The following is a 229,348-nucleotide window of genomic DNA, read 5'->3' as shown; positions in this document are numbered from 1 at the left end:
TTCAACTTCCAAGGTACGACTGTAAAGGGAATGCGGCCAGTGGGAAACAGCAGAGAGAGCTTTGAGCTTAAAGGAAGAAAAAGGAGAGAGAGAAACCTTAGCTACATCCTAAGTTTAAGTAAGGTAAATGGCAACTCCATCTCATCTCCCTTAATATTTTTGGGGAGGGATTCATTTCATCACCCACCATTCCACCTAATGAATGGTTGAAAAAGACAGTTCTGAAATCTTCAGCAATGCTGTACTCTTAGGACATATGTAAAGCACTCCTTATTTCAGTGATTGACATATATTGATACCAAAGTACTAACGTCCATTGATATTTATTCTGAATATACCATGTTACCAAAATATGTCTGTCTTATCTGGATGTCCTTCCATAAGGAGATGAGTTTTGACGTCTGTTTTAAGGCAAGCACTTCCCAGGATGAAAGAATTCCATCCTCATCTTGGTGCATTTCATGGCCCCCAATGCACAGAGGGTGTATGTCCTCTTTGGACGCCCCCTTCTGGTCTGGATGCAGTAAAGGTGGCCCTCATCCTTTGGGCACTGGTTTGGAAGCAAGCAGGTACACCGTGATTCCGTTTCTGTGAATGGGAAATGGCTTAGGGTCAGCTGAGCACGATTTCTGTTTGCTTGTTCAGAGCAGGTGTGGATCACTTTCCGTCCCCCAGATGCTGCTGAAATACAAATGACATCATCCCCAACGAACATGGCTGATGGCCGGGGATGATGGGAGTTGTAGTTCAGCAGCATCTTTCAGGCCAAAGGTTCTCCACGACCTGATCAAAGGTCTATATGCTGTGCATCATCCTGTTTTCTACAGTGGCCAACCAGATGCTTATAGGAAACCCACAAGCAGGAGAGGAAAGAAAGAAAAAGAAAGAAAGAAAGAAAGAGAGAGAGAGAGAGAGAGAGAGAGAGAGAGAAAGAAAGAGAAAGAAAGAAAGAGAAAGAAAGAAAGAGAAAGAAAAAAAAGAAAGAAAAGCAACAGTCTTTTCTTGCTGTTGCTCAGTTACTGGTTTAACTTATACAGTATCTGCTTTCCCATCAAATGGTACTCAGAGTTGATGGGCCCTATATGCCCCACACTTCCCTCTATAGCAGGCATCCCCAAACTGCAGCCCTCCAGATGTTTTGGCCTACAACTCCCATGATCCCTAGCTAACAGGACCAGTGGTCGGGGAAGATGGGAATTGAAGTCCAAAACATCTGGAGGGCTGAAGTTTGGGGGTGCCTGCTCTATAGCATGTGTAGAAACCACCTTCTTGACTGCTGGATCTACCATTGGTTTTGCCTGCTCCATCTGCCAGAGCCTGTCTTTGCATGGCAGGGGGAAGTCCTAACTCACTGAGGGTTTGAGACCCATCGGCTATCCTCACCGGGTTTAGCTGGCTAGTCAAAACAATTCCCGGGGTGTGGCTGCTGTCGCATGCTGACAGCTTCTAGGAGCCACAGGTTGGGGACCAAAGGTGGACAAATTACCCCAAGGAGTACAGTGTCCTCCATGAGAGGTAAAGGACCCCTGACAGTTAAGTCCAGTCATGAACGACTCTGGGGTTGCGGCACTCATCTCGCTTTATAGGCTGAGGGAGCTGGCATTTGTCTGCTCCGCAGACAGTTTTTCCAGGCCGGGTCATGTGGCCAGCATAACTAAGCCGCTTCTGGCTCAACGGAACACCAACACCAGAGCAGCGCACTGAAACGCCATTTACCTTCCCGCTGGAGTGGTACCTATTAATCTACTTGCACTTTTTGGCGTGTTTTCGAACTGCTAGGTTGGCAGGAGCTGGGACAGAGGAACGGGAGATCACCCCGTCACAGGGATTCGAAACGCCGACGTTTTGATCGGCAAGCCCAAGGCTCAGTGGTACCCCACACATTATATAACGTGTAAAAAAATAGAGAGAGAAGGAGTAATGTAATGAGGAGAGGAGATTACACCACGTCAAATATGATCTTCGAATTCATCATAACGTAATAATGGAAATGTCCATAAGCTTCTTTTGCATGACAAGGCCTCATTCCAAGCATATATCACACATTCATTTTGACACATTGAGGGCATCCAATTGCAATGCCAGCAGTGGTTGTTAATTTAGGAATACCACCTAAAATACACATCACCACCATTAGCAGAATGTTTTTAATAGAACTTGGGACTTTGCCTTTGGGGCCATTCAGACACAATGCCCTAACCGCAATCTGACATGACAAAAGTAAGCCAGCACAAGCTTTGGGGTCCCACACTCCCTTCCTCTTCTCACTGCACATGGTGCAAAGATAACAACAATAGTAATAACAAAGTCTGATTGTAGCTTGTGACAAACCATAGTTTGCTTTTGCATCCAAACCTGTTATATTCTCTGACAACAACCCTCCATCTGACTCAGAGGCAGACTCATAAGGAGGTGAGGCAATCACCCTAGCCTGCTCCCAGATCATCCAATGTCAGATTATCAGGCTTTAACAGACCCTTCCAGGCCAGAGGACAGCCCTCCAATTCATCCATCATTACTATTCTTATTATTTGAATTTATATACCACCCTATACCCAGGGGTCTCTTAGCACCTCCATGCCATAGAAGTCAGAATAGGGCAACTGCTCTTTAAATGAAAATATGGTTCCTCAGGATTGGTGGGGCAAATAGGAAGTTGAGGCCTGCCAGCCTTTATAAGAACTCACTATGGTGTTGGGGCAATAACTCTCTGAGTGAGTACTTCCCTGTGAGCTCTCCAGAGTGCTGACAAACTGCCTTTTTGCCCTGGTTGGAACATGGTAGCTCCCTCCTGACTTGCCTTGCTATGGCCTTGCTTTTGGGGATGTGACCTCTGCCGTATCAGTGAGTGTGTGGTGTTCACCTGGCCTCCACTAGGACCCTAAACCATAGCTGCCAAGTTATCCCTGTTTTTAAGGGAAATTTCATTATGCTGAATAGGCTTCCTCACGAGAAAAGGGAAAACTTGGCAGCTATGCCCTAAACTGGGAGAAGGGGAGAGAAAAATCCAGCAGAAATGGTTTGTTTGGCTACAAACCAGGACTGCAAACTATGAGTACAGGCAAAACAGCAAACTCCCATCTGCTACATAACATGGCTGTATCAGACATTAGTCTTACTCAGAGTAGACTCACTGAAGGTCAACTAATTTCAACTAACTTGTCTATTAATTTCAGTGGGTCTACTCTGAGCAGGGCCAGCCCGCGACATTTTGGAACCTCGGGCAGACCCCAGAATGGCTCCTCCTCCCATCGAGGGAGATCTACATCAAGGAAGATCTACATCAAGAACAGGGGGTTGGGAAGAAAGATTGACATAGGGATTGGCTGCCCCAGTGAATCTTGCCACCTGAAGCAGTTGCCTCACCTTGCCTTATGGGTAGGCCAGCCCTGACTCTGACTATGGCTCAGTTGGATACAGCCCCATAACTAGAGCTTTCTAATATGTGTCTACATTTGGAGGAGGCAGCAACGTGTCTTCTCACTCTCCTAATGCGAAATCATTAGCACTAGCTGCTTTAAATCAGGTGTTGCCTCCCTTGTCAATATTTTGAACCACCACTTGTAAATAAGATATAAGGTTTGGTTTTTCTAATCTCTTCTGATGCAACTGGAAATTGCTTCCATCAATGAAACAGTCTAATGACAGTACTGAGACCAATCTCTTCTACCTAGGGCTGCCTTGCCCTGTAGCAGTCAGATTGTAGCTGCAGATTCCAAAGGGGATATTATTTCTCTGCCTCCAATTACTATATGTTATTTTCATAAAGAAAAATAGTTCTCATCCAAATTGGAAGGATGAGCAAGTGGGGTTTTGCTTCAGGTGTGAAAGTGTCTAGAGTGAGTTCTGCTTCTGTTTTTGGCTAAAAGGAAGATGATCGTCCTGGGGGAAGGAGAGAAGGGAGAATTTAACCAGGCAAACCATCTTTCTCCTGGCAGAAAACTTATTCATGTGTTCTCAGCCAAGGCAATTTACGAGAAAACCCACAATTGTTATCACCCTGTTGCACAGTGAACAACAAGTTGCATAACAAACACTGACATGAGGTTTCATTTTTGCAGAGATCTACTAACCAAAAAGGCATTTTCTTGCAGACGTTTCCCCCCATGAAATCCATAAATAAACATGGATCTCACACATGTTGTTTTTTCCCCCCTCATTTAAGAATATGATTTTGAAATGTCTTGGAGATGAAGCAGCATGACCCTCTTCACATTTTTTTTCTACTCAATAATAAGCCCTCTAGATTTCAGTGCCACTGACCTCCCAGGAAGTATGCAGAGGAGTGCAGAGGCATAAGCAAATTTATTTCAATAGTTGTAGGTTGATCGCCCACTAACAAACGGACAAATCAAAAGGCAGGTGACTTTTGGACCAAGCTTGACATGGTGGGAGCACAGCAGTGGCTAGAGGTGGTTCATCTCTTGCTACCTCCAGATTAGATTAACGTGCTTTGCAAGGGGGTCCATTGAAGACAGTACCCATATGGGGATTAATATATCCCATATCAAATGGCAGAGAGGCAAGGAGTGGGCCTGCAGCAATTAGTCCCACCCTGTCATCAGGTGCTCCTTCCCGGATTCTCGAGTTTACTGCACAAACGTCTGCAGGCTTCACGTGTGTAGTGTCTAACCAGAGGCAACCTCAGATTCTACAACTCTAAGTGTTCAGGGTTCCAAACTCACGGTTTGCAATTCTGGATTGCGGACATTGTAAGAATTGGATGCAAAGGCAAACTTTAAGTTGCAAGCTAATTTGACCAAACAGCAACAGGAAAATTAGTGTTATTGTGGTAATCAATTGATAAAATTGATTGTTACTATATGTGTGCATGTGTTACATCACACAATAGCACACACTGTGATTGCTTGGATTTATGTTCTGACTAGTGCTGGATTTACATATAAACCAGGGGTCACCAACCTATGGCCTGGGGGCTGGATAAGGCCCGAGGGACTCGTTTATCCGGCCCGCAGCAATTGCTGCTTGCTCTTATTGGCATGGTGGGGTGTGGCACAGGGACCCACTTCCGGGTCAGAGTAGCACTGGAAAAAGCTTGTGAGCATACACACAGGCCTCCTCCGAGCCAGATGTCCGCAAATGCTATTTCCGGTTCACATCTGGGTCGGAGGAGGCCCATGCACATGCGCACAAGCTATTTCTGGTGCTCCTCCAACGCGCAATCGTCACTGGAGACACTGGCCCGAGCCAAGGAAAGCTTGGAGACCCCTGGTATAAGCTGAAACAAGCTATAGCTTAGGGCCCCACTCTCTTGGGCGCCCCCTAAAAATTTAAAGGGAAAAAAACTGGATGTACATTTCCAAACTACAAGATAAAAAACAAATAAAATAAAACCCACATACAGCAACAGTGTTTTGTGTTGTGTAGGCTCCGATGATGTACATATTTTGTTATGTGCAAATGGCTTTAGATACCTATTAGGTCCATAAATTACCATATAGCATATATTCAACACAAAAAACAGCGGCAATTTGTTGTTGACAAAGGACAGCTGGACATATAAAGGGGCCCATTACCTTCAGTAGCTTAGGGCCTCACCAAACCTAAATCCGGCCCTGATTCTGGAGATAGTAGCATGCATCTATAGTGTTTCATAATTTAGGTGTTACCTGAAATTGTGTATTTCCTCTAAACACTTAACTGTCTTTTTCAACATGCCTTTCATTTTACGTTTAAAAAGTTCATCCTTCCAGGTCAAGAAACTTACCTGAACATGTTTCCCAGTCATAACACACATCATACCCACAAGGTTCTTTCTTTGTGCTGTTTGCTGAGAAGCTTGCCCTCTCGATGGCCCAGTTCAAAGGCGTGTCATCACGGCAGGGTCCAGAATGGAGGAAATGGAACTGTTCAGAGCCATTGCACCTTTCCACCAGATACTGGCAGCTCGGTTTCGTAAGGGCTTGTTCAGATGCCCCATCCAGCACACAGATATCTTCAGAGTAGAGACTGTCGAGAGATAAAAGTGAGGACTGGGAGACAATGTGGTCCCACCGTTCGTTGCTTGCTTTTCTGAGGTGGCCTTTTAACAGTCTAACGCATCCCCAGAACACCTGATCTTCCTTTGCTGCTTTAAAAAAATTACATGGAAAAGAGAAATACACAGGCTTTTCACAGCTATTCCAGAGTTCAAGAGATGCCAAAGACTGCAGCTTCGTATCTGCTCTTGTGTTGGGCTCCAATTTATGCCCTTAGGACAAAATTAAGTCATCATTACTCTTGACAGGTGCATTTGCATATATCTTACACATCTCACAATTACACAATAATTATTGTGTTTTAATATTTTGTTGGAAGCTGCCCAGAGTGGCTGGCGAAACCCATACAGATGGTGGGATAGATAGATAGATAGATAGATAGATAGATAGATAGATAGATAGATAGATAGATAGATTACACTGGATAGAAATGCATCTCCCTTCACAACCATCTAGTTATCCATAAAGTCCTTATTTAAGCATGAGATTGCAGGTATTAGGAATTTCAGACTCCTCCAGAAAGCTGATGTGCAATTATGCCTGCATAGATCACTGAGCTCCAGGCTCCCCCTACCTCCTGTTCCACTTGTTCTGATCTTATCTGTAACATCAGCTTATGGCCACCATAAAGAGGAGTCAGGACTTTGAAGGGAATCATTAAAATATTTATTTATTTTATTTATTATATTTGTATACTGCCCTTCATCCGTAGATCTCCAGGTGGTTCACAGCATCTGGGTCATGAATCATCTTCCAAAGCAACTACTCTATTCTGAACTTAAAAATGGAAAGCGGTTTAAAGACTGTCTCAAGGCAAATCTTTAAAAAATGTAGTATAAACACTGACAACTGGGAAACACTGGCCTGCGAGCGCTCCAGTTGGAGAACAGCCTTTACCAAAAAGTGTCATGGGCTTTGAAGAGGCTCGATCTCAGGACGCAAGGGAGAAACGTGCTAAGAGGAAGGCACGCTTGGCCAATCCACACCATGATCAACTCCCACCTGGAAACCAATGTCCCCACTGTGGAAGGACATGTGGATCCAGAATTGGCCTCCACAGTCACTTACGGGCCCATTGTTAAAATTGTGTTTATGGAAGACAATCTTACTCGGCTACGAGTGATCGCCAAAGAAGAAGAAGGAGAAATGTATATATGCGTGTGTGTGTGTATATATATGTACTGGTGGCTTAACCTTGGCAGACCCTTTTGAATAATGGCATCAAAACTTTAACAGAGGTCGCCAGTGTGGTGCCCACACTGGCCTTCCCTGATGCTTGCAAGGTCCGTTTTCTATATTGAAATTATATCTGAAAGAGTAAGTCTATTGTAGCCAAGAGAACAGGTAGCAATGTGTGTGCTTGGTTGCAGTTTTGCAGCCCATGAAAGTTTCACAGGTTTGCAATGGTGCCCCCAGGCCCCAAAATGTAAAAGGTTGACAACCTCTTCTTTAGAACAACAGCATCAACACATCTACCCCGTTTCTTTTGGCATTTTGACATCAGGTTGTTGTTTCAGAGAGTTTTGAGACCTCCTAGAATCTGAGATGGTTTTCCTCCTGGCTGTTTTTCTTTGTTAAGCATCTCGTGCCAAATTGTGTTGTTGCTTTCTTCTTCTTGCTGTTGGTTTTACCTGATTGCTGCTGTCTAATTTGATTAGGTCCAGTTGATTAATTTTTAAAAATACTATTAAGCTTTGATTATGGCATGCAAAATTTGCTGGACCCAAAAGGTAGGATATGAATGTTTTAACAAATAAATATGGGTGCATAAAGGATTGAGGGAAGACAAGCTTCAGGACACCCCTATTCTTATCACCAAATAAACTTTGGTGCAGATCATAATCTGTGAGGCAGAATGCACAACATCAAACGTGTATTATGTGGTCCACCAGGAGCTCAACAACCCTCCTGTTTTTGCTGTCGTGCAACTACAGGAAGATGCTGAGCAACCGTCAGGCCACAAGACCAGGCTTATGGTCAGAATTAACTTCATCAGGCTTACTTACTCACAGTCCTCCTCGGCAGATATACAAACGCACTGAGACTCCACCTCTTTTTGTCCAAGTGGACAATTCCCTCTTGAATTCAACTGCCCATCTGAAGAAAAAGAATTAAGCAAGCATCATATATTGGCAGTTCACAGCTACAGTTTTCATGGTGGACTGCCAAGTAGGTGAGCAAAGTTTCATTATCCTAGCTAGTCTGGAAAAAGAACAGAAGTTAGGCATGTCAACGAGGATCGCCATATAAAAACCCCTCCCACCACAGCTATTTTTATATGATGTTTTTCATCTCCATTTAGAACAGGCCTGGACAACCCACAGCCCACCACCCCTGTATCATTCATTGCCTATTGAAGGTTTGACAGCCCACTGGGTCCCAGCTGGCTAGCAAGCCAGATTGAATGAGCCCTGAGTGGGACGCCATATCCTGGCTGGTAGACTGTGTTTGATTTATATTCTCACAATTTGTACATGCATCATTCAGAACCAGTGGTTGTCCCCTGCTAAGCCTTCAACACCCTCAGGGATGCTGGTGGTGCTGTGGTCTAAACCACAGAGCCTAGGGCTTGCTGATCAGAAGGTCGGTGGTTCAAATCCCCGCGACAGGATGAGCTCCCGTTGCTCTGTCCCAGCTCCTGCCAACCTAGCAGTTCAAAAGCACTTTAAAGTGCAAGTAGATAAATAGGTACCACTCCAGCGGGAAGGTAAACGGCATTTCCCTGTGCTGCTCTGGTTCGCCAGAAGCGGCTTAGTCATGCTAGCCACATGACTTGGAAGCTGTCTGCAGACAAACACCGGCTCCCTTGGCCTATAGAGGGAGATGAGCTCGCAACCCCCAGGTCGTCCGTGACTGGATCTAATGGTCAGGGGTACCTTTACCTTTAAGCCTTCAGCACAGGGTGAGGAAAATACAGTAAATGGTGAATACATAAGAAGCCTAATGTCATGAGTGCAGAAACTGGCATTGGTAGGGACTTACCTTCCTTGCAAGTTAGTGATGTCAAAACAGGAGGTGTCCATGATAGATCAGCCCCACAAGTGTATTTCTTCTGGCCAGTAACAACACGACCATCTGGGCAACTCAAGTGGATGATGTCCCCAATCTGGTACTGAAATTTAAATGGGGTGATTCTGATATCATCGGAGATGGACGGTCTGGAACAAGTCGACACTGGAGTTTAAGAGATAAATTTGGATGTCTGAATGAGTAAGTTGATCTTTGGATGAAGAGTGGTGGGAGGTAGGAAGCATCTCACTTCCTGAAAATGTAATGGGAGTACTGAGATAAATGTTGCACCCAATGCTGTTAAGTGTGAGTGTGTGGGGGGGGGGTTAGACTTCTGCCTACACAATGGGACTTCACATTCCTATCCTTGTGCCCCAAAATCTGCTCTGCAATGGGGGGAGGGGACAGCCTCTGGATCAGATTTTGGATGTGCATGAGAGGCTGCAGGTAGTGGAGAGGAGGAATGTGAAAACTCATTGCCTGAGTCTACTTACAGTGTTGGATTCTGCCCATAGATGATAAAGAGCTTCACTTCTATTATTTACACCAGAGACAGGGAATCTGTGGTCCTCTAGATACTGTTAGCCTGCAGTTCCCATCACACTTGGCCATGCTGGCTGAGGCTGATGGGAGTCGGAGTCCCAAGGAATATCTGGAAAGCCACAGGTTCCCCATCCCCACTTTCCACCCAAGCTATTCTGCTGCTTCTTACATTGGCACTCGACCGTGTGTTGATTCCACGTTTTGTCCGGCAGGCACCTAAGGAACTGGTACCCAACAAGGTTATAGCCACTCAGGCAGACAACTTCTGCTTCTTCTCCAATGGAATAGTGTGTTTTCTCATTCTGCAATCAGGGTAAGAACAAGTCATTAAGTGGGTGAGTCACTGGCAAAATGACAAAAACTAGATGACCCTGAGGTCTAGTGTTGGGGGGGGGGTCAGGTAATAACACTTAATTAAATATAACATGCAGCTCCTTCCTAAGCAGCAATGAGGAGCAAAGCTGGATTTCCACACACACCTCCTGGGGAAGGACATCACACTCCCACAGGAGGTAGTGATGGCCACAAACCTGAACGGTTTTAAAAGTGTATTGGCCAACAATGGCAAGAAAAATGGATGAGTTATGCGGAACTGGCAAAGTTAACATATAAACTGCAAGAGAAGGACAACCGTGAATCTAAGGAAGAATGGGAACTTTTTACAAATTACTTAAAAAGACAACAAAATGAATTGGACTCCTTGGCAGGTTGTGAATAAACACCCACATAGAACATAGGGTAGAGAAGGTAAAGATATGTACAATATGATAACATGCAGAGAAAAGCACGTGAGAATAAAACAGAGGGGGAAATTGAGGGAAGTTATGGGAGGGTGGGGAGGAGAGGGGATAAAAAGGGGGGAAATGTAATTGATAATGTGATAGATTAATGTTAAATCTGTTTAATAAAAAAATTAATAAAAAATAAAAGTGTATTGGCCAAATTCATTGAGGTTAAGGCTATCAATGATTGCTATGCTCTGCTTCCATGATTAGAGACAGCAAGGCTTCTGAATACCGGTTGCTGGGAACCACAGGTTGGGCGGGGAAAGAGAGCTTTTGTGTTTGGGTCCTGTTAGTGGGTTCCCAACAGGTATCTGGGGGGCCACAGTGGGAACAAGATGCTGGACTAGGTGGGCCATTGGCCTGATCCAGCATGTTCTTATATTCTTAATCCAGGTCTTTTAAAATAGTCTCATGTTGCTACTGAATGGTCTTTCTATCTTTGGTTCTTGGTGAACGTCTAACTAGTTCTGGCACATTTTAGTCTGTACATACTCACAAAACCATTTCAAAAAGGCGATTCTCATGAACATGTTCCAGGATTAGTGCCCTAAGCCAAAGCCTTCTGCCAGATGGTTTGAGACACACACTCTGCCCCCGCACCCCAAAAAACCTTTCTGTTGCAGTTTGTGAAATGTTCCTCACCCTGATGAATCCATTTTCTGGAGGTACTGGAGTCAGGCATCCCAAGTCTTGTTCAGGTTGATACATATCTACTTCTCTTACGGCTTCATCGTCATTTATGCAAGGAGCCCCCCTGAAAATGCATGAGTAAGGAGCTTATTAAACAAACAAGAGTATTAGAGAAGACATGACTGCCTTAGAGTGCAGTAAAGCTGTCACCCCCCCCCCTCTACATCAGCATGGCTTCATTAGTGTCAGATTCGTTTCTGTTTGTGTACACACCAGGTGGTGTTAACCAAGTGGGGGTGTCCATGGAGAAGATCCTAAGTCCAGCTCCCAACATCTCTAGCTACAGCTGGCAAAGACCCTTGTCTGAAACCTTGGAGAGCCACCTCTAGTCTGTGCCTTCCCCAGCCAGATATTTTGGACTACAACTCCCATCATCTATTACCATACTGGAGCTGATAAGCATTTCATCCCCAAAATCTGGAGGGCTAGATCAGGCATCCCCAAACTCTGGCCCTCCAGATGTTTTGGCCTACAACTCCCATGATCCCTAGCTAGCAGGACCAGTGGTCAGGGATGATGGGGTTTGTAGTCCAAAACATCTGGAGGGCCAAAGTTTGGGGATGCCTGGGCTAGATAGACCAGTGGCTTGACTTGGTATAAGACAACTTCCTGCATTCCTATGTGCCACCCACCTCCTCCAGATTCGGGGAAGGCTCCAAAAGTGCCAGCACTATTTGGGTTGCACCCACATGGTGACCCTCTGGTGCACCCACTTGTCCTTATCACTCAGCACTGCAGGATCAGGGGATGGGGGCAAACTTAAGGGTACAGTATGACATGTAGCTTGAGTCTGAGCTTGCCATTGGTGGCAGTGCATGAATGATGTGATTCTTACTTGTCTTCAAACAGTGAAATATAACAGTCTTCCTCTCCTTCTCCATCACCTTCACAAGGCTTTCCTCCACTTGTGGGCGGGGGGTTGTTGCACAACCGAGTCCTCCTCCTCTTGAAAGATGCATCGCAAGAACTCCATGCAGACCAGCAGCTCCAGAAGCCATCTACTGCAACTAGCATTCGACACAATGAGGTGCAGATGTGAGTTCATCTAAAGACCACTGGTATCAACAGAAAACCCATTACCAAACTCAGTGGCTGCATTCATATTTAATAAACCCAATTTCCTGCTTTATGGTTTAGTGTGAACAGGCAGAAGTGATTGCATTGCCCGATCACCCCAGCTTCATTTCTCCCCTGGTGTGAGCAGAATAAGCAAACCCTAACAGGCCACTAACACTAGCCAACTCCAAGAGATGACTTGCTGATTGTGACTTCTTAAAAGTAAAGGTAAAGGGACCCCTGACCATTAGGTCCAGTCGTGACCGACTCTGGGGTTGCGGCGCTCAACTCGTGTTATTGGCCGAGGGAGCCGGCGTACAGCTTCCAGGTCATGTGGCCAGCATGACAAAGCCGCTTCTGGCAAACCAGAAGCACGGAAACACCATTTACTTTCCCGCTGGAGCGGTACCCATTTATCTACTTGCACTTTGACGTGCTTTGGAACTGCTAGGTTGGCAGGAGCTGGGACAGAGCAACAGGAACTCACCTCATTGCGGGGATTCGAACTGCCGACCTTCTGATCGGCAAGCCCTAGGCTCTGTGGTTTAACCCACAGCACTACCCGCACTTCTTAGGGAGTTATTAGGGAGGAGTAAATCCTGATCTCTGGTTCAGATGCAATGGGACACCAAGGCTTCTTGGATGGTTTGCCCTGCTCATGCCAGGGGAGGAGGAAAGCCTTAGAAACTGGACAAATTGCAGAATCACAGCGCTCATTCCCAGTAAGCCATGATAAGCAGAAAGTTTGGCTTATTGTTCTGGAAAACTAGTGGGGCAGTGTGGTTAGGAGGACCTGAGAGACCAGGTTCAAATCTCCCAAGGTCACTGCCTCTCAACCTACCACACAGAGTTGTTGTGGAGATTAAATGAGGAGAGGGATGAAGCATGTACCATCACCCTGAGCTCCTTGGAGAAAAGGTTGCGGATCGGTGGAGTAAATGCTTTGCACGCAAATGATCCCCACTTCAGTCCCAGGCATCTCCAAGCAGGAGAGACCTCTTTTCTGAAACTCTGGAGAACTGTTGCCAGACATTGTAGACATTGCTGACTTAGGTCTGGCTTAGCATAAGACAGCTTCCTATGTCTGGATGCAGCAACTGAGTTTTTGCACTCTCTCTCGCGCGCTCTCTCTCACTCTCTCAGCACACCTTTTGTAACAATGTTGTCTCACCCCTTTCTAAAACCATCAAAAACAGTTCCACAGCCAATTCCATGATTCATTCATTCAACCAATCTGTATATTAGTCATCCGACAACAAGTGTTCTCAAGGCGACATGGCACCCGAAAACAGATTTTTTAAAAAAGTTCACTGCCCCGTTAGAACAATGATTGATAAAACAATTCTAAAAACAAAGCAAGCTGAGTGACAGATGAAATGTTTGCCTTGAGCCAAGTGTAATCAGGAGCAGAAAACCTAACAAAATAACAATTCTTAATTGCCACTCTTCTTTTCTACTCCATGCCCCCATTAGCAGGTCAGATATGACCGACTATGCAGGCACACCAAGGACGCAGCTATACAGCTGCAAATAAAACATTTTAATAGTGTTGTAAAGTGCATTGTACAAATGTGACACTAGATGGCGATGGTGAGCTATGGCAAATGCAACATATTTATCAAAACATTTTTTTAAAAAAGCATTTTTACGTTTTTTATATGTGTCTAGATTCCACTCAAGAAGCTCCTTGGGGAGCAATAATTTTTATGGCTATCTACAAAGTCATGCTTTCTGTGTGTGGGGGGGTGTTCCAGGTTCCCTTGCAACACTGTTCTGGGTTTTAGATGGCAACCTCCTTCATTGTGTACAGCTGCTGTCCCCCCTCCCCCGCCCAAGATTGCACTTTACACAGGACTCTAGGAAACACCCCAGAGGATGTGTCCTGCAGCTACATGGGGCAGCAAAAAATGTTGCTGGCCAACCATTCTGATAGGTTCACTCTTACGATGACCAGCTTGTGTATCAACCGTTTAGCACTAGCACCAACATTCCAGGTTAGATTGCTGCAGTGTGTTGTACCTGGAGCTGCCTTTGAAGACCCCTTGATTACTTGTAGCAGGTGGGTGGCCAAGGCTCAAACAGTACAAGACACCATATGCATGCTGAATACCTGACTGGTAGTCTGGGGCTCGTATCTCACAGTTATCACCGTAAGTTCCAGCTTTGCAGATACACAGGCATTCGGTCCCAGATAAAACAGGGTGACCATTGTTGGGGCATGGGGCGCATCGGCATGGATCGTATTTCTCCATATATTCTGAGAAAGCCTTCCTGAGATTCCTGCGTTTGGTCACAGCACATGGGAAGTTCTTCACCAAATCCAAAATGGGGGTCACCTAAGAAGGAATTATACAGAGTTTCTCAAACGTTGTCATGGTGACATCCCCTAGGTCTTGTTTGGCCCTTCTCTATAAAACCAAGAAAAAAACCAAATGTTTCTCTTATGTTTTCTGCTTTTTCTGTACAAGGGTAGTTGAATTACAGAGTCATGTCACTGGAAGAGGTGTCTAGTCCTATTGGCTGTCCAGAGGAAGACCAGCCAGGTGCCCCACCATAGATTAAATGAAATGGGAGGAATCAGGACTTGCACAGACAAGGAACAATTTTACATAAATCAGCACATATGCAAATGGGGGAAAAAAACCTCACTTCTTCTTTTTCGTCTATGAGAGGTGACCATCTTACCATCACAGTAAGACCTGTTTTCCTTGTATCTACTCTTTATTTTGCTTTTTATCTCTTACCTCAAAGTCAACCACCACTGGGTTTTCCTTGGTTGATTCCATCCAGTCGGTAAAGATAGTTTGTCCCGGGAAAGACCCTTTTTTCTCCCAGCCTAGCGCTGCAGCATACTGTGCCCTTCCACCCTTGACCAAGGAAATAGACCGTTCAGATGACTTCAGCATGGAACCTAAGATGGATATGAAATCAACAAATGCAGCACACACACAGAGGGAGAGGGAGGGAGGGAGGGAGGGAGGGAGGGAGAGGTGATGAGGGAGGGTCCTGATCTGAAAGTTCCAGCAGCCAACTGGGGGTGCCTTCCTTCCTGTGCTCCTCTTGGTCTGGGCCTTGAACCAGTCAGTTTGATGAGGATCCATAATGGAAGAGTGTCCTCTCTGCTACTGTACTGAGTGATGTCAACTGACCCCCACAGCCAGGAAATGATCAGCTGACCTCGCAGACCATTGGAGGGGGACCAATACCTATTCCACCCTCCCTCCCTTTCCGTCTCGTCTGAGCAACTTGTTCCAATGGCTAGTACTGTAACTGTCCTGGCTCCCACTGGATGCTGAACTCAAACTTGGATTACGTTTTCTTCCATAAACTTTAATGTTCAAACGTGCAATTAATTGTTAGTGTTTTGAATTTTATTGCATCACTTTCTTCCTTAGTGGGTCATGCAAACCACTATTCTGAATAATGCTTTTCATAGGGTAAAGGGGGCACTGGGGGCGATATTAGAGAACTCAGTGTGGGTGGCAGCCTGCAAAAGTTTAGAAACTGGTCAGACTTGGCCATCGGTAACCAATGTGATGTCCTTCGGACTACAACTGTGACCATTTGGTTGTGCTGCCCATGTTTGAAGTTCAACAGCTCCTGGAGGGCACCACGTTGACTACCCTTGGACTAGTCTCTTGAGAATCTTGAATGCAGAGTATGGGGAGCCCTAGGGTAGGATAGCTACCTTCATAGCTCTCAGTCATTTTACTTCTGACACAATCCTTATGAACTTCTGTTTCCGTAAAGAAGAAGAAATAGGTTTTTGTCGTCTCTGTTCGCACACAGTGTTCCATTTGTTGCTGGGTTAAGCCTAGACACCATTCAACAGCAAAAACAGCAAATGACATTTCACAAAGGAGGACATTTCACAAAGCATCTACAATATCAAGCACAATGGCACCTGATCCTTGAAAGTGGTGGTGGTCAGACCACAGCCAGTGGCTCACACTCAAACCACAAGGCACGTTTGAAATATTCTTCCACTTGGAATTATTATGAGAATGTCACATTTTTCTTTCTTTTCCCTTTTCAAGAGGAAGATCCAGTATCTCATGGATCTTCTGCAGGAAATTTAGCTTTCCCATTGGTCTAATTTAGCTTTCCTGCCAGAGCTAAGAGGGTTTGGAAGAAACAGCCTTATCGCTTTAACCCATTTCTTTCCAAAAAAGCATTTCCTTTATATCCATTTTTCTCTCCCCCTCCCACATGGGAGTGTGGTTAGAGGAAAAGCAGTATTTTACCCTTTTCCAATACACAATGAAAATCACCCCATCCCACTTCACCCCATGTTTGAGGTTGGGGCAAACAGGACTCACCACTTCCTACAAAATGTTATTTGGATGTCACTAGTCTGGAAGCAGAGTTGCTATCTCACTTCCAGCTTAAAGCAGTCTGATTCTTTGATGTCTTGATTACAAGAAAATTCCACAAACCCAGGGTAGAGAAATGTTCCCAGACTCATGTTTTCCCATTCCATTCTCTGTTCCTTGAAAAAGTACCAGTTATTGTCTCAAGATGTAGACAGGCATACCTGAATTTTTTGTCTGCTCTTCGCTGTACTGGTAAAGAAGGTCATATTTGCCTCCCATTGAGCCAGATTTGTAGTAATGAGTTCCAAAGTCATCAAATATCCGGCTGTAAAGGGCATAGTTGTATTCCAGAGGCAGGCTGTTGAGGGCCTGTAAAAACACTCCAGAGAGGTGCAAGCCCGACTGCTTCACTGTGAAATTTGACACAGCAATCACCTTATGGACCCTAATGAAGTTGGAATTCTTGGAAATGAAAAAGATTGATCATGATGAGAATTATTGTGTTGTCTCTCCTCCACCCCTCTGCCCTGGCCTTAAAAACAACAGCCCTATTTATCATCTCCGGCCTATACAATGAACAACTGGCTCCAGGGTGGGAAACTGGTGGCCCTCTAGATGTTTGCTGGACCCCAACTCCCAACAGCCATGCTATCTGGGGCATAGCTGCCAAGTACCCCGTTTTCCCCGGGAAACCCCCATTTTTACTTACCTTTTCCCGGTGGTCCCCCGTATCACTTCGTCTCCCGTTTTTCTCCGTTATTTTCTCCTGCTGGCGGCCATTTTTTTCTGATCTGCCCTTCTATGGGCACAAAAAATGGCCGGCTTCAAAAGTCGCATCTACGCATGGCCGGAAGTGCGTAGACGCGACTTCCGGTGTTGGCGGCGGCCATTTTTTAGTGCCCATAGATGGGTGGGGCGACACCGGAAGTTGCGTCGACGCACTTCCGGTCATGCATAGAAGCTACTTTTGAAGCTGGCGGCGGCCATTTATGGTGCCCATAGAAGGGCAAAGCGACACCGGAAGTTACATCGACGCAACTTCCGGTGTCACACGGCTGCCGGTCCCGGATTCTGCAGTCCAGGACTTGGAAGGTAAGATCTGGGGATGATGAGAATTGTAGTCCAAAACCTCTGGAGGGCACCAGGTTGCAAACGCTGTCTAGCACCTTTTATCTGTGAGATCATCTTACCCCATATATACCCATTGGACTGCTTCGATCTGTAGAACTAGAACTGTTATAGGTGCCACATAATAGTCGTTCCACACTGGCAAGAAATCAGTTTTTACATGCGGCAGCCCCTCCCTGCTTTTTGACATCAAGCAGACAACTTTATACTTTTAGGTGCCACCTAAAAGCATTTTTGTTTAGGCAAACCTATGCAGATATGCAGAATATTTGCATGTGTTTAAATCTGTGTTTATCTTATCGCTGATTCAATTATTATTTGACCGTTTTAAATACCTGTTTTTAACTTTCTTTACCAATAATTTTGTTTACCAAAAACCACGTTGAGAGTATTTTTTTAAACTATCAAGCAGTGTATACCTTTTATTTAAAAAAACAGACAATAAATAAACAGGAAACAGCCTACACAAAGGGCTACACATTCTCACCATTTTGTGGGATGATTTGATGGCTTCATGGAAGGAACTTGATGCCGTAGTTTCTGTGTTTGACGTTGACCCCCATAAATACGGGATTCCCCAATCATCTTTCCCGTTTCCCTTGAAATACTTCATATTACTAGAAGACGATACCAAGGATGTTAACTCTGTATAGTAATTTGTTTTCAGGTCATCTTCTTGATGGTTCACCTGTCAAGAGAGATCCACAGATTCATGTTTGAGTTGGAAAAGAACAATGGAAATAAAAGCCTCTGGCTTACGGCCCAGTGAAAAAAAATGTGTTGCTTTGCCAAATTGCTTTAAATATAAACAATGTGATGTGTTACTTTTTTAAAAAAAAGCCACTGTTTACAAAAGAAAAGAAAATGAACATGGATTTCAAAGAAATTTTTTTTCCATGAATTGGTGCTGTTCAGAATTTTATACCGTTCATATAAAATTTGACTTCACCCCCAGAGGCATACTCCATTGTCTCACGAGACAGACAGATGCCAGCAAGAAGAAGTATACAGAATTTTAGACTATTTTATATACAAGAGCTGGTATCACAGAGGCGAAGAGATTGAAGGCTCGCTGGCCACGTTAGTTGCTAGTCCTACAAGAAGGCCTTGCCAGCCACCTGAAAGTGGACGGACTCAAGGTTTGCAGGCACACGAAATGTGCTCCTTTTGTCTTCGCTCTTCAGAAGGACGCAGCTCCCACCGTTGAAAGAAAAATCCAGGACTTCTCCTCGGCTCTCTCCTGCCAGAATATGGTATCTTGAATGAAAGGTGAATTAAGCAAAGTTGTAAGTAAGCAAATAAAGATTAGATTGCCTCGGTTCTAACTATAAGAAATATCCCATTGATCTGGAGACTATTAAAGCACCTATAAAAATTTGGATGAACATAAATAAAAATAATAAGGATGACTCTTATCAGCATGAGAAATTAAGTATAAAAACAATAGGAAAAGCCTCTATGGGTTTAAGACTTAGACTTATTCAACAGAAAATAATATTCAGAGTCCACTGGACTCCAGCAAAACTATACCAGAAGTAAATAACAAGTGTAGATAATTGCTGGAAATGCGGGAGTAAAAATGTGAACTTAATACATATGTTGATTAACCGACCGACGATCAGACCATTCTGGAGCGAGGTGAGGATATTTATAGCAAAAGTAATTAAAAGAAATTGTTATTTAGGGGAACTTAATTTAATTCTAAATTCTAAATTATATTCTGGAATCTTGGAAGATCTCAAGGGGCCAAAAAAAGTGGTTGTTTTATGCTATATTAGAAGCAAAAAACCTTGTTTTGATGAATTGGAAGAGTCGCAAAAAGATTTCAATGAGTGTATGGATTGATAATATGGACAGATTAGCTACATATGAAATAATTGCTTGTCGACATAAAATAAGCATGGATAAATATGAAGAAATTTGGAACAATATCTAAGTGACAAGGCGGATAATAGTGGGAAATAGAGGGGGGATAAAGAGGTGATAAACAAGGAGTAGGCATGGGGATATTATTGTATCTAAATTTGTGTTGTCAATTTGTGTTGTTATTATTATTATGGTTTTTTGTTGTATGTGTCTTTACAGTTTGGTGTTTGTACTGATTGGGGAAAAGTGAATAATTTTTTTTTAAAAAAAAATAAAGATTAGATTACCTTGAAATGATAGAAAGCCTTTGTTGCTGTCTTGCACCTAATTTGCACCAAATCACCAAATTTGTTACACGTCACCCAAAAAAGTCCCACAAAAACAAACACCTCAGCACTCCAGGGGGGTCTCGCCTTCATGGATGTTCTGGTGGGGCCCTTGCTTAAAGTTTTGATTACCCTATTTCATAACTTTTTATGTAAATATATTATACAGCATATCCCACAAGTGTCCCAGAAAAACAGAGACATCCCGTTTTTTATCGCAAGGGAACAGCAGCCATTTTGGTTGCTGGGATCTTGCGCAATTTTGCACCGTCTTTTCAGGGCCGCAATCTCTCAGTACTTTTTTTTGGGGGGGGGGCGCAGTGCAAAATCGTGCAAGATCATGGCATCCAAAATGCTCTCCCAATAAACAATGGGAAGATGGCATCTGGGAAGAAGTCACTCTGGATTTTTCTTCAAAGTGTTCGAGTCTTCCACTTGTCATGTGCTATGTCCCCGTTCCCCCCGTGGCATCACATTCACCTAAATTGCCCCTATGAAGCCCAAATGAAAGCAATATACCCCAGGCCTATGAGCTGCACACTGGGTATAGTCTTGACTGTTGGGCGGCAGGCATTCTTTATCCTCCCACAGTGCCTTTCATCTGAATTGTCTCCACAGTCATTGTCTCCATTGCATCTCAGTTGTCTGCCAACACAGCGACCTGTTTTGGAGAACAAACAGCAGCATGGTGACTTTCAGGTACGAATAAGCCCCCCCCCCATGGCACAACTCGAGTTGTGCTAGCTAGGACTAATTGAACAGCCCAGCGGTGTATTCAATGATTACTTCAACAGAACAGAACCATATGTGGGAGAGAGGTTGTTTTTTGTTCTTATTTTTATTATGCATTTTGTGCTTTTAATTATTGTACTTTTTATGTTGCGAACCACCCTGAGATCCACGTATGAAGGGCAGTATACAGATTTAATCAATAATACAATACTAACAATAAGAAGAAACGTGCTGGTTTAAGAACCCGCAAAAGAGCACTTGAAATTGACAAGCCCTGAAGTAAAACAGCATCATAGCATCCCTGTTCCAACCATATATTTTTTTTAAAAAAAAATAAGGTGTGGTTTTTTTTTAATTGGAAGAGGGTTGCTTGTTGGGAGGGGGGAATTTCTATTTTTGTTTGTTTTATTTGTTTTGAGGGCACTAAATATGTTTAGAAAGTCTGTACGAGTTTAAACTTGTTTTTGTCTTTTCTGTTGTAGTTTTAGCTTTCTGTAGGTTTTAAATTGAGGCTGCAAATCTTTCAGTGATAATTGTTTTATCTTTTTTTGTAAATTGCTTTGAGGTATTTTCGACAATCCAGCAGTATATAAATTTTATGAAATAAAGAAAACAAATAATACTTTTTGGGGTAGTGGTGGTGGTTCTGAGTATCATCAGCTTGTCTTCTGTGAATTGGTTATTTTGTGGCGGCCACAGCAGTTTATTATTTCCAGATATGCCCTCTCACACAGAAAAGTTGGTGACCTCAGGTCTTGAGGTTCAGAATCCATGATATAGATGATAGATAGATAGATAGATAGATAGATAGATAGATAGATAGATAGATAGATAGATAGATAATAGATCTATCTGATATCATATCTATATGATTGATTGATTGATTGATTGATGATAGATAGATAGATAGAGATAGATGATTGATTGATTGATTGATGATAGATAGAGATAGATAGATAGATAGATAGATAGATAGATAGATAGATAGATAGATAGATAGGCAGACAGACAGACAGACACCATCAATTGTATCCCACAGAGAGATGTATAAATGCAGAAAATACCATTTTCACACTGGAACTTATTCCCACAATTGACTTCCTCTATCCTGCATAACTTTGTGGGGAAGCATCTCCGGAAATCTGTCATCTGCTCAGTACAGGGTTGACCTCCAAACTGAGATGGCTGTACCAGAGACCTGACACGAAACTGAAACAGATGGAAATACAGGGTGGAATCTTCCCACTTTATGTCCATTTGACTCACAAGCTACCACATATACGTGCAGGGCTGACTCGCGCCAGAGGGCTGGAAAAACAGGACATCTCGGGGTCCAATCAGAAACCGGGATTGGCTTCTGTAATTCTGGGGTGTCCCACTTAAATCAGGATTGTTGAGTGGTATGGTATGAGATCCTCCAGGCTTGGCTCAGCGGGTTGGATCTTGGCTGAGCCGGGAAGGGGAAGTTACAACTGTGTAGCCAATGCCAGCTCAAGACATTTTGCTGCCTGAGCCAAAGGGCAAGAAGAAGAAGAAGAAGAAGAGTTTGGATTTGATATCCCGCTTTATCACTACCCGAAGGAGTCTCAAAGCGGCTAACATTCTCCTTTCCCTTCCTCCCCCACAACAAACAAGAGTGGGGCTGAGAGACTTCAGAGAAGTGTGACTAGCCAAGGTCACCCAGCAGCTGCATGTGGAGGAGCGGAGACACGAACCCGGTTCCCCAGATTAGGAGTCTACCGCTCTTAACCATTACACCACACTGGCTCTCACTGGCAAGATGGGGTTCTTTCCCGAGGCAGAAATAGAAGCCAGTGGAGTGACATTTGAACCCTACTTTAGTACTGGTGTCTTCCACTGGGCAGCAGGCTAGCATAGGGGGTAGAGGGCAGGCCACATGGTACTCACAGCTCTGGCCACTCCCTGCACCTCTGTATCTGCCGCCTGAGGCACAAAGGCAGATTACAGAGTTACAGAGTTCCCATTTCCTCATGTGTCCCTGCAATCAAATTGCTTACTTGCTTTTTAACGCATGGGTCACACTCTGACCAGGAGCCCCAGTCACTGATCTGGCAGTTGATGGGGCAGACTTGCTGGTTGCAGGCCCGGGTCTCTCTCCACGTGCACAATCGGTCGCAATAATTCTTATAATAATAGGCATTGTAGTTGCTTTCCCTGCAAGACGAAGGTGCTGAAAATTAGTGCTGATTCTTATGTCGGGGAAATGGTGGAGTGGAGTAGGGGAGGGTATAAATGGTCCCAACCCTCTCATATTCATTCCAGGCATGGGCAGGTCCGTCCATGCTGGCAACAAGTATCTTGACCACCCACCCCCTCCAGTCACATGGGGAGCATGAGAAAGGGCCCTATGCAATTCTCTACTTATGTGCATAGGACTCCTCGGCACGAGGCAGGAATCCTGGGCTTGTCAGAACGCCCTTCCGATGGGAGAGTTCTATATATGTCATAGAATCGTAGAATTGTAGAGCTGGAAGTAACTCCGAGGATCATCTCGTCCAACCCCCAGCAATGCAGGAAACTCAGCACATGGTTCCCCATCCAAGTTGAAATCGCACCGGACCCTGCTTAGCTGTGCAAATGTGCTAGGAGTTTTTATTGCTGCACCATGGTTCTTTACTGCATGACACCCATCCCTGGTGCTGCCTCCTCCGCTGCCCCCTGGAAAGCTCTGTTGGGGAGGGGTGGTCCCAGGATTCCTTGTCCAGGACCATCTCAAATGCTGCCTTTGCCAAAGCATTGATTACTGATGGATGCAACTAATGTGGGAAGCTTTTGCTTCCTTCCCTAACCCTCTCCTTTCTGGTTTATCAGACAAAACAAAGAATAATTATTAAGAACTTCATGACAGTGAGAGCTATTCGATAGTGACAGACTACCTTGGTAGGTGGTGAACTCCCCTTCATTGGAGGTTTTTAAACAGAGGTTGGATGGCCATCTGTCAGGGATTCTTTGGCTATAATTCCTGTATTGCAGGGGGGTTGGACTAGATATGGTAAAGGTAAAGGGACACGGGTGGCGCTTTGGCCTAAACCACTGAGCCTCTTAGGCTTGCCGATCAGAAGGTCAGCGGTTTGAATCCCCATGACTGGGTGAGCTCCTGTTGCTCTGTCCCAACTCCTGCCAACCTAGCAGTTCGAAAGCACGCCAGTGCAAGTAGTTAAATAGGTACCACTGCGGCGGGAAAGGAAATGGCGTTTCCATGCGCTCTGGTTTCTGTCATGGTGTTCCGTTGTACCAGAAGTGGTTTAGTCATGCTGGCCACATGACCCAGAAAACTGTCTGTGGACAAACGCTGGCTCCCTCAGCCTGAAAGCAAGATGAGCGCGGCAACCCTATAGTCGCCTTTGACTGGACTTAACTGTCTAGGGGTCCTTTACCTTTACCTTTTTACTAGATATGGGTTCCTTCCAACTCTACAATTCTATGATGATGCTTATTTTTATAGCATAATTCTGGAAATTAAGTATGAGTTTGTTATTACTGAAGGTGAGATCTTTTCCCCCTCTGATGTTCTGAAGGTGGGGAGGAGATATTGTGATTGCTTATACCAACCTTGATCTGGTTTGCATCCCATGATTGCAAGTCTGTGAACAGCTGGACCAGGAGCTCCATGGGTAATGGTCACAGTAGCACCCAAAACTTTTCCTAATTATAAGGCCCAGTAGGATAAGGAATACCAAGCTGGTTCTCTCCATCGCCTGAAAGCATCCAGCTACAAAGGATGTATGCAAATAAGTAGTAGTAGTAGTAGTAGTAGTAGTAGTAGTAGTAGTAGTAGCAGCAGCAGTAGTAGTAATAGTAATGTAAGAATAATTTACTTCACTGTTTTGCTTGTAGGAATACAGTCATACCTCATGATACATCTGCTTCATGTTGCGTATTTTCAGGTTATGGATGTGCCGAACCCGGAAGTCCTGGAATGGGTTACTTCCAGGTTCAGCGTGTCCATAACCTCTGTGCATGTGCAGAAGTACTAAATCGCGCTTTGCACATGCACAGAAGCTCCGCAATGCATCACGCGTGTGTGCAGATGCAGCACTTCATGTTGCGGCCTTTTCATGTTGCGAACGGGCAGCCGGAACAAATCCCGTTCGCAACATGAGGTACCACTGTAGTCAATAAATACACTATCCTGTTTCCAAGAACCAATGGTATTGTCCTGGATAATCTTTACACATCACTAAGGGTCTTCATTGGGCTGTGTTGTTGTTGTAAACCCTGAGCATGCTGGCACCTCCACCATTTTTCTTGGTGTCTCCATTTCTGTCTGCACTCACTAGTTGCATTTGCAATTAGAGAGAGTGTGGTGTATGGGGTGTTAGGGGAAGGGTAGTACCTCTGATGGGTTCATGTTGTTCTCCTTCTGGGGTAGTTTGTCCACCTTTGGCCCCCAAATTGCCCTCAGCTCTCCCTTGCGGCTCCTAGAATCTGTCAGCATGCTACAGTGGCCACATCCCAGGAACAACTTTGATTGACCAGCTAAACCCAGTGAGGGTCGCCAATGAGCCTCAAAACCTCAGTGAGTTAGGGACAGGCTCTAGCGGATTGAGCGGATGAGACTAAGAGTGGGTCCAATGGTCAAGAAGGCAGTTTCTGCAAGTGCTGTAGAGGGAAGTGAGGGGCAAATGGGGCTCATCAACTTGGGAAGGTAGGAAAACGCTGATCCTAAACCTCCGCTGCCTTGTGGAGTATCTTCAGAAGGAAAGGCTAATAAGTAAACCCTACACAAATCCAGAGTGGATTTCCTAAAATGGTTGGATGGTTCCTTGTATGCCTCCTTCCAGCAACTCCTGCAGCCAAGCAGGTGCCAAACACATTGCTATCCTTTCCTTTGGACCGCATCACTGAGGCCGAGAGGGAGGTCTTGTCATCTGGGCAGCCCAGGACCCCTCTACACACCGTCCAGGCTTCTTTCCTGGAGAGGTCACTTTGGTGCTGCTAACACAGCAGTTTCACTTCACCCCTAGAGACGCACTCACCTTGTCGCTCAAAACAGACAAGTGCCAACCATAACCTTAACTAAATGGAATCTCTGTGTCCAGAAGCAACAGATACAAGGTCATTTTCAAGCCCTGCTCGGGGCATTTCTCACAATATACATTTAAAGCATATTCATTCAACATATGTTTAAAGCACATGACTTCCCCCAAAGAATCCTGGGAACTGTAGTTTGTCAAGGGTGCTGGGAACTACAGCTCTGTGAGGACGAAACTGCAACTCCCACGATTCTTTGGGGGAAAGTCAAGAGCATTGAATGTGCCTTAAATGTACACTGTGGAGCAGTTCTAGAGGCATTTGGATGTCCTTTGTTTATAAAAGAGGTTGCTGATCTCAATAAATCTTCATCTGACCCAACATGGCAATTTGTAGATTTGCATATTTCCCTGAATGAATGCACATAAAGCCCAATATACAAATGAATCAAGCATCTGTCAAAGAAAGAGACTTACCCCGCTTGGCCAAAAACCATGTATAGGAAGCCACAAAATGCCAAATCAGCTTGGTAAGAGAAAGAGCGCTTGCAACTTCAGTCCCCCGGTCTACTCCCAATTAGTATTGCATTCTTTTCTTTTCTTTTAGCTGGTCATCGAAACTAGAAACTGGGTTGGCCTTTCTGATGAGCTGTTTATTTGTATTACGTAGTTAAGTTTTAACAGAACAGAAACTTTATTCCCCAAATCTATGTCAAGTGGACTCGAGGTTATGGTCAATTAATGCTGAACACAGCATGGCGAGGCAGCAGGCAATGCATGTTGTACTACAAAATAGCCCCAAAGCCACCTACATTAGACAGGATTTTAATTCTGTATTCCAACTATCACAATATGCACCAGTGGGGATTGTCTGAAACCAGAATTACATAATAGCCCTAAAACTGCCACTTTCTGAAGCTCTGGATTTTCCAGGGAAGTTCTTTGAAGCTGGAGAAAGCTTGTATCATCCAGGCATATCTGGAGCGTGGCCTCCTACACTCTTGGTTGACTTCTGAAGTCAAATTTACATCTAAGGCTGCATTCACATGGCAGCTCATTCCATTTCCCCCCATTTCCTGTCAATTTCCATATCACATTTGAGCTTTCGCACAATGAAGTCACTTCTGAGAATCTAATGGAAGTTTAGTGCTTATTTTCTTGTTAACTGGTTCTGGAAATAATCTGTTTGCAACCTCATTAGCCTAGAGAACTAAAGGAGTAAACATGATGGAATTTGGGGTGGTATATACTGGCATGCTGTTCTTTCCTGTCCTTTTCGTGGGTGAAGAGAGAAGCAGGCATGTGTGGAAAGGGCAGGGGAGTAGAGGCATTGTCCAAAGGCTTTCATTGTTGGGCCACACCATGCCCACTGGTGTGAGTGAAATTTAGCGTGACATGCCAGTCAAAAAGCCACAGCATGCAACAGGTTCTTTTGTGTGAAAGGAATATTAGAACATAGGACAGAAGTAGCAGCATTATAATCAGGAAAACAAATACAACATTCTTCGCATCTGAGCAGTGCTGGATTTATGTATAAGCTAAACAAGCTATAGCTTAGGGCCCCACTCTCTTGGGGCCCCCCCCCAAAAAAAAATTAAAACAAACAAACCTGGATGTACATTTTCAAAATATAAGATAAAAAACAAATAAAATAAAACCTACATACAGCAACAGTGTTTTGTGTTGTGTAGGCTCCTATTTTGTTATGTTCAAATGGCTTTAGATACCTATTAGGTCCATAAATTACCGTATAGCATATATTCAACACAAAAAAACAGTGACAATTTGTTGTTGACAAAGGACAGCTGACATATAAAGGGTCCCATTACTGTCAGTAGCTTAGGGCCTCACCAAACCTAAATCCGGCCCTGCATCTGAGGAACAAGGATACAGGAAGCAGCTGAGAGAAAGCCACTGGAAACCTTGTGAATTTGTGGAGCTGCCTTACAGCAAGTCATGCTATTGGGCTGTCTAGCCCAGCCTTGCCCACTTCAGTAGGTGGTGACTCTCCAAGACCTTTCCCAAGCCTACGTCCTGAGATTCATTCAACTGGAGAAGATGAGTGTCAAACCTAGGCATTCGGCATGCAGAATATGTGCTCAACCCCACCACTGATCTTCCTGTGAGGCAAAAACACTCAAAGGGGGTGCAAGGCAGGGCCAATGAGTGGGGTGGTCTGAGGAGAGACAGAAAAGCTTGGAAGGTCACATTTCACCCTGAGCCGGAGGGTCCTGTCCCCTGGAATAGATTGCCAGCTCATGTTGGCTGTCTCTAGACTCATAGAGGGATACCATTGCCAACTGATAGGGCCGGCCCTAGCATGCAGCAGTTGAAGCAGCATCCTCCCGGGGGCACTATGAAGCGAATAGAAGGCAAGAAGGCAAAACCTAGTGTCTGAAGAGTGCAGTAACAGTTTATAAAAAAAAATATTGACTGTAGTAGGGAGGCACCAGTTGTGACCCACTTCTGGCAGCAAAATGCCTCAGGTTGACACTGCCCACTGTCCCTAATTTTACTGAATCCTTACTATTCAATATTTTTATCTTTATTTTCTATATTTTAGCATTCTGATCATGTCGAGAGGCACTGTCATGGGATTTTCATAAAGCAGCTTCTTGTGAGAGGAAAGGCACTCCACACTAGGACTGTGTCCTCTCTGGTGCATCTTGAAAGAAGAGAAGCTGGCTTTCTTCAAAGGAAGGACACTCTACACATGGCCAGAGAAACTCAGCTAATGGAAAGCAGGATTGGCATGGCATTGAACCCCCATGCACATTTGGGCTGTGAGAAGAAATAGCCCTGAATCGGAAAAGCTCGGTCTTTGAAATCCAAGCTGCATGTAGAGGCCCAGAACAAATGAAGTCACACAAGCTGCAAATCCAGGAGTGACCCCGGACGGCTCTTAGTCCAAGCAGCGTCCTTCATGCGCTACTTCAAAGTTCATCTTGGAGCATTTCATGGCCCCCAGTGTGCAGAGGTTGGCTGTCATCCTTCTGTGCCGAACGTTGAGGCAGAACAGGTGCTCCTCATTTGGCGGGCACTGGCTAGGGATCAGGCAGAAGCATGTATTGTGTGTCTCTGCAAGAGAGAAACGGGTTTTTGTTTCACTCAAATGGTACCCAGGCATGTTAAAGGCTGGAAATATTAGAGAAGCAAGACAGAAATACAGCGTCTGGCTGGAGTCTCTTCCAGCCCAGCTTCGAGGAGCTAGGGATTGAACTTGGGACATTCTGCATGCCATGCAGATGCTCTGCCACTGAGCTACGACTGTTCCCTAGGAAGTCCACAGCTCCTGACAGTAGGAGCTGCCAGGTCAAAAATTTAAAAGTTGTCTTCATTTCCTGGTCTTCTGGAGATGTGCTCAGCTCACCCACTGAGAAACAATGTACTAACTTGTGTTAGCTTATTATACTTCAAAGAAAAGAGTCGATTCTCTTTCACACGCCAGCCTCATTCTGACCTCTCTGCACACAGCCATTGTCCTTCCCTTTCTTGGCTGAACCGGTCGGTGCAACAGGCCAGCCAAGCAACATTTCGTAACCTTACGGGAAAAGCCATGGTTGTTTCTCCCTCGTTGCACAACAATGCTTGAACAAACAATCCCACGGGGATTTCACTCACTTCTTAGCACAGGCACACACTCAGAAATATACCAGATCGTTTTCATAAAACAAACATCACTTTCCCTTCCCAGCTGCTGCTATTTGTACAGTACAAGATGGAGCTTTCGACTGTGTGTTGGGAGCTGGAAGGAGATCACAGCTCTACTGGGATTTCCAAGACGGATAACATTCTTTCCCTCTATTGGCCATGGCTGGCATAGGCTGTGTTGGGCACTTGCTGCAGCTTAGTTGGTACAGCAACCTATAATCTTCTGTACTTCCCAGGACAGAGCAGGGCTGTGTAGAATTATTAAAACAGCAGAGAGCATTATTGGCTGCTCACTCACCACCTTAGAACAAATTTACACCACCAGGTGCCATAGAAAAGCACTAGACATATCAAGAGATCCAACGCACCCTGGTCACCATTTCTTTCAGCTCCTGCCATCGGGACGGAGATATAGAACAATGCAGGCAAGAACGAGCCGTCTCAGGAACAGTTTCTTCTCTAGAGCGATTTTGGCCTTAAATGGAAAGCCTGGACTTTGAAGTCATCTTATTTTACTTGTTATTTTGTATCATATTTACTGTTTTTAATTAGGTTTTTATAATTTTGGATTATGCGGAATGCTTTATCGGAGTGGATGTAGCAACCGAGTAATTTCGTTGTTCCCGCAAGGGGACAATGACAATAAAGATATCTTATCTTAATCCAGGGGTGGGGAACCTCCAAGCCTGTGGGCCAGTCCATATTAGCCCACGGAACCATTTCTCCAAACCACACCCACCCACCCACCAACTGACATCACTAGTGGCATCATCTGATGGCTGTGTGGGTGGGTTGGCTGTATATATTTGGCAGCTAAATGAGCAGAATTTAACCCCTCACTCATTAGAGGGTTAAATCATAGAATCGTAGAATTGCAGAACTGGAAGGGACCACGAGGGTCACCTAGTCCAGTCCCTGCCCAAAAGAGTCCAATCTTTTGCCCAGCTCAAACCCACGAACATGAGATTAAGAGTCTCATAATCTACCAGCTGAGCTATGCCAGCGCTGCTCAGTTTGGCTGAATTCCATGCCATGGAAACTCCTGCTAAAACCCAGGTTTGGCTCACGGAGCCAAAAAGTTTCTCGCCTCTGTTTTAATTGGTTCATCAAATTAATTGGCTAAAGATGCAACTGTAATTGCTGCAAGTGCGATCGCATTAGCCCAGAGCCACTGCAGGACTGAGGAGTCAATGCTTACCCAGGCAGCTCTCCCAATCATAGCATGTGTCATAGCCACAAGGTTCTTTCTTTATGCTGTTTGCGGACATTTTGGCCCTTTCCTTGGCCCACCACAAGTCCGTGTCACTAAGGCAAGGGCCGGCATGCAGGAAATGGAGCAAATCCTCTGCAAGGCATTTTTCTGCCAAGTACTGACAGCTGGGCTTTGTAAGGGTTTGTTCAGAAGCTGCATCCAGGACGCAAACATCTTCAGAGTAGTGGCTGCGAAAGCACAAAGAGAAAGAATTTAGTGGACAGTAGGAGGCGTGAAAGGAGAAGCTAATTCTAGTTTTGTCCCCATATTCCTCCCGCTGCACAACAAAAAGGAGGAACCTGACAGCTAGTGCCACCTTCTGAATTGGTTGCAAAAAAAGAGGGCAGGTTGAGGTTAGTGGGGCAGTGCCCTGTTTGCCCGAATGAACCAGGAAGGAAGGAAGGAAGGAAGGAAGGAAGGAAGGAAGGAAGGAAGGAAGGAAGGAAGGAAGGAAGGAAGGAAGGAAGGAAGGAAGGAAGGAAGGAAGGAAGGAGCCTAGATTCCATCATCTTTAAAGGGGGACTGTAGAACAGTTGATTGTAAATAACCTGAAGCCTGCTCAGCACATTGGAGAGATTCAAGGAGGCAATGAATCTGAAGTCTGGAATGTCCCTAGGCTTATCAGGCAGCTTTATGAGACCAACATAAATTTGACATGGAGGCAGATGATGCTTTGTTTGTTCTTCAGAGTGTTGAAAGAGGTACATGAGAAGCATAGTTGCTCGCTGTGAGTACAGTAATCTCTCACCAAACAGGTTTTGTAGTGGGTTTTCTTTTTGGGTGGGTGGGGGGGCAGCAGGGTAGTGTTTCAAAAACTTATTTGACCGTGGATGACAGTGGAACAAAAGAAATGTGTGTTTACATCAACACCTCTGCCATGCTGCTTAATAGCTATTGTCTGTTTCTTTATTCGCATATGTATATGCGATTCCACAAGGCGTGAAATCTCATTGAAACTTCCCACTCCACATAAACAAGTTTAGAGCTATACATATTTCAACATGTTACATGGGGGGGGGGCAGGGGACGAAGCTTTCCTTACCCACAGTCCTCTGTTGGCGACAGGCACACACACTGGGATCCAGCCTGCTTTTGGCCTGGCCTGCAACTGCCTTGAGCTTGAGAGTGACCATCTTGGGGCGGGGGACAACAACCAGCAAATCATTATTTTCATGGGGCTCAGAAACACAAATCCTATTGCAGATAACATAACACATGAAGCTATTTTATGCTGAGTAAGACCTTTGGTCTATCTAGCTCAATACTGTCTGCACTGACTGGCAACAGCTCTCCAGGGTTTCAGGCAGAAGTGTCTCCCTGGATATGCCAAGGATTGAACCTGGGACCTTGTGCAGGCAAGGCAGATGCTCTGCCACGGAGCTTCAGTCCTTCGTCTGCATTGAGCATTGGCAGACGTAGAGATTTTACCTTTCTCACAGGTGAGCAGGCTCCAAACAGGAGGCTTCCAAGATGGGCCTTTCCCACAAGTGTATTGTCTGTGGCCACTTAGGATATAGGTTGCTGGGCAGCTAAGTTGGATGGTTTCCCCAATGCTGTAGTCACTTTTGAATGGAGAAATGGATACACTAGGAGATGCTGATGGTCTGAAACAAGAGGATGCTGTAGCAAAGTAAAATAATAAAATAAGCATCTTGTGATAAAAAGCCTGCAGGTTAAATGTGCAATTAAAGATCCACTCAAATGTTTAGTTATCCCTTTACTCCAGATTCAACCAAACAGTTGCACTAGCAGAAGCGAGAGCAACAAGTCCCACTAACAAAATGGGGCTTTCCCCCTTCTCCTCCTCCTCATAAATTGGCTTCACAGGGGTTGGGAGAACCCACAACAGATCACACAGTGGGAGGGGGGAATCATTCTATCTGGCATGGATTTTTCTGGCTCTTACGCAGGCAATTGACAGGCCTCTGTGCCCATGTTTGATCTGGTAGGCAGAGAAAGAACCGATACCCTACAAGGTTGTATCCACTCAAACAGACAACTTCAGCTTGTTCGCCAACAGCATAATAGTTCTTTTCATTCTGAAATCGAAAGGGAGAATTGGTTTTACTCGCTGAACAATTGGAACCAAGTTTTAGAAAGTTTTGGAATCACAACTTGGATTGGTAACATGAAAGCTCCTCCACAGAACCTTTCTTCAGGATATCGCTAGCTCTTCCGTTTATTTGGGCAAATGCCCTCCCATCCTTCTACACAAGTACTCCCAGGGAAGCTAGTGTATCCAAAAAGTTCTCCACTGTTCATTTATCTGTGCAACAACCCTGTAAAGTAGGTGAGGCTGAAAGTAAGCGAACGGTTCCAGTGAGCTCCATGACTGAGTGGGAATTCCCAGGAGGACCTCCCAAATCCTAGTCTGATAATCTAATCTCAAAAACATTAATGTTTTATCTCCTCCTGGATAGCCCAGTTGGTTATAGTGTGGTGCTGATACCAAGGTTGATCCCCATATGGGACAGCTGCATAATCCTGCATTGTAGGGAGGTGACCCAGATGATCCTCTATGTCCCTTCCAACTCTTCAATTCTATGATTCTATCTTAAAGGCAGAATGACTCTTCAAGCATTACACAGTTGCAATGATGTAATGAAGAGCCTGCTGGATGAGGTAGGAGGCCCATCTTGTCCAGCATCCTGTTCTCACAGTGGCCAACTAGATACCCTCAGGAAGCTCACAAGCAGAACCAGAGCACAAGAGCACTCTCTTCTCCTGAGATTTCCAGAAACTAGTTCACAGAAGCACAATACCTTTGACCTTGGAGGTAGACAGCATGGTTAGCAGCCATTGATAGCCTCATCCTCCATGAATTTGTCTAACCCTCTTCTAACACCATCCAAGTTGGTGGACACCACGGCCTCCTGTGGAAGCGAGGTCCACAATTTGACCCACCGCATGAAGAAGGACTTCATTTTATCTGTCCTAAATCTCCCAACATTCATTGGATGTCCAGGAGTTCTAGAGTTATGAGAGAGAGAGATAAGCTTCTTCTCTATCCACATTCCCTCTGAAGAATTGTGGGAAATTAAAATGGCAGCTCTCAGCTGCTCATGGAACACTGCTGGTCCTGCTGCCAACATGGATGAGAAATCTCAAACTGGTCCACTAAGGCAAGAAGGGGCCCTTCAGAGGCCTCTCAGGCCATCTATTTGCTGAAGACAGGAGCAAGAGCAAGCTAGGCATCAAGACAAGCTCCAACACTCACCCTGATGAATCCATGTTCTGGAGAGTCTGGTTTGAGGCATCCAGATTCAGGCTGCTCAACTAAAATATCCCTCTCCTTTTTCTCGTCACCATCGTTGAGACACAAGGCCCCCCTAGAAGAAAAGAACCACGGAATTCATGCAACCTTTGTTTGCTTACTAGAACCACCAGGAAGACTCTAGCTCTCTTCCATGTTCTTAAATATTAATTTAAATAATTGTCACAAAGACACCAGTCTCTAGTAACCTTCATTCTAAGGAAACCAAAAACAAGGTAGGTGCTTCTTGCAAAAAAAAAAATTCCTCTCACTGCTCAGAGATTTAGGTGGACTGTCTTCACTGAGAAGCAATTGCTTTTCAGGGTTCTGGAGCCCTGTCTTCAGAGATATAGCCTTACCTTCCAAGTCCCGGACTGCAGAATCCGGGACCGGCAGCCATGTGACACCAGAAGTTGCATCAACGTAACTTCCGGTGTCGCTTTGCCCTTCTATGGGCACCAAAAATGGCCGCCGCCGGCTTCAAAAGTAGCTTCTACGCATGACCGGAAGTGCGGGGCGACACCGTCAGAAAAAAATGGCCACCGGCAGGAGAAAATAATGGAGAAAAACGGGAGACGAAGTGATACGGGGGACCACTGGGAAAAGATAAGTAAAAATGGGGGGTTCCCGGGGAAAACGGGGTACTTGGCAGCTATGCATAGCTGTCAAGTTGTCCCTTTTCTCGTGAGGAAGCCTATTCAGCATAAGGGAATTTCCCTTAAAAAAAGGGAGAACTTGACAGCTATGTTCAGATACCAGGAATCAAATCTGGGTTTTTCCATTGTCTCTTTATTTGTCACATGCAGCACTGTTTCTGTTCCACCGTAGATCATCTTCTGCCAATGACTACATTGTTTGCCTCGCTGCCTGCTGTGGTGGACTTATCTAATTTAATTAATTATGTAGATTATGTAACTGGCATTGCCCTTACATTATTCTACCTTTTCATTTCAATGCAAAGGAGGCACAATGCAAATTGTGTGTATAATAAATGATGTATTGTTTGTGGGATGAAAGTAGCAACAAAACCAATCATACGCACCAGATTTATTTCTATCCCAGACATGGGACAATTAAGTGAGCATTGGCAATTTCCACTCCTGGCTCCATTTTCATTGAAATTCTGCAAATAGGGAAACTGCAGAATCCTGACAAATGGAACTCAATGGAGCTACAGCCCTTCCCACAATTAGCCCTTCTAGTTCACTCTTACTTGTCAGCAAATATGGAGAGGTAGCATTCTTCCTCTTGGGCCCGTTCACCTTCACATGGTTTCCCTCCATTTAGCGGTGAAGGATTGTCACACTCGCGGGTCCTATATCTCTTATGGGCAGCATTACAGGGACCCCATTGAGACCAGCAGTTCCAGTGACCATCCACGGTGACTGAAACAGAAGAGAAACCCCTAACAAGCCTGAAATAACCACAAGATTCACTGAAATGTTACACAAGGTGAGAGCAGCACATGCCTATACCCAGCGCTAACAACAACAGCAACTCTGGGCAGCTTCCAACAGAATATTAGAAACATGATAAAACATCAAACATTAAAAGCTTCCCTAAACAGGGCTGCCTTCGGATGTCTTCTAAAAGTAAGATAGTTGTTTATTTCCTTGACATCTGATAGGAGGGTGTTCCACAGGGCAGGAGCCACTACTGAGAAGGCCCTCTGCCAGGTTTTTTTTTTTAATGCAACACTGGTACTTATGTTTTCCTAAAAGTGTTGTGGGTGCCAGCACAAAATGACAGCAAAAGACAGCAAAAGAAGAAGAGGAGGTGATGGTACCCTCTACTGGTGAGCACCGTCACACAAAAATTCTTCTTCCATCTCCTCTAGGTGCTATAGCAGTATCTGCACTTCCCTGCATTTCTGCCATGGTATCAGAACCATGTGAAGCTGAAATGTTGTGGGGAGGGGGGGGTTGTTATATTTGCTATGACATTGCTGTTTTATTATCTATATATATATATATATATATAAAAATGTAAACTGGGCATGTGGGTTACTATCCACTTTTCTCCGAAACTGCTTCACCGATTGCGTTCAAATTTGAACACAACATCCAAAGCGAGTGTCCGAAGGCTCTTATAAGGTTTTCAAAGACAGATGCCACACCTCCACCAGGTGAAACCCCCAAAAACCCCTGTTCCAGAATTGCAGTTTTATTATATTATTATGAAACTGTTCTTGCGGTGGTTCCCTTTTCTTTGAGCATGATTCTTTTTGCGGAAAAGCAGCATGCAAATAAAATGATGAAGGAATATACCGGATTTGTAATCAGGCGCTTTCATCTCACAGTTGTCGCCGTAAGTACCAGCCTGGCATACACAGAGGCATTCGGTTCCGGAGAGCACAGGCCTGCCATTGTTGGGGCAGGGAGAGCATCGGCAGGGGTCAAATCGCTCCGCGTATTCCGCAAGTGCTTTCCTGAGGTTACGCCGTTTAGTCGCCGCACACGGGAAGTCTTTCACCAAATCCAAAATGGGAGCCAGCTAAATGAAAAGAGCCTTGTGGTAACATCAAGTCCTAACAAGTGCCGTGCATCTTTATCTCAGGAATGGGGGACATGCGGTCTTCAAGATGCTGTTGGAATCCAACGCTCATCACCACCTGCCCAAATGGCCAGTCTTCAGGATGATGGGAGCTATTTTAAGGTTACCAGATTTTTTTTTCAATGAATCCGGGGACACTTTTCAACTTCAATGGATTTTGTATGGGGGCTGATTTGTAAATCCAGGGACTGTCCCAAGGAAACAGGGATGGCCTTAAGCTATTTGTTTTGTTCATAAAATTTATACAGTGCTTGATTGTTAAAAAGGGGCAATAAACACTCAGAGTGGTTTACAAAGAGAATAGTAATGTGGTTGGAGTCCAACAACACCTGAAGAATCACATCTCTCCTTAGGTGCTTTACAAAGTTAGAAGGACACAGGGAGCTGCCTTAAACCAAGTTGGACTGTTGTTCTACCCACCTCAGTAGATACCCACCAATTGTCTATACTACTTGTCTTTATCTCATGGTTGGTTGCTCCTAGTGAGTTGTGGGTGCCAAGAGGAACTCTACCACCATGCAGATGTCTGCTCAAAGATTAATAAACAGGTCCCCCCAAAACATGTTTGAGCTAAAAGCAGATCTGAAAAGTTTGAAGAAACCTAGTCTACACTGTCTGGTTTCAGTCCCAGCTTGAGATACAAGGGGTTGAACCTGGGACCTTTTGAATACAAAGCAGATGTTACACAGCACTTTAACTTTATTTTGTGACCAGAATATCCATAATCAGATCAATAAATGCTTTTCCCAGTGTGAACCGAGGACCTATGTTCATGTCTTTGTGGGCAAAAAGGATACATTGCTCCATTGCTTCTGCTTTCCCACCTCAAAATCAACAACGATTGGATTGTCTTTGGTCGATTCCAGCCAATTTGTGTACACGGCATGCTCTGGGAAAGATCCTTTCTTTTCCCAGGCAAGTGCTGCAGCGTATTCAGACCTCCCTCCTTTTACTAATGAGATAGACTTTTCAGAGGACTGAAGAAAAGAACCTGGAACAGATTTGAAAGGAGTGGTTTTTGGTTACCAGAGCAATGCTCAAATTCACAGCATCTATTCAAAATCGAGGCAGGTGGTGGTTTGCAGAAAACCACCAGAAAGAATGAAAGATATACCGGCCATGACAAACCCATGTGCATAATTAGGTCTATTAGGTCTCTCTGTTTGGTCCATGAAGCCATTTTGACCAAGCCATGCTCCCCTGCTTGTTTTCTGTCATCATATATTATGTCAAGCGTGGGTCAGCTTAGCTGAAAATGAGGTTTGTTTTGAAGGCAACTCTGACGGTCAGTGCTTGAGCAACATAGCAAGTGCTGACATGATGATTGGCACTTGTGATAACACAGGGTTTTGCATGCACCAACTATCATCTGAACGTTGGCAAATACCACGTCCTGCAAATTGCAAGCTGATTGTCGCTGCTTGCAGAAATGTTGTTTCTTTGCCCGCACAGTTTAATTCCAAACTGTGCGACCAGAGAAAATGGGTTGCCTAAGTTAACATCACTGAAGGTCACCATAGTGAATTAGAGAAAAATCTAATTAGAGAAAAAACCCACTAAACCCAGTGTCACGGTCCTGCATGGACCTGTACAGCACCACTGGATGTTTTACGATCGATTGATGCTGCACCAATGACACTTTGTATCCGCAGCTGCAGTTTCCCTCTGGCTGCCAGCTGGATACTTGCACTTTATTCAGATAACACAGAGCAGGATAGGTTTTAAATAACAAGTGGGTTTTATTTGTTGGTACAGAAGCGTGTGGTTACTGAAGCATAAAGTCATACATAAACTTATAACTTTTACCCTATACCGGCCTATACCTGCTAAATTAATTACCGGCCTATACCTCTTATTAAACCACGCCACCAGTTTCACCTCAATCTCCTATCCTGTGTTCCTTTCCCCCAATAATCCACCTAGCTCTCTGACTCTCACTGACACCTCCACCTCATAGCTGCCAAGTTATCCCTTTTTTAAAGGTAAATTCCCTTATGCTGAATAGGCTTCCTCGCGAGAAAAGGGAAAACTTGGCAGCTATGCTCCACCTCCCTTCCACAATTCCCCCACCTCCAACTCCAACCCCAACTGCAACTCAACTCAACTGCCCTAACTGCCACTGGGAAGGGTTTTTTTATACCCTGCCAGCACCTGCCCCTGAGGGTTCTAAGGTTCCAAACTTAACCCCTTACTTGCTCAACCTTCTTCCTAAATAGGTTCGCCACACCCAGTGAGGTCAGTGGCTGTGGAATGCTGACCGACTGTTGGAGGAGAAGTAATCAGTAAACCATGTGGGAGGGGTACTGGAATAGGCTTGTCCTGAACAGGAGCAGGGCAGACTGCAGTATTACATCAGTGCACCAGAAGAATAGAGACTTATACACCAAAGAAGGTCACTGGGTAGGGCAGATGCAAGTTCATTTAATTTACATAGTGTATGGAAGATGCAGGATGGAGCTTTCCACGATATATTTCATTTCTTGACTTACGTTTCTTCCTTTATTAGCCACTTGTCAGCTGAAACGGTCAAGATCAAACTAGAGTTGACATGCATTTGACGCTCTTTTTTAAAATAATAATAATAATAATAATAATAATAATAATAATAATAATAATAATAATAAGTAAATAGTATTTGCTAAGGGAGGTATTTCCTCCTAATGCAAATAGCAGCTACAGAAAAAAATGAGGTTTCCAAGGACAGCAGCAGAGAAAGGGCTAAATTCCTTGACCATGTCTGCTTCAGTTAACCCTCCCCAAAAGCAAGTGATATTTGCATTTTTTTTAAAAAAAAAACTTTCACATTAGTCTCTTACAGTGCTTTGCAATCATGAACATTTGGACTATTCCAGTGCAGAATTTAATGGGGGTTATTTTTCAAAGAATGAAAACAGCCAAATCCCTTGATAGCAACATGATGCACTCTTTGCAAGTATTTGCCATCGGAAAAACAAAGGATATTGAGGTTATTGCTTATTCTTATTATTTACCGCGACACACTCCGAGACAATAGGATCGTTAGAAATCCACTATCCTTTATAGCTACCTTCATGCGTCTCACTCATTCTGTTGTTGATGCAATTTGTATGCACTTTCTTTTTCTTCCTGAAAAAGACACGCCTCGTTGTTTCTGTCCGGACACACTCATTTGCTTCTTGCTCTGTTAAACCTATAGCGGGGAGAGAAATCATTTCCCCAGTACTTTGAAATTCACAAAGCAACTCAGCGTTCATGTTATTTTTACTTATTGTTCTGCCTTGCAAACAACACTGTGGGACTAGCTCACTGTCTCTTTCCGAAGTGGAGAGCAAATGTTGTTCATCAGAACTGGCTAAAACTGGTCAGTGCATCTTAGTGAGTTAGCAGAAGGAGCAGCTCCTAAGTCTGGCAGCATTCTACTATTACAGAAAAATAACAATATGTGCCTGGTTTGGAATCAGAATCCCAGCAATCTTAAATAATGCAAAACAACACAAACCTAAGCTGGTTCTAGACACATCAAATAAGTGTTTCAGGAAAATGCACTGTAAACCGTGTATGAGAAATCGTGTTGGTGTCACAGTGTTATAATGCATATAAAATGGTTTCTCTTTACCAATCTAGCCTCAACTAGGGCCAGGGCCTTTTCAGTATTGGCCCCAACTTGGTGGAATGCTCTTTCACAGGAGACCAGGGCCCTGCAGGATTTGTCATCTTTCCTCAGGGCCTGCAAGACACAGCTGTTCCACCTGGCCTTTGGGTTGGATTCAGTCTGACCCCTGTGTTTTCCTCCCTCATGGTTTGGATTTATGGACTACTTAAAATGAGGCTGCATTTTAAATTTCAATATTGTATTTTAATCTATATTTTAATTAATTCTTTTCTTTTCTTTTATGTCTTATTGTAATTTTATTGGTGTTAGCCGTCCTGAGCCCGGTTTTGACTGGGGAGGGCAGGGTATAAATTATTATTATTATTATTATTATTATTATTATTATATTATTATTATTATTATTATTATTATTATTATTATTATTATTATTCCCTAATGAGTTCTAGGGGTATGCTTTGACCACAGGATTCAACAACAACTGTATGTGCAGCTTTGGGGAGTAGTAGGATCTGTTTCAATGGTGCTCTCTGTCTTTCCAAAGCAAATAATTTAGAACCAAATTGGATCCACCCAATTAATTACAATGGATGATGTAAAAATGCCCCACCCGCCTTTTTCTAGAAGAGGGTGAAATTTGTAGGTACAGCAACCCATCCAGAATGGAAAGCTTGCCAAATTCTAATCTAGGCAGATAAATCCACAGGTGTCTTGTGCAGCCAGCTTTAAAGATTTTTCAAACAAAGGAAAAGTCCATACGTTCTTTCATTTCTATATTGCCAGAATTGGATGTGAGAGGATAAAGCATGCCAGAGTTCAGAAACCTAGCTGCCATGGTGTTCCTACAAGGGCAAGATTTACAGGTCTGTGGTAGGAACAACAGGAGTTATAGGGGGATGTTGTTGGGGAGGAGAGCATGGAACCAAGGAAATGTCACACAAACACGCACACAACCAAATTTAGTCAGTTACTCAAGACGTCATTGGTCAAAGTAGGCATAAGAGAGGAAATGCATAATCTAAACCAGGGGTTCCCAAACTACGGCCCCCGGGCCGGATGCGGCCCAATCGGCCTTCCAATCCGGCCCGCGACGACCCCCGCCGCCCGCTGCCGCCGCCCGCTCTCACGGCGCGCGGCGCAGCGGCGATCTGAAAAATCGGCAAAAAATCGCCGAAAATCCTTTGTGCGCATGCGTACGGGCCTCTCCCGACCCGGAAGAGGTCATTTCTGGTGCACTTCCGGGTCGGGGGAGGCCCATACGCATGCGCACAAGCGATTTTCGCCGATTTTTTTCCGCCCGTGTGCGTGTGCGCATGCGCACGGGCGAGCACTCCCCCGCCCTCCGGCCCGCTGCGCGCGCACTCCCTTGCAGTCCGGCCCACCGCGCGGTCGGCGCGGCGGGCACCGGCCCGCCGCTCCGTAAGTCTGGGGACCCCTGATCTAAACATTCCTCTTTGTGCCTTCTTCATGAGAAATCTAAAACATTTCCTTTTTCAGGTCCCCTGCCCCCAACATTTGGTACAATATTCCCTCATGCATATCCAGAGGAGGGCAACCAAAATGGTCAAAGGCCTGGAAACTATGCCTTATGAGGAACGGCTTAGGGAGCTGGGTATGTTTAGCCTGGAGAAGAGAAGGTTAAGGGGTGATATGATAGCCATTTTCAAATATATAAAAGGAGAGAGAAAGGTTGTTTTCTGCTGCTCCAGAGAAGCAGACACGGAGCAATGGATTCAAGCTACAAGAAAGAAGATTCCACCTAAACATTAGGAAGAACTTCCTGACAGTAAGAGCTGTTCGACAATGGAATTTGCTGCCAAGAAGTGTGGTAGAGTCTCCTTCTTTGGAGGTCTTTAAGCAGAGGCTTGGCAGCCATATGTCAGGAATGCTTTGATGGTGTTTCCTGCTTGGCAGGGGGTTGGACTGGATGGCCCTTGCGGTCTCTTCCAACTCTATGATTCTATGATTCTATATCCTATTTCATAATATCACTAAAGAGATTTCTGGAAAAGTTTGGTTTTTTAAAAAAGAAATTGTTGCATATACGCTCCCATTCTCCCCCAAACAGGGCCATTAACTGCTGTTAAAATGGTGATGTGGGCTTATCTTCCCTAGCTAACTGCGCACATACCTGAATTTCTCAGCTCTTCAGCACTGTATTGATAGAGGAGGTCATACGTGCCCCCCATTGAACCAGAAGTATAGTAATGAGTCCCAAAGTCATCAAATATCCGGCTGTAAAGGGCATAGTTGTACTCCAGAGGCAGGCTGTTGAGGGCCTGTAGGAAAACTCTGGAGAGGTGCAAGTCCGACTGTTTCACTGTGAAGTTCGACACAGCAATCACCTTATGGACTCTAATAAAGTTGGAGTTCTAAAATGGAAGAATTAAAGTTAGAGTCTGTTCCAGTTGCTAATAAGACACTTATTTGATTTTTATGGCCATTCTTCACCAAATGTTCCCAGGGCAGGTCACATAAAACGACAATGGTTTTAAAACAACATAAAATTCATTAAAACCATGAATTAAAAGCACAAAGCTTAACAAGATCACACGAGCAGCAAAACATAAAATAGCAGAAGGGGAAACCGCTACTCGTCCAAATGCCTAGGACAGCACCTTGATCCAAGGCCAAAAAAAAGTATATCAATTGCCACAAGATACACCTGGAAATGGATGGGCATTCCAGAACACCTTGGAGCCACCACAGAGAAAACCATCTCATGTGCTGCTGTCGCTTGAACTGTGGTGTTTCATACCCCACAACTGTCCCCCCCAAAACCTGGACATCCCATTTTTTGAATGGCAGCCATTTTGCTTGCTGCGATCTCACAGTGCAATTCCCCCCTAATTAGCACTTTGGGGAGGGACATGATCTCATTTGGTGCCCCCAAACACACATTTTTGGGCACCATGCTTGAAAAAACCGTTTTTATTTATTTTTTTGCTTGGGGGGGGCATCTGTGGTGTGAAATTGTACAAGATCATTGCAACCAAAATGGCCGCCGTGCTCTCGTGATAAAAAATGGGAAAGATGGCATCCAGGAAGATGGTGTCCTGGATTTGGGCTTCAAAGAGTTGGAGGGTATGTGAATACAGTGGAGCAGTTTACAGGTGAAAACCTACGTATGTACATACGTATGTACGTACGTACCTACGTACCTACCTACCTACCTACACACACACACACACACACACACACACACACCCTAATACCTCTTGTTTATCAGTGGCCCAATTTTGACTGAATTTGTGTCAGCACTCAACATCTGAGTTCACCATACAGTGGGATGATAGCTAATAGCAGCCAAAAGGACTATCCCTAAATGATTATGTCTCTTCACCTTTGAAGGCCAATAAAACCAGCCACCTGCGCCACATCTTATGGTGATGAATTTGTTGGTGAGAAACTTTAGTTCTTTTTTGGTTTGTGGATCCTTTTATTGCAAATTACAACAATTCTGTCCAGAATGTTCTATATATTACATGCTATCAGTAAATGGACAAATCACTTGCTCTGACACCAACAATTTCTTTCTTACTAAAATCTTTTTCCCATTTACAATCCCTGGCCATTGTTTCTACCATGATATAATTTTTAAATTTTTTTTAAAAAAATGAATGAATAAATAAACTTGTTTAAGAAGGAAGCTTATATCTACACTGCAGACACGAAAGTAATTATGTTCATATTTGTTTCACTTGGGAAAAGAATTTATTTACTTATTAAACAAATGCTACCAAGAACATTATTTTTTAAAAAATAAATCTTATACCCCATAACACCCACACTTTTACTGAAAAATAGGCTATTATGAATTCATTTAGAATTTACAAGTATACATTAGAAAGAAAGGACAAATGTTGCACCATGATTTAAAAAGCCCCCAACTCACCATGCAGAATATGCTTTCCAGAAAAAAAAAAGAGAGAGAGATTTGCTCATTCCATTTATATGCCACTTTTCCTTTAAAGAATTAAAGCTACAGCACAAAAGCTTCTCCCTCCCATTTTATACTCACGACAACCATGAGAGGAAGGCTAGGTTGAGATGTCATGATTTGCCCAAGGTCATCTAGTGAACTTCCTGGCCAAGTGGCAAGTTAAAACCAGGTTGCCTGAAATCTACTTCAAAACTTTCGCCCCTGAACCAAACTAGGTCTCATCTTAACTGCTGCCAGATATATTAGGACAAAAAGGCATCTAGATTTAGCACCAGTGATATCTGTGCAGAATAGGTATGGGTGAATCTGTCAATTTTGGTTTCTGCCATTTTTCCCTATCTTAATCTAGTTCTCCACATTTCCACATCAGTTTGCCATTTTAAAAAATATTAATCTTGAAAACTCATCTGCATTTTAGTGTAAAATTCTCAAAAGATACATATTTGATGCATATTAGCATGCATTTTTCACCAATATATAAACACTTTATCCTAGTATATACAGTTTTGTACACATTCCTTGACCGGGGAACTGCATTGCAAAATTCAGACAAGTGCAAATTTCAAAAAATGGCTGTGTTTGCATTGTTTCGAAAAGTATGGATGTTTGCTTTTAAATGCAACTCAGATCTAAATTCTCCCCTTTCCCTAGTGCAGAATAAATATAATTGGTTTGGAAGCAAATTCCCTTCATTTTTTGTGAAGACATGAAAAGAATTGCCTTGCTTGATCTGATCAAAAGCCTAAACCAACATCACAGCCTTCGATAGCAACCTCAGGCGATGAGTGCTGACAAAATTGGAGTCACAGAGACAAGAATATTAGGATTCTCAGGGGGACTTCAGTTTTGGCAGAGGTACATGTGACCTAAAACAAACAGTAACTCATCGCCGCCCCCAAAAGTTACAGCCCAGTGAGGGCTGAGTATTTTCAGCAGCTAGGAGAACATTGATAGATGGGAAACAAAAAACTGAAAATTAGGTGGGCAGATAAATGCGTTCCCTGGAGATGGGTATGGCTGGGTTGCAGGAACCCTGAACAGGAACACCACTGCTAGGAAGTGAGGATACATCACAACATTTTGTTGCAAGCCTCACTTGCTCCAGTTCAAACAGTGATCTTTGATTGTCAGGCTTAACACACATGGTTGTTGAAAAGGTGGGTGTGTAAAAGCTGGTATTAAATAGCAATGGAATGCAAAAGCTCAGTCTGTGGTTAATTGCATACAGTGGTGCCTCGGCTTACGAATTTAATCCATTCCAAAGGCACCTTCGTAGGTCGAAAAGTTCGTAAGTTGAAAAACGCCATTGGAACGCGATTTCCCATAGGAATGCATTGGAAACGGAAACATTCGTAAGTCGAAGCAACCCTATCTAAAAATTCGTAAGTCAAAAAATCCCTATCTAAAACCACTGCGGTTTTCTTTCGGATGTTGAGACATTCATAAGCACGCGGCCATTACCCCCATTCATAAGTCGAAAAATTCAGTTGTCGAGTCATTCGTAAGTCAAGATACCACTGTAAATGCATGCAAAATGAGTGCAGTGATCTTCCCTGATAAAAACAGATTCATCTCAGCATCGCTGCATAAACTAACAGCCGAAGTGAAACAGGAAAAGCATTGCCTCTGTTCAAACACAAATGAATAGAACTGAAGTTTTTGATCAGATGCAATCAGGTCTACTAACCTTAATCTCAGTACAGATACATTCTCAAAAGACACGCCTTGAACTTTATGATAGTGTTTCTCCCCCAGCCCCAGCCCTGATTGCAATGTATCTAATATTATCTATCCTTCCTGTGCCACCAGACACTGATAAACAAGAAAAGATCGCTCTTATTCCAATTGTATTGTAGTGGTTTCATTGGGCTTAGAAAAAGTCAAATTTCACCCATCAGGAAACATTTAAAAAGAAAAACATATAAGCTGTATATGAAATATAATGTCTCTGTCTTCCCTTTCAATGAACTGAATGGACTCCTCTAAACTAATCTACTTTGATTAACACTTTCAGGCCTATGATACAATTTTCTGCTCTCTCACAATACTTCAGTGGAGGAAAAGTTTTGTGTTCCCTGGAAAATAAACCATATCCTTTTCCGCTTCTGCTGACTTGAATTCAGCACTAGTGGACAGAGACTGGAAAAAAGGAGAGAACAAAAACATGAATACCTTTTTATATGAAGCTTGTACAGCCTCTCTGAAGGAGGATGAAGACGTGACCTTTACTTTAGTCTTTCTGGAGAAGAGCAATGGGATTCCAGAGGATCCTCTGCTTGAGCTGGAGGAAGAGCTGCCTCCAGAGGAAGAAGACTCTAGGGGAATTAAATCACTATAAAAATCAGATGCCACATCATCCTCTTCATTCTCTGTCTATGGAGAGGGAAAACAGAGATTTAATTATTTGCACCCACAATAAATACAAGGCATAGTTCTATTCAAAAATGATGTCTCCTACATGCAGATCAGCATGTCACCAAGGAGGACTCGGGTTCAGATGTCCCAAAAGTTACCGCTCAGCACATTTTGGCTTAAGAACATGGTTTCCCCTTCCTCATTGGACTCTGGGGGTGACTCCACTGTAGTGTCTGCAATTCCGCAGCCACACAGGAACACAAAACTGCAGGAAAAACTACATGACCCAGACTGCTCTCCCAGAGAGGGTAGAACCACAAAAAAGCCTTCAGATGATCAGATCCTTTGCTGCGACAACATCTACCATAGCTCAAACAGTGGGGAACTGTCCAGGGTCCTGATTTGCCTGCTCTGCCTGCTTCCACTTTCCCAGTAAACCTCAAATCCCAATAGAACAGGATGAAAATTGCCTGAAGATACATAGATTTCTGGGAAATGTCCAGTCCTCTGTTGCTATCAGTACCTGAAAGCTGACAGTCTCTATGTTTTGCGATCAGTACCTGAAAGCTGACAGTCTCTATGTTTGCAGGAACCCGAAATGTCTTCCGTGTATCATTATTTTTCACAAGTGTACATTTGCCTCCATTGAAAGAATTGCCAAGGACTTCTCCTCTGTTCTCCTGTGCCAGAAGATGAAATCTGGAGAGAGGGAAGATTTCAGAAAGTCTGGTTGGTCACAAAAAGCACCAAGGGCCAACTTGTCAGTCAAATAAGAAGGATAAGTGACTTGACTGAATAAATAACACCGTGTGCCTATGAATACTTACTGGGAGGGATAGCCTGAAAGCCAATGGGACTTACTTCTGATAGCTAGGCTGGAGTATAAACTTATCCCTCTCAACTTGTCCACTGTTCATGTATATCCCAGCTAGGGATGGGGGAGAGAATTATTTAGTTCACATTTTAATGTGAATCTACATAATGAGCACTTCCCAAACCAAGACCAGAATGAAAACACAAACTATTATTCAAAATTCATGCTTTTGCAAATTTTGCAATGCAGTTCTTCAACCAAAGAAGGAGAAGCATAGGGAAATGTGAGAAATGTGCGCAAAGATGTTTACATTTGTGAAAATAACGTAGAAAATGCAAAACTGAGTATAAGATTGGAAAAATGAGAAACCAAGAGAAACTGAAACTGACTAGGTTCCTCCACCCCTAGTCCTACCTTTCCCATGTATTAAGAATGCCTGTTTATAAAAGCAGAACCTGCTCCTTCACAGCTAACCAGAAGTAGGAGGATGGAGGATGGATGGCAGCTAACAGATTGAGGTTGAATTCTGACAAGACAGAAGTACTGTTCGTGGGGGACAGGAGGCGGGCAGGTGTGGAGGATTCCCTGGTTCTGAATGGGGTAACTGTGCCCCTGAAGGACCAGGTGCGCAGCCTGGGAGTCATTTTGGACTCACAGCTGTCCATGGAGGCGCAGGTCAATTCTGTGTCCAGGGCAGCTGTCTATCAGCTCCATCTGGTACACAGGCTGAGACCCTACCTGCCTGCAGACTGTCTGGCCAGAGTGGTGCATGCTCCTGCTTGGACTACTGCAATGCGCTCTATGTGGGGCTACCTTTGAAGGTGACTCGGAAACTACAACTAATCCAGAATGCGGCAGCTAGACTGGTGACTGGGAGTGGCCGCTGAGACCACATAACACCAGTCTTGAAAGATCTACATTGGCTCCCAGTACGTTTTCGAGCACAATTCAAAGTGTTGGTGCTGACCTTTAAAGCCCAAAATGGCCTCGGTCCAGTATACCTGAAGGAGCGTCTCCACCTCCATCATTCTGCCCGGACACTGAGGTCCAGCACCGAGGGCCTTCTGGCAGTTCCCTCATTGCGAGAAGCCAAGTTGCAGGGAACTAGGCAGAGGGCCTTCTCGGTGGTGGCGCCTGCCCTGTGGAACGCTCTCCCAACAGATGTCAAAGAGGAAAACAACTACCAGACTTTTAGAAGACATCTGAAGGCAGCCCTGTTCAGGGAGGCTTTTAATTTTTAATAGATTACTGTGTTTTATTTTTCTGTTGGAAGCCACCCAGAGTGGCTGGGGAAACCCAGCCAGATGGGCGGAGTATAAATTTATTATTATTATTATTATTATTATTATTATTATTATTATTATTACCGGTATTATTATTATTATTATTATTATTATTATTATTATTATTATTAAGGACCCCTGGACGGTTAAGTCCAGTCAAAAGTGCCTATGGAGTTGTGGCGCTCATCTCTCTTTTCAGGTCGAGGGAGCCGGCATTTGTCCACAGACAGCTGTCCGGGTCATGTTCCAGCATGACTAAACTGCTTCTGGCACAACGGATCATCGTGACAGAAGCCAGAGTGCACAGAAACGTCGTTTACCTTCCTGCCGCAGCGGTACCTACTTATCTTCTTGCACTGGTGTGCTTTCAAACTGCTAGGTTGGCAGGAGCTGGGGCAGAGTAGCAGGAGCTCACCCCATGCGGGGATTCGAACCGCCGACCTTCCGATCGACAAGCCCAAGAGGCTTGGTGGTTCAGACCACAGCACCACCCACTTCCAGCTAATCAGAAATCAGCCTTAACACCACCTCCTCTCAGCTCATTCCGTCTTTCTCCGAGTTAACGCAATCCATCGGCTTGAAAGTTAACCACAGTTTTTTGAGTTGTTTAAAAGTCAACTCCTCTTCCCAGGGAACTCTAGGAATTGTTGTTCTGTGAGTGGAACAGGGGGTCTTCTAACAGCTCTAAGCACCCTTAACAAACTACAGTTCCCTGGATTCGGGGGGCGGGCGGGTATGCCATGATTGTTTAAAATAGTATGGTAACTGCTGTGAATCCTGGGTTTTAGGTCATGGGTTATTCTGATCAAGTGAAACTTCTGTAGGAATTTTGAGGTATCTTTAAAATAATTTAAATGAGTCTAGCAAGATTTTGCAGTTTGTTCTGCTCCACCTTGTGGTGGGGAAAGTGTGAAGGCAAGCACCTTCATTATGCTGGGGGGAGGGGGAGGGTGTCTGCTGTAGTTGAACTAGACATTTGGGAAACCCAGTCACTGCAGAACAACTGCAAGAGGAGGCTTAATGCTTTCTCTGCCTGCCATTTGCTCCTTGTAATTCCCTCTCCAGTCAAATACATCTCCCCCAACAAATACGAGGAAAAGCAATGTAAAAATACAATATTAAAGTCGGTTAAAACAAGTTTAATTATCTGTCGTGTTATGGAAATCAATATATTTTTCTGTTCACAACCATTTTAAAGAAACCTCAGTAATAATAGTGCATGCAGAAAGCATACTTGGGTGGTATATTTATATTCTGTTTGTAAGGGGTTCTTTTTAACTTATTCAATAAATGTGAACAAGCAAAAGGCATCTAAGAATGGCTTCCTTACCCATGGCCTATTAACTGCACACTAGGAATGCTCTCATGCCTTCTGTTACACACAGCCTTCACACGTCGACAGTTCCTTTCATCTGAATTGTCCCCACAATCATTTTCTCCATTGCATTCCAAGTTTCGGCCGATGCACCGACCTGTTGTCAGGAACGTAAGAGGAGACCTGCTTTATCAGAGCCAAAGACCCATCTAGTCCAGTGCTCTGTTCTCACACAGTGACTGGCCACAAATTTGTCTAATTCACTTTTAAAGCCATCCACATTAGTGGCCATCCAGCCCACCAAGATGCCTGCCAAGATAGATTTGGTAGCCATGGGCCCTGCCTTTCACACCATAGTTTTAAGAGTTAGAAGCTATTGTTTTAGACTATTAAACACACACACACACACACACACACACACACACACACATACACACCAAGAATGTACAGTGGTACCTCGGTTTAAGTACACAATTGGTTCCGGAAGTCTGTACTTAACCTGAAGCATACTTTACCTGAAGCGAACTTTCCCATTGAAAGTAATGGAAGGTGGATTAATCCATTCCAAATGGTCCACGGAGTACTTAAACTGAAGCGTACTTAACCTGAAGCAAGCTTTCCCATTGAAAGTAATGGAAAGTGGATTAATCTGTTCCAGACGGGTCCACAGAGTACTTAAACTGAAAGTACTCAAACCAAGGCATACTTAAACCGAGGTATTAAACCGAGTGTATTATTTCACTAAGTCAAGGATAGGGAACCTGTGTGTGGCCCTCCAGATACAGAAACTAATCAGGAATGAAGAACTGGTTGGAGAAAATCACTTTGTCAATATGGTGTCAGAGCCTAAATAAATAAATGGGGCTGTATGCAACAAAGATATTGCACTAGTGGAACAGCTTCAACTCATGCAATGGAACTTCCCCTCCTTCTGTTCCTTCTGTTCTTCCCCCACACCCTCCAAATTCACTCTGTGTGTTCCCCCAACAGGTTGGAAAGGGGTGCGGGGGTGCATGGGGGAAGGAGACAGTCCACTGCACACATGGAACTTGCTTCACTACTAAAATGGTTGTAGAAAATTTTATGGTGCATCTAGATTGAAGGAATCAAGATACAAATATGGGTTACCATTTTCACACTGGAATTTATTCTCGCAGTTTACTTCCTCTATGTTGCATTGTTTGGTTGGGTAGCACCTCCGGGAATCTACCAGTGGCTCATTGCAGGGTTGCCCCTTAAACTGAGAAGGTGTGATAATGGATCTGACACGAAACTGAAAGGCAGAACAAGGACATCACCACCATCATCATCATGGTCAAGTAATTTATATTCTGCTTAATTGCCAAAATGGCTTCTAAGTCATTTACGAGTATAAAACCCATTACCAAAAAATATAAACACACATTATTAAAATACACAGAAAGCCATTCCACCAAAACATTAAAACAAACACCCACAATACAAATGTGCAATTAAAAAGCCCATTAAAATAGCACAGCAGTTAACAGTTACAACAGGATCTTTAGGCCAGGTGATCAGAGGACTGCTTATATAACAGCAGTGTCTTTATACGCCGGTGGCATGCCAATACTGATGAGGGTCTATTGTAGTTCAGCAGGGAGAGCATTTCGTAACACTGGTGCCACTAGTGAAAACAGAGTATGAGGAGAGGACAGTGAAATTTTGCCTCCCCTCTCCAAACAAATTTAAAGAAATAACAGTGCATGCCTTGAGTTGAATAGTTAGTGGGAAGATAGGAAGGTGCCTTGGATTGGTCAGTCTAGCTCATTATTGCTTACAGTGACTGGCAGAGGCCCTGCAGGGTTTCAGAAGTAGAATCTTTCCCCAGCCTCACTTGGAAATGCTGAGCACTGAAGCTGGGACTTTCAGAATGGATAGTGAGCTGTACTTTGAATGAATCAAAATAATACAAAAGGCTCACTTGCATTTCTCATTGCCTGTCATGCTTCAGGGACTCAGCCCCCCCCCCCCAGCCGTAGACAAGCAGAACAAAGAGAAAGGAGTCTCTTACCAGTTAGAACTTTAATGATCACAGTGAGAGAACAAAGAATCCATTTCCTGGGAATGAAGGTGCTCCCAATTAAGGGTTCCACCCCCTTCCTCCCTAGTTCACACACACACACACACACACGGTCACTTCCGCGTCTTGCATCCTGATCTCGCAACCACTGTGCTTTCTGTGCTGCCACCATGTCTGCTCTCCTTGACCTTGGGCTGAGCGGCTGGACAAGGCATAGGCAAATTCAGCCCTCCAGATGCTTTGGGACTACAACTCCCATCATCCCTAGCTAACAGAACCAGTGGTCAGTGATGATGGGAACTGTAGTCTCAAATCATCTGGAGGGCCGAGTTTGCCTATGCCTAGGCTGGACACTTTCCAACAACAGTGAGTCTGTTAACTCTCTCTCCCTTCCAGTTCTCCTCCTCCTAGCTGTTCCCCACCCAGTACTTCCCAGTTTCTGCCTTCTGAACTATGTCCCTCTGCAAACCACTGTTCCAAATCTATTCAGGATCCTGATCAGGAGCAGGGGGAGGGGGGAGGTTTCCACCATTCCTCCTCAGTACAGCCCTCCTTAGCATGGTCCCTGACATTGCCTTCCTTTCGTGCCCACCTCCCTTCAATTTTTGCACTTACTTGTTTTCTAACACAGGGGTCACATTCTGACCAGGGACCAAAGTTTCCAAGCTGGCAATTAATAGGGCACATCTGCTGGCTGCAGGCCCTGGATTCCTGAGTTGTGCAGAGTTGACCACAGAGGTTTTTGATATAATAGTCATCCATCCTGATTTGCCTAGAATACAGAAAAAACATGTTCGTGGCCAAGGGTTCCTGTCAAGGGAAGCAAAATAATTCCCACCTTGGAACCTGCCAGCCAAAGGGGACAAAGGAAGATGACTTAATGTGCAATTGTTGTTGTTTAGTCGTTTAGTCGTGTCCGACTCTTCGTGACCCCATGGACCATAGCACGCCAGGCACTCCTGTCTTGCACTGCCTCCCGCAGTTTGGTCAAACTCATGTTCGTAGCTTCGAGAACACTGTCCAACCATCTTGTCCTCTGACGTCCCCTTCTCCTTGTGCCCTCAATCTTTCCCAACATCAGGGTCTTTTCCAAGGATTCTTCTCTTCTCATGAGGTGGCCAAAGTATTGGAGCCTCAGCTTTACGATCTGTCCTTCCAGGGAGCACTCAGGGCTGATTTCCTTAAGAATGGATAGGTTTGATCTTCTTGCAGTCCATGGGACTCTCAAGAGTCTCCTCCAGCACCATAATTCAAAAGCATCAATTCTTCGACGATCAGCCTTCTTTATGGTCCAGCTCTCACTTCCATACATCACTACTGGGAAAACCATAGCTTTAACTATACGGACCTTTGTCGGCAAGGTGGTGTCTCTGCTTTTTAAGATGCTGTCTAGGTTTGTCATTGCTTTTCTCCCAAGAAGCAGGCGTCTTTTAATTTCGTGACTGCTGTCACCATCTGCAGTGATCAAGGAGCCCAAGAAGGTGAAATCTCTCACTGCCTCCATTTCTTCCCCTTCTATTTGCCAGGAGGTGATGGGACCAGTGGCCATGATCTTGGTTTTTTTTATGTTGAGCTTCAGACCATATTTTGCGTTCTCCTCTTTCACCCTCATTAAAAGGTTCTTTAATTCCTCCTCGTGCAATTAGTTGATGCAAAAAAGCCTTTTGTCTCAAGGACGCCTAAATGGACCTGGAATGCTGCAAGTCTCACTAGCTCTGCCACAAGGGATGGAGGATTGAGATGCCTGCCTTGTCTGACAGAGGGCTGATAAAAAAGAAAAAATTGTTGATTTGAAGCAGTTCAGGTTTTCCAAAACTTTGGGGAGGAGGATTAACAGTGAGTCGCAGGGGCGGGAATGGGCAGATAAAGAGGAAACAACATGTGTTACTGTTAATATATAAAGCTCTTAACAGGTTGGGGCCAGTTTACCTGCAATATCTCCTGCAAGATACACCCACTTGACCACTTCGATTTGTGGAACTGGCACTGTTACAAGTGCCACATAATGCAGATAATGACCCCTGCTCCCATTGACGGCACACAAGCCAACTCCACCATGTTATGCTCCATTGCGCCCTATTAGTCCCCCGCCCTACCCCACCACGCCCCCCAATTACACTTCCTGGTCACCCTGACGCACAGGTGTCCAGTAGCACATCAATTGGTCATTGCCTGTATTCGTTCTGCATTTGCAAGAAATTGATCCTGCAGTGTGGCAACACCCACACTTAGACTGAATCATAGAATTGTGGCGTTGGAAGCAACTGCGAGTGTCATCTAGTCTAGAACTCCCTGTCTACGGACATCAGGCAGACACCTTCCCTCGACCCTCTATCCTTTCTCAATGCCTGCTGAAAACATTTTCGTCTAGGCGTATTCCTAACAGACAACTTGAAAGATAAAAAGGAATCAGTTTGTGAAGTCGAAGGTGTCGCTTCTTTCCTACCTTTGCCTACTTTGAGTGCCATAATTACAGGTCCTTGAGCAGCTAGACCAGGGAGACCATGGGTAATGGTCACAGTAGCATCCCATGCTGCTGTCAATTGTGGCATGCAGGAGGAGGAGGAGGGGGATGAAATTCATTTTTCTCTCCATAGCTGTAGGCAGGGAGCTAGCAAAAGTCAACAAAGTCTGCAATGCAGAAAAAGAAGTTGTCATTAGAACAGCTCAACACCCGTCGATATAATATGGCAGCTTAATAGCTAATCTACTGTGCGGTGCCCTGCAGTGAATGACCGAAGCTGAATCAAACTGTGATAATCACTGGAAGTGTACGGTGAAAGCAGGATGGGACCACAAAGCCTTTAATGTGTACCACTGTGCAGTGGCATAGCAAGGTCAGGTGGTACCCGATGCAGAGAATTTCTTGTCAACCCCCCCCCCCCACATTGAAAACTAGTTGGACTCCCTAGAGACTACAATCTACTCATAGTATAAAAAGACTGCCTGTGATCTACCCATTGCTTTTTTTAGGGTGTGTGTGTGGCAAAAGTTGTTGAGCTTTTCTGAGATTCCAGGGTTTGGGTCCAGAGTTCCCTCCACCCTCTGCTTGTTTGCTCACCTGCCTCCTTCGCATCCACTCCCTGCATGCCTCCTCCAGCAGCCCAGGTGTGCGGGGCTGTCAAAATGAAGGGGGAAGAGGGGATTGCCACAGCTCTCCCCCTTCCCCAGATGGATACCGGTAGGCGGGAGTCACGGGCAGGTGGCGTGCCGAATGTCACCCCCCTTGAAAATGACACCCGGGGCTGTCTGCCCCCACCTTGCTCCACCCCGGCCACTGTGAAAAAAGCAATGAGAAGAACTCAGGCTGCAATCCTAGACAACCTTGCCTGAACTCAATGGGACTTAGTTCTGAGTAGACTCACCTAGGATTGTTCCGCAAAGGCGTATTCATGAGCAAAGTGTAGATGGGGGCAGCAGCTGCATGCAAGCTCTGCCCCACCCTTCTCCTGCACACATTATTTCCACTCAGACCTCCACCTTTCCCATGCTGAAAAAGGAGCCATACAGCCCTTCATTTTTCCACTGATGCTAACATTCAGTCATCACATTTAAAGCACATGACTTCCTGGGAAGCAGGAATCTTTTACTGACTCTTAAAGGAATAAGATGTGGGTGACGCTGTGGGTTAAACCACAGAGCCTAGGGCTTGCCGATCAGAAGGTCGGCGGTTCAAATCCCCGTGATGAGGTGAGCTCCTGTTGCTCGGTCCAAGCTCCTGCCCACCTAGCAGTTCGAAAGCACGAAGTGCAAGTAGATAAATAGGTACCGCTACAGCGGGAAGGTAAACGGCGTTTCCGTGTGCTGCTCTGGTTCGCCAGAAGCGGCTTAGTCATGCTGGCCACATGACCTGGAAGTTGTACGCCGACTCCCTCGACCAATAACGCGAGATGAGCGCCACAACCCCAGAGTCGTCTGCGACTGCACCTAATGGTCAGGGGTCCCTTTACCTTTACCTTTAAAGGAATAATAAGAGAGCTTTCAATGTTCTTTCACATCCAAGAATAATTAGCCTCCTCAATAAATATCTCTGCAATGCTAATTCCTCTCAAATACAGCCCATAAGCAGTGCACAAAGTATCAAAACAGTTGTGAACCTTATAAACATTTTTTAAATTACATTGCAACATCTCCTCTCATCATTAAACTTCCCAATTTATGATAATATTCACCTCATTTTTAAAACAACCCCCTAATCCTTTATATATTTAGCTTTCACATGATGTGACAGAATTTTCTAACTATTTTTACCCCCGTTTACAACATTTCAAAACATTTTGTCCATATCTGCTAGGACTGCTACCTATTTCTTCATCAACCAGAAACACAGCAAAGCTCCAGTCCTGCCTCAATGCTAGAACAGTTTTACTGGCTTAATTTTCATGAATCAGGACTCTTTTAAAGGTGCAGGAGCAGAACAGGGAAATAAAAAGGTCACAACCCAAAGAACAACATTAACAGTGCCATGAATAACACCATTGTTCGTCTAAAATTTGCTAAAGGACTGCCATCGAATTTCAAAGCTATAATTCACGATACTTGCTTCACTCCTTTTAACTAAGCCCCTATTTCACATACTCAACAAATAGCATTATAAATCAGTTCCTACAGAGCTTGTAATTGCAGTTCTTGGGATCAAAAAATAATTCTCCGAACTTCTCCTCTGTGACAAAATATTCCCTGCAGGAAGCAGAAATCACACCTCATTAGCAGCTGAACCAGATTAACAATTTCTCTTAGTCCCTAGAGTTTTTTTCAGCTCTGAAACCAGAAGGGGTTTGCCACACCCCCAAGCATTTTTGGTGCATTCCTTATTTTACCAGGAGTATATCAATTGGATCTTTTAGAAGAGACACCCAAACTGGAGATCTGCTATGTAGGTTTATTCACAGTAACCATGAGTCAGCTTGCATACAAATACAGCAAAAACTTACCCGTGCAATTTGTGTGAAAATAATAATTCACAGAAGGCTTCTGCACGCAAAGTGAATCCCTTTGGTGGCATCCGTCAACCTAAATGCAATGTGGACATTAGCCCATCAGAGCAGGAGTCTTTATACAGCGATGGTGCAACTCATGGGTTTTGTTTGCATTCAATTAAAATGTAACCCAGGGATCCAGTCCTAAACATGCTTAACTATGGGAGCAAGTCTCATTGACATCGTGCTGTATCCTGACTCATGAGTAGACATAGTTGCAACTTGTACTTACAACAGTAGCATAAGTGTCTGTAGCTTCCATAACAAAAAACAACAATGAATAAGTAAACCAGTGGAATTTATTTACTTGGCGGATGTGTACCTTACCCTTCTTGTTATGAGTTCATATGCCAATAGAGTCTAAATACAGTCGTGGCCAAAATTGTGGAAACCTTTTGAGAAAAGTGTATTTCCAAGGTCTGATGGCTCATAACACCTGATTGGCTCTCATGCTCATTGGCTGCATTCAAATGAAGGTAAGCTACTGCATATCAACCTAAGCAAGGTGTGCTCCCCTTTTCTGGTTATTTGGCTATAACTTTTGATAGAATACAGATAATTGAACAAACTTTGTTGCATTACATTCTTCATTAAATTATCTTTCCATTGATATATAATTTTATGGTATTACTTCAAAAAAAGGTGGTGCTATGAGCCATCAAACCTCAAAAATACACTTTTTCTAAAAGGTTTCCGTAATTTTGGCCACTAGTGTAGTATTTTCTGTTGTATAAGTCTTCGTATGAGCCAAAACATTTCCGCACTGTCTAGGTAATAGTGAACATTCCAATTCTTTCTTAAACTCTGCATATCAAACTTACAGTATTTATTGTGCTCATCCCTACTTATCCTGCACGTATGTTGCCTTTAGTAGTAGGGTTTTTTTTAAAAAAGAAAAGTTAAAGGACCCCTGGGCGGTTAAGTCCAGTCAAAGCATAGCTGCCAAGTTTTCGCTTTTCTCACGAGGAAGCCTATTCAGCATAAGGGAAAATCCCTGTAAAAAAGGGATAACTTGGCAGCTATGAGTCAAAGGTGAATATGGGGTTGTGGCGCTCATCTCATTTTCAGGCCGAGGGAGCCGGCATTTGTCCACAGACAGATTTTCCGGGTCATGTAGCTGGCATGACTAAACTGCTACTGGCGCACGAAAGACTGTGACGGAAAGCAGAGTGCATGGAAATGCCGTTTACCTTCCTGCCGCAGCGGTACCTATTTATCTACTTGCACTGGCGTGCTTTCGAACTGCTAGGTTGGCCAAGCCCAAGAGGCTCAGTGGTTTAGACCACAGCACCACCTGTGTCCCGCATGTGGGACAACATGAGCAGCTATTATTTTGCAAACCACTTAAAGATTTTCTTACAGTCAGGCGGTAGATACAGTTTGTTAAATAAATATAAATAAACAAACATCCAAAGCACATTCCACACATGTGGCTTCTCCCAAAGAACTCCAAATATTATTATTTACTCTTTACAGAGAAGCAGTTTCCAGGGCCCTTAATGAACTCTCGATCCAATTATCCAGAAGGTTGGGGGGAAAAACCCAGAACAGATTTAGGGTGACACAGTGGGGTGCATGGGATCAGGAGAGGAGAAGTTCCTTTGTGGATCTGTTTCACCAGATACTGCCCCCCCCAACCCCATGTTTTGCATTGCAATGTTATCAAATGTTTTTATGTGATTTAATCTTATTTATTTATTTTAAATTGTTCTATATACGGTATGTTTTTCTTTTATTTCTCATGAACATGTTTTATCACAATAGTGTTTGCCGCCTTAAGGCTCCTTGGGTGGGATATAAAATTTCATTAAGAAGCTATGTAAGTAGAATGTTATTTTGCTATGGAGCAAATAGATTTTGCAGGCACTTTGAGGGAAAACAAATTGCATATAAATAAAAGCTTGATGAGTCGGTGCAATTTCTCAGGGCAGATTTTGCATAGTTCCAGGTTTGTTTGTTCATTAAATAAAGAACACCTGGTATGCTACACTTGCCTGGAACGTGTTTCTTGCAACCACAACCACTTCCTGTAACATTTCTAAATCCATTACTGGAAGCCAATATGTGTAGAGGTGTGTGTGTGTGTGTGTGTGTGTGTGTGTGTGTGTGTGTGTGTGTGTGTAGTTCAGCTAGAACTGGAGAGCTTAATGTTACAACAGCTGCTATAGATATAGGCACACACACCTTAAATAATTAAGCCACAGATTCACTGGAGTTAAAAATATATGTATATTGAGAGCTCATTATTTTTCTTCCATTTTTTTCCTTCAATTTCTTCTTCAAACTTTCAAGAAACTTTGCCTGAAAGGACTTCAGCAGATCCAAGGACTTCAGCAGATTCAGAAGTCATTTTGCCTTCTTTCCTTTCATTAGGAGATGGGATGCAGAGGTTGTATTCAATTCTGTCAGGTGAAATTCATAAAGCTGCTTTTCAGGAAAGCTGAAGGGTGGGTTCAGAGAAGTCTAACATCTTGAATAGAGAAAGAAATTTAGAGTGGTTCACAATTCAAGGTGAATCCACCTAAATCACACTTTCCCAAAAAAATTGTGAACCAAAAATATAGATTCCAACTCTCGAATTCTATGATTCTATAGGCATCCTTCAAAACGTACACTTTTCTGAATTTTGCAGTGTCAAGTAATATGCGCAAAAATGCATATACTAAGGTCATGTGTGCATAAAATGCGTACTTGCAAATTATATTAGTGAAAAGAACATACAAAAATGAATTGGGTGGAAAGGAATGTTTGCAACAGATGCAGACATGTTTGCCAGTCTAAGCTTAAATGTAACATCTTCTGTGAAAAGCCATGAACACCAAGACAGAATTAGCTTGCCAGTTTAAGCAAGCTCACAGCCTAATGCCCATCTGCTATAGTAATTGGGCAGCAGGTGGGGAGAAGTCGCACCTTGAATTTGTATAATGACATGATGACACCTGGGGTTTATTAAAGTTCCTTTTTCACACACTGCCTACCTGTCAATCTCACAGTCCCTAGGTTATAGACAGCCAGAGCATGGCAAACCGCCATGCACTTGAATAAGCCCTCTGTTCTGTGACCTCTCGGTAGCATCCAAATTCATTCAGCTGTGTCAGTGTTGCAGTATCAGCACATGTTGGTGTCATCATGCAAGCAGCATGGAGTACCAATAGGAGGGTTGCTGTCTGGTAATGCACGGCCATTTTTAGTTTCAAACACACACTTTTGGACCACAGGGGAAGAGCTGCAAGTTAGTAGCAGCTTTCTACACAGAAAGTCTCCACTTCAATCCCCAACAACCTCAGCTAGGGCAGGGAAGGAGTAAGAACATAAGAAGAGCCTGCTGGATCAGGCCAATGGCCCATCTAGTCCAACCTCCTGTTCTTGCAGGGATCAACCAGATACATGTGGGAAGCCCACAAAAATTCTGTCTGGAACCCTGAAGAGAAGCTCATAGACAATATAGACAAGGAGCAGGGAATTCTTTCTAACAAGCAGACCAGATACTTAGGTTCTCGAACTCCCTGGACCACTTACCCAGATCATCCAAGTGTCCCTATTCTTCAGGGACAGTCCCAGATTTTCAGAAGCCAACCTGGTTTCTGTTTTGATCCTTGAATGTCTCACTTTTCCTTTGTTGTTAGTCAATTAGTCGTATCCAACTCTTCAAGACCCCATGGACCGGAGCACGCCAGGCACTCCTGTCTTCCACTGCCTCCTGGAGATTTATCAAATTCATGTTGGTCGCTCCTATAACACTGTCCAACCATCTCGTCCTCTGTTGTCTCGTTCTCTGTCGTCCCAGCTTCAGGATCTGTCCTTCCAGTGAGCACTCAGGGCTGATTTCCTTCAGAATGGACATCTTTGATCTTCTTGCAGTCCATGGGACTCTCAAGAGTCTCCTCCAGCACCATAATTTAAAAGCATCAATTCTCCGGCCTTCTTTGTGGTCCAGCTCTCACTTCCATACATCACTACTGGGAAAACCATAGCTTTAACTATACGGATCTTTGTCGACAAGCTGATGTCCCTGCTTTTCCTTAGGATGTATGTATTTTCACCAGAGAAATGTTGGAGGTTATGGAATAGGATGTCCCTATTTTCATCAGAGAAATGTTGGAGGATATGCTCACCTGTTTAGTCACCTGGCAGGTGGCACACTTTCCTTTGCCTGTGCTGTTTGAAATCAAACTGCACAAGCAAAGGCACCAAGCTTTGCAGACACCACCATTCGGCTGTCAGCAATTTGCAAAGCCCTCTGCCTTCAGAAGTGCTGACCGTCACGGCAGTGCTTGAACTGATACAGGGCTTTGCAGCTGCCAAAATCAGCTGATTGACATTGTCCACAGACCCTGTTCTTGAGAGGTTACCTGCCCTATATCTGGCATCATATATGACCTCAGGTGTAGTACAGGTGGGCCTGGCTTGGCTAAAAGTGGCCTCATGGACCTAATGGAGAGACTGCAGGCCACCACTGACATAGACAATATTGAGCAGGATGGAGCAATGACTTGACTTGATATAAGGCTGCTGCTCCCGGGTAAATTGCACTCTTATCTAACTCCTAGTTCCTATAAGGCAGCTTCCTTCTTTTGAATTGGCATCCTTTCTAACACATAGTTTTACGTAAGATGTTTCAACTGACTGGGGGGGGGGAATCCCCAGTGAATACAACTGTGCACTGTCTACATTTGGACCGAACTCTAGGCTTCCCTTCTCCCACTTTTCCCTGGTGAAGGGAGAAATCTTCCTGCAGGCCTGTGGGCAGAACCCTTTCGGTGATCTGTATACAACTCTTGTTACATTACCAGGGTCTGCATAGGTGCTTCTGAAGGAGCAGTCAATGGGTTCAACAGTCAACGGAGGCAGGATCCTTTTGCTACAGAAGTTCCTACAGGCCGACGCTGGCGTCACTCCTGCCTCTTGTGTCCATCGACCAACACAACACAAGAACAAGAACATGTTCATTGCCCAACTTCTCCACTAACTTGTTTTCTAACTTTCCTGACATGTGCTGCTAATTCAACAAATTTGCATGCTTCCGGTGACTGCAATTGTGCGAAACTAAACTTTCAGCATCATTTCAAGCTCAAAGGTTGGAAAGTTAGATTGAGCATTCAACAACAACAAAAAAAGAAATGGGGAAAGTTTCCCCTTCCCCCAATTTCCTAAGGCTCTTAAAATTTGTTATTGATTAACCAATGGATGGTTTAGAGGTAGAGTTGCATGGGCTGGGAGCCACTTCAATCTTTCCCATGTATCTTTAATGTTTACTATTGCTTAAGGATTAGTCCAGGCAGTAAAATCTCTCCCTGGTGGGGGAAATACCCAGCCTTTCCTCTTTCACTTCTAATGCAAAGTAAGGCAATCACTTCCTGCTTGAGTATCAAAATGTTCATGAAGTCCATGTTCTTTGGTGCTCTGCCAGACTCAGGGCAGGACTTCCCCTTTGCTCCCTGTGCTCCCTGTGACGTTCTCTCGTATGTGCCAGTAAGGACTGATATCAGATTCCATCATGCAATGTTGTTTCATTTATTTAACCATCAGAGGGTAGTTTCAGTGTTTACTTGGTCCTGTTCTGTGCTAGCTGCCCCCCCCCACAGCTAAGGCTGATGGGAGTGGTAGTTCAGCAGCATCTTCAGGGCCAAAGGTCCCCCATTCTTGAAATAGGGGGTGCATTTAGGTAGAGGATGCCTTCAGGAAAGGCTAATGGCCAAACAGAGGATGATAAAACATATTTTCTTGACTCACTTCATTGCGCTTTCCCTTTTCGTCTGTTTTTCTCACTGCTTATTATGTGCTTTTTTAAAGGTACACTCCGGTAGATTATTTATTTATTACTGCAATCGCTAATTCCAGGGTTTCAAGGCTTATGGGCATATTCATGATTGTCTTAATGGATATTTTCAGGCCATTTGAATGGAATCAACTTATGTAAAGATCTGATGAACACGTTATATTACATTGTCAATGTTTTTGTCTGCCATGGTGAATGATCCTCAATAAAATATTGATAACCAAAAAAATCAACCTTCCCTAGATGAAAATATATTGTATGAGTGACATTTCCATTCTCACCGCTCTGAAGAAAGGAGTCCATATACCGTATTTTCTCAATATGAATTTAATTGCATTTCGACCACAGGAAGTCAAAAACATTCTGGACAGCCACTGAGTGAATTTTTTAGCCTTGCTGAATTCTACAGGAATCCTACAGGTCTTTTCTTTTTCTTTTTTGGTCATTAGAACCCTAAATTCGTTTACTGCAGAGTTTGGAGGACCTTGTTTTTAATCAGAATTGTAAAAGATTGTTCCTAAAGGACTTGCCATCCCCACCTGGGATCTACCTAAGGTGGGCTTGGTAATAAGCCCTGACCCTTCAAAGCCTGGTTGACATCCATCTGTCTTGGGAGACAATGGAGGAGTGTGCCTTTGGGGGTAAAGTCAAACTGTTGGAAGGTTCCAGCACTTGCTGTGGCTGTAGAGACACGTTTTGTTGCAGCTGGGGCAGATGAAGGCGTCCGGTTGTGCTGTTGCAGATGCACCAAGGCATTTCTTCTCTCTGCGCTCCTCCCAGTGGTCATTCCTCCTCTGGTCACTGCTGCGGATGCACAACCTGACTGATTGTCTCTAGGCACTGTGGTCGTCTGTCAGGGATTCCCACATGGCAGGGTTAACGCTCCCCACTTTCATGTCATGTTTGCAGATATCTTCAGAATATAAAGCAACTATGCAGTCCTATGCATAGTTGCTTTACATTCTGAAGATATCTAGACAGCATCTTAAAACCTAGACAGCATCTTAAACCTAGAAAACCTAGACAGCATCTTAAAAAGCAGAGATATCACCTTGCCAACAAAGGTCCGTATAGTTAAAGCTATGGTTTTCCCAGTAGTGAAGAATGGAAGTGAGAGCTGGACCATAAAGAAGGCTGATCGCCGAAGAATTGATGCTTTTGAATTATGGTGTTGGAGGAGACTCTTGAGAGTCCCATAGACTGCAAGAAGATCAAACCTATCCATTCTGAAGGAAATTAGCCCTGAGTGCTCACTGGAAGGACAGATCCTGAAGCTGAGGTTCCAATACTTTGGCCACCTCATGAGAAGAGAAGACTCCCTGGAAAAGACCCTGATGTTAGGAAAGATTGAGGGCACAAGGAGAAGGGGACGACAGAGGATGAGATGGTTAGACAGTGTTCTCGAAGCTACGAACATGAATCTGACCAAACTGCGGGAGGCAGTGGAAGACAGGAGTGCCTGGCATGCTCTGGTCCATGGGGGTCACGAAGAATCGGACACAACTACAATCATAGAATCATAGAGTTGGAAGAGACCACAAGGGCCATCCAGTCCAACCCCCTGCCAAGCAGGAAACACCATCAAACCATTCTTGACATATGCCTGTCAAGCCTCTGCTTAAAGACCTCCAAAGACGGAGACTCCACCACACTCCTTGGTAGCAAATTCCACTGCCGAACAGCTCTTACTATCAGGAAGTTCTTCCTAATCTTTAGGTGGGTTCTTCTTTCTTGTAGTTTGAATCCATTGCTCCGTGTCCGCTTCTCTGGAGCAGCAGAAAACAACCTTTCTCCCTCCTCTATATGACATTACTTTTATATATTTGAACATGGCTATCATATCACCCCTTAACCTTCTCTTCTCCAGGCTAAACATACCCTGCTCCGTAAGCCGTTCCTCATAAGGCATCGTTTCCAGGCCTTTGACCATTTTGATTGCCCTCTTCTGGACACGTTCCAGCTAGTCAGTATCTTTCTTGAACTGTCGTGCCCAGAACTGGACACAGTACTCCAGGTGAGGTCTGACCAGAGCAGAATACAGTGGTACTATTACTTCCCTTGATCTAGATGCTATCCTCTTATTGATGCAGCCCAGACTAAACGACTAAACAACAAAATGCAGTCCTAGATGTTTACTCAGAACACTGTGCTTAGAAAGTGTGTTTAGGATTGGAGCCTAAGGGCTGCTTCTTGTACTTATGAGTGAACAGAGGAACATTAAAAGTTCCTTATTATCTCTGTATTATCTCCGCTGCCTGACTGATCACAGCTGTCCAGAGTCAAGCATATTAAGGCAGTTTCCTGTGGGTTCCTACACATACTGTATTCAGCATCATATTGAACTGTGGCTGCCTCCCACTGTAGGTGCTGGCTCCTAGAGGCTGAAGCACTTGGGGGGCAATGATTTTTATTCCAAGGGGGTCAGGCCCCCTCAATGTTCAGAGGGCATTCAGCTCCAGCCCCTGGATCCTCGTGACGTCATGCACAAGATGTCAGAACATCGCATCTCCTCGATCACCCTGAGAAGCTGCTGCTTCTGCCCCCCTCAATTTGTATATGTAGTCAGGAGCTACAATAATGTGTCTACTCATAATCCATGGTTTCTAAAGGAACCATTTCTGTTGCAAGCATGACCTCTATATGGAATACCTGCTAGAATTTGGGATGGTGTTTTTCTGGTGTTTTTTCCACAGTTTATTCTTCTGTAGGACAGTTCATGGTCTAATATTAGAATCATAGAATCATGGAATTGTAGAGTTGGAAGGGAACCACAAAGGTGATCGCTGAAGCTATATTTACCACACGTTGAGCGTTCCTACCTTAAAGCAATGGGTTAATAATCTCTATTTAGTAGCTATAACTATTTTTGCTGCTGTTAAAAGGCTTCCTGCTAACTCCAGATGCTTCCTTTTTAAACCCTCTTTAAGACACTCAAGTAAAATATACAGAACATTAGCAAACACAGATTTCATACACATCTCTGTCTTCTTTGATCCTTTTTTTTATGGCCACACTAGATTTGGGCCAAAATTGGGGGAGTTGCCTAAAAGGAAATAAAGTACGTTGTACTTAGTGAGAAAATGGCACTTCTTAGAAGTCTGTTCTCCTCCTCTCTCCCCTCCCCGCCCCCCTCCGGCTTTAATAAATAGTTTAAAGGATTATAATAGTGACTGTTACTATGACAACTTGCTATAGTAACCAAGCAAAAACCAAGGCTTTGCACTCAAAAAAGGAAACCAATCTTTGCTTAAAGATCTACTGCTGCCAAATGAAAGAGACATATTAGCATTTTCCTGTGCTTAAGTCCGTCAGTTTAATATAAGACTGAAGAAAAACCAATTCAGAATAACCAAAGCCTTTCATTACAGCCAAACGTTTCCTGGGCTTGCAAGATAAAAATCTTACGAGCCATATTGGCTCAGCCAAATATAAACCACAGGCATTGGAATAATATATATGATTGGAACTGACTGGTGTTTCAAATGCAATGTTTGAGAGCTTTTGAGTTGCACTGATGGAGTTCCTCTCTTCATGGATTTGCCCATTTCTGTAAGCTTTGATGATCCCACAAGGGAATGAAAACTGCAGTTGGCTATGCTGAAATCAGGAAGGACATCTAACTTTTGTTTCGTTTTGCAGCTAATCGAGGAGGGTTAACATACCACTACCCTCTCTAAAATGAGCTTCAGGTTGTGAGCCAAGGAGGTCCAGTAGATTCAGAATTAGACTTGGACTAGAGATGTTGGAGGATTCCAACAAAAAAAATGAAAACAGGAGAAGAAATTGCCAGTGTTCGCACATTTGTCCCACATGCAGAATGGAAATCAATCTAGCAACTATTATCATTATTCCCTGCTGCTTTCAGTCTGAAAATGGTACATAATAGGTTATGCCCCCCTGCCATTTGCATTGCATTTCCTTTGCATTGTAAAGAATGGGGTTGAATTGCTGTTGTTGACATCCGTCTGTCTCAAGAAACAATGGAGTGTACCTCTGGGGGTGAAGTCTAACCACTGCATTTGCAGCATCAAAGCAGCCTCCCCTTGGCTGCAGGAGTTGCTGGAAGGAGGCATACAAGACACCATCCAACCGCTTTAGAGACTCCGCTCCAGATTTGTGTAGTGTTTATCCTTAGTCTTTTCTTCTCCAAAAGATATCCCACAAGAGTTTCCCTTCTCCTAGACGGGAGCCCCATCTGCCCCTATGGCGTGGAATAATATAACAGAAAACAATGTATGTAAGTTATGTCAGTACCTGCTAAAAACATTTTTATTTAGGCCAGCCATACGCAGGTAGCGCTGTGGTCTAAACCACAGAACCAGGGCAGGCATCCCCAAACTGCGGCCCTCCAGATGTTTTGGCCTACAACTCCCATGATCCCTAGCTAACAGGATCAGTGGTCAGGGATTATGGGAATTGAAGTCCAAAACATCTGGAGGGCCGAAGTTTAGGGATGCCTGGCCAAGGCTTGCCGATCAGAAGGTTGGCGGTTCAAATCCGCATGACGGGGTGAGCTTCCGTTGCTCGGTCCCTGCTCCTGCCAACCTAGCAGTTCAAAAGCACATCAAGTGCAAGTAGATAAATAGGTACCGCTCCGGTGGGAAGGTAAACGGCGTTTCCGTGTGCTGCTCTGGTTCGCCAGAAGCAGCTTGGTCATGCTGGCCACATGACCCGGAAGCTGTACACCGGCCAGTAAAGCGAGATGAGTGCCACAACCTCAGTGTCGTCCGCGACTGGACCTAATGGTCAGGGTCCATTTACCTTTTACCCTGATACACAGAATGTTTACATGTGCCATCACTTATTTAAACTATTATTTGATTATTATTATTATTATTATTATTATTATTATTATTATTTTGGAATAGCTGTTTTAAACCATTTTTACAGCCAATTTTATTGCTTTATTATGTTTGTAAACTGTTTTGATGTTGTTGGTTTTTTTTACAAGCAAGTGGTATATAATTTGTATGAAACAAATTTAAAAATACATTATGTAATTAAATTACATCATTTTGCCGCAGCAGACAGAAATAAACAAAGTAGTTTTTGGCAGAAGGTGAACTGCAGCGGAACAGTAACAGTGTTGCATGCAACAAAGCTAATCAGGGTCCAATGTGGTTTCAAATTGGATAGGGCCTCCCCAGATGTTGAGATTCCTGCACTGCAGGGGGTTGAACCACATGACTCTCTACAGTTCTATGATTCTACGAAATACATCCCCTTCACTGACATCTTCTAACTGAGCTCTAAAGACTCCCAACTCTCATCAGCTCCACCCAGAATGAGCAATGGTCAGGGACAATGTGAAGTCTAGTCTAGCAACATCTAAAGGGCCACAGGTTCCCCAATCCTTAATCATCAATGTATACATTATGTATACATAAGGCTTTAATAATTTAACACCATCTCTGTGTATCATGCAGGTCTAAATGAGAAAACAAAAATAACAGTTTCTTCATTCAATTATAAGGTTGCCAGGTTTTAAAAACTCGCCCTGTATTTTTAACAGCACCCCGACACACAGAAATTTAAGCATTCCTCATTGTTTACCTCCATACCAGAAAAAACAGCTTGACTGGTAATTTCTGTTGTAAGGGATATAAGTTAGGGACTAGCAAAAAAAAAAAAGTCTGGCAACACTTTGCTCATGTGGGAAGACAGAATCTAAGGTCTTCTGGTTGTTATATAGTGAAGCACCAGATCTGCAAATATGCAAAACTCATGCCATGTTTTAAAAAATGCATAATTGCCTACTAATACATATTTGGTTGCATAACTGTGAGAAAAATTAATATCCTATACTTCAAAGCAAACTCCACCACTAGGGAGCACCAGCATACTAGATATTCAGGAGGCCTTCTATCAAAAGCAACAAACACAAATACCCATTGGAATGTAGTTTAAAGTCAACATAGTTAGGTAGCTTCAAGCTTCCATCAGGCAAGCAGCTCAATGAGCTTTGTCCCATTGATTTTAAGGAAACTGACACCATAATCAATATGCCACATATTCCTGAATCCTGAATCGTCCAACTGGTTTAATAAAAAAAGCATTGAAACTCATGGATTACATCCTGAAATGAATGAATGCAATATAGGATACTTCCACATTACCTGTTTCCCTGCTGGTATTGACCTTATTTACTTACTCATTTACTATCTATATCTATATATCTCAAAAGGACTCACCTTTTCCAGCTGAGGGCCACAGTTGACTCATGGTCAATCTGCCAGGGGCCACGAACTGATAGTGCAATCCCAATCCTGCCTACTCAGAGGTAAATCAAATTGAATTCAACGGGTCTTGCTCTGAGGTAAAGGAGGGGGGCTTTTTAGGATTTCAGACACAGTGCATTGAAAGCGTTACCTGGGCATGCCAGAAATTAAACCTGAGACCTTTTTTATACCCTGTGCCACTGATCCACATGCTTCTCGAAAAACAGATGCAATTTGATACTGGACAGAAGCAGCCAGCAGCTTTTCTGCAAAAAATCTTCTACACAACAGCAAAAAGAACTTGGAATTTTAGAAGCATATTCCTTAATGGCCCACCACTGTTCTTAATTTGCCCAGGTTGTAGGAAGGGTGAGTTAGGATTGGGACCTCTCTCCTACTTACATTATTGTTGTGATTGAGGACATAAAATGGGTTAACACTGGCAAAAGTATTCCACCAGGTAGGGCCATTGGAGGGGATGTGAACCCCAAGTCTTTTGTTCAGTTCCCCAGATCTCCTGCCTCTTCCTGCCTCTTGAAAAATTATAATTATCATTACTATTTTTTTTAAAAAAAGCTTAAGACATAAGTTGTTGTCTTATGGTGAGTGAGACAATGCGTCCATCTAGATTAGCACTGTCAACATTGATTGGCAGTTATTCTTCCAGATTTCAGGCAGGGAATCTTTCTCAGCTGTGCTTGGAGATCCCAGGGATAATTTTGCAAATGGGCCCCAACCGCCGGTGTTATATCCATCAGACTTTTACTGTTTGCAGCCAATGGCCAGAAAACATGGAGCAACAATCCAATCCAAGAGTGAATTAAGCACAGACATATTCAGAATGGCAAGTCACCAATGCAAAATGCTCATTTAGTTTTTAAAAGGCAGTTGACACCATCTGGGGTCAAAGCAATAGCCTGTCACTTTCTGACCACCGCAAGGGGATATAAAGCTGTCTTGAAGGTAGCAAACTGGTTTGCATCAGCCAGCAGCCATTTAATTTGGAAGTCATCTGACTGACCTTCTAGAAAATTATGAACCTGTTTGTAGGTGAGTTGTAGAAAAGGCAATACAGGCACAGTGGGGTGGTATCCCATGCAACACAAGCAGAGTTCCAGTCAAGCAACAAGACCTCCCCTTCTTCTCCCCCCCCCCCAAGTATGCTCTAGAAGCCGCCCTCCAAACCTCTGGAGCAGACTTTGAGAGTGCACAGGGTGGGGTGCATACCTGCCAAGTTCTGCCCTGAGAAATAAGGGACTGGACCGGAAGTAGCAGACCGGAAGTAGTGCTGCCGCCATTTTGGAACTGGGCGGAGCATGCTCGGAAGCTACTTTTGATGCTGCTCTGCCCTGTTCCAAAATGGCCGCCGCACCAGAAGTCGTGCTGCAGCCATTTTGGAACTGGGCAAAGCAGCATCAAAAGTCGCTTCTGAGCATGCTCCGCCCAGTTCCAAAATGGCCACCACGCCAGAATAAACCGGGGGAAAACAAAAAAATCCGTTTTTTCCCGGCTGGGAACAGCTGGAAAACAGGGGTTTCACAGGGAATACGGGAGACTTTGCAACTATGGTGGGGTGGGGTGGCGAGGAGCTGTAGGGAAGATGAGGAGGAAGTTCCACTGAGCAAAGGGACATCTGCTGCACCAGAGAAACAGCAGCCTTGGCTAAAAACCAACATCTTTGATCTGATCTTTGATCTGCTCTGAACTTCCAACTCAAAGATGGTCATTTGATAGCCTGTTAAATAACTCACTAGCAGCTAGTAGAGAATGCTGGTGCATCTGGGCCCAGCAACTTAGAAGTCTCTGGGTGGAAATGCACCAACTTATCCCTATGACTTCTGGCAGGCATCTCCCACCCACTGGCTCAGCAGCAGAAATATCCAGAGGACCGTTTCCATAATGCGGCACAATAAAAAAAGTCACGGTGGCATCTGTGCTTTGTTTATGGCTCCATTAGCCTTTCCTGAACTGCAAATTATTTGGCAGCAGCTGGGGAAGTGGAGGAAAACAACGCCAGAACATCACGACCAATTCAAGCCCTTTCAGGCTTCACTATCTGCAAAGGTATACGCTTACCTCTTGCCATTTAGAAACGGGGGGGGGGGACTCATTTAACAGGGGAGCCGGTGCATTCATAGCACCTAGATTCATGCAGTGCAATGAAACATGGAAAAGGCTTCAGAAGGGTTTTTAACAGCAAAAGCCATAATCATCTTATAGGGATGTTTGGCGTGTACATTTTATTAATATTATTGCAATATTCAAAATAAGCCCACTGATTGCTTTTTTTTCTTTTTCTTTTGCTGAGCAGACAAGAGAAGGAAGCACAGCGAAAGAAAGAAAGAAAGAAAGAAAGAAAGAAAGAAAGAAAGAAAGAAAGAAAGAAAGCAGACCGACATATCAGAACTTCAACAGGTACAGATTTTCCTGGCTTAGAGAAAAGGAAGCTGAGAGAGGAAGTCATCTGCTACATATTCTGTGTGTCAGATAGCTAATAAAGGCACAGCTTAGCAGTTTGAAAGCACACCAGTGCAAGTAGATAAATAGATACCGCTGCAGTGGGAAGGTAAACGTCGTTTCCGTGTGCTCTGGTTTCCGTCACAGTGTTCTGTTGTGAGAAGCGGTTTAGTCCTGCTGGCCACATGACCTGGAAAGCTGTCTGTGGACAAACGCCGGCTCCCTCGGCCTGAAAGTGAGATGAGTGCCGCAACCCCATAGTCGCCTTTGACTGGACTTAACCGTCCAGGGGTCCTTTACCTTTTGCCTTTAAAAGCACAAGAGCAAGGCTGGGTCAGGTGGGGTGGGAGAAGCTGCCAATCCTAGAACCTGGCAGTGGTTTTTTTTTGTTTTTTTTTTGAATTATTACATGACTTTGTAGACTCTTCATTCAAAAAGTTCATGCAGAAGGTCCCAGGTTCAGTCCCTGCCATCTACAGCCCAAATAAGATCTGTGGTACCTGCATCAGGCAGGGGGTGGACTAGTTGGCCTACAAGCAGAGCTGGCCCGCCCATGAGGCAGCCCCCTCAGGTGGAGGAATGCCAAGAGGTGGTGCCCCTGAGGACACCTGCCCAGCCTGCTGCCTCTGCCACTGGCAGAGTAGAAGCAGCAGCAGTGGTGGCTTCCAGCTAGACCTCAGGAGATTGGGTGCACTCCGTGAGATCTCACAAGAGCTGTGTGTCTACTCACAGTATTAATTTACACTTTCATGTAGGGTTCCAAGAGTAAAATTAGAGAGTCCATGCATAAAATATAGTCAGTCATTACCAGGGCCGGCTCTAAGGCAAGGCTTGGTGGAGTAATGCGCCGCGGCAGCCGCGTTGCGAAACGGGGCTGGGGGGGGCGCCGGAGGGATCTTCGCACCACGGCGCCAGGGCGCCAGATACGCTTAAGACGGCCCTGGTTATTACTTCAATTTCCATTGCTCTGTCTTCCTAGAATTTTTAAATTTGGGGTCACATATAGAATACAGTGGTACTTCGGGTTACAGACTCAGCTAACCCAGAAATAGTACCTAGGGTTAAGAACTTTACCTCAGGATGAGAACAGAAATCACGCGGCGGCAACTGGAGACCCCATTAGCTAAACTGGTACCTCAGGTTAAGAACGAACCTCCAGAACGAATTAAGTTCTTAACCCGAAGTACCAATGTATATGATTTTCTACATGCATTTCAATTGCGATTTTGGCACAGAAGCTGCTTTGGTTATCCTCTGTGATGGCCTCTGTTGGGACAGAGACAGGGGAAATGTGTCCTTGTTAATTCTCCTCAACTTCGGGGCTTTCAATACCATCAACCATGTTATCCTTCTGGAGCAACTGAGTTAGGGGAGGAGAGGAGAGTGATCTTTTGCTGGGTGCTGCATTAATGATGGATTTATACCAGATAGTCCACATGTCATTCTGCTTTATTAGTTCTTGTACTATGATTTCCCCAATGTCACTGTGTTATTGCTGGTCTGCAGAGGCGCTCTTGCACACCGGTGCAGTAAAAGCGGGTTGAAAAATAAAATGCACCATCTGTCATGTTGCAGGTTTCAGTAGGAAGTTCTGGGACATTCACTGAGTGGAAACAAAGCAGTATGTCTAAACCAAAACATCTGAAAGCACAAATGGTATTGAAAGCAGGACAGCGTATAACTGCCCTCATGAGCACTAATGCAGAAAAAGCCTTCTAGAGAGGCCCTAAAATCATCAGCGACGACTATAGCCAAGTTGAATGAGCCCAGCTGAAGGCCAAATCTCTGTCAACCACATTATTTTGACTAATGATGGATAAGTCAGCTTCATCCTTTATAAGTCATTTTCCTTTCTTACACCAACCAGCCTATTTTTTATTAGTCAATTTCATTAATTTCCCCCTTTTTGCCTGACTGAGAAACTATTCAAAAAGACCTCCAAGACCTTTGGAAGAAGATGGAGAGAGATGGCATCGGTCTCTTTAAGGATATTTGAAGACTTCTCAAGCTGAGGTTGAAGTGTTAAAGGTAAAGGGACCCACTGACTCTGGGGTTGTGGTGCTCATCTCGCTTTATTGGCCGAGGGAGCCGGCGTACAGCTTCCAGGTCATGTGGCCAGCATGACAAAGCCGCTTCTGGCGAACCAGAGCAGCACACAGAAACGCCATTTACCTTCCCGCTTATCTATCTATCATCTATCTATCTATCTATCTATCTATCTATCTATCTATCTATCTACTTGCACTTTGCTGTGCTTTCAAACTGCTAGGTTGGCAGGAGCTCACCCCGTCATGGGAATTTGAACCGCCGACCTTCTGATCGGGAAGCCCTAGGCTCTGTGGTTTAACCCACAGCGCCACCCGTGTCCCCTTTAGGCCCCTGTAAAGAAGCAGTCTGCTGCTAATAGCATCAGGAAGCATCAAGCCCTCAGAGCATCTGGAGCATCACAAGTAACTCAGCCCCATGTAATTATGTTAATTGCCTTTAATTGCGCCCAGGGACCCACACACACTGCTTCACAGATTGCGACAATCAAATAGTAGTGAGTTAATTTAGAAAGAACTTCAATGAGCATGTAAGCCAGAATACAGCATGGTGGTACTCTTACTTACTGGGCTCCCAGAATTATCTTGGAGCACTTGATGCCAAAGTACCTGGGGAAGGGCAATGGGGAAGCATCAGTTTTGAATGCTCTACCAAGGTCCTAGGTTCAATTCCTGGCATCTCCAGGTAGTTCAGGGGGAAAGCTCTGTCTGAAATTCTGCTGCCAATCCGCACAGATCATACTGAGCTGGGTGGACCCAATGAGTATAAGGAAGTTTCCCATGTTCCTGTATCATTAGGTGGAAATGTGTGATGGATCCCTGTGTGATAGACAACTGGGAGCGCCATGTAAGCTGCTTCAGCCTAAGGAAGTGGAGGGTGTAAGCGGAACTAATAAACTACCTGTTTATATCCTATATTGGAGTAGCCAATGTGTTGTTCTCCAGATATTGCTGAACTACAACTCCTATCAGCACCAACCAGCCTGGCCCAAGGTATTATATGTCTAACAACATCTCAAGGGCATCTTGTGGGCTATGCCTGCCATAGATTGAGGGCAACTTACAATAGTTGGGGCAATCCTAGTATGAAAGGGTTATGCCCAGGGCTTTTTTCAGCCGGAACTCACTGGAACTCAGTTCCAGCACCTCTCAGGTGGGCGCCATTGCCATTCTAAGAGAACAAGGGAGGAGTTCATGATGAGTTCTGACACCTCTTTTTCCAGAAAAATACCACAGCACCGGCCGGAATGAATTTGGCCTGCCACTGTGTTTCTGAACTCATGCGCTGCTCTCTTCTCTGACCCTTCTTCGGTTTGTGTGCTCAATTAAAAACACCTCAAGCCTTGTCTTCGCTTTCCTCTCTTGCCTCTCTCTCTTCACTGCTGGAGTCGTCTCGTCCTTGTTAGGATCCCCACATGGAAGGCTCTTAGGCAGTTGTGGCTGTCACTTCTTCCTAAGCTGTCTTGACTATTAACTTCTCACATCCTTGAGCACCATAGTGAGAAGTGGGAATTGGCAATGTTGCCTGCCTTCCTTGTCATCTCCTGTGACATTTCTCTCTATTTTGATTGCAATATTTTTTTAAAAAAATATTAATAATATGCTCTCTCTCTCTCTTTCACCTCAAAAAAATTGGCTGATGTACCAGTAGGTATGATCTGGTTTGGCAGTGAAACAGGGCATAGAGAATTGTAGACCATGGACCCCCCTCTGTTTCTGTATGAGCACACCAATTTATTTATCAAAATGTTATGCAGATCGTAGACCGAGAGTGCAGGTGTACACTTTGCTACAAATGCCCACAAACTGCACAATTAGAATAACTTTGCCATTTCCCTCTTCAGTATAAGCAAGCCTCAATATTTGTCTTCATGTTGTTTTCTGGCAAGCAAAGCATTTGCGACAAGTATGGATGAAAATTGCACAAAACAGAGTGCTCTGGAAAGGACTTGGGTGAACTTGTTTCATGCGGGCTCAAGTTCAGACTATTCCCTTGGTTCATGATTTATTTATTTTTATTATTATATCAGTGTTGTTGTGTTGAAAAGCACCTTCCATTTCTTAAGATTTTTGGTCCATGGTGTTCTGACTGACATGATCCTTCACATTTTCCTCCTTTGTTTCAACTCTGCTAGGCTATCACAGACGTTGCCAAGTGTGCCTCATCATGCAGAGCAAATGCAGAGCTGAACTGTGCCATATTATGAGGAAACAGCAACTCACTGCCATCTCTCTCCCACCTTTTGAAATGAGAATTCTTTAACGCTTGGAGGTTCTGCTGCCGCCACCAGTATGAAACACAGAAACAGTTACACAAACTGGCACCATCCCCAGTGCGTTCTGAAGAACACTTTCATCAATGGAAATGGCTTTATATTCCTTTATCAAAATTGCTTGAAACAAACATGTGAGCCACAACACACCAAAGCAGAGCCGGGAGGGTTTTGTGCCCTGCCACCAGGGCACCACTGTAGGAGCACAACATTCATATGTGTTCATATTACCTTGCATTTACAACAAAGCTTGGCCCATCACTCAACATCCAAAAAAACAAAGTGCTGCACCAACAAGTACAAAATAACCCCTCTGCAGTGCCACAAATCCATCTCAGTGGTGTAACATTGGACAATGTTGATCACTTCTCCTACCTAGGCAGTTATCTTTCCACAAGGGCCAACATTGATGCTGAAATCCAGCATTGCCTGAGCTCTGCGAGTGCGGCTTTCTCACAATTGAAGTGCAGACTGTTTGAGGACCGGGACATTCGCAGGGAAACCAAAATGCTTGTTTACAAAGCTTTTGTACTACCAACCTTACTATATGCTTGTGAAACATGGACCACTTACAAACGCCATCTCCAACTCCTCGAAAGATTCAATCGACAGTGTCTCTGAAAATTTTTACACATCACTTGGGAAGACAGGCGAACTAATATCAGTGTACTGGAAGAAGCAAAGATCACCAGTGTTGAAGCAATGATTCTTCAACATCAACTTCGTTGGACTGGTCATGTTGTGCAGATGCCTGATGATCGTCTTCCAAATCAACTACTCTATTCTGAACTTAAAAATGGAAAGCATAATGCTGGTGGTCAACCAAAGAGGTTTAAAGACTGTCTCAAGGCAAATCTTTAAAAATGTAGTATAAACATTGACAACTGGGAAACGCTGGCCTGCGAGTGCTCCAGTTGGAGAACAGCCTTTACCAAAGGTGTCATGGGCTTTGAAGAAACTCGATCTCAGAATGCAAGGGAGAAACGTGCTAAGAGGAAGGCATGCTTGGCAAATCCACACCGTGATCAACTCCCGCCTGGAAACCAATGTCCCCACTGTGGAAGGACGTGTGGATCAAGAATTGGCCTCCACAGTCACTTACGGGCCCATTGTTAAAATTGTGTTTATGGAAGACAATCTTACTCGGCTACGAGTGATCGCCAAAGAAAGAAGAAGAAGCATTTACACTGCATCATGGGTTTAGTGGAAAGCAATTCTCCCCAGGCACGCTCTTCAACAGCAGAGACACAAAATTTGACCCCCAAATCCATTTTAGATGCAATTCAGTAGCTTCTATAGACTGAAATATATCACACTTTCAGGATCTTCTTTTTCATCCCCATTGCCCTGACAGTTAATGACAGAGCATGATTAGGAAACCAACAACAGCAATAATAAGCGCAGCAATGGCGGTGACAGGAAGACAGCTCTGCCCCCCCCCCCCACTTCCCCTCGTTGTTGCTCCCTGGAGCCTGTTCCATCTCCTGCAAGGCAGCCCCTCAAGAGTTTTGAAGATGGCTACAGGAAGCCACTCTTCTGCACCACCTTGCAGTGCCCAGTTTTGTACATGGCTAAGAAATGCCAAAGCGCCACGGCCAGAAGATTAAATGCTTAAATATTATTTCGCTGAGCTGTTTGGGAATTTATGAATTTGAACAATGATCAATTTCCTCCCTAATCCCGGGAGAAAGCTATAAAACCAGGTTTTAATTAATTTAGTCACAGCAGAACATTGTTATCGACGTTCGGCGGCCTCATCTGTATGCAGCACCACCAGCCTCCGCGCGATAAGAAGTGGGCAGCCAGGCCGCTTTATTAGTTCGCCTTCACCTTTTGCCACCAGAGCTAATTTGCATTGAGATTGCTTGAATCAATGCCACCAGCAAATTGCCACATCTCGTAATTCATAACAGAGCCATTTTTAAAGCGCGGCCTGAAACCATGAACTTGAGAGCACAAACAGGGAGTGAGACCCATCACTTTGACAAAAGCAAGTGATGGAAACAATTCAATTACATTTTGTGCAATGACCTATAAAGCGCTCTCTCTCTCTCTGTGTGTGTGTGTGTGTGTGTGTGTGTGTGTTTCTGTAGATGTGCATTGCAAAGGAGAGCATATAATTGTGCTCCAGTTCTGCTGAAGTGGTTTTCCTCTTGCTTTCAGATAATCTTCGTGCTTAATGCTTGCTACGTTTTTCTTTGCTCGGACAAAAATGGCAACCTAGATTAAAATGTGGAAAGTATGGCAGACGAGGCTCCGTGAGTTCTCTGCAGAGCATGTGTGTGCAAATTAGCATCACTTTTGCACATTTTGCGTGTATATCGAATTTTTTTCCTCATTATTGTGGGGGTCAGTTGGGAAGTACGTGGACAGAAAAATGAGGAAACCATGGTGTGCAGTATGCAAGAGGCATATGAAAAACTTTTGTGCATCAGTATTTTCAAAGGTAAAGGACCTTAAACACCCAGAGTGAAAGGCATGATAGATATATGCAGCATACAAAACCTTTATCTGCATTTTGGAAACTTGTTTGTTTTGTTTATCTCTTTTCTAGGCATTTGGACACCTCATCATCAATTTTAACATGAAATCATTGCTTGGAAACAATGGGACACCATTTTGAATCAAAACGATGGACTGGACCTTTCAAAAACCTCAGTTTTCGGGGTGGGGGGTTTCTTAGAATTCTGGAGCAGTAAATTCTGGGTAGTAAAAAAAGAAAGAAAGAAAAATACAGAGTGTTATGTCGTGAGTGCGATTTCAGCTCTTCGTGAAGTCAGCTCTGAGTAGTGAGTCAGCATACTAGCAAGGAACTGCTAGGAGTCAAGTATAACAAGAGCAGTCTTCTTTATTGCAGTAGGAATCTTGACTAACAGGAGGGAAAGGGTGAGCTCCTTTTATACTCTCAGCAGCAGGGGTTGGGGGAAAGGATACATTTAGATTTTGGCGGGACCCTATCAGAGTGAGGATCCAAATTGTGCTAACAAGTTAACCAATAGCAACTGTCACCGCACCCATTTGAATCGCCCTGGAGCAGGAAAGGTAGTTACAGGACTAGCAGAGGAACTCATGTACACAAATTAAACCAATACATAACACAGAGCAGATCACCTGGTGCAGATGTACCTTTCAAATAAGAGTTGGTAGATCTTAGTCAGCAAGAGGACTCATTAAAACATTTGGCCTGGCAAAGAGAAGATATGGGGCACATATGAGAGGTGTCTTCCAATATCTGAGGGGCTGCCATGTAGAATATGGTCCAAACATGCTCCAGAAGGGAGGGCTGGGTTGAACAGGTGGAAATTGCAGATGAAGTAAAAACATCAAGTTAACATTAAGAGAAACATCCCAATGGCTTTTTGACTGTTTCTCTTGCAAGAATGTCTAAACAGAGTAAAGTGAAGTATATCATATATTCTTACCTTCCAAGTCCCGGACTGCAGAATCCGGGACTGGCAGCCGTGTGACACCGAAAGTTGCGTTGACGTAACTTCCGGTGTCGCTTTGCCCTTCTATGGGCACCAAAAATGGCCGCCGCCGGCTTCGAAAGTCACTTGTACGCATGTCAGGAAGTGCGTCGACGCAACTTCCGGTGTCGCTCCGCCCATCTATGGGCACCAAAAATGGCTGCCGCCGACACCGGAAGTCGCATCTATGCACTTCTGGACATGCGTAGATGTGACTTTTGAAGCCAGCGGTGGCCATTTTTGGTGCCCATAGAAGGGCAAATCGGAAAGAAAAAAAATGGCCGCCGGCAGGAGAAAATAACGGAGAAAAACAGGAGACGAAGTGATACGGGGGACCATCGGGAAAAGGTAAGTAAAATCAGGGTTTCCCGGAGAAAACGGGGTACTTGGCAGCTATGTATATTAATATGGACTTTGCTGTGTTTAAGAACTGAAGAAACCACCCAAAGCCATCTGATGGGTACCAGGGCTTTATTAACATTTCACTGAATACAAATAAACTTGGTTGTCGCCATTGTCTTTACATTAAATACACATTATTTTAATAAAAATCCACATTTGCTATACAGAACTGTAGGCGCGGAGGTTTTTTTGTTTTTGTTTTTAAGAAATGCAACATTTATTAAAGTACCCAGATTCTAAAAGAATGAGAAAATCAGGTGCAGCCGTGTGAACCTTTGGTACACATTTGCAATTTGAGCCAACTTAACACATCCACAATTCTCATCCAAATAAAATCAAGTCACTCTGGTGCTTTTAGCATGTGTTTTCTTGGAGAAAGAAGGAAAATAAGGGGTTTAGGGATTTATGATGTCCTGTCAAAAAGAAAAAAATCCATTTGGATTTTCTTGTTGACAATAATTAGTACTGCATGGTGCAATGTTCAGGTGAAACTCGGAAAATTAGAATATCGTCAAAAAGTGCATTTATTTCAGTAACGCAATTTAAAAGGTGAAACCAATATATGAGATAGATGCATGACATGCGAAGCAAGATATGTCAAGCCTTTATTTGTTGTAATTGTAATGATTGGTCATTAGGCGGGTCAATTATAAATGGAATGTAATTAATGAAATGCAATAGCAATGCTTATTTTTGTATTATTGTAACTATTTGTTTTATTGCTGTGGAATTTCCAAAAGAAAGCATTTGTAAGAATTAAAAGAAAAGTAAATAATAATAAGTTGCATTACTGAAATAAATGCACTTTTCAACGATCTTCTAATTTTCTGAGTTTCACCTGTATACTTTATTTCTGGTCTGTTGCCTGGAATAAACTGGTGATGGTGTCAATCATTATGACCCCAACCCAGCTACAGTTCATTGCAGCTGCGTCCCATTGAATGCAATAAAGCAGTCACAAGATGTGCAACTGACATGTCTCACCACTTTCAATGCAGCACTTGGCCTGATACATTTAGCTGGAAGCAAATCTCAATAGGACTTGCTCCCAGAGTACTTGTACATATAACATGTCTTTAACTTGTCCAGGACCAATGTTCTTAATGGCAATTAATGGTGGTTTAGCAGGTATTTCTGCCTGTAATAAATAGCCCCGTCATTTTCAAGCATCAGCTATGCTGGCTGAGACTGGTGAGAGTTGGAATCCAACCATAGAACAGCCCCATTTTGGAAACGGCAGCTCAGTCAGTAGAGCGTGACACTCTTAAGTTCAAGGTTGTGGGTTCAAGCCCCACGTTGGACAGAGGGTTGCACTAGATCAGTGTTTACCAACCTTGTGCCTCCAGCTGTTTTCGGACTACAATTCCCATCATTCCTGACCACTGGTCTTGCTAGCTAGGGATGATGGGAGTTGTAGTCCCAAAACATCTGGAGGCACAAGGTTGGGAAACAATGCACTAGATGACCCTTTTGGTCTCTTCCAACTCTACAATTCTATGATTCTATCATCAAAAGCATGGCAGCGCCACATAATTTCCTGCTTATGAAGCAAACCCATTTAAGAACCAGGCCACCACCCTACATGAAGTAAGACTTCCTTAAGGTCACTGAAAGCAAGGGTACCTGACTAGGTGCGCGAATGGCGCTTCAATCTGCAGTTGTGGTCAGCCATTGTGGTGGTGGTTAATTCCATGCTAGGGCATCCCTTTATTTTCATATGTTTCTAATAGCTGGGGAGAAGATTGCCTGGCGCTCGTGTGCAGCCCCACACAAAGTACTTACCCTGTGACAACTGCTGCCACCTACCAAAATTTGAATTGGCCTCAATGAATGCTTTCACAACAGGACTCATCTTGTTTCTGTGATTGTAAGGTGTTTCTAATTGTTTTTAATGTTGTATTCTAATTGTTATAACCCACTGACACCCACTCTGGGTCCTTAGGGTGAAGAGTGGGCAATAAAGAAAGATGATGGTGTTGATAATAAAATAATAATAATAATAATAATAATAATAATAATAATAATAATTTGCAAATAAGAATGGCATTATCTTCAGTTGAATTTTGGTAGCAGGACAATATTTACCCCTAACTGGAGAAGTGGGTTGTTCAAAAAAATAGGTGTACCACAAGCCTACGCTTAGAAGTAAATATTATCAATAATAATACTAATACTAATAATACTAATGATACTAATAATAATAATAATAATAATAATAATAATTTATTATTTATACCCTGTCCATCTGGCTGGGTTTCCCCAGCCACTCTGGGCAGCTTCCAACAGAAAAATAAAATACAGTAATCTATTAAACATTAAAAGCCTCCCTAAACAGGGCTGCCTTCAGATGTCTTCTAAAATCTGGTAGTTGTTTTTCTCTTTGACATCTGATGGGAGGGCGTTTCAGAGTCTTCTCCCATGTGAATATGCACAGGATTGTAATCTTATCCTAGTCATGTCTACTTAGAAGTGGGTGTTTATAGAGAAGCAAGTCCCACTGTGTTGAGTAAGTGAATTTAGGATTGTAGCCTGAATCGATTTTTCTCCCTGTGAAAGAAACACCAATCTCAGTTTTCACTTGTGCTCAGAACTTCAGTGAAATGGCTGGTCAACTAACTTCCACTCCCACCCACTCCAGACTTGATAACGTTGGGTGGGGGGCATTTGGTACTAAAATGTTGCTAGAGTACTTGAATTAGGTAAAGAGAAGTTACAGGTAGGTAGCCGTGTTGGTCTGAGTCGAAGCAAAATAAAAAAATTCTTTCAGTAGCACCTTAAAGACCAACTAAGTTTTTATTTTGGTATCTGAAGAAGTGTGCATGCACACGAAAGCTCATACCAAAATAAAAACTTAGTTGGTCTTTAAGGTGCTACTGAAAGAATTTTTTTATTTAGGTAAAGAGAAGTTAGCGCATACTGTGGGGTACCCGGTGTTACTTAAGAGTAAACCCACTGAAATCAATGAAGTTGTCTATTGATTTTAAACGGGTCTGCTTTGTATGTGACTTGGTTGGTTATCACCCACTGAAAGAGGGGCAATGGGTTCAGTGATGAGGACAGAACACCAGTGTTTGATATGTGTCAGAATGAAAACTGCTTCCTTTTTTGTTTGGTGATTCCCTTCATTGTTTGTGACAAATACAGCATCTGAATTATTTAAAGAGGTTGTGTGAATTGGCCGTATAAATTAGTGTGGAAGTAATTTTTTCCATTCAATGTGAAATTTGACAAATCCCCCCCCCAATCTATAATAACTGGTTTCTATTCAGAACATTGAAGAACAAACCTGGCATAATGTTGGCATGTATTTATGTTTGTTTTAAAATATTATATCCCAAGTTTCAGGAATAAAACTAGAATTTTGGGTATCTGACTTTGGTTTCAGCGTCACAAAACCTGCCCTCCCTCTCTCTTCTCCGGGTTTGAAACCTGGAAGCGAAACACAGATTATGCTGAATTTCAAATTTAATTATCATGAAACCTGCAAATCAATCCTTGCAAATTCATTCCGTTGTAAGATTTGTGGTTGTACATTTGACATTGTTTTGTTTTTTTTATATAAAAAAGCAAACATTCATTTTTCTTAAATTTTTACAGTTAAAACTTGCATACTAAGAAGGAAAGCAACCGAACCCTAGGAGTGAGATCTAGGGAGCTTCAAGAAGTCCATGCACTCAATGGTTTTTAAAGAAGTCTTTCTATTAAAGAGCTCTCTAGATCTCGCCCCAAATTAATCCTCAAGCACACATGAAACTTCAAGATTTCACAAGCTGGAACATTTGTAGCGTTAAGGAAGAGAACACAACTACCCTTTCCATTGAGGCTGAAGTTGCTAATTCTCATATATTGTACAATGTAGTACACACCCCACACCCCTGAACACATACATACACACAAACACAAACGTGAAAACTTACAGGAACACTGGCACAATTTCAAAATTATGAGCTGGGGGGAGAAGGAATCACTGAACTCTTAACAAATTGGTAATCAATACATTTTACATAGTATACAGCGCATTTTATCTTTCTTTCATTTTTTTGTCGGCAGGTAAACGGGAACAGTTCAGAACAATGTAAACACAGAAGCTACTGCAGAGTTATGCCACACATATTGTATAATACACAATTAGCTTTTGCTTCACTGTAAAAGAAGCTAGACTTCTAAGATAGTAATCGGCTGAGCTCTTACGGTCCACACAAAGGACAGCGTTCAGGCAGCTGGGCTTGTCCCTCCAGGTGTCCTATTTGAAATAAAGTACACTGAAGCTGTTCTGTAAAGCAGACTGACAATCCATCTTCAGAATCGCTTTCTCTAAGGCTGCGTACACACTCCTGCTTTTACTCTGCATTCAGTCTGCTCTCACCGCTGGTTGGGGAAGCAGTGTACCCATGCTCCAGGGGCGGCTTGCCCATTGACTCTAGTGGCGCGGGGCGCCAGGGTGCCGAGGGGCGCCCCAGCAAGTGGGGAAGGTGCGCAGCAGCCTCCTTTTCCCTCCTCCTGCACGCCGCGCCGCTCAGAGCTCAGGGGAGAGCAGGGAGGTAAGCAAGTGGAGCAGGGGCACTAGGACCCTGTTCCGCTCTGCAGCGACAGGGTCATCCCTCACCCCGGGGCTGCGTTTCATTGGTAGAGGCGATGCCACATGGCAGCACCTCTACCAATGAAACGCATTGCCCTGTTGGCGGGAAGGAAACGGCCGTGGACCCAGCAAGCGCCAGAGTCGCGGGAGACGGCCGGGAAGGCCCTGGCATGGCGCGGCCCCTACCAATGAAACCTCTACCAATGAAACGCAGCGCCCTGTTGGCAGGAAGGAGCCCGCTGTGGCCCGGCCTGCCCAGACACCCTGCTCTGCTGGGAGAAGGGAGGAAGGCTGCGCGGAGCAGCGGCGGCCCCTCCCCCACTCAACCTGGCATCGGACAGGCGGGCGGCCTCCGGCACAGCGTGGCCCCGCTGTGAGGCGCGGGGGCCGCTGTGAGGCTCCCGCCGCCCGGCACGCCAGGTAAGAGCTTTCCCTTTTCTTTTTGTTAAAGGGGGGGGCGAGGGATCCCTGCACCAGGGCGCCCGATGACCTTAAGACGCTACTGACATGATCCTTATCTACCTTGTCATTTCTAACGACATACTGTGTTTTGAGGCATTCTCCCCTAAACCAGCTTCAATCTACATTGAGAAAAAGAATGACCGGCGTTCTAAGCTGGTAATGTGTGCGCAGCCTGAGACAGAAATGGAGAAATGGAGAACCTGATGTTGAGGGGAGTCAGTCAACCCTGATGTTGGGTTGATGGGATGTCTGGGGCTGATGGGAGCCAGAGTCTGGCAACATCTGGAGGGCCAAAGGTTCCCAAACCCTCTTCTAAGGTGCACAATAGGCGGCTGTGATTTGTTGTCCTACAAGATCAGACGGGAATATTTATGAACATTCCACAGAACCAGTAAAAAAGAATCACACTGGATTTAAATGGGTGTTGAAATGGAAATACAGGATTCGGCCAAACAGACACAAACACACAGAAAAGATACCCATCCCTAAACATATTGGCTTTAGCCAGTGCTTCTTTTCTAGAAAAAGAGGTGCTGGAACTCACCATTATTGCCTCCCTTGTTCTCTTATAATGGCAATGGCACCAACCTGAGAGGTGCCATAACTGAATTCCAACAAGTTGCAGCTGAAAAACAGCCCTGGCTTTAGCTATGTGCAACACCTGATAATTCTGGGTGCAGATTCCTAATTGGTATCCAATGATGTCTCAACGTAGGTGTTGGATATGCATGACAATGTGGAAGGAGAAATCCATCCAGTTGTACGTTTGGTAGCATATCTGCGTCAGCAACTGTTATGGAAGGCTGCTTATGCTCCTGTGTTGGATCGGAATAATCCATGCTTCTGGAAAGTTTGTTCCCAATCATGTGTGTGTGTTTTTTTAAAAAAACCAACAACTGATCTTTCTCCCCCAATCACTTCTTCCCATAAAAAATTGGTGTCATGTGGCGGTGAGATGTTTCATATGCTCCATTCGGCAATGTTGGGTGATTAGCCATCTTTGGACATTTGACAGTATTAGTCCATAGATGTTCAGCATCTAATCTCTCTTGTCATCATTAACTTAAGGCCAAGGTTTTCTCAGACTATGGTTTAGGGAGCCATGGGATTCCTTGGAAGTTTATCAGGGGTTCCTCAAAAGACTACTCATGGTGGACTTGGGAAAACTCCCCTTTGGCTGATTTCCCACCAGCTCCACAACTGATACTTGCTTGCAGTGCATGAGCACAGGGCAATCCTGAGCACTATCCATTCATATATGACTAGGATACTCTCTACTGTCACAGCATTGGTCTGTCTTTCCCAGTATTGTGACTGACAGAGGCTCTGCAGAGTCTGAGGCAAAGATTTCTACCAACCCTTCTGATCCCTGTAACCTGGGATGGGGGAACCTGTGACCCTGCAGAAATTGTTGGACTCGGGGCTTCCTGTTTCCAGCGGTGAGAAATGGCTGACTCCCATACGATCGGACCCCAGCTGTGCCAGTAATTCAGGGCTGATATGGACCCCAGCTGTGCCAGTAATTCAGGCTGATTGAAGCAAGCGCCTGAGTAGCCAATGCTCATAGAACTGAGAGGGGGTAATTAGCCCTGGCAGACTCCCGAGGGTAGGGAAGGACTGTCTCGTAGACCCGCAGATTGTCCGAGATTGCCAGCTTGCATTGTGCAAGAGGCAGGACACTGGGTCCCAGAGCATGACATGGCCGGCACTCTCTGAAGCCACTCTCATAGCTGGAAATATCTGTTTGATAAAATAATCAGATTGGACAATAAACAGACATAGTATGGACTGAAAAAGACTGAGAAAAAACCTGCAGAATTGTACAGTCCCTGGCGTTTAAGCTCGGACTTCAAAGAGATTCTCATCATGGTGTTTGGATTATGGAGGATTGGTATGTTCTTTTTTCTTCTTCTTAACACTTACAATTGGTCTTCTATGCCAAGCCTCATTAAGAAACTTAATTTATTTTGAGGAGCACATATGGACCTGTATTTATAATTAAGTATTCAACTGCACAGCTTTACTTTGTTTGAAAGACTTGATAAAGAAAAGAAGAAACAAGATGGCGCTTGTGACGCAGCACAGAAAAATGAAGGAAGTGGGAGATGCTTGCTGGCTGACTTTGTAGTGATTTGAGACAATAATTTGGGACAATATTCATTGCATCTGTTTGCAGAATTTCTTCATTGTGCAAGAGAGAATGCTAAATGGATGTCTAGCAGCCCCCCTCCTAGGGCCCAGGAGAGGGGGTTAGCCGATCGATTGTCAAATGATTTATAGCTGTGGAATACAGTTCATTTACATTGTAATATGCAAACAGTATGTATGCCTAACTTCAAAGACAGACTTGGACAACAGCCCAAATGGGAATAACTTAACAATTTAACAACATGGGAGTTGCTGTGTCATTAAACTCTAAACAAAGACTTGGATAACAGCCCTGATCGGAAGATTGGAATGAAGTCAGGAAAAGCTGTGCTGGCAAATAGACAGTTGGAAAAATATATAATTACAAATAAAGCTGTACTCGATGGATGTAAGGATATATTATTTTGGACATGATTGAGAATCCCATAGTCAGGGATGGAGAACTTTAAAGTGATAAAATCGGAATGTGGAAAATAGGAGAACAGAAGAAGGCAGGAACAAGACATGGGAGATATTCTTCAAGAGGTCCAGACTATGGGAAGCCCGGGGAAAAAAATTAATAATTTGGACTACAATTTGGTTCTTTTTTTTAGTTTATTGTTTTTAATTGGAATATGATTGCATGTTAATTGGCTGCTTGTATTGGAAAATTAATAAAAATGATTATTATTATTATTGTTGTTGTTAATGAATGAATGAAGTTCATGGACCACATTTTGGAAACTCCTGCTCTAGAAGGAATAGCTTTTCATCATTCATTCACACAAGAAAAGCTGGTTTTAGCTTAACAAGTGGGACTTGTAACAGAATGCTGCAGCATGGAGTGCTTCCATTCAAGATTCCAGTCATGCCCTTTCCCTGCATACTCCATTGTATTCCCCAAAGGCGGTTAATGCATTTTATAACTAACTAACTAAAATGACAAATCAATATAATGGGTTTTTTTTAAATTGACTTCTCAGGAAGCCATGGTTCCAAATGATAATGTAGAGTCACCCTCTAAAACTGCATAATGAAACTCTGTGCAGAAGTCTATGACAAGCCTTCTGCCCCTCACAGGAGAAGACAGAATTAGACTCACAATGGGGAACTTCTTTTAAAAGCAATAGCATAACATATGTTTGAACTGTTTAAAATTTTCAGGAAATCTACACGTTATTAGGCATTGTAACGGCAACTGTTAACTTTTGACTGGTCTTTTCTTTATGATGCCATGTCCTTCCCTCCCACCTGAGTTTAACAAACCTGATGCCATCAATTTCTGAAACATCTACATATATAGATGGAGCACCTGGATAAGACTATACAATGTTCTTGTTCAGCAGCAGAATTACTAAAGACAATGAGAATCTACTGCACAGACAAAGGGAAATTCATGAACGCCAGTTACAAGTTAAGCATAGCGAGTGATCCTCAATATGGCCAAAATGACATGTGGTTGTTGGAGAAATATTTATGAATGGCTTTCTTGAATAAGATAACTGTGTAAATGAAACCTGGTTGGGTTTCCTGAGACACAAGCTAATCCATGTCAAGAAATGATCAGACCAAGTAGAGAAACAACAACCCATTTTTTTCTCTCCCCGCCCCCATCCTTTCTAAGTCCTCAGCATGTCCAAAAGAAAAGAATAATATTCAGCATGTGCTTGCAAAATCTGTGCCACAAGATTACAACCTAACACAACTAAGGGAGATGAGTTCCACTTTAGAGCATGTCGGACACATTACGGTACTATCAAGTCGTATCAGCTTCGCCTTCAGCCAAGATGTAGTTCAGTTTTATGATCGTGCTGATAAAATCACCAAGTTCTACAAAGTCCGCAGTGACAATGTTGACACCACTTTCGCCTGGTGTTTGAGTCTGGACCCACTGCATCATGGCGGGGAGAGCTCTGGGGAGGAAGAAGAGAAAGAATTATCCACCACTGAAACCATCAAATTTGCTGGAATGTAAGAAGGTGCCTTACATTGAGTCAAACCATCGGTCCATCTAGCTAAGTATTATAGAATAGAATAGAATAGAATAGAATAGAATAGAATAGAATAGAATAGAATAGAATTTTATTCGCCAAGTACTTACATACTTGGAATTTGCTTTGGCTAATTTTACAATGTAAACGTATTTTATACAAAGTATCTGTTGAATATCTGTGTGAGGATCGGAGTGTGCAGAACCAGGGCAGTCTTGAGCAGGTCGCGCGCCCTGGTGCTGAGGGGCGGAGATCGCTCCGGCGCCCCCGCCCTCGCAGGGTGCAGCATGGTTTCCGCGCGGCTTTGCCTACCGGCCCTGGCACACCGCGCCACCAGGGGTCTACCTAGAGCCGGCCCTGTGCAGAACACTATTTCAAGCAAAGAGAAGCCACTCGGACTGCGCCTGGAGCTTTTGCCTTCTGTCCCTGCAGTGACTTCAGAACAGGTTGAGGTGATTGTTGGTGCCTCTGGCGCCGAGTGAATTGCTCTAGTTGATAATGCTTGACTTTGCTATAAAACTGATTCAGGCCATTTGCCAATTTTTGACTCTCCGGAGCAGAAGAATATGTTCTCTTGTATTCAGTAAATATATTCAGTGTAGATATATTTCTCTACACCAGGCATCCCCAAACTTCGGCCCTCCAGATGTTTTGGACTACAATTCCCATCTTCCCCAACCACTGGTCCTGTTAGCTAGGGATCATGGGAGTTGTAGGCCAAAACATCTGGAGGGCCGCAGTTTGGGGATGCCTGATCTACACTGACCAGCTTTGGCTTCCCAGGGTTTTAGACATGGTGACAACTCCCGTCAATGTTGTTGGGCTCCAACTCCCATCAACGTACCTCAAGATGCCGGGTGGTGGAGGAGAGAGAGAGAAAGGGTTTTATTCTCAGCATCTTGAGAAATGTCCTTTTTTTGTTTTTTGTTTCATTTGGGATGCTCTCTGGGTTTTGATGTTCTGACTTGAAGTTCAGAAACATCAGGAGGGCCAACGCTTCCCCACCCTGATGGGCCAGGTCTCAAAAAATAAAATAAAAATGGAGGTAGCAAATACCATTGGAAAACTTGCAGAAGAGAATCCAACTTAACAAAAGTCTACTTCATTTAATCCTCCTCAAGAGGAGAAGTTTGCAAAAAGGAAAGTATCTTTTTCCTTCCACAGATAATCTTAAAATTCAAATCACAAAGTTCAAATCACAACCAAAATCTGAACCATTTTTAAGGTTTAATGAAAATATTCCATAAGTACATGGCAACGAGAAGAAAAAACCAAGTTGCTGTTTTCCCTGGGCTGGAGGAAGTGTGTCTTGTTTAAGGATGGACAAATTGGTTTAAGGACATATAGATCCATTAGTTTGGGTTTCTTAATTTCTCCCAAAAAAATAAATTCAATTCTCCACATTTCTGCAGCAATTTGATTTTTTTTTAAAGCAAACACCTCATGTAAATGAGTTAACATTTTAGTGCAAATTTCTTCTAATAAAGCACATTTTATATGCAATTTGGACTACTATGCACATTATTGCTATCAATTTTCACTAATATTATGCGTTCTAAAAGTCATTTTCACTAATACTGAATGTGCGTGTTATGCACACTTTCCCCTAATATGTGCATTTTTGTTTGGCTGGAGAACTGCATTGCAAAATTTGGAAAAGGGCGAATATCAACAGATAGATGTCCTTTGGTTCCCATATTGGCTTGAGAAGTGAGGATTAGGTAGTTTCTTATTAGAATTCAAACAAAATCAAATTTGTCCCTTGTCCCTTGTCTTGTTTACCATTCCTTGTAATTCCCAGTGCCTCCATCCCTGTAATTGGCCTCATTAAGCAGTTTATTCAGGGAAAACACAGCCCATGTGGCATAGCAGATACCCACATGGCTGAATGCTCTTAGAAACACAAAACAGCTACATTATACACCCTGACATTAGCAATAAACACCTTCTGGTTGGCTGTTAAAAAAGAAGGGGGGAGAAAGTGTCTGGCCCAATGTGTTTCTCTTTCCCAATACAAAAACCTGCAAGTAGCTAAGGTCTTAGCTGAGCTAAGAGTCAGAGAAAGATCTCTCCATCCCTGTAATGTTCCTAATGATTCCTCAAAGTTTGCATCAAAATACCCACCCACCCCAAGCGCCAATTATCCTCTCTTGGGATAAATAACAGGGCTGTGGTTCCAATGCTACAGAGTGGCCCTGATCTGACCCAAGACGATCTGGAGCTTAGAGTATGCAGATCTGAGTCTCGACCCAATTTGGGGGCCTTGGGCAGTCATGTGGTAGAGGGACGGGGAGAAGGAGACAAATGTTTTCTTCTCCCCCCTGGACCACTTAAACATGGTGAAACATGCAGTTGCAGGGGGAGAGGAGAAACACACAGGTTGCCTGTAAATCTCCTTCTCCTTCTCCTCTCCTCATCACAATCACCCCCAGCTCTTTTGACATCCCCCAATCACTACAGGTGAATCTGACCTGGCCCAGGCCAATCTTGGGCTGCCTCAACCCAATCTGGCTGAATCCTGGGTTGCCCCAAATCAGCCCACTCCAGTTCAGGATCTGAGAACCAGCCAGTTCCAGTACATAGCCCTAGTAAGTACTGTATTTTTTCGCTCCACAAGATGCACCTGATCATAAGACACACTTAGTTTTCAGAGGAGGAAAGGAGGGAAGCCCCGTTTTTTGGGGGGGATCAGCTCACAGTTGTGCAGCTTCTTTTGCAAAGAGGAAAAGCCCCGTTTTTTGAGGATCAGCTCAAAGTTGTTGAGCTTACTTTGAAAAGGGAAAAAATCCTGTTCAGCTCACAGTTCTGCAGCTTCTGATAATCTAATCAGCCAGATAATCCAATCAGCCAGTCACATGTTGCTGGGGAAACAAACAGCCTCCATTCAACAATGGAGGCCTGGGCAAGGGGGCGGGGTGGAAAGGGAGCTACCGTCCCTTATCTCCCTCCCCGATCTCTTGCAATCAGCTGCTGAGCGGCTTCCTTTCATCCCCCTCTTTCCCTCTTTTAGCCTTTAGCTCTTTCTTAAAAACAAAACGAAACAAAAAACACGATCTACTTTTCGCCCCTGGGCAGTTCGGCTCCAGGGACCATGCATTCGCTCCATAACACGCACAGACATTTCCCCTTACTTTTTAGGAGGAAAACAGTGCTTCTTATGGAGCGAAACAGCTACCAGTAGGGAGATCCAGATTGGTGGCATGGCAGGCCAAGTGTTACATCTCCTGTCCCCTTACACTGTGGCCTTGGCCTGGATTGGGAGACACAGTGTCATGGACTGGCTGGATGCTGAGGAGTGGTGGGAGGCATCAGCAGGGGAACCCCTAAGGGAAGAAGACTCAGAGCCAGGGAATTGGTGGTGGGACAGTGATGAGTGAGAAGAGGGAGCAGACTGGGAGGAGAAGGAGTCAGAAGCCGAAGATGCAACAGGGTCTAGTGAGCAGGAAGAGGCTGGGAGAGCAGTCCAGAATCAGAGGCTGAAGCAGAGGCTGAAGCTGAGGGGGGCAAAGAAGCAGAGGCGAGGCATGCCACTGAAGAAGCCTGGGATGTTCTTGGATTACAACTCACATCCAGCATGGCCAATGGTCAGGGATGATGGGAGCTGTAGTCCAACAATATCTGGAGGGCTCCATTTTGGCTACCACTATATTATGCTGTTTCCTTATCTCTCAGCCTGGTCTTTGCAATCAGAGAGAGGAATTCAGCATAGTGCTATCAGACTGCTCTATCACTGAAAGCACTTCTGCTTGCCTGGTGGAATGACCTGACTTCTCTTCCCCCTGCATACTGCTCAGGGGATCTTCTGACCCCCTCCTGAAGCCTATTTGAGAGATGCAGGGGGCCCATTGTGTTAGTGGAAGTGCTTGCACATGCTTCCACTGGTTGAGCTTGTTTGTTGTACCCCACCAAAAAACACAAGTCCTCCAAGTCGGTGATGGTTTCTTATTAAAAGGAACTGATTGGGGGGTGGGGTGAGGAATGGGGGAAGTAATCAGCTCGTGGTTGTTGCCGAGAAACTACCGGGTAGTGATCAATCATATTAAAATGTTCTTCCAGCCTCAAAATGTTAAACTGTGCCATCTGATTGAATATGCTTCCAAATTTTATCCAGCAATTGGAGAGTGCTGAATTATAGATAAGCATCTCAGCAGAATGAATTCCATGGCTGCCGAATGGCAATTTAGAAAAGCTGAATTCATAAATTTCTAAAAGTTACTTCCACTTGTTTCCTGTGAGTCAGATGCCTATAAGAATGAAGAACTTCTCATGGCTGGTGCCCTGAGTTCAGCAAAGAATCTATGTCAGGGATAGGGACCTGTGGCATTCAAGAATTTGTTGGACTACAATTCCCATAATCCCTGATTTTGGCCATGCTGGATGGGGCTGATGGGTGGTGAAGTCCAACATCATCATCCACATCACCAAGAAGCGACTTGCACATTACTTTCCAGTGCCCTGTTCTGTAATGGAGTGGGGACTTTTCCAAAAGCAACATATCCAGAAGTACCTCCAAACTATGTACCCGCTCCTCCAGAGGGAGCGTAACCCCATCAAGATCAGCCAGCCTCCCAACCATCCGGTCTAGGGAACCACCCAGTCCATTACTGAGGCAAGACAACAGACCAGCATGTCCACTGGCTCACCCACAAATGTAAAAGAGAAGCAGAGCTGTGGGTCACCAGCAAATTGCCGACAGCGTACTCCAAAACATTGGATAAACCCACCCAGTCATTTCATGCAGATGTTAGACAGCATAGGGGATAAAATCGAAGCCCGAGAAACCCCAAATTGAAGGCTCCACAAGGCTGAAGAACACTCCCCAAGCAACACTCTCTGGAAGTGACCATCCAGGCAGGACAGCTACCACCGCAAAGCTTGAGCGGCTATCTAACTCGGATAACCACTCAAGAAGAAGAAGAGGAGTTTGGATTTGATATCCCGCTTTATCACTAACATTCTCCTTTCACTTCCTCCCCCACAACAAACACTCTGTGAGGTGAGTGGGGCTGAGAGACTTAAGAGAAGTGTGACTAGCCCAAGGTCACCCAGCAGCTGCATGTGGAGGAGTGGAGACGTGAACCCGGTTCACCAGATTACGAGTCTACCGCTTTTAACCACTACACCACACTGGCTGCTATGGTCAATGGTATCAAAAGCCACTGAGAGGTTGCGGAGAATTAACAGGGACACATTTCCCTTGTCTCTCCCCCAACAGAAGTCATCACACAGAGTAACCAAAGCAGTTCTTAGAGCAGGGCTGGTGAACTTCAGCCCCAGGGACCAAAGTGGCCCTCAGGATTCTCTCTAGGCCATGCCCTCCCCAGGCCACACCCCTTCTCAGGACACACCCATAACTGGCTCTGCTCCAGACCCCCCTCGAGAGCTTTTTACAGGCTTGAATGTGCCTTTGACCTGTGATCACGGCTCCTGCTGCTTGGATGCAGAATGTATGTGTGGAGTACAAGTGGGTTGAAACCACATTTCCACTTTTAGCTCTTGCCCCACCTACCCCTGGCATGTGCCCACAATGTTCCCTGCCCCTGTCTTACAGTAACTGGCCTGTGTTCTCATTTCTCCATGACTAAAGAAGAGTCGTATTATTGATGTTGTTAATTTTAAAGACAGCTGAACATTTAGACGAGCGGTAGTGTCGCGGAAGGGTCCAGGCCAGAAGTACATCTTAGTTACGCATGAGAGAAATGGTTGGCTTTTGCAGGAAGCTTCAAAACACACCAAAGGTTTAACGAAGGATGGCTAGCTGCCTAGTCATTGAGGTCTGTTGTGTTTCCCAGACAGATGGGCTGCCAAGGCATACCTTCTGTTACAGTCAAACAGTCTCATAGGAGACCACAGAGGGCCTGGCTCTGTGGTGTCTATTCCCATCGACCTTCTTTGGTGACAAGATAAACCCTCTGTTCAAACTCCCACAGGCGCGAGGGAGAGGCGCTGGAGGCTACATGCATTTGCATGCCGTTGTGAAAAACCCTGCACTCCTGCTACAGATGCCCTTCCCACCATTTATATTATTTGCTGGCTGGGGAATTTGCCTTCCTCTCCCATACGGAGTCTCCGTCCCTCTTTTAATTGGAGCATTTGAACTGGCCTCTGCTATAGTAGAGAGATCGCATCAAAAGCCTCCTTGCTGGCTGACTGTATTCAAGGCCAGCAAGTCCTAGAATTCCATGTGGAGCAATTACGGTAATTTCTGTCTATTTATTGGGCTGATGTGGTTCGGGAGACGCCGACGAGCGACAGCGAGCACCGTGGGCCTCGGTACGCAGGTCATTTGACACTGCTACCCAGACTTATTAAAAAAGTTATTTAACTGCCTTGCTGTTAGATAATTCATCCATTGTAAGAGGTTGTAACAAGCATTACATGCTATTCATATTCAGGGAGTATTCAGAGGATGATTTAATGAAGGTGGCATTTATTTTTCCTCTAAGCCCCACATAAAGGTTACAGCATCTGGGACTTTTTAGTTTAGGTAAAAGGTGAGTCAGTGGTATAAGGGGGGATTATGAAGATTTGCCTTTAAACCAACCTGGACTCTGAAATCATGATCTTCAGCGCCCCCTCCACAAACGGTCCAAGTTTTTGTAGCCTGGGCTGGTTCACGATCCTGCAGACACACGCTGTTTCCGGCGCTCCTTCCAGCACGGAGGAGGCGTACGCAGCTTCTCATTGGTTGCAGGAGCATCCTGCAGCCAATGGGAAGCCAGCCAGCGTCACAGAAGGCTGTCCCCGCTCTGCTCTGTGCTGGTTTAGCGTGGCGCACTTGTGGCCCATGGTCCTTAGGTTGCCAACCCCTGGTCCAGAGGGTGACAACATGAGAACAACAACTTTTCTACTCTGTTTGTGGAATGCTCTCCACAGGGAGGCTTGCCTGGCACCTTCACTACATAACTTTAGGCACCAGGCAAAAACCTTCCTCTATAAGCAGGCATTTCGCTGATTGAACATGCTATGGCCTTTTAAATGTGTTTGCGGGACGGGGATTATTGTTGGGTTTTTGTTGTTGCTGCTGTTGTTGTTCTTATTATATGTATTTTGTGTTTTCATTTTGTATTTCTATGCTGTAAACCACCCCGTGATCTTCTGATGAAGAGCAGAATATGAACTTAATTACTAAGACTAATAATAATTTAAATGTGGACTGAATTGAATTTGTCCCCTAGCCCTCCTCCTATTTTTCCTTGCCAATCATGAGGAAATGTTCATCAAATTTGCCCACTGCAACTTTAAAGGTATGTTATAGATTAGGGGGGACCCCCCACCAAACCTAGAAATTAATAAATGGTAGGATTTTGATTATTTGGGGTGCAAAGGGAGAAATACAAGCTGCAGATGAATCCCTGAGTTAGCTTATGCAAAACGACCTGGCCAAGCGAGGGCCATTGAGAGCCATTGGCAATGCAAGGGAACTGTCCTTTCCCCCCTTGCCCTGAGGTGTGAACAGAGACTGTGGTCTGGAAGGTTGCCAGGATAACTGGGTGCAAGGTGACAGGAAAAGAGAGTTTTTAGCAGGGTGTTCTGTGAAGGAGGAGGAACAAAGACTGGGATCCATCTTGGGCAGGCTGGCAGAAGGATGACTAGGAGAGATGCCTTGGACTCCATGGCTACACTGCTGTGGGGGACAAGCTCCTCTTGAAATGAGGAGGACTCCCTCCATGGAGACTGATGAATAAACCATATTTCTTAAAGATACAACAGTCTCTGAAGTCTCGGTTCTCAAAGGAACACAGACCCTGGGTGAGTGCCTGGACCCCCCTGGAATCTTGCAGGTATGGCACCCAGCTTTTGTAACAGCACCATGATTGCACATTTCCCCACTTTTCTAATATACAAGGGAACATAAAGGCAAGTGTATGAACCTTGCACAAGTGTATGTGACCTAGCTATGCAACACAAGATTCCTTACAGCTCATACCCCATCACAAAGGCTGTTTGTTGATCCTGATTTCCAGCACCAATGCCTGTGGCAGTTGTGTATCCACTGGAGATTACCCAAGAAAATACTGACCAGGCTTACCCTGCCTCCGCTTATGGTATCTGACAAGAACACGGCTGGAGGTAATTCAACTCCAGGCAATTACAATAGCCCTGATCTGCCCTTCCTGTACACACCATATGTTATCTCCTTAAACAAAACCGCATCGAACAGGCAGCGTTTTCTCTGCAGCGCGAGCCGGTAATGAATTGATACATCCCAGCGCTGTTGGATGCATTTCCCCGATGGAATATTCATCGAGTGTAACCGAGAGTAGGAGCCAAAGTGACATGGTTAACCGTGCAGCTGTGAAATGGAGCACTGATGTGAGAACCCAGGAAAGTGAAACTAGCTAGCTCAGGGACCAAGGCATGTGTGTCACTGAGCAATCAAGAGCTACATAAAGAAACAGCAGGGGGACAGATGATGAGACAAGTGACATGACTGGAGAAAGGGAGAGCCAAGGTAGCCTAGATTTTACCCAGGGACAATGGTGCAGCAAAAAAAAAAAAACCTTAAGGTGGCTCAAGGCATTTCTTCAACACTATAAATCTGGTTCTTTGCAATGTAAGAACCAGTCTTGGAGCAATGAAGAAATCCCTTGAGACACCTTAAGTTTCTTTGTTGGGCCATTGCCACAGGGTAAAATCTTGCTAGTTTGTTTTTGCTAGAGCCAATGGATTAAAACAGCTCTTTTCTGATTATGCTTAGACATGCTGGTATCCTTAGATACTCGGAAAACTAAGTTCCCCTGGGCAGGGCACCTGTTTAGCACACCCTTGCCCCAACATGGTGCCCTCCATATGTTTTTGACTTGAACTCAGTCAGAAAGTTTTTATGTTGTAAAAAGTCACCATCAACTTGGCAACAATTTTGCATGAACCCAGCCTCATAGGTTGAAAACTGGTACTATTTAGCACCCAAAAGAAACAAACTCAACAAATCAGATTTTCTCCTCTTGGCAAAACTGACCTAAATATATAGAATACTGCTAACGAAATCTGCTGCCCTGCCTCCATTTTGCACATTTCATTTATAGATATTATAATATTTGTAAACTTGGGAAGTTGGATAAGAGCATAGATCTCTCCGCTCCCTCAAAAACGTCTTGATAAAATGACTGATAATAATGCTCAGTAACAAATGGCTAGATTTAATACATGCTTGCATCCCATTGCAGCTGAAAAATGACACTAAAAAAATGTAACCAGCACAGCTTTTCTTCAAGACAGCCAGAAATGGAAATGACCAGGGTTAGATCAATCTTTGTGACCTCTGGAAGGACACATTCCTACATTGTACAGCAAAATAATTATTGTTATGCCACAGCAGCTACAAAGTAAAATACATGATTGAGACACCATAAGTGATTCTCTTAGCAATCATATCTAAAAGGTTCTACTGTAGGATATAGGCAGTCCAATCAAAAGTGTCTAGATGGAGATCATGAACATAGCTCCCCCATGAAATTAATGCCAACAGTGATTCCCCCCCCCCTGAAGTAAGGTATAACGAGCAAAAAAAGAGAGGCAGCCTTTGAAAATAAGGAACCCATTGTGGTAATCCCACATTAAGGAGCTGTTGTGAATTTATAGGTAGATTCCAGATTGTGTTGGTCTTGGGCATTTAATGCTTCACACTATGCTAATATTACTGCAATTGTCTTAAGGCTCTTGAGGCGAAACACTCCTCTCTGATGAAACTCAGTAAACAAAGGATGGACCTGGCAGATCTCCAAGGCTCCAAACTGCTCATCACCAATCAGTTTTGCTTCAGTCCTTAAAGCCACTTTATCAAGCAGTAATATATTCTACATGACAGTTGCTTAGCTACCAGAACTCAAATTTAGACGGCTCTACAATTTTAAAATCTCCCCAAAGGTCAAAGCCCATTGTGTGCTCCATCCTTCGGTCACTTTAAACCCATCTTTACAGCCGCCTCTTCCTCGTTCATTCCAGACCCTCCAAGTATCCCTGAGACGGTCCTGGATTTACAGAATACCACCCTGGTTTCTGATTTGATCCTAGAATGTCCTGCTTTTCCTTAGGATGTCCGTAATTTCTTCAGAGAAATATTGGAGGGTATGGAGTTATGCGACCCCAAGCCAAGGAGATAAGTAACTATACAACCTTTGGAAGACATCTGAAGGGAGCCATGCATAGGGAAGGTTTTTTTTTAAAAAAAAAAGGAAGTTTAATGTTTTTATATATGTTGGAAGCTGCCCAGAATGGCTGAGGCAACCAAGTCAGATGGGCGGGGTATAAGTAATAAAATTATTATGATGATGGAATAGGATGCCCCATTTTCATCAGAGATGTGCTGAAGGCTATATGATTCACCTACAAGCTCAAATCATGTAGTTTGGGGATAGCTTCATCATAGCAGCTTGTGCATCTGTTTTGGCTCAAGTGTAATGTGTCTTCCCAAGCCCAAAGTTATCCCATCTCCATTACAAACTCCTCGTAGACCCCCTTTTATTTCTTTCGCTAATAAAATTTGACTTCATACAGTCAAGTGGGAATTCACAAGGCCTAACACTGAATTTGCCAAGCCTTTCCCCCTTGCAAAGAAAGTGCAATCAAATCGGAATAATGGCTCTTAAAGGAAGAAAAAAAACACCACTGCCGGTAATAGTAATAAAGAAATCACTGTGTTTTATCCTACTGCTCAAAATGAAGTCTGCATCTTTTTCCAGCCACGAAGAATCGTGGAAAGTGCTTTGCAAACATTAATGAATTCAGCCTCACAAATCCTCGATGGGGTATTATAATAATTTTCACAGGGAAGAAAATGAGAAGTGAATCGCTGGCTCCAGAGATATTTCATGAACCACTGAGATGCAAATGCATTGAGGCAAAATGTGAGTCTCTGTCTTGCCTGCTTTTTATTGATTTGCTAACAAAATGACTGCTGTCATGGTGGGTGGGATGTATGTGAAGAGAAGAGAAGATTAAGGGGTGATATGATAGCCATGTTCAAATATATAAAAGGATGTCATATGGAAAAGGGTGAAACGTTGTTTTCTGCTGCTCCAGAGAAGCGGACACAGCAATGGATTCAAGCTACAAGAAAGAAGATTTCACCTGAACATTGGGAAGAACTTCCTGACAGTAAGAGCTGTTCGACAGTGGAATTTGCTGCCAAGGAGTGTGGTGGAGTCTCCTTCTTTGGAGGTCTTTAAGCAGAGGCTTGACAGCCATCTGTCAGGAATGCTTTCATGGTGTTTCCTGCTTGGCAGGGGGCTGGACTGGATGGCCCTTGTGGTCTCTTCCAACTCTATGATTCTATGGTCATGAACTGTGCTCTGGTGTGAGACTGGATGGAACAGGGGAGCTGCTGAGAGGATGGAATATGTTAAAGTAAGAGGCAGGAGTCTGCGGAGGGACAGGAAGTTTGGGAAGAAGCAGTTGCAGTTCGCCAGTTAACATACCCTCCAACATTTCTCGAATGGCAATAGGGACATCCTAAAGAAAAGCGGGACATTCCAGGATCAAATCATAAATGGGGACGACCTCTGTAAATCCAGGACTGTCCCTGGAAAATAGGGACACTTGGAGAGTCTGAGTTAAATGAGTTGATTGGTTTGGAATTAGGGCAGAGAGTGGAGGTCTCTTATTAGGAATAAGTCTAGCAAATGAGCTCTCCTGCTTTGAACATTTTGAACCTTGAGGGAACCAGGTTTGCGAAGTCTGCTTCCAAGCGCTACAGGACTCTCTGTTGTTTTTCTTGCAACAGACTTGGGTTGTGAAGCTCTACACCAGGCATCCCCAAACTTCGGCCCTCCAGATGTTTTGGACTACAATTCCCATCTTCCCCAACCACTGGTCCTGTTAGCTAGGGATCATGGGAGTTGTAGGCCAAAACATCTGGAGGGCCAAATTTTGGGGATGCCTGCTCTACACAGTTAGCTTAGGCTAAGTCTCATAAAACTCTGAGTAGACTTCTGAGTAGATATAGGCGATTCACAGCATACATATAAAGCACCATGACCCCCACATTAAACTTTCATGGCTACCCCCACAGGATCATGGGAACTGTAGTTTGTTAAGGGTGCTGAGAGTTGTTAGGAGGCCCCTACTCCCCTCAAAGAGACACAATTCCCAGAGTTCCCTGTGAAGAAGAATTAATTGCTAAACCATTCTGGAACTGTAGCTCTGGGGTGGTGGTGGTCTCCTAATAACTCTCAACACTCTTAACAAACTACAGCTCCTATCAGGGGCGTAGGAAGGTAGGGGCGGTGGGGGCGGATTGCCCCGAGCGACGCGATCCCAGGGGCGCCATCGCCGCTGCCCGCCCTGCCCCGCCCCCAAAAGGCATGCCCCGCCCCCAAAACGTGCGCCCCGCCCCCAAAACGTGTGCCATGTCACTGGGGGCAGCGCACCTGCTCTCCGCCCCCGGTGGTGGAGCATGAAGCTCCGCCGCTGGCTCCCATAATTCTTTGGGAGAAGCTGAGACTGCTGAAAGTTGTATCATAGCACTTTAAATGTATGGGTGGGTGGGTGTTTGGCCATACCTAGATTGCACTGTTGTTGTTGTTGTTGTTGTTTAAATCAAGATGTGGAAATATGGAGAAGTGAACTTCCATTTGTAAAAGTGTAAAGATGAAAGAAACCAACATTCACAAGATTCCCCCATCCCTATTAGAGATTTTTGACTCCATAATCCATGCCATCTCTCTTGATTCCCGCAAATTACTCCTCAAAATCCCACTTTTTCTAAAGTCTCGGTTTGGGCCGGGCAAAATCTTAGTGGCAGTTCCAGCCACACTACTGCTGGCCTAGAGCAGGCATCCCCAAACTGCGGCCCTCCAGATGTTTTGGCCTACAACTCCCATGATCCCTAGCTAACAGGACCAGTCGTTGGGGAAGATGGGAATTGTAGTCCAAAACATCTGGAGGGCCGAAGTTTGGGGATGCCTGGCCTAGAGCTTTTCCCAACTGCTTCCACAATGGTGATGACTCCTGGTACTTCACATTTAATTCCTGCCTCTGCTCCAAGCAACTCAGGATAGATAGCTTGTGTGGAGTCCTCTTCATTTTTGCCCCAGCACCCTAAAACCCTGGAAGGTTAGTGGGGGATTTGCCGCCAAGTTTTGCGGCTAAGCTCCCTTAACTCACTGGGCTCAGTTAGAGCCGTCGTTATTTAATCCTCATTGCCAACTCTAAAAATACAGCTGTACCCTGGAGCAGCTAACGCAAAGAGATGTAAGAACCTTTGAAGATAAAAACCAGTGCGCACAAAAGTTAGAAAATCTGGGCCAGAGAGCAAGATCCTCTGGAGAGAGATCATCTCTGCCTGTTCTTGTAAGGTAAGAAAGAAGGCTCAAACAAAACCGGGAGGGCATTTGGAGCAGTGTCCTGAAGACTGAAGTTGAGAGCTGGGAAAACTCATGGTAGGGCTGCCATATTCCGAAAAGTAAAAAAACCACGACACCCCCAAAGTTGAGCTTACAGAAAAAGCCAAAATAACAAAAAAAATTGATTGGCTTGCCTAAGATCCAGGAGAAAGCAATGGGGGAAATTTATAACTTATCTTAAAGACCATTGTAAATAGGTAAAATTGTTAGTAGGATTGGAATATCACTTGTACTTTAATGGTGAATTTAGAATAGAATGGAGAGATAAAAGATTTGGATTACTGTATTATAAAAGATGCGGGAGGAAATGATTAGCAGTAGGACCCACAAAGCATAGCTGCCAAGTCTCTCGTTTTTCACGGGAAACCCCCGGATTTTAATCCGTTTCCCGCTGTTCTCCCGAATGGAAAAAAAAAATCCTGAAAATCCCCCGGATTTCCTACCTGCCAGAGGCTCCATTTTGGGTCCTGGCACTGCCCGGTTTCCGATGCCCGGACATGCCCGGACATGCGTAGAAGCGACTTCCGGTGCGCGCTACCCATGTCTGGTCACCAGAAATCGGGCAGCGCCAGCACCGGAAGTTGCTTCTATTCATGTCCAGACACGCGTAGAAGTGACTTCCGGTGCCGCGCCGCTGCTGATCCCGCATTTTTCAGCGGGAGACTTGGCAGCTATGCCACAAAGGGGAGGGAGGAAGTCCAAGAGATTCATTGTTGTGTGTTGTATGTTGGATAGGTGACTGTAAAATTACAACCTGAGAACAAAAAAATAAATTTCTTGGAAAAATAAGATCCAGGAGAAAGTGCCACCTTTCACGCCCCCCCCCCCCCCCGGGACATCAATTCTGCCTTTGAAATCCTGGTAATGTCCAGGAACATCCGTGGGAACAAGTAAGTGCTTTCAATTTTTCCATGCCTTTCAGAATGGGGTTTTTCTACTTTCAGAATGGGGTTTTCCGCTTGAGTTCAACCCCCTAGGCAGGGCCGTCTCTCAGCTGTTCAGCGGCTTCAGGCCGCCTCCGTCGTACACAGGGGCGTCGCAACAGGGGGTGGGCAGCGCCCCCTGGCCCAGGGCCGGCCCTACGGCCAGGCTGGGTTGCGCAGGGCTCCGGCCCTCCAGGTGGCAGCCACGCTGCACCCATCCGCCCACCGCGCTGGGAAACAGGGTGGGGCAGGGGCGTTGGAGGGATCCGTCGCACCACGGCACCAGGTATGCTTAAGACGGCCCTGCCCCTAGGCTCACCCCTCTGACTTGGTTGGAGCTGTGTTGACTTCCCAGGCAGGCACAGCTAGACCAGCATAGGAAGTACATAGGTGAAGCAAGGCCAGCTCATTTGGCCAGGTCTCAGTTCTGCACAGCAGGTCAGAGCTCCCTCATTCATTATCAGGGCACAGGTGACAGATGGCTTCCTTTGGACAGAACCAGTATTCATCAACAGCTCCACCAGACTGGGGAAGGGGAGAGGCATTGACCAATGGTCACCCCAAATTCTGAAACACTGCAGAGTGAGGGCCTCGATGTACCTGGATCTCCATCTTTCCCCTGGGAGTTTTAGGGTATGTATGTGTGTGTGCAACTTTGTTGGTTAGATTTAAGGAGGATCCATTCAAACGAATTAAGAGCATAAGAACTACTAGCAGCTTTTACTGTCAATAATGGCCCCGTCAGATCCCTTTTAGAACTGAAAAGCTGAACACACAGCTGACTGCCATTTATCCTCCAGCCTCTGGTTCCAGCCAATGGGGCTGCTGAATTTGTAAAAGGGAGAAGAAAGGCAAATAACAGGATGGAAAGGGAGGGTATAGAACAGCAGGATCATGATGAATTTGGCACAAGCTGCCTGCTAGTCGAAGAAGGGAGCTTGGCATGTACAGGAGAACATGCGAAGTCTGATGTTGCCGCGAGCCTTCCATGTTTCTTAAGAAAACTGAAAATGACAAAATAACAGGCAAGTGCTCACCTGAGTCTTCCCATTTACCCACCCATGCCAACCGCTGCTGGATACAACCAGTGGCGGAGCTTCATGCTCCAGCACCGGGGGGCGGAGAGCAGGCGGGGGTGGAGCTGGCGCACGTCCTGGGGGGGTGTCCTGGGGGCGGGGGCGCTGGCGCTGGCTGAGGGGGCGGGGCGCCCAGCGCGGGCGGGCAATCACGATGGCACCCTGCCGCGATTGCGCTGCCGGGGTGGTGCGCTCCCCCCCCCCGCATCCCTCTTCCTCCATCAGTGGATACAACAGTAATCCAGGTTGGAGTTGTGAATTCAGAAAAGAGCTTCGAGGAATCTGACATTATTACATGCCCCACCTTCTTTTAGACACCAGGGACTAGGTGCCTCTGGTATCAAGCAGCAAAGTTCTTCATTGAACTTTATCAGCCAGAAGCAGACATGACGTATTTGCTATTGAGCTGTGTTTTAGGGGAGGCCTGCAGACTCCTTTCGCTTTTATCTGGATGACAACAACGCTGTCTTATTGTACATTTGCTGTGGTGCTCGAGGGAAGGGGAGTGGGGAGGAGAGCAGAGCCATTTTTCATTCTGAGGAGGACAGATGAACTGCGCCCTTGTAATTCCCGTCTGCATTAGAAAAATAGCTTTGTGGCAGGTGAGACGGTGTTTGTGCGTCAATGCGCGGCGTCAGCACAAGCTGCTTTGTTGTGGGCATGCACTCATGTGCCACATCAGTGAACTCATCAGTCTTCAAAGACCTTATGGCTGGCTGCATATATTTCAGGCCTCCAGTGGAACATCTCCTCCCAAAGAATTAACATTTGGAGGGTTAGGGTCTGAATATGTACCTTTCTCCAAGTGTGTGTGTGTGTGTGTGTGTGTATATATATACATAAACATATGCATATACACATATACATATACAGTACATATATGAGTCAGATCATCCAATTAAAGAAATTGGAGCAGATTAATTGTATGCATTTTAATCAATGCATCCATTGTTTAACTGTATCTGCACAAATTTATGCATGCTTTTAACAGTAATTTAGAACAGGTTATGGAACCTGGCGCTTCCAGATATGACTGGAAGACAACTTCCATCATTTGAGGCTGATGAGAGTTGAAATCCACAGATTCCCCACCCCTATTTTAAAAGGGGGGGGGAGCATCGTTCCTTTGTTAGATGGTGCATGCTGTGTTTCACAGCAGACAACATCTTAGAAGAGTCATTTCCATCTGTAACACAATATTACTTTAAAAGATATATTTTTTATAAAGGTGCTCATTATAAACACATAAAGCAACACACCCATGAATATATTGATTCTACTGAACCATGGGGGAAGGGCACAAGCCAGCTTTCACTTTTTCTTTAAATGAATGTTTAAAAAAACCCCATAGGTGAACAGAAAGGGTTGAGATGTGGCCTCAAATTTACAGCTTTTGGGAAATGGGGGCTGGGGAGAGAAAGGGGTAGTGGGGGGAGAGAGTTAAAACCTGAAATATCGGTTATTCCAAAGCAAGTCCAGGTCTTCAGATAACTCTTACACAAATATTCATTAGGATTTGTAATGGACGCATTAGCACTAAGATCAAATTTCAGACTGAAAACATACAATTAAGTGATATAATGAAGCCCTCCAAGGCTTAGGTGTTTTCCAACCCAAGCTAGGCAGCTGAACTTTGATCATTGCCCTATTTTCTTTGAGTAATATTTCAAGTGGGAAAGAGCAAAGACTAATCCTGCATGGTAAGAAAAAACTAATCCCTCTGGCAACCTTTGTATGAATGGAAATATATTTCAAGGTATTGTCCCAACAGAAGATGCAGAGATGGGTTTTGCACTACTAGAACAATCAGGTTCAAAGTAGTCCTTGAAGTGAATTGTTTCAAGGAAAAAATTAATTACTCCTAAAACAAAGAAAAAGAAAATAAGAAAAGTGTTTTGAAAACGAATCCCCTTTGACATAAGTAAAGCAAGTGGTAAGAAGCATCCCTTGAGATGCATTTACACTTAGAAAATAAATCAGTTTAACAATGATTCCTTCTCTTTGGGGAACTTTGGGAATAGTAGTTCTGTGTCAAGGGCTAGGGAGCTCTAACAGAGAAATCTCAACATCCTTACCAAACTACATTTCCCAGGATTCTTTGGGTGAAAGCTACTGGCGTAATATATAATACAAACAATATAAATTTCTGGAGTAGGGCGCCCTTTAGCTCACATCATTTTATCGTGACTTGCTACTTAATACAGGAATAAAAACCATTGGGAAGAATCGTTTTTGGAAATAAATTGGTATTCTTCCCCATCCCTAACTTCAGGCAAGAAAATGTCATGGGTTGGCTCTGCCTTGGTTCATGAGAGCACTGTATTTTTTGTTGGTTTTTGTTGTTGTTTTGTTTTGTTTACGCTCAGTCCCCACTTCCCTTTCTCATTTCAGAAAGGATGACAAAGTTGGCTGAACTGCAAATCTATCCCTACATATTTACATCTGGGTCACCCATTCCTTCCTCTCTGCATGGTGGCCACACCTAATCCTCAGACCTAGACCCAAGCTGCATGAAGGACATTAATCAATACTTAAACCCATCACCTGTAGATAATAAGCATGTATGTTTACAAATACAGACCAAAAAAGAAGGAAACAGTCATTATCTGATTTCTGGCCAATTGCTCCCGCCCACAAGTAACAGTAACAATTGTTGTTTCTGCTTCCTTTGTAATATTTCAACATTTTTTGACCATCATAAATGAATAAGGGAAGACAACTCCAGTAGGATCTTAAAGGTAAAGGGGCCCCTGACCATCAGGTCCAGTCGTGTCCGACTCTGGGGTTGCGGCGCTAATCTCGCTCTATAGGCTGAGGGAGCCGGCGTTTGTCCGCAGACAGCTTCCGGGTCATGTGGCCAGCATGACAAAGCTGCTTCTGGCGAACCAGAGCAGCGCACGGAAACGCCGTTTACCTTCCCACCGGAGCGGTCCCTATTTATCTACTTGCACTTTGATGTGCTTTCGAACTGCTAGGTGGGCAGGAGCTGGGACCGAGCAACGGGAGCTCACCCCGTTGCAGGGATTCAAACCACCGACCTTCTGATCAGCAAGCCCTAGACTCTGTGGTTTAACCCACAGCGCCACCTGGGTCCCATAGGATCTTACTTCCATGTAATAAGAATAAGAATAAGAATAAGAAACAACTTTTATTTATATCCCACCCTCCCCGGCCGAAGTTGGGTTCAGGGCGGCTAACATCAGATATATAACATTGGTATAAAATCAAACTATAATTAAATTACCTCCTAAAAACAGGTCAAGATCAAATTAAAGTCTAATTAGATGGCTTTCCGCAGGGTTAGGGTTGGGAACAGTAAATGTTCATCAGGCCCAACTGTTTACGCTGTTCTTATATGGGCCTGTGAGAATGCTGGGAGGCCTCTTTCATATTAGTTCTTACACAAAAAGAAAAGGTGAGTCAGGCTGAGCCCCGACCAAAGGACTGGCGGAACAACTCTGTCTTGCAGGCCCACCAGAAAGAAGTCAAATCCCGCAGGGCCCTGATCTCTTGTGGCAGAGAGTTCCACCAGGCTGGGGCCAAGGCCGAAAGGCCCTGGCCCTGGTTGAGGCCAGCCTAATCTCTTTGAGGCCCAGGATCTCCAAGGTGTTATTATTTGCAAACCGTAAGGGGAGTACCAGACCGTGGGGAGTACCAGGAAAGGCAGTCCTATAGGTACGTATATCCTAGGCCGTATATCCAAGCACACCTGGATTTGTAAAGCACTCACCTTTCTGTGATGGTTTCTCTGAGACCACTAGTGACGCCTTTGACCACAGTGCTAGCCTTTGGGGTCAGCACCACCTGAGATATAAAAAAGGAGCCCTTCTTCCTCCTCTCAATGATGGATGCCTGGAGAAACTGGATCAGTTTTTCAGGATCTGTCGTGTTGGCCCACGGAGCTGGCATCATCTGCCCTGGCCACAAGAAGGAAACTTCCAAAGCCACTGGACTGTGATAAAAAACCAGCACTTGATAATCCTTCTCCCACAGATATTGGAGACAGACTTCGTGAGCAAATATAGCCGGGCACATTTTATTCCCAAAAGTGTCTTTGAGCATTTGGACCAGTTTTTCATGGTGGCACATTTGCATCCCGTAGAAGTGGTTGAAGTCCAAAAAGACCACTTCCTTGTGGTGGTCAGCAAGAAAGGCACTGATCTCCTCGAGGCCCTCGTTGACTTTGGCACTGAACAAACCGTGTGCAAAGTAGAGTTCGTTGTCGGGGTCTCTGGGCTTGGTGGAGATTCTAAGATCAAAATACCGTATGCCTGCTCCAAGCTGGCTTGTGAAGTTCATCGTCTGTGTCGCCAACCATTTCCTCATCAGCTTTTTAGCCACAGTTCCAAACACAGAGACAAAATTCTGAACGGTGTCAGGTTGTTCAGGTCCAACAGGTGAGGCTTCATCAATGTAGAAGCTAAATGAGTCATGAGAGCCTAAAAATGACACAAAACAACACGTTTGCATTGATTTGAATACTGATACTCAGGGTTGCATGAAAATATTCCAGAGCTCAAATTACAACGCAAATCACTTATTTCCTCTCTGTTTTAATACCAGTTCTTTTAGCATTGGAAAGATGTCGCTACCTGTGTAGCAAGAGAATCACAAAATATGTTATTTTCAGAAGGCACCCGATTGCTTCACACTTGCGATGGTATTCTGATAGCATTAGTTTGCACCTCGCAGAGTCAATGAAAGGGATAGCTGTGTTTGTACTATGTTGAGTGTTTGGAGGTCAAAGCATACTGTTAGCTGGGAGGGGGAAATGACTTAACTTTTCAGGCTCAGACAGTGGTGTGCTGAGTCCCTGCCGGGTCGTGCTTCTGGCACGGATTATGACTCGGCACTGGCAATTGTCTGGTTTTCATTCTGCAAGTCCTCGATGTGTTTGAGTAGCAATTGTTAGTCTTGAAGGGAACACACCGTTAGTCTTGAAGGCTGACAATGAGGAATAACTCCAGCTGATATCAGGCCAAAATATATGAATCCAACACCTGTTTAAATTATATGAGAGAGGGCTTAGTCCTAACGCCTAATCCTGACATCTGTGGCGGGGCCAGAGGTAAAAGCAGGCAAAGCAGTGATGTTCCCAGTCCAATCCTTAAAGGGAATCTGAGTGGCTAGAGTGCTTCTCAAGCCCAGGGGTAAGAGAAAGGGTTGCATTCAATGCAGGGCTAAGCGTGAGGTTATCCTTGCACAACAGAATGTTTTCCCCACCCCCAAATCTATTCTGGGTGTTCTCCCAATCCTCCAAGGCAGATCTACGGATGGCCGGGGGGGGGGCATGCAGGGGGAGGAGGGGGGAACATCTCATTGTTTTGCTGGTTTTGTTTTAATTACTTATTTGTGTTTTTATCTTTTTTAATATATATTTATTGATTTTATAAAAACACGACAAAGAAAACAGAAAAAGAAACACAGAATATACACAACAGAACAAAACACCAACATTACCATAAAAAGAACTATCAAATCAATCTTATATCACCAATCTTAATCAACTTCCTCCATTCCCTCCCAATTACGCTTCATTATCTTACTTCCTTAGTATTTTCCAAAACTTAATTACAATCTTTTTATCAATTATCTATACCTAATAATACTCTTAGTAACTTCTCAATCCTATAAATCTCTTATACTTGTCTCCAAATACAATTCTATTCTAGTAAATCTTAAAATTCGATACAATAATAACACTTAACTAAATCTTAATACGTAATAAAATTAACTAACACTCTTCTACAACCTCCTTTTACTTCCGAATCTTTTGCTACAAACTACTAATCTTACAATTCTTTTCCTAATAGACTTTAAATTTCTTCCAATCTTCTTCCACCGATTCTTGCCCCTGGTCCCGGAGTCTCCCAACTTATTTGTGTTTTTATCTTGTGTTTTTATCTCATGAACTGCCCTGAAGGGTGGTATATAAACCTAATAATAAAATAAAATAATTATGCTAACAGCAGTCCCAGCACTATCTGGTTTTGTCACTGTAGGGGGGGGATAGGGGTAGGATCTGTAACTTTGAACTCTTTGGAAGAAAACCAGTAAAGGGGAGGGGAAGATAAGATTCCGCACAGAAAAATAGCAAAGAAAGGGTTAAACCAGCTGACCACTCCACCCCACCCAAGTCTCCTATCTTTAGAACATATGTACATCCTTTGAGGACTACATATAAGATGGGGAGATACTGAGCAAGGTGGAGGAATGGATCGACACAGTATGAAGCAGATTCCTATGTTCCTAATTCCACTTGGGGAAGAACTCTATTTTATCCAGACCTCAGATTGTTTTTGAGGGCTGATTCACTCACGAATGTTTGTCATATAATGACTGAAGCACTGAGCCGTGGATTGCCATCATAAATCAAAATGCCACAGATATCACTTCACGTCACCTCAAACAGAGTGTCTTTTATTGGAGCTGGATTAGACATATTATGGTGAATCATCAAATGCTGGCTAGCTAAGAGTGTGCATGGATGAACCGGCACTCGTTCTTCGTGACAACAAATTTCACCAGTGTTTAAGCCGCCGTTGAAATACCGTGTTTCCCCCTTTTTAAGACACCGTCTTATAACTTTTTTTACTCAAAAAAACAGACGGTGTCTTATTTTCAGGGGATGTCTTGTACCTTAAGGCCTCCTCGGAAGGGCCAGGCCACTGGCTCGGGGTGCTGCTGGGCGCTCTGCGCGGCACCGAGGCGGCAGGCTGCTGGCTCGGCGCTCCGCCCAGCGCTGCTGGGCGCTCCGGACGCTCGGCGCTGCAGACCGCCGGTTCCGGCGGCGGGGGGCAGGCCTCGGGCAGCTCTCCCCCCAAAAGAAGAGGCCAGGCGCTGCAAGGCGCTCCGAGCGCTTGGCGCTTCGGAGCGCTCCGCTATGCAGCCGCCGCTTCCGGCGGCGGGGGGCAGGCCTCTGGCAGCTCTCCCCCCAAAAGAAGAGGCCAGGCGCTGCAGAGCCCTCCGAGTGCTCGGCACTTCGGAGCGCTCCGCTCTGCAGCCGCCAGCCTCGGGCAGCCAAACAAAAAGAAAAGAGTCCAGGCGCTGCAGGGCGCTCCGAGCGCTCGGCGCTTCGGAGCGCTCTGCTCTGCAGCCGCCGGTTCCGGCGGCGGGGCGGCAGGCCTCGGGCAGCTCCTCCCCCCCCAAAAAAAGAAGAGGCCAGGCGCTGCAGGGCGCTCCGAGCGCTCGGCGCTTCGGAGCGCTCCGCTCTGCAGCCGCCGGTTCCGGCGGCGGGGCGGCAGGCCTGGGGCAGCTCCTCCCCCCCCCCAAAAAAGAAGAGGCCAGGCACTGCAGGGCGCTCCGAGCGCTCGGCGCTTCGGAGCGCTCCGCTCTGCAGCCTCCGGTTACAGCGGCGGGGGCGGCAGGCCTCAGGCAGCTCCCCCCCCCACAAAAGAAGAAGCCAGGCGTTGCAGGGCGCTCCGAGCGCTCGCTGCTTCGGAGCGCTCCGCTCTGCAGCCGCCGGTTCCGGTGGCGGGGCAGCAGGCCTCGGGCAGCCCAAAAAAAAGAAAAGAAAAGAAGAGGCCAGGCGCTGCAGGGCGCTCCATGCGTTCACTGCAGCAACAGCAGCCGGTTCCAGGCCCCTCTGGCTGGCTGGGGCGCTCGGCGGTCTCGCATGGAGGTATGTCTTATTTTCGGGGGGTGTCTTAGATTTCACTAATGCTAAAAAATGCTGCCATGGCTTACTTTCTGACTACGTCTTAAAAAAGGGGAAACACGGTAGTTCCTGCTAAAAAGTTCTCTTTTTAAAAAATAAATAAATACCAATCTTCGATGTTTCCTGCAAGCATTCTTACTCAGATCTTACTACAAAGTCAACCATGTAAGCACATAAAGTTAAATATATTTGTGCCTGGGTGGAAAATAATCTGGCAGACTTCACTATTCTCTCAGTTAATTATCTGATGATCTGAGATTTTCTTACACCCACAATCATTATGTTTTGCAAACCCAGGTCTGTTCATTCATGTGCAAATACTGTCGTCTGTCAATCTATTCTTGCCTTAGTCACTGAAAAGAGGTCCCCTGTTAGGAGAAATGTCTGTGTTGATTAAAAGTACCGGTAAATAACTAGTTTCTATGTTGAAATGAGGGATGTGGAAGTTGTTGCCCTCCAAATGTTCCTGGACTTCGATTTCCATCTGTCCTGGACAGAATGGGCAATGACCAGAAATGACGACCAGCTCCCCAACCCTGATCTCATATCACTACGCTATATGAGATGTTCCTTTCACCACGAGCAGATTGTGGTGTTCTGTGCCCACACTTAGCAAAACATGCTTTCTTCACTGCAATCTTATAATGCTGTGTCCTCACAGCAATGCAAGGATGGACAAGCATTTCTGAACTGCAATGGGAGAACTCACTTACTCTAAAGTAAGCCCCTTTCTGTTTTGCAGGTCCTGCTCGAAATCATAGAATCATAGAGTTGGAAGAGACCACAAGGGCCATCCAGTCCAACCCCCTGCCAAGCAGGAAACACCATCAAAGCATTCTTGACATATGCCTGTCAAGCCTCTGCTTAAAGACCTCCAAAGAAGGAGACTCCACCACACTCCTTGGTAGCAAATTCCACTGCCGAACAGCTCTTACTGTCAGGAAGTTCTTCCTAATGTTTAGGTGGAATCTTCTTTCTTGAAGTTTGAATCCATTGCTCCGTGTCCGCATCTCTGGAGCAGCAGAAAACAATCTTTCTCCCTCCTCCATATGACATCCTTTCATATATTTGAACATGGCTATCATATCACCCCTTAACATTCTCTTCTCCAGGCTAAACATACCCAGCTCCCTAAGCCGTTCCTCATAAGGCATCGTTTCCAGGCCTTTGACCATTTTGGTTGCCCTCTTCTGGACACGTTCCAGCTTGTCAGTATCCTTCTTGAACTGTGGTGCCCAGAAATGGACACAGTACTCCAGGTGAGGTCTGACCAGAGCAGAATACAGTGGTACTATTACTTCCCTAGATCTAGATGCTATACTAGAGTCTTCAGTCAGCAAAGACTTCCCCTTTGAAGTTTAAAGCAATCCCTACTTCTCTGCAAAAATTAATTAATGAACCGTTTCCACCATTGCCTTGAAAAGGTTTGCAAACCGATGGTCTGCATTTCCACTCAGATGTAAAATCCGGCTGCATTTAGTGGGTACAGAGTTAGAGCCTACAAAAACCTACCACCACCACCCCCCAAAAAACATATTAAGGGGCAGGAGTTAGGCAGATACCATTCTCCCCCACTACTGTAGAAGTTCAGCCCCAATCCCAGCTGCATTTCCACAAGAAAAGCCTGTGGCAGCAATGCCACTCTGGCCCACGGGCATAGCCAGGGGGGGCAGGGGGCAGTGGCCCCCTCTAGATCAAGTAAAACAATAGAAATACTTAACTAACTGACCAATCACATCGGTTCTTCCCCCTCCACACACAAAAGTCCTCCCCTCCATATAACCAAGTCCTTCCCCGCCCGCCCCCCACCAAATCCTGGCTATGCCCATGCTCTGGCCTGAGGTTGTCCTAATGCGGGGGTCAGCAAACTTTTTCAGCCCTGGGCTGGTCCACCATCCCTCAAACCATGTGGTGGGCCGGACTATATTTTGAAGGGAAAAAATGAACAAATTCCTATGCCCCACAAATAACCCAGAGATGCATTTTAAATAAAAGCACACATTCTACTCATGTAAAAACACCAGGCAGGCCCCACAAATAACCCAGAGATGCATTTTAAATACAGTGGTGCCTCGCAAGATGAAATTAACTTGTTCCGCAAGTCGCTTCGTCTAGCGATAATTTTGTCTTGCGAAGCACGGGTTGCCGCGGCAAGCAAGCAAACAAACAAAAAAACGCCGAAAAACTTTGTCTTGCGAAGCGTGGCCATAGAAAACTTCATCTTGCAAGTCACCCAAAACATCGCAAGATGCTTTCGTCTAGCGAGTTTTTCGTTGCGCGAGGCATTCATCTTGCGAGGTACCACTGTAAAAGTACACATTCTACTGATGTAAAAGCACGCTGATTCCCGGACCGTCCGTGGGCCTGATTGAGAAGGCGATTAGGCCTCATCTGGCCCACGGACCTTAGGTTGCCTACCCCTGTCCTAATGCCATCCTCTGAGCCAGTGTGGTGTAGTGGTTAAGAGCGGTAGACTTGTAATCTGGGAAACCGGGTTCGTGTCTCCGCTCCTCCACATGCAGCTGCTGGGTGACCTTGGGCTAGTCACACTTCTTTGAAGTCTCTCAGCCCCACTCATTTCAAAGAGTGTTTGTTGTGGGGGAGGAAGGGAAAGGAGAATGTTAGCCGCTTTGAGACTCCTTTGGGTCTCAAAGCGGGATATCAAATCCAAACTCTTCTTCTAAATTTCAGGTGCTCCAGTGAGATCAGAGGGCAGGATTCAACTAATGAGTCCTGTCAGTGGAAGCCATGTGCAATGACTTCCACTTGTGCAACAGCCTTTCCCCCTCTGTGTGCCCCCCCATGCCTCCCCAAATGGAGGGGGGAGTGGGAGGAACAATCAAGGTGTTGTTCTTTGTTAGTAGTCACGGTGAGCTCTCTGCTCCCTGCAGAACAAGCTGTTCTCATCTTGGCACAAACTGGGTTGAAGTTCCCTTCCACAACTGGTAATGTCAGGGTGTAAGGAACCAGTGCCTGGGCCACAGGACTTTCTTGTTCAAGCTTGAGGAGGTGCAACTAAAGTTGTTGAGAGCCAGTGTGGTGTAGTGGTTAAGAGCGGTAGACTCATAATCTGGTGAACCGGGTTCGCGTCTCCACTCCTCCACATGCAGCTGCTGGGTGACAGAGTGTTTGTTGTGGGGGAGGAAGGGAAAGGAGAATGTTAGCCGCTTTGAGACTCCTTTGGGTAGTGATAAAGCGGGATATCAAATCCAAACTCTTCTTTTATTGCAATATCAAAATATACAATGACATTACTTTTGGTGGGGCATACCATTTGCACATGCTTCAATTTTTCCCCTCAGAGACCTTTTTGTGATGCAAATGGTATTTCTATTGAAGAAACCATCAGTCAAATGAAAGCCCTGGTTTAAATAAATCTATTTACCCAGCGTAAAATATCTGCGTTGTATCATCAAAACAAAAATAAATCAGTGGTTAATAGCTAATTCTTTCTCCCAAGTCACATATATAAAGGCAGAGAGATCAATTGCCAGGCAGTTAATCTGCTCAGAGTTGCCCATATTGACTGCACAGATTTTAAAAACTCATTCTTCAAGTAAAGGAAGCCAGCTTTTTTTAAAAAAATAACTCTTTCCAGGATAAATTAGTCTGCAACGACTATGTAAAGATAAAGAGAAAACATTGCACATTTGGAAACCAATATTCAGCACAAAGGCAGATGTTAAAATATTGGGTGTGTTGTGCTATGACCATGAACAAAGCTGGAGTTGGATGCTAATGGATGGAGCTAATTTTCTCTCTTTCATAATCTAATACTTGAACGCAGAGGCAGGAAATGAAACCAAGTGGCAGAAGGTTTGGGACAGGCAAAATTACTTATTTGCACAACACACAATTTATGGAGTCCACCTGCACTTGCCTCGTTTACAGAACTGTGCTATTCAAAGGCTGAGCACCCAACGTGTTCCCCTCCAAATGTTGCTGGACTCCAAATCCCATCAGCCCCAGTCAGCATGGTTCATTGTCAGGCATGATGGGAATTGTGGTCCAGCAACATCTGGCTACCCTACGTTGGCTATTCCTGCTCAAAGGTATCATTTGGACTGCAATGCAATCCCCATCACCCATCTTCATGTGGCTCAATGGACCAGTCTGGCTGAAACACACCTCACCCGCTGAGTTATATCTTCCATTTTCACCACTTGACTCAACCTGATACCCCTATCTAGATTTGTTCCTGTTCCCTTCCTCCATATTGCTTCCTGCCTTGGATGAGTTTACTTGCTGTGTTGTTGTTTTTCAGCTGATGATTCTGCAACTTGACCTCCATGGTTTGGACTACATTACCCAAATCCATTGGGCCTTCACTCTTGGGGTTGCTTCCATTGACCGTCCTTCATGCTTCTACCCCTGTGAAACTGAGTCAGATCCCCAAAAACATAACTGCCAGCAGATCCTCCCATCAAGCACGCAGCACCCCAGAGCCAAAACAGCCACAACAATAAGCAAGTGAGTCCTTAACTTACAGCACAAATTATTAATCAACTTGATCTTCAGTTGATTAACCTACCAACTAAATGGTCTAGCAGCTTTTGTGAGAAAAGTGAATAGGATTCCATGCAATTTCATCAATGACCAGCTTGCTCAGGTGAAACATGTCTAAAGTAGCCTGCATTGCTGGGCAAAACCTGGGCGCTTGATTTCCACCCCCCTCCCACCTGCAATTTCCTCCGTAAAGCAAAATTCCTCGAGCATTTTCATGCTACTGAGCATGAGAGCCAGCATCTTTTCTACGCAACGATGTCCCCATCATCATTTGCGTTTGGAATAATCCTGGCACGTCTGCTGATAAAAGCAATTTAGAAAGAGAATCGTTTGTATTAGAAAAGAAGGTGGTGAAATTTCTAGATGGTCCCTGTTAAAGGTCTTTGTAGCACACATTATTAAGTGAATGAGGGCAACACTTTCTAGTAAAAGGAAGTTGAAATCAAAGTCCTGAGCAGTCTCTTGATTGGTGTTATCTGTAACAACAACAATACTTAATAGATTTTATAATGGGGAGAAACCTTTCTTTGAAGTACAGTGCTTCACAGTACTAACACGCTTGCTGGACGAAAAGAGAAAAGAAAAAAAACAGTCTTCATGCCAATTACCGGAGCTCATCAGCGAAAGAAACCTTCTGGATCGCTGGCTTATTTTTCCACTATGATTTCCCCCCAGTACAATCCGTACAGTCCTTCCTCAGTGCAAGGCGGACTTGGATGTATATTTTTAGACTCCCTGCAGACTTTTTCAATGTTACTTTCACCCGCTGCTTGTGTAATAGGTTTTATTAAGACTGTAAAAAAAAAAATCCAGAATCTATGCTGGAGTTTCATATTCTGTCCTTAAAAAAAATCAACCACCAGAAACCTAGCCAGCCCTAGCATTAGGCACTTTGCTGCCACTGCCTCAGGCTGCAGAGGCCAGTGAGGGGCAGTGGTGGTCCTCCTGGGGGGGGCATACCCTTCTGTTGGAGGACAGAGCTGTCCATGCTAGATGGTTTCTCCTGCACCCCCATAACTACCTTTACAAACTGACATTAGTACGAAAGCTATGGCCATTCCTGGAGCAGGAAAGTTTGACCACAGTAATTTATGCATCGATTCCTTCAAGCCTGGGCTTCCCTTCCTCTTGATCTGTAAGCTGCAGTTGGGTGCAGCGCGATTGATGACAGGAGTGAGGTCTTATCAGCATATAACATCTGTGCTCAGAGATCTGCAGATTTGTTACCAGGCCAAGTTCAAGGTATTACTATTAGTATATAATTTGCCTATGAGATCGTCTTACCCCATACAGTATATGCCCATTCATCCACTTTGATCTGCAGAACTAGCACTGTTACACAGGTACCATATAACACCTGTTCCACATTTTTAAAAAATAAATCAGTTTTTTTTAGTGTGGCAGCACCTAATACTTTGGAACTCCCTGCCTGTTGACATCAGGCAAGCACCTTAACTGCACTGTTTTCATTGCCTGCTAAAAAACATTTTGCTTCAGACAAACCTACTCAGATATGCAGACCATGCGTTTTAATCTCTTTTTAGCTTACTGCTGATTTTAAATATTTTAAAAAATGTTTTAAATAGGTGCTTTTATCTGTTTTACCAACAATTGTATTTTTTCTCTCTTTGCAAACTGCTTTGGGGCAGGGGCGAACGAAAGCACTGTGACACCCGGGGCGGGGCGTCGCTATGTAGGGCGCATGTGCGGCATCGCTACGTGCAGCACATGCGCCGTAGGTAGCGATGCTGCATATGCGTTGTACATAGCGGCTTGCCGCTGGCGCCAGGATCCTCTGCTCATGGCTGCAGCCGCGAACGGAGGACCCTCCACATGCGGCAGCGGCGGCGCAATGGCTGCTCGTGCCGCCGCAAGCCCCCACGGGGTACCTTCTTGTCACCCCCGCAGACATGGCACCCCAGGCGAACCGCCCCCCGTTGCGATGCCACTGCTTTGGGGATACACACACACACACAATCAAGTTTTTTTTTTATGAAATAAAATAAATTAATACCCTGCAGCCCTCAGGTGAAACAGAGAGCACTGTCCCACTGCTAATAGTGAAATCAAAAGTCAAAGGGCGGTTCAGCTGGCTTCTGTATGGGGAAGCGGGTGCTATCTTGCCCTTTGCCCCGGCTGCAAAATACCTTGAGACATCACAGGACTCCTGCCATCCTCGATGCACTGAGGGCTGTAGAGCTGAAGCGGGCAGCCTGCTCTACGCCTGGGGTTCTAAATTGGGCAGTTCTAAATTGGGGTTCTAAATTGGACTACATGCATAGAGCACAGTGTCCGCTTTCAACATATGGACATAGCGGTCAAGGTGCAAACTGCAGCTTAGCGACAGAGCATCTCCTCGCATGCAGAAAGTCTCAGGTTCAATCCCAGGCATCTGGGAGAAAACCCCATTCTGAATCCTTGGGGAGCTGCTACCAGTCAGTGTAGGGAAGACTGAGCCGAGCCAGATAGACCAATGGTCTGATTCAGTATAAGGCAGCTTCCAAAAGTCCTATGGGTGGTGGGGTACGCAGGGCCAGATTCCACTCATGCGATTCTAATCTTAAATTATTCACAATGCCTGAATAGGACTTAAGTAATATTGAACCAGGCGGAAGGCCTTCTCAGTGGTGGCGCCCACCCTGTGGAATGCCCTCCCATCAGATGTCAAGGAAATAAACAACTATCTGACTTTTAGAAGACATCTGAAGGCAGCCCTCTTTAGGGAAGTTTTTAATGTTTGATATTTTATTGTTTTTTTAATATTATGTTGAAGCTGCCCAGAGTGCCTGGGGAGGCCTGGCCAGATGGGCGGGGTATAAGTAATAAATTTATTATTGTTGTTGTTGTTGTTGATAACTGTACCCACTCAGCCACCCAGTCCTAACACCAAGGGCAGAGACCCCTACCTGACTCTGCTCTATATATGTTTGTTTGCTCTGCAATAACCTGTCCCCCATGAATTTAAAAGCTGGCAGAGGCTGCTTGTTCTTTTGCCTAAAGATATCCGGAGCGGGGGGGGGGGAGAGAGATGGACGGTCCTGAAATTGCCTTCAATGTGTTCTCTATGCTTCAAAATATACCTCAGCAGCTGCAGTGTGTGACATATCAAGCTGTGCACTGCACGGTGCCTTAATGTTCATGCCCAGGCGTTCATAATGTGCACAGATGCCAAGAGTGGAGTGGTAAATCTCGCAGTGCAAGAGCCCCATCACAACAGCCCCCATAGCCACAATCCCAGGCAGAGTCCAAAAATGCAGGCAGCTGTGTTGATCACCTCTCTCTCTCTCTCTCTCTCTCTCACACACACACACACACACACACAGTCACCATCCAAGAGGAGCAATACTTAATTTATTAAGACCAGCACAACGGTATCCCTATGTACAGTCTCCACTGACCTCACTGGCACTTACTTCTGACTTCATAACTTCAACCTGCAAAGGGCATCAAGCTTCAGCAAAACTTCTTCATCCTGCTGACAGGCAACCTTTAGCTTTTAATAAGAAGTGCAGACTATTTAATAACAACAACAACAACAACAACTTATTATTTGTACCCTGCCCATCCAGTTGGGTTTCCCCAGCCACTCTGGGCGGCTTCCAACAAAGATCAAAATACATTAAAATGTCACTCATTAAAAACTTCCCTAAACAGGGCTGCCTTCAGATGTTTTCTAACTGTCAGGTAGTTGTTTGTCTCTTTGACATCTGATGGGAGGGCGTTCCACAGGTCGGGCACCACTACCGAGAAGGCCCTCTGCCTGGTTCCCTGTAGCTTTGCTTCTCGCAATGAGGGAATCGCCAGAAGGCCCTCGGTGCTGGATCTCAGTGTCCGGGCAGAACAATGGGGATGGAGACGCTCCTTCAGGTTTACTGGGCCTTCTGGTGGTATATATATATTGCAAAGAAGGCTTCAACAAAACAGCGAGCCTGAAGAAAGAATCCCATGAAAGAAAGGGATAGAAGTACCCGGCCTCTGCTTGGCTATTTTCCTCATTCTCTGTCTTCCTCTGGGCCACAAACGTGAAAGCCTCAATTTCACCTCATTCACTTGCCAGAGCAAGGATGGTCCATCAATTACCCTGGCACTCCAGCAGATGAGACCATTGCTCCTGCTCTGAAAAAATAATAATCCTCAATCTCTGATCCCCCTTGTTCCCCCTCCACTATACTAGTGATAGATCAACTAGAGACGAAATGCCTCCATCCCCCATTCTGAGATTTAAGTTCAAGATAGCCTCGGGAATGGAAGAATTTGGAGCTGAACCTCAGCAGAAGCTGAACTGAATACCTGATCTTTGTTGGAGGAGCACACTTTACCCTAAATCAGGGGTCCTCAAACTTTTTCAGCAGGGGGCCAGTCCACTGTCCCTCAGACCTTGTGGGGTGCTGGACTATATTTTGAAGGAAAAAATGAACTAATTCCTCTGCACACTGCACATAGGGAGGGACGATGAGCGGCACACAAAAGGGCTCCAGAGAGGGGCTGGCACCAACAAAGCCCAGCCCTCTTCCTCCTCTAGACAGGGCGGGAAGAACCCAGGAGGGAGGGAGGAGGCGCCGGAGTCATGTGAGGGAGAGGGAAAGAACGTGCGTGCTGGTGATCCACATGCTGGCGATCCACTCAGTGATTCCCGGACCGCCTGTGGGCCAGATTGAAAAGGCAATTGATCTGATCTGGCCTGTGGGCCTTAGTTTGCCGATGCATGCCCTAGATACATTCACACTGAGACTCCGAGTTTTGGAAAATAAAAAATTACAAGTTCAGAGGAAAGATCCTAGTTCTCTCTAATTAAGGTGGAGAGGCGTTGAACCATGCTTGCTTTTGCATTTCAACAAAAGAGAGCTCTTGCGAGTGCTTTTGCATGGCTGGAATGTACTATTGAACTGTGTTGGTACCTCTTCCTGGGCAATGGAGAGATGAGCATGTGGGTTGTGTGTAGAAGATAATGGCTTTTGCATGGAAGGAAGGTAGCCAATTTACATATGTTGCTCCACCACTTTTGCTTCTGGTTTTGCTGACTTTTGCCTCTGCCCTGCCCACCTCTGGCATGCAGCTCTCGGCAGGTTGCACACACAGAAATATGGCCACCTCAGACTGAAAAAGGCTCCCCATCCCTGACCTATTGCATGGGATAGCCCAGATTAGGAGCTATATAAAGGGGCAGGGCAGACTAAGGCTCCAGGCTGCAAATTGTCTCTTGCTGCAACTCATGATGCACCCCTTGGAGTGTGTTTGCAGCATTTGCAGGCTAACAAATATATGCTAGTACAGACATAAATCTCCCACCACAACGAGTGCATCGAAAAGAATTCTAAACAGTTCTTACAAAATATGAGTTATATCTAATTAGCGCATGCCAGTAGCACAATTAGCAAAATGGCTTGTCGCCAGAAAGGAAGGGAAGAGAGACTTTGTAGGCATTTTAATTCCTTATGCAACAAAAATGGGAGCCACGAAGATGAGAGTTTATAAAAAACCAGAACAAGCAGCGTAACAGCATTTAAATCCCAGCCGGAGGGATGATGATGACGATGACCATAGCTGCCAAGTTTTCCCTTTTCTCGCGAGGAAGCCTATTCAGCATAAGGGAAAATCCCTTTAAAAAGGGGATAACTTGGCAGCTATGATGATGACTGCAAAAAAACTGAAAATACAAAGGTCTTTACCAGGTGCCCAAAAGACGTTTATGTAGGTATCAGGTCCTTAGTAACCTCCAATTTCATCTCTTTAAGTGGGGAACCTAAAAAGGATCTCTGGTGGTAATAATCTGAAGGCCCACTCAGGTATATATGAGAGGATACCTGGCCCAAACCGGTGCAGACAAGGAGTTCTTGAGTTGTCAGAGTGAGCCTTCTGAAGGTCTCCCTCTTACATGCAGATGTGCAAAGCTGCTGTGTTATGAAGGACCAGTTTATATCTTTAGGATAATTAAAGGTATGATTACTGCAGTGTTCTACTTCAGGCTGACCATAAAGAAGGCTGATTGCCGAAGAATTAGTTACTGGTAGGTAGCCATGTTGGTCTGCTGTAGTCGAAACAAAATAAAAAAAAATCCTTCCAGTAGCACCTTAGAGACCAACTAAGTTTGTCATTGGTATGAGCTTTTGTGTGCATGCACACTTCTTTAGATACTTCTTCAGATACCGCCGAAGAATTGATGCTTTTGAATTATGGTGCTAGAGGAGGCTCTTGAGAGTCCCATGGACTGCAAGATCAAACCTATCCATTCTTAAGGAAATCAGCCCTGAGTGCTCACTGGAAGGACAGATCCTGAAGCTGAGGCTCCAATACTTTGGCCACCTCATGAGAAGAGAAGACTCCCTGGAAAAGACCCTGGTGCTGGGAAAGATTGAGGGCACAAGGAGAAGGGGACGACAGAGGACAAGATGGTTGGACAGTGTTCTCGAAGCTACCAACATGAGTCTGATCAAACTGCGGGAGGCAGTGGAAGACAGGAGTGCCTGGCGTGCGCTGGTCTATAGGGTCACGAAGAGTCAGACACAACTAAATGACTAAACAACAAGTACTTCAGGCTACAAGGTGGGGGGACTGCTTGAATGTTCAGCATGCATGCACACCCCACACACTTCCCTATACGTTGAAGTAAGACATGCAGGAGATGTCTAGGCTGAATCACCCTGACATGTTGGGTTTCTACATGCAAGGAATTGCTTCCCAGCTAACAACTACTTACAGTATTTATTTGCTTCCCAAATCTATTGTGGTTTTAGGAAACGGGTAACAGACACACCTCTTCCACAGCAGGCTTTGGAATGAGGCGACAGTGATTGCAGCAATTCATTGAATAGTTTGACACTGCGGCTTTTGATATGAGTTATACAGAAATAATAGTTTTAAAGTTCTTGTGTTGCATGGCTATTATGTTGCAAAGCGCCCTGTGCAACAAATAAAGCGTACAATCTAATACAGTATCAAAACCTACCTACAGCCTCAAATTATGATACAGCTGAAGCTTGATCTCAATATGCCTACTTGCCTCATTGGCAAAGGCAGAAGCGAATTAAGTAAGGCTTCCTGAGACTTTTCTCAGCTAAGCAATGTAAGGAGTGTGCTCTCCAGCTTTCCAGTGTAAAGTATTACCCAATTTTCAGAGTATTCAAAATAAAATGGCAATAACAGTTGTGCCCCAAACATGTATATATTGTATTGATTCATTTCATCTGTTTTGTACACAGAATTCAACTTGCTGTTTCTTGGGGGGAGGGGGGGTGTTTTTTATTTTTAAAAAAAGCATTTCCATTTTACAGCATTTCCAATTTTCAGCTTTGGTGCCAAAACATAAACAAATAAATTTGCCCAAAGCGCCTATCTATGGTGCATATGATCACTGTAATTATCTAAGCGCAATGTTCTGCTCTAATATAGACTGTTTACACATCTTCCTTACATCAGTTGGGGGAAATAGCATCATTTCTGCATAATTTAGGCAGCATAGATTGCATAATTTAGACCCAATTTGCATAATGTATTATGTGTGTGCATATGTGTGTGTACACACAGCATAATCAAACTATCTTCCGTTTCTATAGTGCAGAAGTTTGCCAGCTCTACCTACCAACTTAGTTGCTATGCAGACCAGCAAGCGTGTGGCGACGGGAAGTGGGGGGGGGGGGCGACCTACAGACTGGGGAGTGGGGCACAATACAGTACTTAAAATTGCCTTTCTGTGCGTCATAAAAATGATGCTTAGAATAATTACTATAATAGGCATGCTGAAACGCTGTTAAGTCAAGCAGTTCTCTGCAGAACATGCTGTTTTGATTGATGCGTCGGCTAGAATGCAAACTTTACTTAGCAATCTCTTATCTGCTGAATCAAAGGACTTAATAAATGGGGTTGGATGAAACGGGGTTCTCTTTCATTCATTCTTTCTCTCTCTCTCTCCTGCTTGATGCCAAACCAAAAGGAAGACATGCTCTTGCACACTAGGCCGGGTGAGTCCAAAACAGATGTTTAGAAATCCACAGCTTTCAAAGTGGGTGGATCTTCCTGCAGTGGGCAAATATAGCAAGGAAGTTATGGCAGGATCAAAGAGGTGCTGGGAGGTAAATAAAGAACCTCAGAGTAAGCTCAAGCTGCGGACAAGGGCGTACCCACCATGGGGCAAGTTAGGGCAGCTGCCCTACTCTAGAAGCCAGCTGGCAGCTGCCCCTCTCTAGAAGCAAAAGGACGCAGCGAGGGAGAGGAGGGGAGAGAGCGCAACACTCTCCTGCTGGAGCTCGCCCGGGCTGCCTCCCCACAGCCTTCGCTCGTTCAGCTCATTCTGCTGCTGCTCTTACTAGAGCAAACAAGGAGGGGGGAATGGAGAACCAGAATTGGAAGAGCTGGGGTGTGGATTAAAACACTGTACGTAAAACACCACACTCACTCGAATGTTCCTCCCAGGGATCGCGGTGGGAGGGAGGGGGGAAGAGAGAGAGAGAGAGAGAGAGAGAGAGAGAGAGAGAGAGAGAGAGAGAGAGAGAGAGAGAGAACTTGAAGCTGGCTGCTGAAGGATTGAAGTCTCTCTCTCTCGCGCGCGCGCGCGCGCAAAGAGAGGAGGCTGGACAGGGCGAGCCTTCCAAAGCTCCTGTGCCAGTATTTAAGATACAATTTGTTTCCTTGTTTCAGGTAGCAAATGGTCGGCACCACAGCTTTTACTCTTGTCCTTGGGGAGGGGGGATCTTTATCAGTTTAATGAAACCTCCAGCGATAATGAGGTGTGAAAGGAGTTCCGTTTTAACTGGGTGGTTTTGCATAAGGAGGCTTGGAAGGCATGGGAATGCAATGGTGTTATATCTTTCCCAATTGTCCTCCCTCCTTTGTGTCTTTTATCATCCAAGCTGTTTGGGCAGCCACTGTGTGATGTGATCTTAAAAGATGTGTGTTAGAAAGGGTGGGCATGGATGTCTCAGTTTTCTCTTTCAGCCTTAAAGGGCCAGCACCCCTTTATTGCTATAAAGCAGGCATGTCCAACAGGTAGATCATGATCTACTAATAGATCACTGGACGTCTGTGGTAGATCACTGGCTCCCCCCAAAGAAGCTCAGCAACTTTGGCTCCCCTAAAAAAAGCTCTACATCTTTGCCCTGAAGCCCCCAAAACAGGGCTTTCCTTCCTAAATAAAGCTAAACTTTGACCTGAACCCGCTAAAACATGGATGGCTTTCCTTCCTAAAAAAAAGCTCAACAACCTCAACCTGAACCCCCAAAAGGGGGTAGATCAATCACTGCCAGTTTTTAACTCTTGGAAGTTGGCCACCCCTGCTATAAAGAGTCTGCATGTAGCTTCATTGGAAGCGATGGTATGTTGGCATTGACAACAGATATTTTTTATGTTGTTATGTATTACGGTTTTTAGTTTCTTTGCTGTCTCACCAATAGAAAAACCTGGGTGGTCACTGTTAGGGAATTTTATGGGGGGGGCACCCAAACGAGGCTTCATTTGGGAATCAAGATTGGCACAAATGCCCTCAAGGGGACCCCATTTGATCCTACAACACCACTCTAGTATCGCACCAACACGAACCCCCTCAAGATCAAGCCCTGTGTAATAAAGGCTCCCTTTCCTACCCTTTCTCTGTTGCCTGAGACTCTATGTAACCATATTTCTTTATGAATGAATACAGTGTATCTTTATTTCTAAATGAAACCCCCTTTTGCTACTCTGGCCAAGGGCTCTCAGGGATGCAGGGAACAGCCATAATCCTTTAAGCAAGAGGTCAGGTAGCCAGGGTGGTGCTCCTCTGCATATCCATAATCCATTCAGGTACCATCTCCTGCCATTCCCAACCCTCCAAAGCCAGAGGCAATACTCACACCTGGACCCATTGTCCCCCCCCCCCCCCCCCGGCCAGGTACTCAAGGATCCCCTCCCAGATACTTACTGGTACTTGCTTAACAATGTTCTGGGACATTGCGCATTGTTACCGTATGTTAATCCTGTTTACCTCCTGTTTACCTGTATGCTAATGCCCCTTGCCCCTTCCCCTTTTCTGACGTTTTACCCTGTCACAAGTGATGTATGTATGATGCTTTCGATGTACATTATGGGATGGTGGTGGGAACTTTTAAAAGTTCTTGCAGCCCTGTTCATGGTGTTCAGTCTGGCATTGAACCTGCTGCGCAGTAATAAACCTTGCTGTTTGCTCCGGATCGTGGCTGGACTCCTTCCTTTTATACTCTGCAACGACCACAGGCCCTTGCCTGATGAGCTGGGTGGCTGAGCATTCTCGCACCCAGAATTTTGCCCTAACAGTCGCTTTTTATCTTTGGGCGATGCTCAGAACAAAACAGGAAGAAAGCAGGTGGTGGACTTTGGGGGGAATTGGAGTCCTTTTACTTCTTCTTCTCTCCTTTAGGAGGGATATAACTTTCCATCTCCTTCTCATAATGAACTTTGCCACTGTTTGCCATGTCTTCAAACTTGCCTATTTGTTTTGCTGACATTGTCCACCATTCAGACAATTGGGTTGCATTTCGCAGGGCAGAAGAGTCCGGACCTTGGTGTATTCAGCTTGCTAGGCTTACAGGAATCCGGACGTATGAAAGGGGTCGGTCTTGCTGTGGGCAGGATTCCTGCATTACCGGGGGGGTTGGACTAGATGACCCTGGGGTCCCTTTCAGGCCAGCTCTACAGGATTTCTGTGAGGGGTTCAAGTGAAAGGAGCGGCTGTAGATAGTTTCTGTGCTTCAGGCTGCTATCCTATACAGGCTTACCTAGGCATAGATTGATTTCTTAAGATGGTTGTGTGAAAATTATTATGGACAAAGTATAATTATGTAGCGCCTGTATTGTAGGCTCAGCTTATAAATATGTGTAAATAAGCAATACATCATAAAGACACCGCTATCTCCACTGTGGAAATATGAACCCTGGGTAAGTGCCTGGGCCCCTGGAATCTCACTGTTGTGGATATTGGGGTGGCATGGAACAATATTAAAACTTGCAGTTTGCCCCCCCTCCTCCATTCCCTCAATACTTTTCATATAATCATAGAATCACAGTACTCCAGGTGAGGTCTGACCAGGGCAGAATACAGTGGTACTATTACTTCCCTTGATCTAGATGCTATACTCCTATTGATGCAGCCCAGAATGGGATAAGGCAAAAGATGGGATAAGGCAAAAGCAGGCAAACTTTAATTTATTTGCTAAGCTGATTCCCCTCCGTGTGCTTTGGACTACAACTCCCATCTGCCTCTGGCAGCGCAGTTGTGGTCCAAAGCACGTGGAAGGTGCCAGGCTGTCAAAGGATGATGTTCATTCATAATATGAGTGCCCATGTGCGTAGTATGGGATATGCCTTGTCCTTGCTCTTGCGTAACCACAGCTGGTCCTCAGCAGGCTCATTGAGAATGTCCCTTTTTATAGCTGCTTGTCCTGACCTTTCTCTGATCCTCCTTATTATTTCCCTGGATTTCCCCCCTTTTGGTGTTATTAGACTGGAGTCAGTTTCACCTGGGCTCTGTAGCCCCACCCACGTCCCCACTTTGTGGCACCTCCCCTCCTGTGCCTTGGCCCCTCCCCTTGCCCCTCCCCTCCCATGCCTTGGGCCCACCCCTTGCCCCCCCCCTAGTTTTGATCCTGGGTACGCCCCTGGCTGCGGATATCGAGATCAAGCTAGAAAACTTTGCACAAAGGCATACAGAAAATATCAGAAGCCCAGTAAATTAGATCTAATTAAGAAGGTATGCAACCAGTTAAATATGATTAAAATAACAACTATATTTGAGGAGGAAGGGAGGCTTAAAGAAAGCACAAATAAGAGGAACCTGGTAACTTCTTAGATCTCTTTTGAGAGTTGGGAAATCCAGGACAGGGAATTTCTGTGCGTCATAAAAATGATGCTTAGAATAATTACTATAATAATTACGGTAATTATGAAGACATGAAATTCATGTTTTTAAGGAAAAGTCAAAAGCTTTAAACAAAACAAAGAACAAATCAAATGCCAGTCAAAGTATCTGCTCCATTTAATAAACAACTCTCTCTCTCTCTCTCTCTCTCTCTCTCTCTCTCTCTCTCTCTCTATATATATATATATATATATATATAATGTTTGGGGTGTATGGGTGTTTATATTTTATGAATTTAAATAAAGCTTAAATTTAAATTTGTTTTAATTTAATTTAAAAAAATGGCTTGCCAACTGTACCTACATTTGTGCTGCTTAGCTCAAGGCCAGAAATCAGAACAGACAACGCATCTCAAAAGGCTTTGGGCATAATCTACTACTTTGTGCCGGAAAACATCCCGCTAGATGAACTTTCCCCATGCTGGCAACCTCCCAATGTGTTGGACTACAACTCCCATCAGCCTTGACTAGGGCTGATGGGAGTTGTAGTCCAACACATGGGGGGGTGCCTGCTTGCGGAAGGCTGTGCTAGATGGTGCCCATTGCCCGTCTTTGTCCTGGCAAGATTTCCTGAATCACTCACTGCCTGAAGTGTCAGCAAACCCCTGTGCAATGCAATCCTTGATACGCCTACTCAAAGAGTTAACCAAAGCTTTATCCCAGATTAGTGGGCATAGGACTACCATCTGTAAGTCTTTGCTGCATGATCCACCTGTTTGCGCAGACATTGCTCATCACTTGATGACAAACTGCAGCATCAACATATGACGACTTGCATGGGTGAACGCAGCCAGCTCAGATACAAGCACCAGGGTCCACAGATACCACTTGTTGTATCGCCTCAAACAAACAGCCTTTTTTAAATGGAGCCCCTTCACTCATTTGGTTTAATGTCATGCAGCGTTGAGCAGCGACACTGCTGAATTTGGGGACTGCTGGCTCAAAATGCAAATATGGCGACTTCCGGTTTGGCGCCATTTGCGATCGGCGGGGGATTTTCGGGGTTCCAAAGTCCCCAGCGACCCAGAGGAGGGGGGAGTCGCGAGGGCACCGTGACCCCTCCGAGAACCCCCGGATTTGGCTTTCCGGGACCATGGGAACCCAGCTGAGCTCCGTGGAGTTCCGTCCGCAGCCCGGATTGCACCTTTTGAGGTGCGCTGAGAGCTGGCGGAGCGGGACGGAGCCTTGGGACGATTGCTACCTCTGGGAAGCAAAGCTCCGTGCCGTTGACAATTTGAGCGTCAGATACCTCCAAATTGATTCAAGATCGGACTTGTGAGTAAAATTTTGTTGGATTATTAAGAAGAATTTATTTGGTCCGGGGAGGGGAATCTAAAAAGGAAACGGAGGTCGTCCCCCCCCCCACCGAGACAAAAGAGCAATTAACAAGCCCGCAGCTAAAAACGTTGGATTGGGACTTTAAAAATCATTAACAAATTAAGCTAGACCCTTCCCTGTGGGGCAGAGCCAAGGGAAGGAGAACTTTTGTAGATCTCTGCAAAATAAAAGTTTGAATTTGAGAACGAACCCTTCATAAACCTGAAGGCGAAATTCTGGAAATAAAAGCCAGCTGATAGAGCGCTCCCATCTGCTAAGAAGATATTTAACAAAACAAGTTTGTGAGCTGTCAAATCAGGTGCGGATATATTAGAACTTTGGGACAATAATGCTTTAATTGGGAAAATTCAAGTTGGACTATACAAATAAATAAATAAAGGATTTGGAATCTGCGCCATTTTGGAGAAAAGAAACCATGCCCTCTTCATCGTAACTTGAGAACACAAAGGAACTGGATAGACATAACAATGACTTCCCAGCTGGGCAAAGAGAAACTGCAACTCTTGTTACAGCTTGTTCAAGAGCTGGGAGAAGACGTCCGGAAATATGGGAGGCAGACACAATGTCTCAAAGAAGCGCTACAAAGGTTTCCCCCAAACGATACTTTGAAACTACAAGATGAGACAGAAGAGCCTGAAGTTGAAGAACCGGAGCAACTTGTGGGAGAAGTTGCAAAGGACATTGATTCTATACAGACGGCTGTGACTCGGAATGTTGGTCTCTCAGTGAGAGAGGGAGTCCAGATTCCGGTCAAGGTTATTCAGTTAGAGATAGAAGTTGGGAGAAAGCTATGGGTTTGGGGGGGGGATAGCGAAGAAAGTTGGGAAAGAGAAGTGGAGAAAGAGAGCTGTACAACAGAAGGAAAAGTGGAAAGAGGGAGGGGGTTTGGAGTGGACAAGGCACGGAGTGGGGTGAAAAAAATCAAAATGAACTTAAACATGGGATGTCTAAAACGGTTTGGAAACGGACTGTAAAAGGATCTGGCCAAAGTTTGCTGAAAATCGCTAAGCAGGGGAAGGAGGGGGAAGTTAAAAAATGTTTTAATAAATTAAATAGTGATTACAATATGTAATAAATTGGGAATATTTTTTAGTGAAATTATAGGCTAAGGGGTTTAATTTAGAGATTTGATTGAATATTTTTGGATAAAAATTGTATGTAAGATGAAAATAATGGGTTAAGTAATAATTAATATTAGGTATTGTATTTGAAATGTGAAAATTGCTGAAGTGGGGTGTAAAATGAACTCGGGGAGGGAGGGACGGGGAAGCCAAAGTTAGGATAATGAATATTAGACAAGATTTAAAGAATTTTTTCTTTTTTTCCTTTTTTTCTGTTTTTTTCCTTTTTTTCTTTTCTTGTGCCTTTTTTCTGTATTGTTTTTTGATGTTAATAGATTATGTTATGATGATGTGAAAAATGGTGAAATGGAAAATCTTCAATAAAAATTATTTGAAAACAAAAACAAAATGCAAATATGGCTGTATCCTGAGTCATGCAATCCCCCCCCTACTCCTTCTCTGGCTTGAATTCTAATCCAAACTGGGGAAGAACTACCTGATCTGGTCTACCTACTGGCCTGGCCTGGCCTGGTTTGTCCTTGCCTAGCAGCACCCACCAAAGCAAAGCTGGGGAATCTGAGACTCTGTCATGTACCCTAACTGGGGCTAAGAAAAATCAATGTATTTTTCCAGTCCCTCACGAAAACAGCTTTAAAACAAACAGACAGACAGACAGACAGACAAACAAACAAACCCTGTCCCACACTGAGCCCAGAAGGTTTTTTTCCACCACTAGTTCTGAAAAATCCAATGATCAGCAATTTAATTCACCCAAAATGCACCTCAGTCTTATTTTAACCTTTGTGCAAAGACTCCCAGTTTGTGCAAAAAGAGCCAGTGTGGTTTCTGCAACACCAACACTGTGGTGTAGTGGTTAAGAGTGGTAGACTCGTAATCTGGTGAACTGGGTTCGCATCTCCGCTCCTCCACATGCAGCTGCTGGGTGATCTTGGGCTAGTCACACTTCTTTGAAGTCTCTCAGCCCCACTCACCTCACAGAGTGTTTGTTGTGGGGGAGGAAGAGAAAGTAGAATGTTAGCTGCATTGAGAGTCCTTCGGGTAGTGATAAAGTGGGATATCAAATCCAAACTCCTCCTCTTCTTCTCCTTCTCCTTCTTCTTCCTCCCGTGAATCACTTTTCAGTGTTGGTGCTGCAGAAACCCAACAGTTTGGACTTTGAGAGAAGAGAGTGACCTCCCAGCAACAGGGAGAGAAATGGAAGTTCTGTCCTTTCCAACTACAGTGGCCATGCACCTACTGTTACAGATGATAGCCATCTGTTTAAAGCCCAGTTCAAGCCCAGTTTTTAAATAATGCGCCGTGAGAATGAAGAGCAGGGGCAGACTTGGAAGTTGTCCACTGTCCAGCTTCGGGGAATCGGATCCCTCCCCTGGTGGCAGTAAATAAGTAGATCAAAAGAAAGAAGCATTCTTACCAGTTAGTTTCTTTAATAATCACAGCGAGAGACAAAAGAATGCATATCTCTCTAGAAATGGCATTGCTCCCAGTAAAGGGTTACCCCCCTTTGTCCCCATTAATCTACATCACTCCTACATTGGGTAATCTAAGCTTGTTGCTGCTGTGCTCTCTGTTCTATCACTCTCAAAGCTCGTCTAGTCTTAGGCAAAGGGAGGCCAGGAATGCTGTCCAAGGACACTGAATCTGCCAGCTGTCTCTCTCCTGGTGTTTTCTCTTGTAGCTGTTCCTCACCCAGTATTTCCCAGCTTTTCCTTTCTGGACTATGCCCCTCTGCAAACCGCTGCTCTAAATCAATACTGTCCTCCTGCCCTTAGGAAGGTTGAGGAAAGGGGGGTGGCTCCCACCATTCCTCCTCAGTCCAGCGCTTGACACCCACCAATACTTTCCAAATCCTCCACTTGACGTCATCTTCTGCTGTTGGGACACATGGACCTCCAGGGGCAGAGGGATGTGAGAGCTTGCCCCTGTGTTGCCATCTCCACCCAAATAACATGTGTAGAGAGTTAGACATTTTGAAATTTTATTATTGCATTTTGAGTTGACTTGTAAGACACCTTAGAAGGAATTTGATCCTTCAAGGTGAGACACATGATTTTTAAAAAAGCAACTAGACTGATACAATGTGGAGAGAAGGGAAGGAGGGGATTTTTTGATGACAACCAATAACTTAGCTCTGTTTCCAGCTGGATCTCACTCCACTACCACCCCGTCCCCCGTCCCCATCCTGCCATGCATTTATAAAATGTGCTAATGAAGAGGATGTGTTATTCAAGGTAAATCAAGGATAGGCAAGGAGGGTTTTCTGGTGGCAACAGAAAACAACAATCAAGATAAATCATAGAGGAAGGAATATCTTTTCCTGGTGGCAACTAAGAACTTATCTCCACTCCCAGCTGTACTGAGATCACTTTGTGCACATTTATAAAATGTGCTAATGAAGAAAATGACTTATTTATCTACGCTGTGTTAAGCTAAATTGTGAATGGGGAGGGAGAGGTTTTTTTCTGGTGGTTCCAGAAGCTGTGTTTAAATCTCTCCATTTTAATTGTTTTAAACTCTTTTTAACTATAGTATGTGTAAGTTGCCTTGAGACAGTGGTTTAGAAGGGTGATTAATAAATTAAGCATAGAAATAATAATTATAATGATACATTTGTAAAATGTGCTAATGAAGAAGACGAACAATTCACCTGTTCTGTGTTAATCAAGCTGAAACTAAACGCACATGAAAATGCTTTCGGCATTGAATTTGATATTCATGCTAACAGCAAGACAGTCTCGGAAGGAAAATAAGTATCCCTGAGACAATTCTAGGCACATTCTTCAAGTTTTCCAAGTGCTGCCTTTCATGTGATGGCCCTTGATAGGGTTTGCTTTTCTTTTCCATGTCATTTTTGGGTTTCTTCCTTCACACAAACACATACCCTTTGGGATGTACACACACAGAGGCAGGCAGAGACTTAAGACTGTAAAAATAAACTTGCTGAGTTTATTCTCCAGTGACTCATAGCAAAGAGCAAAGGTAGAATAGAATAAAATTGTAGAGTTGGAAGGGATCCCGAGGGTCATCTAGTCCACCCCCTGCAGGAAACTTTCCCCCAACGTGGGTCTCGAATCCACAACCCTGAAATTTTGAGGCTCCTGTTCCAATGACCAAGTTATACCAACAGAGGAGAAAAAAATTATGGGGAGCTGTTGTTGTTTTTTTACCCTGTTATCAAGATGATCAGGAATATCTAACCAGCAGTCACCAGGACTAAGGCTGGAGTAGTTCTATATACATATTCATGTAAGAATAAGGCCTTAGAATCATAGAATTGTAGGGTTGGAAGGGAGCATGAGGTTCATCTAGTCCACCCCATGCAATGCAAGAATCTTTTACCAACATGGGGCTTGAACACACAACCCTGAGATTGTATCATACTCTACTGACTGTTAGGGACTGTGCTAAGAAGGGCTGCACTGAAGAGGAATGGTGAGAGCCACCCCCTCTCCCTGCTCCTGCTCATGAATCTCATAAAACTACACTTAAAATACTGGCTTTCACCTATCTATGTATACCCATTTCTCTGTGTTTATACAAACTTACATAAAGTTAATAATTCACCAACAGATGGCTAATCAGTTAAAAGGATTTCATCAGTTGACAGCCCTAATAGAAAAACTGTACTGCTGAATCTTTTCAACACAGGTCTTCAATTTTTAATGAAATGTTTTTAATTGCCTGTAACATGTAGAAAGCTCAGTATGTGCATTTTATTCTTTGCAAAACAAATCCAAATTTTCCTGCTTTTAATTGGCTTTTAATTGTTCTTAAGCAACATTTGCACCGTCGCCTTAGAAATCGTTCGGCTTTCGGTTCTGCGTTGCACATTGCATTGCGCTTCTATGATATGTAAGCCACTTTGTGTGGGCAGTGCTCAGAATGGCAGGCTATAAATGAATTTATAATAATAATAATTAAAACCAAAGGATACTAAAATCACAAGCCCTCTGCCATTGTAATCTCAGGTCCTCAGACTCACATTGTGCAAAAATGTCCCAAACTTTCTGCAAAATGACTGGATTAGAAAAATTTCTCTGTAGAGTTCTGGTTGTTCTATTTAAATGGTATAGCCAGGGTGAATTAATGTAGGCTGGGATGGGGAGGAAGCTCCTATTCACCTTCTACTGAATGTCTGCTTTGGAAAGCTGGGTTACAAGTCAAAAGTAGGGGGTCCAATGTGTGTACCTGAATATGCAGATGTGCTCAGACTTCTGTCCTGAACTAAAGTTGTGGGTCAAGAAATATTATTATTATTATTATTATTATTATTATTATTATTATTATTATTCATACCCCACCCATCTGGCTGGGTTTCTCCAGGCACTCTGAGCAGCTCCCAACAGAATATTAAAAACACGAGAAAACATCAAACATTAAAAACTTCCCTATGCAGGGCTGCCTTCAGATGTCTTCTAAAAGTCAGATAGTTGTTCATTTCCTTGACATCTGATGGGAGGGCGTTCCACAGGGTGGGCACCACCACTAAGAAGGCCTTCTGCCTGGTTCCCTGTAACCTTACTTCTCGCAGGGAGGGTGTCGGAACACACCTGGGGTGGGCACACACAGCCCCCAGAATGAGACAGACCTCTCCGGGCATCTTCCTGATTAAGTGCAGTCCGGGACGTTCACAAATCAGTCCCAGTGCGCACCAGCAACACATATCAAAAGACATGTGCATGCTCAATCAGCAGAGCAGAGCAGAAACGATTGTGGAGCGTAGGAGTGTGGATTCTAAGTATTTTTTAAGCAATATATACAGGACAAAGAGAGAGAAAGAGAGAGAGAAGTACAGCAGAAGAGAGATAAGACTTGCTTCCGTTCTCACGGTTTCCAAGCCTAGAAAGTAAACACAGACATGTGATGTAACAAAATAAAAAAAATTCATTCCAGTAGCACCTTAGAGACCAACTAAGTTTGTTATTGGTATGAGCTTTTGTGTGCATGCACACTTCTTCAGATACAATCACACATCCAGCAATGGAAGAGTGAAATGCTAACAGAGGGAACCGTCAGAAGGCCCTCGGCGCTGAACCTCAGTGCCCGGGCTGGATGATGGGGGTGGAGACACTCCTTCAGGTATACTGGGCTGAGGCCATTTAGGGCTTTAAAGGTCAGCACCAACACTTTGAATTGTGCTCAGAAACGTACTGGGAGCCAATGTAGGTCTTTCAGGACCGGTGTTATATGGTCTCGGTGGCCACTCCCAGTCACCAGTCTAGCTGCCGCATTCTGGAGGTGTGTGCATGCAAGCCTTACTTCCTATCACCTTGGTGTGTGTCTCAGTCCCCAAACTCTCTTGCACTGAGAAAGGAAGGTCTGCAGCCAGGGAATCTGCACTCATTCTTGCTTGATCATGAGTAGAAACCTCCATACAGTCCTGGGGCAGTGCTTTTGAACTACAGTAAGCCTGCAACTTACCCAGGGGTTACATTCCGGGGATCACACCTAAAGCCAAAATCACATACAGTCAAAGCAGGATTGCCAAGGTCATTTTTCTTGGAACCCTGTTCCCTTTCCACCCCTTTAAATTTCATTGCCATGTGAGTAAAGCTGAACGTGCAGAAGTTAAATGTGAATAAGTTGCGGGCTATAGTTCAAAAATTCCTGAGGCATACCTGAAAGCAATTCCCATTGGTAAGTAAACTAAAGGTAAATTAAGTTCATTTTGGAGTAGGACAAGGTTTGGTTCATCTTTACATTCATTCCTGCCTCCTTTGCTCCAACATTCATTTTAAAAATAAGTAAGTCAATCGCACATATATAACGAAAGTTAGAAAGCAAACTGTGGAGGGAAAGTTCCAAGGTTTATTAGGCAGGTATGGGCTGCTACTGCTACTCTACTGCTGCTAAGGATGCTAGGTCCATAAATCACTGTTGCTAAGCAATCAGAAAGAAGGAATGTGAGCACTGTTGGGGACACTGATAAAGTACAAGGTCTTCTACTCGTGTTCAAACACACACTGAACACACTATTACACTGAACATGCAAAGATCCTCTCATCACTCACTCTGGGTATGACATCTAAATAGGGTTGTTGTTGTAAGCAACCAACAAGACCAGTTCTCTATGGATCCTGCCCATCTTTGTTTGACCCTTTGTAATATTTTATATCCAGGACGTATCAGAGTCTCTATTGCTTACAATATATCTGTATCTAGCTAGCTAGTTGAGTATGTTATGTGCCATAAAAATTGTTAGCTCCCCCCCCCCTTTCTGAAACCCAAAGAAGAAAATACTGGAACAAACTGCCTTCAACAAAGATACCAAACATCTGTTAGGTCAGAACCACCTAGTTTCCTTGCTGTGGAATCTTTAAAGTGCTTTGCTTGTACAACAAGTCCCAGAAAACTGTAGCATGTGGCCAAGAGGACTCACTGGGGTACAGCCAACTTATTTTAAGCTACTTTGAAACCTTTATGCTTATTCTGAGCAATTGTCTGAAAATGTTACCTTAAATGTTCACACAACTTTTTCTTTCTTTCTTTTTTGAAAAATAGACTGTGGAGAATTTATATTAACAAAAATGCTTGGTGCCCTTAGAATCATAGAGTTGGAAGAGACCACAAGGGCCATCCAGTCCAACCCCCTGCCAAGCAGGAAACACCATCAAAGCATTCCTGACATATGGCTGTCAAGCCTCTGCTTAAAGACCTCCAAAGAAGGAGACTCCACCACACTCCTTGGTAGCAAATTCCACTGCCGAACAGCTCTTACTGTCAGGAAGTTCTTCCTAATGTTTCCTTGAACTAATATTGGACTACAGCTCTCACCTTCCTTTATCATTGGACATGCTAGCTGGGATTGATGGGACTTGTCATCCAAAACTTTTGGCAGGCACCAGCGTCGTGATGGTTGATCTGCAAAGTAAGTGGGTGCCAAACCAAGGCACATTTAATGCTGCAAGAACACTGGGTGCACATTATTATTATTATTATTATTATTATTATTATTATTATTATTATTATTCCCATCTCCCATTTCGAACAGCTCCTCCAAACCCTGCAATAAAGAACTCCATTTCCAGGTGACCCTTGGGGGGTCCCTTCCAGCTCTACAATTCTATGGTTCTATTTTAGTTGTGCACCAGGGCCTGGAATGTTTGAAACTTTGCCATTTAATTTATTCCCAGCACAGCACGTAGGAAACATGATGGCTTCAGCTTAATTTGTTTTGGTTTTTCCCTTGCTTTAATTAGATAGCAGTGTCTCTTCCCCACCCACCCCAAGTTTTTAGGTTCCTGCTTTCTTTTATTCACCAACCTGACTGCAGAACAATATGACACTGCAGGTGTCTGCTGAAATATTCTGTTTGTTTATCTGTTTTTTTACAGTTTTATTTTATTTTATTTTTGTTGGGAAGCTAATAAGGGGAGCAATTAAAACATGGCTTTCTGCACAGCCCTCTCCCCTTGCTTTTGTGCTTTTTCCACATTAACAGACTGGTCCATCCAGAGGTTATTGTCATCACAAATCCCTTCCCCACCTAGTGCTTCTATGTTTATTCAGTATTCAAGATCAAGCAAAGCAGTTCTTTGTCCTTTGCCATGAAAGCATCTGGCTAGCTCAGCCAGTAGAGCATGAGACTTATTCTCATGGTCATGGGTTCGAGTCCCACATTGGGCAAAAGATTCCTGTTTTGCAGGGGGCTGAATTAGATGACCATGCTGGTCCCTTCCAACTCTTACAGCTCTATGATTCCTCATACTCATTTGCATCCCACAAACTAATCCATTTACCTTGCTGTCAGTTCATGTTGCAAAGCTTATTAATGCCTTCCATTCCACACTTCAAATCCCATGCTGCTGGGTGGTTTCGGAAGATAGGAATACTTGTGTCGGCAAGAAATGCACATACCCAATAATGAACTAACTGAGAAAATTCTGCCAGAAACTGTTCTTGTCCAGATGAACAGAACTAGAATTGGAGCCAGTGTGGCGTAGTACTTAAAGTGCTCAACTAGGAGAACCTGGGGGACCTGAGTTCAAGTCCCCATATGGCCATGAAGCTCACTGGGTGATCTTGGGCCAGATCATGTCTCTCAGCCAAACCAACCTTCTATGGTTGTAGTGAGGATAAAATGGGAAAAGGGAACATGAGAAGATTGGAAGAGCCTGATGGATCAGGCCAAAGGTCCAGCATCCTGTTCTCACAGTGGACAACCAGATACCTATGAGAAGCCTGCAAGCAGGACCTAAGCACAGGGGCATCCTCCCCTTCTGTGGTTCCCAGGAACTGGTATTCAGAAGCATTATTGCCTCTGACTGTGGAGGCCAAGCATAACCATCATGGCTTATAGCCGCTGAAAGCCTTATTGTCCATGAATTTGTCCCCTTCTAAAGCCATCCAAGTTGATGACCATCACTCCACTTCCTCCTGCGGGAGCAGGTTTAATTATGTGCTGTGTGAATAAGTATTTTATTTTCTCTGTCCTGAAGTTCTAGTGCTATGGGAGCAGGGCAAAAACTTTTCTCCAGCAACTTTCTCCATGCCATGTATAATGTCACCTCTTAAAAGGTAAAGGGACCCCTGACCATTAGGTCCAGTCGTGACCGACTCTGGGGTTGCGGCGCTCATCTCGCTCTACTGGCCGAGAGAGCCGGCATATAGCTTCCAGGTCATGTAGCTAGCATGACTAAGCCGCTTCTGGCGAACCAGAGCAGCGCACAGAAATGCTGTTTCTGTCACCTCTTACCTTTACTCTAAACTAAAAAGTCCCAATAAGCTGCAAAAGTGACCCTTTTCTGAAGCTTTTCCAATTTTATAATCTCCTTTTTGAGGCGAGAGGACCAGAGGTGTATTCCAGTATTCCAGACATGGTCACATATTTGCACCACGGCATTATGATATCAGTGGGGGGGAGGAGCATGAGCACCTTCAAAGAAAGGTGGGGAACAAATGTTAAACCAATACATAAAATTTAGTGCCGAAGGAGGCATAGTCCAAGCAGAACAGAGTGATGTGCCTGGAAGTTGAAAAGTCAGGTGGCACATCAGAGATAAGCTATTGCCACAGCAGCTTTTGTAGGAAATGGCTTATTTTATTGACTGCTCGAAGTGGTCTGACCACAGCAGTCTGTTTATACTGCAGCTGTGTACTGAAACATTCACCTGGTAGCTATAGGTACCAGGGAATTCCATGCAGGTGAGAACACTGGATTCCATGCTGGAGAATTGAACAGGCTGGAGGAGGAAAGCGGAAGCATTCTTTTGCTCTTCTGCATCCAGCATAGCTCATTTACTGCGAGGTTGGAGAACCTCCAGACTAATTTGGCTCAGCATGGGTCTCAATTTGACTCATAAGGCCATATTCTCCAAACCACAGCCGCTTCCCCTACACCTAATATAGACCTGGTCTCTTCCTCAGAGCAGACTGGTAATACTCCACTGACTGGGGTGGAGTTTTTTTTTGGGGGGGGAGGCTCAGTGTGAGTCACTTGTCATGGACGGACCGTTCCCTGGTGAGTTTTAGGCTAAATGTAGCTACTCAACTCTGCAGGAGAGACTCAAAGACTGATGGAATCTGATGGGTTCCTGAGTGTTCTGGGAGATTTTCAGGCTGGCGCCTGAAAAAGACTCTTGTCTCACTGTGGAATGTGCTTCTTGAGGGACAAAGCGGCCTTTTCCATAATCACTGGTTCAAGCAACCTAGCTTTTCTTTTGCTTTTTTAAAGATCTGTCCTTGTTTTCCCTTTTTCTTTCACTCTGCCATACAATGTGCTCTAACACACTCTTGTTACGAAGCTAGATTATTGGTGGTGGCGTGCCAAATAATAGAAATCACAGAGTTCTTACAAAAAACAACAACGCCACCCCATGTACATAAACGTCAAACTTTCATCACAATGCATAATGCTTTTCAAGATCCGCAGGGCACAGGGAGTATATTAGGAACGGCATGTCTGTGTAGGCCGGATGAATAGCAGGAACATTAACGCATGTGGAGTGGTAATGGCTTGGGTGGAGCTTACCCCCTTTTTATTTTCCACAAAGGTGTGGGGGGGGGGTTACCATACGAAACCAGGGAAAGAAGGGGGAGGGTGGTAATGCGATCCCACCCATTAATGACTCCCTGCTAAGCACCAGCATAGCAGTACACACTTTCAAGAATCGTGCAAATTAAAAATGAAAAGGAATCCTTTACTGCTGCAGCCAAGAAATTACTGCATTAATTGGTGTTTAAATGATAGCAACACCCCGCCGAACCTCTGTTTTCTACATTACGGCACAAAGAATCACTATTGTCACTCAGAGAGCTAAACAGTGGCTTCTAACTCAAAAGAAAATTATACACGGGGAATTCCTGCTTTGAACAGGTTTTTGAAAAAAGAGCTGTCCAATGCGAGCTAGTTCTTTAAAGATTGCTATTTTTGCTGCTTGTAGAATTTCACAGCAACAAGTCTTAAAGCAGAGCCAGGCAGCGGCAGGTTGCAGCCAGGAGCCTGAAGGAGCTGCCTAGGATTGTGATGCTCTGGCATAGAGACCACCGCAGCTCACTGATCAAGCACCAGCTTCAACATATGGAAGGCCCTTGACTTGGTCTGATGTTCCCAGTTGAAATGACCTCAGGCAGCTGAGAACATAAGAAAAGTATAATTGGGTTCACAAGGTATTGTGAGCCATTTCCTCAACGATGTGTTTCACCAAGATATAATGTAGTATAAACACCAACAACTGGGAAACACTGGCCTGCAAGCGCTCCAATTGGAGAACAGCCTTTACCAGGCACCCCCAAACTGCGGCCCTCCAGATGTTTTTGCCTACAACTCCCATGATCCCTAGCTAACAGGACCAGTGGTCGGGGAAGATGGGAATTGTAGTCCAAAACATCTGGAGGGCCGAAGTTTGGGGATGCCTGGCCTTTACCAAAGGTGCCATGGGCTTTGAATAGTCAGGACGAAAAGGAGAAACAAGAGGAAGGCACGCTTGGCAAACCCTCACCATGATCAACTCCCACCCGGAGTTGTGGGGGACGTGTAGATCCAGAATTGGCCTCCACAGTCACTTACGGACTCACTTTTAAAACCGTGTTTATGGAAGACAATTTTACCCAGCTACAAGTGATCACCAAAGAGAAAGAGTTTCTTTTGTAATATGGAATTTACTCTATGTTTGTTCAAGTTACAGGTAGGTAGCCGTGTTGGTCTGCCGTATTCAAAACAAAATAAAAAAAAATTCCTTCCAGTAGCAACTTAGAGACCAACTAAGTTTGTCACTGGTATGAGCTTTCGTGTGCATGAAGAAGTGTGCATGCACATGAAAGCTTGTACCAATGACAAACTTAGTTGGAAGGAATTTTTTTATTATGTTTGTTCAGTTGTTGATTTTCCCCCTGCTTGAATTTATGGATATGTTTTGTAAGCTGGCTTCTCTCAGCTACCCCCAATGCTTTCTTTTTTGATACGTGGATGTTTAGGGGCATCTGCTTTGGGGCACAGCTCACTGTGGAATGGCAGCCATTCCAATGGAAGCCACCACCACTTGCACTATACCTAACATCAAATACAGTATGGCATCAGGGATAGGGCAGGCAAGGACGCAGCTGGACCAAAGCGGGTTTGTAGGCACTGACAATCTGCTGACCAGTGGCACCCCTGAAGTCCTGCACACAGCATTTTGGGATTGGTGGAAATCAGCACATTGCAACACCAGGTGACTGACAGGTGGGTGGCTCTGGCCCCCCTGCCAAACTTGCCTCACGAGGAGCAGGAGAGATAAGGATCTGGTCCACCAGCCTAATTCAGGCTGAATCCACACAGCATTGTATTTCTTTACCGTTACTGTCTTTACCGTTACTGTATTTCTTTACTGTTAATTTCTGCATTTTACTTGAGGTTTCACACAATGTAGAAGCTACCTACAGAAATCTGGTGGCAGTTTAGTGCTCATTTCTCTGCTCATTGCTTCCATTAACTGCAAGTCCATTAACTTAGAAAACTGCAGGAATAAAATGATGGAATTTAGGGTGGCATACCAACATATCCAGGGACCCAGGTGGCGCTGTGGTTAAACCACTGAGCTTAGGGCTTGCTGATCAGAAGGTTGGCAGTTCGAATCCCTGTGACGGGGTGAGCTCCCGTTGCTTGGTCCCAGTTCCTGCCAACCTAGCAGTTCGAAAGCACGTCAAAATGCAAGTAGATAAATAGGAACCGCTACAGCGGGAAGGTAAACGGCGTTTCCATGTGCTGCTCTGGTTTGCCAGAAGTGGCTTAGTCATGCTGGCCACATGACCTGGAAGCTATATGCCGGCTCCCTCAGCCAATAATGTGAGATGAGCGCGCAACCCCAGAGTCGGTCACGACTGCACCTAATGGTCAGGGGTCCCTTTACTCTTTACCTTTACCAACATATCGTTCATTCTTAAGGTTTTCCCAGGTGATCTGTGGGGGAATATGAAGCATGCATGGGTGGAAAGGGGGGTGGGGACAGCGACAATGTCCAACAACACCCATTGTTGTGTCACAGCACAACCAGTGGTACGGATGAAATTTAGCATGATATGCAAGTTTATTGATCAAAGAGCCACTGTTCCATAATGTAACAGGCACTGCAGTGAAAGGAACATTAGAAAACATGACAAATGTGCTAGCATTACAATTGGGAAAGTTTAAACAATATTTCCCAGGTCTGAATGAATTCCCAAGTCCCCCGCCTCTCTCATGGTGCTATTCAGCAAGAAACCGACAGGCCACAGGGCACTGAATTTCTCCCGCTCTTTCTTAAAATGGGCAAGGGAGCTATTTGCTTCTCTTCCTGAATGGGCAGGGGGAAAATGTCCCCCAAATATCAGGTCATTTCTAGTCTTGACACCTGGCCACCCCCAACAACACTCTCAATAGTATGGTTTTATAGTGGTAAATTCTACGATTGGCAATCTCCAGCTTTTAAGTCAATTATTAAGGCCTTTCCCGAGCATACATGTCTCAGCTTTCCATTGCAGGGCAACCATCAAGGTCACCCAGAACTTGGCACAGCCTCAAAAAACATTTAGCACAAAGCTCTAATGGAGGTGGAGAGAGGCAGCTCTTCTAACACAACCCTTGCAAAGGGCGTTTTTGCAGAGAACTTCTCCATGCTGAACAATTTGCATTTGCTCCCCCCCCCCATTTTCTGAACAATGGGCTAGCAGGAAAATAACCTGGAGAGCATCCTCCACCACTTTTCTCTATTAGGTGATCACATGTTTGCTCATTACTTAAATGTTCCACCACAAATGCACAGCACATTTTTTTTAAAAAAAAAGTTCACAGTAACGACAGCCAAGCTCCAGGTTCAATCCACTGATCAGAGAATGTCCTCCAAAAATATCTATAAAACATCCTTTAAAACTCCATCTGTACTATACATTTAGAGTGGTGTAACACCATTTCCCCCTTCATGGACCACTGCCTTGTCATGGCGAAGGGGCTTGAATAACTCCAAGAAGCTATGAGCTATGCCATGTAGGGCCACCCAAGACGGACAGGTCATAGTCGAGAGTTTAGACTAAATGTGATCCACCTGGAGAAGGAACTGGTAAACCACTCCAGTATTTTGCCAAGAAAACTCCATGGACATAAAAAAAGGAGAAGCTTTGAGAAGAAAGTGAGAGTTGAGTGTCGAGACCTCAAGACTACCCCCTCATTGATGAATAAGACACAAGGACACAGATAATAGGTTAATGTTATTGGGCAAATTTAGGCCACAACTTTATTGGTTACAGAATGTGAGCGGTATTGGCTTAGGCATTGGATATGACCCAACTATATCTGACTCCTGCCCGTCATGCAGGGAGTCCAGTAAGGGTCAACCACCGGTAGGGGGAGCCCCGTCAATGCAAACCAACTCGAGCTCCCCCTGGGTTCCCGACGGGGTCGTGGCATGGCCCTAGCCCAGCCCCGGACTTTGGACAAGATCCACACCCCCGGATTCCTTTAACGGAATACCCTTAAGCTTGGAGGGGCAGGTGATGGCCACACCTCCCCTCCCCCATCATAAGATCAACCAATGCCTAACCGCCACAAGAGCCCAAGGCTCGCCACCAAATACCCTCACACCTGCAACTAATCCTTCACATCCTCTGCAATATCGGCTATGCAGGGCCACCCAAGACAGACAGGTGATAGTCGAGAGTTTAGACCAGGGGTCAGCAAACCTTTTCAGCAGGGGGCCGGTCCACTGTCCCTCAGACCTTGTGGGGAGCCAGACTATATTTTGAAAAAAATATATGAATGAATTCCTATGGCCCACAAATAACCCAGAGATGCATTTTAAATAAAAGGACACATTCTACTCATGTAAAAACACCAGGCAGGCCCCACAAATAACCCAGAGATGCATTTTAAATAAAAGGACACATTCTACTCGTGTAAAAACACGCTGATTCCCAGACCATCCGCGGGCCGGATTTAGAAGGTGATTGGGCCGCATCCGGCCCGCGGGCCTTAGTTTGGGGATCCCTGGTTTAGCCTAAATGTGATCCACCTGCAGATGGAACTGGCAAACCACTCCAGTATTTTGCCAAGAAAACTCAATGGACATAAAAAAGGAGAAGCTTTGAGAAGAAAGTGAGAGTTTCCAAGGCATGCTCTGGTTCATGGGGTTACGGAGAGTCAAACACAACTAAGATGACTAAACAACAACAACAACAACAACAACTCCATTTTAAGCAGTCATAGCTTCCCCATAGAGAATCCTGGAAGCTGTAGTTCGCCAAGTGTGCTTGTAGTTGTTAGGAGACCCATATTTCCCTCACAGGGCTACGATTCCCAGAGTAGTTTAACAATCAATCCCTGATCCCTCCTCCCAGGGAACTCTTGAATACTGGAGCTCTGTGAAGGAGATAGGGGTCTCCATACCACACACTTAACGCTAAACCTAATCCAACAAACACAGAGAGACAACCACACTCTCACTTCCACCCCAGCAATTAAGTTAGAGAGGTGATCTTTACCCTTCCCTTCCCAACGTCATTTCCAGGAAGATCAGACTATGATCATTATGCTTGACACCAATGGAAGGCTTTTTCCAAACCCACTTGTGGTGCAGGATAAAATTTTCAGTGGGAGGGTGATCACTGCCCATGAGGAGGCTACAATATCAGAACACATATCCTGTTGGCTCCAACTGAAGGCTTTGTTCAGAGCAAGGAGAAGATACTATATCTGACCCACAAGTCAGTGGTTCTCCACCCTAGATACAGAAGAAGAGGCCCAGACTGCAAGGCAGCAGAGCTACTGCCCCACCTCAGATCTCCATAAAGAGATCTCCTTCTATTCTTACATCTCTCTGCCTGCCAATCTCTTCCAGTCATATACTTTTCTGAGTTTCACCTGTAGCCCCACCTAGTTTAAACATAGCAGGATCTGAACGCACATTCTCAGGAGACAATGGAGAAGTGCGCCTTTGGGGGTGAAGTCAAACTGCTGGAAGGTTACAGTTCCTGCTGTGGCAGTAGATACTGATATGGGAGAGACATGTTTTGTTGCAGCTGGGGCAGACGAAGGCACCTGGTTGCGGTGCTGCAGTTGCACTGTGTTGTTTTTTCTCTCTGCAGTCCTCCCAGTGTTCATTCCTCCTCTAGCCATGACTATGGATTTACAACCTGACTGTCTCCAGGCACTGCGGTCATCTGTAAGAGATTCCCACATGGCGAGGTTGATGTTGCCAGCCTTGATGCCATTTTTGCAGGCATCTTTGTACTGCCAACAAGCCTGCTCCCTGTAGAGCACATCCTTGGGGATCCTGCCATCTTCCATTCTGTAGACATGACCAAGCCAATGCAGATGTCACTGAGACAGGAGTGTGAACATGCAGGGAACGTGGGCTTGGGAGAGCATATCTTTGCTTGGGACTCTGCCCTGCCATCTCCCTGACGCAGTGCATGTGGAAGGCATCGAGGCGTCATTCCTGGCAGTTGTAAGTGGCCCACAACTCTCTACCATAAAGCCATGTGCTCAACACGCAAGCCTGGTAGGCCTTCATCTTGGTATTGGATGTTAACCATCACGTTGTCCCATGCCCTTTGAGAGAGGTGAGCCATTGCTGTAGCTGCCTTGCTAATATGCTTGTCTAGCTCAGCATCGATTGAGAGGTTGCTGGTTATGGTGGAACCCAGGTGGACAAAATCATCTGCCACCATATGTGGTTGGGTACCAGTGCTGATGCACAGAGTGCTTGCAATGTCCTGACCCAGGATGTTGGTAAAGTCAAACTCCCCCTTCAGTGTGCAGGCAATGAGAGCAGGGCTACCAATGTTCAGGAACAGTGGAGGCAGAAGCAGGAGGGAACAGTCTCAAGCCCTTTTTTTGGATGCATATGAAGGAACAACTGAATATGGCTTCAGACTGTAGTCAGTGGGTTGGAGTATTCTGAACGCAGCTGGAGATTTTAGCCCCCAACTATCAGGCTTGTCTCTCCCTCCCTCCCTCTCATATATATCATGTTAGCTAATTATTTGTTTCATAAATCTGCTGTTCACAGTATTTTTTAAAGAGAATCTAGATGTCAGCTTGACATTAGTATCAAGATAATTATGTGCAACATATTAATTTTTTGTTTTATGCAAGTTGTATGCTGGCGGCTTGCTTGTGACTGTTATTCAAACTTCTTTTTTTGACAGATTGGTAGCTCTGTTCTTACATCGATTTTACTTTCGGTCTATTGACACCTGCAGCTGCTTCTGATGAAAAGAACTGTTGATACACTAAGCCAGTGTTTCTCAACCAGTGTGCCTCCAGATGTTTTGGGACTACAACTCCCATCATTCCTGACCACTGGTCTTGCTAGCTAGGGATGATGGGAGTTGTAGTCCCAAAACATCTGGAGGCACACTGGTTGAGAAACACTGCACTAAGCAATCCTTTGTATTAATACATTCTCTTTGGGCACTTGGTTGAGATTCAACACTCCTTTCACTCCTCTTTTTTCCTATTCTTTCTTTTCCGGCTCTCTTCTCACAACTGCCAAATCTGTGACACCAAAACCACCTGCCTATCAGGGCCAGAGTCAAGCTCTTCTTGATGTGTGTTACCGGCACAAGGTCTGTTGGTCAGTGGGAAGGATCTTATTAGCACAGGAAAAGTATCTGCTTGCATGTGGAAGTTCCCAGGTTCAATTCCCAACACCTTCAGGTACAGCTGAGAATGCTCCTGGTCTGGACTTCCGGTCTGCCGCGCTGGCAGGAGGACGCAGAGACCTCGAGCTCCGAGGTCTCTGGCATCGCGGAGGGGGGGGGAGGACTGCAGGACGAGCGAACTCCCCATTAAAACACCGGAAAGAGCGTTCCAGTGGCTTAGCAGCCCGGCAGAGCTCTGGACGCGATTCCTCCGCTGCCCGGGAACTTAGTAAAGCGACCGAGTAGTAAAGCGGCCCCTGGTGCGGGGTGTTGAGGGGCGGGGAAAACCGCCCACAGGGGCGGGGAAAACCTCCCAGCAGCGCATGCGTGGCACCAATACGGACATCGCTCGAGCAGCGCCCATAACGACAGTGTGTGCATGCCCTCGGCCACCCTACAGTGAGTGTAACCTTCGGCCGGTTGCCATTTTGTCACCACCCCCCTCAGGGTGACACTTGGGGTGGTCCATCCCCCCGCTCCCCTTCCTACGCCCCTGGGTCTGAAGCCATAGACAGCCACTGCCAGATAGTATTAGGAGCTTCCAATATTCCTAAGCTTTCTGATAAGAATCACAGAGTCATAGAATTGTAGAGCTGGAAGGAACCCCGAGGGTCTTCTAGTTCAACACAAACACACCCCGCAAAGTGATCCACAAATCTCAACCTCTGCTTAAAAACCTCCATGGAAGGAAGATCCACAACCACCGGTGGGAGACTGTTGCACCGCCAAACAGCTCTTACTGTCAGAAAGTTCTTCCTAATATTCTTCCTGATGTTAAGTTGGAATCTCCTTTCTTGTAAGTTGAAGCCATTGTTTTGAGTCCTATCCTCCAAAGCAGGAGTAAACAAGCTTGCTCCCTCTTCCATGTGACAGCCCTTGAGTTATTTGAAGATGGCTATCATATCTCCTCTGAGTCTCCGCTTTAACAGGCGAAACATACCCAACTCCCTCCACTGTTCCTCATAAGGCTTGGTTTCCAGACCCTTGATCATCTTGGTCACCCTCCTCCTCCACGCATGTTCCAGCTTGTGACCCACTTTCATCTTTCTGTCATGATACTTATAAAATTATAGTAACATGGTCCCCTTCCATTTATGCATGCCACTTTATAATGCTTCCCTCCTCGTCTGGGAGATTACCTTAACCTCAATCAAAGTCAGATGCAAGAGAACTTTCTTATTATAAAGAGGTTTACTCTGTTCTTCTATGGTTTATAAGCCATCCAGGGAATGATGATGGTCACTGAAGAAGCGGGTATCAATTTCAGAAAGAAACACATTCCTTGAAAGCTTAATACAAATACAAATGGGAGCCATTAGGACAATTGTGTATCTTAGTGGCTTATGAAAAATGTACCCCCCCCAAAAACCCAAAACCTGAAATATTTAATAAAAATATGCATGCACCCTTTGGAATGTTTTCACCTCCAGTAACTGACTCTCTCCCTCCTTGTCTTTGTACACAGTAATATTGATTGAGAGGTTGATCACTTGGGGCATGAGCCATAATTTGCAAAGCTGTTTTATTAAGTTGAATGTGATAATGATTTATGGACTATTGTGTCATTATGCTGTATACGTTTGAGAAAACACAAACCTATCAATCAAATAGCACGCCCATGTGGATGGCACACTCCGCCCTGGGACGTGCGCCAGCCCCACCCCCACCTGCTCTCCGCCCCCGGTGCTGGAACATGAAGCTCCGCCACTGATCACGAGCCCTCTATCTTACGCCAAAGGAAATTGGGCCACCAACAGCAAAATAAAGTTTGCTCACCATTGCTTTGACCATCTCTTCAGGAAGTACCTCTTTAGGTTGTAAGCATGGTTGCTGTTCCACTCAAACAACAGATTTATTCTTGCACAATGGCGCTCCCCCTCCTCCTTCAGTTTGCAGTCCGTACTCTGTGCACCCTCAAAATCTGCTCTGATGGATTTAGGGACCCTCCACAGCATATTTCATGGGCATGCAAGTGGAATTCTGCTTGCCCAGCAGGATACAACCGTCTTGGTTTCACTTCCCAAAATGAGCCATTCTGAATTCCACCCTAGCTTATTGTCCTGTTTTGTGCTTGTGCTGAAAGTATGCCGCCACTAAACTCAAATCTCTTGTTCACACAAAGGTCATCTTGCAAAATGAGAGTTAGATTTATATATACTGTCAAAAGGCAGGAAAATAAAGCCTAGCTTTCCGCCAAGATCCCAAGTTCAGATTCTAGCTCCCCGGTGATTTTGAGCCACAATCAGTTTCTTTTTCCAGCTACACCTTGCTTCAGAAAATTGTATTACAGGAATTATTTCGAAAGCTGGAATAGCTCCACTTCCTCCCGGTCTCATTTTTAAGAGCAAATTTTGTAATCCAATAAACCTCCTCAACAGGCTCTTCCCTCCCTAGCAACAGCAGCCTGTGTGTGTGTGTGTCATACATCTCAGCTAATCTGCAGATGTAGTGCCACGTATCAAGTGCAGCTTAGTCTGAAATTGACACCGCGGAGAGTATTTTACTCTTCCCAGAGTGCTTGGAGATAGGTGGAAGAAAGATTGAACAGCCTTTACACAACAAGATGGGGGCACTTCAAGCCACAATAACGGCCCCTGGGGGCACAAGAGGCAGCAAGCCTTCTGAAGCTAAGCAGGTCTGCATCTGGTCTGGTCTGGATGGATGAGACACCACAACAGACCCTCCAAGTGTCCCTGTTTTCCCAGGACAGTCCTGGATTTACAGAAGCTGTCCGGGTTTCTGATTCATTGGAATCAAAGAAATGATGGAGGGTTTGCCACAGTTGCTTGGAAACTCCTAGGCTGCAGTTTGAGTTCAACAGAAGAAAGGTGGAACGTAAAACACAATCAATAAGTACAGTGGTACCTCGCAAGACGAATGCCCTGCAAGACGAATTTTTTTGCAAAAAAATCGTCTTGCGAATCACGGTTTCCCATAGGAATGCATTGAAATTTAATTAATGCGTTCCTGTGGGCAAAAAAAGATATTTCAATGCATTCCTATGGGAAACCGCGATTCGCAAAATGAATTTTTCACAAAATGAATTGACTCGTGGAACGAATTAAATTCGTCTTGCGAGGCACCACTGTAGGTTTCAAATACCATAACTCTCAAGGAATTAGGATATATCATGAACTGGGCTTAATCTGGATTTGTGGCTATTGTTTTTCTTTTTTCTTTTATATATATATTTATTTTTATTATATATACTGCCCTATACCTGCAGATCTTAGGGTGGTTCACGAGCTCAGTAATTACTGTATGTTGGCTTCAGTTTGTACTGAAGCAGCCACTATACCTTAGCAAATCACTAGCCCAAAGTGGAGACCTCAGCCTGCTTTGCTAAGGAATAGTGGCTTCTAAGATACAAACTGATGGTTTGGTTTTATCTTCAATGAACCTCAACTAAAGGGGTACCTGGAGTGCTGGGTTCCTTATTACTTATCCACAAGGGATCCAGCATAAACGCTGGACTCCCAATTTCCCCCAATGCTAACAAGCAAGAATGTCTAACAACAATTTCACAAGAAGCCCTGAGCTCAAACTTTTGAAGCATCTTGAGGTATGACACATTCACAGCTGTGCAACAAGACAGCAAAAATGCCCTTTGTAAATTCCTTGACCGTTTAGCCAAGCGGATGTTCTTGGCCGATATATAGTTTTGGCTGCTATTAAAGTCTGTGAAATATGAAAGAGAAAATGGTCTCTACATGGTGCATTTAGAAAATCTTGTAGTTGCAGGGAGAGAAAGAGAAGATGGGGAAAGTTTTCCAGTCAAGACTTAATGGTAAATGGAAAATAAACGAAGTAAGGAGATATAAAAGAATAATTCCATATATTTTGTCCCCCATAGAACCTATCAATAGCAGTGAGATTTTATTGCAAGGAATAGTAATGGGAAAGACAATGTAAAACTATCTAATTTGCAATGAAACAACATACAAATAAAAATGCAGGCGGTTTTTTTAATTAAAAAAATTGCACTTCTTTGAATTTTGTGCTCCGACCAAAAATGTTTACAGAAGTGGGAAATGTGTGTGGATTTTGTTCTCCAACCAGCTACAGTTTCCGCCCAAGAATCCAGAGAATTGTAATCTACTACGCATGCTGAGAGTTGTTAGGAGACGCCTCTACCCATCACAGACCTCCCCTGGTTATTTCCAGAGTGGTTTAACAATCAATCCACCTTGCCAGAGAGCTCTGAGTTGTAGTTCTGTATTGGGAATAGGGTTCTCTTAGCAATTCAAAACAAACTACAGTTCCCAGGGTTCTTTGGGGGGAAGCCATGGCCATTAAAGTGGTATAAGACTGCTTTAAAGGCATGTTCTTTCCAATTTTTAAATTATTTTCAATTGGTTTTTAATGTGAAGTAACAAAATGTACTCATACAGAGCTTAATACAGAAAAGAGAATGATAAATAGCAGCCAATGGTTGTAGTTTGAGACAAGCAGTTCCAATGAAAGCGCCTTTCCATAAGGTCCCATGAGTCAATGGAGGATGAAAATCATGTTAGATTGTCTTAAGAAAGTCAACAAAAGGGCATCATATTGCAGTGAGAGCTTCACAGCTGCTGACCTCTGAACCTGCATGCAGACACCACATGGATGATGCTCAATCCATTCCAACCTCCTGCTCAGTAGAAGAATCTACAGTATCTCTAACAGATGCCCAACCTCCTGGGGTGGGATTCAACTAAGTTCCTACTCCGAGTAGACCTGTTAGTCATGTTCATTAGTACAAATGTGTCTAATCTGAGTAAAATGCATATCTAAATTCCACTCCTTGTTCTACCTTTACAGGCAGCCCGGGTCTTTTTTTCTGGGAGAAATTAAAATCAAGAGCTACACAAGCAACAGGCAGATGTGGTGCTGGCAGACAAATTTGTAAATGTGAGAAGAGCAATTAATCACTCAAGGTTAAGCCACCAAGGTTACTATTCTTAAAATCAAGCAGCCACTGAAGTCAGAGAAGTGCCTCCTTGGAAACTGGCTGAGATTGAGTCCGAGACAAGAGACAGACAATAACTTATAAGAGAGCTAAAAGTAGCACAACACGGATGTTGTCCCTCATGGCATCTGCAGACATGTTTCCATTGTCCAACTCACACATCTGGTCAAAAAGGTTTTCAAACAATCCTGGGGAACCTCAGAGATCTTTTATCTGTGGTTTATGAAGTTGGCTTGTTGTGGTAAACCATAATTAGCTGAACAACAGCCTAGAGTTTGGACAGAATGTGAAACTTCGCTTAACTGAAAAAGGAAGCCTCAGCTTCTGAACTCTTCCTTGTGCCCACACCAAAACTGCAGGTGGAAGTAGGAGGCCATGATCCAAAGTAACATTTAGCATTCATGTCTAAATTGGCCTATAGTGGCTGGCCCAAAGTCATACTGCAAGGTTCATGACCGACCAGGAGTTTGAACCCAATTTTTTCCACTCCGAGCCAGACTCTTCATACCTGCAGTGGCTCTCAGAAATGGAATAGTCTAAGGTGCAGAATAGTAGCTGCAATCAGGATAGAGAGAAAGGAGAGAGAAGAGCCCCAGAGGAAGCCCATTTTGAAATTCTCAGTTATTGCATTTGATCCATTTTCTATTCATGCCCATGCTAAAATAGGAAGAAGTACTTTAGCAAAATTTAAACAGCTGAATAGTATAATTTCTACATGCTTCAATAGCCCCCAAATGGCTAAACAGATGTTCCTAAAACTTTCCAAGAAAAAATTCATCTTGGCCAAATATAAGCATATAGAAATGTCAGCCTAAGAGGTAATATACACCAGCAATTTGTAGATGCCAAGAGGAGGGCTAGAATTAAAATGTCATTAAGAAAGAGAGAGAGAGAAAACACACCAGTCATGATGGTAGAATTTTATGCAAAGAAAAATATTCCACTGCTATACTAATATGCAGGATAATAAGCCAACAGAAAAAAGGTATTGGAATACAGATCACGTACAACATTTGCCACACATTCCAATGCATGTCTACCCAGGGGCGAATCCCAGTGAGTTCAATGAGACTGACTGCTAGGTGTGTACAGGAAGAACGTTAAGAGCCCTGCTGGTTCCAGCGTTCTGCACAGTGGCCAAGCAGATACAACACCTATCTATAGAAAGCCAGGAACACAACAGTGCTCGCCCCACTTGTGACACCCAGCAGCTGATATTCAGAGCTATACCACCTCTGACAGTGGTCGCAGATCACAGCCATTGGACTAGGAGCCATTGATAGCTGTAGCCTCCATGAACTTGTTTAATCCTCCTTTAAATCCTGCAAATTTAGTGGCCATCGTTGCCTCCCGTTGGGAGTGAACCCCATCATTTAACTATGCACTGTGTGGCGTAGTCCTTTATTTAGTCTGTCCTGACTCTTCCAACATTCAACTTCCTCAGAGGTCCTGGACTTAGTACAGTGGTACCTTGGTTCTCAAACTTAATTCGTTCCGGAAGTCCGTTCCAAAACCAAAGTGTTCCAAACCCAAGGTGCGCTTTCCCATAGAAAGTAATGCAAAATGGATTAATCCGTTCCAGGCTTTTAAAAACAACCCCTAAAACAGCCATTTAACATGAATTTTACTATCTAATGAGACCATTGATCCACAAAATGAAAGCAATAAACAATGCACAGTACTGCAGTCACACAATCAATCAATCAGGAGCTGAACTGGGTTCCACACAGTCACAAAAACAAACAAAAAAGCTGCAAAAACACAAAAAATAGCAAAGACAGACATCAGTGTAACACTCAAAAGTGTGGCACTCAAATCGAAAGCATAATACCCAAAACGGAGCATGTTCAGCTTCTGAAAAATGTTCGCAAACCGGACCCCTTACTTCTGGGTTTGCAGCCTTCTGGTTCCAAGTTGTTCAAGTACCAAGGTGTTTGAGAACCAAGGTACCACTGTATTATGAAAGAGAGAGGGGTTTCCTATCCAGTTTCTCCACACCGTGCATCATTTCAAACACCTCTATCATGGCCTCCCTTCCTACCTTAGGCTACAATCCTACTTACCCCATTGAATTTAGTCACACTTACTTCTGAGTAGCCGGAAGTAAGATTGTGCTGCTAGTAGTTCATAAGCAACGATAACAATAATGGCAATGATAATAACCAAGCTTGATTACAGATCAAGTTTAAGACTACACGCTTACCTGGGAAACTTACTCCTCAGAACAATGGGGTTAACTTTCAAGTCAACAAGCACAGATCTGCACTATTGGACATGTTGTACATGCTTAGCATGGGCCATACCAACTAATTCAGCATTACCAGCCAAATATTGCTCTTAAATCTGTAATGTTCGGAACGGATTAAATTCGTAAGTCGAGGCACCACTGCAAATGTAAGGCTGGACCCTATATTTGCCTTTTTCTTTAGGGGCCAGTGGGAGAACAATGCTTCACAGGGGAGGCTATTTTCAGAACTCCTTCAAACTTTCTCTCTCTCTCTCTCGGAAGACCATTGATTCATCTGGCTCCCCAGGATTTTAAACAAGAGAGTTTTCCAACCATACCAAGATATCCCAAGGATTGCACCTGAGGCCCTTTGGCCTTTTGGGTTACAGCCCTTCTTGCTAAGATTAATCCATCCAGACAAGCAAGGATCATTCATTCATTCATTCATTCATTCATTCATTCATTCATTGCATACCCTGCCTTTCCTCCCAAAGGAGCCCAGGGGAGGCAAACACATCAGCCATAACACAATCTAAAATGTAATGAAGTGAACAACGTTGCAAGACTACAGAGCGAATAAGATTTGGCTATGTCAGAAAGGCAACTGAGAGTGAGGGCACAGTGTCCTGGATCAGCATTGCCTTCACTCTGAATGGGCTCATAAGAATATCCACAGGCCACCCTTCAAATTGTGGAGATATTTATTTATTATGCCATCACTGTGCATTTTGATTTACAGCAGGGGTTCCCAACCTGTGGCCCATGGGCCAGAAGTGGCCCACGGAGGCCATTTAATAATAATAATAATAATTCAATAATTGTCACAGATTATTTATTATTTATACCCCGCCCATCTGGCTGGCCCACGAGCTGCTCCCAAACCAAGCCACCCGCTTGGCGAGTCCCTGCGAGCTGTGCTAAACCGGTGCGGTGTGGGGACTCTCTTTTGTGGCTCTGGAAATCGCTTCTGCGCATGCCCAGACGCTGGAAATCATGTCTGCACATGTCCACAGTGCCAGAAATCACTTCTGCGCATGCCCAGACACCAAAAATCGCTTCTGCAGAGGCATGATTTTCAGCGACTGGGCATGCACAGAAGCAATTTTCGGCGCCGCAGACATGCGCAGATGCAATTTTCGGTGTCATACTGCGCCAGTCCGGCCCATGGAGGAGCTCCGTGGGAATGATCCAGCCCATGCCCGGTAAGCCTTGTCGGCCCCTGATTTACAGAGCAACAGGAGCCAAATATATGTCCCTGCTCTAAAGAGCTTTACAGACTAAATTTAGACAGTGAAGAAGAGATTGTAGGAGCAAGACAATGGAGAGAGAAGAATAGTAAGAGATAAGTGCAAGCAGACGTGTTTCTGTCATGGGCGGAGGGTTTAAGCAAAAGGCTTTGCAGAAGAGACAGCAGTGGTTCCATGCTAGAATTGCAGGAACGTATCTCATGCAGCCTCTTTTCAGAGAAACCTGTGTGACTGATTCGTGTTTGTTCAATTTTTGGATTATCATTCTGATGCCCTACCCCCCAATCTCCCAGACGTTCAAGAGGAGTTGCTCAAAACAACCCACAGTTTGAAATGTTATTATGGAGATGCAGCCAGAAAAGAACATAAGGAAAGAATTCCAAAATGCTGTTAATATCATGCAAACAATACTGGGATTTGTGACGACTTCCAAACATGCTTCACATTTTTGAAATCTCTTACCGTACACACACACACACACACACGCACACACACACACAAAACAACAACAACCCTGGGCTGCTATTTGGTGGCTAATTGAACATTTCACTGGCATTTCAAGCTGCTCATGAAATTACACAGTTATTGGTATGAGAGGATGCATTCAAATAACCCATTATTCACATTGTGTAGCAGTTTTTCATTCTGGTTCATTTTGTTTGCAATAGCAGCAAGGCGAAACCTGCTTGAAAATCAGCAGTGTGGAGCTGTCCAGCATATGAGTAACATCTATGCCCATTTTGGTTTAGCAAACCCATAATCTTATCCATGGACACAGCAATTCTTGAAAAAAATGTGGCGCATTCCAAAAAGGAAGGTTGCCTTACTTTAAAATGAATTCCACATTCCTTTCCCCGGTCAGCAGTATTTAATGACTGCAAAACAGCACAATCCTGCTCAGGAGGAAGACCCACTGAACTCCCAAGTTAACTTATTTGTTTATTTCATTTGGTTTAATACATCACTTGATTGTAAAAGAAAGAAAGAAAGAAAGAAAGAAAGAAAGAAAGAAAGAAAGAAAGAAAGGGACCCAAAAGCCGTTTACAAAGAGAACAAAACAATAAACACAACAATAAAGACAACAATTAAACAATAAAAACAACAAACAATAAAAACAGTAAAAACAACTCTTTAAAACAGTCAAAAGACAAAATCAGCAATAAGCAGATTAAAAACACACGCCAACATTCTACATGTCAAGGCAAGCTCGTCTAAACAAAATGTTTTTATCAGGCACTAAAAAGAGTACATTGCATGTGTCTGCCTGGTGCAGGGAGGGAAAGTTCTTCCACACTGAAAGATTGATTTCTTCTTACAAATGCGGAATAGGTATTATGAGGACCAATTGCTGTGTCAGTTCCACAGACTGAAGTGGTCAAGTGAGTGGATACAGGAGAAAGATGATCCTGCAGGTAAACTTGCCCCAAATTGCTAACTTGGATAGCACCCTGAATGTGTTTTCCTGTGTCAGGCTGCAGTCACAGAGTCCATTCTGAGCTGCACATGCTGCTCTTCCAAGCCTGTTGCCCCCACTAAGCCCCGGAATAAGCTGACACCTGATATCAAGCAACTTGAAAACATTTGTAATTATTTCCACCCTGAAGGGGGGGTGGATTACATAATTTTGCTTTAAAAGAAAAATTGATAGTCCAGAAATCCATCCTTGGTGCTCATTCTGCCCTGTCCAGGTGGCACCCATGGCAGGACCCACTTTCCACCCACTCTTGCTACATTGCTGGTTATCTAGTAAAGCAGCATTTGCAGGGCGACAGTTAGCAACCACCTTGCTTTCTGCAAAAGAAGCTAGCGAATCAGGGCAAAGGGGGCACTGCCCCACCAACTTCTGCCCACCCCCAGCCAGCAACTCCTGTCTTTTTACTTACGACCATTTCCAGCAAGGGGCACTGCCTGCCAGATTCCTCCTCTCCTTACTGTATTTTTTGAGAATTTTAAGGGGAAATCACCTTCCGCAAAAGTTGCTGCTTGCTTTCTATCACTGTGCCATTGAGAGCGTGCTCACGTATGGCTCATGCGTGTGGTACGGAAGCTGCACTTGTCGGGATAGGACAGTGTTGTGCAGAATTATCAGAACAGCAGAGGGTATCATTGGTTGTTCTCTCTCTACCATCAGGTGCCATAGAAAGGCACTGACTAGACATATCAGGAGATTAATCACATCCTGGTCATCGCTTCTTTGAGCTCTGCCATCGGGACAGAGATATAGAACAATGAAGGCGAGAACGAGCCGTCTCAAGAACAGATTCTTTCCTAGAGCAATTTTGGCTTTAAATGGAAATTCTGGACTTTGAATTCATTTTATTTGTTTATTGTTCTGTATTGTATTGTGCTTATTAGTATTTTAATTCATGTGGAGTGTCTTAATTGAGTTGATACAGCAATCGAGAAATTCCGTTGTTCTCACTAAGGGACAATGACAATAAAGATTTATTCTATTCTTATTCTATGCTATTCGAAGAAGAAGAAGAAGAAGAGGAGGAGGAGGAGGAGGAGTTTGGATTTGATATCCCGCTTTATCACTACCCTAAGGAGCCTCAAAGCGGCTAACATTCTTCTTTCCCTTCCTCTCCCACCACAAACACTCTGTGAGATGAGTGGGGCTGAGAGACTTCAGAGAAGTGTGACTAGCCCAAGGTCACCCAGCAGCTGCATGTGGAGGAGCGGAGACACGAACCCGGTTCCCCAGATTACGAGTCCACCGCTCTTAACCACTATACCACACTGGTATAGTTTCAGTGGTTGCCCTTTGACTAGTTTCAGTGTTGCCCTTTGAAGAACTCAGCTGGGAAAAAGAGTGTTGCCCTTTGAAGAACTCAGCTGGGAGGAAGATGGGGTCAAATCTCAAATCAGTCAGCTCTGAGAGTCATTAACTCTGGGCCCACCTACTGTAGGGCTCTCTGACTTCAGCCCAAGGGGTACCATGCCCTGAGTCTTTGGCACAATGTCCCCAGCCCGATCCAGGATCTCCTTCCTTACCTGCCTGCTTGCCCACTTCCCATTTTTTCTGCATCCTGCTTCCAAGCCCCTTCAAAAGAGAGCTTGGATTGGATTTTAAATCCCGCTGTATCGCTACCCGAAGGAGTCTCAAAGCGGCTAACAATCTTCTTTCCCCTCCTCCCCCACAACAGACACCCTGTGAGGTGGATGGGGCTGAGAGACTTCAGAGACGTGTGACTAGCCCAAGGTCACCCAGCAGCTGCATGTGGAGGAGTGGAGACGCGAACCCGGTTCCCCAGATTACGAGTCTACTGCTCTTAACCACACTGGCATCATAGCCCTAATCCTGGGCAAGTGACTGGTCCTTGCACTGGATCAACCTTTTGCTGAGGATGTCATCCGCCCCATTACTGCCTCCTGGATCCAGATTGCCGAGGTTATTGTTTCAATGATGAGTGTCAAGGCTGATGTCTGATGTATTAACTTTAAGACTGAACTCTCTCGAAGAGGATTATCAAGAGCCAATCAAATTATTTTTATTGCACACATGCACAAAAAAAAAACTCTCCTAGGAGCTGCAAATCTACTCCTCTCCCGCTCAGCACTTGACATCTGCATCAACTGAATGGGCAATTAAGGTACTGGACATCACAGAAATGGATCCATTAACAGATAATACAGGCAGAAGAAATGGACACATTGGGGAGAAATAGGCTCTAAGTAGTTCTTATTGGCATAATCATTGCAACTGGAACATAAAAATGAAATGAAACATATTCTTTCTTCTTCTTTTGCGGTAAAGTTTGAATTTCAAGTCAAGTGTGATGTAGTAGCAGGAGTATTACACTAGGGTTAGGGATTCCCAGGATCAAAACTCCACTCTGCTACAAAGCTCACCATAGATGAGTAACTGTCTCTCAGCCTGGCCTACCTGGGCTGCTTCGTTATGCCAGTCCCAAAGCAAACCACACAGGAGCACAGAATCAAATTAGTTCATGATAAATCTCATTTCTCAGTTGCAAGACTATTATATTTTGGGCGCATCAAAATCACATTTTGTTACATGTATGGGAATTGTGAAAAGGCGAGATGTGCAGTGCGGCTGGGCTAATTACGAGCCTCCACAGTGTCACTAGCAGCAGATTGCCCCTAAAAGCAAACATTAGCTCGAGCCACGTGACTCTTTCTCATTCTATGCACAAAGAACAAGCAAAACATGTTGCGTGTTTAGACCTTTGAACCTCCCCCTTAAATAAATTCCGACAAGACTCAAATTTTGGTTTCATTTTTGGCAGAATTTAGCCCACAACTTTATTGATTAGAGCAAGTGAGTGGTTCATAGGCTCTGGTTTGACTAGCTCCCTGCACCATTGCAGGTAGCGCTGACCCAGGGCTCTACCATAGGTCAGCCTAGGGTGAACACCTGGATAAGCGGAAAGCCAGGGACATGCTATGTCCACCACCCAGATGTCCCCCTGGACTCAGGCATGGGCACAACCCCCTCACAGGGTTGACCAAACCATAGAGTCCCTGGATTCCTTTAAGGAAATACCCTTAACATAGGGATGGCGAGAGCACTCCCCCATGCCTATCACCTGAACCAGACCCTATCCGCAACCTTACAAGTTGTGACGATTTGCTATGCGGCAAGCAAAACCCAAGTGGCACCAGTCAATCAGCCAAGTGGGGAAAATTCCTGCCATGCCCCTGTCCCAATGACAGATGACACACGACGGCATAGCAAGGTCAAGCGCACAAGCCCTTTAGGAAACTGAAGATAAGTTATTATATGAACACACACACACACACACACACACACACACACACACACACACACCATTCTGAGCTCAAACTCTTGCTATGCCAACATCAAGATCAACGTTCTTCCTACCGGGAGTGTGGGGAGGAAACAACAAATTTAAATTCTGCCATTGGTCCAGACTGATTCATATTTCAATGAAGGTGATAAGAACAAGTTATACAAAAAAATCTACCCACGGGCAGAGGTATTTATTTCTGGAGAAAGGCTTACACATAAGAATTGAACGCAGTGTTCCCAATTAATATACAGCACTCACTGACTTCCCCAAAATGGTGCCTTGAAGCAATTTTGAGAAGGGTCACCATGAGAGGAATGAGTGGGCCTGGCAATCAACTCACCAAGCTGGATTCAGGGCTTCAGAGGAGAGAAAGAAACACGGAGTTGCTGTCAGAGCTCTGTCAAGCTATGTGGCCACCCTAGGTGCACTCTTGATGGCAGGGATGTGGATCCTCAGGTCCAAGAGCCCAATGGGACCCTCTGTCTGAACTCTACCCAGGTCCCATGCCCTTCCCAACCCTAAACATTTTTGCCTGTCTGGAATGTGTCCTTGAACTCAGATAACACCTGCATCGCTGGATGGAGGAAAGCAGGGGAATCAGTGTGCAGAAACTAGCCTACTGCACAACCTTACATTCATACTCATGGCCCCGCCCTCTTTTGCATCTGGCCCCACCCACCACTGGCATGTGGCCCTGAGAAGGTTACCCAGAAGGGAATGTGGCCCTCAGGCTGGAAAAGGTTCTGCAGCATTGCTCTAGAGCAGGGTTTCTCAAACTTGGGTCTCCAGCTGTTTTTGGAATACAATACCCATCATCCCTAGCTAAGCAGGACCAGTGTTCAGGGATGATGGGAAATGCAATCCAAAAACAGCTGGAGACCCAAGTTTGGGAAACCCTGCTCTAGCGCAACATAACAGAATTTGGGGGTTACGCCGGTCATATTGTCCACTGCTTCATTAGCCCGTCTTTGAAATTAACATATGGAGCTGCCTTAAAACTGAGTCCGGCCAGCAGCTCATCTAACTTGATAGCCTCTGCCTGTGGCTCTCTATCAACACAAGCTACTACAGCAGGGTTTCCCGGACTTGAATCTCCAGCTGTTTTCAGACTACAATTCTCGTCATTGCTCACCACTGGTCTTGCCAGCTAGGGGTGATGGGTGTTGTAGTCCAAAAACAGCAGGAGACCCAAGTTTGGGGAACACTGTACTACAGCATTGGCTCATATCCAGCCACAAAAATATACACTGCTGCCGAGATTACCCTGCCATGCTTTTAACTGATTAGTGTATTAATTAACCAATTAATGAGGACGGAACGCTTTTCCTAAACTGACATTAAGTTTTTAATGTGTGACATTTTGATGTATTTGGAAGTTGTACCCAGCCAGATGGGCGGGGTACAAATAATAAATTTATTATTATTATTATTATTATTATTATTATTATTATTATTATGAGTTGTCAACTGCTAAGTTTGGTCAACTAACCTAACCTTTGGTGATTCTCGCTGGGTTTAAACTCAGTGGATCCGAGCCAAATCAGAATGATATACTTAGCATGTTTGGGCATTTAGATCTATGTGCAGAGCAACCCTGTACATTTTTTACTCAGAAGTAAGTGCCACTCTGTTCCATGAGGTTTGTATATATGATTTCAGCCCCAGCCTAAGCAGCCCTGGTGCATTTCTAATTCCCTTTCCTCTCTCTATCTCTCATTTTAATGGCAGGAGTTCCAAGAGTTCTGAGCATTTGGGGATACTAATCCCCTTGCAACTCCTACAACAAAAGAATATTATCTTTTGCCACCTTCCAAGAAAGGGAATTGGAGTGCGTTAATCAATACTGCCAAGGTCGTTTCAGATCAAGCGGTGGCAAATCAAACCCTAGTGGCAGGCACTGAAAGAAAAAGAAGCTACCTCTATATTCTATAAGGTAGCATGTTTGGGATTTGCAGGAGGGGTCCCAACAGTCCCTGGCAAGATATGGAAAGAAAACCCAATGTCAAAGGCAACACGAGGGGGGGGGGGAATTCATTTGCACACACACACACACACACACACACACACACACCAATCTCTTTCAATTAGGTGCCTCTGTGAGGCCCACTATTTGGAAAAGGTCCATAAAAGAACAAGCAAAATGATCTAGGGGGTTGGAGCAGCTCCCTTAAGAGAAAAAGTTGCAATGCAAAGAGATTCTCTAGCTGTAGTTCAGGCATGCCCAAACTTGGCCCTCCAGCTGTTTTGGGACTACAACTCCCATCAGCCCTAACTAACAGGACCAGTGGTCAGGGATGGTGGGAACTGTAGTCCCAAAACATCTGGAGGGCTAAGTTTGGTGATGCCTGCTGTAGTTCCTACATTTCCAGGGCATTGGGCTACATGACCCCCCCGGGTCCCTTCCAGCTCTACAATTCTGTGATTCCATTATTTGGGGCTGTTCAGTGTAGGAAAAAAGTAAGAGGGGGTGTTCCAGAGGCACATAAAATTATGCACGGTGCAAAGAAAGCAGATAGGGAAAGGCTTTTCACCCACAAGAGGTCGTGATGGCCGCCCACTTGGATGGCCTTGAAAGAGGATCAGACCAATTCCTGGAGGGCAAGACTATAAATGTCTAATAGCCATGATGTTAATAATTAATAATAATAATAATAATAATAATTTATTATTTATACCCTGCCCATCTGGCTGGGTGGCTTCCAACAGAAAAATAAAACACAGTGATCTATTAAACATTAAAAGCCTCCCTATGTTCTACCTAATGGTCAGGGGTCCCTTTACCCTTTACCTATGTTCTACCTGTACTGGTTTGGGAGGCATTATGCCTCTGAATACCAGTTGCTGGGGAATGCAAGTGGTGAGGATGCTCATGTGCTGCTGGAGAGCTTCGCATGGGCATGTGGTTGGCAGATGCAACAAGAGGACCCCGCATGTTCCCTAAGGTTACCTGTCCAAAGTAAGCCCCCCAGAAATTATGGAGCCAGCAGTCAATCTAGTGCAGGAAAGGCTGGGGAAATTGGTCCACAAGAAGAACAAGAAAGCAAACAGCAAAGCACTAGTAAGCAATCCCCTGCATTTATTTAATTTTGCTTGATTCACACGCCCACCCTTATCAATACTAAATCAGATCACCACTGAGCTGCAAAGCACTTTGTTCCAAAGGCAGATCAAGCCTACAGTACAGCTCTAGGAAACTGCTTTGTACTGAGGTCATTGGTTCGTCTTGCTCACCATTGTATTGTACACGGACTGCCAGAGGCTCTCTAAGGTTTCAGGCACGAACCCAAGACCTTTTGCATGCAGAGCATGTAATCGACCACTGTGCTATGAAGCATCTAGAGCAGGATTAAATGCCATCCACCCACAGATAGCCATCATCTGTTATTGCAAGAGCAGTTTGCGCTGTTCCATAATCTTGGCCCTCCACTATGGGTTCTGGCTTCTGCCTTTAAATTGCTCAGTATAACAAGAAAGCTTATCTAACCACAGGCATTCCAACCCACTTCCCATGGCAGATCTGCTCAGCACTCAAGGTGCTTGAAAAACTGTGTGTGTGTGTGTGTGTGTGTGTGTGTGTGTGTGTGTGTGTGTGTGTGTGTAAAGAGAGCAATAATTGTGTGTTCTTGTTTTTAAATTTAACTAGCCGGATAAACACATCTCCAATCAGCAAGCCATCCACTTTCTATGTCAGAGCAATTAACCTATTTGCATGCATTAGTTTTCAATTAGCATATATTAGATTTCAATTAGCAATTAGCAGAGAATCCATTTCTTTGTACTGCAGAGAATACAAAGGATTTCTCTCCCTCCCTCCCTTTCTCCCCCTCCTCTCCAAAATGTTATTTTGGGCAAGTTATTTTCATTTCAGACAATTATGGAAAGAACATATTAGAATTTTTTTTTTCCCAAGAAGCCGCCTAATTTTTACCTTTGTTCTGTCTCATGCTGACACCCTAAACACTAGTGCAGCCTTCATGAACCAGGATGCTCCAGATGTTGTGGTTGCAACTCCAATCAGCTCCAGCCAGGGAGCTGCGCTCACTGGGAACAATGTGAGTTGTAGTCTAAAACATCTGGAGGGCACCAGGTTTGCAAAGGCTGAGCTAGGAGTTCAGAGGCAGACAAATTGATCATTGATTCCTGCAATGATCAGGCACCACCTCTCTCTTGCTCTTGAAAATTCCGAATAACCTTGGCAATCTGCACAGGCTCTCCTTCGCACAGCAGCTTCAACAATATCCCAAAATTAGAAGATATCTTTTGTTCCACAAAGCAACTCTACATTTTCAAGTCGTGTCCTTTGTCCGAGGTCATCCAGAGCCAAGTGGTGTCCCCACAACTGCTTCCTTTGCACACACACACCTTGCACTCCCAAGACTACAGGCATTAGGATGTGTTTGGCATTTTGGTCTAGCGACATGTGCACAGAGCGGTTTCACAAAATGCGCAATCCTCTCTGTAAGCCCCGCGGAGTTCAATGGGACTTGGCACATTTACTAGGGAACAAATTCCACTGAACTCAGTGCGGCTTGCTTCTGAATAGGAATAGGGCTGAATGGTTAAACACATTCCTTGCTTCTCCCTTTGCAATGGGAATATGAAATCTTACCCTGGCTAGAATGTTTATCTGCTTCGTCTTGCACAACAAAAGCTTCCAGGTATTCACACAAACAGCATGAAAGAAGTTGAAAGGCAATGTCAGTCTTGAGTAGGAAAACAGCACCAATATAGTAAATGACAATGGAGGGTTGTTGTTGTTTAAAAAAGCTTATTATTAATCCCAATAAATAAATTTATTCTGCTTTACCAGAGAAAGGCACTTGTTCTAAACTGGATTTTGGGGGGGGGGGGCATGGCAGAAATATCTCATGTGTTCTGCAGTAGTGCCAGTGGCTGTTTCCTCCAAGGACATCAAAGACTTATACAATTTATCGTCACAATGCTGAGAGGCAAAGTCAAGGCTGAGACAACTTGCTCAATACACACACACACACACACACACACACACACACACACACACACACCAGATGAGAGGCATGGCTGAGATAGGCTTTGACCTTTCAATTTTCCCTATTACAACCCCAATTCTGCCATCCATTACAAACTATTGACTCTGCAACAGAGGAATGAGGCAGATCATTTTGAAAAGTTGCACTGTTCTTGGGTAGATTTCAAATGATAGATGAGTTTCCCACTTTACAAAGCAGGGATGGGGAACCTGTGGCCAGATGTTGCTGGACTCCATCTCCCATCATCGCTGCCCTTTGCCCATTCTGGCTGGGGCTGATGAGAGCTGAGAATCCAACATCCGCTAGGACTAGGGCTACCCAGCCCATTATAGAGCAAGGCTATCAGCAATGGAGAGTGAGGCACATCAACCCCAACAGACTTCCCTCTACCTGCTGCATGCAAACATCTTGACCCCTGGATCTTAGTTCTTGGTCTTGAACTGCCCATTCTCCATGGCTCTCTGATGGTTGCTCACACATGTACACACATACTCCTACCTACAAGAGTCAGCTCATGCAATGCCAGGAAACATATTGTTGCATGCATGCAACGTCAACGATGCAAAAACCACCCAGGCTAAACTTTGGTTTCATCTCGCATCACCTGAAAGGTGCAATGCTTTGCTATTTAGGCAGTTCACAAGCTTGGGACCACTAGACACGATGGTGGCCATTCTGTGGACTTGAAGATGATAACTACCTCAACTATGCAAACAAAGGGGTGGGATGGGGTCAGGCATGCATGCATGCCAGTGAGGTTTAGTGGTTATAGAGTGTTGGACTAGGAACTGGGGAGACCCAAATTCAAACCCCCACTCAGCCATGAACCTCACTGGCTGAATTTGGGCCAGCTGCTGTGTCTCAGCCTAATCTACCTCACAGGGTTGTTTCTGAGGACAAAACAGGGGGAGGTAGAACCTTGCGCTCCTTGGAGAAAAGTCAAATAAAAAAATAAAATGTAGTAACAACCATGTGTGCCCGATTTTAACAGCAAGAAGTTGGTGGTGCCGATCTAAACTGACCCTTGCTTGTCACTTATCAAGATGCAGCAGTCAGAGGCAGGGAATGAAGAGAGGGGCATGCATGTGTGAACCAAGCCAGATACAGTAGATCTGCCACATGTATTAGATCATGGAAATGCATGATCTATATGGGACACACATCAAGATGCCATAGAGCTTCTAACAGAAGGTGGAATGGAAGAGGGAGGGAGAATAGAATGAAATGGTTTCATTAGTCTGAACTTTTGTCCCTCCTTTTCTTGGAACTAGAGATTCATTTTTAGAGACTTGAGGAGAATATTAAGAACCTGGATGCCAGGCAGCAGGGGAATTATCCGAAGCCATAAGCCTTCCAATGCAAGTCAAACACAGATCTTCTGGCCACAGAGGCAGGTGGAGAAGGTGAGGATTTTTAGTATTACACACAAACATTTCCAGAGAGTGAATTCCTTGTTGCAGTAACCCTTTATATGCCTGTGGCACCCTAAGCAAAAGCCAATTTTATTGCGGCATAAGCTTTCTGGGACTCAAATCCACTTTCTTCCCGTATGCCATATATATTATATACGGTCTCCAGCCCGTGAAAGATTATGCCTCAGCAAGGCTGCAACCCCTAACCACACTTACTAGGGAGTAAGTCCCGTTGGCCACAATGGAACTTACTCCTGAGTAAACAATGTACGGGATGGCGTTGCAAATGCACTCGCCTTCAAGGAGCCACGAGAGTCTTTGTTGTTTGCTTGGTGCAACGCGACTGATACCAGCTACCCTTCTGGAAAGCATGTGCACAGATGCGCATGCAATACACACACACACATGAAACGCCGAGGGGGTCACATACAAGCCAGTTTCTCCCAGCCCTCCATCACACACGCCAGCCATTCCCCAGAAGAAAAGCCATTATCTCCCTGCAGGCGAAGCGAAGAGATTCTCTGGCAATGTCACCTTTCCCATGTCTGGTGGCTGCTCAAGAGCTCATCCACATTTTATAAAGGACTTTTGAGGCAAAACCAACCAGTCCTCCCCAAATCCCAACCCTCGAGTCGCCTACCTGGGATCGCCAGATTCGTCAGGGGCACGCTGTGGATGCTCTCGGGCAAACTTGCCATCCAGTCCGCGAATTTCAGCTCCAGCTTGCCTTGCGACGAAGCCATGCTTGCAGGTCGGAGAGGGGCGCAAAAACGCACTCGCTCACTCAACCCCGCAAGCTGCAGCTGCGGCTGCTCTCTGGTCCCAGCCGGCGGCGGCAGAGGTACCAAGAACAGCGACCTCCTCCTCCTCCTCCTTCTCCTCCACCTGACTCCTTGAAGCCCAGACTGTTCGCTCCTCGCCAGCCTCCGCTGCGCTCGGGAGTTTACGCGCCACGCTGCGCCACACCCACCCGATGATGGCGCAGACACAGGCGAATTCGAATTGGGCTGCGCGCAACGAGAGAAACAAGCTGCGGGCTGGAGCGCTGCTGCTGCTAAGCTCTCTGTCTGTCTCTCTGCCTCTCTTGTTTTTGGTAACCTGCAAAGCAACCGCAAAAGCCTTTGGGCTGGAGGGAGAGAACCCAGCCAGGAAATGGGAGACTTCGCTCTTCTTTTGAGTAGGGCCCGGGTCGCAAAACAACGAAGGCTGAAGCCCCTCTGATCAGCCTGTTTCCCTGCCACCCCCCACCCCCGGGCCAAATCACAGCTCCGGAGTGGGAATTCCAATGGGATCATTGAGAAAGGTTGGAGGACATCTATCTCAACCCCCCTTTTTCAGTGAGGGGACAGATGTGCAGTGCAACTTCCATCTGACGTGACATTTATTTCTAGCCTGCTTAATATATATTATATATATATATAATCCATGTGTCTTAGTATTTCATGGAGGATAAATCTATCAGCAGCTGCTAGCCACAGTGGCTATGTAGCCTGTGTGCCTTTGAATACCCCATGTTGGGAGCGGCTGGTGGGAAGAGCGATTTTGAGTTCAGGTCCTGCTCATGGGCTTCCCTTGGCATCTGTGAGCTTCATGGCTGAACTAGACGACTGATGGCAGCAGACAGCCACAAATGTGTGACACAATTGTTTAAGCATCTGCATTAACTTCCCACGTTTGACTGAGCCAAGTCTAAGGTCCTTGCCCTTAGCAACTTGGGAAAAAGATACCTTAGGGACCTCCCGAACCCTTATATCTCAGCTGAGTCACTGAGATCATCTGTAGGAGCATCTCTGGTTGTCCCCTGAGTTGCCAATGCTCATCTGACATCAACACAAGACCGAGCCTTCAGCCACTTTAAATACAGTGGTACCTCGGTTTACAAACACAGTTGGTTCCGGAAGTCTGTACTTAACCTGAAGCGAACTTTCCCATTGAAAGTAATGGAAAGTGGATTAATCTGTTCCAGACGGGTCCGCGGAGTACATAAACTGAAAGTACTCAAACCGAGGCATACTTAAACCGAAGTATGACTGTACACAAGAAGAGTCATGCTGATTCGGGCCAAATGCCCATCTAGTCCAAGTTTCTGTTCTCACAACCAGGTGCCTCTGGGAAGCCCACAAGCAGAATTACCGTGCAACCACATTCTCCCCTCTTGTGATCCCCTGATATTCAGAGTATACAACCTTCAATAATGGAGGAAGGACATATTCATTGCAGCCAGTAGCTACTCATAGCCTTATCCTTCATGAATTTGTCACTCCAGTTCCATGGTTTAATTAAGTGCTGCTTGGTGAAGTACTTTCCTTTGCCTGTTCTGAGTCTTTGAGCATCCAGCTACTTCTGAAAGCACCCAGTTTTTTATTTATTTTATTGTACTTATATCCTACTTTTTTTTTTTACTCCATAGAGCTCAAGGCAGCATACATGGTTCTACCCCTCCTCATTGAATCCCCATAAAAACCCTGAGAGGTAGGTTAGGCTGAGAGGCAGAGGGTGGCTCAAGGTTACCCAGCGAGCTTCATGGCTGAGCATGGATATGAACCCTGCTCTCCCAGGTGCTGGCCCCAACACTCTAACAACGACACCACACCACTTCTCAAAATCTAAACTCTTACACTGCCCATAGTTCTCCTCTGAATCACTTCAAACACCTCAACTTTTAAACATTTATACCCCACTTTTCTTCCATGATGGAATTCTGGGTTATATACATGGGGTATCCAGAAGGTCTAGCATCATCCAGGCCCTGACCAGACCCACACCCACTTTGCCTCAGCTATTGTTGCTGCACCCTGCGCTTAGAGCCACCGCCTTCTTGCACCTGTCGAGAAGATGCTATGGATCTCGACTCTGACACAAACACCAGTCCTTGCTAGTCTTCATTGCCGTTTGGGGGCAAAGTCAAACCTCATTTGGGTGTTACTAAACAATGATCTGAATTCTTCTTTCTCTCTCTCTCTCTCTCTCTCTCTTCTTTTTTTAAAAGCAGTGTTGTTCAGCACAGCTAAAAGGAACCCAATGAAGTATTTTTATCTCCGAAGTGTTCGGTTAAACATGAAGGTGTCACATTTAAACAGTCACCAAGAGGATGTGTGAGATGGGACTTAGAGGAGGTTATGTGTGTTTTTTCTCTCCACTCTGTCTGTTTTACATTTCACTTTAACTCTGATGTCAATACTTCAGGGAGGTTTGCAACACTTGGCTCACTCCAGATTTCTTTTTTAAAATAATAATAATAATAATAATAATAATAATAATAATAATAATAATGTGCATTTATTAAGTGAAGCAGCAGAAGGAAGCCATGAAGAAGAGAATGGGTGGCAACTAAAGCAATCACCTAAATATCCCAAACCAGATCTAAGCTTACTTGGAGTACCAGATCTGCTCATCCTTCCATAAGCATGCTTAGCATTGTAGTCTGAGGGCCAAACTACATCAGACGAGAAATATGTGACTCCATTTCTGTCTTTTTAGACTTCTAAATATATGTGTATATCAGCTAGAGGGGACCTGGATCCAGTCTGGGACCATGGCACAGCTAGAAGGAAGATTTCACATTTCCTCCCTCTGTTTTCCCCCATCAGGTCCACACACGTCCCCAACTCTTAATTGCTATTTACCTTGGAAGGAAAGACATAAATGGGATGTGATTTACCTAGAAAACCACATCAGCGGAAGCCGTTCACAAGGGCTTCTACTGTATCTGTGCAATGAGGTTTTTTCTCTCTCTCCTTCTCCCATGTATCCCTTTCACCACCACCCCCAAAATGGCTCCAGGGAGTCAGGAGAACCCCTATAACAGCAGGGAAGGAAGAGGAACCATTCCCCTTGGAAAACTGATATGCTTGCACATTCAACATAGCACCTGTGGGAATGTTAGGCATGTGGATTAGGATATATTATTAGATAGATCCTATCCAAGCTTGTGTTAGCAAGCTTCCAATATCAGCAGAGTAACATTCCCCTTTTGTGCGCAGCAAAACGTGAGTGTTAGGTTTGTTAGAACCTCTGCAACAATATTATACTTCAATATTATACTTCCTGGCAAATCCCCTTTTTCCCTCTTAAAAGAAATACACGACACAATAGTATTGAAATAAGATAGAGTTTACTCACATGACATCCTGAGTTAACAGCATAATCTCAGAAAGGCAGGCTTACGTAGAAAAGTTACAAATATATACATCTGGAGTCTTCTTAGTAGACAACACCACTGGCCTCTCTCTTGGCAGCAGGCCGAGAGGGAGAACCATCCTAACTGTAGATTCTCTGGAGATGTGTTCCCATTGAAGGAGAAATGGCTAAGAGAGAGAATGGCTGCTGGCTAGGGGCTTTTCTCTGCCAGCTAATCCATCTCATCTGCATATCTGGAGGAACAGGAACTGAACTTAGTCAGGTGTCCCTCCAGGTGAGTTCCTCTTAGTGGACACTCTAGGAACTGTTGTGACTTGTCTGCCCCAGTGTTCCATCCCACAGCACCCTCCTGAATTCCTCCAGTGGTGTTGTCATTGATGTTGTTTTCCTCCCAGGCAAAAGCAGCTGGGGGGGGTTGATTTTTCTTGGTAAATGACACAGGACTGGTGGGGGCAGTAGTCAAAACTCCCGCCCACACCATCATGGTCCTGATCCAGATCAGGCCTACTATTCACAGCTGCCAGGACAGCACTGCCATCTGGGCCAACCCAATACATTTTGGCACCTGAGGCAAACCATAAAATGGTATGTGTGTCGTTTCCCCCCCCCAAAAAACACACACACACACACACACCAGGAAAGAAGGGGTGAGTGAAAATCAACATCGGGAACAAAGGGAGAATAAAGATCTACATTAGGAACAGTGGTGGTGGTCAAATCAACCTTACCCGATGGTTGAACTGGGAATCAAAGCTAATCGGGGGGGCACTCTGAATCACACTGGGCAAGTGCAGGGCCCAGGTGTCCGGCTTCAGGCACTTGGCCTCCCCCCCCTTTGGCAGTAGATAAGCAGAACAAAGAGAAAGGAGTCTCTTACCAGTTAGAATTTTTAATGATCACAGCAAGAAAGAACAAAGAATCCATTCCTAGGAATGAAGATGCTCCCAATTAAGGGTTCCACCCACTTCCTCCCTAGTCACCTGTTTTCTCCATCAAGTCCACACACATCCCCAACTCTTAATTGCTATTTACCTTTGAAGGAAAGACATAAATGGGATGGGATTTACCTAGTGAACCACATCAGCGGAAGCCGTTCGCAAGGGTTTCTATCTGTGCACCGAGGCTTTCTCTCTCTCTCTCTCCTTCCCCCAATGTACCCCTTTCATCACCACCCTCAAAATGGCTGCCACCTTCCTTATCTGCTCTTCTTGACCATGGGCTGAGTGGATGAACGCTTTCCAGAGACTGTGAGTCTGTTAACTCTCTCTCTCCCTCAGTTCTCCTCCTCCTAGCTGTTCCCCATCCAGTTCTTCCCAGCTTCTGCCTTCTGAACTATGCCCCTCTGCAAACCACTGTTCCAAATCTATACTGTCCTCCTGCTCCTGGGAAGATTCAGGATCCTGATCAGGAGCAGGGGGAGGGGGAGGTTCCCGCCATTCCTCCTCAGTGCAGCCCTCTTCAGCACAGTCCCTGACACCGGGAGACTAAGAGGGAGACCCCTGCCATTTCCCATTTCCCATTTGCCGAGAGGCCATTGTGAAGGCGGCATGGAGGGGCTGCTGAGGAGGAGGCAGACCCGGCCTCAAGGAGTGTGCTGCAGACACCACTGCCACTATGGCAGCAGTGGTGGACGATGTGTTCCTTGGAGGCCAGATCTGCCACCACTGTGGCTCTGTTACCTGAGAGGGCCATCTCACCTTGCCTCATGGATGGGCTGGCCCTGCCTGCCATGCAGTAAAGAGACGTGCTTCAGGCTGCACCATGAATAAATGAAAACAGGAATTGGTACCTGCATGTCATTCAATACTTTTTTTAAGGGTTGGTCCTGGTAAGGGTTGGGCAGGTGCCATCTGGGGTCTGCTTCAGGCAGCAAAATGTCCTGGGTCGGCAGCAACAGGCAAATGGAAATACCCTAAGTCTATGTTCAAGTGTCCTAAGTCTATGCTCTGATTGATCCACTGGGCCCCATTTTCCAGAGCTGCAATCTATAACATTAAAGCTTAAGTGACAAAAGTCCTTTAGGAAGAGACTTTGCTATAGACAGAGGATTTCTCTCCTATTAAATTAAGCTCAAAATTGATATGTTCTCCATATTTATGGAAGTGGCGTTCTTGATATACGAGAGCCATTGTGGGTTTTATCACAAGATGTTTGCTGCCACACCTTGTAATTTATCTTAATTAAGGCTGAATGCTACTTAAGCAGTGATTATTTATGCATTTCTGGTTGCTTTATTGGAGGGTCATTGGAAAGGCAGTGCCAAACCTCCAGAGAAATCCTTGTTTTATTATCTTAGTTGTGAAATTGTGGAGGGAGGGAGGCGTAGCCAGATGGAGTCTCACTGGTGCCAATAAAAGACACTTGACATGGGATTCACTTATACCTACTAAATGTTATTGAACAAAATGGCACACCCAAAAGGCCGCTTAATTAATAACAAAATGGATTGTTCTTTCTTCTTGGTCTTTTGAGGCAGGATTGAAGGTCCATTAATGAAAAGGCTGCCTTGTACTTTTCAGAGAAGTGAAGATCAACCCTCTGGTAAAAATAGATGCAGACCATTACAGGCAGCTGCATGCGCTCAACAAAAGCTGGAAAGCTCTTGCTACAGATGACAATTGATTGGGGAAGGGTCATAGCCCATTAGGGGAAAGGGCAATAGCTCAGTGGAAGTGCACATGGTTTGCACGCAAAGATCCCAGGTTCAATCCCCAGCATCTCCTGGTAAAAAAAGTCAGGAAGTGGGATTGTGGTGCCCTGGAAAACTGCTGCCAGTCAGTGCAGACAATACTGAGCTAGAGGCAGCAATGGTCTCAACTATGTATAAGGTATAGGAGCCTTAAAGGCTTGAGCGATGCCATTATTTGGCCTTGATGTTACTGTTTGGGGACTATCGTTGTTTGTTCATCCCTGCTCAACCTGTAGGTTGGCAAATACCGTACTGCAGTCAGATATTACAGAACCAGGAAATGCTGCTGTCAGAGGCGCTGATGTGGCTACTCTAGAGTAACGACTCCTCGCAGCATAGTCTTTTTAGACTTTTATTAAGTGCTGATTATTTACAGTGGTCAGAACGATCTATATACATGCTTACGGTGAGGTGTCAGAACCTCCGAATGGAGATTGGCGCGTTTTCTTCCAGCAAAGAAGCTTTGGGAGACCCAACCTCTTCCCCCTACGTTTGCGTCGCAATTCCGGAGTTGGGGGAATTGGCCTTCCCCCCGTGCTCACACCTTCCTGTCCTACCTGGGGCATGGGCTCCGCAACCTTGCCTGAGCCTCGGACACCACTTCCTGACTCTCCGCTGGAGGCAGAGCTCTCCCTGCTCTCCCCAGCGCTTGGGCTGGAACTTAAGATGGGAGGGACTTCCCTGTATCCCTTGTCCCTCACATCCACCCCCCTCCCAGGCTCCCCTTCCCCCCTCCCTAGGGGCTCTCCGCTTGCTGGGGACGAGTGAAACCCCAAAAAGTCCGTGGTGTCAGAGTCTGTGGGTGTAAAAATTTTCCCCCAATCCGGCGATCTTTCCCCCTCCCCCTGAGAAGACGGGAATCCCAAAAAGTCTGTGGCGTCAGAGCTGGTGGGAGTAAAAATGTGCTGCCAGTCCTCTCCTGCCTCTGACGTAGTCGACCTCGGTGAAACCCACACCTCTTCTTCCGTATCCTCAAATTCCGCTTCCCATCTCCATGGAGAGCTGCTTCCTGCGATCCCTTCCTCCCGCCCCTCCCCCTCTCCCTCCCTTTCCATGTGCCAGGGCTTGGGCCTGTGGGGGAAAAGGGCGTGGAACTCTTCCACTAAAAATTCCTCTTGTACTTCCGTGGCAGGTATCCACTCATTGTGGGACGGCCACAAAGTCTCTTCACATGCTGTGTTTCTCAGTAAGCAATAGACCTGACTACCTAATTCCTCCCAAGGTAAGAGGAAGTGGCCTAGCTAAGCCTGGCAGGACAGCTTACTCTATGATTTTAACTCCTTCATGCATTAATTAGACTTAAGCATGTTGCTTATATGAGGCTGGCTATCCCACACAACCACCTTGTCAACCCTCTCCCTTTATATCTCGCCCAAACCCATTATCACCTCACAACTCCTTTAACCACCCCCCATTCCTGCCACACTTCCTTCTGTTGGTGGCACAGAGCAAAGGGAAGAAAGACTTTCTCATCTTCATTCAGGGAAGTGGGAAAGCTTGCCTGGGCCATCCAATTGCCTGCTCACCTGCTCACCCTGCTGGCCTGCTCACTCATGCCACCAGGCTGCTCACTTCACTCTCTCGCTCCAGCCGCATGACAACTCCTCTTCTTACAAATATATCATATAATAAGACAAGTCTCTATTGTTCTCTCCTCCAAGAGGAAACTGACCCCTGAGGATCTTCCCTGGAAGTTCTCACCCACGTGTATCAAACATTACAGAGACAGCTCCTTCTTATCTCTTCTGAAACAACGTAAAGATCGTAAAGAGTTCGGGAAATTCAAAATGCAACACATGCAAATGCTGGGGAACACAGATTGCTGCAATAAATCTCATTTTGGTTTATTGGTACCTTTCCACAGAAGCTTTCCTTCTCGCCTGACGAGCTTCCACTGTTTCTTAATTTTGGATGCCCAAAGGATCTATCTCTATTTACATGGTAATGAAGCACTCCCCCAAGGTCTGGAGAGCTGTCAATGAGCCTAATGAGATTTTATGAAAATTACTTAAATCAATATGCTGGTTTCGGTCCACAGCACAGTTTGCGGGTTATGTTACCATCTACAAAGCACATCTTGCAGCCCTGAAAACCAGAGGGACCTAATCAAGTTGATTATGCAAGACTGTAGTTCGTGGTGGTTGTGGTGGTTAATATATGCATCTATCCAACTCCTGGAAATGGGGGACCTGACTTCTGTTGTCCGTGCTTTGGCAACCTCGAGGCTGGATTATGGCAACACACTACATGCAACAGCCCTTGGGGCTGGCACAGAAGCTTCAGCTGGTGCAGAATGCAGAGACTAGACTCCTGAACCCTTATGTCTCAGCTGAGTCACTGAGATCTTCTGTAGGAGCATCTCTGGTTGTCCCCTGAGTTTATTATTTTTATTTATTTTTTTCAGAAAAAAATTATTCAATTTTACAAATTGTTTACATTCACAATCATAAATAAGAACAAATAAACAAGATTCTTCTGAATCTTTAGACTTCCTTCCATGGGTTCTTTGCTTAACCTTTTCTACTGCATATCATGTGTCGCTCCAATTTTTCAGTTATCCATTGTATCCAAAGTCTATGTTACCTTACAATAGTTATTTTAGACCTGCTAAAGAGTTCAAATGTTTACAATGGTATTCCACTTTATTGAGAGACATTTTGTACATCATTTTCATGTAATTTTCTTTTAATGTATAACATGCTGTAAATTTTAAATCCTTTCTCCATAGTTTTTCCCATGCTGACAGATATATATTATATCCAAAATACCTTGCCCGTTGGATCATTACCAATTTAACTTCTTCATCTTTTGAGAAAGTAAAATTCATGGAAATGAATTATAAGGACAATGTAAGAAAAGAGATAAGGATAAAATATATAATATGGTAAAAAGATGATTATGAGATTACTAAAGATGATTTACAGTGAAGCACAGAAAGGGGGGACCTGAGGAAGTCACCCTACAATGATAAGAAAAGATTGATAATTAAGAAAATTTTGGTTCTTTCTTTGTTGTATTGTTTATTTGTTAGTATTCATTGTGCTGTATTATGTTTTTATTTGCTTGTGTTGTGTTATTATAAAATGAATTTAAAAAATTGGGGGGGGGACTTCTTCCACTTTAGTATACCATTCCAATAAAAATTTGTACATTTTAGAAAGTAATTTCACATTATTTCCCAACAATTCCTTCTCAAACCTTTTAAAATGGATAAAAGAAAGGGATTTACTAATGAAATATCGAGGTGTTGTTTTTATTTATTTTATTGCACTTATATTCTACATTTTTTGTTTTTGCATTTTTTTGTTTTTGCCAGACTCAATAGAGGACAGGACTTCTGTGCCTTTAATTGCCCTGCTCTCTTTTGAGTCTGGAAACCTTAAAGAGAAACCTTTGCTTGGAAATTAAACAAAGGGTCTGCTGGTTTCTCTTTAAGGTTTCCAGACTCAAAAGAGAGCAGGGCAATCAAAGGCACAGAAGTCCTGTCCTCTATTGAGTCTGGCAACCCTAGCTCCAAGGAGCTCAAGGCAGCATAAATGGTTCTACCCCTCCTCATTTAATCTCCATAACAACCCTGAGAGGTAGGTTAGGCTGAGAGGCAGTGAGTGGCTCAAGGTTACCCAGTGAGCTTCATAGCCGAGTGGGGATTTGAATCCTGGTCTCTCAGGTTAAACACTTAAACCCAGACACTACACTGGTGTCAGGGTTGCGCCGGACAAGCAGGAGTGGTGGCAAGGGCCCCTAGGTGAGGCGGCAACCACGGGAGAGTCTGGGGAAATAGAGGAGTTCATACCTGGAGGAGACTGGTGGCGGCACTCCTCAGAAGAGGACGAATCAGATAGGGAAGAGGGAAGAGCAGAACAGGAGGAGGAAGGAGTCGAGCCAGAATCAGGCCCCTGTTAGGAGAGGAGCCGGCGGGGCCCTTCCCCTCCTCCCTTCACAGCTGTAGAGCATAGAGCTGAGAAACGTAGGGAACAATTGGAGGCAGCTGCAGCTCGTAAGAGGCGTGGTGATGAGCCAGCTACTTAAGGAAGGCCAGCTGTTTCCTTCGCCAGCTCTTGCAACTGCTGTGCTGAAGCGCGTGATTGTCCTTGCTCGTCCTGTTCCTGATTCCAGTGTTCCTGACTTCAGCTTCTCCTGACTCCCGGTACTGATACCTGACCTCAGCTGGTTCCCGACTCGGACTGCTCCTGACTTTGGCTTCTCCTGACCCGGACTGTGGACCTAGGCTCCCTCTGCATCCGACTGATGCCGTCAGCGCGCCAACCTGTTGGCACCCTAACAATTGGCTTCTGTGCAGTTGTCATCATATCTCTTGTGCTCCACAAATTGGACCAACCACACCGATGCAAACATTTCATCTCTAGCTTCTGCTAGCTTCATCTCTAGCAGAAATTTCCATGCTCCCTGTTTCCTGAACCATGGTTAATGATAAAGCTGTGTTCACCTGACTCTAAATCCTGTTTCCTTAAAAACTGGCTATTTATTTTCTGTAATAACATTTGCCTGTTCATCCTAAAAATAATTTATGTGCACATTTCATACTGAACTTTTCCTTTTGCATTTCTCAAGAAAGGGGAGGGGGGATGTTGTCGTTATATGCAAAAGCTCCGATGAATATGTTAAAATATTTTCATTACATGCAGAATAGTTTTGGATTATACAGATAATTAGGTGTTGAAACTGTAATAACATTGTACAAAATAAGGGATGAATTGCTAATAAAGAGCTCAGTCCCCATGGGATTGGATCTCATTATTGTTTCTCAGTTTGAGCTACAAATTGCAGCTATCGGTTCGTGCAAAGTAAACTTACCGCTATTAGGAGGCATGGATTAAATAAGAAGTTAACCTTTGGAGACATCTCAAGCTTTCCCCTGGAAGCGTAAGAATCTTGTTTGGAATTTTAAAATAACAGAAGGAGGAAAACAGAACTCAGCAGCTACACGATGAATAATACAGCACCGGTCAACTAAGAACCCGTATCTTAAGCTAACAGCAAATTCATTCTCCAGTTGTGGATACCTAAGTGATCAGCACAGCACCATTTGTGCCAAAAAGGGGGTATCAGCAGGCTTTGAGAAGCCTCAAAGTTTGTAGAAGTAGAGAGAAACCTTAGAATCCCCCCCAAGGGCGTACCCACCACGGGGCAAGTTAGGGCAGCTGCCCTACTCTAGAAGCCAGCTGCCCCCCCCCCACAAGGGCGTACCCACCGCAGGGCAAGTGGGGGCTGCAGGCTGCCCCTCCCTAGAAGCAGGGCTGGTGGGCAGAGGCGGAGCACAGCCCGGCGGAGCGCGAGTTTGCCATTCCCGCCGCGCCGCGCCGCACCCTCCCTCCAGCTCCCCGGCGCGCCCTCAGGCAAGGCCAAGCACGGCGGGGAACCAGGGAGCGTGGCGCGGTGGGCGGGAACGCCGAACTCGTGCTCCACTGGGCTGGGCTCCGCCTCCGCCCACCAGCCCTGCTTCTAGGGAAGGGCACAGCCCGGCGGAGCGCGAGTTCGCCGTTCCCGCCCGCTGCGCTGCGCCCTCCCTCCAGCTCCCTGTCGCGCCCTCTGGCAAGGCCAAGCGCGGCGGGGAACCAGAGAGCGCGGCGGGGCGGGCGGGAACGCCGAACTCGCGCTCCGCTGGGCTGGGCTGGGCTCTGTCTCCGCCAACCAGCCCGGCGCCTCTGACTGCACTTTCCCCACCCACTTTGTGGCCCCTCCACTTCCGTGCCTTGGCCCCTCCCCTTGCCCCCCCCCCAGTTTTGATCCTGGGTACGCCCATGATCCCCCCTCTGGGGGCGGGGAACCCAGCGAGAAATTGACTGAGCCATGCTCAGTAGCCATAAAATGTGGATGTACAGTTGATGATGGCCTAGGAAGCCAACAGGTAGAGATGGAGTATTCTATTGAGTAGAGCCCCTGAAATGAATCCATTAATTTCAACAGGTGTACTCTAAGTAGGACTAGCATTGTATAAGAGCATAATGAGAGGAGGGCAACCAAAATGGTCAAAGGCCTGGAAACGATGCCTTATGAGGAACGGCTTAGGGAGCTGGGTATGTTTAGCCTGGAGAAGAGAAGGTTAAGGGGTGATATGATAGCCATGATCAAATATATAAAAGGATGTCATATAGAAGAGGGTGAAAGGTTGTTTTCTGCTGCTCCAGAGAAGCGGACACAGAGCAACGGATTCAAGCTACAAGAAAGAAGATTCCACCTAAACATTAGGAAGAACTTCCTGACAGTAAGAGCTGTTCGACAGTGGAATTTGCGGCCAAGGAGTGTGGTGGAGTCTCCTTCTTTGGAAGTCTTTAAGCAGAGGCTTGACAGGCATATGTCAAGAATGCTTTGATGGTGTTTCCTGCTTGGCAGGGGGTTGGACTGGATGGCCCTTGTGGTCTCTTCCAACTCTATGATTCTAAGAGCCTGCTGGATCAGGCCAGTGGACCATCTAATCCAAGCATCCCCAAACTTCGGCCCTCCAGATGTTTTGGACTACAAATCCCATCATCCCTGACCACTGGGTCCTCTTAGCTAGAGACCATGGGAGTTGTAGGTCAAAACATCTGGAGGGCCGCAGTTTGGGGATGCCTGATCTAATCCTATTCTCACAGTGGCCAGCTGGATACAGCCCAATACTGGCATCAAGTGTAGAGTATCAAAAACAAATTAGCTAACTCTTAGATCAGAGGTAGTCAATGGTACGCTCTCCAGATGTTGGAGCAATTCTCCACCTCTGCTCTAAGGGACTGGAACACCAGCACTCCTGGACATCGAAAGAAGCTGAATGTGGGAAGAGTCAGGACAGGAAAAAAGAAAGTTGTTCACAAAGCACATGGTTGAACTGTGGAACTCACTCTCATGGGAGGCAGTGATGACCACCAACTGGGATGACTTTAAAAGCGGATTGGACAAATACATGGAGGAAGGGGCTATTGATGGCTATGCTCTGTCTCTAACAATGGAGGCAGCAAGGCTTCTGTGCTCTGCTCCTGCTTGCAGGTTGTCCACAGGCATCCTGTTGGCCAGGATGCTTGACAAGATGGGCCATTGGCCTGTTCCAGAAGTCTCTTCTTATATTCTTATGTCCCTATCAGATCCAGCCAGCATTGCCCAAAGCTCAGGGGTGAATGGAGTTGTAGTCTAAAACACTGAGAAGCCACCATGATGGCTACCCATATTGATACAAGTCTTGGGGGGGGGGGGCAAATTACCGTACTTTTCCATGTATAAGATGAGGGGTTTTAACTCTAAAATAACATTAAAAAACGGGGGTCATCTTATACATGGATAGTGGGGGGGGGGACGAGTGATTGGTTGCAGCCATGAGCAGGAGCTTGTCAGCGGTGATTTGGTGGTTTACTTGTGGGTTCTGCAAGGGCTGCTTTTGATTGGCGGCTGTCGAGGTAATTTGGTGGGTGGCTGGTTGCTGCGGCAAGGGCTGCTGTGGATTGGCTGCCGCTGTGACAATTGGGCGTGGCTTGCTGGTTTCGGCGATGCAAGCAATTGTCAGCATTTGTCAATCGGGTTGGTGATTTTCGTCATCCTGCCCCCCCCCCAAAGCAGCTCAACAACTCTGGGGCACCTCCCTCCATTTTCTTAAATTTGAGTCCCCAAAAACGGCTCGTGTTATACGTGGGGGGGGGTGTTATACACTGAAAATATTATATGCATTTCAGAGTAACTACTTCTCTCCCCTGCCCCCGCATCATGATGATGTAAGATCTACAGTGGTACCCCGGGTTACAAACGCTTCAGGTTACAGACTCCGCTAACCCAGAAATAGTACCTCAGGTTAAGAACTTTGCTTCAGGATGAGAACAGAAATCATGTTCCTGCTGCGTGGCGGCACCAGGAGGCCCCATTAGCTAAAGTGGTGCTTCAGGTTAAGAACAGTTTCAGGTTAAGAACGGACCTCCGGAACGAATTAAGTTCTTAACCAGAGGTACCACTGTATTCAGTTTTGTAGAGAAAGTTTTATCTTTATGGCTCATGGTAAGTTCAGAACAATTCAAATGAAGAATCCTGTTATTTCTGATAGTTCTAAGAAGGCTCTCTTGTACAATGACAACAGCATCGTCCTTGATGGTTTGCAGACTATAAAGCGCTCTTCTAACACACTGTTTTGAAAGCTCAGGTCCTCTCTGCAGCAATCATCAGAAAATAAAAGGCTTGTCTTTACAATGACATTCCATAGCACCTTCATTTAATTAAAGGCATTCAGTTTCTTAAGTGCATGTTAACTGAATGAATGAATATTGCCCATGTCATCTCCACCACAGAGTTCAAGTATGTAATGGAAGCATGTGTAAAAAAAAGAGGCACTGGGCGTTCTTAGAGAGCGGCCATCCAAAGGTTACTTGTAAAACTTGTTTGGCTAGAGTGGATAATGTAGAGTGGATAATGGCCTTAGCTGTTTGTGGGGCTGCCTCTGAAGATGGTCCGGAGGCTACAGATGGTGTAAAACATGGCTGCTGTTAGAGGCCAGGAGATACCGAACACACAACTCCAATTTTGTGCCAGTTGCACAGGCTACCAGTAGTTTCTGGAACCAATTTCAAAGTGCTGGACTTAACTTTTCAAAGCTCTAAATCAGAGAGTCTTGAACCTCAGACCAAGGGGACAAAAGTGGCTCTGCAAATCTCTTTTTCTGTCCCTCGGGACCAGACCCTCCAAGATATGATTTTCCAGGGACATCCCTGATTTAGAGAAGCCATCCCAGTTTCTGATTTGATCCCGGAATGTCCCACTTTTCCTTAGGATGTCACTATTTTCATTGGAGAAATGTTGGAAGGTATGGAGTTATCTGACTCCCAAGCCATCTGAAGGCAATCCTGTATAGAGTTTTTTTATAAAAAATTATAATAATAATGTTTTATTATGTTTTATATATGTTGGAAGCTGCCACGTGTGGCTGGGGCAACTCAGTAAGATGTGTGGGGTATAAAAAGTAAAATTATCATTGTGGAGTGGAACCTCCCTATTTTCACCCTTCACTGGCCTGAATATGTAACCTCCTTGAGAGTTTTTCCTGGAACCTCCAGAACAGGGTGCAGGTTGTATGAGAGGGGAGATCACACCATCAGGCAAATAGAAATATTTTCACTGATGGAGTGGTCTCCTTAGTGCTACATTGAATTTCCCCCCTTGTCTTTCACGCCTTTGAACTTTGCTTAGTTAAAGTGTAGCTCTAAAGAGTAGTGTCAGACATGTTAAATCAATAAATATACTCTGCAGAATTTTGAGCCATCAGAAATTCCAACAGATGTTCGGGGACCAATTTGGCAATGCAAGTTCAGAGGCAGGCTTCACTCCCAGGCTTCCTTGCATTCACTTTCAAAGCGAAAAGGGAAAGGCAGAGTGCAGTGCAGTTGAATGCCATCTCAGAACAAACTGAGATGGCAGGTTGAATCTGTGCACGCACATGCAACCTAAAAATGAACCCCAATGCTATGTCTAGTTTGGTCCTCTGGTCCCTCTGTCAATCAATCAAACCTTTGCAATGAAGGGAGAGGGATGGGAGAGACTATAGCTAAGTGATGGGGGGGGCACTGAGGGCTTATGTGCTTATATCCTGCTTGTGAGCTTCCAATCCACATTTGGCTGGCCACCATGGGCACAGAATGCTAAGCTAGATAGGCTTTTGTTTGATCCTGCAGAACTTTTGTAGTCTTATTTATCTTGGTATGCAGAAGATCGAAAGTTCCACCTTGGCTACCACAAGTTAATAGGACCAGGTGATGGGCAAAAGTCTGCCTGAGACCCTGGAAAGCTGCTGCCAGTCAGAGCAGACATTACTGGGCTATATGAACAAATAATTTGACTTGCCTATCTTGCAGTGTCCTGAAATGGCTGCAGTGAAGAGAGCACCCTTGCTTCAGGACCACTGCCCAGTGGTGGAGCATCTGCTTTGGATGCAGAAGGTCCCAGGTTCGAAACCTGGCACCCTCAAGCAATGTTGGAAATGCATCCCGTCTGAAGCCCTGGGGAGCAGCTACCAGTTATTGTAGTCACAAGACTGGGCTACATGGAGACCAACGGTCTGACTCAATATAAGAGAAATTCCTGTGCTCATGTTCCTAATGTCTTTGAGGTGCTTTAAAAGTCTATTCCCAATCAGAAGGTCAATAATGGCAGAGAAGTGATGGCAGAAGAGAGCAAACTTGCCTCAGGACCACGGATCAGTCCTCAGAGTCTTCATGTAGGGTTAGGAATCTCTGCTGAGTCTCAAACCCTGGAGAGCCACAGCCGGTCAGTGCAGTTGTTACTGAGTTAGATGGACTTGAAATAAGACCGTTTCCTGCATTCCTTATTTCACTTGGCCTTTGTATTTCCCTTTTCTCATTTCTGCATTTCCTTATCTAAGAATTGTGTGTTCAAGTTTTCTCATTTGTTCCTTCATAAATTCTTAATGTTGCCTTTGCATCCAATAAATGTGATGCAGTTGGAAATGAGAAAAGTGGGGAGCACTGGGAAGGGAGAATACAACAGCTCTCTTCTCTTCTCCCACCGGAGGTCATCTACCAGGATGGCTGAAGTTGTCTCTTCCCCAACCCCCCCCCCAAAAAAATCATTCCTGAAGCTGGACTGGAATGTGCATCTGTTTCATCTGAGAACCTCTGACGCTGACTTGCTACCACATAGCCAGGCACCTAGTCCAAAAATGGAATACTCAACACTGGCAGGAAATTCTTCAAGATGGAGAGGGGTCCCCAAACTAAGGTCCGGGGACCGGATGCGACGCAATCGTCTTCTAAATCCGGCCCGCGGACGGTTCGGGAATCAACATGTTTTTACATGAATAGAATGTGTCCTTTTATTTAAAATGCATCTCTGGGTTATTTTGGGGGCATAGGAATTCATTCATTTTTATTTATTTTTCAAAATATAGTCCAGCCCCCCACAAGGTCTGAGGGACAGTGGACGGGCCCCTTGCTGAAAAATTTTGCTGACCCCTGGTCTACACAATATAGATATAACCAGAGGCACTTTAAGGCTTGATGGAACTACAATTTCCTCAAGGGAGAGGCATTAGCTGCTCTCCTGACCCAAACTACCTCCAGCTAGCCAAGACAGGGAAAGATAGTTCCCTGGTGCTGTGCTGCAACCTGTCCTAAAATTGCTCAAAAGCTGTATTCCCTCACAAAAGAGGCTTCCATTTTCCTGCCCTCTTGTGGCCTTGGGCCCATCGCAGACATTGGGCTGATAATACGTAGAAGGCATGAGTGTAAGTGAAAGTCAGGAGTAATAAGCAAAAGTGAAACCCACAGCAATATATATTGGAGGGAGTCTGTGCAGCTGTGCTAGAGAATCGGTGCTTTCCTGATCTATGATGTGCCTTTATCTTAAAGCGACCATTCATTGGTATTGGCCCATTAAAGTGGCAAATTGCAAGCATTTTTTTTCAAATGCTCTTGGATCGAAACTTGCAGCAACAATTCAATCAGCAAGACAGACTGATATGGTTTAGTGGTATCTTTCATGGAGCACATGGTCTCTGAAAAAATGCCACAGCACTCCATTATTAATCCAGCTGGCAGATGTGGAAAAATACAACACAGTTTCTCTCCGTGTTCAGAACCTTTCTCTTCTTCTTTGGTAAAGGACAGCTCCCCAAACTGAAACAGAGGCTTACAGAGCGCGCTTTGAAGGATTACTGCCTTAAGATGTTCCGAGTTTTGGTAGGAGTGATATAGTGGAAAGAGACAGTTAAGGGGATTTTGTTTGATGAGAGTGAAATATTTATAAAAACAGATTTGTACCTAAACTACACAAAAAGCTGCACGAGGGAGTTATAAATCGATGCTTGCAGCATGCGCAGTGAACTCCCCTGATACTGGGCCTGATGTAGAGCTTGATCCAAATAAGACAAAAGCCCCTTTTCAGACATTAAGGTTCCAGAGAGAAAAAAACGAACAGGGCAGCCCCTCCCATTGGTGTCAGTATGCCCAGAGCAAATGTCTGAAGCAGGGGCAGAGGAACTCAGGCTCAGTAGCTCTCCATAAGCAACCGCCCTCAAGTGCTTTCGCTGGTCATTGAGCTGCAATAATGCCTCTTGCCTGTCTGGGTGGAGAAATGTCCATGTGTAGCTTTTGCATGGCTAGGAGGTAGCCTAGTCTTCAAAGGTAAGAATAATCCTCCCCCCACTAAAAAGATGTGATAATAGAGAGTGCCCAAAGAACTCCCAAGAGGTGGTGGTCTTCATCACCCTTCATATAAACTAGATCCACATTCAACCAGTGTTGTTTCGGAGGTTTGGTGAGCATACCAAGAGAGGAGCCAGATATATTTTGGCTGCTTCAGGAGACCCAGTTCCATTGAGATCTCAGCATTTAAAAGCGTGCTTGTGCTGGGATAAAGGTTGTTGCTTGATATTGACCCTCCTCCTTAATAATGAGCAACAAAACTATCTTACCTCTTTATCTGCATGTGCTTCATTCAGCCATGGAAAACACCAAAGAGCAAAGAGTGAAATTGAACCCCTTGCCATTTCAGTGCAAGCTAACACGCTCCATGCACTGGCTAACACCTTCCACGCTCTCTTTAGGGATTCACTCCCCTTAGGCTCCAACCCTAGGCAGGCTTACCTGAGAGTAAGTCCCATTAAACTTAATGAGTCTTTCTTCTGAGTCAACACATCTACAAGTGTTAGCTTCATGTGATGCAGTCTCTTTGTGTTTTCACTGTACTTTTAACTAAACAGACTGTCAGCATTTTGGGCTTAATTAATTATTAGGAATTGTTACTTTAGACCACCCCTTCTTCCAGCCGCCCCCCTTTAAATTGCTAATCATCAGGTCTGAGAATTATGGTCTTTCTATTTTCTATTTTTTCTACATTCTATTTTTATTTTTTCTATTTTCTATATTTATTTATTTATCATTATTGGGGGGGGGCACCAGAAGGTGATCTCGCCAAGGGCGCAAAAAACCCTAGCACCGGCCCTGCCTCTAGCCCTCCACACTGTTGGGAGTTTGGTATAAACAGCAGTGGAGTGCAGTCTTGTAAGACTGCTGGTTGAAAGGATAAAGTGTCTTGAGGTTTCCCCCCCCCCACTCCGGGCAAAGAAAGCCATTCCGAGCGCAAGCTTCCTTGTGGCCATATCATGGAGTCAATGAGGGGAACAAAAGGGAGACCCAGCACTAACACTGGCAAAGAAAGAAAGGAGGGAGAGATCTCCCCTTACCCACCTCTCACATGGGGTCCTCTTAACTGTGTGTTGTTGTTGTTTGCATGCTGACTGTGAATTGCTTTGGGGTTTTCTCATCAAGGTTTGACTCCTGTGCCTGAATAAACAGTGACTTTCATAACAACAGCAACAGATTTTAAGCCATATGCATTTTGTCAATTCATCCATCAGCTACAGCTTTCTGCAGCCATCAGCAATCAGATCCTACCTAGTTTTATTGTCCCCTAGCTGTAGTACTCTTAAAAAGCAGAGACATCACCTTGCCAACAAAGGTCCATATAGTTAAAGCTATGGTTTCCCCAGTAGTGATGTATGGAAGTGAGAGCTGGACCATGAAGAAGGCTGATCGCCGAAGAATTGATGCTTTTGAATTATGGTGCTGGAGGAGACTCTTGAGAGTCCCATGGACTGCAAGAAGATCAAACCTATTCATTCTGAAGGAAATCAGCCCTGAGTGCTCACTGGAAGGACAGATCCTGAAGCTGAGGCTCCAATACTTTGGCCACCTCATGAGAAGAGAAGACTTCCTGGAAAAGACCCTGATGTTAGGAAAGATTGAGGGCACAAGGAGAAGGGGACGACAGAGGGTGAGATAGTTGGACAGTGTTCTCGAAGCTACGAACATGAGTTTGACCAAACTGTGGGAGGCAGTGGAAGACAGTAGTGCCTGGCGTGCTCTGGTCCATGGGGTCACGAAGAGTCGGACACAACTAAACAACTAAACGACAACAAGTTGTAGTAAGAACAAGGACCCATAGCAGAACTTTAGCCAGTAAAAGGCCATAGAGGCTCTGCTTAAAATATCCCTGGGCAGCACTAAAGCATCCTTCTTTGCCCCTGTAATTCTATACATCTAATTAACAGTCTTAATAAATGCACTAAACTGGCCCATTTATCTGTGCTTTTAACACAAGAGAGGAATAATTTCCTTTCTGATCCTCTTGTCAAAAGGCACAGAGCTGTGCACAGGTGCCTCTTATTAGTCCTAGCCCAAGTAGTCAATAACATTGTATTCATTTACTAAGCTAATATTGTACCTTCTCTGTTACGCACATCCTCATTTAGCAAATCATATCAATGGATGCCCATTATTGATTGATGTCATTGCTGTATTTAGATGTCTCCCCCAAGAGACATTCAAAAGATACCCCATGGAATCATACAGTGTCTTGTTTTATTAAGGGTGAAATCGATCTCAGGTGAAAAGGGCAGAGAAAGGTCTATTGGTTGGCAGATGCTGTTTCACAGCCTGTCTTCGTCAAATGTTTCTAGTCGTGCTGCATGGTTATTAAGAGCTGCTATGGATCTGTGGTCAGCTGGTAACAGCATGAAACTCTTAATCTCAGGGTCATGGGTTTGAGCCCCACGTTGAGCAAAAAGATTCCTGCATGGCAGGGGGGCTGGACTAGAAGATCCTCATGGTTCCTTCCAACTCTAAAATTCTATGAAATTGAGTCTGCATCATGAACAGCTGAGTGACTGACCATAAGCATACATGATTGCCTGGCCTCATTTCCTATTTTTAACATGAGTTATTGAAATCCACAGAATTGGTGTGAGGATGAACTAAATAAACATTTGGGATGCAGCCAGACCACTGGAAACTAGAGGTAATGGCAGCATTAATCTCTTGTGGGGTGTCTGCAGTCCAGTAGCGTACAAGCTGTGCACACAAATAGCTTGAACCCTTGTACTTTTACATGTTACGTTCAAAAACCGTACAGTGTCTGCACACCATAGTTGAGCTGTACAAATGAACAAGTGTAAACCCTTTCACACAAATGCTTGTTGCATGTGTAGCAACAGTTTGTGCTTGTGTTCAGTGTAATATCTGGACAATCCTAGAGTAAAGATATCCAAGGGCTAAAATAGAAGAGTTTTAATCCAAAGAAGTGAGAGATGGGGCAGAATCTCAGGCATAGCCAGAGTTTTGTCGACACTGGTGACAGAGTGATCCTGCAGCTGAAGAGGCAAGCCACAGAAGAGAGTAAATAGGGCTTGTCCCTTCAGCTGTAGGAAGTACAACAGTACAAATCGCATATATAAGAGCCAGGGTTCTTTTTTGTCTTGTTTTGTTTAAACCGGTTTTGTCAATCTGGGATGGAGAGGACAGTCACTTTCAAGTGGCAAGCCTAATGCAACTCATAAAGGTAATTTCCGTGCTCTGGATGCCCTCTGCAATTTCCCTTAAGTCTGGTTTTTAAAAAATAATAATACAAGAAATATGCTTGTCCTTGGGGACTGCTCTTTGAAAACGTTTCCCTGGGCTCAAACACAAAAGCGAAATCGGGACATTTGACATTCTTTAGAGGTGTCACTTTAGAATTTACCCCACAGTTCTCTATACCCTGCTGACAGTGATGAATAACAAGCGGTCTCTCCATTCAGGTAGAATGTGTTTCAGCTGAGTGAGGGAGCATTTAGCATCAACAAAGAAAGACAGCACGAAGCTGTTGTCATGTAGCGCTATTGTGCTCAGTGAATACATGATCCATTAAATTTCTACTAGCAAGAGTGGGGAAAGTATCATTCACACAAGCTTTGTGTCTTTCTTCATTTCATGGAATTGTCTACTCAGATGGTCACTATCTTAGAACTGTCTTTGCCTTCTGTTTTTGACAAAAATATTTCCATTCATTCATTCATTCTGTATGCCACCGTGTCCTCATAGATCTTAGGGTGGTTCCCAACATAAAATCACAATATAGAAAACACATAATAAAAACAAAGATGCGACATAAGAAGTCTCCACCTTACGCCTTTTGTTTCCAAACCTCTCAAATTATAAAAAAAACACTAATAGGGATTTCTGAGGTAACACTAAACCTCTCCACTCTTTCCTATAGCCTTATTGTAATCCCCCTATCCCTTGTGGGTTTTACAAACAAAATGAGAGTATTTTTCCAGCCCAAACGTGGCCCGATATCTTTTTAAGCTCTGGGGTGAATATGAGACTATTCTTATTGTACACACCAGTAAGGGGTTCTCCTCACTTGAGCTTTCCCTACTGTGAAGCTTTCCTCCCTCCCGAGGAAACTTTGTGTCTCCCTTGAACCAGTCTCCCTCTTCCTCCCCCTCTCAGTGCACTAACCAATTCCTCATCTACACCTGCTCTAGTAACCTACTCCACAACCTCCCACACGCTCACGCTCCCAAAACCCTCTCTCCCCCAGAATTAACGGCTACCCATCCTCTTTAAACCTGTGGCTGTCCCGCCCCTCATGGAATGGAATGCCGTCAATCAACTAAGAGGCTGGGTTTAACACTTAACACCCTGGAGTTCTACTCAAGCCAGCCCAATCCGTCACAAAAGACAACCCAATAATCCCTATTTCCACCACACATTTTATAAAGGCAAATATAGATTTGTCCGTGTTGAGTAGCTAAATTGGACATCCCCATTCCAAAGCAGCAGGATCTCAGAATTAGAGACAATTTGCCTGAAGAAGAACCATGGTAGTTTGGAAAGCCTGTCCCAAAAGGAGTGGGAAATCTCCCAATCCCTGGTACTGCTCCTCTGCTCAGATCTAAAACTGTAGCACTGAGGGGTGAATACCTGTCTCCTGCAGGTCTCCACTCCTTCTGCATAGCACCAGAGGACCCATCCCTGCAGGGCTCCCAGAATGCTCTCCCCTCAAGCATTGCATTGCCCTTGTCAGTGGCAGAGAAGCAGCGGTGGCAGCAACTGAGGAATTAAAAGGAGAAGAGTGTGGTCTTTTCATTCCCTCAGTCACACAGATAAAGAAGAGTGCTAAGGAACTACCGGTCCCACAATTCACCAGTCCCCTGCACTTTTTTTTTCTGGGCCAAGGGTGGAACTCTTAACAGAATAAGATGGTGCTCAGACACACACACACACACACACACACACACAGAGAGAGAGAGAGAGAGAGAGAGAGAGAGAGAATGTGAGACACCCAACAAATTACATGATATTGTGGCTCCTTGAGGGGATGTCGTTCAGTGTTAAGCATCTTAGCCAAGAGATAAGCCAGACAAACATAGGAATTTTTTTAAAAAAACTCTCTGTAGTCTGCATAATGGTATGTGTGGCTATCGATCTATTTTAAGGATTTATAAACTTCTTCCCAGCAAGTGTTTCTGAACAACAACAGAAATATTCCAAAACAACAGGTACACACACCACAGACACAGACAGACACACACGAGAAAGAGAGAGAATGTGAAATATACGTAACAGTCTAAAACACAGATCTTAAAAGCATCAAATTCCAAAATTATATATCATATACAATACAAAATGGCTGAGTTTCTTCAGGGGAAGTCCTTTAAAAAAACCCAAAATAAGTTGCTGTTGTTGTTTAGTCGTTTAGTCGTGTCCGACTCTTCGTGACCCCATGGACCAGAGCACGCCAGGCACTCCTGTTTTCCACTTCCTCCCGCAGTTTGGTCAAACTCATGTTTGTAGCTTCGAGAACACTGTCCAACCATCTCGTCCTCTGTCATCCCCTTCTCCTAGTGCCCTCAATCTTTCCCAACATCAGGGTCTTTTCCAGGGAGTCTTCTCTTCTCATGAGGTGGCCAAAGTATTGGAGCCTTACCTTCATGATCTGTCCTTCCAGTGAGCGCTCAGGGCTGATTTCAAGTTGTTAATCACTACCTAAAAGCAGTGATTCTCTGTGTTAAGCCGGAAGCTGATTCCATCGATATGGAGTGCAAGCCTAAGGGTTTGGTTTCCAGCTGGTGTCAGTTGTACCTCTGGGGCATAAAGAACTCCTAATATGCCCCATCAGAGAAATGGCATTGCCAGGTTGGGGTACATGGAGCAAGGTACTTCCTCAGGTAGCCTGTCGAGTAACCTGTCCCCAAGATGTAAAGGGCTAAAAGGAAAACCTTGAACTGAGCCCAGGAGCATCTTGGCAGCCAGTGCAATTCTCCCAGCAGAGGTGTCTTATTTTGTCTGGGAGACATCTCAGTCAGCAGCTGGGGTTCTTCTCTAGCTGCAGCTTCCAGGCTGCACCCAACAGAGGAATATAATTGAAAGGGACTTCTCTAAGTATTTCACTTGCCTCCCACAAGAGACAGGGGTGGCCACCCTACTTGAATGGCTTTAAAAGAGGACTGGACAAAATCATGGAGGATAAGTCTATTAATGGCTCCTAGCTATGATGAAGGCTTCTGAGTACCAGTTGCTTCAAAACCACAGGAAGTGAGGCTGCTTAGCTCCTGCTTGCAGGCTTCCCACAGGCACAGTGGTTGGCCACTGTGAGAACAGGATGCTGAACTAGATTGGCTACTGGCCTGATCCAGCAGGCATTTCTTATGTTCAGAAAGCAATATTACTCTTCTCTAGTTCTGAAAACGTACAAACACACACACCCAATGATTAAAAAAATGCTTTTTTAAAAATGCATTTTATTCCATTTGTTCCAATGGCAATAGCATCTCAGAAATCCAGCTAAAATAGGCAGCAAGACCCTATTAAGTCCAACAAGCATTACTTCTGACTTGGTTTGGATTCTGCTGTTAGTCTGTCAATCTAAACCTGCAGCAAATTTGTCATGACCCCTTTTGACACCAAAGCCTTGCTCCGTTTTAATTCTCTTGCCTCTCTTCTCATTTTTTGGTGCTGTATAGTCAAAGCTGCAACGGAATACTAAATCAGTCTTTTCAGTTTTTGAATGAAAACATGTTTAAAACTGTTGTTATTCATGCAAAGCAGCTGCTGTTTCTTCTTTGATCTGCTGAACATCACACCTTCCTGACAGAGATGAATGTGTTAGGACTAGAATATTAACACAGGGCCCAATCCACCGGGGAACTCCCCTGCTGCAAGTCCCTTTCCAAAGGGTTTTGCAGCACATTTCAAAACCATTTTTCTTAGGGTTGCATAAGAGCAGATCTTGAAGGTTGAGAGCTATGGATACTTCCCACACTGCTTATTACCCTTGTGTTTGCAATGGATTAAATACATCCACTTATTACTTTTCCTTTCCATTGGCTAGCTTCATTCCTGGCTGCCAAAGCTCTTGTAATTAAAGACTATAGCACTAGTTCTATTTTGTAAAATAATGGCCAAATCTTTCCGCAGCTCAGCTAGAAATAATATAATTATAACAGGAATCCCTCATTACTACCAGTTCTAAACTTGCTCCTTTTTAGGCCAAATATATTATCAAGAGCATACTTTCCCTTTTTTTTAATTTAATGAAAACACCCAGTTGCATAGCAACCTCTCTTGATCCCTCTTTTACTTCATTTCCATAAATGAATCCCAAGTTTGCATATTTCATTTCGTTCATTTTTGGTATGCTTTTCCACTAGCCATAAGAACATAAGAAGAGGCTGCTGGATCAGGCCAATGGCCCGTCTAGTCCAGCATCACAGTGGTCAACCCGATGTCTGTAGGGAAATGGCAAGAAATAGCTCTGCAATTATTTTACTCACATGTGTAAATAGCTACCGGTACTTTGATAACATGCAGCGCCTTTCTTCACTTGCTCACCTATCTGGAGAGAAGCACCGGAAATTCGTGCCAAAAACAAACTCGCCGTTAGTGTTGGGAGTACATCTCTTGGCTCAGCTTGAATGAATTAGACCAACTATTCTGAGCTTCCTGAATGAACATTGGTAGGTGGTAGTTCTGTTTTCAGAGGACCAGAGGAAGGACGATTGGTGTAGCTTAGCTTAATATTATCTGCTCTGACCGGCTGTTTTCTGCTACCACCATCCCCTTGAAGGTGCTGCTTTTGCCCCCAAGAGGGCAAGAAACAGTCGAGGAGATTTCTGCAAGCAACCAATGCTGACCCCCAATGAAGATCAGGAATGCATCACTTTAGGTGCCCTACACCTGCATTTTTTTCAGAATGAAAATGGCCATGACCCCTTTTAAGCACATCCTTTTAAAAGGCATATTTACCGTACCATAATATGTTGCTGACCCAGGTGCTGAATCCACTCACCCTCCTGTTCTCTCCCACATACCCCCCCCCCAAGTGCTTTGCTAAAATCTGTCCTCCAGTTTTTCAAAAGCCCCCCTATTTTTTCTTAGAATCATAGAGTTGAAAGACACTACAAGGGCCATCCAGTCCAACCCCCTGCCAAGCAGGAAACACCATCAAAGCATTCCTGACAGATGGCTGTCAAGCCTCCGCTTAAAGACCTCCAAAGAAGGAGACTCCACCACACTCCTTGGCAGCAAGTTCCACTGCCGATCAGCTCTTACTGTCAGGAAGTTCTTCCTAATGTTTAGGTGGAATCTTCTTTCTTGTAGCTTGAATCCATTGCTCCGTGTCCACTTCTCTGGAGCAGCAGAAAACAACCTTTCACCCTCTTCTATATGACATCCTTTTATATATTTGAACATGGTTATATCACTCCTTAACCTTCTCTTCTCCAGGCTAAACATACCCAGCTCCCTAAGCCGTTCCTCATAAGGCATTGTTTCCAGGCCTTTGACCATTTTGGTTGCCCTCCTCTGGACACGTTCCAGCTTGTCAGTATCCTTCTTGAACTGTGGTGCCCAGAACTGGACACAGTACTCCAGGTGAGGTCTGACCAGAGCGGAATACAGTGGTACTATTACTTCCCTTGATCTAGATGCTATACTCCTATTGATGCAGCCCAGAATTGCATTGGCTAATTTTCAGGGCAGGAGTCAGCTAAAGAGATGCATCTGCAGGAACCCTATGCAAGGGCTGCCACTGGTACAACAGGGCTTTCCCCCCTCTCATTCCCCTATGCACCCCTGCAACCCACAAAATTGGCTCGGGGTGGTCAGGAGAACCCCTGAAACAGTTCGCAGAGGAAGGAGAGGGCAGGTTCTTCTGTTTGGTAAACTGGAATGTTTGCCAGATGGAATTATCACTTTGAAATTATTTGCAACATCGAAATCATCCCCAGTTCATTTCTTTGGAATTGAATTGATGCGGGCTTTACCTTACTGTTGCAAGGTGACCAAGGTTAGAGGGTGTGTGGGTGTGTGTGGGTGTTTCTTTCCAGTAAAGATCTCTTCAACATTCTGCATCCTGCCCAGCTGCCCATGTCTCCTGATCTGAAAAAAGCCCCATGGGAGGAGTTAGCCACATGATCCAAATGATCTTCATGCTAGATTGGCATTCCCTGTATGTTAACGCAGAAGTCCACAGCCCTTTTTGGGCCCAGGTCATATCTGGAAATCTAAGAATTTGATGTGGGCACCACAAAATACTCATTTCACTGAAGAAAAACTGGCAATGCTCTGGGGGTTTTTTTTTTCTAATTAGCAAGCAAAGCCCCTACACACAAACACACACACAGAGAGAGAGAGAGAAAAAAAAGTATAGACAAAAAAGTAGGCAACACTCCCCCCCACAAAATAGACACTTTCCCTGTCAAACAACTGAAAAGCTATTTTAAAAAAACACTCCAATTTTTAAGTTTTATAAGATGCCCACTGAACTCAAAATCTTGTTCATTTCTTGTGCGGTTTTTATCTGGCCTTTTAAAAGGCATTGGTCTATTGTCACTTTTGTGCAAAATCTGTGGAGCCTCAAGGTGTGGTTGGGCTTCCATCAGCCCATGTCAGCATACCTAAAAGCCAAGGGTGATGGGATTTATAGTCCTGCAACATCAGAAGTGTATTTTAGTATTTAGCATTCTTATTTGTGAGCTTTGTTTGTTTAGATATTTGTGAAGCTGAGGCTGTTTTTTGTTTAATGAGTGGAATACAACAACTTCTTAAAGTCTCAAGCATTGGCTTGACCCAGCTTCTGGATCAACCCTACTTTCTCCTCATTAAATCATTCATACATTCCATCCACACTCTATTTATAGCACCTTCCTACAATAAATGATTGCACACACAAAGCTAAAAAAGCAACAGCGGCTCTCTTGCATTCCCTCCAGGAGTCAGCAGTATATTAATTGGCACAGCAAATTATAGACCTGACTCTATCTATCTATGTATGTATGCATTTTAACTTAGCTTGTGTCCTTATTTATTTGCTCATGAGAAAATAGCAGCAGCCAGGGATTTGCAAAGGTAAGTGCCAGATCTCATGGGGAACACCTTGTGTTCCATGAGCTGCAGAAGAAATACAGTTTGTGGCAAGTGACCTTTTGCATTCAGCAGCCTAGGAATGGAGAAACTTCAATGGGGATTTTAAAAAGCTTAAAGAAAAGTATCCTCTTGGTGAGCTATACTGAGATGGATGACAACTTTGACAACACACACACACACACACACACACACTCGTACAGAAGGCTTGACCTATTGCCAAATAAAATCCCCTTACAATCAAGGGCCGTAGCTTGGTTTAAAACCAAGAGCTGATGTCAGGTGCTCTTCATATTTGGTGTGTGGTCCAAATTCCCCAAATACTGAAATGTTCAAAAGCTTTCAACAGCAGGTCTGTCACCCCGTTGACAGAATTGTGGACAATAAAGCATAACAAGCTCACACCAACTAATTGTGTACATTTGCAAGGAATAAAAAGATCGTTTCTGCTTTGCTTTTACCTAAGAAGAACATAAGAGCTCTGCAGGATCAGACCAAAGGCCCATTTCATTTAGCATCCTCTTCTCCCAGTGGCCAAGCCATAGGTGCCATTGTGGAGGAGGCCAGACCTCCTGGGAAAGAAACAAAAATAGTGGGTCTTTTTTAATGCAGCATGTTAAAATTTTGCATGCTCTTGTTGCAAGAAGCATTTTTTTTAAAAAAAAAGTTGCATGAAACAGAATGTTGGACTAGACAGGTCCTTTGTCTGATCCAGAAGAGCTCTTGTTCTGTTCCCTTGCAAACTGTGCATACTCCCAAGCGTGGATTCCCAAAACCTAGAATACATGCCGAATGGGAAGCAAATTGCCTGTATTATTCATTTCCATAGTATGTTTTTAAAGAAACCAAGAATCAGGAATCAAAAGGCATAACCCGTGAATTCCTTCCCCGCCCCCCCTCCTTACTCATCACCCCAGCTTCCCCTCCCACCTTTTTATACCTGCTTCTTATTTCTCACTCCAAAATTGGCTCCGGTGCCCCCCCTTCCTTTCACCCTTCAGAGAGGTGAGGAGAAAATATGATTCAGAGTATAAATACAAATCGTGCTATTGCTGTGAACGGAGAAAATAGAAACATAAGTGAAGCAGTAACATAACAAACCCTTCTCTAATCTGGGAAATGCTATGACACATTGTACAAACACAGTGACTAATATGTTTCTTTGGTCCCCAAATATATTTCTTTTGTCCCTACAGGGAAGGAGCTTCACTGTCTGTGGGGACCACCTTTTCCCAAAATACAAATAAAAAATGCAAAGGTGATGTCCCCGAGAGGAGGGAAAAGAGTTGATTCTTCTTTCTAAAGCTCATTGGCCTGTTCACCTTAACTAGTCACTCACCCAAATGCCCCTGAACCCATGTTAGATCTTAAATTTAGGAGCAGGCCAGAAAAAGTAGTGTGTCGTTAGCTCTCAGAGATCTGTCCAGGGTGCTGAAGGACCTGTCCCCGACAGCTGCTCTCATTCACCAGGCCATAGCTTCTGAACCTGGACTACATGCAGCCCTTGACCGCTTTTGCCACCTCCTCTTCATTTGTCACTATTCTTTTTTTTTAATGGCCTTGCTATTTTTCTTTGCAAAATGAAGTTTGAGTCACACCCCACATCTGTGTGCATGGTGCGCAGAGCGCTATCACAGTTTACAGAACGGCCTTCAAAATACGAGCCCAGCATTTCCCTGAAACTGATTAGCACAACCTCTGGCAAAGTGCCTCGGCCACCTCTCCCCTCCAATACCACCAACAGTCTGCAATAGGAAGATAAGAATAACGTTTGTGCAAACGGTTCCTGCTTACTAGGACTATCTCTGTCGTCGTTGTCCCCGTATTGTCCTAGGGAATCTTCAAGGGACCCAAGCGGTTGTCGACATCCTAGAGCCTTACTAACTGAAACTCATCCAGCATAACAGGACTACACAGTGCTCTGGACACTAGCTAAAACTATAAATTTGCTCTAATTAAAAAAGTAGCCACTGGAAATTCAGTAGAGAGCGTCCCCCCCCCCGTCTGACCTCAGCTGGAAGGCAGTTCCATAAAATTGGTTGGTGGCTACTGGCAGTAGCAGAGCTGATTTTGTCAGATAGCGTTTTATTTCCCCATAATATCCCTTACTGACCAATTTTTTCCCTGCCTAACGCCCCAAGAATGAAGAAATATTCAAAGCAATCTGGGAAAATAAAATAGCATGCACCAAAATCAGTTGTTCCGCTTGCCATAAAGAGTAACCCAGATGTATAGATAAGATAGATACACACACAAACACAGCATTGAATGAGTGGCAAATGAATACAAAAGGGATAATAACTGTAAGGGGAAGGGAATACAGAGATCCCCCTCCCATCATCAAGAGCAGCTCCTCCAATAGCAGCAATGCCAGCGGGGAGGGGGAGGGGTCCAGTGAGGAAGGAGGAAGAGGGATGCAGGGCTCCGGCAACACAGAAGAGCCCCTGCTACACATGAGGGAGGAAGAGAGAGAGGGGGGAAAGGGGGAGAAGAAAAACATGGAGTGCAGGCCCCTTTTTCCTCCGGTTCCGGAATTACGCAGGAGAAGGCGGGGAAGAAGGTTTGGCGTCCCAAGACTCTTATGCTGGAAGAAGACGAGGGGCGCACCATTCCCGGATAATAATAATAATAATAATTTATTATTTATACCCCGCCCATCTGGCCGGGTTCCCCCAGCCACTCTGGGTGGCTTCCAACAAAACAGAAATTCTAAAATACAGAAATCCATCAAACATTAAAATACAGAAATCCATCAAACATTAAAAGCTTCCCTAAACAGGGCTGCCTTGAGATGCCTTCTAAAGGTCTGGTAATTGTTGTTCTCTTTGACCTCTAGTGGGAGGGCATTCCACAGGGTGGGTGCCACTACCGAGAAGGCCCTCTGCCTGGTTCCCTGTAACTTGGCTTCTCGTAGTGAGGGAACCGCCAGAAGGCCCTCGGAGCTGGACCTCAGTGTCCGGGCTGAACGATGGGGGTGGAGACACTCCTTCAGGTATACCGGACTAAGTTCTGGCTCGGACTAAGCAGACATGTTTCTGCACCCCCATTTCACTGTAAATAGACTGCACTAAATAAAACTGTCTAAAGACAAGAATGTGGAGCGTCGATACTCTAGAGTAGTCGCAACAACAGCCTCTGACAATAACAAAATAAGAGTGCGTGAAAAGATGAGCTCAGTGGGCTTCACTTGGCCCAACATTTATTTGTTGTGAAATGGAAGAAGCATGAACCCTGAAGGCACCCCGATATTGATACTGTGCGGTGTTGTAAGAACTACTGGCGTAAAGTATTATATATAATACAGCAGAGGCTGGGAAGAATTCCACCACTCATCAAGGATTGGTGGTTGGGGGGGGGAGGGACATTGTTCACAGTGATGTGTAACTATTGACCTTGGGCATATGCAGTAGCCAGCCATTTTAGAGGGTAGTTATGCTTGACAACTAAGGAACGAAGCAAAGGCAGGGAAATAATATAAGTGGCTGTTCTGTGTTAGATAGGGATGATTCATCATTAGCAAATAACCTTTAAAATATAATAAAAACCCTGTACGATATTAAAAAGCTTCACCCACACTAAGGTATCTGTATCAGGATAGTCAAGCTCACACCTCTGGCAGGCATGGTAAGTGTCTGAAAAAAATAACATCTAGTCTTCACTAGATCCACTGACGACTACCTATGCAAGGTGATGGTGGGCTTGAACCAGGGAATCTGACAGCAGGGTCCAGGTATGTTCCTGTTCTGCGCCACCAGAACGGCTTGTAGGCAGGCAGAATGTTTGGCCTGGGCTTCGCTGCTCCTCGGCACCACCTTGATACTGACAGAAAAGGAGATGGCAGCTGGCAAGCGCAGAGGGATCAGGTGACCTACAGAGCCAATCAAGGCCCTTCTGACCTTATATAGCAGGCACGTCCAACAGGTAGATCATGATCTACCAGTAGATCACTGCATGTCTGTGTTAAATCACTGGCTCCCCTCAAAGAAGCTCAACAACTTTGACTTGAACCCCCCAAAATAGGGCTTTCCTTCCTAAAAAAAAAAGCTCAACAACTTTGACCTGAACCCCCCAAAAGTGGTAGATCACTGCCAGTTTTTAACTCTGTGAGTAGATCGCAGTCTCTTGGGAGTTGGCCACCCCTGTTATAGAAGAATGAAGTTAGGCTTGACCTAGCTCCTTAGCTGCCAGAGTAGCCAGTATAGGCTCTTATGGGTAATCTCCACCTGTCTTGCCTCTGCTGCCTTCTGAAATCTTGGGCTTCTTTGCTTTTGCACCCTAAATCTGGCCCTTGGGTTATACACGCCTGACTCTGGCCTTCCAGACTCTCAGTAGCTGCTTTTAACCTGTGCTTGCAGTAGACCATGCAGTTTTATCTCTCCCTACCCCTGCAACCTCACTGGGTCCCGTCATTTCCCCAGCTGCAAAAGTCAGTTTGTATTCTTATTTTATTTATTTCCTTTATATCCCACCATTCCTCCAAGGAGAACATGTTTTCCTCTTTCTTTGCATTTATATTCACAACAACCCTGTGAGGTAGGAAAGGCTGAGAGGCACTGTGACTGGCCAAATTCTCTTTGTAAACTGTTTTGGTTCTCTTCATGGACTGCTTTGAGGTAGGTTTTATATATATATACAGTCAGGCAGGGTATAGATTTTGTGAAATAACATAAGTAAACAGCTAAGTGGGGATTTGAACCCTGGTTTCCCAGGTCTTAGTCCAACACTCTAACTACTAAACCACACTGGCTCCCTAAGTATATATGTTGCATTTAAACCACTTCAGCGGCACAAACCTAAATTTCCAGTACGTGCTTGAATCCCTCCCACAAAATACTGACAGTTTGGAGTCGCCCCGCTGTCTTTGTTGAAACTAGAGCTTATCAGGCATGTGTTTTTTTACTAAGAGAAATAATCCACCATTCATCACCACTGTGATTGGCATGTTTCAGAACTGTTGGTATACACTGAAGTCTCGCTACATGAACATAATGCGTTGTGTGGAAACTGTTTGTTAGGTGAGCATTTGCATAACAAGTCAACGGTTATCAACAATTCCCACGGGGAAATTTCTAATAAGTTCCATACCACAGGATTTTGACCCCAAAATGATGGTGGGGGACCCCCAGGAAAACCCTTTGAAACTTTGCAAAAGTCAAACAAGGAAGGAAAAAAATGTTGCCCCCCCCCCGCCCAATACTCACTCACACCATGGTTTCTGGCAAAACAGCCACTTCAGACCAGCAATGCACAAAAATGTAAGACTTGCTTAAGGTTTCTTGTTTGTTTACAGTATCACTTGCAGATCTGGCTGTTTGGGTATCTGTGGTGTGCATGTATAATGTATAATGGTTTTTTGTATAATGAGCATTTGGATAGTGGGGACCTGCATACACTTTCATTTGACTCTACTGATCTGATTTTCGCCCTAATCGCAAGCTGAGAAACTGAACTGGCCGGGTGTTTGGGGGCAGAGGCAGCACACACTTGAACTTAGAAAGCAGGATACCAATTAGAAGCAGAAGCCCACAGTTGAGCAGCAGACACACTCCATGTCGGCCTCTGGTAAACAGGGTTTGCAGGGGTGTTGTATCATTTCATAATTCCCCAGATCCTTTTGGACTTACAGGCCCCCCCCAAAAAGCGTACACAACACAGAAGGCGGTGCTTCTTCCAAACCATCTTCAACTTTATCTCTCTTAAAAACAACTGCCTTTCTCCAGCCAGAGAGATTTCTCCTGGCAACAGGCTGCTGCACTTAGGAGACACCTGTCTGATCCGCTAAGACCATTCTTTGGAAGGGTTCCAGAAATCTAAATCACCACGGCCCGGTGCCAATTAAAAAGACCGGCTAGCCGAGTGCCTTCTTTTAGATAAAGCTGAATCTAAAGCAAAAGGAGACCTAGTTAAGGATCTTCTTTGCCAAATGTCGCTCCAGCTGCTGACAGGGGACCATGACTGAAACATAGTGGTCAAGGACAGTTCCTGATATTTTAGGATATAAAGAGAAAATGATGAATAGCTAGATTGAGGGGGGAGGTTGGAGAGTCCGGGAGGCACAAGCCGGAGGCTTCTGTAAGGAAAATGGGGTTTTCTCAGAATGACTGGGAATTCAACTCTCAAGGGCAACTTGGGTAGCAGTAGTTGCATTTTAATGAAATGGCATGCAGGGGGAAGGGGCGGTCAAGGATGAGCCATCAAGGCATGACAGCTAAGACTGTTAGAGCTAGGCTGTTCTGTTATGGGAAAGAGACTTCTCCATTGGGTTGGTGTAGGCCCCAGGTTGCCTCCAAGGTTGAGGGGCCCCAGTGCATGTCACATGCATGTGACAGACATCACAGGCACAATGCGTGTGCGACAGAGGAGGATGAGCTCTCCAGAGTAGCTGGCCACTGGACCCACAACGTGAAATGCACACCACGCACATGACATCACACACACACACACCATAGCTGCCAAGTTATCCCTTTTTTAAAGGGATTTTCCCTTATGCTGAATAGGCTTCCTCGCGAGAAAAGGGAAAACTTGGCAGCTATGACACACACACAAGCCAGGTCCCCTCAACATTGAGGGAGCCCAGCCCCCTTCCAACAAATATTGACGGGGACGATGTGTCTTCAGCCCCCTAGAGTTGACGGATCATCAGTGTTTGTCTTACGGGGGCAATATAGTGACAGCAACGAACTTCTGGCCCTAATATAAATGGAACTTGAAATCAAGTTTTATTTACAGTATATCAATGGGACTTTAAGTGTCAGCGGGTGGCGTTCAGCTATGTTTAATCCAGAGTGAACCCACTGAAAATAATGGACCTAATCTAGTCACTTTCAGTGGGCCTTCTCTGAGTCAAACTTAGCTGAATACCACCCCGTGTGCAGGATCAAGTTGCAAGTCCCATCAAAAGCACCTGGATTTCTGTTGCGGTGAGCTTGTTCCTTTGGTTTCTATTGGGACTAATTGCACAGTGCAATCCAATGCCTGTTTCATAGAATCATAGAGTTGGGACACCAAGTGTCATCTAGTCCAACCCCTGCAAAGCAGGAACCTCAACTACAGCGTCCATGACAGATGGCCATCCAACCTCTGCTTAAAAACCTCCAATAAAGGAGAGTCTACCACCTTCCGAGGGACTCGGTTCCACAGTTGAACAGATCCTACCAGAAAATTCTTCCTGAAGTTTATGCAGAATCTCCTTTCTTGTAACTTGAATCCATTGGTTCAGGTCCTAACCTCCAGAGCAGGAGAAAACAAGCTTGTTCCTTCTTCCATGTGACAGCCCTTTCGAGATTTGAAGATGGCTATCATATCTTCTCTCAGCCTCCTCTGATCTAGGCTAAACAGTTTGTAGGTTTGTTTCATTTTTTAAAAAGAAATTTATAAACTGCTTGTTCACAAAATAACCCAAGTAGTGTGCAAGTCAAGTTATATACGGGACCCAGGTGGCGCTGTGGTTAAACCACTGAGCCTAGGGCTTGCTGATCAGAAGGTCGGCGGTTCGAATCCCTGCGACGGGGTGAGCTCCCGTTGCTTGGTCCCAGCTCCTGCCAACCTAGCAGTTCGAAAGCACGTCAAAATGCAAGTAGATAAATAGGAACCGCTACAGCGGGAAGGTAAACGGCATTTCCATGTGCTGCTCTGGTTTGCTAGAAGCGGCTTTGTCATGCTGGCCACATGACCTGGAAGCTATACGCCGGCTCCCTCGGCCAATAATGCGAGATGAGCGTGCAACCCCAGAGTCGGTCACGACTGGACCTAATGGTCAGGGGTCCCTTTACCTTTACCTTTACATAAAACATGACTAAAATCCACCAGCCAATTAAAAACAAATACACATGAAACCACCATTAACAATAAAAGATGGAATCAATTACAAAAAAAATAAGCTAAAGTTAGGCTATGTGTGAGTACGAGTCTTTTCATCTCATTGAAAGCTGTGTCTTGTTTGATATACTGTACACAGGTGGATACCAGTTTTGTGTCAAAATGCAATTGATCAATAACTTGTTCAGTACATGGATGAGTGCCTCATCATGCACCCAGCCTGATCAAAATCAGATTTCTGGTCTCCATCACTAGCTACTTCAGGGGTAGGCAACCTAAGGCCCGTGGGCCGGATGCGGCTCAATTGCCTCATCAATGCGGCCCACGGACAGTCCGGGAATCAGCGTGTTTTTTAATGAGTAGAATGTGTCCTTTTATTTAAAATGCATCTCTGGGTTATTTGTGGGGCCTGCCTGGTGTTTTTATATGAGTAGAATGTGTGCTTTTATTTAAAATGCATCTCTGGGGTATTTGTGGGGCATAGGAATGCGTTCATCCCCCCCCCAAAAAAAAATATATAGTCCGGCCCGGTCTGAGGGACAATGGACCAGCCCACAGCTGAAAAAGGTTGCTGATCCCTGGGCTACTTCCTTCCTCACAACTATTTCTCACTACATCCTTTCCAGGAAACATAGGGGTTTGTCATAACCAGAAATGACCAAGGCTCATTAAAAGCTCGTCTTCAAACAAGGAAAAACCACTGAAGAAGGGGCCTTAGCTATTTTGAGGAACATCAACTGACCATCAGAAAGCAATCAAAAAGGCCATTGCCCATTAGAAAGCAATCAAAAAGGCAAATAATGGTCCCTCTTTACTTTATTATTCCGCACAATAGCTCTTTTGCTACAATATTGCTTTATATTTCATCCGTGCGCACCATCTATTCTTTTTCAGTGTTGTTCATTCTTAACAGCTCGTTTCAACACCATCGTTTTTTTCCTCCATGGAGTAAATGAGGAGCAAAAGACACGTTCTTATTGCCAGCCGCAGGCAAAAAAAAAAAAAGACTCCATCGGTTGGGATTCTAAACGGAGTGCTTCTGAAAAGCTGGATGGCAACTTGTCAGCTGTGATTTGTGCATTGTAGGGGGTTGGACTAGATGGCCCTTGGGATCCCTTCCAGCTCTACAGTTCTGTGATTCTGTGTGAAAAATAATGTGTGTCAGAACATAAAATCCACATAGATTTTGCAGAATGTGTTAGCACGAGCAGGCAGAAAACTGAAGGGCAAACTGCAGAGACCTAGGGATATATTTTTCTCCCAAAAAACAGTCCCAGGGGCAGTGTGGTGTAGTGGTTAGAGTGTTGGGCTATGACCTGGGAGACCAGGGTTTGAATCCCCACTCATCCATGAAGCTCACTGGGTGACCTTTAGCACTGCCTCTTTGCTTAACCTACCTTGCCGAGAGGCGGATGACAGAAATCCCACTGGAGAGCTCACTGAAGGGATTAATTAATGAAGAAGAAGAAGAAGAAGAAGAAGAAGAAGAAGAAGAAGAAGAAGAAGAAGAAGAAGAAGAAGAAGAAGAGAGGCAACTGGCCTGTACAGCTGAAAACACAGCGGCTAAGGAATGAAGGCGATTTGGAATGAGATGGAAAGAGGAAGCTGTCCTGACCAAAGAAGACTGGCAAACCAAGTTACTGGACTATGCTGAAACTAACTGGAAAGCTCAGAAATCAAGATGATAAGAAGTTTTTAAAAAGAATAGGAAATGTTTATTATGTATTTGCAAAAGTATTGTAAACAGGTTAATACATTGGCAGGATTTTAAGAACACTTGTAATTTCAGAATTCATATAGGAAATTTGAGGTAGAAAGAATAATTTGGAACAGAAATGACATGCAGTTGAAAAGGGAATTTAAGGAAGGGGGGAGTCACGGGATTCAGAGAATCCCATTTTATGGATTTGATATTGTTGTTGTGTATAATTTCTTTTGTTTGTGGTGGTTGTTGTGGTTGTTTGTTTTTTATTTTTGTTATTTTTGTTGAAATTTTAATTTAAAAATTATAATAACAAAATGGAATGAAGGTGATTTCCATTGTGACATCACTATGCAGAGGCAAAGGGTTGAATGCAATTCATATCCCTCCTCAATGTGTTGTTTGGTCCTGATAGCCTTGAAGATTTTGAATGCAGGTATACTGTTGTTCCGTGGATATTGCTCCATGGAGGGTATCTTTTCCAGCAAAGACCTCCGTGGTGGAGGTTCTGCAGTGAGAAACACGGCGTTCCCAACAGCTAAAAAATCTATACCACAGCTAGATTATCCGAAAGTGCAGGATTATTTTTGAACAGTCTGTAGAGGTAGCATAGTCCCTAAAGTGTCTAGCTTTCTTTTTTTTTTTTTAACATACTTTTTATTAATTTTACAAAATACAAAAAAACAAAAAAACGGTACATACTTAAACCCCTTTTCCACCTCCTTCCTACCCACCCACATGGGTCCTCCCCTGCCACAGAAGTATCCCATGTTTGTGAACAGTCAGAAATGGTCCATTTTATGCTTGGATTTCTGTCCTCCTCCCCCTCCCCTGACCCCAAAGCCCCCCCCTGCCACCAGGGAGCTCCAGCAAACCAGGGCAGTACGCAGGAGGACATCCATCCAACCATCTATTGTTATACCAAAAAAAGAGAAAAATAGAAATAGGAAAAAAAAGGGGAAAAAGAAAGGGCGAAAGAAAAAGAAAAAGAAAAAAAAAAAACAATACAAAACAGAAAAATTTTTCTTGCATTCATAGTTGAAAAACCATATTTTATGGGCTTCCCCTCCCCCCCTTCCCCGGTTTTCATCCCTTTTTTATCATCTGCAACAGTTTCTTACTTTATAAAAATACACCTTTGTATCTTATACAACTTATAAATCAATTGTTAACATTTTCATCTAATATTCAAATCACTGAAAATTCAAACTCCCATTTTCTCTTCCCGTGCCTAATTTTTTTTTCTCCCTCTATAAGCCTCCATATTTTCACATTTTCCAAAATCCATTCACTTTTAAAACTATAACTATTCTCAATTTAACCTTACATCCCCGATTACCGGCTCCACCCCCCCCCAATCCAGCAAATTCCAAAATCAGCAGACCAGTTATAAACCTGTTAATCCATCCTTATAATCACAACATCACTTTCCCTTCACCCCACCCCCTGTTTACAGTCTCTTGCCATCCAGGCCACCATACAGGACCCCTGAATTTCTTCTCTTCTCTGCATATTTTTTCCTTCTTCCCTGTGGGCGTTCTGGAGTTCCAATAATACCAATCGTGCCCCCCTCAAAGGCAGGGCACTCCATCCAACTTTTTGTAGAGTAGAGTCATCATTTTTTTCATGGTGTGTTTCATTTTGTGTTGAATCATCACAGTCCTCATCTTCATCTTTTCCTTCCCCATCATTGTCATTCTCACATTGCTCTTTTTCAGTGTCAAAAGCTTCATCTCCTAGAAAATCATATTCCGCCATCACCTCCTGAAATTTCTGCTGTAACTCCTGTCGTCGTGTCTCCTCTTGACATAACTCTATTCTTGTTTCCCACATTAAGGTCAAAACAGACCGCTGGAACTCAGGGGAACACTTTTTTGTTGACATATTTCAGTCCTGCCAAGGTCAAAACTTATCACGTGGGGTGGAATATGATCACAGTTTATTTTCTCGACTCCATTTTAACAAGCTGGCTGCATTCTTCAAGTCTTGTTAACAATAAAGTTCGAACTCACATTTCACAAGCACTTAAGCCAAAAAAGAAATTCCACAAAGTCCAGAAATACAAAGTGAAGTAAAAATTGACTTATAAATCCTGATCAACTCACTGGATTGCCTGGGCTGCCGGCTCCCGAGGGAAAGAAAGGTTTTTCTTAGGCTTTACCTCATTGCTGCAGGGCAGTCATAAACCACAGTCTCTCTCCCCTTTTCACCCTGCATCAAAGGGGATATTCTCTTTGATGCCTTTGAGGGATCCTTTTGAATTACAAATCTTCTGTTTATGGCTTCGGGTTTCTATTTACTGTCTCTTTGTTGCCGTGGGGGGGGGTGGCTTCCTCTTTTCTCCCCTCTCTCCCAGACCAAATTGTTTTATAATCCAAATCGTGAGGTTACTTACAGTCTTTTCCAATCGTTTTATTTTCGGAAGAATCCAGCGCTCTCCGCCTTCGGCTTGAAGCTTCTCCCTGCTAGAATAACGTTGCCGCTCAAAATGGCCCCCGCGACTTCTACCCTCCTCGCTCCGGAGCTCTTATTAGAGCTAACCGAAGAGTTGGGGAGTCCGGATTGGGTCTGTGCCGAGCAAATTGCCCTCGGGACGCCCTTCCCGAGGTTCTAAGGGGCGCAGCGTTGCTCTCGCTGCCCTCCCCACTCCTAGCAGAGACGGGCCGTCTCGGAGACGAGACGAAACCCCGCCGATCGACGCTGGCGCTGAACCCGGAAGCCTCCCCTAAAGTGTCTAGCTTTCAATCCATTAAGAACCATGCAAACTGGGATCGAGCCAAGCTTATTTTTAGACTTGCAAGTGTGTACATTTCTGATGATTGTTTCAAGGCTGAACCTATTGCTAAAAGCCCCTTTTTGCCCTGGCTGTTTATTCTGCATAAATAGGTTTGAGACTGAAGCTTTGGCCTGTGGTTGTACGAACCATTTACTGCAAAATACTTCAGTGTTTTTGCCAGCAGTTGGTGTGTGACCGAAAAACATCTTTTAAAAGGACGAAGCCTCTTGCCGCAGAACAGGACTAGAACGGGAGCTTTGTGAGCAAAACGTCGCTGGTTCATTTGCAGGGCCAGCCCTATCATTAGGTAGAGAATGAGGTGGCCATTTCCGGCAGCTGATGCTGGGAGGTGATAGTGGTTGGCTTTGAACCATTCATCGTCTCCAGCCATTCCCCATGAGGCTCCGCAGCTACACCCATTCTCCTGAGGTTGGAGTGAGGCTTTCTTGTTGTAGGACAGGCATCCCCAAACTTCGGGCCCTCCAGAAGTTTTGGACTACAATTCCCATCATCCCTGACTACTGGTCCTGTTAGCTAGGGATCATGGGAGTTGTAGGCCAAAACATCTGGAGGGCCGCAGTTTGGGGATGCCTGTTGTAGGACAAGGCTTGCTGTCTGTCTCGCCTAGTCATCTTCTCCCAAAGTGTCACAGATGGCACCCTTGGGTCAAGAGCAGAAGGGGGCGTCAATCCCACGCCCCCGAGCCAGGTCATCACAAGGGCATGGATGCCCGGCCGCAATGCCACCCACCAAGATAGGTGAGAGGTCCTATAGGAAGGTATGCTTTTGAGCAGGGGTTGGGAGCCTTTTTCAGCTGAGGGCCACATTCCCTTCTGAGAGCCACATGCCATAAGGAAGCAGGGGCAAAGGCAAACGTGGCTGGACAAATCAATGCGCATTTTACACTTGTACAGCGAGCGAGTTTCTACACCCCTCTGTGTCCTTCATGCAGACAAGTAAGAGGCACTATATCCAAGTTCAGGGACACATTCCAGCTACGCAGAAATGCTCCAGGTGAGAATCAGGGCCAGGGAGAGGGTCCCAAGGGAAGCCTAGAAAAACACGGAATTGTAGAGTCAGAAGGGACCACAAGGGTCATCTAGTCCAACCCCCTGCTATGCAGGAATCTTTTGCCACACGTGGGGTTCGAACCCACAACCCTGAGATGAAGAGTCTCATGCTGTGCCAGCTGAGCTATCCCAGGGCTGCAGTTGTCCCCTCGGTTTGAGATTCCCTTGCCCCTGATTTGCAGAGAAAAAGAGAGAGGAATCCGTTTCTCCGAGAGGGCGGGCATTGGTGGCAAGGAGCATGCCAAGCAGCCCTCTGTCATGATTAGACAAGAGCTCAGCACTGAAGGGTGTCAAATGATGGAGCATCCGAAACTCCGCGGCTCTGGAGTTCAGTCCATTGCTATCGCATGCCCCCCTCTCTTCCAACTCTGCCGGCGCTGACATTTCCGAAAGGTTGCTTGGGCAGCTGAGCAGGCTCGGTTTCATGCTGTCCGTTGCGCGTGAGATCCGTTGTGCTTAATGCTTCTGATTTATCATTTTAAATAGGAGCTGTGAGATCTGAGCGCCCCAGCTTCCAAGGGAGGGTAGCAGAGCAGAATAATGAAAAGAGCACTCACTTGCGGGCATGTCTCGCCCCCCTCCTCCCTCTCGTATCTGATGCAGCTCTTGGACATACATTCGTTTTGTCACTGCTGTTTATTGTTTCAAAAGATCAAGTGGTGAATATCAAGACAAGAGCGCCTGGTGGACAATGAAAGGACCAAATGAGGCTTTTATAGAAGAATCCACATTTGATCTTTGCAAAATAATTAGCCGTTGCCCTAAGCATCTCCTGGAGCAGGAAGGGGGAAACAGAAGCCCTCCGGGTGGCGCTGAACTTCAACTTCTGACAATACTGGCTGGGGGCTGATGGGAGTATCTGCAGCCTGATGGGGTCGGCAGCCATTGTTGGACTACAACTCCCATCATCCCTGACCACTGGTCCTGCTAGGGATGGTGGGAGTTGTAGTCCAACAACATCTGGAGGCCCAAATTTGAGAAATAACACACTGCACCAGCCTTCACCAACGTGGTGGTGGTGCCCTTCGGATGTTTTGGACTACAACTCCCATCAGCCATATGCTGGCTGGGGCTGATTGGAGTTGCAGTCCAAAACACAAGTGAAACCACTAAATCAGGAATAGGCAAACTCCGGCCCTCCAGGTGTTTGGGACTACAATTCCCATCATCCCTGGCCACTGGTCCTGTTAGCTAAGGGTGATGGGAATTGTAGTCCCAACCATTGCCTATGCCTGCACTAAATGCATCTGCTCCTGCATCGGATCCTGTGAGCTGCTGCCTTAAGTGGAGCTCACCAGAAACAAGATCTTGGTTCTAATGAGAGCAAGCTGGCTTAAGTGGAAGTAATCCATTGTCAAGGGCACTCCCTAGCACACAGCAGGTAGTTAACGCTTTATTGTCAAAGGTGACACAGTCATTTCTATGGCTCTGAATACCTCCCCACACCAGTCTAGGCAGCTGTTCCTAGGTCTGTGCTCTATGGAGCAGGTTGCAGCGACAGGGAGCTACTCCACCAATTATGTACCTCCCCCAACAGGCTGTACACATGAAGCCAGAGACTTTGCCTGCGTGGAAACTTCCTTTGCTCATCCCTCTTCAACTCCCTCCTGGTACTAGGAGACAGTGGTGCCGGAGAGGGTAAGGAAGCACCCATCCCTTCACTGGCTCAACCTGCCTCTTCATCCATCCTCCATCTCTGAAGCTTCCCCTGCCTCTGGCCTCCTGGCTGGTATCGTTCCCCCACAACTCAGTGGCCCCCTCTCCCAAGTCAGACTCCAGCCCCCCTTCCCCGAGTCCACACTCGTCAGCGTCCTGCCATTCCCTGACATCCGTGCTGATCATTGTGGTCCACAAATTGTTTGTTTCCTGGCATGAATTAAGACAGTTCTTGTTGAGCTCCAGATGCAACATAATCAAATTGCTGAGATAGGAAAAGAAACCATTCAGCCTCTTTGCTTTTCTTTTAGAAATCCAGAATGTGGGTTTGCTTTGGCAATTCCTTAACTTCAATGGATCTTTACAAATTTCCTCTCCTTGCCAATGTCTCCCCACCCCCGTAAGATTGCTTAAACCCGCTGCCAATCAAAAAAAACCAGGTGTTGTGTACATTAGTGATCATGATAGAGTCAGAATGCTTACTGCGCAGTGGGAAGAACATTTGACAGGTTATTACTAAATTTATTTTGCACTGACACATAATGTCAGGCCTCCTTGGCTATATTTTCAATCACTCTTGCTCGCATGCTCTTTGAGGAAATTGAAAAAGTATTCTCTTCTACCCCCTTTTTCCCCTGCTCCTAAGTTTTCAAGTAAGTTATGACTGAGATATCTATATATCTTGCTGCAGTTCATGAGTAATAATAAATAATAATAATAAATTTTATTTATACCCCGCCCTCCCCAGCCAAGGTTGGGCTCAGGGCAGCTAACACTAGATATAAAACAACTGATTAAAATACAACTTAAGAACAAGATTAAATACATTAAAATGCAGCCTCATACGGAAGGAAAAGGGGGAAACGGGGGAGGGGATCAGGTTGGCTCCAGGCCAAATGCCAGGCGGAACACAACTCTGTCTTACAGGCCCTGCGGAAAGAAATCAGGTCCTGCAGAGTAAGCTGGAGTTTTCCACAAAGTGAGCTGTCAAACTTGGCCTGTTTCCTAGGAAGCGCTGGTCTTATCATAAAATGGACCCCCGGGCTGAAATCCTGGATAAAGGTAAAGGGACCCCCTGACCATTAGGTCCAGTCGTGACCAACTCTGGGGTTGCGCGCTCATCTCGCATTATTAGCCGAGGGAGCCGGCGTACAGCTTCCAGGTCATGTGGCCAGCATGACAAAGCCGCTTCTGGTGAACCAGAGCAGCACACGGAAACGCCGTTTACCTTCCCGCTGTAGTGGTACCTATTTATCTACTTGCACTTTGACGTGCTTTCGAACTGCTAGGTTGGCAGGAGCTGGGACTGAGCAACGGGAGCTCGCCCCGTCGCAGTGATTCGAACCGCTGACCTTCTGATCAGCAAGCCCTAGGCTCTGTGGTTTAACCCACAGTGCCACCTGCGTCCCTCTGGATAGGTGCTGCCAATTAGTGTCCAGTGTTTTTCAACCTGAGGTTCCCAAATGCTGTTAGACTACAAAACTCCCATTATCCTTAGCCACTGGCTAAGCTGGCTGGGGGTCATAACAATAATAATAATAATAATAATAATAATAATAATAATAATAATAATAATAATTTTTTAATTATACCCCACTCTCCCCAGTGAGAGCCAGGCTCAGGGCGGCTGACATCAATAAAATTACAATAAAATGTAAAAGAAAGAAAAACAATTGATTAAAATTCAGATTAAAATACAAATTAGATTTAAAAATTGTTTTAAAATGCAAGCTCCGCCTTGCAGGCCCTGCGGAAAGATGTCAAATCCCGCAGGGCCCTGGTCTCCTGTGAGAGAGCGTTCCACCAAGTTGGGGCCAATACTGAAAAGGCCCTGGCCCTGATGGGAGTTGTAGTCCAAGAACAACCTTTGCCGACATAGTGCTGTCTAGACATTTTGGATTCCAGCCTCATCAGCCCCAGCCTGTACATCTGGGGTGGGGGGTTAGCGAAGGCTGCTATGGGGGTAATGTCTGTTGCCACCTCCAGAACGACAGCTTAATAGGATCAGAGACCGAGTTAACATGACAGCTGTGTCTGCAGAACATTGCAGAAGGTAAGGAGAGGTTTAATGAGGTCAGAGAATGCCAAGGCAATGAAACTCTTGCGCAAGTTTTTGTCTCCCCGGGTGCTGTGTGTAAATGGCAAGGCAGTTATGAGGAGCATCACACACTGACATGGGTGCCTTTATTTTTCGATATATCAAGCGACAGACATCGATGCAAATGCCACCATGTGGCTAAGGGACTCTGGTATCAGGAAAAAAGGCAACTGATACGTGACAGTTATAATGAGTCACGATCTCTGTTGCTCCTTGCCCTGGGAAGAAACTTGCAGTCCCTTTTTCAGACTAAGGGCATTCCCTTCTGGGCAGCCTCCCAGGGGTCGTCTGCAAGTGGGTAGCGCTAGAAGCAAAAGTGAATGACTCAAAAAAAGGAATTTTTCCCCCCTTTGTACAGTAGGCTGTACACAGTCACACACCCCTTTCTATCCTCCCCCCAGGCAACCAAGAATTCAAGGACATACTCCAGCCAGGCCAAAACACTCAAGGAGGATATGAAGTAGGGCTGATGAGAGGTGTAGCTGTGGGGAGTTCTGAGGGCCAGATAGAGGAGCTTTGAGGGCCACATTTGCTCCCTGGGTTTGAGGTTCCTCGCCCCTGCTGCAATCCATCCAGACTATAGCCTTGTTAGGGCAGGATTCTCTCCACATCCTTAGGACTGCAATGAGAGGGAATAGGGTTATGCATCCAGGCTGCTCCCCTCCATTATATCCCTTGCCAGTCCTGCCCACCTCACTGTCCACATTGGGGGCTGAATGCAAACAGGTTCTCCCTGTGATTGGCAACCTTGATCGTGCAGTGCATGTAAAGAAATCTTGCATGATGTCTGACAACGGAGCATCTTTAGATTTGGACTTGACTGAAATTTGGCTGAGAACACCTAGCTCCTCCCACGTGATTATACATTTTACGTATGCATGTCATGCTCAGGGCTGGTTGTCATGCCACTTCTCGTCACTTAAAGATCAATGCATCTGTTCTAACCATCTCAGTATCTTCTTCTTCTTCTTCTTCTTCTTCTTCTTCTTCTTCTTCTTCTTCTTCTTCTTCTTCTTCTTCTTCTTCTTCTTCTTCTTCCTCCTCCTCCTCCTCCTCCTCCTCCTCCTCCTCCTCCTCTTCTTCTTCTTCTTCTTCTTCTTCTTCTTCTTCTTCTTCTTCTTCTTCTTCTTCCTCCTCTTCTTCTTCTTCCTCTTCTTCCTCCTCCTCTTCTTCTTCCTCCCCCTCCTCCTCCTCCTCTTCTTCTTCTTCTTCTTCTTCTTCTTCTTCTTCTTCTTCTTCTTCTTCTTCTTCTTCTTCTTCTTCTTCTTCTTCCTCCTCCTCCTCCTCCTCCTCTTCTTCTTCTTCTTCTTCTTCCTCCTCCTCCTCCTCCTCCTCCTCCTCCTCCTCTTCTTCTTCTTCTTCTTCTTCTTCTTCTTCTTCTTCTTCTTCTTCTTCTTCTTCTTCTCATGTAGAAACCACACAACTTCCTCTAGACCAGTGGTTCCCAACCTTTGTTTGGCCATGCCCCACCTAAGCATCTCTAAAATCCTGATGCCGCCGCAGGCCCCCCCCCCCCAGTGACATATAATTCTTATTATTCAAAAAGCAAACTCCTATCCATGTGGAGGAAGCCTAAAAGGCCATTCACTGTTAATAATTCATTCTCGAATTGCACCCCTTAAAAATCAAATTTTCCCCCTGTGGGGCGTGTGCCCCATGTTGGGAACCATGGCTGTAAACCCATCTTGCTTCCTTTTCTCTCTCACTTTGGTCTTTGAATATATGCATTTCCTTCTCTTGACATTATTTCGCTACAAAATTTTAAACCGGCGATGGGGAACTTATAGCCATCGTCCTGACAATTGCCCATGCTGGCTGTGACTGAGGGGGATTGAGGTCCAACATCATGTGAAGGGTCAAGGGTTCCCCATCCATCTTGCTTAAACTACGCTATATCAAATATTCATATTATGGAAGATCATATCATCTGGGGGAAGTGATGTGCGTCACGTGGGTTAAATGTGGAGAACGTGTTATTTTAAATAGCAGATAATTGATTCTATATCTGAAATCATCATTTGACTTGGAAAAACATCAACGATCTCTGAAAGGTGATAGCCAACTCTTCCTTTCTTTACTCTAGACTTTCATGACATTCAGTCCTCGCAACAAAATATTTCCAGCAGAGCACAATGTGGTGAGTTTATCTTGCAAGCATTTCCTTTTATAGATGAGATGTGCCATGCTTATGTTGCATGCCACCCTAATCTCGAGCAGTGCGAGAATCCAGGGGTTCCAGGTTTTGGAATGAGGCACAGCAGAGACTGTGGTGTCTTTATGATATATGCTTTATTATTTACACAATATGCCATCTCTGGTTGTGATGTTGCACCTCTGCAATGCATGAGCAGCAAAATGGCAGGTCCAGTGTGGATGTTATGGCAGCCAGGTTGTGGCTGTGCCCAGGAATGCTAAGGCATACTGCTTTGGCTATTGTTCTAGATGTGGCCCTTCCTATAGAAGGCCAATTGGACACATGGCTTGGACACATCCAAGATAAAGCATTGAGACATGCTCCACACGGGGCTGTCTTTGAAGTGCATTTGGCAATTATAGCTAGTGCATAATGCTGCTACCAGGGTGTTATTGGAAGTTTTCTTTGGAATTTATTACTCTGATATCAGTATTGGCTGATAGACGAAGTGTATGGAAGTCGGAAGTCCAACGATGAGGAACAACGAGGTGGGGTTGTGCAAGAAATTTGATTCAGTTTGCACTTAAAGGAAAATCTTTCTAATTCACACTTTACTAAATCATAGAATCATAGAGTTGGAAGAGACCACAAGGGCCATCCAGTCCAACCCCCTGCCAAGCAGGAAACACCATCAAAGCATTCCTGACATATGGCCATCAAGCCTCTGCTTAAAGACCTCCAAAGAAGGAGACTCCACCACACTCCTTGGCAGCAAATTCCACTGCCGAACAGCTCTTACTGTCATGAAGTTCTTCCTAATGTTTAGGTGGAATCTTCTGTCTTGTAGTTTGAATCCATTGCTCCGTGTCCGCTTCTCTGGAGGAATCAAAATGCAATCTTTCCCCAATTTTACAGCACAGTTCTCCATCAAAGCGGTATAGGCAAGGGTCTATATACTATATATTTATATAATTTATTGCATTTATATCCCAGCTTTTTTCTCCAAGGAGCTGAAGGTAGCATGCATGATTCTACCCTCCTGACTTTATCCCCACAACAAGTCTATGAGGTAGGCTAGGTTGAGAGGCAGTTGAACGTCACCTAGTGAGCTACATGCCTGAGTGGGGATTATGAACACTGGTCTCCCAGGTCCTGGTCTAACACTCTAACCATTACACCACACTGGTGTGATGACAATAACATACAAAATATGCATTCTGCCTAGCAAAAGGCTTCTATTAGGCAAAATTGCATAAAATGACCACTCCACACATCAATGGGGGGCGCTTTTTGCGTGGACGCGCGCAGCCCCCTGATCCCAGAGGGCGGCTCCCTGGAAGTTCAGGACTGGCACCGCCTTCCCAGGTAGGATGCCAGGGGTCTCCGCCTACCCAAGCCCAGCATCCAATCCTGCCTGGGGAGGTGTTGCCAGGGGGTGGCCAGGTAAGGGGAGGGACAAACCGGCTCGGACAATAGCATTTGAATCTTACTTCCAAGCACCAGTTGGTTCCAGAGCTTCTCCCAGCCTCCACACCCTTCATTCATGTTCTTTTGCAGGTTAAGCTCTTACAGGTTCTGCTACGTCAAGGCCGCTGTTGAAGGGTCGGAAAGGAATTTCCCTGCATTGGCAGGTTTCGCCTTTCCCGTAGCAATATGTCACAACTTGGCGGTGTCAGGCCTTGGGCGGAATTCTTTGGCGATTTTCCTAGAGGGAGGGGTGTGAGGCGGAGACCTCAATCCCTTGGGGCAACAAGATCGGGGTATTGGGGGAAGCCTTGACCATGCCAATAGGTGCCATTGCTTCCCCGTTCCAGCGGCGGTGAACGGGGGGGGGGCTCTCTCTGCTTGAACATATGTTCTCCAGAGCCAGCTCCAACCCCCATACATGTGGATGACCCCGAAGCCTCCCAGAACCCCGGCTGGGGACTGGGAAGGATAACGCCCAATGCCTGAAGCCAAGGTCTCCCTACATCTGAATTTGAATAAAGTTGTCGCCAATTTGAATCCCATAGCACGTTGTCCGTTTATTTATTCCGCTCGGGGGGGTCGCCTGCGGGTTTGGGGGACTCCGCCTGTCCACGCAAATATGTATATTAGGATAAATGCAACAAAAATGCCGGTGAATTTTCAGGAGGACTTTAAGAAAACCTTTGCAGACTGGCTTGGAAATGTACAGAACTGAGTTTAAGATTGGATAAATGAAAAATTGAGAGAAACTGATTTGACCATCCTTAGCCACAGTTTCCCTAACCCTCCCTTGGAATGTCTCACTTCTTTGATGTAGGGAGTCCATAACAACATAAGAACATTTGAGTGGGCTAAATGATTTATCAATAAACATCCTGGACTTTATTATCGGAGTGGACTGCCCATATCAGAGTCAATTGTGTGCTCCCAGATGAATGCAGTTTTGTTTATATCGATTCCATTAAACTATGTGAATCATGCTGTCATTGGCCTGACTTGCCCATTGCAATCTCCTTTACTTATTGAATCTACCGCCATAAATATGTAGGTACGTCACCCCAATCTCTACAGCGGTGCAAGATTCCAGGGGTTCCAGGCACACTTACCCAGGGTCTGTGTTTCCTTTTGGAAAATAAGGCACAGTGTAGACTGTGGTGTCTTTATGATATATGGGAGGGACACAAATTATCCTAATAAAACAATGAAGGAACACACCATGCATAATTGCCGGTAAAGTTGCAAGTAAAAGGGGTGCAAGTTATGAGACAACTGCCAAAGCTCCGTCTGAGCTGTGAGAATCCGGCCAATAGGGAGAACAGCCTGCTTGGTTAAAATGCACCAAAGTGGGTATTGCAAAAGATGCAATAATTCATAAGTAAGATGCCTGTCAACGGTTAAGTCCAGCAGCTGCTATTCCTGGAAACCTTATGCTCTCGCAATTATAGCAGCTCGAATTGGATTCTTGTATTCCAGAAAGTTGATACGAGGACAATCTGACAATCTGCGCTCCAGATACGGAGTGCCACATTTCTTGCAACACACATCTATCGGAGAACACAAGAAACATCTATTTGCACCTAACACATGCTCATAATCAAAATACCCCTTTTTGGGTGGGGTGGAGATATACTGTAGCTCTCGAGTGGAGAGAGTACAAAAGAGCAGATAAAAATATGAAAGTGACCTAAACAAGCAACAAGGCGAACCCATTCAAACATGTGTTTCTTCTATATATGTAGGAAAGGGGAATTGGGACTATGGTTTCCTTTTGAGTTTAAGGGAGGGATACCTCCAGTCTATGAACCCCCTTTTAAATTTATCCAACATAACAACTCCCATCAGATGTGAGGGTGTTTAAATAATACTACAAGCCCTTTTCCTGTCATTTTCTCATTCGGGTAATGGAGTTCAGTGGTCTGGGTTCTTTGTATGATGCAAATGAATTCAGGATTGCAATGTAATAATCACTTCTGGAAGGGGGAAAAACCCATTATGATTAATCCATTAAAAAAATAGTAATAGCAACATAATGGACAAAGGAGCACAGGGTGACATTTTATTTGTACTCAAGAGCCTTTTGGAAAATTACTTTGAATGATATTATTAAGGAAACAATTCCCCACAGAGGGTGTGTTAATGACCCAAAGCAGACACTAGTTACCCCAAACAGGAATAAAGTATTAGGATTTAGATCCAAACTCCCGAAGAACATCAGACTTGCTTCTCAAAGAGCAGCTTCTAGTAGCCCTCCAGATGTTGTGCTTGGTGGAAAATGACATTTTCTTGTAGTCTGTCACGCCCCGGGGCTATGTTGTAATTGGCTTCATCCCTTACCCTTCATTCCTGACCATTAGCCATGCTAACTGGAGCTGCAGGGAGTTGTGGTACAACAACATATTGAGAGTGGCAGATTTTCCCCACCCCTGAAATATGCAACATAGCAATCTCCCCCAGCATGGCATCATCCAGGTATTTTAGAAATGCAACTTCCAGCAGCTCCAGCCAGCATGGTCCATAGTCAACAGCATCTGAAGGGCACTAGTATGTATACGTTGTTGTTGTTTAGTTGTTTAGTCATGTCCAACTCTTCGTGACCCCATGGACCATAGCACGCCAGGCATTCCTGTCTTCCACTGCCTCCCGCAGCTTGGTCAAACTCATGTTTGTAGCTTTGAGAACACTGTCCAACCATCTCATCCTCTGTCATCCCCTTCTCCTAGTGCCCTCAATCTTTCCCAACATCAGGGCCTTTTCCAGGGAGTCTTCTCTTCGCATGAGTTGTTCAAAGTATTGGAGCCTCAGCTTCAGGATCTGTCCTTCCAGTGAGCACTCAGGGCTGATTTCCTTCAGAATGGATAGGTTTGATCTTCTTGCTGTCCATGGGACTCTCAAGAGTCATCTCCTCCAGCCATAGCTGCCAAGTTTTCCCTTTTCTCACGAGGAAGCCTATTCAGCATAAGGGAAAATCCCTTTAAAAAAGGGATAACTTGGCAGCTATGCCTCCAGCACCATAATTCAAAAGCATCAATTCTTCGGCGATCAGTCTTCTTTATGGTCCAGCTCTCACTTCCATACATCACTACTGGGGAAACCATAGCTTTAACTATATGGACCTTTGTCAGCAAGGTGACATCTCTATGTATATGGTTGCTATACAGCAAATCTCTTTGGAAACGAGAGGTGTTTCAGAGCCAATTACAACGTAGCCCTGGGGTGTGACAGACTACAAGAAAATGTCACATTCCACCAAGCAACAGCAAGGGCATGGGCATATCTTAAAAGGGTCTTTGGCTCTCGGTCTACAACTACAAAAAACAACAACACAGCAGAATGGCGCCATATTTAAATGTCTGGTGCTAGAAACACTGCCTAGTATAGGTGGAGAGCTGCCAAGTAAGGTAACAAAATTTGCATTTGATATCAAACGCTTGTAACCAAAGCTTAGATCTGCTAAGAAACTGCTGGATGGTGGATTGTATTTCAGCCTGCTGCCTTTTCGTCAAAGTTTGTTAAGGTCACTATTGACCGCTGCAAGATAATGGCAAGTGAATTGAATGATACAAAATTACTCATTCGCATTACTGGGTTAGAAATTAAATTGCCGATTTGTTCAAGAGAGACACAGGCAATCCTACAACTTGCTAATAGTACATGCATGCATACTGTACTCTTGGAACGCAACGTTCTTATTTAGGGAAAGGTCACAGCTTGGGAAAGGTTCCAGGTTCAATTCCAGACTCTTTCCATCTCTAGGTCACATCAATGAAACTCAGCTCCAAACTCTGGCTTTGTCCTTCTAATTAACTACCCATTTGCCATCTCGCACAGAGCCCCTTTCCTTTGTTTCCCTTAATGGCCCATCGCCCAGGCTATCGCCTCAACATAGGAAGCTAGAAGAATCTTGCACACAGCCTACTTCCTCCCCCGCACCAAACTCAGAAACACACACACACACAAGAATAGTGTTTCAGTAGATGTTCCTGCTCACAAATATTAAACTATAAAGAGTTTGGGTACAGTGCTGAGTCCAATGGAATCCTCTGGATGCTTTTGCAACAGAAATAATACATAACAATGTGATTAGCAGTTGAGGTAAGCTACAGGAAACATGCCTCTTTGTGCCTTATCATTCCTCACCTTGCTGGCTGAGTTTTCCCAATGAAAATCAACCAGTATTCATGTCTGTGTGTTCACAGCTTGCTGAGCAGCGTGCGTTTGAGAATCCGCACTTGCATCATCAGGCTCCTGGTAATTATGCAGATGGGGCTGCGTTCTGAACTGCTTGAGAGCTACTCAAACTAGAGGCAGCCAAAGCAAGCTACAAATGGTGCTGAATGCTAAAATGAGGCAGACGGTAAAAGGAAACTGTTTTCTGTTTTTACTTGCTAGAGAGGCACGGTTGTTACCTGCAGGCATCGGAAACACGGGCAAGAAAGCAGAATTTTGAGGGCAGAATTGCCTTTTCCCTCGCTGTATCCGCAGCAGTTGCCAGGCTGCCCCTTAGTTCGGTGGTAGAGCATCTGCCTTGCCCAGGTTCAGGCCCCATCATCTCCAAGTAGGACTGGAAGAGATCTTAATCTGAAACCACAGAGAGCCACTGCTTCTCCTTGTATACAGTACTGAGCTAGATGGGCCAACAGAATATGCTCTTAATTTGCTTGCCATCAAGGCAACTGCAGCCTAACAGTCGAAGACACTCAGCACTACCTCCCTCGCCCTATGCTTGCAATGGCAGGCAAGCAGCAACAAGCAGCTTCCACCCACTGACTTGGATTAGGTCTATCTTACAGTTTGCTCAGACTCCCTTCGGCTGTGATTAGTCCCCATGGAGTCCCCATCAGTGCCTACCAAATACGGCCAACGCTTAGGGAAGATGAGAGCTGTGCTCTAACAAGCAGAGGGCACCATGTTGGCCTTTTCCTGGTGTGGGCAACACTGGCCTAGGTGGACAATGGTCTGACTAAGTTTTTTCCCTGAGATCCAAGTTGGATTAAATGTGGGTTCTCCTGGCTCCCTATTTCTACACTGGGGTGTGTGGGGAAGGTGGTGCATCACCTCTGATCACTGTTGGGTAGAGGCTGTTGTGAGTCTAGCAAGAAGCACAGGTTTCACAGCCCTGTTACAGAGGGAGAGGCTGCAATTTCTATAACAACCACCACAATTTCTCCTTGTAACATTTTAGAGCCGTTCTCTACATAGCTTCCACCCAAGACACCAGCTTACCTATGAAGGCAGCCAACTGCTTATTTTTGATATTAACACTACCAAGCCTTTCATTTTCAGGGGGTGGTAGACAATACAGTGCTTAGTAACTTGTTCCATTAGTGCAAGCATGTACACCCTTCCCCCGACATTTGTTAGGGGGGTTCACACAACTCTCCAGAGCCAATTTGGGGAGCGCAGGGAGGCGCACTGGGAAAGTACCATTGCTCAAGCGTAAATCCTTGCACTAATGGAACAAGTGCATTAGATACCTCTTACTAACTCAAATAGGGATGCAGGTGGGCCTGGGGCTTGCTGATCAGAAGGTCGGCGGTTAAAATCCCTGCGACGGGGTGAGCTCCCATTGCTCGGTCCCAGCTCCTGCCAGCCTAGCAGTTCGAAAGCACGTCAAAGTGCAAGTAGATAAACAGGAACCGCTATAGCAGGAAGGTAAACGGCGTTTCCGTGTGCTGCTCTGGTTCGCCAGAAGCGGCTTTTGTCATGCTGGTCACATGACCTGGAAGTTGGCCAATAATGCGAGATGAGCGCGCAACCCCAGAGTCGGTCACGACTGGACCTAATGGTCAGGGGTCCCTTTACCTTTACTAACTCAAATAGCCACTTTCAAGCTTTCCTACATTCCACTAGGAAGCAGGTGGCTCCGTCTCCTAATATTAACCCTCACCTCACGGCAATTCTGTTTCTATTTTTTTTTTTACTGCTCTGTATTCCAAGCAGAAGGTGTTAGAAATCTTCATTTCCCCCCTTATTTGAAGTGTCAAACTCTGCTGGCGGTAGAACTGTCTGCGTTTTTGTTTGTTTTTTTAAAGAAAGAACTCATATCACTTGTTTTTCTCTATAAACCACCCCCCCCCCAAAAAAAATGGCACTCCACATCCTTATGGAGATTTAGAGAAAAATGAAGCTGTGTTGTGAAATCATCTGCGTTGTGAAATGTGAAGCAGGACGATAACAAAATACAAAGTGTTTCATGATTGCTCACAAAGCATGGATTACACGTTGACATGATGATCAATAGCGCAGTGAAACAACGGTTCCTTTAGCATTATCGCTTGACAAAGATTCTCCCTCATGGTAGCCCTTTCGTTTTTATTGCGGTCTGAATTCATCTCCCCGGATTACAAGCCTTGAGCACATTCTACCACAAATTTCACCTGCTTGAGTAAACAGAGGGCAAAGGGAGAAGAGGATCAGCCGCAGAACCTACTAGAATAATATATAAACACAGGAAAAGGAAGGGGTTCTTCAGCAACATCATGGGTCGCCTGGAAGAGTACAGGGAGGAACCACGGCAGCGGATCCCTGGAGGGAGTGCTGCATTTTTCCTAGACCACATTCACACTATGGGTTGTATTCAAAGTAGCACTAAGGGTTCTGTTAGTGAAATCGGACTTATCCCCCTAAATATGTTCTACGGCAGGCATCCCCAAACTGTGGCCCTCCATATGTTTTGGCCTACAACTCCCATGATCCCTAGCTAAGAGGACCAGTGGTCAGGGATGATGGGAACTGTAGTCCAAAACATCTGGAGGGCTGAAGTTGGGGGATGCCTGTTCTACGGGTTCCCCCAACCTTCCATACCAGATTTGGGGAGACCCTGTTGCCCTAATGCAGTGTTTCCAAAACTTGGGTCTCCAGCTATTGTTGGGACTACAAATCCCATCGTCCCAAGCCTGCAGGACCAGTGGTCTGGGATGATGGGAGTTGTAGTCCAACAACAGCTGGAGACCCAAGTTTGGGAAACGCTGTCCTAGTGGTAATCATTGTGCTATTGCCATGAGTTGATGGAATACCACCCTGTAAGCATTATGATTTTAACAGTCATGGCTTCCCCGCAAAGAATCCTGGGAACTGTAGCTTTTGAAGGGTGCTTAGGGTTGTTAGGAGATCCCTGTGCCACTCAAAGCTACAATTCCCACTTTCCTAGGAAGAGGTGTTGTTAAACCACTATGGGAACTGTAGCTCTTTGAAGGAGATAGGAGTCTCCTAAAAACTATAGCATCTAGATCAAGGGAAGTAATAGTACCACTGTATTTTGCTCTGGTCAGACCTCACCTGGAGTACTGTGTCCAGTTCTGGGCACCACAGTTCAAGAAGGATACTGACAAGCTGGAACGTGTCCAGAGGAGGGCAACCAAAATGGTCAAAGGCCTGGAAACGATGCCTTATGAGGAACACCTTAGGGAGCTGGGTATGTTTAGCCTGGAGAAGAGAAGGTTAAGGGGTGATATGATAGCCATGTCCAAATATATAAAAGGATGTCATATAGAGGAGGGTGAAAGGTTGTTTTCTGCTGCTCCAGAGAAGCGGACACAGAGCAATGGATTCAAACTTCAAGAAAGAAGATTCCACCTAAACATTAGGAAGAACTTCCTGACAGTAAGAGCTGTTCGGCAGTGGAATTTGCTACCAAGGGGCGTGGTGGAGTCTCCTTCTTTGGAGGTCTTTAAGCAGAGGCTTGACAGGCATATGTCAAGAATGCTTTGATGATGTTTCCTGCTTGGCAGGGGGTTGGACTGGATGGCCCTTGTGGTCTCTTCCAACTCTATGATTCTAACTCCCAGTGCTCTTCATAAACTACAGCTCCCAGGATTATTTGGGGGAAAGTCATGACTGTTTAAAGTGTTGTTGTATTGCTTTAAATGCATAGTGTGGCTGTGACCCTACAATCCTTAACCAAAATATAAAAATATGGGCTGACGGATAGGTTAGGGCTGTTCAGAGATGGAAAAAGCCACCTTGTACCTGCATTTCCAGCAACATAAATTCAACTGTTGTAGCATTGCCAAGCACAGGTGTCCGGTGACTGATAATGCACCCTCATCTGAAAGTGAGTACCATTGAACTTACTGCATGGAAATGCACAGAATTGCATCGCAACTCACTGGATCCTCACAGGCTGCTGTCCTTTGATAACTGTGTTGATCAGGAAGAATTTTGACAGTTGCCAAATTGTCGGGCTGGAGTAAGAAGGAGCATACATACAACGACGGAATACAAGACAGTTAAAAATACAGAAGCACTGACGCTGGGTATCCTGGGCTTATGGAGATGTTAAATACAGTGGTACCTCGGTTTATGAACACAATGGTTCCGGAAGTCTGTTCATAAACTGAAGCGTTCATAAACTGAAGCGAACTTTCCCATTGAAAGTAATGGAAAGTGGATTAATCCGTTCCAGACAGTCCGCGGAGTAACCGTTCATAAACTGAAGCGAACTTTTCCATTGAAAGTAATGGAAAGTGGATTAATCCGTTCCAGACGGGTCCGTGAAGTACTTAAACTGAAGCGTTCATAAACTGAAACATGGGTGTAATTGGTTCCGGAAGTCTGTTCATAAACTGAAGCGTTCATAAACTGAAGCGAACTTTCCCATTAAAAGTAATGGAAAGTGAATTAATCCGTTCCAGATGGGTCTGCAGCGTTCATAAACCGAAAATTCATAAACCGAGGTGTTCATAAACCGAGGTTCCACTGTAGTATCTTTGGAGACAATAGCATCTCCCTTGGACTGCTCTTAGGTAAGTGAAGTGACATTAAGTTCAAAGCAATGAAACGCACTTTCTGCCTGTCTCACCTCAGGCATTTTGTGCCCTTTTGTTTTTTAAAAAAGGATTTCTAAATCACCCAATCCAAGTCGCACAATCACAGGAGAATAATGCAAAATGGGCTTTTTAAAAATGTGATAATGGCAGGGATCAATTGTTTGGTAGAACAAGAGAAATGGTGTCTGTAAAAATAAGTTCTTCACAGTTCTCACTGACTTGGCAAGATAGACTTCCTATCTTCACACAGATACCCAGGCATAAAATTGCTCTCAGTCCTTTCAACAGGATAGGAGAGTCCTCCCCATCCACACACACCCAGTACAGATCTATTAATACTGATAGCAACAAGGCATTTGTCTTTCTTGTTGCCACGAGTCCGCTTGGTACCTCTTTCCTCTGGAAAGAGGTATATCTGCTGTATAGCCTTTCTGTGTGTATTTAGAGAACAGCCGTATTTCTCTCAGCGATTTTCTATTAGGCGTCTGCTTGTAGCTGGAATGGCTCTGTAGTGTTGAATGAAAAACCTCTACCAGGGAGCTATTGGAACTGAAAATTGCTAACTTTTATGCCTCACGAAATGTCTTGTTCCCAAGGATCTTTCTGGTGTGTCACCAGTTCTTTTTACACTCAGTAACTTGGATCCAAATCTTATCTGAAGAAGTGTGCATGCACACGAAAGCTCATACCAAAATAAAAACTTAGTTGGTCTTTAAGGTGCTACTGAAGGAATTTTTTTATTTTACTTGGATCCAAATGAGCCCCTTGTGCAAGGCCACCAAAAGGCATTTCTGTACACATAAGCGGGGAAGCGGGGGGGGGGGGCGTTTGCCTATTTCCTCTCCCATCTCATCCTGCATCATATTCTATTCCAGGAGAGTACCCACAAATCCTCAAGAATTGGTCGAGTGTCTTGTGTGAGGTTCTGCAGTGGGACAGTGGCAGGAAAGCACCACGGACCAAGCAGGATGCCTTCAGTTCTTTGAATGTAACCATTTTCTTTCAGAAAGCAATTGACTTTAGGGTCACCAACATGGCGTCACCCACAGTATGTGCCAGTAGCCTGCCAGTACCTTTGGCCCCAGAGAAAGGTTTCAGTAGATATTTTCTCAATGATCCACAATGCAGGACTCGGTTCCTGTTTGCTTCTCCCAGCAGCCATTTTGTGCCATGCCGCACTCCCACAGCAGCCATTTTGTGACTGGCACCCAGTACGTTTCCGAGCACAATTCAAAGTGTTGGTACTGACCTTTAAAGCCCTAAACGGTCTCGGTCCAGTATACCTGAAGGAGTGTCTCCACCCCCATCGTTCAGCCCGGACACTGAGGTCCAGCGCCGAGGGCCTTCTGCCGGTTCCCTCACTGCGAGAAGCGAAGTTACAGGGAACCAGGCAGAGGGCCTTTTCGGTAGTGGCACCCACCCTGTCCAACACCCTCCCATCAGAGGTCAGAGAGATAAACAACTACCTGACATTTAGAAAATACCTAAAGGCAGCCCTGTTTAGGGAAGTTTTTAATCTGTGATATTTTAATATATTTTAATGTGTGTTGGAAGCCGCCCAGAGTGGTGGGGGGGGGCAGATGGGTGGGGTATAAATAATAAATTACTATTACCACAACACTTTCTCAACATCCCAGGTGTGCCCACTGGCCCCTGGTTCTCCTGCCTCTTTCTTTCCATTTAAACATGATTCTAAATAAACTATTAGCTTTTAGGGCAGTTGGGCACATTGGAAAGCGCAGGGTTGTTGGGAGTTCAGTCACCTACTGTCTGAGGTGACTGACGATGGTAGGAGCCGCCTCCTCCCTCTGACCAGCTGACCAGAAGCAGTGGAGCAGTATAGCAGTATAGATTTGGAACAGTGGTTTGCAGATGGGCATGGTTCAGAAGATCGAAGTTGGGAAGAACTGGGGGTGACTAGCAAAGTGAAGAACAGGAAGAGAGCAAACAGACTCTCTCTCTCTGAAAAGTACTGTATTCAGTCTATCAGTCCAAGGTCACATAGAGCAGATAAAGCGGTGACACAAAAAGCAGGGTTGTTGCAAGATGGAAGTGACTAGGGGGAAGGTGGGTGGAATCCTTAATTGTTTTGTTGTGATAATTATATTGTTAAGGGACTCTTTTCACTTTGTCCTGCTTATCTACAGCCAAAGTGGGGGAGGAAGTCGAGTCCCCAAAGCCTGACACCTACCAACTTAAGCTGTCCAGGGGCATCTGTATACTAGGACCTGCAAATGTGTGTCATGGGCCTGCATCTCATTTAACTATTTAGCAATTCCCATGCTGTGAAGGACAAATGAAAAATTCTAGTTCTCGCTTTTTTCACAGGAACATAGGCCATTGCCTCAAAAGTCCACTTAGTTCAGTCCTGCCCACAGCACTACAGGATTTCAGATTTCCCAGTTCCAACTGAAGGTGCTGGGGAATGAACCCGGGGCCTCCTGCATGAAAAACAGATGCCCTATCACTGAACTACAGCCCTCCCAAAGCCTGTCATGACCACTACCATAACTGTATAAAGGTAAAGGGACCCCTGACCATTAGGTCCAGTCGTGACCGACTCTGGGGTTGCGCGCTCATCTCGCGTTATTGGCCAAGGGAGCCAGCGTACAGCTTCCGGGTCATGTGGCCAGCATGACTAAGCCGCTTCTGGTGATCCAGAGCAGCACATGGAAACGCCGTTTACCTTCCCGCTGGAGCGATACCTATTTATCTACTTGCACTTGACGTGCTTTTGAACTGCTAGGTTGGCAGGAGCTGGGACCGAGCAACAGGAGCTCACCCCATCGCGGGGATTCGAACCGCCGACCTTCTGATCAGCAAGCCCTGGGCTCAGTGGTTTAACCCACAGCGCCACCTGCGTCCCTTTATACTTTAAGAAAATTGCAAGTGCTTTTGGGATCACGAGTGAAGCACTGCCATACATGCATCCCATCATCCATAAAAGGAGGCATCAGCTATCAAGAAGTAAAGTTGATTCATTTCCCCTGATAGTCGCACAAAATGATAGCACTGCATGGTCACATGCTAATATGATCTTGGGTCATCCAGCATTGGTGAAAGCAGGTCAGTATTATTATTGGTGCTCTGTAATGTGTTTTTAAGGTCGTACATCACCCTGGGGTTTTTTTTATAAAGGGCGGTATAAAAATTGAATCAATAATAATAATAATAATAATAATAATAATAATAATAATACAATATCCATCCTTAGGCTCCTGAGGAATAGTACAGCAGTTAGGTATTTGCCCCAAAAGAATAATATTGAAAGCCCAACCTCTGTAGGATTGCAAAGCCCTAGGATGTTGATTCTGGAAGAAGTGGTGGCTTCTGGCAATGGTGATTAGATATTGGCAATGCCATTTTTTTCTGGGGGCAAACAGGGGTATGAATACCCCTAAACATTTTGTTAATCTAACGGAAGAAACAACTAAAAAAATTAAAAAATTTCGTTTCTTCTCTAGCACGGTGAATCATCAGTTCCTTTGCTACCCCCGATGGTGGCCTCATTTCCTGTTGCTGTGTTTCCTGAGTCTCAGACGGAAGTGAGTGTTTAATGTGTGAAGTAGAAGTTGGAATCTAGCACAGTGATTTGTCATTTTCGTTGTTACCACCTCCGATGGCAGCTTCATTTCCTTCCCCGGTGATTTTCTTGAGTCAAAATGAGTTTTTTTTGGGGGGGGGGGACCACTGGATATTGGGGAAGGTGGGAGGTTGACATGGATCAAGGCATGGAAGTCTGAACTCATGCAGGAAACTTAGGGAGTTAGTACACCATCGTGCTTGATGTAACCTTTATGAGAAAAAAAGGAGGGGACCATTAATAAACGACATTAATAAATTCCCCACCACTGCCAAAGTTTGGGCAAGATGAGACAGGGTGGTGGTTGAGCCTTACTGAGGAAACACGTGTGTGTGTGTGTGTGTGTGTGTGTGTGTGTGTGTGTGTGTGTGTCTGTGTGTCTGTGTCTGTGTGTCTGTGTCATAACACAACATCCTCAGAGATGGAGCCAAAAATCAGCACATCAGAGCCCCATCAATGTTCTTCCAAACTACTCAGGAATGGCACTTTAGCCCACAGCCACCCTTAAGG

At 44.9% G+C, this 229,348-nt stretch overlaps 3 protein-coding genes across 10 annotated transcripts; all 3 read right to left on the bottom strand.

The window, feature by feature from the left end:
* Window positions 1-307: 307 nt before the first annotated feature.
* LOC118077102 (complement component C6-like) lies at window positions 308-26,055 on the bottom strand. 2 transcript variants are annotated; one of them, XM_088653262.1, is made up of 19 exons: window positions 25,919-26,055; window positions 24,021-24,180; window positions 22,466-22,622; window positions 21,512-21,656; window positions 20,235-20,376; window positions 18,642-18,780; window positions 18,011-18,211; window positions 17,105-17,194; window positions 16,617-16,857; window positions 15,771-15,896; window positions 14,827-14,993; window positions 14,193-14,418; window positions 11,862-12,033; window positions 10,979-11,090; window positions 9,721-9,853; window positions 8,982-9,173; window positions 8,006-8,096; window positions 5,729-5,970; window positions 308-588 (listed from the first exon to the last, which is right to left on the bottom strand). In XM_088653262.1, exons 2-19 carry the CDS (start codon window positions 24,161-24,163, stop codon window positions 407-409), a joined length of 2,901 nt encoding a protein of 966 aa, XP_088509388.1. In that variant the 5' UTR covers window positions 24,164-24,180; window positions 25,919-26,055; the 3' UTR covers window positions 308-406. The 2 variants fall into 2 exon arrangements, with proteins under 2 accessions (XP_088509388.1, XP_034956364.3); XM_035100473.3 differs by lacking the exon at window positions 17,105-17,194.
* An 18-nt stretch (window positions 26,056-26,073) lies between these two features.
* On the bottom strand, window positions 26,074-56,521 carry LOC118077204 (complement component C6-like). 7 transcript variants are annotated; one of them, XM_035100689.3, is made up of 19 exons: window positions 56,425-56,515; window positions 54,552-54,767; window positions 53,937-54,121; window positions 52,106-52,262; window positions 50,578-50,722; window positions 49,465-49,606; window positions 46,598-46,736; window positions 45,855-46,055; window positions 41,871-42,111; window positions 39,197-39,319; window positions 36,975-37,141; window positions 35,865-36,090; window positions 34,811-34,982; window positions 33,562-33,673; window positions 32,251-32,383; window positions 31,773-31,964; window positions 31,387-31,477; window positions 30,291-30,532; window positions 26,074-28,519 (listed from the first exon to the last, which is right to left on the bottom strand). In XM_035100689.3, the coding sequence occupies exons 2-19, from the start codon at window positions 54,564-54,566 to the stop codon at window positions 28,344-28,346; spliced, it is 2,859 nt and encodes a 952-aa protein (XP_034956580.3). In that variant the 5' UTR covers window positions 54,567-54,767; window positions 56,425-56,515; the 3' UTR covers window positions 26,074-28,343. The 7 variants fall into 7 exon arrangements, with proteins under 7 accessions (XP_034956580.3, XP_088509389.1, XP_034956583.3 ...); XM_088653263.1 differs by lacking the exon at window positions 56,425-56,515 and adding an exon at window positions 55,794-55,843; XM_035100692.3 differs by lacking the exon at window positions 54,552-54,767 and having other exon boundaries at window positions 56,425-56,521.
* A 25,420-nt stretch (window positions 56,522-81,941) lies between these two features.
* PLCXD3 (phosphatidylinositol specific phospholipase C X domain containing 3) lies at window positions 81,942-167,844 on the bottom strand. The gene is made up of 3 exons (XM_035100751.3): window positions 167,409-167,844; window positions 107,345-108,053; window positions 81,942-88,191 (listed from the first exon to the last, which is right to left on the bottom strand). Exons 1-3 carry the CDS (start codon window positions 167,509-167,511, stop codon window positions 88,035-88,037), a joined length of 969 nt encoding a protein of 322 aa, XP_034956642.1. The 5' UTR covers window positions 167,512-167,844; the 3' UTR covers window positions 81,942-88,034.
* Window positions 167,845-229,348: the final 61,504 nt, after the last annotated feature.

Source organism: Zootoca vivipara, chromosome 10 (assembly GCF_965207765.1).
Source record: "Zootoca vivipara chromosome 10, rZooViv2.hap1.1, whole genome shotgun sequence".
NCBI lineage: Eukaryota > Metazoa > Chordata > Lepidosauria > Squamata > Lacertidae > Zootoca > Zootoca vivipara.
The sequence above is the reverse complement of the archived record's forward strand: the minus strand, read 5'-3'. Positions and strand labels throughout refer to the sequence as shown.

Bases quoted from the DNA above. Each gene is read 5' to 3' on its own strand.
- LOC118077102 (XM_088653262.1), bottom strand. From the start codon at position 24,163: ATGGAGAGAACCAGCTTGGTATTCCTTATCCTACTGGGCCTTATAATT. The intron at 16,858-17,104 runs GTAAGTAAAAAT...TTCATTTCCAAG, and splicing joins CGGGGGACCACCGGGAAAAG to AATTCCAACTTCATTAGGGT. The intron at 11,091-11,861 runs GTAAGAATCACA...ATGCATTTTCAG, and splicing joins ATTTCACTGTTTGAAGACAA to GGGGGCTCCTTGCATAAATG.
- PLCXD3 (XM_035100751.3), bottom strand. From the start codon at position 167,511: ATGGCTTCGTCGCAAGGCAAGCTGGAGCTGAAATTCGCGGACTGGATG. The intron at 108,054-167,408 runs GTAGGCGACTCG...TGTCATTTTTAG, and splicing joins GACGAATCTGGCGATCCCAG to GCTCTCATGACTCATTTAGC. The intron at 88,192-107,344 runs GTGAGTGCTTTA...CTTCCTCCCCAG, and splicing joins AGAGAAACCATCACAGAAAG to AGCTCTCCCCGCCATGATGC.
- LOC118077204 (XM_035100689.3), bottom strand. The intron at 42,112-45,854 runs GTATTCATGTTT...CTTCCATTTTAG, and splicing joins TACAAGCTTCATATAAAAAG to AACTCCAACTTTATTAGAGT. The intron at 34,983-35,864 runs GTATATTCCTTC...CTTCTGTTTCAG, and splicing joins AGCGCCTGATTACAAATCCG to TCACCGTGGATGGTCACTGG.